This window comes from Emys orbicularis, chromosome 9, assembly GCF_028017835.1.
Source record: "Emys orbicularis isolate rEmyOrb1 chromosome 9, rEmyOrb1.hap1, whole genome shotgun sequence".
Lineage (NCBI taxonomy): Eukaryota > Metazoa > Chordata > Testudines > Emydidae > Emys > Emys orbicularis.
This window is the reverse complement of record NC_088691.1, coordinates 19,960,796-20,249,153: the sequence shown is the minus strand read 5'-3', so window position 1 is coordinate 20,249,153 and position 288,358 is coordinate 19,960,796. Positions and strand designations below refer to the sequence as shown.

Genomic DNA, 288,358 nt, shown 5'->3' with positions numbered 1-288,358 from the left:
TAGCCCTCAGTCCTGATAAGGGCTGAGCACACTGAAGTGAAGACATTGAGAGTTAAGGAGGCATATCACCTGTCACAATACATCCCTCCAAAATAACAAAGCCCAGCAAAAAGAAGCCATGAATAAGCTCTCTAGCATTGCACCTGACACCTTTGCAATTCCAGAACAGGGCCTGCCTAAAGAGGGTTACTGAATGATTTAGTGTGGATATGATGCATGGGCAGCGCATTGCATAGACTGGGGAAGGCTCTGCCTTCCCAAATAGCCCAGCGTGACCCCACCCACGCTCCTCCCCAAAGCCCTGCTTGCCCTTCCCCCTTGGTCCCAGCCCAGGTAGGCTGCTCCTATTCAGGGAAGCAGCATGCTGGGGCTAGGACGGCTGGGGTCCATGTGTATATGAGTTCCAAAGGTGCCCAGAGAGCAGGATCTGGGAGTCAGTGGGAATGGAAAGCACTTTGCAGAGCTAGGCCCATATTCAGGAGAACCTCTAAGACAGTGGTCCTCAACCAGGGGTATATGTACTCCTGGGGGTACGCAGTGGTCTTCCATGGGATACATCAACTCATCTAGATATTTGCTTAGTTTTACAACAGGCTACAGAAAAAGCACTAACGAAGTCAGTACAAACTAAAATATCATATGACTTGTTTATACTGCGCTATATACTACTATATACTGAAAAGTAAGTACAATATTTATATTCCTAGTGATGTATTTTTATGTCTGATTTTGTAAGCAAGTAGTTTTTAAGGGGGGATGAAACTTGGGGTATGCAAGACAAATCAGACTCCTGAAAGGGGTACATTAGCCTGGAAAACTTGAGAGCCACTGCTCTAAGAAAATTGTTATGGCCATATTCAATATGGCCTACATTTTCAAAAGGTGCATCAATTTTTGGGTTTCCAACTTGACACACTTTATGTTTGTGTTTTATAAAATTAATAATAATAAATCATTTCATTCTTAAAGGTGCTGAGTACCCATCATTCCAACTAACTTCAATGGGAGTCACAAGTACTCAGCACCTCTGAAAAATGAGACATGTTGGGCTTAAATTGGTTTATTCCTGAAGGCCACCCGTCTGGGCCCAACCAGGCTCTGTTTTGCTCAGTCTATAACATCTTTAAGAAGTGACCTACAAAATGGAAAACTAGGTGGGTCTTTGCCTTTTTGCTACTTTCTAATGTATAAATATGACCCAAAAGGAATTTAAGTTTTCTTTGCTTGTTTTTCTACATTAGATGTTCAGGTATTGTTTACCCAAGAAGACCCTGTGATGACTAGAGAATTAGTGAAATGACGACAACACCAGCATCAAAAGAGTGAAGACTGAGCAATTGGGAGTGAGAGGAATTTGTAATCAGTCTATTTTTAATTTTTTATTTGTTAACAAAAAATAAACACTTATTGAGCTTCAACGACTAATGCACAACTTGGAGGAAACATATCTTTGTTAAAAATCCAGCTCCAAACACACACACTACTCCTTTAATTAAGGTGTAAGGAGCATACAAATACACATGCTTTAAGACCACCAAAAGTTCTTCCAGGAAAACCAGGAAAGACCAGCTTTGCATTCCTGATATTTCACCGGGAAAATAAACAAACAGGAAAACAATTATAATTATTATTATTTTAGAAAAAATATTTCTGGCCTTCTTCATATACAAGATGAAGATCAAAAATGAGCTTAAGCTCTACAAGACCAATTTAAAAAAAAATCATTTGGAGGTCACCTTTAAAAATCAGAGTAGAGCAAAAAAGCCAAGCCACAAGAACATGAGGTCATCAGTGAGATTTCTGCAGCACCAGCAAAAACAGAAAACATTTGATATGATGGCAACAGAAAAGCCTCATAAAGGGAAGTCTGGAAAGGAATTAGCTGACACAAATGAAGGCATTTGAGAAATGAAAAATGAAAGTTATAAAAATTGCTAATGAAGGTAAATTAGCCAAGAATTTAAAAATAAATAGAGATATAGAGCAAATACATTTAAATTAAAACCCCAGATAACTGACTGATGCAAAAGCATCAGGAAAGAACAGCTTCATTTGAACGGATGATGCTTTATTTATGCTGATATCATTTCTCTCTAATCTTGATCCTGAATCTTCGCATCAGTTTGACAATCCATGTTGATCTGTGATGGGTGTAAGGCTTGGCGTGACAGTCTGGAGCCTTAGCTAAACTTTCAAGATATACAGTAGACATTTTTTGAACTCATATTTTGATCTATATTTTTTGTGACATTATTAACATTCCAAGGGTTATGCAAATTCATGAGCTCTGTGCCCCAATTAATATTTTTATTGCTAAATTCTAGTTAAAGGCAGTATTGGAAACCAATGTCTTCCAGGGCTAAGCTTACAGTTAAAGAAAGACACTGCAATACCTCCCAATATGAGAAGTCATATTTAGAATATATTAAAGGGCTGTCCTCTCTCAAAGATTTCTGAGATGAATATTAGTGATAGTTAAAGATGAAGCGCGACAGCTTCTGAGAATCATTTCTGAAAACTACTGAAGATAATAAATCCATGATATACAAAATTATTTTCAGACAAAAAATTTTAAAAATCATTTTCCTTTTTATCTGCCTAGCAATTCTTGGTTTCTATGTTTCCCCCTGCAATGGTTAATGACACCAAAAAGCTCAGTAAATGTTGAGAAAAATGCAGGCCTGAACTCAGGTCTTTGCAGTTAAGTAAAGGGGGAATCTATTTCAAGTGCACTATTTTAAATGACTGTAAGAATACTTGGCACTTAAATCATATCTTTCATCAAAGGCTCTCAAAGTACTTTACAAAAGATGGGTAAGTATTATCATTACCATTTTACAGATGGCGAAACAGAGGGACACAATGTTGCAATGACTTGCCCAAAGTCACACTATGATTCAAACACAGAGTCAGCAACAGCACCTCTGAGTTCAGTGCTCAAACCCAGCGTTTTTCAAAGTTCGGGTCGCGACCCAGTACCGGGTTTCGGCATGTAAGGCACTGGGTCGCTCTGGTCAGCACTGCCGACCAGGACGTTAAAAGTCCCATCGGCGGTGCTGCCCAGCTAAGGCAGGCTAGTGCCTACCTGTTCCGACACCACGCTGCGTCCCGGAAGCAGCCAGCAGCAGGACCGGCTTCTAAGCCATGGGGCTCCGTGCACTGTCCCTGCCCCAAGCACTGGCTCCGCACTCCCATTGGCCGATTCCCGGCCAATGGGAGCTGGGGGGGGAGGGTGCCCACAGGCAAGAACCACGCAGAGCCACTTGTACGCCTCCACCTAGGAGCCGGACCAGCTGCTGGCTGTTTCAGGTGCACCGCGGTCCGCGGTGCCAGGACAGGCGGAAAGCCTGCCTCTGCACCCTGACTGTGCTGCTGACCGGGAGCCGCCAGAGATAAGTCAGCACCCCAATCTCACGCCCCAATCCCCTGCCCCATCCCTGAGCCCCCCCAACCAGAACCCCTTCCTGCACCCCAAACCCCTCATCCCTGGCCCCACTCCAGAGCCTGCACCCCCAGCCCAGAGCCCTGACCCCCTCCTGCACCCCAACCCTCTGCCCCAACCCTGAGCCTCTCCCACATCCAACTCCTCATCCCCAGCTCTGCTGGGTCGCAGGCATCAACAATTTTCTTCAACTGGGTCCCCAGAAAAAAAAGTTTGAAAACCACTGCTCTAACCCACCAGCCCATACTGGCTTCCACTAGACATATCACAAATTTTGCTGATTTGGGATCTTAGGTCTGGTCTGCACTACCAAGTTAGATCACATAAGTTGCCTTGTGTTGATCTATTTGTGCATGTGTCTGCACTGGAATTTGTCTCCAGCTGATGTTAGTGCCCCATGACACCGATACACCTTCCTGAATGGCCCAGAGACATGGTCGATCTACTGAGGTCAACACAGTGCAAGCATAGACACTGTGTGGCATGGTGCAACCCTATCAGTCCTATAGCAGCTGTCCCACAATGCCCCATTCCCTGCAAAGTGACTGTTCTGATCACAATTGTAAACTCCACTGTCCAGTGTTCACAGAGACCAGAAGCCACCCTTTAAAGCCCTGTGCATGTTTTGAAATGCCTTTTCCTAATTGCCCATCTAGGCAACCATACCTAGTAGCTCACCTTTGTTGCATGCAACTGCCCAATCAACCACACCAACTCAACACACTAAACATGCTCCTGCTTGGTGTAGACAGGAGGTATTGGATCTCCTGGGTCTGTCGGGAGAAAAGGCTGCGAAAGCATAGCCACAGACTAGCTGTAGAAATATCGGGATTTATTAACAGATTACATATAGAATGCAAGCAAAGAGTATGATAGGGATCAGCAGCAGTGCAACGTGAAAGTGAAGAACTGCAACAGGTGTACCACAAGGCCAAGGAGGCCAACAATGGATCTGGTGGTGCCCCACAGATCTGCCACTTTTACAATGCCATACTTGGCAGAGTCCCCACCAGCACCCCACAGAGCACTGTGGATACCTCAGAGGAGCCCAAGACAGGGTCCCCTGCCATGAAAAGCAAGGAGGAGGATGGGGGAAACACAGCAAGGAGCTCCAGTCTTGCTGAGAGCCAGGACCTGTTCACGACTCCACCACAATCTAGCCAGCCCCACCAGGCAAGTACAGATTAGCCTGATGAAGGGGAAGGAAACTCAGGTAAGCCTGTGCATCTATTTTCCCCTTATGTTTAAATTTAAAGATGGTGTTTGGCCTATCCCTAGGTTAACAAGACAAAGGTATTGATTTTTCATTGTTTACTCATATAAGACTAGGTAGAGATACAACAAACAGAGGTAGAGTTGGCATCTGCTTTTCATTCCCCTGTTGGGTTAGGCATGGGGAGGGGAGGTCATGTGGAGCACTTTGTTTACGTACATAGCAATGTCCCTTTCATACTTCTGAGAGATCTCAATGACACTACAGAAATATACTTTGCAGTCCTCTCCTGAAGATTTCCAGGGATGGCTGCCTTATTTCTTCCTCTAGGGTAGGACACTTTCCTACGCCTCTCTGTGATGAGTTTGGGTGGCACAATTGCAGTTAACAGGTTAGCAGCATGTGGGCCTGGGTGGCTTTGGGATGCCAGAAACAGTTTTGTTCTCTGTGCCTTTGTTACCCTCAGGATTGTGATATCAGCTAAAACCACCACCACCCATGGAAAGTAGTGTCAATATTAAGTGCCATTGCCTTGTACTTGTACCCATGCAACAGAAAATTATCTCCTCCACTTCTCCTCCTCCTCCTCCCACCCCCACCCCCACCCCCAGCAGGCCATACTCACCATGGCTGGGTCTGGAGAGTAGTGCTGTGCTGACATGCTCCAAAGCTGAAGTGTCAGTAAGCATTTCTGATTAAAAGTGTTTATGGGAATAAGGGAAGAGAATTTTGAAGCTTATCTTTCTTTGCAGTCCTTCAAGAATGAGAACTCCATGGTCACGGTGTCCTACATCCCCCAACTTACCAGATGGCATCATGGACCTTACCCCCTATTGCTCCACGTCAGGTGACAGCAAGGAAAACTACAGTTTCACATATACTGACCTAGGAGAACCATGGTTGATGTATATGTAGTCACAATGAACTACATTTATGCACTCAAATGGACAGAAATGTTTACTCTTTCTAATTCTCAAGTTCCACTCTGTTCATTTATGTAAAAAATTGTGTTACATTACCTGGCTTTTTTTTTTTTTTTTTTTTTGCATATTATTGAGTGGGAGAAACAGTGGAGAAGAACAAAGTTCTATTTCTGGAGAATGAAATTATCTTGATTAATTCACAACACATATTGCAGAATGCATAGAGATACTCAAAGCAAACACTTAAGTGTACAGCAAGCACCATCTAATTCATAGCTTCAGGAAAACATCTGGTTATATTTATAAATGCACAGCAAACACTACGCAATTCTTAGCCACACCCAAATCTCCAGGCCCAAAGAACACACCAGCACACAACGCTGTAGTGGCAGACTGTTGAAATGCTCTTTCAAAGCCTTCCTCAACCTCATAGCTCCACGTTGGGCTCTTGTAATGGCTCTTGTTTCTGGCTGTTCAAACTCCACAGACAGCTGCTCCACCTCTGCCCACCTTGGCAGTAGCTTTTCCCCCCTTTACCTCACAGATATTATGCAGGATACAACAGGCAGCTATAACCATTGGGACATTTTTCCTCACTGAGAGCCAATCTAGTGAGTGAACAGAGCCAGTGTCCCTTCAATTTACCAAAAGCACATTTAACAGTCATTTTGCACCTGCTGAGCCAGTACCTGAATCTTTCCTTGGTGCTGTACAAGTGACCAGCGTACAGCTTCATGAGCCAAGGGAGTAAGCATTTAAATATCCTCAGTGGTAATCCCGCAGTCAGGAAAGAATGTCCCTGCTTGCAGCTTTCTGAACAGTTCTGTGTTCTTAAATACGTGAGTGTCATACACGTTCCCTGAGCAGTCCACACTGATATTGGTGAAGCATCCCTGGTGATCCACCAAACACTTACACAACTACAGAGAAGTAGCCTCTCTGTTGATGTACTCTGCGGCAAGGTGGGCTGGTGCCAAAATAGGCATGAATGTGCCATCTATCACCCCACCTCAGTTTGGGAACCCCACTACTGAAAATCCATCCACATTGCTGAGTCACATACAGGAGATGATTAATAGCTCTAAACACTTGCATGACTACAGCCCCCACTGTGGATTTCCAACTCCAATAATTTCCCATTGGCGGGAGGCAATCTGGTGTTGCAGGCTTCCAGCTCGCAATCACCACTCACTTCTCCATGGTCAGCGTAGCTCTCATTGCTGTGTCTCTTCACTGGAGGGCTAGGGTCAGCCTGGCACACAGATCCAGGAATGTGGCCTTTCAGATACCAAAATTCTGCACCACTGTACATTGTCCCAAGCCTGCATTATGATGCAATCCCACAGGGCTAGTTTCTCAGGCCTAGAAGCAGCACTCCACCACCTGCAGCTGCTCTGTGAACGCCACCAACAACCCTGAATTGTTTTTTGCTATGTTCCTTAGCAAACTGTCCTCAAATAAATTGTCATGTTCAGGGCTGGTGCAAGGATATTTTGCACCCTAGGCGAAACTTCCACCTTGCACCCTTCCCCCCCTTGCACATCAGTTCATTGAGGGGCAAATCCCAACGAGCCTTTATAGACCCCAGGGGCCAGCCTGCCCAGGGGCCAGCCATGCCCAGAGGCTGCTCCCCAGACCAGGTTTCCCCCTCCCCACCCACTGAACTCCCCTGGAGGGTGCACAGCCCCCCCGCGAGCCCTCCTGACCCCGGCGGCCCCCGCCCCAAGTCCACTCACTGGCTTTGCCGGGCTTGGGCCGCTGCAGCAGCTCGGCAGGGAGAAGCCGCCTTCTGGAGGCACTGGAGCCAGAGTGTCCCACTTGCAGCGGCGGCGAGCCCCAGCCATGGAGGAGCCAGCGCGGCGCTGGGGGGCAGCAGCCCTGCAAAGCAGGCTTAGGGCCCTGCGTCCCAGCGGCGGCGGCTCACATGCCCAGGAGCCGCAGAGCCCGAGCGCAGCGAGGGGGGGGTCAGGGGGTGCACGGGGGCCGCCGCCTGCATGCATCTGCTGCAGCCTGCAGGAGTCCCGGGGGGGGGGGGGGCGCGCTGGGCCGCAGCCTGGGCAGGAGGGGCGGGTGGCGCGGCTGCTCCCAGCTAGCGGCAGCGCCGCCTTTTCAGGGCTGCTGCCCCCCCGCGCTGTGCCGGATCCTCCATGGCTGGGGCTCGCCGCCCCCACAAGCCAAAGCTCTGGCTCTCCGGTGCCTCCAGAAGGCGGCTCCTCCCTGCCGAGCCAGGGCACCGCTTTTTGGCACCCCCAACCACTTGGCGCCCTAGGCGACCGCCTAGTTCGTCTAGTGGTTGCACCGGCCCTGGTCATGTTCCCTGTTGTTGGGGTGCTTCCTGCAGGTCTGCAAATACAGGAATCACAATTCTCCTGTTACTTGCAACATTCATGAGAATAGTGCAGAGCTCTATGGGCTCCATGCTTCTGTCACTGATTGCAGACACCGAGAAGTGCCACCCGGGGTTGTGGGATTTTTTTTTTTTTTTTAAAGGCATGAAAATTATGGAACATTATGGGATGGAGAAAACTGCATGCTGGGAACTCTGACCCATAGCTCCCAGAGATCCCTGGGTGAGCCATTTCTATCTAATAATACATTGAGAAAATTTCTCAAAAGTTATTGCGATGAACAGCGACATGAGGCACATTGGGATACCTACCCATGGTGCACCACTCTTTTCATTGACACAAGCATACCTGGTTTGTATGTGCAAGCACCCAAGCATTCATGTGCCCAAGTGATATACCAACTTTGGCATATGTATAACATGCATCCAAAGTTTGTACTATAGTGTAAACATGGCCTCATAGCTTTTAAAAATAAACTGCACTGGAAAGAATGATTAATATGAATAATCACCCTGACTTCAGTAGGACATAAGCAAGTGTTTAAGTGCTCTTCTGAATAAGCGTATTTTCCTGAACTGGGGCCTTAATGTTTAGCTATTGTAATAAGAGTTATGGAACAAGAAATGGAGAATGGATTTGTGCAGAGTAAGCTCTGCTGGAATGATAAAGATAGTCATGTGGGGTAAGTGAAAGAAACCTGCAGTTTAGCTATTAGGGAGCTAGAGTAGTTAAGGTTATATAAGCAAAGTCACTTGTGGTATGTGAGGAATGTACACAGAGGGTGTGTCCTGAGCAAGACAAGCACCTGTAGTTACCAGGAGCTCAGGGGAGAATTTCTAGTCTAGACACATGTTTAACAAGTTGTTTGATATTTAAAAAAAAAAAAAAAAAAAGAGACACCTTTTAGAAATGCAACTAATATGCTATGTCCTTACAGAGACAAGGTGGATGAGGATTTATTGGACCAACTTCTGTTGGAGAGAGGGAGCGAGAGAGAGAAGCTTTAAAGCTACACAGAGCTCTAGTAATCAAAACCAACTGCAACACAGCTCAAATGTTACATATCTAGGATCGAACCATTAGAGGAAAAAATGTGAAAAGATATTTGTAGAATAAATCTGAACAAATACGTTCAAGGAAATTTGCATTTGCTCATCTGCAAGTAAAGAAAGAGGCCAAATTTCATTAAACAAAATTAATTTGTTTCAAATTATTCTCTCAGCTCTAATTAAGGAAGAATATTGCACCTCATGCACACATCAGAACAAAACCTTCTTCAGAAATAAATAAAAAGACAGACAGACAGTACTTGAGATTTACTGATAACAGTCCACCATGATTTGTAGTCTCCAAATACAGGCACTCCCAACTTCGTGACAAGGATTTTGGATAGTGTCAATGTGTCATCCATAAGAACGGCCATACTGGGTCAGACCAAGGTCCATCTAGCCCAATATCCTGTCTTCTAACAGTGGCCAATGCCAGGTGCCCCAGAGGGAATGAACAGAACAGGTAATCATCAAGTGATCCATCCCCTGTTGCCCATTCCCAGCTTCTGGCAAACAGAGGCTAGGGACACCATCTCTGCCCATCCTGGCTAATAGCTATTGATGGACCTATCCTCCGCGAATTTATCTATTTTTTTTATTGAACTGTGTTATAGTCTTGGCCTTCACAACATCCTCTGGCAAGGAGTTCCACAGGTTGACTGTGCGTTGTGTGAAGAAATACTTCCTTTTGTTTGTTTTAAACCTGCTGCCTATTAATTTCATTTGGTGCCTCCGAGTTCTTGTGTTATGAGGCGTAAATAACACTTCCTTATTTACTTTCTCCACACAGTCATGATTTTATAAACCTCTATCATATCCCCCCCTTTTTCAGCTTGGAAAAGAGATAACAAGTCCCAGTCTTATTAATCTCTCCTCATACGGAAGCCATTCCATACCCCTAATCATTTTTGTTGCCCTTTTCTGAACCTTTTCCAATTCCAATATATCTTTTTTGAGATGGGGTGACCGCATCTGCATGCAGTAGTCAGGATGTAGGTGTACCATTGATTTACACAGAGGCAATATGATATTTTCTGTCTTATTATTTATCCCTTTCTTAATGATTCCCAACATTCTGTTCGCTTTTTTGACTGCCGCTGCACACTGAGTGGATGTTTTCAGAGAACTAACCACAATGACTCCAAGATCTCTTTCTTGAGTGATAACAGCTAATTTAGAACCCATCATTTTATATGTATAGTTGGGATTATGTTTTCCAACGTACATTACTTTGCATTTATCAACACTGAATTTCATCTGTGTAGCGGGGTGGTCATCCTGCTCCTGCCCGGAGGGGTTAAGAACAGCCCTGGAGAGGGCTGTGGCTGGGGAAAGGCTGATTGGGGAAGCTGGGGCCACGCCCCAATCAGGCCACAGCTGGCCCTATAAAGGGGCTGCTAGGTTGGTGCTCAGACAGTCTCTCTCTCTGGCTGTTGAGAGAGATAGGCCTCGCTGCTGGGGAGCTGAGCAAAGTACCTGGAGTGTAGCAGGGCTGGGGGAAGGCGAGAGGAGCTGGGGAGCTCCAGCCTGGAAAACCCCCAGGCTGCAGGCTTTGCTAAAGGCCGGGAAGGGTACTGGGCTTGCAGAGGGCAGACCAAGGGTAGGCAGAGGCAGCAGGTCCAAACCCTCCTTGCCAGTGATGAGTGGCAATTATACTGCAATCTGCCCCAGTGAGGGGGGCTAGATGGTGACTGGCAGTAGCCCAAGACTGAGGCGAGGTGGGGATAGAGGGTTGGAGGTTCCCCAGGGAGGGGAGACCCAGCTAGACTGTGGGGTACTGCAGGGGCAGAACCCCGAGAGAAGGGGCACCAGGGTCCAGGAGGGACATGAGGGCCAGCGGCAATCAGGGCACCGGGCCACAGAGGGTGCTCCTGAGCAGAATAGCTAATTCCCAGGATGACCAGCAGGAGGCACCGCACTAGTGAGTCATCATGGCCCGCTACAATCTGCCATTTTGGTGCCCAGACACCCAGTTTTGAGAGATCCCTTTGTAGCTCTTTGCAGTCTGCCTGGGTCTTAACTATCTTGAGTAGATTTGTATCATCTGCAAATTTTGCCACCTCACTGTTTACCCCTTTTTCGAGATCATTTATGAATATGTTGAATAGGACTGGTCCCAGTACAGACCCCTCGGGGTCACCACTATTTACCTCTCTCCATCCTGAAAACTGACCATTTATTCCTACCCTTTGTTTCCTATCTTTTAACCAGTTACCAATTCATGGGAGGACCTTCCCTCTTATCCCATGACAGCTTACTTTGCTCAAGAGCCTTTGGTGAGGGACCTTGTCAAAGGCTTTCTGAAAATCTAGATACACTATGTACACTGGACCCCCCCTTGTCCACATGCTTGTTGACCCCCTTCAAGAATTCTAGTAGATTGGTGAGGCATGATTTCCCTTTACAAAAACCATGTTGACTCTTCCTCAACAAGTTATGTTCGTTTATGGGTCTGACAATTTTGTTCTTTACTATAGTTTCAACCAGTTTGCCCGGTACTGAAGTCAGGCTTACTGGCCTGTACATGCCGGGATCACCTCTGGAGCCCTTTTTTAAAAATTGGTGTCATATTAGCTATCCTCCAGTCATTTGGTACAGAAGCTGATTTAAATGATAGGTTACAGACTCAGTTAGTAGTTCTGCAATTTCACATTTGAGTTCCTTCAGAACTCTTGGGTGAACACCATATGGTCCAGGTGACTTATTACTGTTTAGTTTATCAATTTGTTCCAAAACCTGTTCTAATGACACCTCAATCTGGGACAGTTCCTCAGATTTGTCACCTAAAAAGAATGGCTCAGGTTTGGGAATCTCCCTCATATCCTCAACCGTTAAGACCGATGCAAAGAATTCATTTAGTTTCTCCACAATGGCCTTATCGTCTTTGAGTGCTCCTTTAGCTCTCGATCGTTCATTGGTCCCACTGGTTGCTTAGCAGGCTTCCTGCTTCTGATGTACTTAAAACATTTTTGCTATTACTTTTTGAGTCTTTGGCTATCTGTTCTTCAAATTCTTTTTTGGCCTTCCTAATTGTATTTTTACACTTCGTTTGCCAGAGTTTATGCTCCTATTTTCCTCAACTAGGGTGACTAGATGTCCCGATTTTATAGGGACTGTCCCAATATTTGGGGCTGTGTCTTATATAGGTGCCAATTATCCCCCACCCCCTGTCCTGATTTTTCACCATTGCTATCTGGTCACCCTATCCTCAACAGACATTTCTTTACTAATTATAAATAGGACCACCACTAGGAAGCACTGAAAGCAATATGCACATACTTCTACATTACACACATAGACCCTAATTTGCAATCATATCTGCATGGGTGGACCCATGTGCCCATGCAAAGCGCTATTAACTTGCCTCTGTGCAGACCATGAGAAATATTCAGCATATTTTTTACACAATTTTTATTTTATTTTAATTTACAGCCCCAAAGTTTCACTTCATACCTAATTTTTGGAGATAAAACCACTTCAGCATCATAAACACGTAAAAATGTGACTATTCACAATGCCATCACCTTCACTTAGAAAATTAGCCCATTTCTTTTTGAAACTTCATATACCCAAGTGACGCAAATGGTTTCATTTTTGTGTTCATATAAAACTGAAAAAGTATTAAAAGCCCTGGATTGTCATTTTTCATCTTGTTACAAATACTTTAGCACACCTCTAATTCGGTGCCATTCCTGGGAAGTCATTCTATAATATACCGAAAGCCAGTTTGGATTGCGGCCCATCAAAGAATTTAAGCAAGCTTTTAACTTTAAACACGTGAGTTGTAACATTAATTTCAATGGGATGACTTACGTGCTTAAAGTGCGTGCTTAAGCAGTTTACTATTCGGGGCCCTGATTTGAGAGTCTTTACATACAATAGTAACACTGTCTTTTGGGTTTACTGAGCCCTAGTGCGTTAGCTGATCTTGATAAGGAGTCATGCGTGACCTCTAGATGCAATCTGAAGGGAATTTTCAGTATTTGCAAATGGACTCTTCAGCACAAAGTTTTGTCATCAGCACAGGTAAGAGTGTATATTATCACATAAGATAAATAATTTTGTCAGGAATCTCTAAGATAAAGGCTACAGGCAGGAAATCTATTGAATGTAAATCCTGTAGGAATCCTAATCAAGTTTTGGAATGCTGAAAGAATAAATCCCCCTACCTCAGACTATGCAATCATACACAAGATATCAGTTCTCATCTACAACTCAGTGTTAGGGCAATTGTTCATACAGACACGTCTGCCTCTTATTATTTTTTTTAATTCCATTGCTGAAATTGTTTTCACAACAACATCAGAGGAAGTTACAAGTATGTGTCAGCAGGAGGGTAAAATGTGGCCCTAAATGTATTTGTACATGACTTTGGCCCCAGTCTTTGGCCATATATTTGCCTTTGCACACTTTCCATTTTCCTTCTTCATCCTTTCCCTCCAGAGCTCAATTTTATTTACCTTCACCTGTTACTTCTCAGATCTTTTGCCAAATTTGCTCTTTTGAAATTCTACTTGTTGGGCCAAATACATCCTTGTCATCCAAATTAATCCCTGAACACAATAGAAAAACACCATAAATAAATTTGAGTCCTTTAGAGTTATTTAAAACTCCAGTGAGACTAATCAGTATACAGTATAATGTACTTTGGTACTCTGCCATTTCTACTCAGGGCCAGTGCTGGGGGCATGATGTCATAATAGACAGACAGATTTGGTCCCTCCAGATCAGAGGTGGGAAAACTACAGCCCGGGGGCCACATCTGGCTCTTCAGACATTTTAATCTGGCCCTTGAGTTCCAGCCGGGGAGCGGGATCCGGGGCTTGCCCCGCTCCAGCCAGGGAGCGGGGTTGGGGGCTTGCCCCGTTCCATGCATGCCGGGGCTCCACGCAACTCCCGGAAGCAGCGGCACGTCCCCCTTCCGCCTCCTACATGTAGGGGCAGCCAGGGGACTCTGCACATTGCCCCAGCAGCTCCCATTGGCCGGCAACCATGGCCAATGGGAGCTATGGGGGCAGCGCCTGCGGACGGGGCATTGTGCAGAGCCACCTGGCCGCACCTCTGCATAGGAGCTGGAGGGAGGACATGCCGCTGCTTCTGGGAGCTGCTTGAGGTAAGCACCACCCAGAGCCTGCACCCGAACCCCCTCCTGTACCTCAACCCCCTGCTCCAACCCTGATCCCCCTCCCACCCTCCGAACCCCTCAGTCCCAGCCCAGAACACCCTCCTGCACCTTCAACCCCTCATCCCCAGCCCCACCCCAGAACCCGCACCCCCAGCCGAAGCCTTCGCCCCCCTCCCACACCCCAACCCCCAATTTTGGAAAATGGAAGCAAGCACCTTTTTGAAGCATATCCATTTGGAACAGAGGGAGCCTATGATCAGAAACCCCTATGCTATGCCAGCACTGACTTGCCATATGACCAAGGTCAAATATTTCACATCATGTCCCCTGTGTTACTCTCTGCAAAACAAAAAACCCTCAACCAACCAAGCAAACAAACAAACGAAAACTTAGGGCAAATTCTTCTCTCCAAACTACGGAGACCATCTTCTGTACTTCTCTCAGATCCAATGGGAAATTCACAGAGCAGGGATGAGCTTGGCATTGGGGATAGGAGTATTTTACATTGTATCAAGAATCAATCCCTTACATATTCATTTGGGGATCAAAGTAGTTCAAAAAAATGGAAAAGACTGACTAGATTATCAAATCTAAACCGCTATACTGCAAGACACGGAGTCCAAAGAAAGGAAATAGACATCAAACCACTTCTCAGCCAGTTTCAGGAAGGAATATTGTAATGCTTTACAGGAGAATTGTAAGGGTGTAATAGTCCTTCTTTGAAGAGCTAGAGTCATTTCCATTATAAATCTCTGAGTATCAACTGTGAATTCAGGTGTTCTGCTTGATGAAGAATATAGACAGGCAAATGCAAAGATACCAAGTGGAAACATTACTCATGTACCACAAGAATGTCAATGTGATCCAGAGGATGCTGCAGTAGGCCTGTCAGAGGAGCTGTGAATTTGACAAGAAAGCCAAGCAGCTAGAGACCAGCTGCCCCCTACTCCCTTGGAGAGTTAGGAGGCTGGACCCTGCTCCTGGTGGGGAATGGGGAGGCGAGAAGTCCCGGGTGGCTGGACCCCGCTCCTGGCGGAGAGATGAGAAGACCCGGGCAACTTTCTCTCCCTCCCAACCTTCCCAGCAAGCTGTCTTATTAATGTCACAGCTTCAGCAGGCTGCTCACTCCTGGTGGGAAGCGGGAGGGGGCCGAGAAGTCAGGGCAGCTGGGCTCCACTCCCTAGGGGGGAGAAGCCCCAGGTGGCTTTCCTCCTCCTAGTGGCAAACAGGGAGGCAAGAAGCCCTTGGTGACTTTCTCTGCTCCCAACAGGGAACAAAGGGGGGGGGCAGCTTGCCAGGAGCCGAGGAGGCAGCCGGGCTCCCAACAGGGACTTGCCAGCAGAGCTGAGAGACCGGGATCTCAGCTCCCCACACTGCCCCTCTTATGTCAGTGGAAGCGCTCCTGGTGAGGATGCATGCCACCAACCCAAGAAGGGTAGTGTGAACATGTGCTGCCTCACTGTGATGGCTATAAGTTGACCTAATACAGGTCGACTTAAGTTTTTAGTGCAGACATACCCTTACACCTATCCACTAGGAACTGGACTAAGTCACTGTCACAATAAAAGAGACAAGGTGGATGAAATAATATATTATATTGGACCAACTTCTGTTGGTAAGACAGACAAGCTTACACAGAGCTCTTCTTTGGATCTGGGAAATGTACTCAGAGTATGTCTACACTGCAATACAAGCCCGAGCTAAGACTCAGGTTCAAGCCTATAACCCTCCTTCCATCCACACATAAATCATGCTAACCCAAGGTCCCAGGACCTGCGGGGCTGCATGGTCTGAGTCCAGTCAAGCCTCGACCCAGGATTCAAGCCCTAGTGGTTTGCAATGTAGACACAGCCCCACTGGACTCAGGTCCTGGGAGTCCTCCAAGAAGTATCCCACAATCTCATGGGCCAACTTCCTTTGTCCTCTCTATTCCAAGAATCTTGAATCTACTCTATTGAAAATGGAAGCAAGCACCCTTGGTGCAGAGTCAGCATTAACCCTTCCATTGTCTTCTGACCTTTGAGCTATAAACACACCATCAGATATTCTTTGAATGGAGACTGAACAGAACAAGCCTTTTTGCAAAGCACTCTGCTTCAAGGTCACAGGAGCACAGCTTGATTTTGGAAAGGCCAGCAAAACTGTGGACTTTAGTAAGTGTACTAGGAATGATCACGCAGACTAGCAAATAGCAAAGAACCTGGCAGCTTTGCAAATTTACTGGACCAGTAACCAGTGCAGGGCGTGAATTAAGCAGCTCAAAAGTGAAAACTGGAAATCCAAGAACCTGAACCACACCTTGGGCAACTTGCCAAATTCATGCCCAATTTATTAGGAGTTTGACTGGCTGCTTGGCACTGCTCCCAGCATGGGACCTGGTCAATTGGCCCCAGAATCCAGCATGGGGACTGATGGGGACCCACCTACAGGCGCTGGCTTCCAATTGTCCTGGGGGGTGCTCAACTCCCACTCAGCCCCAGGCCCTGCCCCCACTCCACCCCTTCTCCCCAAGCTCCCACTTCACCCCTTCCCGCAATGCCCCACCCCATCTCTTCCCACCTCCGCTCCACCTCTTCCTGAGCATACCCATCCCTGCTCCTCCCCCTCCCTCCCAGCGCCTCCTGCACGCTGCAGAACAGCTGATCACGGCGGGTGGGAGACGCTGGGAAGGAGGGGGAGCTTGGCTGCCAATGGGTGCTAAGCACCCGCTAATTTTTTTCTGTGGGTGCTCCAGCCCTGGAGACCCAGCAGCAAGAACTGAATGGGGACAATGAAGTCGCTCTGTCGCTGAAACCGGTTCCAGAGCAGGCTTTGGAGCAGCAGCAGCAGCACATTCTGGGTCCATACTTAGAGAAGCTGTTGCCCCCCTGAGGAACAGCCTTCTGTGGAGCCTGCAGCAGACACAGATGGGACAGAAACCGCCCCTAAGCCCAGTAAGTTTCTGGTTCCATTTTAATGATTATTAATACAGTAATGAAAGGATTTCCATTCTATGAACCAATGAAAAAGTTCGGAGAAACCCCAGCTAGCAGCGTGTATTACTAATGGCAGATTGTATGTCAGTGGCATGGCTCCCCAACACCACCACCACATGGAGTTCAAAATGGTGACTGGGACATACAAACAGTAAAGAACACTGTTAACGTATATTTTTATTGGAGTGGCATAAATTTTTGCTAGAGCCATTCCTGTTTTTAAAATAATATTACATTGCTATACCTGTAAGTATGCTGCTCTGTAATCGTTCTATGGCCTATTGAGGTTCCCGGAAACAGCAAACTGTGTCTCTGCTTGGGGAAATGCGTTCCATTCACAAATCTACTTCATTCAAGTTAGAGGTAGTCCATAGGTGATAAAATGATTTGTCCCAGCTGTAAGTGCAGGTTGAAATTTTGTCTAGAAATGTGCCAGAGGTGGGCAGGAGGAAGATTGTGGTTATCTGCCTGTTTGCATGCAGTCATACACAGGCTAAGCCATGTGGAAGCTAACACGGCATCTTGTGAATTCTGACCCAATCCTGGCTGCTGATAGCTACAAAAACTTTTCCTGAAGCAGGAACTCCAAATAGGTAGTCACATTTTAGGGAAGGGCATATTTTCCAGGGCCACCTCGGTAGCTGACCAGCCCACACCACTCACTGACGTTCTGTTCAGTCATTATATGGTTGAATATTTTTGTTGCATAAACTGCAAGTTTCTCACCAGCAGCTTGGAATAATGTCTCCCTTTTCCAGTTGAGCACTTCAAGAACTGTTATGTCCTCTAAAATATGGAAGGCCTAAAATAATAGAAAAAGCATTTGTAGCATAGCCACTGATGGCAGCCTGCCCACCCACCCACCTCTCCAAACCCAAGTAGTTTTGCAATTTTTCTAAAACCAAAAAAGCAGATTTGCATTTTTAACTTACCATTGTGCCTGCAACTTTTTTACAGGCACAGAGCTTCTCCGGTATGAACCGTCCTTCTCACAATATATTGAAGTTCAGTTTGTAAAAGTATCATTTTATGTCCTTGAAATTCCATGAAGATTTTTTCTGAGTTCCTGCAGTGAGCTATTTGAGACAATAACCCTCTATGTCATGTCCTGTTCCAGACCCCTCAACCTCTACTGGGGCCACAGTACCTCCACAGCTTGCCCATATTGCAGCAAAAGTCTGGGCCAACGTACCTGAAAGGACTGTTCCGAGAGGAAGCGTTTCTGTGATGAAACTTATGGTTGAAGTTGTGGATAAGGTCAACAAGCCGATCCAGTACCAAAGACACAGGGACTTGCAGCTAGAGGAAAGGCAGGCCGTAAGGCAAGAGAGAGGCTCAGGATGCCTGCCCAGCTTGAGAACAGGATTTCAGCACATAGGCACCAACTTTCCCCGGTGCCGGTGGGTGCTCGCACCTGGCCCCGCCTCCACCCTTTCCCCGCCCTCCCCCCCATTCCAACACCTTTCCCAAAGTCCCCACCCAACTCCGCCCCCTCCCTGCCCCATTGGACCCCTTCCCCAAATCCTCACCCCACCCCTGCCTCTTCCCTGAGCGCGCCGCGTTCCCTCTCCTCCCCCCACCCTCCCTCCCAGCTGTTTCGCGGCGCAAGCGCTGGGAGCTAGGGGGAAAAAGCAGGCACGCGGTGTGCTCAGGGGAGGAGGCAGAGGCGAGCTGGGCGGGGAGCTGCCAGTGGGTGCAGAGCACCCAATTTTTCTCCATGGGTGCTCCAGCCCCGAAGCACCCACGGAATCGGCACCTATGTTTCAGCGCAGAAGCAGGCACTTGCTTTGCAGTTCCTGGGAACAGGAACGATGGCTAAGGGAGGAGGACAGAGCTGAACAGAAAGAACTGTTTGAGTGGCTCATATCACTAATGACCACAAGAGGAACAGCTCCTGCGTCACCACCTACAGCTTGAATCCCCTACATGCTACCCTATGCTGCAGTCCAGAAGCAGCTTGGAAGACTCCGTGGCTGGATGGCACATGCAATCGGGCCCCATGACTGGCTTGCCAGGGCAACCTCACCCTATGCAACCCTCCATATTGACCCCCTACCCTGTGGATGCCTCCACTTCCCTTCCCCAGCACCACGTGCACAGCCAATGGGGAAAGAAGAACAGGTGGCTAGGAGACATGCCAGCGTAGGGGGTTTCTGTCTTGTACATGGTTTCACTGTTTTCACTTGTTCATGCACTTTGATGGTTCCCCCCTCCCCCAATTTTTTTTCTGTAAGGCTCTGCTACTGCTGTTTGGTGTAGCAATGTCAGCTGGCCTGCCTGGGAATGGGTGAATGTTCTACTGTGTTAATACATGTTTTATAAATAAAGTTTATTACATCAAGAACGTTTATTTCTATCATTGCTTTACATCATACAATGCTTATTCAAAATAATAAAGGTAAACACATGATCAGGGACAATTAGGAATTAGTATGCAAAGACTTTCCCCATTAGTTATGCATGTGGCGCTGCAGGAGGGGGTCATTATCGAGGGTCAATATAGGATCACATAAACCTGCTCTGTATAGTGAGGTGTTGAAAAAAGTCCACTGTTCTGTCTCTTTAAATATTTTATCAAATCCTGAAATAGCATCTTTCACTGTGAGGTCAGAGACAAAAGCAAACACTCTCTCCGTCAACGCTTCCACACTCAGCAGGAAAGTTTTCCATGTCAAGCCATTTGAGGAAGGTGCTTCTCACCTTGTAGTTGTGCCCTGCCATACTGTTATTACTGTGCCCTCAGTACTGCTTAGGACCTGTTCTTTTCCTTTCCTTCACTGATATGCTGTCCACAGAAGGAGGAGGAGTAAAACCAGTGAACAAAGGAAAAGAGAAAATTCTCACTTCTGCAACTCTGTACAGCTTTGCAATCCTTCTGGAGTGGAAGGTCTTTCAGTGAAATCCAGCAAGACACATATTGCATTTATACTTAAGCTGACATCCCTGAACCATAACATTTACCTGTTCTAGTTAAACACCTCCATGTGATTTTTAAAAATAAAAGACATACTACAGCAAGACACTAGAACTGTTTAACACATTTGCACACACAATGAATAAAGCTGTCCATGAGTGATCCACCTCTATTACTTTTCAAAGATAGAAGGACAAATGCAGAACTTTGAGGTTAACAATGGACTTTTGAGTGCCCACGCTTTACAGAATTAGAGAGCGGTTAGAAATGAGACAATACCGATTAGGTCAACTAGTGTATCTCACCCACCCATCGCAGTGCAAGATCACCGCACAGCACCTCTCTAAACTGGCAAAAGCCCCCCAGAATAGTTTCCCTTGCTAAGGTTATGTAACAAAGGATTCTGAGGGCTCCCTCTATATAGCCTACTAATTCACAAAACTAAAATTGGCTATTCTCATAGAGGATCCACATTTCACATGCTCCCTTGATTTATCTGATTTTCATGTACTTTTGGCTTTAAGTTCAGTATTTTCTAGAAGGTTATCTGGTGCTGTGGTACTCAAAAATAATTTTAGGATTTTGCATCTTTCTTAACTCATCTTTACTATTTGTTCAGGAAAGGATCATTACCATTCCAATGTCTCTTTTTTTTTTTTAAAGATTCCTTACAGTAACTAACCCCATTGAGTGCTGAAACAATGCAGTTTCCATAGAGCTTTTCACCCCAAAATGTTCCCCACAGACAAGATGAATTACAGTTGAAAAATGTAGCAGAGCACTGTGCAAAAGGAACCTCCAGTGAACCTGCAACTAACATGGGATAGGCATCGTCTACCTCAGTCTTGGCTCCCAGACACCCAGAAAGGTGCACCTGAGACATGCACCCCCACCCCGACAGATTCCTCATGCTAGGAGCACAAATAATCTGAGGATATGGATGGTCTGTGCACTAACTGGCTACTGGCCAAAATTTGGGCACATATTTATATTGCTTTTGAAACACTTTTGTCCACCCATTTAGGAGACATCTACATGTTGGGACACAATTCATATGTAAGCTTGTATTTATTGGGCCATATACTGCATTATACATGGTAATCACCTTATCCAACGCTGAAATGCAGCCACCTCTGAAGCAGGATACAGTGACTGTTTTAAAGCACATACCAACACTACAGTTTATAACAGGAAGTGAAGAATACTGTATCCAGCTGAAACTGTATACACAAAGGCCAGGTTATTCTGAGTTATGACAATGTCAGTCCTTGTTTTCATCCTAAACCCCACATTTTACAGGTTTATAAAAGACAGCAGTTCTAATATGCCTCTGATAATTTTGCCATGCCAGCTGCCAGAATGCAGACATATCTTTTATATATATTTTTTTAACTAGCTTAATCAGGTATGGACTGAAGACCAATATTCTGAATCGGGATCTGTGCTAGGAAGGCCACTGAGGAAGCCTGTGCTCTGGTGGAATGAGCGGTTACTATGGCAGGTGGGAGAAACAACTCAGAGTTCAAGAAGCACTAAGGGCACTTGCAAGAGCAAGCAGTGTTCCAGCCACCGTCACTGGCGATAAGGAGGAACTGAGAGGGCGGCAGGGCACATAAGCGCAGGGCTCAAGGGGCACCAGAGCCGGTCCTATGGATACTGCTAAGGGAAAAATCGCTGGCTACCATGCACATGGGCGTGCACACACCTACTTGGAATGGACATGAGCAAGCACTTGAAGAAGATACAAAACTACTCAAGATAGTTAAGTCCAAAGCAGACTGTGAAGAGTTACAAAGGGAGCTCATGAAACTGGGTGACGGGGCATCAAAATGGCAGATGAAATTCAATGTTGATAAATGCAAAGCAATGCACATTGGAAAACATAAGCCCAACTATACATATAAAATGATGGGGTCTAAGTTACCTATTACCACTCAAGAAAGATCTTGGAGTCACTGTGGATAGTTCTTTGAAAATATCCACTCAATGTGCAGCGGCAGTCAAAAAAAGCTAACAATGTTTGGAATCATTAAGAGAGGGATAGATAATAAGACAGAAAATATCATATTGCCTCAATGTAAATCCATGGTACACCCATATCTTGTGTACTGTGTGCAGATCTGGTCGCCCCATCTCAAAAAAATATATATTGGAAAAGGTACAGAAAGGGGCAACAAATAAGATTAGGGATATGGAACAGCTTCCTTATGAGGTGAGGTTAATAAACTGGGACTTTTCAGCTTGGAAAAGAGATGACTAAGGGGGATATGATGGAGGTCTATAAAATCATGACTGGTGTGCAGAAAGTAAATAAGGAAGTGTTATTTACTCCTTCTCATAACACAAGAACTATGGGTCACCGAATGAAATTAATAGGCAACAAGTTTAAAAACAAACAAAAGGAAGTATTTCTTCACACAATGCAGTGTCAACCTGTGGAACTCTTTGCCAAGGGATGTTGTGAAGACCAAGACTATGACAGTGTTAAAAAAATAATAGCTAGATAATTTCATGGAGGATAGGTTCATCAATGGCTATTAGCCAGGATGGGTAAGGATACAAAATCATGTCCTGAAGTGTCCCTAGCCTTTGTTTGCCAGAAGCTGAGAATGGGCAACAGAGGATGGATAACTTGATTTGTTCATTCCCTCTGAAGCATCTGACATTGGCAACTGTTGAAAAACGGGATACTAGGCTAGGTGGACCATTGGTCTGACCTAGAATGGCCATTCTTATGTTTACTCACCCTTTGAGTCCCTCCTCAAGACCATTTCTTCCAAGGCCTCTTGCCCATAAGCAGTACAAGCTTGCTTTGAACAATGGGGTGGGGGCCCTGAGGTCAATACTGAAACATAAATATACTACATAGTGTACTAAGATATCAAACCTGTATGTCTCTTGACACACAGTTTTCTGGACACAATGTACCCCACACTGAACTGTGCATTCCTCAAACTGCGCCCACCAAACCACTCCTCAAACTCATATGCTTAGTGTATTTTACGATGTTTTTACCAAAACAATGATAAATTTGGTGACATAAACAATGGAGAAACCAGACACACAAGAAAAAGGCACCTTGTCTTAAAGTGTTCCAAAAAAGTGGATGCACCTGTCATTAGTTGACATGAACTCCTTTGCAATTTCAGACATCTTCAGTTCATCTGCAGTTGGTTTATGCAAAAAAGCATTGTATTGTTCAAATGTTCTTGGGTCATCATTGTTCTGAGAACAGTTTTCAGTCTTTGCAGTGCCAAGAAACTTTGCTCAGCTGTAGCAGTGTATACTGGTAAAGTGAGGAACACATCACAAAAGTGAATGAACTTCAGAGAACAAAATTTAAGCGGATTGGACAGCACCGAACATATCAAAGTGCCTACCTTCATGATATTAATGATGTTCTGTGTCGGAACATTCTTACTGGCTGCAAGAATCAAATCTGGTAGAGCCCGCAGTTGATTTTGTAAATGAGTGAGATCCAAGTCTTTTGCATACATGAGCTGAATAATTTGAGGAATAAAGTTTTCACTATCTTGTTGCTGATTTCTTTCCCCATTAGCACAAGAAATTTGTAAGTTTTTTATGGCTCTTCGTGATCCCAGAATGGTTTCATCAAACTGCCATCTCAGTTCACCCAAAAACATATTGCCTAAAAAGATTTCTGGTGTTTCAAATTGATGAGGATCTGATCCATCATCTTAGCTCTGGGTAGTGAAGGCTCATCTGTTAAGTTTGTCCCTTCTGCAACTACGGTCTGATAAAATAGCTCAAATGCTTCATCAGTTCTCTGATGTGTTAGAAATGCTACAGTGCACTCAGATTGTAAGCCTTCTTGCAAAGATGACTTTTCTTTGCAGAACTTGGGAAGTCTGTTCAGCTGAACTGAATATTAGATGGGCTAATTGAAGGCCAAAATATACCTTGAACTGTTCAATGAGAACAACTCAAGTAACTGATTTCATGGCAATAATTCCAAAAGAGCATGGTAGTTTACAAAAACAGTGTTGATGGCACCTGTTTGAAATGTCAATCTGGTGGGGACAGAGAGGCTTGATGGAAGCGTCTTCTAATGAAAACTCTTTTTGGAATTGCTCAAAAAAACAACCCCAACCCACCACCCATTTAGCTAAAGATTGCTCAAGTTTTGCAATGTTCATGCAAAATATCTAAAGCATTCCTTATTGTGACACTGGTGCCTGGAATCCTGAAGGCACAAGTTTAAACAGTGTACTAAACAGGGTACATATAATGCTGATGGTTCTATTTCCCATATCTGTGCAGCAAGTCTGTGAAATTTCCCAGCTATGTTACCCACTCCATCATAAGCTTGACCCTGTGAGGCAGAAATGGGTAAAATGCAACTAACCAGTGTACCTTTCACAACTGTGCACAGATTTGCGCATCAGTTTTGTCTGGCTGTACAAGGACTATGCCTTCTTTGTGAATATCAAATAATTTGTCAACTCATCTAACACAAATAGCCATTTGTTCCTTTTAAGATAGGTCAGGGCTTCAACAGCAATACCACCATACCAACAGTATTGTTGGATTTCTCTTAATTTGCTTTGTAGAAGCACATTTCCCGTAAGAAAGATAATTTGATTCACAATCTTATGCAACCCATGCATTGACATTTGGATTGTCTTCAGCTCTTAGAGGTTTTCCAGAATGTCATCATGTCCACATATTGCCATGCCTTACCCTAATAAGAAATGCAGGCTGGATAGCAGAATCATCAACATCCTTCACTGTACAATTTGGTCAGACTGTAGCTGGTCATTCAGTTGCACTATGACAGTGAGACTTGTGTCAGATACTTCATCTTGAGTTTGTGATGAAGATCACTTTTGTCATGTTCTTCAAACCTTACTGTCACCTTCTTCCAATAACCCTTCTCAGTGAAAGCATCTTCAGCTTTATTTTAATTCAGAGTTAACAGATTGAGCTTTTCCCCAGCAATAACAGAAGAAAAATGCTGCGTTCTATCCAAAGACACAAGCTTAGCCATGGGTAATGACTGGATCAGCTTGCTTGAAATGTTCTGCACTCATTCTTGTTTCCTGTTTGCCTTCTTGTTTCTTCAAGTTTGTTAGTTGGTTGGTGAGGAGCAGCTGCTTCAGAGTGACAGCACATCTCAAAACATTCTTTTTCCTTATCACATGACAAGGAAGGCATGTCATCAATAACACTGTTAGCAGAAATTGCATCTTCCCAAAATTCAGTAACTCGCACTTCATAGTTGATGGGTCCAGTGGTTCTGGTGAGGATGCCTCTTTCAGGAATTTTCTTGTATCCATCAGCACTGCACAAGTCACAACAGTGATCTACATACATTTCTCTTCTTGCACAGACATATTAACAGAACTACAAAGTACAAATGCTCACATACATTTGTTGTTGTGCATCCAACTGTTGTAGGAGGAGAGAAATGGGACAGAAAAACAATGGGCATATACCCATGCATACTATATACAGTGACAAAGACAGAGAGAGAGAAACAAATCAACATCACTTGCCTTGTCAGAGTGTAGATGTAGCAAAATGAAACCATTTTGAGACTATGGGTTGAAACAAAGCCATTCCCTGCAACATTCCCTCTAAATTTTCTTTGTACAGGCTACAGACTCCACTGAGTGCTACATTTTTGTCCTTGAGCAAACTATTTTTTTTAACCTCGGCATCTGATCTTTTCTGTGCCTGTCAAGGCTAATTCCCCACTCTGGCACTTCGAGTGCAGAAGGTGGGGGCCCACAAGGATTTTAAAAATTAATACTGGCCACTCCAGGCTTGTATTAAACTCCTAAAGTTACAGCTTTTCTCTGACCTTGGATTGGTAGATGCTGCCACCACCCAAGTGCAGAACCCCTTTGACAGACCAGGAAGGCTCACTTGGGAATTCCTTCCTGTGGGGTACTCTCAAGCCCTTTCACACACACACACACACACACACACACACACCAGGGAAAAGCTGAGAAAGGGGTGGGGAGGGGGGGATATTAGCTGTTGCCACCACCAGAGAATTTAAAAAAAAAAAACATGCACAAACCTCTTAAGACACAAAAATCCAATTCTGTTCTTAAAAAAGGTAATTTTTTTTAAGAAAGAAAGAAAAAACATCTGGGAACTCAGGCTATTGCTAGATTTGAAAAAAGAGTAAATACAAGGATTAAGCACCAAGAATAACTTTCTTGAGGTCCAGCAAAACAAAAGCACCTGGGGTTAGCACAGAGGAATCCACGAGCCATAAAGAAATAAAAGGGATAAATCTAATCACATCTTCCTAGACATTTCCTGATTTACTTACATATCTGGGGTTTTAAATGAGTAGTTTCTAGGTATGATACTGATTATTTTTTCCATACCTGGCCCAAGCTTCTTACAGCATAGCTCTGCCCTGTCCACCTCTCCCCGGGAGAACAGACAGACAGACAGACAAAAGGGGAGTTTTTTTTTTTTTTAAGTTCTAGCCTTCCCATTGGCTCTTTAGGCCAGGTGCCCACTCACTTTCTTTTACCTATGTATAGCAATGAGACATTTTAACCCTTTACAAGTAGAGCAATTAGAGAACAGCTACTAAGAGGGATTTTATAGCTACTGGCTGGCTGGCTGGGTGTCCATAAAAGGGAGCTACCTCCCGCCCCCCCTTCATTTATCACATGCCTAAGTGCCTCATTTCAGGAAATGGTTTTATTTATTCTCTTGTATAGTGCTGAGATCACAGTGATGCTTAAATAAAAAATACAATTATCACCTGAACAGTGTTTTCAGCAATTTGAAGGACTGAGTTTTTTTTTTTTTTTTTTACTATGAAAGGCACATTCAAACCAAGGCACCAGATTGATTGTGGTTCACCTCAAGGAAAATTATTTGGCAATGTGTAAAGGGATGGACTTAATGATCAGAGCTAAGAGGGACTTGGGACAGATCCTGAAACTTTTTCCAGGAGTAAAAGTTATTTGGTCAGGCATGTTGCAACGTAGGGTGTGGCAGGGAGCTGTGAAGATACCTCGGGTCGACAACCTTAGGAGGGTTGTGAATACAGAGGTGGCTGAATTCATAGATGGCGGGGGGGGAGGGGTGGTCAGTAATTTCTCATCCAGACATAGCATATGGGGCATCAGAATTATTCAGGGAGGATGGGATCCACCTGTCAGACTTAGGAGTCAACATATTTTGGCTAATATTAAAGAAGGCATTAGTAGATGTCTGGGAACCTGGCTAGTTATGGGGGGGAAGGCACCTAAGCTAATTGCTGGCACCTCCTTGTAGTGGAGGTCCAATGCAGGTACTGCGTAGGGAAGGGATAGGGTAATCAGATAAAATGGATTGGCAAAGGATTTAAAGGCAGTATTCTTTAAAGGAATGGAAACAAGGGAGGTTCAGGGCTCCTATGACGGGTACAGCAGGGAACAACTACCCTCTCCTTTATAGCCCCCCCCCACCCTCATTCTAGGGGGAAGTGGCAGGGTCCCAGCAGCAGGTTGGCAGAAAACCAGTATGGGTAAACGGGGAGGGCTGACATACATGGGGAAGGGGGCTGCTATGTAAATGATTATGGAATTACCTCTGTTGCACAATTCTATCTGCTGCGTACTTTCAGACATTTAGAGGGGAAAAGTTGTGGTCTAATTAAACCATATCCAGTGTCTCCTGTCCTTCCAGCATAGCTGGGCAATAGTAGTTTTTGCTTCCTGTTTTGAATACACAACAATCTTTATCATGATATAAGTATTCCTTCCTTGGAGTGACAAAATAAGGGGGAAAAGATTAAGGATGAGATAATTTAACTGGTGATTAGGGTGAGTAAATTAATGGTCCTGAAAACGCAGTGTACAACATTTCTTGACTAGTGCCAGCTCTTGTTTTTTTCTTATGCTGAAGAAGGTTATAGCTCATAAATAAATATAACTTACAACAAATATTCATGCAAAAGTCATCGCCATCGCACTACGAATGACTGAATGTGCTGATGGGGTAACGTTAATGCAACTTTATGAATTTGTGAACTGCAATGTTTTGGTGGGACTGAAAGAACTATGATTTGTGGCTTTCAGTTTATTTAAAAATATGCAAGACAGCTAAGAAGCAGTTCTTTCCTCTTCTCTGCATGAGGAGCAGGGTAAGCCAGGGCAGAGGAGGGAGGTTGGAGCATCAGGATTAGGAAGGGTGAGTCAGGGTGTCAGGGATTGGAAGGGAAGCGGGGGTGGCTACTCTGCATGGAGAGTCAGGGGGCAGAGGAGAAAAGTTAGGATGTTGGGGAAAGGCAGGGAGTGCTCTGAATGGGGGAACAAGGGACGCTATGGAGACTTGGTGGAGTGCGCATTTAAATGCTTTCAGCCAGAAAAACTAGCAATCAAGAACCTTTTGGCAGGTTTGAATTTAACTTAAAGCTGCAAAATACATCATTTGACACAGCTTCAAATCTTGACCAAACCTTTACTGGAAATTACAGTAGCAAAGCATAGCAGATTCTCTCGGGGCGCCCTCAGTTGTCTACATCGCAGCAAACACTGTTAATCATCTGGCAGTTTACAAGCATTCATTTCACTTAAAAAGGGAACATTCCAAATGATTGTAGAATTTGATGGAAACGTTTGCTAAACACAACAGCATTTAAGGTTCTGGCAGTAATAATCATGGTCAAACCTGTTGGGCCCAAAATGTGATTTTCCTTAAAATATTGTTTTCTCCTTGTAAGGGTTTAAGTCCCTTAGGGTTCCAAACTATATTTATTCTTTGTAAAAAACAGTCCTTCAACTGGCCAGAAATTTCACAGATAAAACCCAAACAATTCATTGTAGGGGCCGATGACAAACAAAGTTGTGTATGAATGCTATTGTTATTGCAAAAGCTGTAAAGGTTTCCTGAAAACTCAGCTCTGGAGTTGCCGGATAGCACACACCTAACTAGACATTTTAACTAATATGCAGGCACCTAGAAACTTTGTGGTTTCCACTGTACTACCCCCAGGGCTTCACATATGTTTCAAGACAAGATTGAAATGCTGATCCTCCTGCTCCAAAAGCACAAACCTCTACTGCTTAAGTTAAAGAAAAATCTTCATTAGCCACACAAGGCTATGACACTGGGGAATAGTTCAGTTTTTGTTCAGCACAGGGCAGCAGTGTACATGCACACAAGCCAGTTTTATTACATTTCTAATCTCTCCAGACTCTCAAATTAGAAACTCAGATGTAAGAACAGAGCTCTGCACATTATACATGGTAGAAGTGCCACAGAGAAAAGCTTTAAATTATGCCATATGTCCGTCCACTCACTCAATCTCCTCCCCTTTCTTTCATGCTCAATACTTGGATTTCTCACCATTTCAGTTAGAGCTTGCCTTCCATCTACAACCACTAGCAGTCAGAGTTATCTCTGCTATTAATAAACTGCCAATACCATCCAGTTTAAGATAACTAGTTTAGGGACATGCTAACTTCTCTCTTACATTTTGACAGCTTTTCAGGTAAATCAATTTTGGGGCCTAATCCATCTTGATAATATCCTATTAAATAAAGTTAATTGAGATTCTAAACATCCCAAAGGTTAAAAAGGCTAAACTTTGATGGTTCTATTACCCCCAAAATCCTGTGAGGCAGCTAAAATGCATAGTTAAACATAGAAAAAAATACGGTCCTGTAAACTCCTGAAGCTTTCAGTTGTAGACAATACAGTTCACACTGCAGCGTACACAGTTGTAGGCTCCAGTTTTTATCAGAGTGTAGACATCTTAGGGAGATGTTCTTGTGTCCACCTCGCCTCCTTTTTTGCTGTTTTGTGGACCATATGACATTACTACTGTTACCTTCATTGTCTTTTCCCCTTCCCTCCTATTGTTTGCTACATTCACTTCTTGCATCTTGTCTTTAGTTAGATTGAAATCTTTTCAGAGAAGATGTATCCTGTGTTTGCTCAGTGCCTAATGCAGTCGAGTCCCAATCCTGGCTGGGATCTTTGGCTGCTATTGTAATATAAATAACAAATACTTATTTTAAGAACAAAAAATAAAGTTTCTGATTTATGCTCCCAGATTATTTTGTTGACAAAACCATTTGGAGAGTACCAGAAATACCCTGTGATATCTCACTATCAGCAGGGGATCCATACGAGGCTTTGCTCACCTAACAGAGATGGGAGAGAGGGGTAGCCAGTCAAACAAGAAGCACTATCATGATTTCAACAGGAAAGACAAGGAGAAAAGGGAGGGAAGGAAAACAAATTTCTTCCAAAAATAAATAAATAAATAAAGTCTGACCCTTTCTCAGTGTCTTTTCTTTTCCTCCATCCAGCAGGTTTCCCTGCTGGGTAGTCTTAATAGAAAAATAAGGCAAGATAAAAAGGGAGCTTTAATTTGTCTTTTTAAAAAAAAAAACTTTATACATTAGCCAGTTGCGCTGCTGTGCTTAACATCCGGTGTGTGGCTCTCCAAGAGGCATGCCCCTACTACTTCTGACCTGAAACTGTGTTTATAACATGGGAAGAACTGTCAACACATTTTCAACTTCTGTGAAACAAACAGCACTCACTATTATTACTCAGTGTCAGTGCAGGAACTGTTGCCAGACTGTCAAGTCCTAACTGTATTTCTAACCAGAGATCTCTCTGTTGCCTAAAATATTTTTTGAGCCAACGTATATGAATATATTAATTTTCTTACCTCACTGATGAAGTATAACTAGTGCCTCTCAAGTTCAGATAGATTTCACAGAGCTCAGTTTACAGGATTTTGACAGTTTACCATTCCCATTAAGTTTGTCTTACAAAACAAAATCTTGTCTGCAATAGGCCAAAGTTACAGAGTTTGATCAAGGGACTGTCTAGTAGTTCTCTCAAACAATAGCTTCCTAACTGTCCTAATCTGTAATTAGATCAGGCCAAAAGAAAGATTGGGTGAAGAAGGGGAAAAAAATCAATAAATGAGAGATCAATCAGCTGTCAGTTTCCAAACCATTTGAAGAGTGCTGCACCTGCCAGAGACAGCTAGACATACTAGAGAAGCTTAACCATCCAACAATGTCTCCCTTCCAGTCAGCATATCTCTGTGTCCAGGACCTGAATTGAAACCCATGTAGTCAGTAAGCAGCATTTCTACTAGATAACCCAAAAGGATTTGCCTTAGAGAAAAAGCTAAGTCAGTAAGATCCTCCATTAGTTTATCTCAGCTAGAATACACTTAGGAATAATTTAATATCTGGACTTTGCGGAAGATACCATTTTAATCCCATGAGTTGAAATGTTTATAAATACAATGTGATACAAGTCATATTTTGCAAACACAAACAGAAACATGCATATATGCACATACATACACACATGCACGCACAGAGATATATTCAAAATATGATGATATTTCTAATGGTATTCTTACCATCTATTTATTAAGATTCCAGGATTGTCATTCTGAAGCCTAGAAAAGTGATGGAAACAGCGACAAGCATGGTTGAGAGCTCTTTCTGTTCAGATTATCACCAAGTTCAGTCATTACTGGATACATGGTCTGTTGCCATGCAGCTTTTAAGTTCTCAGCCATTTTGACTGTATGAATTACACCCATGTGGAGTACAGCTAGTGAGGTATGTATCTATGCCGTGCCAAGAGTCCTAACGCACTGTGATATCACAGATAACTCAACCAGTCACCACTTTTACTCTACAGCTATTTTGCATAAGAGAGACTGCACAGATGATGGATCACTTGCCCCAACTACCACAGTTCTTAAAGACAAAATAAACAACAACACAACCAGTACACACACTAACCCCAAACACACACCGCCTCTCATAGCTGCACACATTTACCCCTCATTTACTGCCCACACAAATCTCCCAGAACACACACATTCATCCCACACTCAGTCATACTCTCTGAGAGAACCAGATGGAATGTTGGAGTCCCAAAGTTCTGTGGCAGTTGAAATGTGACAGTTGATCAGAGAAGGTGGGAGTAACAGCAAGGTGGGATACCAAAGAGCTGGTTGTACCTCCAGCTAGGGAGCAGCTCTGTGCACAAACTTTGGGGAACATGTACTTTTAAGTTCTCAGCAATTTTGGCTTTATGAATGACATCTGTGTGGTGTACAGCTACAGTAAGGCACATATTTATGCCATGCCAAGAGTCCTAGACCATTGTGATATCATAGCAATGTAGAGCTGGAAGCAGGGCCGTCCCTAGCCATTTAGGTGCCCTATGCAGCCCCCCCTGCAGGGCGGCTGTGTGGGGCCCCAGGCCTCCCCCCCCCCAGGGGTCTGGGAGGCAGGAGCTGTAGGGGCCACTTTTGGGGGCCCCACAGGCCCAGAGTGGCCCAGGGGATTAGCGGGGGACCAGGTGCAGCCCGCTCCTCTTCCCTCGCCCCGGCCCCAGCCATGTTGCTCGGTGGAGGGGGCTTGGGGGAAGGGGTCCCCCCACACACACACTCACCAGCAGCGGCAGGAAGCGGAGCAGCCCGGCCCCAGCCTGCTCTACTCCGCCAGCTCCCAGCCACGGCGCTCCGCTTCCCGCCGCCAGTGAGAGCCGGGAGTGGTCCCTCCCCAACCTGAGCGATATGGCTGGGGCTGGGGCAAGGGAAGCAGAGCGGGCTGGGGCCGCGTCTCTCCGCTTCCTGCCACCAGTGAGTGCGGGGGGCGATCCTTTCCCCGCACTCACCGGCAGCGGGAAGCAGAGCGCCATGTGTTGGAGCTGGCAGAGTAGAGTGGGCTGGGGCCAGGTTGCTCTGCTTCCCGCCGCTGCCGGTGAGTGTGGGGTTGCTGGGGGAAAGAGGTGGAATGGGGCCAGGGAGGAGCAGGGGGAAAGGGAAAGAGGCAGGGCGGAGGGAATTGTCCGGGGCCCCACAGCCCCTTAGGGACGGCCCTGCCGAGGGATAGGGCTTGTTGCCAGGGCTGGTGCTGCCGCGTATGCAGCACGCAGCTGCCTAGGGCACCATGAAATTTGGGGCAATTTGGTGCCTCAAATTTCATGGTGCCATACGCAGCTGCATATGCTGCATATGCCTAAGGACGGCCCTGGCTGGAAGGGACCTCGAGAAGTCATCTAGTCCAGCCTCCTGCACTGAGGCAGGACCAAGTAAACCTAGACCATCCCACACAGGTGTTTCTCCGACATGTTCTTAAAAACCTCCAATGAAGGGGATTTCACAACCTCCCTTCCAGTGCTTAACTATCCTTATAGTTAGAAAGTTTTTCCTAATATCTAATTTAAATCTGCCTTGCTGCAAATTAAGCCCATTACTTCTTACCCTACCATCAGTGGATATGCAGAATAATTGATCACAGTCCTCTTTATAATTGCCCTTAACATATTTGAAGACTTATCAGCCCCCCCCCCCCCCCCCCCCGCAGTCTTCTTATCTCAAGACTAAATATGCCCCGTTTTTTTTCAGTTTTCCCTCACAGGTCAGGTTTAATACACCTCAGAATGATATCAGCCTTTTTCACAACTGCATCACATTGTTGATTCTCATTCAATTTGTTATCCACTATAACCCCCAATCCTTTTCAGCAGTACTATCTAGCCAGTTATTCCCCATTTTGATTTTTTCCTTACTGAATTTCATCTTGTTGATTTCAGACCAATTCTCAAATTTGTCAAGCTTGTTTTGAGTTCTAAGCTGTTTTGAGTATTGTCTTTCAACCAGTTGTAAACCCACATGTAGTAATTTCCTCTATACCACATTGCCCTAGTTTGCTTATGAGAATGTCATGTGGTTGTGTCAAAAGCCTTACTAAAAATCAAAATGTATCAGGTCTACTGGTTTCACCCCATCCACTAGTATCTTTCCAGGTATCGAAGTTAGGCTGGCTGTTCTGTAATTCCCTGGGTCCTCTTTGTGACCTTTTAAAAAGATAGGTGCTATGTTTGCCCTTCTCCAGTACTCTGGGTCCTCACCTATCTTCCATGAGTTCTCAAAGAGAATTGCTAATGGTTCCAAGATTGTTTCAGCTAGTTCCTTGGGTACCCTAGGATAAGTTTGATCAGGCCCGAATACATCTAACTTATCTAAATATTCTTTAACCTGTTCTTTCCCTATTTTGGATTGGGTTTCTTTCCCATCATTGTCAATATTAACCATGCTGAATGATGGTCACCATTAATCTTTTTATGGAAGACAAACAAAATAGGCATTAAACACCTCAACTTTCTTAATGTCATCAGTTACTAGTTCTCTTTTCGCACTAAGTAAAGGACCTATACTTTCCTTCATCTTTCTCCTAATGTATTTAAAGAACCTGTTCTTATTACCTTTTATGTCCCTTGATAGGCATAGCTCACTTTGTGCCTTAGGCATTTTGATTTTGTCCCTACATACTTGTGCTATTCTTTTTTACTCTTCCTTAGCAATTTGTCCATATTTACACTTTTTGAGGGATTCTTTTTTGATTTTCAGATAATTAAAGAGCTCCTGATGGAGGCATGATGGCCCCTTACTATTCTTATCATCTTTCCTTCACTTCGGGATAGTTTGCAGTTGTGCCTTTAATATTGTCTCCTTAAACTGCCAACTCTTCTGAACATCTTTTCCCCTTTGTTTTTCTTCCCATGGAACCTTGCCTACTAGTTATCTGAACCTGTTAAAGTCTTCTTTTTTGAAGTATATTGTCCTTATTCTGCTGCTCTCACTCCTTCCTTTCCTTTGAATAATTAAATGTATCATTTCATGATCACTTTCACCCATGATCACTCCCTGTTGGTCAGAACCAAGTCTAAAATGGCTGTCCCCTTGGTTACTTCCACTTTCTAAAACAAAAAATTGTCCCCAATACATTCCAAGAACTTATTGGAAATTTTGTGTTTTGCCATATTACTTTTCCAACAGATGTCTAGGTAGTTAAAATCCCCCATTATCACCAGGACTTGTGTTTTGGATATTTCTGTTATTTGTTTTAGAAATGGATCATGCACCTCCTCTTCCTGATTTGGTGGTCTATAGGAGACCCCTTACCATGATATCATCTTTATTTTTTACCCCTTTTATCTTTACCCAGAGACTGACAACTGATCTGCCTCTCACCTCCTTCTGGACCTCAGAACAAGTGTATATATTCTTGATGTATAATGCAAAACATCCTTTTTGTCCTTCCTGAATGAGCTAATACCCCTCTATACTAATGATTAGCATCATAGAGACTAGATGGAATGTAAGTCACAATATCAGAGGTAACTCAGCCAACTACCACACTTACTCTACAGCTAGTTTACATGCAACAATTTCACTGGTTCTATGAGAGAGACTGCCACTCCTGCGTGGCAGCATGGGTTTTCAGCTACTAGTACAATTATAAGCTACTACTTCAGATTCATATTTTTATACTCTATGACTCATGTAAAGCTGATGAAAACATTTCTGATGTCTATCAAACCAGTAAATAAAGTTTTTAACATTAACATAACTTACAAAGTTTGAATTTCCAGTTTTACAATGATTCCAAAAGGCAGTCTCTGACATGCAAAAATACTATATGTCACCCACTCACCAGCCTGTTGTAAGAAAGATAGGGTATAAAATAAATCTTAGATAAGCAACTGCTTAACTAATTACCTGTACCACTTTAAGTTTCTTTTCATTTGTATTGCTTAACTAAAGAAAAGACTCAACAGTTGAACTGTCCATGTTGGGGCAGAGGTGAGGAATGCCTTTGCACCAGTGATCATTCCCAGATGCATTGTGCCTCAGGCAGGCACAAGGCTGTCAGGTATACTGGCCTGAGAAGGCTTTGGAACACCCTTTTTCCAGAATACAAGATGCACTCTCCTTGGCCCTGTATTGAGCCAGCTCTGCTGGATGGTTCAGCATAAGGCCATAGTCCACCTTTGGCAAACCCTTCCTTCCTCTTTGGGAAGTCGACTGCCACTGTCAATGCTAGGCTCTCCTGGGCTTTGTATACCGAGAGCACAAGGGGGGGGGGAGGGAGAATACATATGTGTAGGTTCCCTGTGCCCTCATCCTCCCTCTGTTGTGTCCCTGATAAAGACTAGGCACAGTCTAGCTAATGATCTATATCAGAGATGTACTCACACACACACACACACACACACAAAAGCAAATAGATCTGCCTGATGACTCTTCATACATTTACATTTTTCATGAAATCACATACTATGCATGTAATAGATGTCAGTGGGGGGAGGGGTGGTAATAGGAGGGAGACATGGAGTTAAATGCTGTATTTATGATGATGCAGCTCTTCCCCCACCCAAAGTTTTTTCCCAAATATTTGCATTTTCCCAAAGTGTTCTTCCCATCAGATGTTTTCCCCTTGCTTTTTCTTCCTTATGGACTAACTACCTACCCTTGGCTTTGAAAATGAATCAAAGTTCCAATGGAATATAACAGAGATCAATTCTCTGTGCTTCTTTCATGTCATGTTTGCAAAATACTCAGGTTAAAACACATTCCTGACACACAGACTCTAGGGTCCAGCTCGCAGCTACCAGTAAATATCATTTTGAAAATTACCCCCTGCCTAGGAGCCGGACCTGCTGCTCCTGTGGCATTTAAGTCAGTGTCTCCCTCCTATCACCACTCCCCCCCCCCCGACATCTATTACATACACAGTATGCTTCAAATATAATCAACATTATGATGGCAAAGATACACTTAACAGTAAGAATACAAACAGATGTGAGTAGAGGCAGCCAAATAGTGATAAATTTAATAGATCAACCAAATGTGTTCTGATTGTGGAATTTCGGTAATGGTGTCTCACTAACAAATCTAAAAGTACCATCTGCATGATAAACTATGCCCCCTTACCTTTAAAAATAAAAGTCACTAATGAAAGCTTTATATGAAAGCTTTATATAAAAGCCACAGGTGAATCCAGGCATATGTCATTACTTACAGGATTCTAAATTTCAGGGCAAAATCGCTCTTAAGACTGACCAAAAAGTATTTGGTTCTTCATAGACTCATAGACTCATAGACTTTAAGGTCAGAAGGGACCATTATGGTCATCTAGTCTGACCTCCCGCATGATGCAGGCCACAAAAGCTGACCCACCCACTTTCCCTTAACTCAGCTGTTGAAGTCTCCAGATCGTGATTTAAAGACTTCAAGTCGCAGAGAATCCTCCAGCTTGCGACCCCTGCCCCTCTTCATCAGATGTATTGTTAGATCTACCAAACTGCACCTGCTGGGTTAGTGATTGGGTAGCAGCATGTCAGTTCTGATGTTTTATGACTACGCTGCAAGAGAAGAACAGAGTGGCCACCACATATACATATTTCAAATTGCTAGCCACACATTGCTATGGGTGAACGGTTATTCTGTAGTTTCATGTATGGATTGGGTATGAAGGTGAGTCATAGACTTTAAGGTCAGAAGGGACCTTTATGATCGTCTAGTCTGACCTCCTGCACAACGCAGTGACCTCCTGCACAATGCCTGCCACGCCTCCGCCTCAGAGCCAGACCTGCTGGCCACTTCCGGGGCGCAGCGCGGAGTCAGGACAGGCCTTAGCCCCACCACTGCACTGCTGACTGGGAGCTGCCAGAAATAAGCCCGTGCCCCAGCCCTGAGCCCCCCCCAAACCCAGAGCCCCCTCCTACACTCCAAACCCCTCATCCCCAACCCCACCCCGGAGCCCTCACCTGCACCCCAACCCCCTGCTCCAGCCCAGTGAAAGTGAGTGAGGGTGGGGGCAAGCGAGCCACCAAAGGAAGGGGAATGTAGTGAGTGGGGGGCAGGCCCTCATGGAAGGGGCGGGACTAGGGTGTTCAGTTTTGTGCAATTAGAAAGTTGGCAACCCTAGCTGGAACAGAATAAGCAAGAAGTGGAGCAAGGGCTCAACCAGAAACAGGTCTGGCACAGCTGCTGGCATGGAACACACTGAGCAGGCATTGTGGTGCTGTTGCTACCATGCTTAGGGGTCTGTTGGCCCTCCTGTCCTATCAGGGGGGACAGTCACTTAGTGAGGGTTTACTGGGCCCAGCCGAGCTTATTGGGTTGCTAGGCGACCATGCCCAGAACCAGCTGAGTTCCTGACACAATATGATTTTATTGATGTTTCTCATTTAAATAAATACTGTGTTGTACAGTGCCTAGTGCAATGAGGTCTTGGTCCCTGACTGGGGTTCCTAGGCACTACTACTATAGTAAATAATAATAGTGATGCAAGTGCCTAGAGTTTAAAATAGGTACTTTTATTGAAGTGCCTGGGCAAAGGTAGGAAAATACTGCAAGAAATGTTCTAGGAATATCTGCTAGAATTTGGTTAATAATTCATCAAGTTCATATGTGCTTTCTTTCCCTGACCATTCATGAGAAGTTCAGCTGCTTGCCAAAACAAAATTCAGTGTCAGGTGTGCATAAATGAGAATTCATGTCAAAAGAGCTTGCATGCTCATCCATTCATGGAACAGAAACCATACCACATGACTTGCTTGACCAATCACAACTAAGCAAAAGCTTGAATTACAAGTATTGAATATTTGCAGAGAACAGATCATAAGCATTTAGTGCTACAATAGGCACTTTATAAAGCTAGAGGGTTGCATGCTGCATACCTTCCATAGGCTGAGCTCATTGCACACACCAGGGACTTATTGCATTCCTCCATTCTCCCGCGCCACAGTCTCACAAGCAGGGCCGGCTACAGGCACCAGCTAAGGAAGCAGGTGCTTGGGGCGGCCAATACAAAGGGGCAGCAGTCCGTCCGGTATTGCAGCGGCACGTCCTGGTCTTCGGCGGGAATTCAGCGGCAGGTCCCTCAGTCCCTCTCTTCCTCTTTGAGCTGCCGCCGAAGAGGAAGAGAGGGAGTGAAGGACTCGCCGCCAAACTGCCGCCGAAGAATGGAACGGCGCGCTTGAGCTGCCGCCGATCGGCTTTTTTTTCTTTTTTTTCACTGCTTGGGGCGGCAGAAAACCTGGAGCCAGCCCTGCTCACAAGCTCCCTGTATGCCAGCCTCCCAACCCCCTCTACCCTCTCCCTCATGCCTCGGACTCCCTGCAACTCTCTCTACCCACTCCCTCATGCTTGGGGCTATGAGTTCCCCATTCCCCTCTTCCCCCAGGGCAAGGTTTCGGTGTATTGCCCATGTCCTCCTCCCCACACACCACTGTCCCCATTCTCTCCCTCCATACTAAGGTCTCTGGCTACCCCTCCCCCCATTCCACCCCTTTCCTCATGCCAAGGTCTCTGTGGGGCCCCCTATTCTCCTTATATCAGGGTCCTGTATTCTCTCATGTCAGAGATTTTGCATGTGCCCCTCTTCTTCCTTTCCCCCATAAAAAATGGTCCCCCAATCTGCCTCCCCAAGCCAGCAGTTCTGTGTACTCCCCCATTCTCCTCTTCCTCCATGGCAGGGGCTATGTGTGCCATGGATCCCCCAACTGGGGCTCTGCGTGCTCCCCCATCCCCCCACTCCAGGTTCTCTATTCTCCCCTCCCCCCTTGTCAGAGGCTCTGTGCAAAATCCCCCTTTCTTCCCCCCATTATTATTTCTTTTTTCTCTGGGAGATAAATCATTGGCGAGTCAATATGTTAAACTCTGCTGGGAGGCTAGGCAAAGATGAGATAGAGGTATTAGTTGCAAGGTGTTAATTGGTCCCAGCACCTAGTTGTTTGATCTTCAGACAACTGCAGAGGTGCCTGAATCTGTGGCTGTGTTAAACACAGGCTAAAGACTCCATGTGACCCCCCATTTCCCCCTTTCCGTTTTTTTTTTTTTTAATTTATTTTACCCCAAAATCAGTAGTGTTATGCCCACTGATGCCTAGAATATTCCCTAAAATTTTGGAATTGATCAGATGCAGCATTCAAAAGTTATCACATTACAGACCGACAAAGAAAGGCCATCAAGATGAGTGTATGGCCTCATAAGCTTAGCCAAAAAAATCCTAATATAGATGGATGATCGAGTCAAAAAAGATAAAACAAGTTCAAGAAATTCACAGTCTGCTTATAGGCATTACACAAACACACACAAAAAGTAACAAGCTCGATTCATGTGATAAATTATACATTCGGCTCTATAATCACCTCAAGAGGCAACATCTTAATGTTGAGACTTTTTCTTGCTTTGTGCATCCAGCACTGAGATAGGAAACCAAACAAAAATTCTCCCCTGTATCTGAACAACCTTTCCCGCCCCTGGCAATTTGTGATGAGCAAAACAGAATGATTTTCTCAACAAAAATGTAACAGACAATGGAAGTGCTACAAACAGAAATCAGAAGACTAGGAAGTGATAGTGATCCTTTAAAACAAAAGCACTGGGGATAATAATTCTTCTCCCCACCCCCACCCCCTCCAATCTCACTCATGGTTAGAATTTACATAGGCCCATTAGTTATGGTTGGTGTTGTTCACCGGCAGTTTTGTGAGTCCTTGTGTCATAAGGCTAACCAGGAGGTTTATTGTATTACTCCACAGGAACCTGAAACTAACATTTCATGGTGTAGTTGGGACCATGGCAAAGGTTTATGAGCAATAAAGAGGAACAAATAAGAGACAAGTCTTCAACTGCAGTTGCAATGTCATTGCAGGGTCTCGTCAAAAATAAATAGGACTTTTGTTTCTAGAGATGAACTTGGAAAGAAAAACTCTCCACATGAAAACAGATACATATTGCATAGATGGGTAAATACTGACTCATTTTTCAAAAAGTGCACTTTTTATGGCATTTTTGGTTATTGGTGAGCACCATTAAAAATGGATGTACAATATTTACTTCTGCCAATGTCTTTGCAGTCTTCCCCATATTTAAGATATAAAATACCATAAGTACTCCCAAAGAGTTTACATATTTTGCTCTCTTCTCTACATTTGTTCTTTGCATTCTTCCTATTCAACAAAGTTGGTACGTTAATCTAGACCAGGGGTCGGCAACCTTTCAGAAGTGGTGTGCCGAGTCTTCATTTATTCACTCTAATTTAAGGTTTTGCATGCCAGTAATACATTTTAACGTTTTTAGAAGGTCTTTTTCTAGAAGTCTATAATATATAACTAAACTACTGTTGTATGTAAAGTAAATAAGGTTTTTAAAATGTTTAAGAAGATTCATTTAAAATTAAATTAAAATGCAGAGCCCCCCCGGACCGGTGGCCAGGACCCGGGCAGTGTGAGTGCCACTGAAAATCAGCTTGCATGCCGCCTTCGGCATGCATGTCATAGGTTGCCTACCCCTGATCTAGACAACTAAATTCCTGCCTAACTTTAGATACCCAATGCCAGCCCATTCTAATATTTTAGGGCATTTGGGTTTTGATCCAAAGGCCACTGAAATGAATAGAAAGTTTCCCATTGACTACAGTGGATTTTGGATTTGGCCCTTGGTGTCAAAACAGATTTAATAATAATAATAATAATAATAATAATAAATGGAGATATACCTATCTCATAGAGCTGGAAGGTCATCGAGTCCAGCCCCCTGCCTTCACTAGCAGGACCAAGTACTGATTTTGCCCCAGATCCGTAAGTGGCCCCCTCAAGGACTGAGCTCACAACCCTCGGTTTAGCAGGCCAATGCGCAAGCCACTAAGCTATCCCTCCCCCACCCCCCAAGGCTGGAAGGGACCATTATGATCATCCAAGTCTGATCTCCAGCATTACACAGGACATATAATTTCACCAAGGAATTTCTGCATCGAGCACCTAACTTCTGGTTGACCTACAGCATGAAGGTTAAATTTTTCAAACTTGAGTGCCTGAAGTTAAGCACCTAGAACAATATTAGGCAAATAAGCAAAAGAGGCCTTATTTCCAGAGGTGATGAGTACCTGAAACTTTATTAAAGTTAATGGATTAAAAGTAATAGAAATAAACAAACTACTCTTTGATATTGTTTTATTATATTTTGGACCAGACATTAAGTACATTGTATTACAAATTCAGAGATAGTAAACAAGAGATGATATTGTTTAAGCCTAAGGAATGTTTGATAATAATTAGTATCTGTGTCAGGGTAAAGAATCAAATATTGTAGACATGTGTCTACTATGCAAAGTTTGAGATTGTGTTCTGGCAGATATTTTACTTTGTAATTTGTTTACCTACAATTTACATGGACCTTGCATGTTCTTGTCCCTTTTGCAAACACACACACTACTGCTAAAAGAATCTTCTACCCAGAGAATTTTTTTCAAAACCTATCTAATCATGATAAATACTGGGTGACTGTTGAGCCCTTATTACTGATGAAGGAGACCTCATGTGGAAAGACAGGTTTTGTGCTGTGTTCGGAACAGCCAGTCTTTGTACATATTGGGTAAAATTTTCAAAAGCATTTACATGACTAAGGAGCCCAAGTCCCATTGAATGCCTGGTCCAAAATATAGTAACAGATAGAAAAATAATTTATGTTACAAAGATTAAGACCATTTCCATCCCATGTACTACCAGACTGAAGCTTGACTGTTACTGGTGAAGAATGTTGGCAAGGTCAGGCAGAGACAACCTGTGCCTGCTGACAGAGGAGACAGAGAGAGGGCAGCCAGCTTCAGCAGTGTTACTGAACATGCTCAGTACAAGTGGGGGAGGAGGGTGTCCCCACATGCCCCCCTCACACGTTGCCTCTGAAGTCTTATTGAATCTTGGTCATCATGTTTTTGGGTGATTTTACCCTAAAAAATGAGGTTGGCAAGGCAACTGACATCAAGGGTTGGTTTTAACTGAAACCTTTTCATAAAGCCCATGAGATAGTTCATAAGAATAGTACATGACCTTTAGTCCCTATCAAACTGTCATATTCAGATTAATGGAGGTTAATGGCTATGGAGTTTTTATATTTTCCTAATCAATCCAGTGTCTATATTTTTATTTTCAGTTTCTGATCACTTATTTGCATTATGGTAGTACCTACAGTCCTCAACTGGGATCAGAATCCCACTATGCTAGGCACTTTACAAACACCTAATAATGAACAGTCCACATCAATAGTCATTTTAAACCTAAGATTTTAGGTGAGAGTCAGGAAAGTGCTGGTTCCGTGCTTTCATTTTTGAAGGGAAAAATATTCTTTAAAGGGGAATAAAACTCAACTTTTTCCCCCATAGACTGAAATATATCTCCCAGGCAGCACCAAAAAGGGGGAGGGGGGAATTGGTATTCTGTACCACCCAGTGCCTGCCCACTTCTATGCTTGATTACCACAATAAATCAGAAAACCTGTGTGTTACAGGCTTTCCTTCCATTACAGCTGTTGCTCTGGTTAACATCTTCTGAATCATCCAATTCATCAGGATCACATGCATAGGGTTTTAATCCTTTGATTTTTTTAAGTTACTTTGTTCTGAATTTTTCGCTTCATCCCCTCACTGACAGAGGAACTGGATAAAGATAAATAATTCAGAGAATCATTGTTTTTCTTCTCTGCTTTTTATTTTGGAGGGGGAATAGGGTAGTTCTCCATTTCACAGGTCTTTAATAGCATCACTCAACGCTGACGTTGCAGCATGAAATTCAAAGAGAGTGTAAACCAGTGCTGAACTTCTGAAATACAGTTAGCCCTATTGTGTTCTCAAAGTCATTAAAATGGTATCTTTGACAAATGTTTATTAAATAGATCAACCGCCTGGTTGTTATTGCAGGGTCCTCCATCACTGCTATGCCTTTCAGTGCTAATTTCTGTACAAAGAGCAAAACTGGGAATTGAGTTACAACTGAAGTGTAATTACTACATAAATTATACTGAGTGTCAAGGGTGGGAAAGGGAACTGGGGGCCTGAATAGGTTCAGGGGATTGCTAATGGACTATACAGTCATTCACCTGTTCAAATCCAACCCAGGCTTAGGTACAAGCACTGAGAGGATATGAGGGGGATATGTTGCCCCACAATTCTGCGCTCTCCCAATGTGGCTGTAGGATAAATGCACTCCCAAGGCCTGGTCCCTTTATTTTTCGTTGCTACTTCACTGAGCCCAGGTCAGTAGCAACTGAAAGGGGTTAGTATTTGATGACTGTGCAGTGGCATGTGTGCAGTGAATTTGCCAGTCTCGGTCAAGTTCCCAAAGTCCAAATTACTTAGGGGGAAAAAAATTACAACACAAATCAACAACCTAGTTAGCTATCTCAGAAGCAAGGCCAAGAACTGAGTGGACCATGAAAACCTAGCTCCTAAGTCAGGGTTGAAGCAACATGGAGGAGAACATACATTGCACTGTCTGCGCATTGTGAACTGAGATTTAAATTTAATATTTTAAAATGTATGTTGTAAGCCCTTCTGGGCAGGGAATTTCATAGTATATTTGTACAATATCTAGCACATTGGAATCCTAGTCCTGGTTGGGGCCTCTAAACACCACTATAATACAATTAAAAAAATAATTAACAAGACAATTTCAGTCTCCAATGGTTTCAGTCCAACCCCTTTTCATGAGCACTAAATTCACAGAAAAATAAAAATTATAAAAAAATACCTAGGAATGATAACCAAACCCCAAAAGTCTCCAATGTTCTGATGTTTATCTGAAATTCTGTTCTGAAAGTCATGCCGGACATATAAGGCTCTAAGGAGATTTCAGGATTTTTTTTTTTTTTTAAATCAGAATAGTCTTTAGAACAGAAGGTTTTTGAATAAATCTAGATTACTTATAAAACCATTAAAGAGCTTTGTCACAGAAGGGACACCCTTCAATATTTTAAATATCTAAAATTGTGTAAGTTTTGCTATCCATCATTGTAACACCCTGTAAGTGTGAAAATACCACCCTGCTTTGGTCCTTCTCCCCCCCCCCCCCCAATAATGGCAAGACTTTATGGATTTCCAAGGAAGTAGTTTATTGACCAGTATAATAGATTCAAAAATTGAATCTGAGGTTACCAAATGAAAAAGTCTGTCTAGCCATATTATTTCAGAGGGATTAACAGAAACACTTGAATTTTGTTCCTAAAAATATGATTTAGCATTTTGTTTCAAATCAATTTCCCAATGACTATAAGGAATATTTGGATCCGAAAAGAAGAAACTATGGTAACAAAAAAAGTACAACTTCTGGCCTTCTTCTCAAAAAAAAAAAAAAAAAAAAAATTAAGAAAAGAGAAACCACACACAAAGCTTCCTTGAAAAATCTGTTTGGTATTTGCTACAGAAAGATTTAAAGAGCTGTTTTCAATTGGATTTATCTGACGTACTGTGAAGGCATATAAAATACTTGGTATTAAAGGCTTTGAGCTCTTGCCCTGCATTGGCATACTTGCCTAGCATAAATCTCACTATTAATGGAAAACTCTAAAATAATAAGCTTGAACAGAAAGAATTTCATGAAGATCCAAGATTCATCGAGAATCAAACAATGCAGTTTTAGATTATTCCCTATGTATTAGGGCCCTACAAGCAAAGATATCTGAAGCATCAAGAATAAGTATAGGACCCAATCCGGCAAGATGTTGAAGTCAACGAGGCGCAGCTCATAAGAGAAATTCAGCACTTTGCAGGATTAGGCCTGCATTCAGAGTAAATGCTGAGTGAACAATTTCCTTGAACAGATAAAGCCTGTCAGATTTGTATAGAGATCATTTTCATTAGTAAGATAAGTGAAATAGTGAATAAAAACATGAACAGAATCACTTATCCCCACAGTATTTGGCATTTATAGATAACCTTTCAATGAGGATTGACAGGTATTTTACAAACATTGGTTTCTTAAGCCTCATGATGTGCCTATGAGTTGGGTATCATTATGCCCATTTGTAAGATGAGTAAGCAGAGGCATTGAAAAATTAATACACCTCTACCCCGATATAACGCGACCCGATATAACACAAATTCGGATATAACGAGGTAAAGCAGTGCTCCGGGGGGGGGGCGGGACTGCGCACTCTGGTGGATCAAAGCAAGTTCGATATAACACGGTTTCACCCATAACGCGGTAAGATTTTTTTGCCTCCCAAGGACAGCGTTATATCGAGGTAGAGGTGTATCAACATTTTCAAAACAGGTGCCTTCAAAAAGTTAGACATCTAAATAAATGGTGTGAATGCCAAAGGTTCTAAGCATCCACATCTCCCAGAGACTCTAAGTACTAATTACAAGAGTAGTCCCATTAAAACAACTGAAACTACATGTGTTATTAAGCACTACAGCCAATAGTGTTTGTAGTATCAGACTGTAAGGTGTCTAACTTTGAAAGTGAGTCAGTGGCAAACTGAAGAACAGAACCCAAAAGTCCCTTGCTCTGACTACTAGAAAATGTTAGAACAAAATTAACCCAAAGTCAGAACAAATGAAAATCTTAAATGAAAGACTTTAAAAAAAATTATTATTATTTCATGCAGGGCCGGGAAAACTTCCACCACTTTGGTCTTCATTAGTGAGAAGGGACAGATCCTCAGCTGGTGGAGTCAGAGCTAGGCCATTTTACATCCGCTAGAATCTGGCCCAAAATGTACACATTACAGGTGGGTGGATGGATGGATAGATAGAGACTCAAAGGTAACAAATGTCCTTCTGAAGCAGCATTTATCAGATGCTGATCAAGTAGGTTAACATTTCACATAAGAAAGACTGCAAAGAAATTAAGAGTTGGGCAACTGAAGTGGCATTGCTCAGAAAACAGGACACTGTCCATTAGAATTGCTAATTGAAAAAATACCCAAACAGCAAGACATCCCTGAATACTGGGTTTTAAAAATAGGATTTGGACAAGGTAAAGGTCACTATTATTCTCCACTAAACAGGAAAGACTTTTTACTTTTAAGTCTATATTTAGACTTCAAGGGAAAGTTATGTTGTAACTTGAAGAAAATTGCCAAACTTTCAATATAATTTGGAGAATAGCACAATCTTTATCCAGGTCTGGTCTGAACACATGTTATGATTTTAACAAGTGCTTAGCATTGGAAAAGTTATCCGTCACAGCAAACTTTTAGTACCATTGGAACAGATGTTTCAAAATATGTAAGGAAACAGATCATTGTAAAAGAGACATCAAAAGTTTTACCTTGAAGCTCTCAATGGTGTCCAAGTATAACAGGGATAAGTATATTGAGGCTCTGCTGCCTATCTCCATACCACCAACTCTGTGGGACCGTTTATTTTGCAGTCTTCCATTAAAGTCATAGGGTCCTTAAATCCTCAGTGGACAATGGTCCTCATCACATAATCATCATAACTTTGTACACTTGGCAATGTTTGTTCCAAGGAAATAAAGGGCTGAGTTAGCTCAGAGATTGAATTTCCTTTTACTTCTCCAGAATAAAGTCTTTCCAGCTCAGGGTTAAGCTTGTTGGCAATGCATGGGGAAAACGGATTGCTGTCATCTGCACTGTACATGGCTTGTGAACAAAAGACTTCAGTTTCTAGGGCTCCTGCGGCTATTTAAACAGTCACTCCCTAAATGAAAATTGCCTAAAATCAGACCTTCAGATAAGAACCTCTTCAACACTGGGGCTGAGAAGTTTGGATTTAAATCCCCATATCGAAAGACGCTGCCTTTGTTTTTCTGGTTTCTTATCAGAGCCAAATCCAGAAAGAACCCAATTCTAGAACCAGATATGATGTGCCCAAACCTCATGACAAGTTCTCAGCACCATTCAAGATGAAGGAAATATCACAAAAGTGATTTTGTCCTTGTCCTACCATCTTGGGCCAAAATTTTGTGAGAACTAAAGGTAAGTTTTCACCAACAAATAATTCCAATCCTAGCCCAGATTCGGCCTGAACACCCAAATCTTAACTCAATATAGATCTGAACACCACCTCCTTCTCCTATTTCTGCACACTTGAGGACCCTTTGCAGGGGATGTCAGTAGGATTTGAACCTGGGCCTTTCAGCACTCCAACACAGAACGCCCACCCTTTAGGCTATAGGAGTATCTTAATTACTTGGTAGCAGTAGTAGGAAGTTATCCTCTAGCTTAACATTCTTTTTTATTATTATTATTATTATTATTATTATTATTATATACTCTTCATAAACAACTGATTCTCCCCAAAACACTTTAACAGAGGGTACCAATAGTTATAAATATTACCATCCAAAAGTCCCCAGCTCCATTTCCAAAGACAGTTTCAATTTTCCAGACAGACAATCAGACAAGTATCACCTGTGGGGTCTTGCAGTCACCTCTCCAGCCAACATAAGAATAGCTCTGATGGTATCTAAGGGAAGCTGCATGCATCTGATCTTGATCTGCCCAAAGACAGTCACTGTGTTTGAGGTTTCAGAAGCAGCATGCAAAAAACATAGTGCGTATTGCAGTGTGGTGGGATTAAATAGAAAATATCCTTCATAAGCAGCCCTGTCTCCCTCATCAAAGAAAAAAATTAACTCACGTTTCATCTGACATACACGTTTTCCCCATTTCCAGAGGGTAAATTGAGTCACAAAGAGGTATAGCAATTTCCCCAAGGTCATGCAGTGAGAACCAGCATCTCTAGACTGTCAGAACTCTAATCACTAGATCATGCTGCATTTCTTCTCTTAATATGTCTTTTTAAATTAAATGCAAAATAAAAATCCTCCTCATCTGATTATGCTGTGGAAACAAGCAAATGTTACTCTGTGTAGGTTTGTTGGATCATGACTTGAAAACTGCAGCACTTAGAAATACTTGTCTTTTCTGTTTCCAGTTGTGTTTGGTTCCAGCTAGCTGTTAAACTCCATAGTTTAAGTACATTATTTGTTGGTGTGGGAGATACTGTTCTTACACAGCAATAGCCTGTGTAAGACTCCTGGCTGCCATCCCAATGACGAGGTGGACCCTCCTCTACTGGCTACGCCTAACACCTGTTAAGGGACACTGACCTCATAACTAGGGGTACATTGAGTCCTGGCTCCAACACTCTTTAAGCAAGGCAGTTCTCATTGTAGTGTGGGGAGTGCTATTAAATCCAACACATCACAATTTATCTGAAGAATACTCAAAATAAAGAGTCAAGAGTCATTGCGTAACTAAATTAATTGCGAGTTTGTCCAAGGACAAACCCTGGTTACATTTTATTAATAATTGTTGATTTTTTTTTTGTACCATTGTAGTACTTTTGTCTGTTAAAAATACTCTCTTTTGTGTGCAAAATGAAATTACTAGACATCAATGAAAAGGAAAACTCATCAGGCACTGGACTGCTGAAATGTCAGCTGTTTCGGCTCTTATTCAAAACCATTTAGCAAAAATGAAGGGGATGCACATACATTTGCTGCCATAGAACCCATTTAATAGTCTCTCTTGATCACAGTCACGTCTAATTAGCTGGGATGACTGCCAGTGAAGAGATTCAGTGCAATGCCTCTCAGTGGAGAAAGGTGATGGTTTGACAGAACTGCATGATCAGTGGCACTGTAAACTTCCCCCTCCCATCTTCCTGACATGCCTGAGTTCTATTTTGGAGGGACTACCTCTAGTGATAAGAGTAGTTCAGCCTCCATGGCCCATTGGCCTCTTTGAGTCTCCTTAGCCTCTCAGATGCGTCTGCCAACAGGAGGGCAGATTGTGGTAGTATCTTCCCTGCCGCCCTCCAAATGATCCCCATTTGTCCCCGGTAAAAGAATGTGGCGACCAACTCATTTCACATAATGCACAGAAAAGCCATTACATACTAATGATTTGTCATCAACAGCTTTGGACCTGGGGTCAAACCAGTGACTTTGGGGTGACATATGAGCTAGAACTAGACCATGGGGGAAAAGTGACTCTAAAAAGCTTAAAAAGAGTTCTATTTTGAAGTAAGTTCTTATGTATCAGACACTGTATTCTGCTGTTGAAAGGCATGCTGGCCTTGAGGCTCGCAATTATGTCCAAAATTAGCAAGTCAGCAGCACAGAGATCCAATCTCAGTTTTCATCGCACCATTCCCAAGCCAGGTATATAGTGCCAAAGCTTCAAAGTAACTATGTCTCAAGTTTATCAAACAAGCAGAAAGAAGTGACACACCAAAGGGCCTATTCACTAAACAGTGGCTTATATGGATCAGCCAACCATGTGAGGGTCTATTTTTCTTCTTTCTTAGGTGGCAGAAATGTTGCACTACAAAGTCTCTGAATACTAGTCATGTGCCATTTAGGTGGGGTTCAGAATAGGATGGTATTTGAACTAGGAGAAACAGATACATAAACTCAGAACCGAAAAACTAAGACCTTCAGGGCAGGGACTATACCTCTCATTTGTGCTTATACCCATCATATCTTTTTTCAGTTTTCAAAGGATACTACCTGCATCTTTACTCACAACATACATTAACTGCTGCTGTTTTGTTTCACAAGAGACCACATACAAGACCCGGCTGTTGCTGACCTTTTAGTAAAAGGCTGCAGTTATGCACATACATCCCTAAAACGGTCATACCTGGTTCCCAACCCTCTCTACTTTTGCTTTGCTGCTTTTGTTGCCTACGGAATTCTTTTGATAATGCAATTGCAGCTTATTGTAGGTTTGATACACAATGGGATTAAGTTAGGCACAGTTTTCAGAGGACCTCAATGCAGCTTCTAAAATCTGCAAGACTAACATTGCACCTCCAAGTTTGCATGTGATTTTGGTCATCCACAAACTCAGTTTGTGAATAAAAAAGGCATTTGTCATTCCAGATCAGGGACAAAGACATCTTCCTACCTAATTCACATACATAAATGCCATTTGCACACATGAATATAAAATGTGGGGCATTCCAAACTGCTCATCCATAAATATTTGGTACGCTGTTTTGAGGCTGCTTTTGAAAATATGGGCCTGTAAATCTATGCTGTGGTTTGGAAATGTATTTAAAACACAGCATATAGATAGCATATAGCATGGTTTCACTTACCACATTAAAATTTAAATCAAACCTTAATCCTCCCCAGAGCCCCAAGCTAGGCTAGCTACCATAGCATCATGTTCAGAAAGAGTTAAAAACAGATATGGTAGAAGCCTACTTGGCAACCTGTTTGAGCATAGTTTGTGCTCCAGGACAGACAGGTTTTTAACAGAATTAAACATAGATCATGTCTCAAATAAGACAGAATGAGGGGCCAGGGGCCCAAGGAGGGGAACAGGCTAGCGAAACAGTATAGGGCAGAAGGGGGTCAAGAGGAGCCCCTCCCACCCCACTCCTACCCCCCCTTGAACTCCTGTTTCCACACCCCATTCTGGCCCTCACCTCCCTGCCAGTAAGTCCTCCAGCCAGGACCTCTTCCTGTCTCCCCCACTGTAGCACCACATAGGCAGGGGGCCCGCTCAGGGGAGCATGAAGAGAAGTTAGTCTCCTTGTCCTCAGTGTTGGCACCGCAGCAGCCGCTGCCCCTGCTGGCCAGGAGGCCTCACTGCATGGGAGTCGCTGCAGCCCTGCACAGGCTCACAGGGCAATCTCACAGAATATCCCAGGCAGCCAGTTGCATTTTCTTATTTTCCAAGGCCGTAACTATATTTCCAGCTCTCGTGATTTTAATCGCAGCTCTAGCGATTTGGGGGTGTTTTACACCTGTCTTGTAATGACACGATGAGTAGGGTTGCCAATTTTCTGATCACACAAAACTGAACACCCTTGCCCCACCCTCTGCCCCCCCTTCCCCGAGGCCCTGCCACTGCCCCGCCCCTTCTCTGAGGCCCCACCCTCACTCACTCTCCCCCACCCTCACTCACTTTCACTGGGCTGGGGCGCGGTCTCCGGGGTGGGGCCAGAAATGAGGGGGGTGGGGAGGGCTCCGGCTGGCGGTGCAGACTCTGGGATAGGGCCAGGGATAATGGGTTTGGGGTGCAGGAGGGAGCTCCAGGCTGGGGCCAAGTGGTTTGGAATGCGAGAGTGGGTTCAGGACTGGGGCAGGGGCTTGGGTGCGGGTGGGGGTTTGGGCTCCAGCTGGGCGACCCTTACCTCAGGGGGTAATGAGAGAGAGAGAGAGAGAGAGGAAAGCATTTAGAGTCTTTGATCTCCAATCATCATAGGTGCTCGAACTAGGCATGCTGCCGCATCCCCTAGCTTGAAGTGGTTTCGATTATATACGGGCTTTACAGTTTGATTCAATGGCTCTCAGAAGCCTCACTATAAAAATTGTTCCAGCACCTCTGCCAATCACAGAAAATGACCACTTACTTTTAAATGCACAAGAATTAGCACTTTCCTGTTAAAAAGTTTTCTTCATTTGCATTACACAAGGCTTTTCTCTCATTTGATGAGTATATAAAATGGAAATGTTTGCTATTACATTATAACAGGATACACATGAGTGAAAAAGCATGCCACCCATCCCGTTCGTTTTCACCAAATACATTCAACAATCACTTTGAACTATACTAATACACAAGCAAATTGGCCTGGCTTCAATCTGCGAGTTTGTCAGTTCTCAGCCAATGCCTAGGCTTTGGCCAGAGTTGGCACTTGGCTTACCAGTATCACACAGTTATATTTCCAGAACTTGGCAAAACTTTTCTTTTTCAGTTTACATTGTAAGAGTGATTAAAAAAAAAAAAAAGTTATGATCAGACCCTGCTCTTAACTACCCAGCTGTAAATCTGGAACAGATTGATCAATTTCAAGAGATCAGGTGATCGATCAAGAGACTTCTGCCATTTGATGGCCAAAAAAAATCTTGTTTGAGTGTATAATTCTGGCAAATCCAAACCCTACCTTTGATTCAATCTTGAACCCTAAATTCTAGTCTAAATCTAATCCAGATCCAGCCTCCCTCAAGCTATCTTGCTTTCTAAATGCCAGTACGATTATGTGTGTAAAGAGCATTCAGATACTCAGGTATAGGGTGCTACATAAGTGCAAATCATCATCACTGGCTACATGCCCTCTGACTGTGGTACAATGCACAGAATGAAGACAGTGCTTGCCCTGAGGTGTTAAAAGAGAAGAAGAGATATGACATACATGGGGCCAGAGGAATAATCTAGAGTTACAGAAATATGTTTTTGATTGGTTGGTTCACTTCTTATTGACCCTGCTGAATAAGTGATCCTTAAGGAAGGCTTTGAATGAGGGAAGGGAGTGGCTTGGAAAACTGGAATAAGAAGAGCTTTCCATGCCTGCAGAAAAGAACAGAGATGGGAGCGGAAGGAGGAGAGCAATGGAGCATTGAAGCTGGAGGAGTGGAGAAGGCAGATGATGTGTGGGATAGTGATGTAAGAAGAATCAAGAATTCAATGCATGCTAATGATGCATTAAGAGTTATATAGGTTGGTCAGGAGGCCCTAAAGGATTAGGGCTTTAGAAATAAAAGTTAAAGAAGTGGAAAGTATAAAACAATTAACATGTAAATTTCCATCAAAACCACATTTTTGAAAGAGCACAAAGATTAAAACCTTAGAACAGAGTTACATATACATTAATGACTACACATCTAAGGAATGTCTAACCTGTGGGCATTGTGTTCTAAGTACTAATTTTCTGGCTACTGCAGTTACATTAGTATTATGTTATAGAAGGACTTTCCTTCATAATTCAAGAATTTTAAAAACTGGTTGGTTTATGGAGCTGGGACCTGTTCTTTCCGGTTGTTTCTATTTGAAGTAATTATTAACATAACCATTGTGAGGAAGAGAGAAACATAAGAATACTATGCACTGTAGTTAATATCAGTGCAGAAAAGCAGAGAAACAGATCGGGTCAGCACTGTAGTCTGAATTGGTTTGTTTTTATCCATAATAATGATTAATATTATGGCCCCACCCTACATTGAGGGTAAAAAACACAATCCTCTCCCAAGAAGTGACTCAGCGTCTTCACTCCCAGCTATCTGTGAGATTCCTTGGAAAGAATCTGAGGTCCTTAATACTCAGATGTTTCATCCCAAAAAACTGTCAGACCTTTCAGAGCTGCAGAAGAGTAAGTGCTTTATCACTATTCAACACCTGTCTTTGTGCCTCATAATTACCACTGCAATTCTGCAGTGGAGAAAACATGTCTTAGTTTCTGATTGTCCTTCTAATATTCTTAAACATCTTTACCAAGAACCAGATAGACAGAAAGTTCAGAACATTAAGAGACAAATAAGTGAACCATGGGTTTGAGCCAAAAAGTGCATTAAAGTCAGAGGGAAGACTCCCATTGACTTAAGCAGGCTTTGGATTGGGCCTCTCTCTTTCCTGGTGGTTGATTTTCCACTAATCATATAGCTTTTAATCACTTGCATGGGACAATTCTGGAATGCGTGGAATTAAGCCCCATATTGTATCATCACATTTTCTCTCCCTCACAGAAATGACTTTAATATATAAATTGGAACTTCCGCAGTATGTATGTATGAAGGGGTTGACTCACCGCTGCCACCTCCTTGTAGCTAGGTGTGGTGTAGCAGCTTTCTCCCTGCTGGGTGTCTCCTGCTGACATATGAGCTAGAACTCCACCTCTGCAGTGACCTGCCTCTTCCTCCGACTCAGCTTCCAGCCAGGTCATTTGAAAGTCTCTCCCCTTCCAGGGCTGTCTGCGAACAAAAGACAAAGGGAATTAATTCAAATAAACTGAGTCAATAAGAAATAGAGGGAAATGATTCCCTCTCAAGGTGCATCAGCATGAGGTCCTTTCTTCCCTCAAGGCAGTGGTCATCTGGGAAGCTCCTGCCTTCAGTCAGCCCTTTCCTCAGGAGCGGAGGACTGAAGGTCTGTTTTCTTCCCTGGTCTGCCAACAAGTGAGCTGCTCTGCTACCCTTTTAAGCTCCCCCTACAGCTTCTGCATTCCATGAAGGTGTGGCAGGGTAGAGCTGCCTGCACCCAGAACAGATTCTTAACTGTTGTCCAATGTGGAGTTTGTATATCCCCATAACTGTACCTTACACAACAAGAAAGGGATACACGGTGTTCTTTTCCTCTATCTTTTAAAGGTTCTGCATCTATAGCCACCTATTAAATACAATGTTCATATCCACAACTGGTTCCTCATTAACGGAAGTTCTGTACTTTAAAATGAAGAAAGGCTGTTGTCCTCTCTGTTCAAACTTAAGTGGCTTCATAAAGCAATTCTAATTTTCTGCTGAGCTCTCTAGTAGGGCAGTGAAGAGTCAGAGAGTTATATACATTGTAGTCACAGTTTCTCTTGATCCACTCAGCTACAAAGCTCTGTAAAGCAAAGATCACCTAAAATGACCCACAGATGAATGTGGGTTTTGTTTGTTTGTTTGCTGAAAGAGAAAAATAGAAAGACTATGAGACCAATTCTACTCTCACTTACACCAGTGTAGATCAGGAGTAACTCCACTGAAGTAAATGATGTTATACATGTGTAAAGCTGGTGTTCTGGAGAGGAGAGGACAGTCAGCCCCCATATCTTGGTTATTTGGGGCTAACTGAGGTGCACATTAACGCCTGATTGCACATGAAATTGCCATCTGCCACATGTTGTATACCAATATTAAGCCATATTGTTTCTGAAAAGCAAAAGCACTTGCTAGCATAGGTTTTAGCCAAAGGATTTCAGATAAAGGACTGACTCTTCAACAATAATCAGCAAATCCACATTTGTAGAATTGTTAGCCCTTTCATATAAGATTTGGCTGCATAGGTAACTCTATTCATTAAGTTGGGCTAGCCGTGGCTAGCCCAAACCTAAAGCAACTTCTATCCAAATTAACATAAGTGGAGTCCTCAGACTGGATAGAATATTTACTTATGTTTTGGATAGGATTCTACAGATGGTAGGAGGACGGTACAAGCACTATGGCATTGATCAGCAGTGGTTAGCACTGTTTGAAGTGTTGTCAGGTTAGTAGTAGTTGGCAATGCTAAAGAAATGTACAGAACTAAAAATTCTCTTTTAGGGGGGTCTCCTACCTTCCAGGAATTACATGCACTGTTTGGAACTCTGCCTGTGTAGTTATGAGTCATAATAAACCATGCAAGTACAAGCAGTCGTTATGGGTGTCTTCAAGTTACTGGCAGCCAGTCTGCTTGAATTTCTCCACTTTGCATGTACATTTCACAGACATCTCCTCCAGTTCTTTGAATTTCTAAGAGTTCTTAGAGTTAAGACACTTGCCAGTGGAATACTTATTCTATTCTTCCTTATTTTACATTTTGAAGGAAAATAAGCTAATTAACAGCCCTCTTTCTGAGGTTGTTCAAGAAAGAAATGCCAGATTAGTCAGATGTCATGACATCTGCTTTTAAGGTAGATAGCATGAGTCAGGCAGCATGCAGTGTTGTTGTAGCCAGCAGGCAGATCATTCCCACATCCAAAGAAGCTATTCCAGTCTCATGTGTAAATAATGGGCTAAATTAATCCCTTCTTTAACTCCAGTGAAGTGATCAGAGGTGGCTCTTTTCTTCCTTCCACGCTACACTTTTTAAATGTAGAAATGTCTTTAGAGGGGGACACACTCCAAACAATCAAACTATCCAGAAATATTTAAAAATAAGGACAACTAAGATACATTTGATCAAGAGATGGCATGGCATGGCACCAGAATGAACATACAACTTGAGTCATTAGCACAGCAGCTTATTCAACTTGAAAGATAAAATTCATAAATAAACTAAAAATCCGCTTAAAAAATACCTCCTCTTGAACACCAGTGTTTTAAAGTGACTGTTACAGGTTGCTCTACTCACTACTGGGTGGCACCCCCTTTTAGTGATTAACTCCATCCAATTCAGTTCCCCCTTTCTTCTCTTCTACTGTTGCAACTCTCCTCCTGCTCACAGAGTCACAGAATTGCGTCTTCAGTCCTCCGGTCAGGTCACACTGTGATTCCCCTTCTAGGGAAGTCTTTCAACATCTCTCTGCACCAGCAGTCCTCACGCCTGCTTCCCTGACTACATGACTCCCACAGTAACTCAGGCAGTCTTCCCATTCACTGTCCCAAGCAATGCCACTCCGCAGTGGATGGTAGGGAAACCCAGGCCCACCCTTTACTCTGGGTTCCAGTCCAGGACCCTACAGTGAGCATTTAAGATCTGGTCTTTCACCAGTCTAACTGTTCTCTTCCCTAGACTACTTCCTACTATGCTTCCTTAAGCTTCTCCTTTATCAGCCTTCCTAGTCAGACCCCTCTCTCTTAGGCCTACTAAGTAAAACCTTCCTGATGGGTGGGTTCTTTCTCCCTTAGCCTGCAGCCTCTTTCCCTGAAGTTTCTCCCTGCCCACCCGGCTATTGTTGCCAGCCTCCTGGCTTTATAGAAACAAACTAGTTCCCTCACAGGTAAGCTTCCTTCTAATTAGTGCCCTCCACATAAGCTGCAAACAGTGGAGATTTAGGCTAATTGGCTGATTGGGCCCATCTAGCCTAATTCAACTCTTTCAAGGCCAGAATGGGGAGCACACCCCATCACAGTGACCACACAAAGCAATGTGATATTAACATTTCCAAATCTGGAAAAAGGAAGACTGGTTAACATTGCTAACCTAGAATACCTCAACTCTCCTATTATATATGCAGTCACGATGTTAAGAGCACTCATTCCTATTACAACACCCACCACATCCATCATCCCATGCTGAATGAGCAAATATCAGTCCTATTGCCATGTCATCTTGTACCTAAGAAATAATTCACATTATATGCTTCATTGACATAAATGGGTTTTGAACAGAGAAGTATGTGCACTGCAAAGTTTGGATATGGATTTCAAAAACTTCAAAGCTCAGAAGTGTTCAGATTAGTGGCAGGGTACGGGCTGGTTAATTTCACTTGCTTTTGAAATCCTCAAATACATTATTTATTTTTACTTTAGAAAGAGAAAATATCAGCTCTAGTCATGCCCTTTATCCATCTGTGCTTTTGTCTTCTTGCAGTCAGACGTTGGCCACATTTTTGCAAACATCTTTATGACCATCTCTTCAAATTACAGAATACCATGTAGGCTGCAAGATTTCAAAACATAGTTGAGAATGAAGTTGTTTTAAGGCCAGCCAAGTTGTGATACTTTATTTAATCTTTCACAGTGGTGAGCTCATCTTCCATTACCAAACTAATACTATAATCAAGAAAAGTCCTTGTTCTAGGGAGGCTATGGCTATGCATTCCTTCCTGCTGCCTTAAGGCCCTGATCCTGTTGTCATTAAGATTTTCTCATTGAATTCAATGTGGCAGCATCCTGCCCTAAATTATAATCTCTGCAATATTTAGAAAAAAAAATAGCAAAAAGAAACAGCCACTTTCTACTCTATCTGAAAATTAGCTCCAGAACTAATGGAATGAGGAAGGAAATCAGGCTGGTTTGGTTGATAAAGGATCCCCAATAGCTCCAATTCAAATTTTAGCTCCAGTGCAAACTTCTAATGAGTTCATTCCTCTGATTTCCACTAAGGCCCACTTTGCACTAAACTCAGCAAATAATTCAGCAGAGCTGCCCCAAAATGCAGAAGAGGATAATGAAGTTCAGGATTATTACACTATCTTCCAGATTAAGGCTTTAATCTGTTAATCTATGAGGAATTTGCACTGCAGATCTTTCCACCTGATTTGTGGATGTAGTTTCTAGGTTTTCCCAAACAAACACCAATCAGCACAGAGAGAAATATGGTTGTAATTAACATAACAAGCTCATTTTACTGTATATAAATCAGGAAAAGGGAGAAATTTTGTTAAATGAAGACAGCATGGCTAATGTGATTAGGTCCTACGATGGTGTCATTTGAATAAATATGTGGACAGAGTTGGCATCGGGCTTTGTTGCAAGGATAGGTTCCTGGGTTAATGTTTTTGTTGTGTGGTATGTGGTTGCTGGTGAGTATTTGCTTCAGGTTGGGGGGCTGTCTGTAAGCGAGGACTGGTCTGTCTCCCAAGATCTGTGAGAGTGAGGGATCATCTTTCAGGATAGTTGTAGATCTTGGATGATGTGCTGGAGAGGTTTTAGTTGGGGGCTGAAGGTGACGGCTAGTGGTGTTCTGTTATTTTCTTTGTTGGGCCTGTCCTGTAGTAGGTGACTTCTGGGTACTCTTCTGGCTCTGTCAATCTGTTTTTTCACTTCAGCAGGTGGGTATTGTAGTTTTAAGAATGCTTGATAGAGATCTTGTAGGTGTTTCTCTGTCTGAGGGATTGGAGCAAATGAGGTTGTATCTTAGAGCTTGGCTGTAGACAATGGATCATGTGGTGTATCCTGGATGGAAGCTGAAGGCATGTAGGTAAGTATAGCGGTCAGTAGGTTTCCAGTATAGGGTGGTGTTTATGTGACCATCGCTTATTAGCACAGTAGTGTCCAGGAAATGGACCGCTTGTTTGGATTGTTCTAGGCTAAGGTTGATGGACTCATTCACCTGCACATCTACCAATGTGATATATGCCATCGTGTGCCAGCAGTGCCCCTCTGCCATGTACATTGGCCAAACTGGACAGTCTCTACGCAAAAGAATAAATGGACACAAATCTGACATCAGGAATCATAATATTCAAAAACAAGGAGAACACTTCAACCTCTCTGGTCACTCAGTAACAGACTTAAAGGTGGCAATTTTGCAACAGAAAAGCTTCAAAAACAGACTCCAACGAGAAACTGCTGAGCTTGAATTAATATGCAAACTAGATACCATTAACTTGGGCTTGAATAGAGACTGGAAGTGGATGGGTCATTACACATATTGAATCTATTTCCCCATGTTAAGTATCCTCATACCTTCTTGTCAACTGTCTAAAATGGGCCATCTTGATTATCACTACAAAAGTTTTTTTTCTCCTGCTGATAATAGCTCATCTTAATTAATTAGCCTCTTACAGTTGGTACGGCTACTTATACTTTTTCATATATATATATATATATATATATATATATATATATATATATATATATATATATATATATATATATATTCTTACTATATGTCCATTCTATGCATCTGATGAAGTGGGCTGTAGCCCATGAAAGCTTATGCTCAAATACATTTGTTAGTCTCTAAGGTGCCACAAATACTCCTGTTCTTTTTGCCAATACAGACTAACATGGCTGCTACTCTGAAACAACTACCAAAGGAATTATTTTGTTTCCAATTAGGTATATAAGGAGTAAACCTTTTCAATGACTAGCTTCCATTAGTTTTAACTAGATGCTCTAGTTTGTTCTGTGGAAGCCTACAGATGGTCCTTTGTTAGTGCTGAGCTTAGTGCAATAGCCAATTTAAAACTCACTTCCATACTCCATAGATTTTTGTCTTCCTTTTAACTAAAATGATTTGCTAGTACATCTTGGTCTTCTCTGACAGCTGTTGCTGTTTAACTTCTGATCATTTTGCTGAGCACATGCACGCTGCAAAGATACAAGATTGCGAGCAAGGTTTATGACCTGGAAATAAGAAAAAACTACTGGTAGTTTGAAAACAGTTGATTTTTCTAAAAAATAATTAACTGGACATATCCTACTTTCCTGTGTTAGTCTTTAGTAGTTACTTAGCTTACAGTTACATTTGATATCTGTTTTCCCCCATTTCACCTTTTTAGTCTTATCTATCAAGTCTAACCATTATGGTTAAGTGATATGACAGGTCTCACAAGCTAAGGAGAGAGTCATGTCTAGCCAGTATTTGAAGAAGAGCAGACCTCCAAGAAGCACTGGAGGATGCTGTAGAAAATGTTACAAGTGATCAGTGTGTGGCACTCTGCCCTCTGATTCAGTACTGAACAAAAAAGTGCTGCTACAGGTGTCATCTTTAAGAGCAGATGTACAATAATGGCCCTGAACACTTATGATCATTAATACAATATAAAGTTATTTTGTAAACCATCTTTCATACAACCTGCATCTCAAAATGCTTTACAGAACTAAAACAAAAAAGACGAAATCAATGATCCCAGATCACTTTTTGAAAACGGGAGACAATTCCAAAGTCTTAATTAAATTGCATTTGGAATAATTACATCTTCTTAAACTTGCCCCCTGTAGTTTTATTTTAATAAAGTATTCTAAATCACTACATAGTCATTACATATGAGCAAGACTAGTAAGGCAAGGTTGCGGGGGTGGGAGATAGCGGAACAAACAACAAACAAACAAAAAAACTGCTAAAAAGAGTTTTGAGCCAGTCAATGGCCTTTGAGTCAGCAATGTTCAGTTTGCAAAGACCTCCAGAGAGCCCAACACAAAACAAACAGCCATCCACCTTGCATGCAGCATTCACCACAGACACACAATGGGTTGTCTTGGATGCCCCAGGCATGGATGGTCTTGGCACAGCAAAACATGCCACATTTGAACCTGTTAAGCTGGCTCCAGAGGTGGCATGGGAGCCCAAAGCCAGGTAGTCATGCATCTGGTCTGGTGATGATTTGGAAGTTCCTGGTAGTGGCAGAGGCTTGCTCCCATTCTGCCCACCATAGTAAGCTGATGACATTATTAGCTAGATAGAAAGTATGCAACACTATCCAGACAGAATTTCTGCTATGCAGTCGGTGGAAAGGTGCATCCCATATATCCCTGAAGTGTGTCATTTTCTGTACCTTAGTGATCAGTTTGTTGGCTGCATTCAGACACTGGATATTAAGTGGATTATTGGCTAGGACTGGTAACCATAAAGTTTGTTGGCTTTGGTGTACCTGTGATAATTCTTATGGTATGAGTAAGACATGGTGCGTCTACTAATCTAGCATGGGCAGAAATTAACCAAACGGCGGCATATTATTCACCAACTGAATAGCAGAAAGCAAGCCCCAAACGATACAGTGTTGGCACATTTGCTCCCCAGATAGACCCCACTCATTTGTTCAGGAGAGTTTCGCTCCTGATCTTTTGAATGACTTTAGTAAGATAGTATTTGTATGGGAGTGCGCAATTTAGGGTGACCCCTAAATACAGAGTCTTTGTATCCTGTGCCAAAAAGATAAGTTCAAGTTGGCTCTGAGCATGGTGTCAGTGGACGCATGTTGGCACAGTTTTGGATGTACCTGGTTTCAATCACCATTCCTTGCAATAGTCACCTATGGCAACCATATCACAGTTCAGGCTCTCTTCAATCTTTTAGAAATCATGGTCTCTTAAGGCCAAGCAGATATCATTGTGTATGTGAGCCACCCGGAGATGGTGTTTGGTAGGTTATAGGTGAATACATTAAACAAATAAAGCTGGTGCCAGCACAGAGCCTTGCAGGAGTCTGTTTTTCTGGAATCTCCAGGTGTTGGTTTTGTGGCCCAGAGCCACCTGAAAATCTCCACCTTGGCACATCAGCTCAGTTGCCATGACAACCCATTACGAAGAACTGCTGACATCTTGTACAGCAGACCAGTGTGCCAGATGGTGTCATAGGCTGCTGTAAGGTCAAAAGAGACCGCTCTAGTTTTCTGCATCTGTTGAAATGTACACTCAAGGTACATAGTAAGTGCTATCACTGGGTCACCGGTGCCGCAGTTTGTTCAGAAACCTGCCTGATCATCACTCAAAAGTTGTTCTATCGTGGGCATAATTCTCTGTAGGATCATCTGCCTGTAGGAGTTTGTAGCTATAATTCAGAAGAGATATTTGGGTAATAGTTGGCTACTTAAAAGAGTGGGCTTTACCAAGTTTTAGTAAAGCTATAACCTCAGATTTCCACCATATCTTGGGTATCATGTTCTTCTGGATGATGCGAGTCAGGAAGTTCGCCACCACCAAGTCCATCCCATGTGGCTGCCAAAAAGAAACTATGTACGATATCTGGATGAAAAAATGTGCAGGCCTCCTTAAACAGTAAGAAAAAATCCAGTGATCCAGAAATAGACAACGACTTCCTAGAGAGCCGGAATGTAGCCCAAAGAGCACACTGGAGAAAAGCAATCTCAGAAGTGGATATGTCAAGATCTATCATGAAAGCCTGGACACTCATCAGGAAGTTTAGTGCAGCGAAAATCCAGAAGATATGTGGCAACAAAGGTCTTCTTACCTCCCATCCTGAACTGCTACGAACTGAGTGCTGTTAAACAACTCCTGAATTACCACACAAAGGTGATGGTATTTTAGAGGTGACTGATGCGATACGTCTTTGTAGGTGTAAATTGCTTATGAATTGATCTAGATCAGGGGTGGGCAAACTATGGCCCACAGGCCGGATCCGGCCCCCGGCCATTGTAAGCCAGCCCTTGAGCTCCTGCTGGGGAGCGGGTTCTGGGGCTTGCCCTGCTTCAGTGCTCTAGCAAGGTCAGGGGCCGCTCCATGCAGCTCCCAGAAGCAGCGTCATGGCCCCCCTCCAGCGCTCCAGCTGGGCAGCAGGTTCGGGGGGTGCTCCATGCCGCTCCGAGAAGCAGCGTCATGGCCCCGCTCTGGCTCTTATGTGTAGGAGCAGCCAGGGGGCTCTGCTCTGCACACTGCCCCCGCCCCAAGTGCCACCCCTGCAGCTCCCATTGGACAGGGCAGCGCGCAGAACCACCTGGCCATGCCGCCGCGTAGGAGCCAGAGTGGGGACATGGCTGCTGCTGCTGCCGGGAGCCGCTTGAGGCAAGCGCCGCCCAGAGCCTGCACCTCTGAGCCTCTCCCCGTGCCCGAACCCCTGCCCAAGCCCTGATCCCCCTCCTGCCCTCCAAACCCCTCAGTCCCAACCCAGAGCACCCTCCTGCACCCCAAACTCCTCATCCCCAGCCCCACCACAGAGCCCGCACCCCCAGCTGGCACCCTTACTCCCCCCCCGCACCCTACTCCCCCATCCCAGCCTGGAGCCCCCTCCCATACCCCGAACTCCTCATTTCTGGCCCCACCCTGGAACCTGCACCCCCAACCAGAGCCCTCACCCCCTCCCACACCCCAACTCCAATTTTCTGAGCATTACCATTTCTATTCCCAAATGTGGCCCACGGGCCAAAAAGTTTGCCCACCCCTGATCTAGATGAAGCTATTATTGTGTTAATTAACACAGCCAAGGTGGTCACACTTAATGAAATGATTCCACTTCATTACTTATTGTGTGCTGTAACTCCACAGTGTGGACCCAAACATCCTATGATTAAACATTAGTTCTCGTCTCCAGCTTACATTACATGGGATGAAGTAAGAGGGATTGTTTTACCAAAGGAGAGCATAGTAAGAATTTTTGGATGTTATTCTGCAGCTACATTCTATTTGGATAAATCCCCATTTATTTAGTTAGATTACTACCAATTTTTCAAGGCTCTATCACACAGCTGTTTAGCACTGGGTTTGGAAATCTGTGTTGAGCCTCAAGAACCTAGTGCCCTGACAATTTCTGCCTTACAGAGGCAAGCGGAGACATGCCCTTCGTGCGGCACCTGCTGAGGGCATGGCACCTTTTATTGCTTTCATAACATGGAACAGGAGTTTGGCCCCAAGGGGATACTGCAGCTATAGTTATTTGCTTACCAATTAACTTGTTTCCTGTGGGAGTTATGAGCAGGCCAACTGAGAAAAATTTGGGGCCTTGGTACATCATGTTGGCTGGGGCCTCCCCTCCCATTTCCCCCCCATTTCATCCCAGTTGCAACTTTTTGCAGGGCAGGGCCCTGGTACAGTTGTCTTCCCTTTCCCCCAGTCTCATCAGCCCTGGCTATGAGGAGGACATCTTGTGACCAGAAAGATTCATGCTTTAAGATGCACAAAACTTTATGACATTACTTAAATACTATGTAAGTACAATATTTTATACTCTCACAATGCTTTTCATCATACACCCCAAAACTCTTTACAAAGGTCAGATAAAAGTATCATTATCCCCCATTTTTACAGATGGGCCAACAGAGGCATGGACTAGCTTGACCATGATCACACAACAAGTCAGTTGCAGAGTCCATAAGAAAACCCAGGTCTCCTGACTCATCACACTATGCTCAGTCAGCTTGACCACAGTTGCCTCTGTTTGTCCAGGTATAAAAATTCAACAACTTAACATATTCTACAAAGGGGTATTGGAAATATTAATTCTTGGAAATGTTCTGAGTTTTAGAACGTATATCCCTCCTTTGTGAATTAACCATAGCTCATTTGAAAACTATATATGATGCATCATCCAACATCATCCATTGGCAGCACCTGCAGCAACAATAAGATATTCCTTTTATAATTAACTCTAAGGGGGGGAAATCATTAGTAATATAAAAATGTCTGAAATAAAAATGATCCACTAAATACATTATGTTTTGCTCAAAGAATATTTCATACAGGCAGCATACATGATGTAGCACATACCTACGAAGTGTTAACCTCTGCTACTGTAATAAAACTGTCAGCCCTGATTATTTAAAAGGTGACTACCTGCAGGCTTTGCTTTCATTCTTTCTTGTAATTAGTACATCCCACATGCCTGAGCTGACTGGCTAGTGCTCCACTGTGCTCTGTGCATATTGCACTTGGCTCCTGCTCATGATTCATCAGCCATGCAGAGACAAAAGTTTGGCTTCCCTTTTCCAAACAGTGATTTATTCCCAAGGGCATCCCTCTGCAGTCAAATAAAATTAATGTAGGCATTCTTCATCAGAGCAGAGATAATGCCCTAAACATCAATCAGTGCTCCAGCTAATACAAAGGATCATTGTCATGATAAAAGACGCACATCATACAACTCTGTTGAGTTTGCCACATCCTATGGATATTATATTGCATGGTCTTTTGTTTCAAATCCTGTCTGTCCTTTTCCATCCCATTCCCCTTGTTGAAATAAAGATTTTCTGTATTCTGCTTTTGGGCCTGATCTTGTGAGGCCCCTAGCAACTTCAACTTCCACTTGACTTTATGTCTAGCCAGTGTTTATTTTCTTCATCATTGAGAAAAGAAATACCATATAGTCAATCCCTAAATTAGAATGAAACAATTAATATTGTTTTCACCTCATGGCAAGAAGTGGGAGTAAAGAAGCTGTATGCTTCCATTAAAGAATAAACATAAAATAAAGTGGGCTAGGTTCTGAGCTCAGTTTATATGGTTTGAATCTGGAGTAATCCCATTCATTTCAATGGAGTTACTCAGCCTTGTCTACACTACAGGGAAAAGTCGATCTAAGCTATGCAATTTGAGTTACGTGAATAGCGTAACTCAAGTCGACATAGCTTAGATCTACTTACCGCGGGGTCCACACTATGCAATGTCGACGGGAGACGCTCTCCCGTCAACTCCCCTTACTCTTCTCGATCTGGTGGAGTACAGGAGTCGACGGGAGAGCGATCTGCTGTCAATTTAGCAGGTCTTCACTAGACCCGCTAAATCAACCGCCGATGCATCGATCGCCACACGTGGATCCCTCAGTAAGTGTAGACAGTCTCTGAGTTCAGAGTCTGGCCTGTCGTACACACTCTAAGGGTTTTAAAGTTTAAAGGGACTGTTTCCGATTTAACTGTTAGAAGAGCTCCTTTAGACTCGAAATATATTCTAAAATAAGCATCATATTATCTTTGATTTTAAAACTTTTATCTTTTGTCATTTTGATTCTTTAATGGTCTGTAGATTAATTAGTCTAGACAATTTGCTTTAAAAAACCCACCATTTTTGCATTTTTACATACAGAGGGATGCCAGGATTTAATGCTGTACATATGAGCCATTACCCACAATGATGTTCTCCACTCTGATCTACACTGAAACTTGCTGTTGCATATTCCATATTGGTTTTGCATTAGGAGCAGAATCACAATAGTTTACACTTATATGGGGCCTTTTACCTAAGGATCTCGGAGAACTTTACAAAGGTGGGTGAATATTATTACTTTATCTCCATTTTAAATATGTGATTAATAGAAGTACAGAGAGGTTAAATGACTTGCACAAGGTAAAACAGCAATACAGTGACAGAATCAGGAATAAAACCTAGACCTTCTAACTCCCAAGTCCCTGTTCTAACCACTAAGTTGCATTATCCCTTGTATGCACATGCAGTTGAGCTCTGTTGTAATGAGATAATTTTTCTCTGAACTAAAGCCACATTAGGATTTTATTCTTCCTTTATTATTGTGTATATATATTGTATGTGTGTGTGCGCACGTACACACACACACACACACACACACACACACACACTTCCCTCCCAACCCCATCCACCCCAAACCTTTAGGGAGTTTTTACATGTCACAAGAGAATAAATGCCTGAGACATTATCTCCCCATTCTGAGAGTTCAGAGAATTTGCATGACATCATGGGCATGACCCCCTCACTAATCACATTATATGCTGTTTAACTTAACACTGCTAAGCTTTGTCTGATAACATTGTAAATACCATTTTATTGTAAATTAGATTATTCAAACCTCCTTGGCGTTTAGGTCAGTTCTTGTGTGAGGTCCTTGCTCTCCCTCCCCGCCAAATTAAATCTTTTTGCTCTGTGAGCCAGGGCATTTCTTCAGCAGGAAGCACAATAAGAAAAGAAGTCTAGGCTATTATCTGCTTCTAACTCAGCACTGCTGATTGCAGTTTGTGCATGGACAGAAGAACTCATGCATCTGTTCTTTTTCTCTTTCTTCCCCGGGACTAAAATCAGTAGATTTTGTTTTCTTTCTTATAGGTGGCTGGGTCTCATTACAATCTTCCTGTGAGGTAGCATATACCTGAGACCCTATCATTTCCTTCTACCAAACCTAGACCTAGCTATTCCAGTTGGGCATCATTGTGCCCTTATCCAGCCTGTCCTTCAGGTTTCTCACTTGTTTGCAAAGAAATGTGTCAACATGCTATTTGTTTTGTTTTGCGTTTGCTTTTGTTTTCCATAAAGAAAGGAAATGGTGCAGACTAAGATAAATCATCATGCCAACATCAGTCATGAGTCACAGCTGTCACTACATCACGTATAAAGCATGGCAATGTTTCCAAGGATATGTCTACACAGCATTTTGGACCAAGCGTCTCTGCCTGTGTCGACACCCTTCAGCTAGCAGGACTAGCTTTCTAGAAATAGCTGTAACTTCAAAGCACTATCTTTACAGCTATTTTTAGAACACTAGCATCACTCTAGGAGCACAAGTCTGTTGGCCTGAGCTGGGAGACTCACTCCTGCTGGGTCCAAAATGCCGTGTAGATAAGCCAAGTGTCTGGAAAGGGGCAAGGGTTACTTTCACTTTCAATTTTTGGTACAATTATTGTGAGGTTGGGGGAGACGCAATGGGAGGTTTCTAATCTAGAGGAGACCCCAGCAACAGGATTTTTCCATCATGTTCTGATATGACTATCTGAGCAGATCCTCCTCTTCTCCTTCCCTTATTGAAGTCTGTTGTAAGTGAATTTTGCGGTTTGAGGATCGGACTAGGAGTTAAGTTTCCTGGGTTCTAGTTCAGCTGTGCCACTGACTCTGTGTCTAAGTTAACAAGAGCTCTGACTTGGGTCTAAGCCTCCTCCCATCCACATACAAAACTCTCCCAACTTTGGTCTTGCCCTAGCATACAACAAGGCCTGGGGTAAAACTTGAGGTCAGGGCCAACTCTGAGCAGAGTCTACATTTGTAAATAATGCAGTGTCATTGATTGATACTTGGTTATGCTTACCATTCAGTACGACATAAAAGGAAAATAGTTTTGAATAAGTGCAATTTTAATTGTTCCATTATTATTCCCAGTTAGGAGCAGTCCTGGCCATTTTGCAGGCCAGGGTGGAAAATGTTTTCAGACTTCCTCACCCCAAAATGGCATAGGGGGGAAAAAAGGCAGTACAGAGCCCCTTGGAAAGAGGCACCCATGGCAACTGCCCTGCTTGTTCACCCCTAGAACTGGTCCTGAATAAAAATTTCTCCCCCAAACCATAGTGGGAGATAGCAACCCTCCTGGAGGTATAAATTGACTTAGCTCACTTATATTGTCAGATGAGATATAGGGAAATATGTGCATTACTATTTCTTCTTAGCTTCTCTTTACCATTTTTAACCAGCTCTACTAAGATGAGGCTCATGTTATAACTGAGTTCAGCTTACACTAATTTCTCACTGTTCTGAAAAGGAACCATTCACATCTTGCAAGGGGCTCGATCCAGACTTTATTGGGAGTAAAAACAACTTGCAAGATCAAGCCCTCAGTGCAGGACCTCCATGGAATATCTCCCTCCCTATCCATTGGCTGTTTTCAGGACTCTGCACAGGTATGCCTGTTTGGGACGGCTTTTCATATCTATTTAACTCCCCTCTGCACAGATACGGTGTTAGGGCAGAGTGGGAGCTGGGAATTTGATTGCTTGCCATTAGTGGTTTAACACAGATTTATTTTAGTTTCAAAAGTTCCCAGGTGCCTTTTTGGCAATGGGAATGCAATACATTATTTAAGGAAATGTATTAAAGAAAAGAACTCACACATTACAAGTTATAGAATTCTATATAGAAAGGAATGTGCTTAATAATTAGCAAAAACCAAGAATGCTATTTACAGAGTTTTTAAAAACATCTCCCTTACTATAAATGTGTCACCTTGTAATTATACGGGCCAATCCTCCATGAAAGCATGTGAGCAACTTTACTCATGTGGAGTGTTTGCAAGGTTTGGCCCCAAAACTGCAGTGTCAGAAGTATAAGATAAAATTAACCTGCAGAACTGAAAAGCTCAGAGAAGCCTATAGATGCCCACACATGCTTGTACATACACATGCTCTCAACTGTAAAAGCATACAAACTCAAACATGTATGTTCACATCCCAGCACGCATTCTCACTCTCCCCTCTCCTCCCCCGCTCATTAATAAGTGAAAAAGGAAAGCTTGGAAAGATTTAAAAAAAACCCAAACATGCTCTTTGGTTCCTTTCCTCCTTGAGCTGTGAGGATCACTTAACAGAGACATCATCATCTGCATAATGTACAGTTCAAGACAGAATAAATGGCTTACTACCCTGCCTAAAAAAAAAAAAAAAAAAAATCACACAAACCAAAGCAATAGGTGAGCAAGGACAAAATATGCTTGTATTTTTGTGTCATTGCACAATGAATATAAGCCTAACAGTACAACCACAATGGCAGCGAACCATGAAAATAGAAACTGCAGTTTCTCTGTTAATTCCTTCCTAGCAGGACGTTTCCTATTGCCCAAGATCTCTGAGCAGCAAGTTGCCAATTTGGCCATAGAGCAGTGCAATGTTAGCCATCCAGATTTTTAGCTATGTTCAGTCTTTGCCATTTCCGGGTCCCACAAAGAACACCATCATGAGTATCTCAAACGGCACTCTATTACTAGGACCCACATTCATGGCATTTAAGAATACTCAGGCATTCACTTTTCACTTTCTTGTCCCCTTTTCAACTACCCTTTATTTCAAAATTTCATATGATAATATTAGTACTACCCATTTCTGTAGGGCCTTCCATAGAAGGCTTTCAAAGCACATTACAAAACATTGAGGAGTTCAGCTTTACAACCGTCTGATGAGAGAGACACAAGTATCATCTCCATTTTACAGATGAGGAAACAGAAGCACAGAGAGGGTCAAAGCAAGCCTGGGCACAGGCAGATATAGAACTCAGTTCTGACTCCCAATCCTTTGCCTTAATGGCAAGATCATCTATCAACTAATATATTTACCATACAGACATGCTCCCAACAGGCATTTCTATGCATATCTGAAATAGGAAAGGATAGCAACTGAAGCAGAAAAGAAAAGTAACAATCATACCGGGCAACAGTCATCTTATTTGCATTGGAATAGAACTTTCTTTTATGTTCCTCTGGGATTTCCTTATGTAGTTTCTCACCTGCAGAGAAAATAGGATATTAAATTCTGTTTTATTATATGTCATGCAGATTAGCAATAAGGTCAGGTGAACCCACTCAGAAAGAACTAGATCCAACCTTGCCCCAGATTCCATCTTTAAACCTTGCCCCAGATTCCATCTTTAAACCAAAACACCTGGGTGAGTGAGAGCTTCTTAACTTGATGCACTAAGATTGGGTATTAAAGTAACCATCAGCTTTGCTGAATGTGGCAATACTCACAAGCCAAAACTCCTCAAGTCTTACCCTAGCATACAACAAGGCCTGGGGTAAAACTTGAGGTCAGGGCCAACCTTAAGCACAAATCAACCAAGCAACCTCTTGAGGCCCTGTTCCGTTAAGACTCTTACAACCTATGCTGCATGCTTTGCAATTCCCAGGCCATCTTTCTCCCTCTTCAGCAGTGAAATCAGAGAGGGAAGTGACTCACTATTAATTCAGCACTCTAGGTCCTCATGTTTCATGAGACACCCTACTAGAATGGATTATTTGAGGCTCTCCTTTCTGAGTTGTTACTAGGCTTGGTCAAGAAACTGGAGGGGATTTTACCAGGACACTACACTCCTGCCATCCACCAACACTACCCCAGGTTGAGCAAGTTAACAAAGAACCACAGCTACATTGGCCTAGTATTATGCCATAAGCTCATAGTAGGTAGATATGTGAGGTAAGTACAGAGGGAAAGCAAAGAAAAGAAATTTTCTCCTTTGTCAGAGCATAAAAGCCAGTGCACATATTCTACTAGGAAATAGTTACAAGATTGGATGCAGGCTGCTACAAGGAGGAAAGAAGATACAGTTTTTTCTTAATAATAGCACCAGGCCACTGGCAGGTAGAAAGATCCTACACAAGTCTCCAAAGTCAGGACATATCAAAGTGCTAAATCACATTTTTAAAAGCCTTTAACCAACAGAGCTCTGCAAGTTTATTCAACTCCTGCTCACTGCCATAATTCAGATACTAGAACTGAGGGGCCACACTTTTACTGTGGGCTTATCTACATGGGGAAATTTTCCAGCATAACTATAGTGGTATAATTATACCAGTAAATTTCCCAGTGTAGACAAGCCTGGCCTATTAACACAAAAGGCATTGGGTCTGTTACTTGAATTATCAAGGCTCATGTTATTCTAACACAGATACCACTAAAACACTTAGAAATGGAGCCTGCTGTAACATGCAGTACTCTCCCTGAGTAAAGCACTTTTCCTGATTGAGGTTCTCATACCACACTGATTCTCAAGTGGTTGGAGCAGGGGAGTTTGGATATACGGATCAAAGTGCTTTAGGCTCCTGAAGTGTATTTGCTTGAGTGCCTCAAGCCAGATTCTTAAATCCACATTTACCCACCTAAATAAGAAGCCTGATTTTCAGAGGTGCTGAGCACTTGCAACTCCCAGCTAGGGTGGAACTAAGGAGGAGCTGTCATTCATAGAATGCCTCCTTCAGGAGGATGTAGATTTCCTAGTCACCAGGTAGCAATAATGCCTCATCATAAGGGAGATAGTAACAACATGGCTTCTGAATGAGCTGTGCTACCTGGTGAGTTGAGTTTCTTACATGTTAATGCCACTATTTTAAAATGTCTCCATGTTTGGGTGCCTAAATAAATGAGAGTGTGGGTGCTCATCACCTGTGAAAATCAGGCCACTTAATTAGGTGCCTAGTTACAGATTTGTCTCCTAAGCTTAGGCATCCAAATGTGACAGGTTTAGCGTTGGATTTTAATCCTGGCTCAGCCACATACTCTAACCATAATTAAATAAAATATGAGGTGCTCACCTTGTTCATGTCATGTACATCAATAGGATTCCTTCCCTGAGTAAAGTCACCAGAATCCCTTGGGGTAGGGGCTGTATTTTTGTTTTGTGTTTGTACAGGACCTAGCACAATAGAGTCCTCATTTAAGATTGGAGCCTTTAAATGCTACCACAATAATTACAATAATAAATTAAACAACAAATTGAATCAAAGTCAAAGGATTTAATAAAATCTCCCCTTTAAGAAAATCTGTTTATTCACTACCTTACAGAATGGGGTTGTGAGTCTTAATTCAGAAAAATGTGTACAGTGCACTAAGACCCTTGGATGGTGGAGGTGCTAGAGTAGCGAAGGTATTATTATAATACAGTGAAAAGGGTCTCCATCATGCTTCTTTATTCTCTAAATTGTCTTGTTCCTCATATATCTGATTTCTTGTATGTGGCCATAGCTATCAATGCTATTAACAAATTTTTATCTAGGCCTGGCTAGGGTTGCCAACCCTCTAGGATTGGCCTGGAGTCTCCAGGAATTAAAGATTAATTTTTAATTAAAGATTATGTCATGTGATGAAATCTCTAGGAACACATCTAAACAAAATTGGCAACCCTACCTGAATCCTTTATCAATGGCATTGTCTTGGGCAGAGGATCTACAGTATCAGGGTTTGATTATTTTATTTATTTTACACTTTTCTAACTAATTTATAACTCTGACCCCTGTCCTGCAATTTGTTGCAGATGGGTGGAGTCCCGTGTCTGTGAAGAGTCAATTGCAGGATCAAAGCCTTTGATTTTACAATTAGTAGGTGAGCTATCAAATGTGGCTGTTGCCTATGAACAGTAATTATTTAACAAATAAATGTAATTAAGAGTTTTACTACCTGGCTAAATGTGCATTCCCACAATAGATGGTAATGGCTCTGAAAGGGCCATTATGCTCAAATTAATATAAATATTGCTGCAACTTGTTTAAATAGAAAGGGAGAGTAGTTTGGCTATAATCATTCCAATTCCCCCGGTAGACAATATACACTTTAATCAACGCTTAAACCTAGAGGAAACTACATGGATTATAACATACATACATTGTATTATAGAATTATAGTTTTCCCCTGTATTGTGGCACATGTTGTATATAATTTTCTCCCGCATTTTAAGAAATAAATTAGTACAAAATTATATTCTATATAATACATGGGAAAATAGCTAACTAAGTATTCCTCCTTTAAAGGAGTCAGTCCAGACCCTTGAATTTAAATTATATATATTTTGTAACACTGCAGGAAACAAATTTCTCTACTCTTTTTTTTTCATCCTCTTAGCAAAAAAACAGGAAATTAAAGACAAAAAAGGAAGTGAAAGCTACCTTCCCCTTGCCCTATTGTGCCTAAACATCCTGCATTGTTGTAGTGGGCTATATAATTTCCTACAGACTGTATTGCAGACGCTGCAAAAGCTAACCATAATCACCAGAGTTAAGAGAGGAATGTCAGCCTGGGCTGGGGATTTCCCTGCTTTTGTTTTACATTAAGCATGTAGGTTTGTGTTTTTTATTAAATCCTGGATTTTACTGTAATGTAATTGAACCTTAGTACCAGTCAGTTTCCTGAATGCTCCTCTAGTCCTTCTTTGGATTTGGGTTAAGGATATTGGACCTGATCCAAAGCCCCTTGAAGTCCGTGGAAAGAGCCGCCTATACCTTCAGTGGGATATGGATCAAGCCCATTATGAAAGAGTGTTTCTGTCTCTCACTCCTTTTTCTAATACATCTAGGCCCTGACCCTTTAAACACTTACTTCCAGACATAAGAGGAAATCCTGGCCCCAGTTAAATCAATGACAAAACTCCTATTAACTTCAGTGGGGCCAAGATTTCACCCACAGTGTACTCCATTGTGAGTATCCTGTTGACTGTTAGCATTACACCTGGAGTTTGCACTATTAGACCTTAATGATTATTTAACTTGATAGGGTCTGTTTTATCTTGGACTTTTGCCATTTTCACCCTGTACAGCCTATTCTTCAGTCATCCACCAACAGATTTTTTTGCCCACCAAGAGATAATTTCTCCAATGTAAGAACAGACAGTGAAAGGCAATTGTTAAATTTCTGTAGATTTTATTCCAGGAAGAAATTTAAAAAAAACCCAACCTTTTATGCTTCAAATATCACTATTAACATCAGCCCGAATTCCAGTCATCCACTCATAGCCATCTCTTGGACACATTAGCCCTCATTTAAAACCTGTTTCTACCTCCGCTCTAGACACAAACTTGGGATATTATTTCACTTTTTATTGTTAGTGATTTATTATATTTCACATAAGAAAAGATGGGTCTAGGGAGGCGTAGAGCAGCAGAGTGCCAATCAGGACTTCTGGCTTCAGTTCCTTTTGCTTTTTGTCCTTCTGCAAGTCGCTGCACCACTTTGTGCCTTGGTTTACCCCTCCATACAATGGAGATAATACCCCCCTCCCCTCACAGCGAGGTTCTAGTCATATCTGTTAAGGGGTGTGATGGGCTTGGATGGACAGTGGGAGGAGAAGGACAAAGTGTTATTGGAAGGAATTATTTTCCTCGAAAAAGCTGACATTGAATAGTGGGGGTGGGTTGGTTGGTGGGGGTGGGGGGTTGGCTGTTTTAGGAACATTAATCTCCCAGTATTTTCAGCTCCCTGTAGCTATTATTGTTTTTAATCCCCTTTGCTGTGTCTTCATTGCAGGCTGGCTGCCTCCCCTGGCTCTAAGCGCTGCCCTGCTGGTCTCCAGTGGGCGGCGGTAGAGAGCACATCGCCTTTTCCCTCCCCAGACTGCCCCCTCCCCACTCCAAGCTGGCTGGGGGAGGGGGAGGGCCGGGTCACCCCCCCATACACACACACACACACACAGGCCAAGTGGAAGGACAGGAGCGCAGCTACCAGGCAATACAGCGAGCAACAGCGCCTTCTAGCGGTCAAGAGCACAGACACTCCTTTCCTTTGGGAGTCCTCTTCTGTCTGCCCGTGCAGCCCAGAAAGTGAGGGTGGGAGAGCTAAAGCGGGGGGACGGAGAAGGAAAAGGAGCTCTGAAAAAATGTTCATTTTATTGCATCAAGGCAGGGTTCAAGCTCCCCTCCTGTTTAGTTTTCCCCCCCACGCATTTTCTGGTCCCATGTCTCCCTGTGCCTGACTCTGTCTGTCTGCAGCTCACCCAGCAGCTGCTGTTACAGATACAGTGTCACAGGGCAAGAGAGAGCTAGGAAACACCTGTTTCCAACATGAAAAAGGTGGGGAGAAAGCCCACAACAGGCTTGGAAACTCCTTCCATATATTCTTCTCTCAAGTGGCTTGTAAAATCAAGTAATAAAATCTGCAGTATCATTTTTCAAAAAGATCTCTTTCAGTTTTTACATATTTAGCTGAAAAACGCTTCTAAAGTCTTCTCCTTACATGTTATCCCCCTCCCCCACTACCACTATGTCTATTGTGCAGGACAAAAAATTACAGATGGGTCTAATGTTGCAAAAAACCGTGTCTGAAATGCATTCCCCTTCCAAACCCCAACCTCAGCCCCACAAAATAAAACCTTCGCCTGCAATACAGATTTCTGAATAGGGAAGGGGTTTTAATGTGATTCATTTAGGGTTGGTGTGAAAAATAGGAGATGGGGGATGGGAACGTTGGTTTTGCTTCTTTGCGAAAGTAGTGTGCTTGGTATAACTAAACAGACGCACTGAACTGAAGGAAGGGGACAGACAAACTGCTACACCCGCACAAAGTATTTTGGATAGCCAGCAGCACTATGCAGTCTGTGTATCAGTAGGGTTGCATACACAGGGCTCCATGATTTCATCAGCAGTTTTACAAGAACCTGCCAAAAGCTGTTATGCCTCACTGCAATGTGTAGCCTTTTCCTGCCATTTTTTCATAATAAAAGAGGGAGTGAAGCTTTTTTTCCCTCTTCTCTCTCTTTAAAAAAAAAAAAAAAAAAAGCCAAATGGATCAGAGAAGAAGAAAAAGAAAAAAAAAAAGCAATAGCCAAAGGGGATGCCAGTGAGGTGTGGCTTGCATTTAAATATCCAATATGTCAATGTAAGGGGAGTGTGTATGTATATAAAGTGCAGTTTGCATCTGATAGCTGGACATATCCAGCTATGAAAGGCAAGAGGAGATCAATGCAAAGGAAAAACAATACTTTTATTCAAAGCAAGGTCAGGCGTTCAAATCAGACACTGTGAGTGGGTAGAGAAGTTACTTGAAGGCAGCCAAGCTCACAGCTGATCAGTTATATCTAATATATACACACACACCTTTTAAAAAACAGACCAGCAATTTTTTTTATTGTTTGTACAGACATTCACTATTCTCACTCTCACACACACATACACACACACACATTCTGCTATTGCGATGGCTGAGGTAGGGGGCTTTCTTGGATCTCTGGATTTGGATTTGCATGGATTTTCCTCCTCTCTTGGGAATGTTGCTTTAGCTGATTCTCCTGGTTTTTTGAATGAGAGATTGGGACAGATTGAAGGAAGGCTCCAGAGGGGATCTCCCACTGACTTTGCCCACCTTAAAGGTATCCTCAGGCGGAGGCAGCTCTACTGCAGGACGGGCTTCCATCTGGAAATCTTCCCTAATGGCACGGTGCATGGCACCAGGCAGGATCACAGCAGATTCGGTAAGAAAGGGGCTTATATTCGTTATCACTGATTTTTCCTTATACGTGTGGGAGCTGGGGGAGGGGGGGAATGCAAGGGCGGGGTGTTCCAGTCTCGCTTTTCCACTGATTGCTTAGGGTCTGGGTTGAGTTTCCTGCAGTCCCAGACAATGCAGGTTGAGGATCCTGAGTTCACCTCCATTTGCCTCCACATTCTTTTTGCATGTGCCAAGTATGCTTTTTACACTTCTTCCCCCTGCGTTTGAGCAGAAGACAAGCGCCACATTCTTTGCATTACTATAGGCGGATCAGGGAATCTTCTCTGCTTGCCTGGTCCGACGGGGGTTCACGGATTCAAACGCCAAATCAAGACTCCCACACGGGGAAGCGGAGGGAAGCAGGGGGAGAGATGCAGTGAGGATTCTGGGGAGAGGTCTGTCCCGCCTGAACACAGCCAGGGCAACTGGGGAGGGTGCAAAAGCCTTTGTGGGGTCAGGTTAATCCCTAGGGGTTTCAGTGCCTGGCTCCGAGTCCTCTCCTGGCGGTGAGACAGGGGCAGAGTCACTGAGGGCACCTTATCTTGCGGAAAAGTTCGCTGGAATCGTGCAAAAGGATAGAAAAGTACCCACGAGTCACCTTGTTAACACTGTTTACAGCCTTAAAACCCCAAACTTGGTTAGCTTCCAAACCACGTGTTTGCCTCTGCTTATTCCTGTTTCTTTTCGATCTTTTTTAAATTCCTCATTGAATTCGATGCAATGCATCCTTGTGATCTCTTCCCCCCCGAAAGTGAGGGGTTAGCCCTATTTTCTCCTCCCCTCCAAGTGGGAGAGTGGTCTCCACATCTTCCCCCATCCAAGAAACAGGTGTCTTTTCTCTGCTGAATACACGCGATGGCTCTGAGGCTGCCTGTTTTCTTTATGAACTTGTTCAAAGAGCCCAGCCGCCTGTCTCACATAAAAAACTAATTACACTATTAATATAAATCATCCCTGGAATGGATAGAATTAGAATTCTAAACAAATGCGCTCACTCCCCAGAAATTTGGGCATTTTTATTTTCAATTTCCTATTCTACTAGTGCTAAGTTATTCTGCAGGTGCACAAAAACATGATTTTTTAAAAAAGCAACTTGCTGGTTACTTCAGCTCTTTTCGAACCTCTGAAGCTCAGGGTAGCTAGAAAGGCAAAAGAAAGAAGAGACAGCACGTTGGGGAAACAAACAAAAACAAATCTCCCCCCCCCCCCTTGCCTTTGCAGATTTTGTGGACTAAAGTCCTTTCTTTTGCCTTACTTGCGTAGCCATTAAGAATGTCCCCAAAGCAGAATCAGATCAACAGGTCCAGAAAGAATTTTTTTTTTTTGAGAAAATATTTGGTGACCTTAACCTTCAGAAGAAGGAAAAGAGAAATGAGGATAGGCAGAACATTGCTGATTTACCTAGCATCCAGGACAAAGCTTGAAAAGACTTCAGAGTTTGTGTTAGTGTCACAGAAACTCACAGATCTCTAATGAGACTGTATGTAATCTTTGAAAAATGCATCTCAAGCCACAGGCACAGAAGTACAGTAAGTCTGAACAGAGTTAAGAAAAACTCCTGCTACTTTGGCAAATAGTGCAGGTGTCTGTGTAAACTATCAACAAGTCCCAAGTTGGTGATCTCAATTGTACAGTCAACAGGTTGTAAGAAACATTCTTGTGACTTTTCGTGGCTTGCAATAATTTAACTCCTCACTGAAAGGATTTCTATTCTGTCTTCTAAGGTTTGTTACTCATTCATTTTATCTGAGAAATAATAGTTTATGAATATTTGTGTTGTTATTGTCTGAAGGCAAGGATTTTGAATTGATTGGAATCAAACAAAAAAACCCAACCCCCTGACTGTGTACTGTACCTTGCATAAACACCAGGTGCCGGTAGCATGTCCTTGCCTAAATCAACAAAAAAGTCATAACCCACAGGTCAGAGTAAGGCAGTAATAGACTCATGGGGTAAGTGCTCTTTAATTACCTCCCGAAAGACACATATCTTTTCCCTTTCATCTCACAGCATGTGATGGGTTCCCATATTAAGGGGAACTGAAAGAAAGTCCTTTGTATCTATTGTATATTTTTTATCTACTTCTGCCACTTTATTACTACTTTTCTGCTCACTTTTTACGCATCTTTAGAAAAATAAACTATCAGCATCTAATGACAGAACCTCACCCAGTTCCACTTTTTGAAGCTTAAGATAAAATTAATTTGTCTCTAAACAAAGTTTGGAAACTGCACATATTAAAACAAGCAAATACGTTTCATTAGTTTTGCAAGGTTAAGATTAAGAGTTAATCATAGTGTGTGTTCAATAAATTGAAACGTTCGCATTCCATAAGTGTTTTAGCAGTCGGCATCCAGCTACATAAACTAGACCAGACGTCAGATATAAAATATTACAGATTTCTCCTTCGGGGTTTTCCCAAAGGCAGTGTAAAATAAATAGTTATTTGTTGTAATTGCAGGGCAAGACCCCAGAGGATTACACTGGAATCCTCATGTTCAGATAAAGTTGGACTGAGCTTAGCTGCAACAGAGACGCAAAGTAATAATGTATTGGCACACTGTATTCACCATCTGCATTCAGTAGCCATGAATATTTAAATTCCAGTGTAACTAGTCTGGTTTGCATTAGAATTTCATGTACCAATGCATTCCTGAATTTTGCATGCAGCAGTCAGAAGACAATGAATTATTACAGAAATAGGCAAACTACACAATTCTGGGGAAGTGAAAAAGCATGGTGAAGGACCTAGACTACAGCCAAAGATGGGGTTTCTTTAGGGTACTAAGTTTAATGTGGCCAGATTTAGAAACTCCTGAGATTTGGGTGCTAGCTTGACAGGACCCATAGACTGGGAAGGTGCACCCTGACCTCCTAAGCAGATAATTAGATCCACTCCAAGGATAACACGCTGGGCCACCACAGTGATGGCATCTATCCAACTGCAGCTGGGATAAGGGGTGGAACTGGACTTGTTATCTATCTCGTAATGTTGGATGGGGTTCAGGAAAAAGTGTACCGTGTCTGCACCATCCTCTGCTGATCCATCCCCAAAGTACAGAGTCTAAATCTGTACAAGACTTAAAAGTTTTCTTTAAAGTAAGACAACGAAGCAAAATGCTGTCAGAGTAATATGATGGGGAGCTCCTAGCCTCTGGAGGCAAAGGGAGGGAGTCCCAGTATGGGTTTCAAGAGATATGTCCATAGGAAATAAAGAAGGTAACAGGGTCATATTTATGGAGAATACTGTAGCCTAAAGGTTGAAGCACATTCCTCTTTGAATAGGATTAGCTCAGAATCCTGGAGAAACACTCTCCAGGATTTGTAGAGAAAAGCTAGGTCTCATGTTTGAGAAGTTCCCAGATGTCAGCACAAAACTAGTAGTCCTGCCTAAAGAATCATAGATGAAACTGGAAGAATTTGAAACCATATCTCAGTTATTACTGGTCTGCCAGGACCTTTTCCTATACCAAAGAAATGGATGATTAGCAGAAATCTGGAAGGGATTTTGAATTAACATCAACTCCTCCGGGAGAAACACTCCATATGTGAATGCTAGACTCACTGGGGAACTCCTTGCAACCAGGGACCAATTCTCTTCTGGCTTATGCCAGTTTTACACCAGTGTTACTCCACTGACTTCAACAAAGTTACGGGTAATCTAATCTATAGGTGTAGCTTTAGCGTGGCTTGTGTGGTCACGGCGCGCTGACAGCGCTCTAAAAAAACCATCTCCACGAGGGGCGCGGCTCCCAGCGCTGGTGCACTGTCTACACTGGCGCTTTACAGCACTGAAACTTCCTGCGCTCGGGGGTGTTTTTTCACATCCCTGAGAGAGAAAGTTGCAGCGCTGTAAATTGCCAGTGTAGACAAGCCCTGAGAAGAGAATCAGGCTGTCGCAGTTTAGACTGGAGAGTAATAAGGACCGCAAACAGAACTCCCCCAAACACAGATCTAAAAAGTCTGTATTGAAGTTTGTTTTTTGGGGGGGAAGCTAGTGAAATCCGGAGAGGAAGCTCCTCTGAAGACTTTGACATTCATACTTTAGTGCACCTGTTACCAAACAGTTGTTGAGGTTTTTAGCTGAAGCTTTAGGTTTGTAGAGATCATTACAACATCTGATATTTCTACACCCAGGCACATGGATATAGTTGTGCAAAAAGGGACAGGTGCAGCCAGCGGAACAGTTCCTTAAACATTCATTTAGTAATGTAACAGTGAGTGGGATCTGGCCATTACAAAGGAGGGGAGAAGATTATTCATCCTTTCAGTGTTTACTTCATCCAGCAATAATTCTAGTCAAATCTCTCTGAATATTATGTAGAGGGACTCAAAGAGCAAGCCGAATGAATAATCAAGCCACAAAAGAAGAGACAAGTGTTGGAAAAGAAAATCACGTACTTCCATAAACACACCCCACTACAGTTAGAAAGTAAATTCTTGATCTAACCCCAGTGGCCACTCCCTGTGCTGGTGGAGATCAGAGGCATAAAGCTGCAATTTTGTCTAGCAATTGGAGTGAGTTAAGGACAAGATGGATGTCCGCCCACATTTTTTTCAGCTTTCACTCTCTCTCCTGACTTTTGTGGGTTTAAGTTACACTCTTAATGTTATTTCAACATAGTTGTCCTTGGTTCGCTTCTCTAAGTGCCACTCAGATGATCAGAAAAGAAGAATATTACAAGTGACATTGTCAGAAGAGATTGTCATGGGTATACCGGAAGAGAGTTAAGTGCCTGCAAAAATAGAGGTAGACATCTACCCCAGAGTAGGATAAGTTTTGTTTACCCATCCATTTGGAAAGGAAAAGGAGAATTTAGTGCTTAAGATGCTAGTCCAGGACTTGGGAAACTATGGTTCAACTCCCAGCTGTGTCATAGTCTTCCTGTTGTACCTTGGACAAGTCACTTAGGCTTTCTGTGCTCACTTCCCCATCTGTAAAGTGGGGGTGTTATGAGGCACTTAGATGCTGTGGAAATAGGAGGTGGTATAAGTACTTTAGATAGATTCACTGTTCTCAAACATTTTCAGGCATTTCTCACTCAAATAAAAATTAATTAATCTTACTGGGTGAGAAAGAGGCTCCTAGTTTCTAAGATAGTGCTATATTCCTGTTCCCTTATGTGAGACTCTCATTCAGACTTTGCCCAGTCAATTTACAACTCCCCCCTCCCCCTTTTATTTATTAATCCCCTTGGCACATTGCCTCATGTCCCATCCCAAATGTTGCTGATTGTGAAACTGCAAGGGGATAAATGTACTCAACATAAATGCAATAAACCCCCAAAGTATTGTAAATTGGTGAACTGAATTTGTTGCTTCAGCAACAAAAAAATAGAATAAATAAAAATAGACTCATTCAGCACGGACTCTGCCTCTAGGAAAGGGATTCTTATGGATTAAAGGTCAGTATGTACAATAAGAAAACAAAATGGTGTAGCATAATAGTTAAGAGCTACATAGCCCTTTACATCTGGACATCTCAAAGCACTTTGCAAAGGAACAGACGTTAAGTAACTTGCCCCACGTTACAGAATTAGCAAGTTGCAGAAGAAGAAATAGAAACTAGGCCTCTTGACTCCCAGTTCACTGGACCGTGCCACCTCCCAGAAAACATATCAGTAGTGAGCAGAAAACCTCCGCAGTCTAAAGCACAAGCCAGTCTGTGTCCACTGGGCCTTCTAAAAAGCCCCCTTTCTCTCCTTGCTGAGTACCAAAGGCCTGTTCTTAGAGAGTCCCCTGTATTGCCCCAGACTGTCTGACTGGGACTTTTGTCTAAGGTAGGAGTTAACTCCCTGCTTGCTAGAAAACAAGTAATTTCTGGATCCTGCCATATATCCCTTTGTAGAAAGCACAGAACGTAAGGAAATAATTTGTATTCTTCCATTTTTTTGTAGTAGAGTCACAACAGGGTGACTCACTTCACTGGCAGAAGCGAGTCTGGGGTCATAGGAAGGATAGGTTTTCCCAAACTGAATATAGCTTCAGATTTAACCCTCTAGAAAACATGTGTGCCAATCCATTAAGAACATTTAGGTCAAGATTTTAAAAAACAGAAGTCTACATTTTGGCTCTGAAGTCGATATTTCAGCTCTTAAATAAGTGACCTTTTTCCAAAAGTGCTCAATACCCAGCAGCTCTCACTGACTTTAGTGGAAGTTTGATCTGGTCCACAGTATGTTAGTCAGGAGGGTGGAGAGATTAAATTGGGACTACATTCACAGTTGGCAGACGTAAAAGAAGGGCTACCAGTCTTATAGCTGTTGGTGGAATAATTCTAACACCACACAAGTGTCAAGGCACAAGCTGGGAAGAAAAACAAAAACCAGCTTATCTGTGGGAGCAAAATTTAAGTTGAACTAGGAAGTCTACCTCATTGCCATTTGTTTAGCCGCCAGCACGAAACAGATGTACTGCACAGCTGAGTGAGAAGGCGACGTACCCTATGACTGAGGAAGTGGAGGGAAAGTGGGACATCTGTCCTATATTTAGCCATACCGTCCTTGTTGTATGAGCGATACACCTGACATACTGGGAGGTACATTTCCAAAGCGTCAAAAGCGGGTGTGGGTGAAAGGGAGGGTTTCAAGCCATGTGACTCCCAGTAAAGTCAGCCGGTGGCAGATGGTGAACTCACCCCAGGAGGTGCATTGAGAATTCCGGGGCACACGCACAAGAGGAGCCGTGTGAGGTAACATGAGCGGGGTGGGGGAGGTGTGCTCACCCCAGGCTGGACGTTCTAGGAGCTGTGGCAATAGATTCAGAGCTGTATCAAAGGTTAGAAGGAGGGAGATGTTCTGTCAGTGGAAATCTCTCTCCCATCAGTTTAAACAGAAGTTTGGACTGGGGGAGTGAACACACTCTTCTCTTCCATGCCATGGCTCCCTGTGAATTAGTTGAGATGCCTGGGTGCACACACGCAGGCAGAGACAAGTACATAACCAACCTCTGAACTGAGAGAGGGAAATCGTCCATAGCCTTGCCGTGCCGTCACTGCAAACCTCCGAAGGGTTTTCCGATGAGCCAGTCCCCCCACAAACAGAAAGCATGGTGGGGACCATCACCACCTCACTTTCAGTGGATAATAAACATTGTTACTATAGAGCCTTCCAGAATGTTAAGGACATTTACCAGACCAGGCACAAAATACTCACCTGTCTCTTCCTGCAGTGACTGGTAAGGAAACTAATGATACTTTACTCATAAAGGATTACTCTTCCTGAAGGCTATAGCAATGCTTTACAGGTGAGGATTTCAGAGTGCAATGGGTTACATTTGTGTGAGCAAGAGGAGAGTCAGGGCCCATGGAACGCCCTGTAAACAAAGAGGTCTTCCAACAGGCTGGGGAAGGCTGATTTATTTTTGTCACTTGTACCTGGTGTCAGTTCTGTTCTCTGAATGATCTGTATTCCTCTTCTTTAGGGATTTTGGAGTTCATTAGCCTGGCGGTGGGGCTGGTTAGTATCCGTGGGGTGGATTCAGGACTCTACCTCGGAATGAATGAGAGAGGCGAGCTGTATGGGTCGGTAAGTGTGAGGTTTTATAATCATTGTAATACTATAAAACTTACACAGTGCCTTCTGAGAGCTGGGCTAGCCTGGGTACTGCCCATATAACGTGTGAGAGTCCGACAGGGTCACCACATAAGCTGCCAGCCTTCCCTAAGCACATGGTCATCTGCAAGCCTGTTACAACCAATCCAATGACTCTGCACTGAACCTGTGGATGTCATGTAGCTCCACCCATATCAATTATTCCATTGTTGTCATAGTTGCAACTGAAGTTGAAGTAGAAAAAAGCAGAGAGAGAGACCGACCAAAGCTCTAAAAAAACCTGACAAATATTTGGGATAAAGAAAACACACAAGAACATGATGAGTATAAAGCTTTTATTATTAGCCTTTGTTTGGGAGCTTTGTGTAGCTCACTTGTGGTTCTGCCATTCAGAGATATTGTGGTGATCATAAACTAAAGGCAAGGAAATAAATTATAGCGCACCATCAGGGTGTGTGTTTGTGTTCTGTCATCTGAACAGCGTGTCACTTTTCTTCTCTGAATGATCTGGGTTCACACAGGAATATAAATATATACACACGTCTGCAGATGCATACATTTATATTATAGCTTTTCAATAATGAAAGCTGTACTTAAAGCTATGGTGGGACTTTCATTATAACTCCTGTGTTCTCATAACCTTCTAAAAAATGTCCCTTTGGCACTGAAATTTTCCATTCTTGGTCTCATCCCATTGGAAAGTCACTTCAGCCTGTTTAAAATTGATGAAGAAGAGAGACTTGTTTTGCTTACCAATAACTCCAAAATAGCTGGAAAATCCCTCCAAACGATGCCTGTAAATGGTTCTTATGGAGGAATCAGGCCTTGGTAGCACTGATTTGGGACAAGGAAGGATAGAAAGTTCTGTGATTGAAAAATCCTTTGGCACAGACATCCGCTAAGACTTTTAGTGGAAGTTAATGAAGCTCCACCCCCTTTGTGGCATCCCCATAGTATAGTGTCTCTGCCTGATGAAATAGGCCTCTGGGCTGCTGCAGAATGGAAACTGTAAATGTCTTACTAAAATACATCCAGCACAATCCATCAAAATTAGACTGAGTCTACATGAGAAAACTGCACCCATTTTAATTTAAATCGGGTTTTAAACTGATTAGTTAAACTAGTGCAACCCTCTTTGTGGATGCTCCAGATGATAACCTGACCCCGATTGAAGTCAATGGCAAAATTGCTATTGACTTCAACGTGGCCAGGGTTTCAGCCTTTAATTTCAGTTGAGGAGTGTGTTCTTTCAGTTCAGGAATTGGTTTGAGCTAATCGACTTAAACTAAAGCAAAATAAATCCCCTTCAGGCCTTTCCTACACACACAAATTTGAACTGGTTTAGTTAAACCAATGCAAACCCATGTGTGGACACACTTATTTTTGTTTAAAAGGAGCTTATTTCAGTGTAGTTTAAATCCATTCCTAATCAATTTAACCCAAATTGAAGTAAAGCTGGTTCAAACTGAAACAGGACAACCCAGCTTTTTACACTGATTGAACCAAATCACTTTAAAATCACACCGTACATTAAACTGGTGTATTCTGGGTGTACAAACCTTCATAGAAAACCAGCCAAATAAACAATAGCAGCAAAATTCTGAACTCACCCTCTTCCTCCTGCTGCCCCCACACACTACCACTTGCACAAAGCCCATTTCTCTTCATGAGGTGTGAACTTCAAAGCCTAAGAGGGATAATTTAAATGCTTCTCTGCATAGGCAATTTCCTCTTTTCCCCCTCAGGTCCTTTAAAATACCCCTCCAAATAAAAAAACCCAAAATTTAAATGCAGAGCCCTACGTGTATGCAATGTTAAGGTTACACATTTAAACAGAAAAAAGGCAGTTAAGGGTTTGTAGTAAAATTAATTCACCTATATTGCATATATTTAACTGACTGATAAGCTATGCACTGCATGTCTAAATATATATGGCATGTGCAATGTAGCTGATACAGGGTTTATGACATGGTGATGCTCAAACCTTAGCCTTGTTTCTCAAAATCAAAACCTGCCACATCATCATTATTATGAAATATTTAAATCATCCTAGTGAGCAAAAGCCTCCATTAGGATTGGGGCCCCATTGTGCTCGTCAGCATACCTGCACACACTCTCCGCCCTGAAGACTTATCTACTTTGAAATAAAATGCACCAAATGAGTATAACAAATAAAAGGAGGAAAGATGAGAGCAACAATGATCAGATCACACATTTATGTAGGTTAGTGATGAGCATGACTCAATGGTTCCAAATTACTGGAAGTTTGGGTTGTTGGTGTTTTTCTTTGATAACCTATAAATTAATAATTATCCGCTGCCTCCAAGCGTCCTACAACCTACCCAACATTAGATGGCTAATTTTTGGTAAGCATCTCGGTGGAAGTGAGGATAGTATACCAATGTACTTCATGGCATTACACATGCATAGAGTAGGGCAAAAGGGAGAAAGTTTCTTCTCTCGATTGATGTGCCGCATGTTCACAGATTAGGAAGACAGCCCAGAAGGATGGAATGTGCAGTTACACTTGTTGTAAAAGGCATACGCAGAGCCCTTAGGGGGTAATGTCTAGGGAAACATTATGAGATCCTGTTGTGTGTCTATTGGCATATAAATACTGAGAAAAATGTTGGTTGGAAAATTTAAACCACACAACAGCAGGGACCCTAAATCTGCATTCTTGTCACTCTTGTTTTCCATTTGGTTTCATTTAATTTTAATTTAATTTAAACAACAATTATACCAGATAACAAAAAATGAGATTGTACTTCAGGAAGTAGGGCTTGCTTCTGAAAAGAGTCCAGCTACTACAACTCCTACTGAAGTCAAGAGAAGTTGGGTGCTCACCATCTCTTGGGGTCAGAACGGGGGTGGGCAAACTTTTTGGCCTGAGGGCCACATCGGGGTTCCAAAACTGTATGGCGGGCCGGGTAGGGAAGGCTGTGCCTCCCCAAACAGCCTGGCACCTGCCCCCTATCTGCCCCCTCCCACTTCCCGCCCCCTGACTGCCCCCCTCAGAACCCCAGACCCATCCTGACTGCCCCCCCACCCCTAACCGCCCTCCTGGGACCTCACCCCCTATCTAACCCCCCCTGCTTCCTGTCCCCTGACTGCCCCGATCCCTATCCACACCCCCGCCCCCTGACAGGCCCCCCAGGACACCCATGCCTATCCAACCCTCCCTGCTCCCTGTCCCCTGACCGCCCCCTCCCCCAGAACCTCTGCCCCATCCAATCATCCCCTACTCCCTGTCCCCTGACTTCCTCCCGGGATCCCCTGCCCCTTATCCAACCCCCGCCCTCCCCGCTACCCACCCCCTTACCATGCCGCTCAGAGCACCAGGACTGGCAGCCGTGCCGCCCGGCCGCAGCCAGCCACGCCACTGTGCAGTCTAAAGCACTGGGGCAGGCCGGCAGCTCTCGCAGCCACGCTGCCCGGCAGGAGCTCGCAGCCCCACCACCCAGAGCGCTGGTGGCACGGCAAGCTGAGGCTGCGGGGGAGGGAGGACAGTAGGCGAGGGGCTGGGGGCTAGCCTCCCTGGCCGGGAGCTTAGGGGCCGGGCAGGACAGTCCCACCAGCGGATGTGGCCCGCGGGCCGTAGTTTGCCCACCTCTGGGTCAGAACCTTAAGTTCTACTATTGAAACGTAAGAAACTAACTTGCATTCTGCGTGTTTTGCTTTGAAGCACTGTAGTTGCAATTTTAAAGCAACAGACAGTCCCACAATCAGGCCAGTCAAACTACAGAATCCATTAATGTCATGCCACAGAAATGTCAATATAATAGCATATAATCTTAGTTGGTAACAGAATTAATTTCAGTACAATATCATTGGACTTTTCCTTTCTGCCACCACAGACCTGTGCATTAGAAAATGTTCTTCATACTGGCCAGGTGGCTTTAACAGCAGTATCATTAAGTCCAAATGTTAAAAAACATGAGAATTAAAAACAAATAATAAATAAAATAATTTTTGTATTCATTTTATTTGCCTTCAGGGTACAACTCAGGTCACATTTGCAAGCTTTTCTCTGCAATCATGAAGGACTAGAAATTTTCTTTAAAAAAAAGGTGAAAACAGAGATTCTCTTGTAATCATAGGATTCCAAGAGTTAGGGCTTTAAGAAAAACACCAACTATTGGAAGAGGTGTCAACACTTTGACCAGGATTCCCTTATTAAAAGGTATAACAGTATTCTACAGTAAAGGCCCATTAAATGGCATCTGGTACTGGTGTTAGGGCCATATTTTGGGAGACTGCTGTAGAATAGTCTAGTGTTTTTGTAAAGGTTCAGTAAGGAAGTCATTTTTCTCTGTGCCAATCTTGCATAAATTTGTGTGTGTGAATTTAACAGCCCCAAAGATAAAAGCCATCTACTCCCTCAGTGCTTTCATTTTTTCTCCATTTAATACATCTGTATGTTGCTAAATGTAGAGGGTTGACTGCAAATCTTTTCTGTGACAGATCTAACTTGTCCTTTTGCAGTTAGAAACATACTACTCTCCATGCCACGCTGTCAGCTTGGTGCATATCTCTTGCACGTTGTTTAACGTCAACGCCAGCAGCCAAAAGCCAAGATGCAGTTATGGCATACAGGGCTCAATGGGAGAGAGGGAGGCCCCAGACGTCCCTTATGTCCTAGTGACTCTGTATCACCTGAGAATTCCCCTATGCTGAGATGATCCTCTGATGGCTGATTACACTGGCTCCATGCCCAGACTAGACCAGCCTCCCAGTAGGAGTTGTGGGGGCAAACAACTTAAATAGTTTTGAGAGAGAGCTGGACAAATTTATGAGTGCAATTGTATGATGGGGTTGCTTGTGATGGTGGGAACAGAGGCTCAGCAGTCCTATGGCTCACTTCCGGTTTGCCTCTTATGTTCCTAAAGCTCATGCTTCAGGGTTTTAGTGGACCACCAGCAGGGGTCAGGAAGGGATTCCCCCAATGTATTCTGGGGAGGTTTTTTTTTTTTTTTTTAATCTCCTTCCTCTGAAGCATCAGGATAGCCACAGCTGGAGATGGGACACTGGAAGGGAGGACCAGGGCTCTGAGGTGACACCGAGTATTCGTGCTCTCAGGTGCTTAGCTGGCTATTTCTTGCTCACATGCTCAGTGTCTAACGCGGGGTAGTCAAATAGGCAGCCTACAGGCCAAATCTGGACTGCTACATGCTTTTGAATGGACCCCAAAATCTTTTTATTTACTTATTTTTTCTATTATTATTTTCTCTGGGGTCTGGATCTTGACTATACCTTGAGCAAGAAATTTGGACCTTGACCAGAAATAATTGACTACCCCACGTCTAACTGATCAGCATATGTGAGGTTGGGAGGAATTTCCCCCCAGGTCAGATTGGCAGTGACCTTTGGGGGGGAAGGGGGAGGTTGCTTTCTGCACCCAGTGGCTACAAGTCACTTACCAGGATTATCTGGGTATATCTCACTTAATCATTTCCCTGGCACCTCGGTCCCTGTTATTCTCTGCCTGGGGCACAGAACAGTCTAGTCTCCTGCGGGCTGTAATACTTTGGTCACATTTCGGTTGTTGGGTTTAGTGTGCAGGGGCTGGTAGTGGACTGTGATATACAGGAGGTTCAGACTAAAGGACCCAGTGGTGCCTGTGACTAAGATTGGCTGGCAGTGTTGGCACACAGCAGCCACACTAGGCTTCAGGATCTGGCACCAACCATTATTGGTTGGTGCCCTGCCTGTAGGACAATACTATGCCACTGAGCACAAAGACCTTTTTCCATTATGTTTATGGCCTCAGACCACAGTTCTCTGGCTTTTCCAGATATTATAGCCTGACTAGACCTTTCATTATTCTATTTTATATGGTTGGGTGCTCTGAGAGTTCGAAGTGCATGTCAGGGTTATTTAACCCATTGAAATTAACTGCACCCTTTTCCACTTTTAATCGCTGGTCAGCTAAAAGTATTTGTACGTTATATAAATGACAAGTCTTGTGCTTAAGGTGATAGGCAAACTCGGATCTCCTTGTAGCAGCCCTTAATGCTGTGCATCATGCAGCATACAAAGCACAGCGATGCCCTCTTAGGACAGAGCCTTTCCCTGCATGAATTAAAGATGTAGCCAAGCTGCAACATTCAGATACAGATCTCAAACACTCCTTATTCCAGGGGGGTTCAGGTTCTGAGTTTTGGTTCAGTCTATTTTTAAAACAGCAAAATTCAGCTCCAGATCTCAGTTTGGATTTTGCTGCCTTCCCTCTCAAAGTTCAAGGGTATTTGAATTTGGGCTTTTATCATTTTGGGCTCATCTCTAGAATTAATGAATGGGGAAATGAAGCATTTTGCAAAGGTGCACGTTACAGTCAGCAGAGGCTAGCCTCAGGGGAGCGTTGAATTAGGAAGCCAAGAAAGTTCAGGAAATTGAGGTGCAAGACGAGGAAGAAATGGAATCTATAACAAATTACAAGTATAAAGTTCACGCGTGTCTTTTCTCTCCTTCTCATCACCCCCCAACACAGAAGAAACTTACGAGGGAGTGCGTTTTCCGAGAGCAGTTTGAAGAAAACTGGTACAACACCTATGCCTCGACCCTCTACAAACATTCCGACTCTGAGAGACAGTATTATGTGGCTTTGAACAAGGATGGCTCACCTCGTGAAGGATACAGGACTAAGAGACACCAGAAGTTCACTCATTTTTTACCCAGACCTGTGGACCCTGCTAAAATACCTGCAATGTACAGAGATCTTTTCCACTATAGGTGATATTTCCTGCAGCTGTCCAATCAATGTACATACTTGGGTTCCCAAGCTTTTTCCTGGAGCACTATATTAATAGTCATTCCATCATTCCTATAAACTTAGATAACATAGAAAAGCACTTACCTTGAATTCAACACTGCCGTTCCTCATTGTTTAAAGTGTATATCAAAGCTGGGTTATTTGTGGGGGTGGGGGATAGGGGATGGGAAGGGAGCCCTCCATATAATCTTTCATTTTCATTCACTGTCTTTACCTGGTGGTTATGAAAGAGGTGGAAGATTCACATGCAATGATGATTCAAAACAAAAAACAAACAAACCACAACAACTTGATTACAGGAAAGAAAACGACCACAGAACTGATACAGATGCTGCTGGTAAGCTTGGAATGGTTATGTTTTAAGAAGATGCCCTTCAAATGGTACCCTGCTGAGGTGGCCCTGGAATTTGCGACATGGATTATTATGGACTGGTCCTGATGTGTGTGTTTTTTTCCTGCTGTTGAGGGTGGGAGTGAGGGTGGGAAACATTATTAAGATGTAAGCATGGATACTGTGCATAAGGACAAAACTATTTATAAAATGTATATGATATTTATTTTATATATTTATTTATTTCAAAATAATTTTATTTTTAATGAGAGATGTTATGACCGGATTTTCATCAGGAAGAATAAGGTCCTACTGAAACAGGAAAAAAAGAGTTTTAAGAGCTTATTGGCAATAAAATTGTCTTTATATTGTGGATTTCTCACTAACTTTGTTTTGTTCGCTTACCATGAGCATGAACAGCACAGTGTTTTGGGTTGAGGTGGAGGCAAACAAACCAACAATGAGAACCTTGGGACGGGCAGCACAAATCTGTAAAACCTAGCGCTAATGAAAGGTAGCACCTCAAAGGCAGCACCTGATCATAGATCCATAGATTCTAGGACTGGAAGGGACCTCGAGAGGTCATCGAGTCCAGTCCCCTGCCCTCATGGCAGGACCAAATACTGTCTAGACCATCCCTGATAGACATTTATCTAACCTACTCTTAAATATCTCCAGAGATGGAGATTCCACAACCTCCCTAGGCAATTTATTCCAGTGTTTAATCACCCTGACAGTTAGGAACTTTTTCCTAATGTCCAACCTAAACCTCCCTTGCTACAGTTTAAGCCCATTGCTTCTTGTTCTATCCTTAGAGGCTAAGATGAACAAGTTTTCTCCCTCCTCCTTATGACACCCTTTTAGATACCTGAAAACTGCTATCATGTCCCCTCTTAGTCTTCTCTTTTCCAAACTAAACAAACCCAATTCTTTCAGCCTTCCTTCATAGGTCATGTTCTCAAGACCTTTAATCATTCTTGTTGCTCTTCTCTGGACCCTCTCCAATTTCTCCACATCTTTCTTGAAATGCGGTGCCCAGAACTGGACACAATACTCCAGTTGAGGCCTAACCAGTGTCAAGGTTATCAGGTCAAGATAAAGTTTTGTTGGGGCAAAACTCCCAATGAATTCAGTGGAGCCAGGATTTCACTCAGACATTTCTCAGTTGCAGTAATATAGGCAAAATAAAACAATACACTGGGCAAGATTTAGCTCCCAAAAGACATCTTGCAATGGCACAAGGATGAGGATCTCTCGTGCATAACTGATGAGAAGGCAATACAATGTTCAACACATCTTTACCACTTTTAGTATATTACCACTCAGTGCTTGCATCTTCAAAGTACTTTACAAATGTTAACTAACCAATGCTGCAGGATAGCAAAGAGCTTGAAGGAATTCAAAGTAGCCTGAACAAATATGCAATATTTACCCATGTAGTTTTAATGAGACTCTGGTACACACGACAGAATTAAGGACTGATTAAAGGTCCATTCTAAAAACTAAATAGAACATTGAGCAACCTTCCGACTAACCAACCAGCCCAGCATTCATGCTGCAAAAAATAGTCAAAATGAGCATAGGCAGAGGCATTGCAGAGAGAAAACACATAGCAAAAACTAAAACATGAATTCTTGAGTATTTAGAAACATTTACCTTATCACAGTAATGACAATTTCAGCAACAGGCATTGCTGGAAGAATAACCAGTGTCTGGCATTAACTTCTCAAGAAATGGGCAGCTCCTTCCCAGTCAACCTTCATTGCTACTGCTAAAAGGCCCTAATTCTGGGAAGCCCTGGGGCACATGCTATTCTGACATGCTTTCCTGAATCAGAGCCAACTCTGAAGGGTGCCCTCTGTGAAAACCGCCTTATGGGATGCTTTGTTAATTTTGTCCCACTGATTCCATGTCAGATGTGCTCAGTCTTCAAGTTAAGACTGATTTAGCACAGCACTTAACTGTGATTAAATGCTGCACTGAAGAGAGATGAACTTATTGACTCATGGGCTAAAAGGTGGTTTTTCTACCGGCTAGACCTGCAAATTCAGCATGAGCTCTGGAAAATTAAGTTGGTCTCTCTCTAGCTCTTGTCCCCCACCCCCACTATCACTGATAAACGTTTTACAGTACAACTTGCCCAGTGTCTTCTAAGCCCTTGATAACACCTGTGCAGCACTGTACCCTCAATTGATAGAGTGTAACTTAACAAACAATTCTGCTGATAAAGCTCAAGATTCCAGCTCCCTTTCTCTTCAGTTCTATGGCCTCTACAGGGCCAACAGTCCAATTGATATGCTGACATTGACATCAGCAAATTTGACTCTGAATACACGTAGGGAGCAGGTCTGTTGAATAAGAATGTGCCATTTTCACACGGTCACTTTGTAGAGTACACCTGCACTTTAAATACAAAGAGCTAATAATGGCTGAGATACCGAGCCACTTAAGTCTCCATATGTAAAAGAAAATCAAGACCTGTAGTTTTAAAAATGTTTGGCTTGCAACCTCATCTTTTAGCGTTGTTTTTCAGTTTTGCATTTAAGGAGCTGAATGAATAGCTATGGGAATCGCAAACTCCTGTAGGTCTTAGCCCGCCATCCTTACTTGATTCCCATGGTAGTTTTACCAAAATAAGGCTGGTCAGATCAGCCACTTCATGTGTATTATATAGTTAACACAGCTCCATCTGATGCACACAGGTTTTTTACCCGGTATCATTTCCCCTTCTTGACAATCTTGCCAGTTCCTTGCAACAGTATTCTGCTCTCCCAAACATTTCTGTCCTTGCAGCTGAGTGTACGCAATGCAACCACCACCGCAGACAGCAGACTACACGTGGCAAGGTAAAGATTAAAAGAGCTCTACCTGAATGAGCTAGACATGAAGGAATTTAATCCAGTGTTTGAAATAAAATGTTTATTTACCTTTATTCTCTGAGTCATCACTGAAATATCTAAGTCTCAGTACCTATATCAGAAGTCAGAGTCAGGCTCATTTGTGAAAAGTGTAATAAAATGTACCTTTTACGCTTGTAAATGTGGTGGAAATGCTAGTATTTTACATTGTGTCAGTGGTTCCCATAGCTTGTCATCTTTTTGACAGGAACTGCAGATGGATTCTGAAATCAGTACAGTAGAGCAGCATGAAAGGCGTTGGGTGAAATGTTTTTCCTACAATCATATAATTTCCATAATGAAAATTCCACACACTAATTGCACTGACAGACAAGTTCCAAGGGTGCTGTGTAACTCCTGTTCCATAGGAAATAATGTTTGCAATGCTTAAACTTGAAACTTGTTTTGAATTAGTGAAAGAAAAACTGAACGTATATTTTGGTTATTTATATTGTTTCCTTATGTTGAAAGTTTAAAGTTCTCATCTTAAAATCTCTCTAAAGTAAGGCAGCTGGGTGCATGTCATCAGATGGGGGCCCCTTTCTCACTGCTCCATTTGAGCAAAGTCCTGAGGAAACCCACCTGGACAGTTACAGGTGCTACGGATAAACCTTAAAGATTTTATTCCTGCCGAAGAGAGCTTTAGTATCAAGTGCCTCCCCCAACTAATGCTATTTTGCATGTAGCGCACAGCAGGTTAGGAAAATATTATAGTACCATGTAAGGAAAATGTGATTAGGATTTTACATTTACAGGAGCAAGTGAAGGCACAGAGAGGTTAAAGTACTTGTTCAGTCACCCAGGAAGTAACAATTCCAGTTCAGTTCCCTAATCACAAGACCACCCGCTCTTCTGCACCAATTTTAGCTTGACTTGGTTCAAAGGGAGCTGCATTTCAAAGGGAAGTGCTCTTCCCTGTAGGCTAGGGCACAATGGAAGAACCAACCTTGCAGTCACAGTAGCCCGTTGCTGTTTTCCTTCAACTTCATAGGGGATGTCAGCCAGTGGATTCATATACTAGGCTCCGTAGCACCCAGAGAATACAGACCCGCTTCCTGGACTCCAGAAAAATCTGCCTTCTAACCCTAACCTGTGCAGTAGAAAGGCCCCAGTTCCTTTCAGTAGGGGGCTGCACATTGCCCTAATACTATTGCTAATTTCTCTAGAATTCTTAATTCTAGAGTCGCATTTTAGCCCCACTCTGAAAAACAGTTGACTTCCCCCTTCTCTGCTATTCACTGAAGGGCTGGACTTTTCACTGTATAGCTGTCTGGAGGTTTTAAACTCATCACATTAGGTGATTTGGTCTAACCGTACTGACTGCAGGCACAAGTAGTAATGGCGGAGGTGGTCTTGGGTGGGGAAAAAAGAATATAGGACTGAAAGAGGAAAAATCTATGCATGGTATTGCAATTATTTCAACTCCAAGTCTGATCTGCTTCAGTACAGTTTAGGAATAAATTAATCTTGATGTCAAGCGAAGTCAACTCCAAGGAGAGTGGAACTATTGAGGTCACAGGATGTATCATGAGCAGAAGAATGGGAATGAGGTGGACCATATAAATACTTGTATGCATGTAGCTGTGTCGGTTCCAGGATATTAGAGACAAGGTGGGTGAGGTAATGTCTTTTATTGGGCCAACTAACTACTGTGCTAACTACTTAAGCTAAACAATCTGTTCCACCTTGCATTTTGCTGTAGGCTGGGAGTTGCTTTCCCAGACCTGAAGAGGAGCTGTGTGTGGCTTGAAAGCTCATCTCTCTCACCAACAGAAGTCGGTTCAATAAAAGATATTACCTCACCCACCTTCTCTCTCATATAAATACTTATTATCATAGCACCTAAGAGTCCCAGTTATGGACCAGGACACCATTGTGCTAGGCACTGAACACACACAGAACAAAAGGATTTACAATCTAAATAGACCCCAAGAGACAGCCATGGATACATACAGATGATGGAGTACAAGGAAACGATGAGACAATATTGATTTGCATGATAGGCCTGTAGTCTCAGCACACCGACAGCTTTATTTTTGTTTTGTAGTGATGATGGCAAAGGAGTTTTAAGGAGTAATTCTTACAGTATGTATAGCAGCCTTCCAAAGTTTTACTCACCTACAGCAAGTAACTGATTTTGAAAGGTTACACGTTTTTTCCCCATCATGGAGGGAAGAGGGTGAGGGAAGTAGATTTTGTGCCAGTGTTGGTAAGTTTGCATATAAAATTTGCAAGGCCGGCTTAATGTAAGATTTAAGAGTCTCATATTTCTTCTTAACTACGCCCCCCAAAAATTACCAAAATGCAACAAGCATCAGCAGCAGATCAATATGCTAGGTACAGCAGACACAGGCTTCTACCTGCTGTGCTGTTAACACATATAGAGAAGAGTCAGAAGAAAATTAAGATATACATTGTGTGATTCTTTGCTGTAATAAGTGGTAATTGTGATTGGATTGGGCTTTGATTAAAGTCACATGGATCACTTAGTATTTAATAGTTGGTATTAATAAAACATGACTGTATTTGCAGTCATTAAAGCAAATATTAAAAAAATACAACTTCGAATACCAAACTTAGAGGCCTAATACTAAGGGGGGCTTGGGAACCTGCAGCTCCCATGAAGTCAGTGAGTTTCAGGTGCTCAGCACCTCTTAGCATCTGCTACCCTTTCCCCAAACTCAGTTTGAACAATGTCTTTTTATAGTACAATTTAGTTTATCTGATTGTTGGGCAAAAGAGATAGCTCTTGCACTTAAGATCAAAATCCCAGGAAGCTTGCAGAGATTTTTCTAGTTGATGCATCACGAAAAGAGGTTGCAGTATTTTTCTCTTCCAACGTCTGTGGAACTGACCAGGGTGGTGGTCATCTGGCACTCCACAGATCCTGAGTGCGCATGAATCTCTGGGGAATCTCCAAAGGCAGGGGCTATTTATGTTGAAGCTAATACCTCTGGAACTCTCTCTTGGGTCCCCTATAAGTATTTTTCCTGAATCCTGAACTAAAAATGCGAAGAGAGAGTTTATACCAGAGAGATGTCAGTTAATGCTCCACTCACATCCATTAGTTTATTTCTCAAATGACAAATTCCTCATGCATTGTAAACAATGTGGATCTAACAGCATGTTAAAAATGCAGCACCACACATGTTTATGTATTTTGGTCACTTTATTAAATGAGATATTAAATAGTTTAAGTTTCAACTACTAAACAGCACTTTGAATGGTGAAAACACAGATAGTATATTGTCATACTTGAATGCTTCTTCTCTTTAAAAACACATTTCCAGTCCTTATATATATATTACAAAACAGCCTTATAGGAAGAGGTGACATCTTTTCTACAGTACTTAAGATATTTAATACAGAACTGAAAAGCCGTCTAACAGAAACAAAGGCAAGTCTTCACAGCTGTATGATTTCAGCAGCCAAAGCTGGTTGATGGACTGAAACATTACTATACAACTGGGACAAAACATATACAATATCACAATACTAAGCAAAAACGCTTTACATCCAAAGGAATAAACAGGTTACAAAATGTGGAGAATTTAGCAGGCAAAACTGTATTACAAGCAACATTTTTATTTGTCATCTTAAGCCATTTCAACTAGTTAAAACATCTAAAACAAATATAAAAACGAGCCTTTTATTACCTTATTGATGTAATGTTCTGTCTTTAAATATTTGTTAAAGCTTCATGTTATACACACATTATGCAGCTAAAATGTCAAGTGAGGAACATGTATACAAAGTGGTCCAAGTTTTATTTCAATGCTTCTTTTCTTTGATTAATCTTCTTATGCATTAGTCTTCTGTTATCCATAGTATTGTCCACGGTGGAAAAATGTGCCTTTAAATGTTGCCTAAAACTTCCACATTTAAGTCTTTGAGCGAGTTATCGTAGAACTCCATTGAAAATTCCCAGGTCTGGTAGAACATATTTGTCTTATTCACGACATGCAGGAATATCAGTGACAATTGTCCAGAGTACATTTGCATTCAAATGCTTGTCTCACAAAGTCTAATTTTTTTAACTTCTTCTAAAGTGAATGCACCTTTTTTGGCTCCACTCTCCCGCAAATTAAATAAATCTGATTACGGAGCTGGCAAAGGCTTAGAACATAAAGGGTTTTCTTGCAATGTCTTGTAGCAGAAAAAATCCAAACCAACAATTTTGTTAGCTGGTTTTGCAGCAGATCTAACAAATTCTAGTCATATCACAAACCAAAATTCAATCCCCAAATGAAATATCTCACAAGATTTGTATGCGGAAACACTTCTCTTTTGAGAACATTAAAACTCAAAAAAGTCCTTCAAGAGTGATTCAAGAAACCAAAACACTTCTAGCTGATGTCAGCAAGTCATGCGAGTACAGTGATATCTACAGCAAATCCCTCCATCCAGCTTTCGTTTATCAACAATTCTCTAGCTGTTTTCAATACCTGATTCAGTATCACCTCAAATATTTCTGTTATTTGTCTCCCACATTCTAAAAACGTTTTCCTTTAAAAATAGTATCAGCCAAACTATATGTAAAGAAAAGCCGTGTGTGTGTGTGTGTGTGTGAGTGGATCATCATAAGCACAGAAAATGTGCTACTATCCCATTAAAATGTTGGAAACGTAGGTGTTAATGACATGTGATCAATCAGAAATGTACCTTGGTCTAGATTTAAAAAAATAATAATAATAAAATAAAATAAAAAAAATCAAAGAATCAAGGTCTTTTTGTTCTAACTTATATTCTTACCAAAATGAAAGAAGGGGTAGGGAGAAGAGCATGGTAGGCAGAGATCCTTATCTATACAAGGAGATTTATTTCACAATTCTGGCAGCACTGGAAATTGTTAAAGCACATTCATTGTATGAATTTAAAGTTGGCAATGGTTCTGCCACTGTGATGTTGTTTATAAAACAGGGAGTGACCCTAAGAACCACCACTATCAACCTCCAAAATACCAGTAATTTGATTTTTTTGGTCCCTATCCCATTGCCAGCAATGGGAAGAGACACTAGCACCAGCATCAAGGAGCTAACAGAAATGTGCTTTGTATTAGAGTCAGCAAAAAGTGAAATAATGTGTGAAGGATACAAAGCTGTAAATTTAAATTTACCAGTTATTCCATCACATAAAACTGAAAATAAAAAGTGGCAGAAGACTGGAGAAGAAAAAATTCTCTTCTCAAGTCATGATTTAAGGCTGTATACACAGTTTCTATATAACTGCATGACAAAGTTTCAGAGCCGTAGTATTTAAGAATATTGCACTCAATTTTGTCTCAAGAGAATTTTCAGTTCCTGTTTTATTCCTCACAGATGATACAGAATGAGTCCAAACTTCAGTCAAAAGGAAACTAGATCATTTCTCTCTGTCTTATCACACTCACTAATTTCAAGAAATGGGTAAGTAGAAAAGTATTCCATAATTTGAGGAATCAACTCTAATCAAGAACTCAGCTGTGAACATTTTATCTATGGCATACTGAAACATACAGATCTGTTGTCTTTCCTAAGCTTCTCATGTTTGATGATGGTTTTATGGCTACTAAAAACAAGCATAGGACGTTAGCCAGTAAACCTGTGGAGCTGCTACTATTATGGAAGGGCTTGTTTTCACTGAAAACAATTTGATATCTCCTGTATTCAACACATGTAAGAAGATTCTAGGCAACATCACGGACATGAGAGGGAAAAATGTTACATCCTATTTAAAAACACAGTTGAAACACTAATATGGAACATGGCATTTAAGGGATCCAAACTATTTATGCAGTTGAGTTCTGTTAAGCCATTGATTCCTAAAAAAATAAAAAAGTTCTCTCTCTGATTTTAACAATCCGTTTAGTGCAAAATCACATTTATTTCCCTTGGGAAGGTCCTGGATTTTTGCCTCTCATTGGGGGTGGTGCACGCTGCAATGGCGGTGGCTGCATACCACCAGAAACTGCCTGATACATTCCTCTCATATCTATCTGCTGGTAGGTGGAAGGATTCATGATTAAATTTGGAGGCTTTGGCATCATGAGATGACTCATTGCTGCTTGTTGATAAGACATTTGCTGCTGCTGCTGCTGATTGTACTGCTGCTGTAGTCTTCTGTTCATAAGTATCCGCTGAACACAACTGATTAACTGTGTGGAGGGAAAGTGGAGTTGTTACAAGTGCATGACCTGTCTTAATGCAGCAAGTATCAAGTTTAGAGTTAAAAATCAATTGGTTAGGGGTACCATGGCTGAAGAAAAAAGCATTATTGTTATCACCATCACTAACGTGATGGCATTCACAAGCTGATTACTGTAGAAACCAGTTAGTAACACCATTTAGGACTAAGTTCTCCTAATGACTTGCCTATTGTATTGCAGGCAGCATTTATGTTAGTTGCCATGGTGATATGCACTATACTGTGAAATTACTCCCATGTATTAGTTACAGCATTTGTTGTCAGGTACCATTTATCATCCCTTTGAAAATCCTACAAGTTGATGGGCAAATAAACATTTAGTGACAAACACCAAAGGAGAAAACACTTCCAGTTGGAGTAGCACCTACTGGGAAAGTTTCAGATTTCTCAAGATTACTTAGAAAGTACTAATGAGTTATGTGGTTTTAAGTTATGTGCATTCTGCATAAAATAATTCCTTAGTGCCAGGAGTTAGAACTTTCCAGTACAAAGCCTGTCAATGGTAAAGGAACACACCAGGAAAGGGTGATGAGAAAGGTTTCAGAAAGATAGCACTGGCATGGATTATTTTGGTTTCTGACTTGTTTTAAGGAAGATTTAATGAATGGAGGAGTGCTTTTGATTTGTTTTCCCATAGAACTAAAATGCTGTAAACTGAACCATACTGAAGAGTTGCAAGTTCCTATACACAATTAGAAAGGAAACATCTTTAAGGAGACCGGGTCTTGTGTAAAGGTCACTGTATGCTACATGTCTATTACCAGTTAGGTATTTGGTTTTCTTTAAGCCACTTAGTCTTCAAGCACTTCAAATACATGAATTCATAGTAGAATTCGGAAGACTGTATTTTGCAATCTACTTTACACGACAGCTCCCTAAATGAGCAATGCTAGTCCAAAACATTGTGTGACTCAGCACTTTCTGGTGTGGAGGAGCAAAGCACACTGCTGGTAATTACTGGGCCCAAGGGATTGATAAGAAGCTGGCATTCTACAAAAACATCTTTAATATCATGTGCTAGTCCAGGTTGGTGTCACTCACACACCCCAATCCAAATAAATATAACTATCTAAAAGGCATTCAGAATTCTTACCATCTGTTGTTTTGTCAAGACATCATTATAGATGGCTTCTCGGCGCTTAATATCAAGCTCCTGGCTTGCCTGTCTGCTTAGGGCCAAGGCCTGTACTTGGGTCTCTGTCAGGGTCAGATTTTCCTTCCACTGAAAAGGAAAAAAAAGACATTTTATTAGTCACTGATAGAAAAGTAAGGGCAATCACGTTCTCGCAATTTTTTCAGAGCTGGATTAATATAGTTGGCATTGAATGACAGCCCAGTTTCCAGGAAATATTCTGGGGAAGTACAGTTTTATAACTATAACCAGAAGTTATTAGATCTTTATATTGCCAGTAAAAAACATGCTTTCCTAGATTTTATTTTAAAAGGGGAAAATGTATGGAGAAGAAAACAGGGGGGGGAAAAACCACTCAGCTGAGCCTATCAGTCTCATTTGCAGGGAGCCAGCATTTTCACTGTATGGTAAATACTGACATGGAGCTATGGACCAAATCGTTGGCACTACAAGATTCTGCTATGCCCACAGGTGCTATTACCCCACCTCATCATTAATTAGCTGTTATTACAAGTTGCGGTAACAGAAATCAGCACTAATTAAAAATACTGCTTTATTAATAAAGAAGAAATAATATGACAATTAACTGGATGACTATTTACAATCAGTAGTCACTTCTTTGCTTGACACTGCTTCTTAACATTTTTCCAGCTCTTGACCAAATTTGGATTAATATCTATTTTACTTACTATAGTTGAAATTATATCTTCAAGGGGCTGAATTCTCACTGCAGTTACACTGTTGGTTGCTTCCACAACTTTTTCTCTTCCTTGATTAATGAGGTCCTGAGAGAACAGCAGACAATGAATTATAAAGGATAGGTGCAATGCAAGAGCTTAAGTTAACACATTTAGAAATGCTTTTCTCCATCACCAATTTATGTAACTACATTTAAAACTTTTTTACACAAGTGAACATACAGAGTTGGGTAATAGGATGGAAATAAATTCACACACGATTAGACTTTGGAGGTAAGTAAATGAACAGAAAATACAAACAAGTCAACTGAAAACAATCTGCTCACTCAGTGCTTTTTAGACGATCAAAATAGTGTTAAACCCAAGTGACAAAATTTTACACCTAACAAACTTTTTGTAGTTGGCATTGTAAAATTATTATAATTGTCACATTCACACTCACTATGACTGTGATCAACATTACTTCTTGTTTTAAATTATACTAGTACATGCCTAATAATATACATATGCTTCCTATAAGTGATCAGCTTCCTATAATCAGAATACACTGTTGGTATAAGCATTTCAATATGCACACACAAATTAGTAGATTTCAACTAACAGACATATCAGAGACCTACTTTAAAAAAATGTGACATTCAGTTAGAAGGCATTAACTATCAGGATGTTAAAAAATTTCAGTAATTACTGATTTGTAACTTAATTTGAATATCTGAGACATGCTCAAAGCAATGTCGATACACTGTGCCATTTGGATTTCACTACCTACCTCTAGCTGTTGGTTACTCATTGCCGACAATGCTCCCAAATTGAACGGAATATATGGAGTTTGAGAGTTGAAATTGATAGGAGGCATATTAGTCCCAGCTGGCATGTTGAAGCGCATGGTCAGACCCTTAAAAACAAAATTGTACTTAGGAATATTCACAGTAGCTAAAACCAAGTTCTATAGCATGCCACTGCTGTCAGTTCTAGGAAAGAATTGAACACACACGAACAAAAGACACCCTACAAGAGAAACCAAAGATCTTATAGATAAAGTTTTAACCCTTAGAACTGTAACCATCTGAGTGTTTTGAAAATTCTTTCCAAAGCGTGGAATCAAAATGATTAAGTTTCCAACCACTCAGAGAAGCCTCAGTACTTGTCTTGAGATTTGAGTCTAGTTCATCTATAATTAACTGGTATAAACACAGTAAGAGAAGAAAATCCTAACAATGTCCTCAATTTGTCTAGTGATACATACTACACTAATGTAAAAGTGTGTATGTGATACGTATATTGTCTGACAAAATACATTGTTTAAGGTTTATATAACTGATTTTTAAGGACATGCTGAAGTACTGTGATCTGGATACAGTAGGATACGTTTGTCTAGCCAGACACCATTACAGATACATCAGCACAAGGACTTCAAAAATGGATTAATCAAATACAGAAAAACCAGCTGAACAGGGTTAGTCTGACTTGACAGAAATGCAGTATGCAGAGTTTTATTCATTGGAAGAAAGAAATACAAGACCCCTTGCAAGGAATAATTCTCAAATACACAAGTCCATTGTTGAAATAAAAGTCAAAAACATCAATTAGATCACAAAAGTTATTGAAGCAGAAAAATATTTCACAAAAATATTCAAACAAATTATACCACAAAGCAACTGAGAGGCATGCATGCCTGGTTGCACAAAGCCATTAGGCTATTCTGGCAAACCTGTATTTCCAAAATGGAGGGACACCAATGCCTAAATAGGCGTAGTGTAACCACCATTGTTCTTTAAAAGAACAAATAATCCCACCTTCTGCAAAAAGCAAAGACAAATACTTTTGTTTTAAATAAAACTGAATTACAGATGCCAATATAGTAAATTCTTTCCTTTGGGATTGTTAAAAAAGCAACTATGCCAGGCAGGTATAAAGCTATGCCTTTGCAAACAACTAGGTCTCCATAAATCAACCCTATATAATTTTATCTTGGATATCACAGAATCTATCCTGAATAGGTATTATTCTTTTTCTCTTAATCACAGTCTGATCTGAAGTGGTTAACTTTCTCTCAGAGTTCATAATCTGGTAGTTATATAATGAAGTTTGACAACTCTGAGGAGGCTTCTTTCAGAATCTATATGTATATAAACTGTTACTCTGTTTTATGAAGGGTATGATTTAAGTATTAAGAATAGTAGCAATGTGAATTAATTAGTAACATTAGGAGTTGGTAACTAGCCAGGTGTATTAATAGCACTTTCAGCTTTGCCATAAACCATCCTGTGTTTGTTAAGGATTCTCATATACTGTAATTCACATATAGCCTAATTTTTTAAATTGAAAAAAGGTCTTTTTACTATAGAATTCCTATTAAATACAAATGAACATAGAATTCTCAAAATACTGGTAGGAATTACTCAACAATCTTCCAAAAATCTAAATTTTGCAGGGCTTCACATTTGAAAAGAAATAGAGAAAATAGATTTTCAATTGCTTGATCATTCCAGTCCTTAGATTCTAAGCCCCATGCATAGAGCCCTGCACGGATACAAAATTTATATCCGCAGCTATAAATCGGTATCTGCAGAGCTGAAGGGTTCTACCGGGAACCATAGTGGCAAAAGTAGCAACATGTTGGGCCGCCGCTCCCAGGAGCCAGCGCCCCACGCTGGCAGCTCCTCCGGCATGGCAGTACCACCCCAGCCCCACCCACTGGGGTGGGCACTAGGGTCACTGGCAGCTGTCCCTGGTCACGCTAGTGTATACAAGCGGCTTGCAAGCTCCCAGACAGGAGCTGCACACTGCGCAGGGTTGTACTCATGCATGATGCTCTTGTATCCTTCAAGCAGGTTGTTTTGTCTAATGGAAATGGTACTACTTTACATGTTTTTTAAAATAAATGTCATGAGGTCTTATGCACTATATAAGATGATAAAACTGGAAAAAGGCACTTCTAACAGTAAAAATTATTCAGAAGCCTTTCCCCCTCTCCCCCAGGTGTGAATGAAAGGGTTTCTTGGGTATTTTTGTTCTAGGTCCTGTTCAAAATTAAGTTTGGAAGACACATGAAATATAGTAAATTAAGGGTTTTTAATCCCTTTTGGGGGGGGGACTCATAGGACATTTTCCTCTGACCATAGTCCCCTACCCAGACTGGGTATGGTGTTCTTTCGTGAGAACTTTTGTCCTCAGGACAAGACATTTAAAAAAAAATAGATTGAAAACAGATGACAGAAACGATAAACAGTTCAAGACATGAGTTCATGGTCCTTTCTGGCCCTACACAACTGCATATCGATGATTGTTAAACTTGTATCTCCACTTAGAGCCATCCAGATGTTTTAGTGTCATATCTCACACAGTACTTCAGTTCCCTCAGATAAATTACATTGCTACCAAAAATCTCCAACTACTCTACCCATCTGTGAACTCCTGAAATTCTCTCTAAACTGAGTCAGATGCCCACTTAAAATCTTCAGCAATTTTCCATACTTCCCATTTTGTGAATTCAAAAGAGAAAGTAGATTAGTTATCAGATCTGATCACCCAGGTACAACATCTTTCAGACTTTCAAGCATTTTTCACTTCTGCTGCCTTTACATCCTTTAGAGGAATACTCTAGCAACAATACACCTCTACCCCGATATAACGCGACACGATATAACACAAATTCGGATATAACGCAGTAAAGCAGCTCTACCGGGGGGGGGGGGGGGGGGGCTGTGCGCTCCGGTGGATCAAAGCAAATTCGACATAACGCAGTCTCACCTATAACACGGTAAGATTTTTTGGCTCCCGAGGACAGCGTTATATCAGGGTAGAGGTGTACTCCTATTTACACCAAACAAACCAATACTTAAGTTCTTATTCTCCTTGTGCAGTATGATAATGGAGACTAGTTTCAGTTTTCTCTGTTCTCCCAGTGGGTTCAGTGAACTGTAATTATTTTCAAGACTTTTGAACTAAGTCACAAATTTATAAGCATATTTTAAGAACAGATATTTTTATTCTCTTAACACTAGAAAGTTCATTCTACTTACTGCAATGACCATTCCCACTAAAACTTTCTGTCTTTCTGTCCATAATTCAAACCAAAGTAATTACCTGACCATCATTGGGTCTCTCCCTTTTTGACAGTTTTATAAAATCCTTGTTATGCACCCTACTTCCTTCTCCCACTTTTTTTATAACTACCCAGGAATTACTAGATCAAAAAGAACTGTCTCTAGTTTAAGAATCTAGGACTTTGGGAATGAATAAACTGCAAACTCTCCGGCCAATTCCAATATTTACTTATGCCTCAACTGGATTATATTTTCTGGGGTTAGGGAAAGGTGGAGGGCTTGTTTTGAAACCAGATGCCCATTTTTCCATTAAAAAAATCTCAAAAGGTAGAGATTTTCCATAAATTTTCCAAATGAAATATAGTAAAGAATGTCAGCTGGATGTATAATATAAAATGTGAAAACTACAAAGCTAATTATTAATAAAAAAAGTAACAAACACTAAGTAAAAATATCTTGAAGCAAATACATACAAAAGTCCCCCACCAAAACAGCATCTATTTTTTCATTTTTCATGGTCTGTTTAGCTTTTATAGAGGTGATATTTAAAATTACCATTTTAGATAATATTCAGAAGCCCATTTTCAAGCCTATAATAGAGCTATTTCTACGAAGATTCATTGTGCTCACAGAACAATCAATTTCTTTTTTTAAACTGAAGGTTATTTTCACACACACGACACCCACTTTAAGTTAGTGCAGACATCTTTACCTTTTTTTCAGCTTCATATTCTGCCCAAGCTGCCTTCCTTTCCTCTTCAGTCAATTCTTCTTCCTCTTTATGGTCTAGGAGGGAATCATGTTCATGATAGCCCACTATATGTTCTTTGTGGATTTGAAGCAATTCTGCCAGAATTGTATCCTGATTAAATGAAAAAGTACCATGAAATGAAGGTCACTTGTTAAATATTTTTATCTGTAATAGTGCTACAGAATATTTTTGTTGAGCATGTGCAAGTCATATTTCTTTGACCTGACTTTCACAATAGAGCTCAAAGCACTTCATATATAAACAAAACTAAAAGAAATTAAAAAACAAAACAAAAAACAAATGCAGTTTTCCTGATAAGAAAGGTAATGGAGAAACAACCTCATGCAACAGATAGTCAAATCACTTAATGCACCCCTACAGTATGCCCAGATTCCACAATGACTGATGCAGTATAGAACCTAAATAGAATGAAATGTGCCAAATAATTGCTTTTTTAAGAGATGCTTGTACGCTGCCCCTGACGGGAGGCTATGATAATCTCCTTCAGTGATGAGGTAGAGCCTCCCTGTTGGATTTTATGAGTTGGAAAGTATTTGAGTCCAAATTGCATATTTCAACCTAAAACTCCTGAAGCAGTTTCACTACTACACCACCAATAGCGCCTGGAGGAGGCCACCTTTTTCAAAATGGCGAGATGCATGTGTTGGGATATGTAGTCTCCACACCTCTATATTAAAATGTCACATTTCTGGGTTCCATGCGCTGGATTTGGCCAACAGGCCATGCTTTGGACACTCACATTCTATACTATCCTAATACTTTTACACTTTTATAATAACTAAAATATTTAAATGACCTCAACAGTTGCAAATTGTTTTATTCAAAGTCCTGAATATTAAAGGTCCTATGGAGCGGTGTTAAAAATTATTACTATTTTTCAAAAGTCACAGTCACTAACCTAAAAAACCCTAATTTATTAATTAAGCAAATAAAAGAGATAACGTGGCAGGTAACTAACATACAGTATTTAGGTGCTATTGTCCTTGCTAGGAATACAGATGCCAGGTAAGGAGATAATGTTATCTCAATTAAAAAGTGAAATAAAAACAAATGGAGGGGAAAAGAATGGATGGAACAAAGCTGCTTGTATCTTAAATTAAAGTTAAAGATTTAGCAGTCTTCATTTTTACTGAGTCAACATTTCCTTCTCCATGGGCACCCACATGACAATGCTTGGTGTTGAAATGAAAGCAATGCCTCTGAGGATCAACAGAAACAAGGCCCATAAGATTACTAGATCCCGCTCCTGTTGGGAGCGCAAAGTGCAGACTGTGTTCCTAATCTGAAGAGCTCACAGTCCATATAGACCTAAGATGGGAGAAAGGGAAACAAATACAAGTAGAAGGTATGGAACTGATCCACGGAGAAAAAGTGACTTGTAGCCAAGATCACACAGGGAGCCTGTGGCAGAGCCAAGAAGCGAACCCAGATATCCTGAATCCCAGTCCAATTCCTTAATCACAAGTGACTACTATCTGTTTCTACACTTTATACTGCTACACAGGCAAAAAACAAACCATAATTTTGAGTATTAAAGCAGTTAACATCTTTTTTTAAAAAGTCAACCTCTTTGTTTCATCCTTGTCCTATCAACTGGCCTTTTCATGTGGGAGCCACCACATTCTCCTCCAGCCCCTCAGGAGCAAACTCTGTGATATATCCGTGTGACTAAAGGGCACATGAATTAAATAATGGGATTTAGGGGAAGAGAAAGGATGTGGTAATAGGATACACAGAAAACATTTAAGGGAGGTGGGTGAAAGTCCAGAAGAGATTACAAAATTAAGTTAACACAATAAAAGCTTTCTCAACATACTGTAGCTGTACATAAGTGTGTGGAGGGTTCTTATACATGCATATGCATTAGTTTCCATGGTAACACTATTACTGAAAACAATACTGGAATATAATCCACACTCACTTGGCCAACACAGTCATCAAAATGTGGTTTAAATTACATCCAACTGTGTATGTTTGCTTTTCTTTGTCTAAACTTTATTTTGTATTAAATAAAGCGATGACGATTGAAAGCTAAGTACGATACCGCCATTACATTTTCTTAAATGTTTTTACACTGAAAAACTAATTAATTCAATTTTATGTGAAATTCAGCAAAAAAGTTTATTGATTTGCATTAGTATACTCTGAAATTAAAAAAAACATTTAGCAATATGGTTTATAGGTTTTTAAAACGATACTGAAATGCAATTTTGGTGCTGAACTGAAAATTGCTGAAAAATGTTTCCAAACTTCAAAAATGTTTCTCCCAGCTGTCATTTTCAATTTTTCATGGAAATAAATGCAACAGAAGAATTGCATCTAAAAGAACACTAACCCAGGAGGGCACACAACCTATATACTGAGTCATAAAATAAATACCTTTTCTCAACCAATTCAGTGACTTATAGAAAAGAAGCAGAGAAATTTACTATACTGGAGTTAGCAGCTTTTTAAGAAGTCACAAATTTTCTCTTCTTAGACTACAATGAAAAAGCAAACACTTGCTAAATCCCGGACGACTAACGCTCACATATTGCAAACTACTGCTAAAGAGATACAATGCCCAACTCAGCCAATCCTACATTTAACAACATAAATACTATGGCATTAAGGCAGGAGTAGTCAATGAGGTGGAAATCCAGGGGCCAAATCCAGACTGCCAGATTCTTTTGAACAGACCCCAAAATCTTTTCATGTACTTACTCTAATCATTTTTTATTATTTTCTTTGGAGTCTGGACCTTGACTATATCTTGACAAAAAATAATGGACTACATCTGCATTAATGCATTGCTTGCTTTTGCTGATTGGGGGGTGCTGCTGGTGGCACTGGGGACTTGAGACAACAACAGGAATAAATGACAGAGTACACACTACTGGATGCTCCTGGGGCCCTGTATCTGAGGCAGACACGCTGCCTCTAGAGTACCTCTCCCCACCTGGCCTTTGGTCTGCTCCAGCATCACCTCTTTGGGGAGTCTAGTGCTAGTGGCCATAAGCGGTGAAGTGACAACTACTTGAACTTGTCACTTTGAACATATCTGTTACAAAATGAAAAAGCCAAAACAACCACTGGGGAAAAATCTTTTTACAGTTACTTTAATATGCGCTAAATCAGGGGTTCTCAACCTTTTTCTTTCCGATTCCCCCCACCCCCGACCCAACATGCTATGACATAGTTTGACTTCTATTTGGGGAGGGGGGCAGAGCCTGGCGGGGCTTGGGGCAGCTCCGCACAGCAGGGTCCGGGGAGGGAGCACCACCTCCATCCCCCGACTCATCTCAGAAGGCCACCCGGCCTGTCTCGGTTGGGAGGGGCACACAACCAAAAATTATAACTCAAAGGGGGGAGGAGCTCAGCTCAAAAAGTTTGCAAACTGCTCAGGGTGCAGGCAGGGGGCAATTAGGGGCTGAGTACGGGCAAGAGGGTAGCTCAGGGTGGAGGTAGCTGGGGCTTCAGCCCCAGGGCCCCTGTAAAAGGGCTTGTGGCCCAAAAGGGGGCGTGGACCCCCAGTTGAGAATTGCTGCGCTAAATCTTTCCCCCAGCACATAATCCTGTGGGAGTTCAGTGTAAAAATTTGAGAGAATCTATTTAAAAATACTATAATAGTACTCATAAGTCAATTTATTTAAAGCACCCACCTCCATTGCTAAAAAGCCCAACGCAAAGCAAAAAACGTTACTATATTTTTTATTATATTTCTAATGTTAACTGAGAAAGTTCTGTTTAAACTCTCTCTTTCAAGGAAAGGTAATAGCTCCAGTGTGCCTTCTACCCTTTTAATCTGCTGTTCTACAAAACTAAAAACGCTTTGAGGTGCCCAAAACTTCAATCTGGATTAGATAACTAGTCACCAGCCTAACAGAAATCTACACAAAGCCCACTGCACATACAGTAATTATTTCTATACTTACATCATCTAAATTTGAGCCACTGATTAATCAGCCATAGTGCACCTGGTATGCTTTTCTTGGACTGACAGAGATAATTTTTAATACAGTATTTTTGCAAAGATGCAGAGATAGTGGATTAATAAAAATTTGCTTTTAATCAGTGAAAGTTAAGGCTAATTTAATAATTTTTGTGTACTTTTATACAGAACTTTTTAATATAAAAATAGCCTTTTAAACACAAAAAATCAAGAACTGAATCTGCCTTCCTCATGGTTCCTTTTCTTGTATTTTGCCGACAGCGTAAAGCTGAAATTGCGCATGTTAAATGCGCGTAAGATGCGACAGACCTGAAATAGCACTGTTAAAAAATAAACTAGTATCTATATAACAAGATTCCAACAACGTTATTTTCTGTGTCACTCTGAAGCCACAAATGTCAACTGAGTCAGTGTAAAGCAAAGGTCCCCAAACTGTGGGATGTGCCCCCGCTCCCGCAGGAAGGCACAGCTAGGGCCCAAGCCAGTCCACACGAGGGGAGTGGGGGATGGGGGGCTCCACCCTGCTCTGCTCCTGTCCCCGGCCACACGTGCCGGCTCCACTCCTGGCCCCGTCCCCAGCTGTGGCACCAGCCTTGGCCCCTTTACCGCTGTCCGCATCCCGCCCTCCTGGAGCCGTGGCCCCACTCCCTGGGGGGGGAGCATGGGAGGGATTGACGGGACGCGGACAGGGGTAAGAGGTGGGGCGTAAGGTAAAAAGTTTGGGGCCACTGGTGTAAAGTGATGGACACAGCTACAAGCATGGTTGAGAGCTCTTTTTGTTTAGAGTATCACCAGGTTCAATCATCAATGCATGCTGTGAGAATGAGACGGAATGTGAGAGTTTTGTGGAGGTTGGAATATGACAGTTGATCAGGAAAGATGGGAGTACCAGCTATGTGAGGCAAGAGGTGGCTGTGCCTCCATCCAAGAGGCAGCTCTGTGTACACACAGCAACACTGCTCACTACAAACACAGCGCACAGAAATAAAAGCTCCATTTTTAGCTTTTTTTACACATGAATTTATGAATTATACCTCTATGACAGCCGGGGCTTTCAGCAACTAGTGTTAAATTAAAATCCTAGCAATAGTGCTCTGCCTTACAGAGAACCAGACTCTCAATACTCAAGCTGACTAGGAGTACTGAAGAGTCAATGTACGCATTCCTTGGAAAAATAACAGGAGTACTTGTGGCACCTTAGAGACTAACAAATTTATTAGAGCATAAGCTTTCGTGGGCTACAACCCACTTCTTCGGATGCATCCGAAGAAGTGGGTTGTAGCCCACGAAAGCTTATGCTCTAATAAATTTGTTAGTCTCTAAGGTGCCACAAGTACTCCTGTTATTTTTGCGGATACAGACTAACACGGCTGCTACTCTGATTCCTTGGAAAACATATTATACCACAACAGCAGCATATCTGTGTGATAAAAAGGTAGTACTGATGGGGACTGAAGAAGAATATAGTCCACCAAAAAACTGCATAGTAGCTACTTGTTAACTCTTTTGAAGGTGACAAGAGTCACACAATCACTAGCGTACATACTACATCATAAACAAAATACAATGAAAGATCTAGCAGTCATGCCATCTTTATTCCAAAACAAACACAAATTGTTATGCAACAGTTAGGCCAGTACTGTTAAGTGCTAATCAAAAAGATGTAGCAGTATAATCATATTTTTAAAAAGCAAAGTTAATGGGCATTAACAGCCTAAATACCTTTAAAAATCCAGCCTTACGTAAATAAGGAGTTCTAATACCATGCTCACCACACTATTTATTTGCACACACCAGTGAACTGAAAATTTATGTTCTGGGCAATTATCTTAACATTCTCCCTGTAGTGACATCTGCCTCCAATCTTTCTTTATTATATTTCATACCAAGGATCTGAGCCTTCAAACCCTTACGTGATTAAGGGTGGTAAAATGAGACTCTGAGTGAATGTCCTTTTTCTAGTAGCACTTTGCAACCATAACTATAGCTCAACTAAGTTTTTGTCCTGAGTTTCTATGACTTTTGTAGGAGCAATACGTTTTTGGATTACACATGTAGATCTCATGAAATTGAAACCAGCTGAATTTTTAAAAAATTCAAATTACACAATCACTTGGATGATTTCTTAAAAAAAATCCCAAAGACTAAAATTTTAGAGACAAATTTCCACCTCCTTCCAGTTATCCTTTGTATCATATAAATGTTGCTAGCTATGTTAAGGAAACATACATGTTATATATGCAAATTTTGCATAAATATTTCCAATGCCAAGTATATGCCTATAAGCAGTGGTTATACTTCAACTTGTAAGCGTCATTGCTTTTGTTTAGTGAGAAGGCTAAAAACGTGCACAAGTTATGACATATGCCTTGATATCCATCAATACAGAAATCTGTAAGGTGGCTTTTCCCCTGTTCAATATTTGATTAAAAGTATTACTGTCTTGCCTTTGTGAAAGTTTTGTGATTTTTCTTCGTTTTTACGTAATCTAAATAATGATAAAATTTTTCACAATAGAGGATGTGTACACTGAAAAAAAGACCCACAGCGAGTCTTATAGTCAGGGTCAACTGACTCAGGCTCGAGCTACGGGGCTAAAAATATCAATGTAGATGGTCAGGCTCGCGCCGGAGCCTGGGCTCTGACGACCATCCCCCTCAGCGGGTTTCAGAGTCCAGGCTCCAGCCCGAGCCCGAATGTCTACACTGCTAATTTTAGCTCTGTAGTGTGAGCCCCAGTCACTTGACGCAGGTTCTGAGACTTGCTGGCAAGGGTCCCCCCCCCCCCCCTTTTTTTTTTTTTTTAAAGCAGCGTAAAAATCCCCATTGTTGATAGATGTTTGGCTGCGTGTGTTCTTTTAACATGGTGTCCCAGCTCTGCGCAGACAGCAGATTTTGACTGACCTGCCCAATAAATTCACAGACTCAGTTTTCAGCGAAGGAACTTGGTCAGGTTTATTGCCAATGAAGCATGGTGCTCAATGGTTACAGGTACACTAACACATGTATGCTCGAGATAATGGACCAGCTCAGTGAATGGCAGGACTTTCCATTTTCCCCTCGGCCAGACAAAGACACTTCCTCTGAGATACATTTTTATACACACATACAAACAAGTTATGTGTTGCCCCCTTGACGTGGCTAGTTACTGCCCTCTGATGTACCTAGAGACCACTCTCTGACGTAGCTAACCACCACCCATTACCTTGTGCCTGTTGGTTAGATTAAAACATTTCTATCCATCATGTTGTTATCCGGACCTTGTTTTTAAAATGGGTCAGTGTGTTTTTGTTACCTTTGGGGAATGTATTGGTATCGAGGTGCTCTGGTACCACCCTTCTGGAACATGTTTGTGTGCATGCTTTGTGCCTAGCACCTCTTAGGAATGTGTTTTTGCAATATCAGCCCTGTTTTTGCCAGATTCTATGTGCAGGCCCTGCCTAGCTCACAGCAGGACTTTGTTTTATATCAGCAAATCTTTGACCACTACTTTAGCCCAGGCCTCTGATACAAGGTCTTATGTCTCAGGCCCTCTTACTACTACACCCATAATGTCCCCAAATATTGCTCTTTATTTGGAAGCAATATTGTTATATTAGAAAATCTGACATTAAAACATTCCTTGCAACTCTGATGTTTTGTGTTTTTATTATTGACGATCTCTTAAAATTCAACACCCGAGTAATGAGATATTGTAAAAGCCCATTATGGTGAAAACAGTAAACACAGATGTATTTAACTACCAGTAAAATTTTACATGGCATGATGTTTAAAAATGTAACTGTTAGCTATATACAGATTAATTTTGCTAACTGCCAGGCAAATTTATATACTCCTGCTTTTTTGTCATGTGGATCTGGCACATAATTATAGTATTTTTTCCTCCACAAATTACTCTTTATAAGGAAACTGTGTATGTGTGTGAAGATATACATCTCAAATTTAGAGCACTAAGAACACAAGCCAAAAATTTACAGACACTGAGAATATTAGAAAACAGGCAATTTTTGTTTATCTAACCTATACAAAGTCTTTAATTATAAAATTTCCAAAAGCACCTGAAGAATCCTAACATATTTAAAGCAAAAGAATTTACAAACAAATCAGCTGCTCAAATCATAAATTATAGGTGATAAAGATAAGTCTAGGAAGTCTAGACTCAATTTAACTATGGAGTCTTCAACAATTCCTTCTTAATGTATGCAACTCCTCCTAGCAGAGCTGGAAAAGCCCTGCTATTGGGCTTTAATGAAGTCAACAAGTGTGCTGGGTCTGCACTCAACTATCCTTTTCATGAGGAGACCTTAGAGAAAGATGGCTAATCTACATTTTGATGGCTGTAGAGAAAGATGGAAGAGAAAATACACCACCCAATTCACAATCTACTCCCTTTAAAGAACTAGCCTTAAGGGTTTGACTATATATTCACTTAAATTTCAAAATCCATGTTTTCAACATTTGTTCATGTATTGGGGTTTGGAGGGGTGTTGTTTTTCTGGATTCTAGCTGTAGTTCCACATATTGCTTCTAGTACATTTGCATGATTACTATGGTGCATTTCTTGCCAATGCCAAGAATTACAGAGGCAAAAGTTCCTTATCTTACCATCTGCATGGTAATAAAATTGCACAATGACATCATTGTGCAGCAAACTATGCTTTGAAGAAATAAAAGCTGAAGGGGCCTGAACACAAGGGAGAAAATTATACCCCAAACCTGTAAAAAACAAAACTAAAGCCTCACGTTAGCTTAAATGCCTATCTTGCTTTTCTGATAATTACAAAGGAACAGTTCTGTCTTTGTAAGAAAAGTATAGGCAGTTCAGTGTCAAAAAGAAGAAATGCAGGTAAATGTCTGTAATAGGTTTTACTAGCCTTTGTTCCCTACTAAAGGCTGTAGAGATCAGATCGTGTATGCTAAATTTATCAGGAACAAACTATCTAATTATGCAACACGACTTTGACCAAGATTTTCCTCTCTGATTACTGTGCAATTCATGAATATTATAATAAAATGTTTTCCTAAATATAATTAATGTTAGATGCCTCTTATTTCTGTTTTGATTTTTGCAAAAGAACCAAGCATGAACCAGATATTGAATTTGTCTCATTGTTAATATTGCAGGTATTACAATTATAAAGCCAGAAATAGGCATTGCTATTAAAATTACACTGAAATAAGGAAAACACCAATATAGCAGGAAGGTAACAGAGAAACTCTAATGCTAGTAAACTACCTGAATTCAAACTATTAAAGAAAGAATCACAGAATCACAAAAATGTAGGTTTGGGAAGGGCAACCTGCAGCCCGCCTGCGGCCTGTCAGATTACCCTGATGGGCCGCGAGACAGTTTGTTTATATGGACTGTCCACAGCCACGGTCGCCCTTAGCTCCCAGTGGCTGCGCCTGCGGACAGTCAATGTAAACAAACTGTCTCGTGGCCCCACCAGTGGATTACACTGACGGGCTGCGGGTTGCCCACTATTGGTCTAACCTGTTCTTAAAAACCTCCAATGACAAAGATTCCACAACCTCCTTAGGTAATTTGTTCCAGTGCTTAACTACCCTTACTGTTAAGACATTTTTCCTAATGTGTAACCTAAATCTCCCTTGCTGCCATTAAGCCCATTACTTCCTCTCCTGTCCTCAGCGGATAAGGAGAACAATTTATCACGCTCCTCTCTATAACAATCTTTTATGTGTCCCGCCCCTCCACCCCCTTCTCTTCTCCAGACTAAACAAACAATTTTTTCAATCTTCCCCCGTGGGTTGTGCTTTCTAGACTTATCATTTTTGTTGCTCTCTTCTGGACTTTTCTCAATTTGTCCACATCTTTCCCAAATGTGCTGCCCAGAACTGGACACAATACTCCAGTTGAGGTCTGCTGAGTAGAGGGGAATAATTACTTCTCGTGTCTTGCTTACAACACTCCTGGTGATACATCCCAGATTAATGTTCATTTTTTTGCAACAGTATTGCACTGTTGACTCATAGTTAGTTTGTGATCCATTATAGCCCCCAGATCCTTTTCTGCAGTACTCCTTCCTAGGCAGTCATATCCCATTTTGTCTTTGTGAAATTACTATTCCTTCCTAAATGTAGTACTTTGCATTTGACCTTATGGAATTTCATCCTATTTATTTCAGACAATTTCTTCTGTTTGTCAAAATCATTTCAAATTCTTATCCTGTCCTCCAAAGCACTTGCAACTCCTCCAGCTTGGTATCATCCGCAAATTTTATAAGTGTACACTCTCTGCCATTATCAAAATCACTTATGAAGATACTGAATAGAACCAAACCCAGGACAGATCCTTGTAGGACCTCACTCAATGTGCCCTCCTGATTAACTGTGAACCACTGATATTTACTCTGATTATGGTTTTCCAATCAGTTGTGCACCCATCTTATATTTGGTTCGTTTAGGCTGTATTTTCCTAGTTTGCTTATGAGAAGGTTGTGTGAGATTGTATCAAAAGTCTTACTAAATAAAGTTGATAAATATCACATCTACTCCTTCCCCCCATCCACAAGACTTGTTGCCCTGTCAAAGGAGGATATTAGGTTGGTTTGACATGATTTGTTCTTGACAAATCCATGTTGACTGTTACTTAACTTATTATCTTCTAGGTGCTTTCAAATTGATTGTTTATTTGCTCCATTATCTTTCTGGGTACCAAAGTTAGCTGACTGGCCTATAATTCCCTGGGTTGTCTTTATTTCCCTTTTTATAGACAGGCTCTATATTTGTCCTTTTCAGCTGATGGGACCTCTCCTCTCCTCCATGCATTCTCAAAGATCTAATGCCTCAGAGATTTCTTCAGCCAGTTCCTTAAGCATTCTAGGATGTATTTCATCAGGCCCTGGTCGACTTGAAGACATCTAGCTTGTCAAAGTAATTCTTAACTTGTTCTTTCCCTATTTTAGCCTCCGATCCTACCCCATTTTCATGGACGTTTGTTAGTCATTTGATAACTGCTAAACTTTTAGGTGAAAACTGAAACAAAAATGGCATTTAAGACTCCGGCCATTGCTGAATTTTCTGTTACTGCCTTTCCCTCCTCAGTGAGTAATGGGCCAACCCTTTCCTTAGACTTCCTCTTGTTTCTCATGAATAATCATAAATTCACAGAACACCAAAAATCACAGATATTAGAAGGAAAACTGGTGAAATTACAGTAAGTAGGAACCATAGTTATTAGGACTGAAACCAGTAGTGTGGAAGAAGGCTGGTGCCCTATGCTACTTTTGTATAGATTTATGTTGATGTTTGTCTTTATGTTAAAGATGCCTAGAGCCTGAGATAGACACTTTTTAAAATAAGGTACAATTCAAAAGAAATAAAATAAGTAACAGCCATAAGTAAGACACAATCAACAATGACATTTATATGTAAAATGTATGGATCAAGAAGCAGTCAAAATGGTTATTGGACTACTCAAGGATTTGTAGGTAAAATAACTCAGTGCTGGAAAGGATGGAACCAAAAAAGAATTAATCAATTTACAGTGAAGAAATAAATACAGCTAAAAAAAGCAAGGTGAATGGAAGCCAAAGGAATTAAAGTAAAACTCCAGGGATTCATCTTCAATTTTTTCCATAGTAAATGGGGAGGGGGGGGGAGAATGAAAAATATTTCACATATACAATCCCCTAATATAAAACTGTACCTGAGAAATACCTGATGAAGCTGGAATATTCTGATTGCTGTTAGAACCAGTCACAAATATCAAAAGAGGTTGCCAACTTGTGATGGCAAAGTAGGACAGGAACGAAATCACTCTCCATTAGTTTTAATGAGAGAAAACAATATTTTTTAGGTCAGTTGGAATCTTAAGTGATTTTTTTTCTCCTATGTGTAGTTTTGTTTTCTTTAACTATATATTTTTTGTAGGCAGATAGTATCCAGGACTTTCAAGAGATGACAAGTAATTTGCATGCCCATATCTGATGGTCCTGCAAAAACAGCCTTCTTTCATTGCACACCTCAGCCCAATCCTCCTCGCCCTCTCCAGAGCTAGGCTGCTTGACTAAGTCCCAAAATTCTACCCATCATAAATTTATAGCTACTTCCAGTTACTCACTGACCCTACAGCAATGGTTTTGGGGGGTGTGGCTGCTGATTTTGGAAGAGCCAAGTATAGACTGTTCGTGGGTGGGAAGAGGAGGAGTGGTTGAGGAAAGCTATGAGAATAATGCAACATTCAGGCAAGGAACCTGGCACTTGTGAGAAAGATTAAGCAGAGGAGTGTAAGGAAATAGCTGGTTTTGGAGGAGCATCCAGTTTGGAGAAAAGAGATCATCTGATTATGGAAAAAAACAAAAACAAAGTTAAGACATAAAACAAAGCTATAGAAAAAATTACTGCAGAATCCAAAGTAACTAAAAGTAGCGAACTGCCCAATTTCTCCCACTGAATCTAATGGAGATGGAATTTGATTCTGCCCTAATTTATGGACAGAAAAATGCCTGGCTCCATGTTCAGAGTAATTTTTCTTTTTTATGTTTAATTTTGAAATAAGTGTCAAATTAATTGTACTTGAAAAAATATACAATTGGGAAATCATGGAAATATACACAAGTTGCTCTTTAAGAAGGACTTTCACAAAAACTGATTTTTAAAAAAAATGACAGGTTTCAGAGTAGCAGCCGTGTTAGTCTGTATCCGCAAAAATAACAGGAGTACTTGTGGCACCTTAGAGACTAAAATTTGTTAGTCTCTAAGGTGCCACAAGTACTCCTGTTATTTTTAAAAAAAATGGTTTATATTTCTCAAAACTTCACATTTTAAAACAGGTTTGTAAGGTTTCAGCATAAACTGACCCATGATGCAAAGAGACACTGGGTGTCATCTATGCCAGAGGATCTCAACCTTTTTCTTTCTGAGCCCGCCAACATGCTATAAAAACTCCATGCCCCACCTGTGCCTCAACAACTGTTTTTCTGCCTATAAAAGCCAAGGCCGAGGTTAGGGGGTAGCAAGCAGGGCAATTGCTTGGGGCCCCACGTCACAGGAAGTTCCACAAAGCTAAGTTGCTCAGGCTTCGGCTTCAGCCCTGGTTGACAAGGCTCAAGGCCTGGGGCTTTAGCTTTCTGCCCTGGGCCCCAGTGAATCTAACACCGGCCTTGCTTGGCAGATCCCCTGAAACCTGCTTGCAGCACCCCAGGGGACCCCGGACCCCTGGTTGAGAACTGCTGATCTATGCCACACTGTGCTGTTTGAAAACATACATTAAAAATTATATACCTCCTTTGACAGATTCATGATTTATGCAAGTTTGTGCCCACTGTGCAAGGCAATGAGTATCCTCAGGGAGGCTCTGAGCACCCTTAATTCTCAACTTCAGTAGGAGCTGAGAGCGCTCAGCACCTCACATGACTGGATATTAAACGATCATACCCAAAAATCTAGTTGGGGAGGAGGGAGAAAAGGAAAGAGAAAGGAAAGACACCTTACGAGTTAACAGATAACCAGTATTCTCAGTTAGTGTTGTGAGGGTACAGGAAACAGCACACAAGAAATTATTCTGTGCAAGCCAAATGTAGAAGCTGCTAAAACGAGGAGATAACTGATAATTTATAGCCTTTCAAGTGAAAAGTTACAAAATACTTAGAAGTTTGTACATAGCATATAATGAAGTGCACATCCTTAAAAGAACACCAGACTGGCAACTGGACTGGAAAGAGAACCAAGGAACAGCCAAGCAGAATTACAATATACAGAGATTTTCTTTTTTCTAGCAAGGTGACTTGTGTATGAGCATGAATTCACTCCCTGGACCATCTGTCTCTATCTGGATGATAGGAAGATAACTAATGTGTGAAGTTTAGTATTTAAAATTAAACGTTGACACAAATTGTTCTGAATATTAAAACCAGCCCTGAAGACTGTTTGCTCTCAAGAAAGACTGCCCCAGCCAGCAATCTACTCACATATAAAATAAATTATAAAACCTAAACCAATATTTGAAATTAAGTGTTTTTCAACAAATGAATGTTTAAATTCTTGTGCTGAGTTAAATCAGTACAACTTTCTTTTTAAATAGATTTACAAGATGTCTCTAGTTCCCCATCCCATATGCTGAATGGGTAATTTTTACCTTTTGTGTCAAGGTGGATAACTTAACCTCATGTTCAGTCTGTCTCTTCACAACTTGCCTATCACTTCAATGGGATGAGGAATTTAGTTGATGTTTGCAAATTTGTTCTGAAGATGAAGTATTATAATATCAGTTTGTCAACTCGTATATCTGTCTTTTTTCTACACTCATGTCTCTATGTCAAGATATTCGTTCTAATGATACGGACTTTTTATTTAAACAAATCAATTTATTTCCAACATTTAACTCCTTAGTGGTATTTTAATATTCACAACTAGATAGAATGTTGTGAGCATTACTAAAATTGTACATTAGAAAATACATAACTTTCAGAGTACAATTACTACAGAAGATGGTTTGCTCAACATTCCAAAATCACTAAGCATAATCAGATCATTTCATGATGACCAAAAACACTCCAAATTTTACTTAAGAGGCATTTTGATATATTATGAAGACCTATTGTTAAGAATATACAAATATCCTGAGATGCATCAATTATTCTTTGGGGAGCTATCAACATACAGTAAATAAAATAATAAAAATAGCATAATATATTAACTTTAAAAATAATTTCTTTTAAAGCAGATGTTAATTCTAAACTGATGAAAAATAAATAAATAGAGAATTTAATTCACTGACAAAGTTACAATAAAACCACTATTAAGAAAATGATCTATGACTTACTGCTTGAATTGAAAAACTTCATAATAAGAAGGGTTTAGATAGAGTCGATAAAGTTTGTTTTCAAGTGTTTTAAAATGACCACGCTATAGGGGCTCTGAACTAGGCTAACATCTCCTAAATCCCTCTGACAGCTGCATGGCACTCTAGGTGGTCTAGTAAAAATCCATCTAAAAAAATATAGTGTCTGGCCTAACAATTCAAGGAAAACCAGTCTGGTGTTTACTAGAATATGATTCATTATTGTTAATTTAAAAATAGATCATCTTTAAAATGGAGAACATGCCATCTTTCATTGAAAAAGAAACATGGTCACGATAAAACAGGAGAAAAGCATTCTCCCCCCTCCACCCGGACAGTTTACAATCAATTAAATACAGTAGCAACCAAGTCATTTAGAAATATCTATATTTTCCTCACATGTATACTCGGAGTTTCTGGGTTTGACTGGAGCCAGACGGAAAAGTGTGATGAGGACTACAGCATCTTTGCTGACAAGCTGAGACATTGAATAAAAGCAGCTGAAATTGAAAAGCTGAAGAAGGCGAAGGGAAGAATCTCAAATGAAACGAAAAGCTTGTTGGAGAAGCAGAGAAATATGAAAAGGAGCTCGGATAACAACCTCGAGTACCTGTATTCTGTGCAAGCTTATATGGCGAAAACTGAAGGATGACTTTGAGAACTTCCAGAAAGAAAAGCTCCTCAAAACAGCTGAATTATGCAAGAGCCTCAAGACATGCAAGCAGGAATTGACGCAGTACAGATTGAGCATAACAGCACTGAAGAACAAGGACGGAGAGACAGTAATGGATAGAGCAGGGATGGAGGATGTCTGCAAGGACTTCTATACAGAACTGTTCAAATTAAGAATCAACATCCCGCTCCCAACACTCCAAGAGTCAGAAGAACGCGTCTCCCCAATAATTGTCAGTGAAGTCCAAAGCGCACTATACCAGATGAAGAAGGGAAAAGCTCCAGGCAAAGATGGAATAACGTCAGAAATGATTTCTGCAGGAGGCGAAAAACTTTGGAAGACCCTCGCTTTAAGGTTCAGTCGGTATCTTGAAGAAGGAAAAATACCATCAAGCTGGAAGGAGGCGATCGAGAAAATCTTAAGAACTACTGCCCTATATGCCTGCTCTCTCACATCTACAAGCTCTTTACAAAGGTGATAATGAACCGACTCTCGCAGAGTCTGGATGAACAACAGCCGAGAGAGCAGGCAGGGTTTCGAAGAAATTTTAGCACGATCGACCATATATTTACCCTTAGCCCTAGAAAGAGCGAGGGAATACAAACTCCCACTGTGCATTGCTTTCGTCGACTATGAAAAGGCCTTCGATAGCATCGAGTTTAACGCAATTTTAAAGGCGCTCATAGAGCAGGGTATTAACATGCAGTACATCAGTTTGTTGAAGGAAGAGAATACTGGATGTACAACAGACATTACTCTCCTCAAAACTCCCCCCCCCCCCCCGGCATCCGAATCGAGAAAGGCAAAACTATTCACCGCCTGCCTCGAAATGGTTATGAACAAGATCAATTGGAGGAGTGGTGTCAACATAAATGGAGAACGATCATCTCTGATTCGTGGATGACATTGTACTAATTGACGAAAGCACCACCCAACTGCAGAGCATACTACGAAGACTCTACAAGAAAAGCAGTCAGGTCGGCCTGAAGATGAACCGCTGCAAAACAAAATACATGCAATCAGACGTTTTACGAAAAGCCCGAATAACAGTAACAGGAGAAGAGATTGAAGAAGTGGAACAGTACATATATTTGGGCCAAGAAGTTAATATGCACCAAGATCTAAACGGAGAACTCTCGCGAAGGATTCAGGCAGGATGGTGTGCATTTAATTCCATCAAGGACATCCTCAAAGGAAAAAATCGACAAGATGCTGTATGGCAGTGAAACGTGGGCACTGACGAAGAGAGAAGAGCAGTGGCTGTTGGTAGCTGAAAGGGCAATGAAACGAGCTATGTTGGGAATTTCCCTTCTGGATCGCATCCCAAATGAAATTATCAGAGAACGCAGCGGTGTGAAAGACATTGTCGTGGAAAGCAGATATAACAAGATGCGATGGGCGGGCCACACAGCACGGCTCACAGACAATAGGTGGACCGCAATCATTGCTGAGTGGTACCCGCGAGAACAGAAAAGACCACCCGGTCGGCCTCCAAGAAGATGGGAAGATGACATTGTTAAACGTTTTGGACGAACGTGGAGAAGAAAGGCAGGAGTGCAAAAAGAATGGCGGACGTGTTGTGACCGGTGCAGTCTTAACGACAGTTGAAGACCAATCGATCCAGGTATGCTCGGAACATTTGCTCTTTAATTGCTTACAACAAATTTAAATTAATTCTGCATTGCATGGTTTTGACATCATTTCTATTCTATTGTATTCTTTTCAGGTTCTTATAGCGCCTTCATTACTGTAGTACCTCAGTGCCTAACAGAAATATATTAAGTTAAATGAGTAGCTTCTACCATGCCTGGTTTCTTTCTTTCTCCCTTCCTTTCCTCAGGAATTGCATGGGAATAAAAAAAAATTAAATAGTATTTTTTTTTATATGTTAATATTAGCAAATGCAATGTCAAAAGAATATGTCTTGCACTTGGTGGTGGGGTTTGTGGTCGTTCTTAGGTCCTGCTGAAATTTGGTCCACTTTGTTTCAATATTATGAAACCATTCAATACTAATTCAGCTGAAACTGGAAGAAAAAAAAAAAAAAAACTACCTAAAAAAGCCCTAAATATTTTCTCCAAGAGCCAACTACATAAAACTTACAAATAATACTGAAAGAAATATGATCACTTTACTAAGTAAAGGACCCACTTAAGTTATTTTATACATGGAAAATGTAAAGTTGTATGAAATGACTGTTATACTAAGTGAAAGACTTAATTTCACAATAGGTTGGTTACTCAGGAATTAACCTTTATCAGACTATATTTAATGTTACATTTAAGATCACAGTTAATAAAAATACATTTACTATAAACAATAGCTATCTTACACTTACCTTATTTTCAAATCTGTTTTGAAAACAATGAACAAAACAAGTGCTCTGTGCATTTATGGCTATAATACATTTTCTTTACTTGAAGTTACTGTACGACTGACAGATTGACTTAAACCCTGAAGAACAAGGTTTAATAGCCACTAAAAATTTATCATTCAGTGTGATAACTCTGAATATTCCTGACATCCATGTAAATATCCAATCCCTTTTTGAATCTTGGCCTCAAGGACTTCCTGTGCCACAGTTTAATCACATGTTGCGGGAAAAAGTATTCCCTTTTTGGGTAGTGAATTTCCCACCTTTTAAAGGAATTGAAGGTCCCCTTGTTCTTGTGTTGAGGGTCAGGAAGAAAAGAAGATCAATTTACCTTCTCTATATCATTCATTATTTTATATACTTTTATCATGTCCCCTCTTATTTGTTTCCTTTTAAAAGTAAACAATCCCAAACTTTTCATAACACTCTTTCCCTCCTAAGAAAGAGAGCATTGTCTACTTGAACAGGCTTAAAGATTTATGAAAGATTTGTGAATTATGTTACCTTTGGCAGCATGGGTGTATCCCTCTTCTTTTTCTTTTCTGAATTAGGGTCATCCAGCAAGTCTGGCTCAAAGGTATAAAGCTCTGTAAGCTCATTCATGGTAAAGTGACGTTCAACCTGCTGCTGGTCAACTACTCGGAAAGACAGTGACTGCTTCGTTACTTGACGATCATATATCTTGTCCTCCATTGTTCCCTAAAAAACCCCAAATATATTTGTTTTTATAAATCTAAACACACAAATGGGATCAAGTTATTCTGTCACTGAGAAAAACAGGAATGGTAAGAACACTACTCTATCATTAATGTTTGTTAAAACAGCTAAAGAACTTTAGCCCAATACATCTCCTGTAGTTTGCTAAATTGTTTAAAAATGAATGTAGTCCCTGAATGAAACACCACAAAGGAACATGAACTGCTGATGCAACTAATGGTGCATGTCTATTTATTAGAGTAATCAATATATTTTAACTTCTTTAGCTCCCTGAAGAAATCAGCTTTTGCACAACCTCCCTAAATTGTAGTTTTAAAAATATTAATATGAAAAAAAATGATAATTCTATTGCATTGTTCACCTTATTTTAAGTTAAACAAAAATAAAAATCACACTAACTAAGAAATATAGATGAGTTACATTCAACGACAGCTTTTTTTAAAAAAAAAAAACTTAGGGGACACGGGTCAGGGCTTAACTGAACATGAGTTCTGGTGCGATATGGTGGGTAAGAAAATGTGACCCTTGAATGTATAAGCAGGAGAATAGAGAGCAGATGTAGGGAGGGGTCTTATATAGTATTGGCATTCTATATAAATTAAATGAGAATTGCATGTGTAGTTCTGGTGTTCACAATTTTAAAAAGGATGTTGACAAATTGAAAATGATTCAGATAAAAGCTACAAGAATGATTTAAGGTCTGGAAAAACTATCTTATAGTAAGAGACTAAAAAAGTTCAAGCTATTAAGATAAATAATTAGAAGATTAAGATATGAATTGAAGACGACCTATAACTACCTAAATGGGAAAAAATTCTTGTAGTAGACGGCTCTTGAATCTACCAGAAAAAGGAACAAGATCCAATGGCTTGAAGCTGGAGCTAGACAAATTCAGACTAAAAATAAGGCACAGATTTTTAAACAGTGAGGTTAAACAAAAATAGGAACAAATTACCTATGGATATGGTGGATTCTCCATCACTTGGGAGTCTTTAAATCAGGACTGGACGTCTAAAAGATATGCTCTGGCTCAACCAGAAGCTGTGAACTTGATGCAGGAATCATGGGTGAAAATCTACGGTATGTATTATGGAGTAGGTCAGATTAACTGATCTTAATGGACCCTTCTGGACATAATATACACAATTTTTTTCTTTTCTAATGGTTTGACAATCTTAAGCCCCAATTCAACTATCTGATCTACACTAATGGACCCCTTTTCCTGTGTCGCCCCACACTGACTTCAACAAGAGTCCACGAGGATGTAAGGGTCCATCTTTACAGATAAGATATCAGGATCTGAGCCTTAAAGGATGAATGAGAAACATCCAAATCGTACATACCTGAGCCAAGAACCTGTACACAAACACAGGTTTGTTCTGCCCAAAGCGGTAAACCCTGAAGATACTCTGAATATCATAGGATGGATTCCAAGAGGCATCAAAGATAATCACTCTATTAGCAGCCACCAGATTAATTCCAAGGGATCCTGCTTTAGTGGAAATAATAAACAAACGGCCTCTGGAACAACAAAAAATTATGAAATTTAATATTTTACAAACTGACTTCTCTTACCTTGGATTCCTTAACTATTATAAACATGAAGTTTTTGAAATGCTGTAACCTAAATCCTCTGGGGTCCTATTATGAATTATTCATAAATTATAATGATTCAAAATCTTCTAAAACCATGAAGTTGTGAAATTTGCATCTGTTATGTTCTAAATAAAAGGGCAAAGTTGCTAGCCAGCTGTCAGAACTACAGCTCAGGGACTTTAAGAAGTCATTTGTTACCAAGCATTGTTCCGAGAGAAAAAAAAATTTTTTCTTCAGACATTTGAATTCAGGATCAAATGTAAGAAAATTAGTTATGCCAAGTTAAACCATCATTAAAAAATGAATACATGCTGGTTGGGGTTATTGGAACTATTATCTGGAAAGCAGACTTTAAAAATTCCTTGGCATGAAACCGTTTTTAGGACATCTTTTATAAAACGATGCACTTTTGTTTCTTTACATGTCACTATCACCCAAGATTAACTTAAAATTAAGAACGCAAAAAAACTCATGTAACGTTAAGATTGATATTTTAAAAAACACAAAATGCTGGGATCTTTAAGTTCTAACAACAGTAATTGTACCTCTTTGCAAGTATGTAATATTTTTATTACTGCATAAGTTTTAACTTGTGACTTAGCATGTAAGTAATGGCAGAGTTTTGGGAATGTAACTTAAAAGTCACTGATTACTGCAGTTTAAAGTCCAAGTTTTAACACTGCATGAATTAAGTTTATTCCATTTATTGCTTTTTAAATATACAACTGGCTGCATTACAGCTATTAATCTGAATGTTGACATGTGTATTTGGGAAAATTCATGAAACAAAAGAGCTTAAATTAATATGTACAATATGTATGATATATCAGAGCAGAGGTAGTTCATGAGGCACCAGGGCGTGGCGATGCCCCTTCTGCCTTTACTCCAGATATGAACTTCCAATGCTTTATGGAAACTCTGAATCCTTATTAAATTAAACATAAACAACCATAATGCCGAATTCAACTGTGTTAACTAAACAGATGGACCCTGCAGAGACCATCATCAACATACCTGAAAAACTCATCTTGAGTGAAGTGGACATTGGGAGAGGTCAGACCCAGAAAAGCAGTAATTTGGTAAATTTTCCATTCTCAATCCTGAAAGTTCCCCAAGTCCAAGACATTTGGGATGTAGTGAGCAGGAAGAAAATATTAGAGAGAGGAAGACATAAGTAGGACAGAAGCAAACGGTTTCCCCTTGCCTAAAATGGTATTAATCTATTTTGAGACAACATTGTTTAGAGACACTTTTCTGTCTGTACTGATAAAGAAAGTATCCATGGATGACAAGGTTGTAGCTTCACAGATTTCCTCTATGGTAGCTGATGTTCTACTCTGACCAGGATGTTATTGTGGAACAAGTTGAATAGTCTTATTTTCCTCTCTCTCTTCTGGAATCAATCTATCTGTGGCTTAATATGCTTCAGCGATACATTATTTGATCCACCTAGCCACAGAGTATTTGGATGCATTCAAGGCTGGACATTTAGGGTAAATGGAAATGAACAAAGATGATGTTTTTCTATACTGATCAGTTCTACTCAGGAATATTTTAATTGCTGTTCTGACATATGCTGTATTTATTCTTTCAGGTGTCAAAGATTCAAAGTAAATGAAGACAAAATGATTTCCTATGAGATAGGAAAAAGTTAACCTTGATTACCAATAACTACTTTGTCATCATGGAAGATACAGTAAGAAGCTGCGTATTCCTAAAAGAAGAGATTTCCAAGACTGTTCTTGCCAACCTGGTTACAACCAAGAATAAAGTTTTCATGGAAAAGAAATAAAGGGCATTTCAGGCCACCGGATGGTTCATAAGACCTTGTACCACTCTAGGCCAATTCTAGATAAGAAAGATACACCTAATGGTTGGTTTGGACAGTTATACTACTATAAGCTACTTTGATGACATCAGGTATTTAGATGAGCATGAGTTTATGGCATAGTTTAAAACTGAGACATGAGATACTATGGAAGGAAGTCTAAGATTCAAGTCTAGGCCACCGTGCAAGAAATCCAAAGAGAGTTGGAATGCCTGATTTCCTGGTGCTGCTTTTTGTATGTTAACACACTTACAGGCATTCTGATCAAAAGCTTGCATACGCAGAGAATATGACAGCCTGAATGAGGTTAGAAGAATATTACTTTGGAGAAGTATCCCATTTTGTTCAGTTCTTGCTACTCAAAGCCAAAGTTTTAGGCTCAGTCAGTCTGGAGCAGAATGCAGGAGCAGACATTGGAACAGGAGATCCTGCCTAATGGAAAGATGGAGCAGGGACTTTTGCAATGTTTCCACTAGGTCTAAATACCTTCTTGGCCAATTTGCAGTGAGAAGAATGATAGATGTTTCCTCTTTTATCTACTAAATCACTTTCTTTCTAGTGGCAAAAGAGGGGGAAGAAGGAAAGAAGCCAGTCTAGCTATCTGTGAGTCAGTGTGGCCTCAGTAATCTGTGGTCTGCTTCCCTGGTGAAGAAAAGCCACACCTCTGAGTTTCACCTGGATGCATATACGTGCACCTGGCTCTATGGATATCAGAAAGAATACTTCCTGATTCAGGGACCATATAGAATATTGAGTGTTTGCAGATAGTTTAACCAGTCTGGTTATGTGTTCAGTGACTTCTTTATGTGGATCATTTTAATGGAGGCCAGCTGAGCTTTTGTCCAGGAAAAAAATCTGTATTGTTTCAGCATTTAGACTTGAACCTTTTGTACTCCACGACTGATTTATATATGCCACAGTTGTGGGGTTTCTTTTTTTGTCTGAACTAGGACATACTCTTTCCCTTAGCACTCATAGAAATGCTGAAGAGCCAGCCTAACTCTATTTAGATCTCTTTCAAGATGTTGTTCAGGAACCTTTCTGCCTCTGACCTTTTTATCCCTCTTTGTATTTTGATGCTCCATGTGTGCTCTGCAATCTGAAATACTGGTATCAGTAGATAAGATTTCAGAGACTGGGTAGTGGAAGGAAGATCCTGCCATCATATGGGTTTTTCTATCACCATGGAACCATAGAGTTTAAGGTCAGAAGTGACCACTAGATCATCTAGTCTGACCTGATGTATATCACAGGCTGCCAACCCCACCCAGCACCCCCATACTAACCTCAACAACCAAAATTAGACCAAAGTATTACAGCCAACAGGAGACTAGACTACTATGTGCTACAGGCAGAGAATAGGAGGGACTGAGGTACACCATGCCCAAGGCCCCTGCAATGGCAGGGAAATGATTAACTGAGGGATTGTCATTCTTTTCTTTCTTTTACATCATCTCTTCTTGGGAATGTTTCCAGGCCTCTAGAGGAATCCCTGAAGCTCTGTCATGTACTGTCATGTCTCTTGAACTCTGATGACTCCTCAGATAGAAGATAAATGCAGGTAAAGATAAATGGATGACCTTCGGTTCTGTGACACCTTCCAGAATAGTGCCTGGAACTTTTCAATCTCTACTGTTTCAGAAAGACTCTAGTTCTCCTTGGGTCTCCCTAGGTGGATGATTCTCTTGAAAAACAGATAAGTTTACTAGGAACCCTTATGCTTGAAGTACAGAGAGGATCCTAACGTAATTTCCTCTGTGGTCCCTGAAAAAGATGCTATGATGAATCTGTCTTTAATGAATGGTCATAGATAAATCCCTAGACTCCTTCAGTAAGTTAGTGTAACCAAATGGCTTTGTGAATACCAAAGGAGCAGAGGACAGATTGAAAGGTAAATGTTATTTATTAAAACTGGTGATTTTTGTAGGCAAAATGAAGAAATTGGTGAAAATAGGGACTGATTAGAAAATGCACATAAGGTTCTGTTGAGCCCACGAAGTCTTCTGAAGAGATTCCAATGGTAGCAAAAGCTAGAGTCTCCATTCTGAATTGTTTTCTTCTTCATCAACCTTTTTACTCTCTTGATCTGGATTTCCTCTAGTTCTTTTCATACTAAGAAAAATCTGGAATAACACTTTGAAAGTGCTTGCTATTGCTTGAGGATGGAGAGGGGATGATGAAGGTGTTTAAAGGTCCAGAGTAACTAAGTATTCATGTTGCACGATCGCCTGTCTGATGCTGATTAAAACTAGATGTCTGAGAAGTGGAATAGCCTGTCTCTAAACCAATTTGTGGATGGAAGTAATCCTAGTTGCATTAATACGTAATGTTTGGATTGGAAAGAGGGATTGGACCCATTCTCTGATCTGGACTTCCACTTGGCATCTCTTTTCTGGTATTTGGGGGGGGGGGGGGAGGCGAATGAAAGGAGCTTATGCCCTTATATAAGGCTGTAGCCCTTCTTGAACTTCATTGGATTTCTCACCAACCAGAATTCTATCTGAGAATTTTGAGGCACAGAGGATTTCCTTTGAATAGTTATCTGCTACTCAGGAACTAAGCTAGAGTCAATGCCAGGTCACTGCATTAGCTTCAGTGGCTCTTGTTGCCAGCCTCCTAATGTCCCATGGATCTATTCACTATGAACACTCTACTTAGCATATCACTTGAATCAACCATGGTTCTGGGAGTTAAGGATTTTTAGGTCATCTGCAGCATGTGGTTGCCCTGTAAGCCCCGTTGGGCTGCTGAAATAGCTTCAAGGTTCCCTCTGTGGATGGCTTCTATTTTTCCATCTAGGGAAGAAAACCCCCTCACAACAGGTATTGACATATACTTTAACTTTGATGCCACTGGTGCATGTATCTTAGAGAGGATAAAAAGAGAATATTTGTGTTCTAGATCCTGTAGATTTTCAAAACTGAGGCAGAGACTTTGGCATGAAAGCAGAAGGAGAGTGGTCACGCTCAATGGCCTCACTGACAAATCTGAACAGCCTCCCATATTTGCAGGAAGCATGTCATGGCTCAAATGTCTCAGACGGGGGCAGTGTCAGGATCCAGAAATGTTAGCTTTCTGTATATCTGATATGCAATTTTGAAACATTTAATAAAAAAATTCAGACAGAAGTTCCATAATTGCTATTGTTACAAATAAAACTTAAGATGACTCTAAATTAGACTAGAGGGGAAAAAAAATCTGTTTTTCAGTTTGCTTTATTCATCTGATAAAAACTTAGTGTATAGCTGGTTTCACTGTACAGGCAGTCTTCTTCCCCCTGTTTGTATAAGCCTTTCCAATTGCAACAGAAGAAGAAAAATTTTAAGAAAGAGGGAAATATAATTATAAAACCAAAACCAAATTGACAGAGAAATTGAGGGACAGGTTTAATCAGTATGGTTTAAAGTTTATATTTCAAACTTCTCTACACACAACAAGGGGCCTGAAAAAACAAAACAAAACTAGCTAGAATTTTTCCACAAAAACCAATGTCAACAATCATGAAAAATATCAGCCAACAGTTAATATATTCAAACTGTTATATGCATCTGAAAATAGTCTTTTCCAACCATAACTAAATTATCCATGAAACAGTGCTACAGAAAGAGAACATTTATATTTATGAAAATTCAAAATTGTACACAAATAGCTATGAAAATGCAATACAAAGCATACCTGTTACACTGAGAACTGTTTATTGGAGAAAACCTAACCTTGTTGAGGAGATATAAGTGATAACCTTTTCATTCATTTTAGAGCTAATTTAGTAAATATTAGTGAGATGCACTTATTGTCAGGTTAATGGGCCAATGCTGCAACAGAATGATTCCTATTTGTTCCATTCAGAAGTTGGCTGAATATATTCAACATGTGCAAGGGATAGTAAGCATGCCACATCAAAGGACAAGGCATGTGGCATAGAGTAAACCCTATAATCAACCAACTTAATAGGAAACCTTTAACAAAATGACAGAAGTCCTTTCTTCTCAAATAAAATCCCAACATCAAATGCATTTCTCCTCATTAAGGGCGGAACCACACATTGTCAAACTCACAAGTCAAAACTAAAAGTTGTTTTTAATTATTTCACTGACTTAACTCAAAGTTAAGAAAAATCAATATGAAAGCTTATTGTGCTACCCCTTATTTAATTCATTAATTTTTGCAGTCTTGTCATCTCCATGTTTAGTGTAAATAGTTGTCTTTAAAATTCATTCACATGGGCCAGTATTGAGAGAAAGTGTCCAGAGACAAACTACATTACTAATTTAAATGTTAACAGGTTGGTGCAGTGGCCTTGCACATGCATAGTTTACATTACACACACAAAATTCTCTCCTGGGTAAGACTAAAATTCCCAGACAAAAATTACATTAAGATAGAGTTAATGTTAAGAGTACATATTAGTAATGTAGGGTAATGTACATTATATGGATTTTGCAATTATCCCAAAGCCAGGTGTATATACCCAGGAAATTCAGAGTTAATGTTAAACATAAAAGAAAACAAAAATTAAAAGTACAAAAATACATAGTTAGGGTACTGAAATACCTTAACTCTGCCATATAGTGGTACCATGTAATCTCATGACTGAAGTTTAACACCCCCATGAGGTGCGGTAGTATCAATATTTTTTACACAGGGGGAGCTGAGGCACAGAGACTAAAGGCAAAATTGTCAACTAATTCTGGGTGCTCACTTTGAGATACCTAGAGCCTACTATTTCAGCATAATTAGTATTTAATAGCATTTTGTATGTCCAGAACAGAATTCCCATTCACCTCTGATGCAATTCTGCAAATCAAACCCCAGGTGTCTCAAGTTGGATACTAAGAAAATGAAGGGACACACTGTGAAAGTTTTAGTTTACATGACTTGCCTATAACACTGCTCTACAGCCAAAATGCTTCTGAAATAAATGTAGTCAAACTTTACTAATTCTGGGTCACTGAGAACGAAAATGATGCTTAAAATTGTTGATTGGCTCAGTATATACGACCCTTGACTTGGGAATGGTGGAGGATAAGTGAGTTATAAAGGGAAGGGATCTCAATTTAAACCAGAAATGACTAAAATACATCTTTGACTGGATCTATGAATAAATCTATGACTGGGTTTGGACAGTACTTGCTTTTTAGGCAAAACAATGAATGATGCAATCTGAAGCTGGTATTGCATCATACATGATATGAATTGCATCATGTTATTCCTAGAAGTCATGGATGATGCAATCATAACGAAGCTTACATCACTCTGCTGAACAAATTGCCCTATATCAGCTCTAGAAATCATACAGTGTCGTGCTCTCTTATTTGTCAGTGTTTGATTTTGCAAAGGGACACATTTCTGTTTAGCCAAAGTGAGCAGAGATGCCTCGTACTTGTGCAAACAGTGCAGATAACTTCTGCTATGTTTGTGGTGAAGTGACTTTTGCATCACAAAAGCGCAGTATAACCACTATGGTTAAGAAAGCCTATCACCTTTATTTTGGCTGCAAAATTGGAGATCAGGACAAGAAAGAACTGAATGACCTTGTCAGGGATTTGGAACTACCCAAGAGTAAGGCAGAGCTGTTGGGCTCCAGACTACAGCAGTGGAATCTCCTGGCAGGTGATGTTAGGGTTTCCATGTTCCGTGACCGTCAAAAGGATCTTGTCCCATACTTCTTCATGGAAGGTGATCTTGTAGCCTGCAACAACATCGATGGTGTGATGGCAGCCCTCAACATCGTTCACGATCCAGATGAGTGGAGACTGTTCATTGATTCATCGAAGACGAGTCTTAAAGCTGTTTTACTGCATAATGGCAATGTTTTGCCGTCAATTCCAGTTGGTCTTGCAGTCCATATGAAGGAAACCTATGACAACATGAAACAACTTTTGAGGTGCATAAACTATGACCAACATCAGTGGCAGCTTTGTGGCGATTTGAAGGTTGTTGCTCTCTTGCTTGGTCTGCAGACTGGATACACAAAGTACTGCTGTTTTCTCTGCGAATGGGATAGTCGTGCAAGAGATTCCCACTACATCAAGAAAGATTGGCCACTCCGACAGTCATTGGAGCCTGGGAGGAAAAGTGTTCAGCATCCACCACTTGTTGAATCAAGGAAGATTTTGTTACCACCCTTACACATCAAGCTGGGTCTGATGAAGAACTTTGTCAAGGCCATTGACAAAACACAAGCAGCTTTCAAGTACCTCCGTGGAAAATTTCCAAGGTTAAGTGAAGCTAAGATAAAGGAAGGTGTCTTTGTTGGTCCTCAGATTTGTGAACTTCTTCGAGATGATGCATTTGACCATGCACTGCGTGGCAAGGAAAAGACGCCATGGAAAGCCTTCCAGTTAGTGGCAATAAATTTTCTCGGAAACAACAAGGCAGACAACTACAGGTTGTTGGTGGAAAACCTCCTCAAGGCATACAAAAGCCTTGGTTGCAACAGGTCACTAAAGATACCTTTTTTGCACTCTCATCTAGATTTTTTTCCACCGAACTGCGGAGCAGTGAGCGACGAGCACGGCGAGCGATTTCACCAGAACATTGCAACAATGGAGAAACGCTATCAGGGCAAATGGAGCCCATCAATGCTTGCAGACTATTGCTGGACAGTGACAAGAGATGCTCCATTTAATGAATACAAGAGACAAGCCAAGAAGCGCCGAGTAGACACTGACTAGGACTAAACTATGTACATAATAGTTTTTTGCCTTTTGTTTCATAATAAATTTTATTTATATAACCCTTTTGCTGATTTTTAAAGTGTTACATAAACAGGACAGGTGAAATATTATCATGTAAAGCAACCATAAACACATGAAAAGACCTAGGTTTACAATTTATGATTAAAACTCTACTATCTACACAATATACATAGACATAAAATGTAAAAACTTAAATATCTTAGAAACAGTAGCCAATCAGTTATTTTAATTATCATATTTGAATTCAGCACATCAAAATACATAATAAATAGCACATTTTATCTCTGAAGCAGACGACTTCTCAAAAATTGTAGACCAGTGTAATCAGAAGCAGACACGCGACAGAGAAAATTTCAATTTAAACTACATAGGTCAGCAAAGTTATAAGCAACTGAAAACAGGATCTTGTAACAAAGTGCTGGGCAACTTACCTATAAAATATCTCTCTCACACACACACACACGAAGAAGGGGCAACAGTACAGGTACAAAACATATGTAAAATATCTTTAAAAATAATTAAAGTTCTATCACTGGTAGGATATTTTGGTAACTGCACTATCTTAAAAAGAGTTCATAAGTTAGTATAAGTACAAAACAGATATAGGAAGAAAAGAGGTAGGAAATAAAAAGCTACATAGAATGATCTTACCTCACATTAGTTTCATCATTAAATTCTTCAGCCCATTTCTTTCTTGACTGAGCCGTGGTTGAACCATCTAAACGATAGTAGTCAATATTTCTGAACCATTTTCCTTCACCTAGAAATTTGAAGGTAAGGTGATTAAATGACACCAGCACAATATGAAAATATTAGTAGCACAATGATTTAAATACTGATCTTTCAGGGCCAGATTGAGACTAAAAGTTAAGGGAGCAATCATGCAACCTCACATGAACCAGCTATTCTATAACAATCAAAATCTTTTACTCCCAAGGAACTTGCTTCTATGATGTCCATGCCCCAAAGTACATGTGCACAAATAAATGAAGAACCCATAAGGGGATACCTGCCATTGCTGCTTGTCTCAGTTGAGCTGTGAAAATGATTCATTGTAACCTGAATTATGAAATATAATCCACAGCAGGATTACAGAAAATAGTGGTAATCATAATTTGGGACAGTAAGTATTCAAAACCTTTACTCTAATAGTTCATATCTCTTGTGATACTCCCCAATATGCAGGTAGCCTTGCCCAAAATAAGAAGTGCAGAATTAGAGTTAGCTAAGAATGAAATGAAATTTATTTTCTGAATAGGATTCTACCCCCTATGTAGGGTCCAGCAGTATTGTCTTCTTCAAGGAAAAGTTCTCAATTTAAAAAACTTGAGCTAAGTGATACTGCCACAAGCAGCTTTACACAGCTTGCAATTTAGAGAGACAAGGACACAATTAAGATTTATACACCGAGGGCAAACTTTAATTGCAATATTTTCAGTAACCTTTAGTTAGCTCTTCTAAGATTTGCGTGTTTCCCAGCCCCCTTTGTCATATCAAATTTCTAGAGGTCTGGACACGTTTGCAACAAAATCAGGCGAGTTTCTTGTTTAACCTCAGTGCGAAAGTTAATTGTAAAAAGTAACTACATTTAACCTTTAGGCATTATGCCAGTAACCCTAATTTTCTAATTGATCTTTGTAGTTTGTATGTTTCCAATTACTCTAGGCTGCAGTCTTTCTCATACAAATTGTACCCCTTAGGTAAATGCTTGAAAGGGGATTTCAAAAAGTCAAGGTATAATCATTTTGGAACTGAAATTTAGAACAGCTGCTTGAGTTTAATTAGCCTGTGAGTTATGGCTACTTCTTGCCAAATGTAAAAAAAATTACAGCTGATAGAAGCAGATTTTTTTCTTCCCTTTTAGAACTAACCTTTCATTTTCTCTGGAGGTCAAGGTTTATTTACACAAAATGAACCCCACTGGGCCATCGATTAAAATCAGAGCAGCTCTTGTAGGAAGTAGCAATGCTGAGTGACAATGAATTATGAGAAAATGCATGCTAAGTCATGCCAGAGATGTCTATATAGAATTGATGACCTAGTTGTACATCAACAGAACCACCACAAACAGGAAAAAACAAAGACCATGTAAAATTAGCTCAGGTTATATGGACAGGCTATAAAGACATATACAGCTCAGAGGTCACAAATGACCGATGTTCTGAAGCAAAATACTGGAAATATTCTTTAGAAGCTTGCTATATGGACAACAGAGCTCCAGGTAATAAAGCAGCAGTGAGCAATAAATACACATATAAATAGACAGCAGCTGGAGATCTATCTATTTCTAGCTAACTAACTATGATACTGATATTTCTAAGCCCCTGTATCACTTGGTATTTAATTGCCCAACACCATGCTGCCAACATTTAAGGAATGTTATATGAATTCATATAAAAATAGTGTGAAGGTCTTTTACTGCAAGATTACAGAGATGATGTAAAGCAAAATGCTACAGTACACATGTACATCTCTGGTTAGAGGAAAAAAGTCCACACTACCGACACATTACTAAGAAAATATGATTAATACAATATACCTTGTCCCATGTGTGAGAACATGAAAAAGCCTATTTCAATGCAACACAAGGGAGCAGGTTTAGAAATGTGTGTGTGATTAAAATCTCAAAATGTTAAATTTTTCAGCACAGCCACTGTCATTTCCTTTAATAACCCTCTCTTAAAAATGAGGATCAGACTCAGTGTTTTTCCATTTGTAAAATTGTTTTCATTTTGTATGGCCCCTGACTAAACCTTCTGCTCACTATTTCTAGAAGAAAAACATCCTATCTGCTTAGAATATAACAAATACATGAAATATAGCACACGCCTGAAATCAGTAGCAACAGCCTAAGATCCACAGCAGGTGAGGTATACAGCATGCAATCGGACCAATAGCCCTCCCATATTTGGTGATGTTGGGAAAGAGTAGCAACTCTTCTGGTCTGAGAATGAATTAGCTATTTCATCTCCCTTCCATCTAGAACGAACAAAAAAGCTAAAAAAGAATAATTAGCTTCACGATTTTAAAGTCTGTTGTGCAGGTGACAAGTTGAAATGTGAAGGAAATGTGAGCATTACTGTCACAGGAAAAGGGTGATAAGCAGCGTTCAACCTGAGTAACAGATCCATACTCTTTAGAGGGTTAATAAACTAGCTGTATAATGGACTCCTTCATCTGGACAACCCTAAATGATTAAGAGGAAAGATTCAGAGTATCACATACTGGTTTCTATTTGCGAAGTTTAAGAAACTAATCTATTGTTTCCATTCAGAATGCTCTCTTCAAATATCCAGAACGTTTATTTCAAAAACAATTTTTTTCAAACAAGACACAGCACACAGCCCTTATTCAAGAGTATAAATGTGCCAAATTGAAAGATTTAAAAAGGAGCCATTTTTGAGATAATCAAATGCAAAATAATTAAACACCTGAAAAAAATCTTAGATAAAATATAGCTTCCTCAACATGTTAAATAAATTTAAAAACGAGGCACACATTTGAAACCAAGCCTGAGAAATGTTACCAGCAAATGTACTTTTTTGGTGTTATGCATAGCTGACCACAAGGTTTAGAATGGAACTAACATCTGAAACGAACAATATTTACCTATTATATTTTACATGTCTGATTAATGTCTGTGCTTCAGTTTGATTCTCATAATACTCATGTGAGGTAGGTATTATCATCCCCTTCTTTTAGATGAGGTACAGATAGACAGGTTAAGTGACTTGCTGAAGGCCACCCAGTGAGATTGTGCCAGATGTGGGATTAGTATGCAAGACTTCCTGGCCCTCGGGCCCATATTCAGTCCACAAAACCATATACCTTTCCAACTACAGAATTAGCATACATATATTCAAGAACAAATACATGAAGGAGTTTAATAACTAATTTTCTTAATGACTTTCATAGGCAAAAAATAATTCTTCCTTCTGCAGATGCCTCCATCACCAAATTAATTTTACAGAACAATTTTGAGGTGGAAAGATGAAAATATTACAGATGCTACACCAAATTATACAATGTGTTGTCCCAAAAATACAAAAACTAGCTAAAGATCAACTTATTTATATTGGTTTTGGCAAGTCATCTGGAGAATTAAATCAATTTTACACAAATTTATCCTTCTAGAGAATGTTACAATAATCAAATAACATCTTGAGATAGACCCAATGTTTCACTTTTTCTTTAAAAAGGAGTTTGGACCACAATATGTCAGATATTGGGTTTTCTACAGAGATATCCCCAGTGACGAGCAGGGAAACCAGAGGAATTGGCAATAGGTCAGTTAAGTGAAAAAAAATCAGTGTACCCTGGATTGGATTAAAATTCACACCTATACTATCTGTAGCAGGAAATGATATTAAAGAAATTCGCTTTACTGTCACTGTTTTGGAAGATATAGAAATGCTATACTAACCTTTATAAATAACAGGCTTATCTTTGTCAGTTTTGTCCCTGCTTGCCAGTTCCAGAAAATCTTCTATCAAATCCAGTGATATTAGAGACTGGCTAAAAACTAGACTGAAAAGAGAAATACGGAAATATACAACATTTTCCACTAAAATTCATTCAATACATGTAATTATTGTATTGTTTTGCTTTACTTCTCTTCCTTCACCCTGATCATGATCTTTAAAACAGAGTGAATGTCTTTGGTGGAGTATAGGACAAGCATGGAACGCTCTTCTGATAAAAATAAGTTAAACACACACATCGCTAACGCAAATTGAGCTACAACTCTGAGCTCAAAATAAGCGTTAACAAAGGGTGGACAATAAAGAATGCTAAGGCAGAATAGTATATTTAAACAATTTAAAAAATTTCCACAAATCTATATTATTTAACATGACTTACACTTTATCTCCAAGCTCCTCCGCCATGCGAAGAATTTCAAAGAGAAGCACCATTTTCCCAGAATGTTCCAATACTTCAGCATCTGCATCGGTGACAAAATCTTTGTACCAGTCTGGAGCTGGGCTGCCTGGGTTGGAAGAGGATGTGGCTTTACCTGTAGAACAAAAATACTATTAAGCTAAAAAGAATCTCCTTAAATTGAAGGCATGAGACTTTTCCTAAAATGCAAATGTTTAAAAACTCTTAAGATTTTAAAGATTTTAAGACTTTAAAAACTCTTAAGATGCCAATTTCTAAAAGTGACGCCAGTTTTTAAAAAGGGCTCTAGAGGTGATCTCAGCAGTAACAGGCCAGTAAGTCTGACTTCAGTACTGGGCAAACTGATTGAAAATATAGTAAAGAACAAAACTGTCAGACACATAGATGAACATAATTTGTTGGGGGAAGAGTCAACATGGTTTTTGTAAAGGGAAATCATGCCTCACCAATCTACTAGAATTCTCTGAGGGGGTCAACAAGCATCTGGACAAAGGGGATCCAGTGGATATAGTGTACTTAGATTTTCAGAAAGCCTTCGACAAGGTCCCTCACCAAAGGCTCTTGAGCAAAGTAAGCTGTCATGGGATAAGAGGGAAGGTCCTCCCATGAATTGGTAACTGGTTAAAAGATAGGAAACAAAGGGTAGGAATAAATGGTCAGTTTTCAGAATGGAGAGAGGTAAATAGTGGTATCCCCCAGTCCTATTCAATATATTCATAAATGATCTGGAAAAAGGGGTAAACAGTGAGGGGGCAAAATTTGCAGATGATACAAAATTGCTCAAGATAGTTAAGTTCCAGGCAGACTGTGAAGAGCTATAAAAGGATCTCTAAAAACTGGGTGACTGGGCAACAAAATGGCAGATGAAATTCAGTGCTGATAAATGCAAAGTAATGCACATTGGAAAACATAATCCCAACTATATGTATAAAATGATGGGGTCTAAACTGGCTGTTACCACTCCAGAAAGATCTTGGAGTCATTGTGGCTAGTGCTCTGAAAACATCTACTCAATGTGCAGCGGCAGTCAAAAAGCAAACAGAATGTTGGGAATCATTAAGAAAAGGATAAGAAAGACAGAAAATATCATATTTCCTCTATATAAATCCCTGGTACACCCACATCTTGAATACTGCATGCAAATGTGGTTGCCCCATCTCAAAAAAAAAATATGCTGGAATTGGAAAAAGTTCAGAAAAGGGCAACAAAAATTATTAGGGGTATGGAACGGCTGCCTTATGAGAAGAGATTAATAAGACTGACTTTTCAGTTTGGAAAAGAGACAACTGGGGTGGGGGTGGGGGATATGATAGAGGTCTATAAAATCATGACTGGTGTGGAGAAAGTAAATAAGAAAGTGTTCTTTACTCCTTCTCATATCACAAGAACTAGGGGTCACCAAATGAAATTAATAGGCAGCAGGTTTAAAACAAACAAAAGGAAGTATTTTTTCACACAACCCAGAGTCAACCTGTGGAACTCCTTGCCAGAGGATGTTGTGAAGGCCAAGACTATAATAGGTCCATCAATGGCAATTAGCCAGGATGGACAGGGATGGTGTCCCTAGCCTCTGTTTGCCAGAGGCTGGGAATGGGCGATGGGATGGATCACTTGGTGATTGCCTGTTCTGTTCATTCCCTCTGGGGCACCTGGCATTGGCCACTGTCGGAAGACAGGATACTGGGCTAGATGGACATTTGGTATGACCCAGTATGGCCATTCTTATGTTCTAAGATATAGAAGGCTTCTCCCTTCAACCAAAGGTTCTGCTAGTTAGTGGTATGGAATTAAAGAAAAAATTTAAAGAGACTAGTCTGTTATCCTCAGAGGGTCATTAGCTGCCACACTTTTTCTGTGTTATGTACTGTTTTAACACATAGTCCTGTCACCTGCCATTTTCCTAAAGTAGCATTCATCTTCTTCACCCACAACTAATATTTGCTTCCTAAAACTCAATCACAGATTTTACAAGAATAATATAACTGCTTTTAAAATACTGATCTTAAATCCCAAGCAAATATCTACAACCCTCAGAAAGAACACTGTACTTGGGCCTGGGGGTTATCTAGTTCATCCAACCAGAGCTATGCAGGATTGTTCCCAACAATACATTTTCTTGCATTTAGGGGGTAGGAGGTGGGGAAAATAGTTTTAAATTATCTCAATGATGAGACTTAAAAAAAAAAAAAAAAAAAAAAAAAACTTGTTGCAAAAGGCACAATATACAGGAAGTACCATCAAAACTAGAGTTTGGAATTTATTTCTTTTGCAACAGTTAACATCAAGTACAAAACACAATTTTTTTTTAAACACATTCCTGTTAATGGTGTCATCCATATTTGCCTAGAAAAGGGATTCTAATATTTAGTTGTTTAACAAAAAAAGCAAAGGAGGAGACAATTTTTATATGATTATTAAGAATCCATACTGAGGTAATACTCAGAGGCCTTCATCAGGAAAGATCCTTTGTACTAGGCACTGTACAAGTACACTCAGAGTCTCTCCCCAAAGAGTTTACATTTTGTTTTGGAACATAAATGTCTTCCTAATTCAAGTCTATATAATGTTATTGACTTGAGATCATAAATAGTTGTCTAATCTGCTATTTACATAAAACTTTTAGTTAACTTGCCACTTCTATACCCTAATAAGCTGACTTCACTCAAACTTCAAGCAAGTGATGATACTTTACATCTGAGTCACTCTTCCTAAAAATGTAAAAGATTAAAAGGGGGTAAATCTGACAAGCTAGAGAGAATTAGGAAAGTCTGTATCTCACTGTATTTCTGTGCCAAAATAACTGCATACCCAACAAAACAAGCAACATTTGTTTAGTTCTAGATTTGCCATTCAACAACACCTGGTTGTGAACTATTTGAAATACAGCATGCTCTCCTTCCAGGGTATCAGAATTCTCTTTATCTATTGTGAAACACCGCTGAATTCAAATATACATGAAGACTTATTTGCAACCTCATCATTTGATCCTGAAATGTAGACAGGAATCAGGAGCTGACTTTATTTATGTTACCTAAATTCTTTTTATGGTGTTGTATGTTTCTGCCTTTAATCTCCTTTGCATTAGTGTGATAAATATTGATTTATTAGAATTACAATACAAACCTTCTTTCACTTAAAAACTTTGATCTTACTCAAGTATTTACTTATACAGAATATTTTTCTCCTATTATCTTGCTACTAATTCAAAACATTCAACTTTTAAGACCACATATAGCAAACTAGCTGAAAGACAACTTCATCATGACAGAACAGTCATCCTCAACATTTCTGCAAATACCTGCAAAAGAACTCTCATTTGAAAATTTCTTTGCACCGATTTTTTTAAGCATACTTTTACATAAATGCTGAATTCTGTCCCTAATGTAGGTTGGTGTGACTGTGTTTAAGTCATGTTAGTGTCATTGTTTGGTGTTAATACCTGACACAATGCAGCATGTAAAGGATGCAGGCTGTGCATGTCTCACCTACAAATTTCCTTTTTTGAAAGTATATATGTATCACACAACATTTAGTTGTACTGCTGCTATATGAATTTTCTTTAAAAAGTTAAATAGACTGTGAAATCAGCATAAGTGTATGAAAGAACCACTGTATACATCAGGGGTGGGCAAGCTTTTTGGCCCGAGGGCCACATCAGGGAGTAGAAATTGTATGGCGGGCCATCAATGCTCACAAAATTGGGGTGGGGGTGCGGGCTAGGGCTGAGGAGTTTGGGATGTAGGAGGGTGCTTTGGGCTGGGAACGAGGGATTTGGAGAGCGGGAGGGAGATCAGGGCTGGGGCAGGGGCATGGGGAGAGGCTCAGGGGTGCAGGCTTCGAGCAGCGTTTACCTCAAGCGTGGTGTGGCCCCCGACCCTGCACCCAACAGAGGGACAGACAGAAAGGGGAGTACAAAAACTATGAGACAATATTGGTCAGCATGCTAGACAGTGGTTTCAACACAGCAGCAGCCTAACATCTTTAAGCATTTTGTACCCACAACAAAGGAGCGTTTAAGGAGGGTTTTGAAGAAGTACTATGAAGTAGGTGTTGAGGAAATTTACAGGGAGGTCCCCCCAAGCATAGGAGGATGTGCAAAAGGTCCTTGTTTGAAAATTTAACAAGTGTGTGATGGAGGCTGGCAGCATGGGCTGACTGAAAGCAGGAGTTGACATCTCAATAGTGAATGAGTAAGGATAGGTAGGGTGAGGAGGGGTTCTGAAGAGCCTTTAAAGAGAGGACAAGTATCTTATGTTTGATGCAAAAGCATAAGGAGAGCTAGTGGAGGAATGCAAAGAGGGGGGACATGGTCAAAGTGATGGGCAAGGAAAAGTATCTTTACAATAGCATTTTGAATGGATATGAGAAGGGCAAGATTACATTTATCACTGCCACAGAAAAGGATGTTGCAGAAATCAAGATGCGAGACATCCATATCCGAGAGAGGCTGAGATTTTAGTTTGGACAGAAGGAGGCAGATCTGGAGTAGAGGTAGATCTAGGAGAAATAAGATGTAGAGGGAGAAGCGAAGGCAAACAAGGAACACCACAAAAAATTGGGAGGGGGTTGGGGGGTGAGGAGAATTCTCCAAAGGACATGCTGAAGGAGCAATCAGAGAAGGAGGAGAACTATGAAAGGACAGAGTCATGGAAGCCAAGGGAAGATAAGATTTCAAGAAGAAAATGGTCAATAGTGTCAAAATCAGCTCACAGTTCAAGGAGGACAAGGATGGAGTATTAGTTCAGCACTTTGGCTAGAAAGAGGTCATTAGAGAGACTTTGGTAAGAGTGGTTTCAGTGGAGTGCAAGGGTCAGAAGATAGACTGGAGAAGAACCCCAGAGACTGACTGTAGACAGCACATGCAATAACTCAGAGATGAAAGGAAGAAGGGAGAGGGGGCAATAGTTGGAGAGGCAAATGGATCAAAGGTGTGTTTTTTTTTAAGATGAGAGAAACTGAAGTATGCTTGAATTGTGAGGGGGAAAAAAACAGAGGAGAGTCAGAGTATTGGAGAAGAGTAAGGAAATGGATGAGAACGTGGGTAGGTGAGCAGGAGATGGAGGGCATGGGGTCACTGGGGAAATTAGAGGAGGACAGTAGATGAGAAACTTCTGTGTCTTTGAGAGAGGAGGAGGGGAGAACTATAGGAAGAGAAGGGAAGGCAAGCCTAGCAGAGGGGGAAGGTCACATTGTATTTTATCAACTTTTTCTTGGAAGAAATCAGCAAGATCCTGTGTGGGAAGAGAAGTGGAGACGGGAAAGGAAAGCAGTCTTCATCCCTTATGTTACTGAACCCCATCCTTTCGGACAAGACCCGGGACACGATCCAAGATCCACCAATAAATCCAGATGAGTCAAATGCCAGTGAACGAGCCACTTAGTTCAAAATGATACCTGCATATGCGAGGGGACAAGCCTATACTTATATGTGAGATGGGATCACATCTATTCCCATCTTAATCTCATTCCAGAACTTGCACACAGGAGACATACTCGCAGCAGTCTACAGTGCAGGTGGACCTTTTATATCTGAAGCAAGATGGAAACAGGGCAAAGCCTCCTCAAACTCACACTGTACCAAGCATCCATTTTAAAACTACGTATATGAAGTTAGATGAGGTCATGGATAGTAGAACCTTTAGCATTACCCACTAACATTGGAGTGATTTGTGATTAGTAAGAAATGGTATGACAGATTATCTCCTTTTTATTATTATAAATTAATGCTGGTAATATATTCCTATATATATTATCTATATATAAAAGGACCACCACCCTTTTACAACTGTATTTTAATCATAACTGTTTATAAAAACAAGGGAGAACATAAATTTACAAATGTATTTAAATTATGAATTCAACTTCATTGTCATAAAAGTAATTTATCTAGGAAAGGTTATTAAGCCCATAAAATGACACACTGCCAAAACATTCACTTACAAATGATTCCCATCACTCAGCAGAAACAGAAAACAAGATTATTTAAAAACAACTGTTTGAAAGTGAAGTTTACAGATGTATGCAGGCTGAACAATAATCTCAAAACAGCCACCTTATTCTAGCTCTATTACAGCCATCTGCTAGCTCAACATCTAAATAAAATTCCAAATCCATCAATGTAGAATATTGTTGTTACTAATCTTTCTGTTCAGATTTCCTCATAGATCCCATTTAGAAGAAGGTGAAAAGTAACATTTCTCTATCATCCAGCTGCACTGTTCACCTCTGAATTCTACTCTGACTCGACCTTAAGTTTTACAAGAATGGAACAGTTGGTTTGTGTCACCTGAAGCAGGATTGCAGGGCATTTTGCTCAAAAATAAAAGAAAAAACAATTATTTGTTAGTTGCTCTGTCACAACACAAACTCACCCTTAGGCTGATTTTCCCTTTGTTTTCTAAAAGATATATCATTACAAGTGTATCTATATTGGGGTTTGTTTTGGGGAGGGGAATTGGTGGGGAGAATGGCTTTATTGAACTGAGGACTCATCAGTTGTAACCAGGCATAGTATAAGCATGGACTGTACTAATTCCCAGCCTTGTCAAGATCACCTTTTTCAAAATGATGCAGCATCATATCCTGGTTTACTTGTGCATTACACTCACCTTCATCTGACTTTACAGCCAATGGAGGGTTGTTTGCAAGTTCCTCTGTGTTTCCTTCTCCACCCCCACGAGATCTTGAATTCCAGACTTTAATCACTTCAACATCATTATCACTTCCACTTCCACTTGAGCTACTCTCTTTCTTTGCTTTTTTCCCCTTGGATTTTTTTTTCCTAGAAACATAACATTGTATGTTCACTATTTAAAAATCTGCAGGTGAGAGATCCAACAGCTGTAACAGTAAAAAAAAACCAAAAAAACAAAAAAAACCCCAACAACCCACAAATATTGCTTAAATTTTCGTAACTTTAAAAGAAAAGAAATAAATCTAACAGAATTTAAGTTAAGCATGTATGTTTCACACAGAAAAGCTCAATTTACTTAGCATAATCATCAGAGCTTAAACTCATTGAAGTTTCATCTGAATCTGAAGCTATGAACTCATCCAAACTGTCTTCATCAAAGTAGCCCTGAAAAACAAAATTAATATTCTTAGAACACAGATTTTATTAAGTACCATCATCTAGACTGAAGCCTCAAACACTTAAACATCTGTTTATTCTTCATTTAAACAAATGAAGAGTTCAGTGAAAGATCAACATTTCAAAATGTTTTAATAATGACAAAATTTCCAGGAAAAAAGAAATACTTGTCATAATTGAAATAGTCGGCAAAATCACTGTGCCCCACAGCAACAGAAATTTCCATTAATTTGCCAAAAATCTACCTAGCATTTTTCATGTCTTATTTGGAAAGTTTTCAATAGAGGCAGAAGTATGTATTTTGATGTATCTAAATTTACCTTATTTTCTTTACTAATATAGTCCAGCTGCAAACACCAAGGGTGAGTCCAGATTCTGCTTAACATCTGGAAGTCCTGGAAGAGCTTAGCTCCAGCTTTACCTCTTCCACCTTCACTGCTACTACCTACACCTGACAATAAAGTTCAGATTATAGAATGAAAGCTTGAAGTAAGTTTGCCATATACTGTTCCCCCTTTGAACAACACATTTGTTTAGTATAGAGTGTTCTCTCTCCAGGTGCACATCTCACATTGTAATTTCTCTTTTAAAGAGGTCAAATTACCTAGTTACAGGATTTTTTCCTAGTTAAAATGGTCAAAATTAGATTTCCATCTTTTTCTTGATAATGAGTTACATGGTAACATTTTTACAAAGGAGTGCATTCTCTCCTCAGTGGGAATTCATATAAATCCCAGTGAAGGGGCACTCATGTTTATTCAAGTTTGTAAAAGCAATTATTTATAAAACCTAAGATTAACATAAATGTTATGATTTTTTAAAGTTTCAATTAATTCAAATCATTTTCCTTGCATATTTTGTAACTTTAAAACTGTCCTAATGTAAAACAGCCAGAAGGTGTAAATACCTTGTCTATTTTAATTGACCAAGCTGAATTTGCTGCAAAAAGTGAACCGCATTTGTGGTGAACGACTGGATTAATTTTTTTTTTTTTTTTTTTTTAATAGCGTAAAGCAGAGGTGTCCAACCTACGGCCCACCAGAGCATTTCATAAGGCCTGCAGCCTGCTTCAACACAATATAGTAACAGACGATTCATTAGTATTTTGTCGTCAGGTTTACATCATTTTGTGTGTTCTATGCTGTTTTTTTCCTGTTTTCTATAATGCTGATACACGTTTTATGCACTGGATTTCTTTATTTGTTTTTAAATAGACAATACTGTACATAGAAACAACCTATCTAAATACATACAAAACAGAATCTGTTGGCTCACACAAGTTTGTGCTTAGGTTTATGTGGCCCTCCTGTGTAATAAGGTTGGGCACCACTGGCCTAAAGGGTTGACAAAGAAACACTATCAACTTGAAGTTTTTGAAACTGACTTATCTGTACAGTGAAGCCTGTTGAAACAAAATAACTGGAAAAATCTTACATTTTCTGAATCACAAAAATAAATGCCTGTGGGTGAACCAGACTCAAAACCTTATTCAAGAATTTCAGTCAACAGGCTATAGAATAAGACTGTAGTAAAATAAAGGCATAAGGGAAAGTATGATAGCAAGCTGCTTTTTGCCACATTAAAAAGAGTTACTCTATAGTTAGCTCCACGTAATAATTATTCCTTTATGTTCCTAATAAAAGGTAAAAATAACACTGTGGTAGCTGGGATGGCTCTCATGGATTTGGAAGGGTCCCTACAGAAGTGCTAAGTTCAGATGCCCTAACTCCATGTTACAGAAACAGAGAAGAGACCATCTCCCCTAAAATCTGTCATGCAATTAACAAAATTATTACAGATGATATATAATATTTTCTACATTAATGAAAAGTAGAAAAACTATTTTCAGATTTGGAGTAAAAACTAACTTTCTAAGATTATGTATTCTAGTGGCAACTTGTACCACATCTGAAAGTACTTCAACAAAACATTGAACTTTTTACTTTTATTTGTATTTGCAGGTAAAAAGAAATTTCTTCTACTGGAACTTCACTCTCAGTAGAAGGATTAAGTTTTCAGGTATTTAACTAATACAAATCAAAAGGTACTTTGCTTAGTTGAAACTGCTGGAATACCAAATGCAGAGAGTGGCACTTAACTTAGGGACCAGTCAAATGGCTTAGAAGATAGCAATATGGATGGATATTAACAAATTTCAGCAGACAAACATGTATAAGAAGCCAGCAAGAGTTTTGAAGAATTCGCAAAACTACTTCTATTGCTTTGATAGAAAATAGTTGTTATGAGGAAGCAGGGTGTTTTCACCTACTGAGCTATTTCGATGAAACTTACAGCTGACTTATTTTTAAGCACATGGATAACTTTAGGAGGATATACATTTGGAATGTTGTAGTAACAGACAGAATACAAATATATTTTCCTTCAGTGCATTTATGTAGGTGAGAGCCAATACAGAATAGAGGTTTCAGAGTGGTAGCCGTGTTAGTCTGTATCGGCAAAAACAACAAGGAGTCCTTGTGGCAGCTTAGAGTCTAACTAATTTATTTGGGCATAAGCTTTCATGGGCTAAAACCCACTTCATCAGATGCATGGAGTGAAAAATACAGTAGGTTGTATATATATTACAGCATATGAAAAGATGGGAGTTGCCTTACCAAGTGGGGGGTCAGTGCTAACGAGGTCAATTCAATTAAGGTGGAAGTGGCATATTCTCAACAGTTGACAAGAAGGGGTGAATATCAGAGGGAAAATTACTTTTGTAGTGCTAACGAGGCCAATGCAATCAAGGTGAACGTTGCCCATTCCCAACAGTTGACAAGGTGCGAGTATCAGCAGAGGGAAAATTCCTTTTTGTAGTGACCCATCCACTCCTAGTCTTTATTCGGGCCTAATTTGATGGTGTCCAGTTTGCAAATTCATTCCAGTTTTGCAGTTTCTCGTTGAAGTCTGTTTTTGAAGTTTTTTTGTTGAAGAATTGTCACTTTTAAGTCTGTTATTGAGTGTCCAGGGAGATTGAAGTGTTCTCCTACTGGTTTTTGAATGTTACAATTCTTGATATCTGATTCGTGTCCATTTATTCTTTTGCGTAGAGACTGTCCGGTTTGGCCAATGTACATGGCAGAGGGGCATTGCTGGCATATGATGGCATATATCGCATTGGTAGATGTGCAGGTGAACGAGCCCCTGATGTTGTGGCTGATGTAGTTAGGTCCTATGATGGTATCCCTTGAATAGATATGCGACAGAGTTAGCAACGGGGTTTGTTGCAGGGATTGGTTCCTGGGTTAGTGTTTTTGTTGTGTGGTGTGTAGTTGCTGGTGAGTATTTGCTTCAGGTTGGGGGGCTATCTGTAAGTGAGGACTGGCCTGTCTCTCAAGATCTGTGAGAGTGAGGGATCTCCTTCAGGATAGGTTGTAGATCCTTGATGATGCTGACCCCCCCACTTGGTAAGGCAACTCCCATCTTTTCATGTGCTGTAAATACATATATTGCTTACTGTATTTTTCACTCCATGCATCTGATGAAGTGGGTTTTAGCCCACAAAAGCTTATGCCCAAATAAATTTGTTAATACAGAATAGACTAAGTTATAGGGTTGATTAGTGATGAGCTCTACAAGACTATTAAAACACTGTGTGTGTTCTGCTTTGAAACATACTCATGTAGGTATGTTTTTTAAATAAAGGTTTTACTCCTTATTTAAAAAAAACAAACTGAAAAATAGCTTTTGGTTTTTAGACCTGCAATTTTAATAAATGAAATTACCAACACTGGCCCTTGATGACTATTTAGATTAACATCTTAACTGAAATAAAGGAAACAGCCCACACAAAGTTTGAAGAAGAGAACCTAGCCGGCAATTTAGCTAAGACACCACAAACTACACCCAACTATAATCCAAGCAAGTAAGAGAACACTGTGAATATCATATCCAAGTTGAACATCTGCGGTAAATCACAGTTTGATACAAAATGCAATTAATCTTTTATCATCCTTTTCTTGAATTAAACTTGGGAGGGTAACTGCAACAGCAAAAAAAATCATGAACAGTCACTGCAGCAGGTATATACAATCAATTTAAACTGTGCCACATACTTCAGCCTGTCCAATGCTAAAAAGATTGAGTTAGTACATTTGCATGATGGACTAATTTAGTAGCAGTTCTAAAAAGCAAATGTATGCTAGGTTATTCATTAGATAAAAATATGAGTATCATCATCATGACCCCATGTATTCTGCAACTACAGAATTTAACATGAAGGATATTTCATCATCATAAAATAAATTAGTGTTGCTACACAGTTAGGGATTGTTGCTATAGAACTTTAGAGCTGCTGCTGTGGAATTTGGTCCAATTGTGCCACTGAGTACATAAGGCCTTTGCTAGCTTCTTGAGTTACCATTATTGATGGTAAATACGACACTATCACTTTAAAAGTGCTGCTGACACTTGCAGGTCTTGCAAGATGCTGAACTGCAAGCCCCAAGAAAACCACCAACATTTTAGAGTCAAGAGCACAGCAGTTCACAGCATTTGAACATGCCTTTGCTCAAGCTGTAAGATTTTTTAAATTCAACAAGTTCGTGTATGTCCTTGCTGCTTCTAAAATACTAAAGGAGTAAAATATTAGAAAGGCAGACTGATCCTGAGACATCACGGAAATCTGATGACAAACTTAAGTCTTTTCACTACCAGACCAGTGGGATGTGGAATGAGATGGGGGAGGGGGGGACCTCCATCTCATGTTTGCAAATGAATAACTTGAAAGATTAACAAGTACTGCCCTCGGAACAAAGGCACGCTGAAAGATTCTGAAATACACTTGTGTCACTGCACTTCAATTCTGAGTTGCCCTCGTGCCAATCTTTGTGGTAGCTGGCACAATGTAAGGGACAAACCAGGTCTAGGATGCGATCAAATCAACTAATTTCCTCTGGAAACAAATGTGGGGCTCCAGATGTAAAAGACTTGTGTAATAATCCAAAGTCCATTTGAAATAACGTGTTTGCTTAAAAAGTACCAGCAATTAGTCCACAATGTATGAATTACTTAAATTATATTTTTGGGGAGGAAGAGAAAGGAAAGGAGTAATGAACCACAAACAAGAAATGTAAGTATTCATATTCTTCAGTAAATATTTAGTTATATGTAACCATTAGTGCCAAAGTGGACTTCTGCAGCAAACCAAAAGGGATCATTTGTAGCGTGTTATGAAAACATGGAAAAAAATGATTAAATGATGATTAATCACATTACCTAAGTGTACTTTAGTTACCTACCTGTCAAGTGATCCAAGTAGTACTGATACAGCTTACACTGAATAGATGTCATTCTAACTGCTAGAACATATTCATATTTTGGTGGCAGGAACTTTGTTAATGCTGTGTAATCTTTCCTCTGTAATTTTACAAAAGGATGTTAGTCAAACAGGTAAGTGCGTATAAAGCAAATGGATTCTTATTCAGAGTTTAAAAACCTTTGGCACCTTAAAAGACAAAATGTACCACACAAGCCATCTCTAGGATGTTTTCTAACCACAGAGAAAAAAGTATAATACACAATGAAAGCTAATTATACCAGCCCATCTGCACAGGACCATTTAATCTGGTGCAGCTAGCTGCACACTACACATATCTCCTCTATGCACACATTTTAAGTCTCTGCTATGTCAAATGCAGTTTCAATAGTTGTTTCCAGTGACTGCTTCTCTTCAGCATAGTTACCCTTCTTCAGGTCTGGGTGAACGAGACCCAAATGACAATGTTTGTATATGGACACTGATTGTGACTCCACAGGAAAGTCACGCATGATTTTGGAGGGTGGGTGTGATTCATGATTTTTGAATGCTTGTTTGGCAATGCTATTTCTAATCCCTTTCCTCATTCACTTGCCTACAGTCTCTGCTTCTCTTCATCTGCCTCCTCACCCTCAAAATGGTAGGTGTTGACAGTTTGGGGGCTGACAAACTCCCCACGGTTTGTCACAGGGCTACTTCCTTTGTGGCAAACCAAGAGAAGTTTGTTGGACCCAGGGACTAGTTTAGGACATCTAATAATGCTTAAATATTACATTATTTATGTATTAAGATTTTCATAGTTGCTGCCTTCCTTCTTTCTGATATGAGCAGGACAGCTCAGTGGGAATGGCTGGTTTTCCAGTACTGTACTACTGTATATTTCGCTTCAGCTGGGTCAGGCCCCTCTTGCTACTGTGTACATTCCAGTGGCTTTCCATTTTCAGATGTACTGGTGCAGGAGATACCAAAAAAATTTCCAGTGTGGACCATTTTTTTTTTTTTTAAAATAAATAGACACTGCCTGATGTACCAGCCCCCTTCCCTATTTATGACCACGTGGCTCACCATCACACCCCTTCACAATCATTTATAACATCTCTGTGGCAATGCTAGCAACTGCCTCAACACGAAAAAGTAATACACCTCTACCCCGATATAACACTGTCCTCGGGAGCCAAAAAATCATACCGCGTTATAGATGAAACCGTGTTACATCGAACTTGCTTTGATCCGCCAGAGTGCGCAGCCCCGCCCTCCCAGAGCACTGCTTTACCACGTTATATCCGAATTCGTGTTATATCGGGTCGCGTTATATCGGGGTAGAGGTGTATTGGGAAAGGATTTATGTATTTTTAGTTGTCTTTCGGGCAACAGGTGTTTTGTCCTTTTAAAAAAAGTTAATCAGTCTTCATCTCCCCCGCCCCACACTTCCATCTGTTTTGATTCTCTCAAATGGAAACTGGGGAGCCAGCTTCAACAGTTAGACAGTTCTCCATGGACCACCATCTTACCATACATTTTAGGAAACAGTAAAAGGCAAGCTGGTTTTTTAAGTTTAAATTCAGAATATTTCAGAACTGAAGTACTGATATCCTACTCTATAATATAAATTACTTATCCAGTAAGTCAGGAAAACAATTCTCCAAGTTGTATGTGTCCTGCCTAAGATACACTGACAGGGTTTGTAAAGACTGTAAGGCTTTTACAAGATTTTCTGTTTATATGGGATTTCTGAATTATTTACAATTCAAACTAGTTATGAAAACTACACATTGAGTCAAAATGATAATGAGATTACTGGACTATGTATGTAGCAATTGTAGATGCAAATTTAGAGGACCCAGACCATAATATTTTTTAATTCAAAGGAAAGTAGATTACTATAATATTAAGTTACTTGAGTTAACGTGGTGGTAAAGTATTTCCATACCTGAACACATCCAGCTAGCATCTCATACAGTATGTGGGCACGCTTCTTCATTACCCTAACATCTACCATGGTGGAGTCTGCACACTGACCATTCTGGATTGGATTTATAAACCGATTTCTGAATTCCTTAATTGATCCAAGCAAATTTTCCTTGATAAAATTAACCATGCAGTGATCTGGAAGAGAAAGATCAACTCCAGTTCTTTAAAATTAAGTAGTTCCTATGGAAAGGTTTGTTTTAAGAAAAGAAGAAAATGGGTGTGTGTACACCTTTCATAAACACTTTTTTGTTAAGCAAGGTAATTTAAGGCCAAATTTTTCCCAAATGAGTCCTTAATGTTAAACACCTACCATCCATATTTAGGCACCTAAGTACTTAGATTTTCAGAAGTATTAATCATTTTTGAAAATTTGGCATAAATGTCGATCTGATGTAAGACTTATCTGGAATGTCGTACTGCCTGTGGGCTTAAATATGCAGGGAAGCAATGATATAGCAAAATTATATTTATAGTAGGTTTTGTAATAGTTGAAAACAAAATTATGGCAGTCAGCAGAGGCACGCATTACCGGGAGATTTCATTCTAAATTAACTAGACTTCCAAGAGTGATTTAGCATGTAAAGCAGTTTACATCTCTAATACATTTACATCTCTCACACATTTATCCAGAAGGTAAACTAAAAAGTAATGAAAATTATTCTATTAGCTGTAAAGTGTGGTCTGGTACCACCAGGAACACATTATTTTCTCCTACTTCAAAACTAAATATATTTATAATAATATATTACTATACTGGCAGAAATGTATTGAAGGAAATGTTTTCTGCACTGACTATAGAAGCATTTACTTACATTCTATAAGATTATTCTGCAGTGGTGTTCCTGTAAGAATTATCCTCCTCCTGGATCGTATAGAATTCATAGCCTTAGAAACAGCAGAAGCTTCATTTTTTAATATGTGCCCTTCATCACATATAACAAAGTCAGGGCCTAGAAGAAAATCAAGATGTCTAATGCAATTAACTTTATTTTCTGTAATCACTTGGACACTGGCTGTACAAGAGTCTGAATTTGCTCTATTAACAGGCAACCATATGCTCTTTTTAAATAAAGCTCTCTAGATTTAAGGGCATTAAAGCCCATACTCTTGGCTTGCAAATGCATTCACAGTAGTTGATTTTTCCAAGATACATAGCATAGTGCACAATGTATTAGTGGGTAGGATTAAGGAAAAAGTTTTACAGTACATTCCTATTAAAAATGTCTAAACATACAGTATAGACAAGATGAGTGAGGGAATACGTTTTATTGAACCTGAGGAAGAGCTCTGGGTAGCTCAAAAGCTTGTCTCTTTCACCAACAGAAGTTGGTCCAATAAAAGGTATTATCTCACCCACCTTGTTTCTCAAATATCCTGGAATCGACACGGCAACAACACCACTGTAAAATGTATCTTAGTAATGCACGTTTTCTCTGTCAAATTTCATAAGCACACATTTTTAAAAGTCACGTTACACTGCCATCTATTGGTGACTGATAAGAAGTTATGAAGAGAACCAAAGTCCAACAGTAACATTCTGTATGAAGACAACAGAGCAGTATGCAATATCCTACTTGACAACAGATAGAGCTGAAAGCCTGATGAAAGTTACCCAAGTGGTAAGCTTGATCTGCCCACTGGTAAAAGGCAAATTTTATTTGATGTCAAATAATATCAAAGGCCCAGCTCAAAGTTCCCCCCAAACATTTTTTTACACTAATTTCATAATTTCAAGCAAAGCAACAACTTCATTTTTATTGGGTTTAATGCCAAGACATCTCAATCACTTCTTGATATTTAACTTACACAAAAATTCTTAAGATTTAAATTTACAACTACCACTACAAATTCGGATGCCAAGATAGCAAGAGAAAAAAATATGAAAACTTCTTTTAGGAAGCCAGCCGCCTGATCAATCCCTCATAAAGAGAGTGTGTTTCCAGTACAGCTTTGCAAAATTCTACCTGCCCATTAATCCACGATAAGTAGTCTTTTCTAACAAGTAACATACAATTTGTTTCTTTCATTATCACAGTCAAAGCCAAATAACTAGGTTTTGTGCTTAGATTAGTACTTTTTCATGACAAATATGCATGTCTAATCTAGGCCATTGTAGAATAGCTCCTCATTCTCCTAGAAGCTAATGCTGGGATCAGAGACCCATAACTCAAGGTGTACCTATTAAATAACACAATGCATTTATATTGTATTTTCCATTAAAGAATCTCAAAGTGCTTTACAAATGGAGAAAACTGAGGCACAAAGAAGCCCAAAATCAAATAGAGACAGATCTCAGGGCTACTAATCATGTGTTTTAGTCACAAGACCACGCTTTCCTCATCAGTAAGAATAAGCTGGCAACTCCTTTGTGACTAAATGCATTTTGCCCAATGCACCTTCATGAAGCCAAAGACGTAGAATTTAAAATTCATTTTTCTTACTTTGTGGTCATTGTCATTTGCTCATCCATTAATTTTTCCCATGCTGCTGTGAAGGACCAACCCAGAACAAGGACATGAGTTTGGACATGATGGAGATGGAGACAAGGCAGAACACAATGAGCCATCAGAAAGCCAAGAACTATTTAGGGTCTATTCATCAGAAGAGTGGTGCAGGTAAGCTACACTCAAAGACAATGTCACTATTCTTAATAAGGATAAAACATGACATCCACAGACCATCTTTTATTAACTAGCCCATAACTCAAGGTAAGATCGATATCTTTGCCTTAGCTTCAGCTAAAGAGAGTTCACAGCTTTTCTTCACTCTTGTTATACTTCAGTGGCCACCCTACTGCATGAAACAGGGAAGCCAAGGCAATCCTGTCTGTAGCAGGGAGATTACCTATTAGGTAAACAGTTTTGCCATGGCTCTCCACTTCAGGCAGCTGCAGCTTTCCAGACTCCCAACCCGCTCAAAATATCTAGTTCATTGTTGACTTCTTCCCTCCCACAGATACTGATTTTTCCTTAATTTTTAATTTCCCTACTCAGAAAAAAAGCATCCAGGGATCTGAGCTTCCCAATTAGTAGAGTTGCACATTAATCAAACCACTGGAGATGCATATAAGTTTCGTCAGTATGTCTTTAAATATCTTTTCACCCTGTTTTAGGTTTTTGAACTAGATCCTCCTTGCCCTTTTTTTAAAATCTCTTGTGTTACCCATTCAATTAAAATTGTTGGAGGAGTTGTCTCTGCATGGCGACCATGGAGGAGTGGTTCCCACTGGTGCCGGTGACCAGTGCCGGGGTGGGGAAGACGAGGACTGAGCCAACATGGCCAGTTTCCCTTTAGATGGCACTGAAGGCCCCAGTACCAAATGGTAACCAGTGGCCACATGCTCCCTTCCACCCGCCAGCACCAACGCCACCGACTCTTGTACTGTCTGTGACTCTGGTACCAACAGCGAGAGCAAGTTTCTGGCCAAAGCTAAAGCCTCAAGTGTGGACGGCATCGCAATAGTCCCGGCACCATGCTGACCTGCCAGTGCTGACAGTTCGGCCGGTACCAGACTCAACAGAGCTCACATAGGGGCCGGAATCAAAGCATTGACCGAGCTGCCAGAGCCAAGAAGTGACCTGATACAGGTCACATTCCGCTCTGGTCTCCATGTCTGGCCATCCTTGGGGTCGGAGAACGTCCTCTCTCGGTCAGCAGCTTCTTCTGATTCTTCCTTGGCACTGGGGATGACAAATGGTGCTGTGACTCCTGGATAGTGGGAGGAGCACTCCTCACTGACGCTCAGATACTCGGTGCCAAATCCAAATGGCACGGTTCCAAGGAGGGTCTCAGCTCTGCTTCCATTAGCAGGGACTTCAGTCTAGCCTCCCCGTCCTTTTTGGTATGGGGCTTAAAGTCTCTGCAAATTTTGCAGAAGTCCCCAATATGAGCTTCACTCAAGCACTTAAGACAACTGGAGTGCAGGTCACTCAGGGGCATAGCCTAGTTTCAAGAAGCACAAGGCTTGAAGCATGGTGACCGAGGCATGCCTCGGTACTGAGAGCAGATGCTAAACAGAGAGAACTAACTGAACTAACTACCAAGAAGTAACTAACTATCAACACTGGCAACCAACTAGCAAATACTGAGAACTATGTACAAAACACAGAGAAGACAAAGTCCTCTGAGAACTTGCAAGATCGAGGGGAACAGTTCCAGCAATTGTCATGCGTGGTAAGAAGGAACTGAGGAGGTGTGGGGTTGGCAGGGCCCTTTATAGCAGCGCAATGGACGCGTAGCACCAGAGGTCACCACAGCCGACCTGATGGATACTACTGAAGAAAAAAATTCTGGCGACTGTGCTCAGGGCGTACACACACCTGCACTGGAACGGACATGTGCAATCACTTGAAGAAAAAACAAGGTTGACCAAAAGGGATATTTAACAGCTGAGGAAAGGTCATCAACATATTTCTTGCACCTGGTATCTTTTTTCATATGGGTACATCTCATTCATATCCGCAAGAGAGTCCTAACTTAAAATACTCTAATCATAACTGCAAATTTATGTAAGATAGCTATGTTCTAGAAATCACCCACGCAGAAACTAAGTTAACTGTAAATAAAATAGCTTAGTGGGTTCATTTATACATCATTAAATGATTTTCCTAAAAGTATATTTAAAAAGAAAAATACAAAAACATTTTCAACTTGCTAGAGTTCTAAATTCAGCCCATCCCCTTAAATGGACAGCTTAATTGCTACATTGAGTCCTTACATTAACAACATTCACTTACCTGGATCAACCAGAGCCTTGTTAAATATTTCCTTAAGTTTTCTACTTTTGACATTCCTGCCTTGTGCAAGATTACGGTACATCTCATAGCCTATGATCATAACGCCTCCATCTTCCTGCCATCGCTGCAGCATATAGGATCTTTCTTGAGGGCGTTTTACAGTTGCTAGTTCAGAGACCTTTTGAAAGAGAATACTGGATGTTGTACTCTGCTTTTAACAAAGACAAAACAGGAGCCTTGCAGAGTGCTACACAACTTTTACATACCTAGATCACACTTACTACATCAGTACAAGTAAATTTTCTGTATACATAAAACACAATCTCTAGTGTGTATTTCGAATGGTGTAAGTTTATCATAATTACTCAAACTGTACAGCTATATAAGGGACTTAAAAAAAAAGAGAATTCTTAAAAATGAAATACCTCTAGTTTCTCATCATCTTCTAAACCTTCTTGCCATTTTTCAAACTCATTCAGCCAGTTCAAGGCAGTGTTCAGTGGACACACCACGAGAGCTGTGCTGAAATCCAGTTTATCACACAATAGAACTGTATGGAGAAAACTCACTACCTGTAAAGGGAACCAAGCAAACTATTACTTAGTATGAGAATACTTAAGGGGAAAAAAAAGTTGCACACAGAACCACCATCATTACACACACATCCATGTCCAGTCTTCATTTTCTCCAAATAACATCTAAAGTTTACAAACAACCATCTTCCTACCCAAACAGCCTCACCCTTTTTTGGGGAGTAGTAGTTAAACAACTCACTTTTCTGCTTTAAACGATCTCCTTCAATCCTCTCATTTTCAAGATCAAGTCTAACTGTCTCTGGAACTTTGTGTGTCTCAAATTTCCTTCCCTGGTTAACTTATGCCATACATTTATTACTCTGTGTGTGAAACAGGTCTGCCAAAGTTCTTAATTTATGCACAGCTTCCTAATTTTGGATGATGTCTCCAAGTAGTTGATCCATTTCACAGGCATAAAAATCCTCTCACAATTTCATTAATCATTTTTGTAATTTTTCAAGTTTCTATTAGGTCATGTTTGAGCAGAGCCATCCCTAGGGTATGGCAAATCGGGGCAGCCACCCTGGGCCCCACGCTTTGGGGGGCTCCGCAGTGGCTGCCCCAAATCGCCATACCCTAGGGATGGCTCTGTGTGCATGTTGTGCAGGGGGTGCTAGGCCGGCCCAGGACGAGGTAGGGTTATGGTGCGGGGGGCCAGGCTGGCCCAGGGGGTTAGCGAGGGGCCTGGCGCCGACAGTGGGGGTCAGGCTCGCACTCCCTGGCGGGAAGCCGCAGCAGCGGCCCCAGCCCGCCCGGCTCTGCTAGCTCCTGGCGTCGCGGGGGTGGGGTGGGTCTGGAAGCTGGAAAGAGGCGGGAAGAGGCAGGGTGGGATGGAGGATTGGGGGAAAGGATGGAGTGGGGGCGGGGCCTGGAGCGGAGTGGGGGGGGGGGGGTTGTCCCAGGCTCCGCACCTCCCTAGGGACAGCCCTGTGTTTGAGCCTCCTTTCTTTACCAGTGAGAATAAGCCCACTCCTTAAATTACTTATACGGAAAGATTGGAGTTTCTTGAAACTTGCCACCAATCTTGCATTACGTGCTTTCCAAGTTAACAATTCCTTCAATATGGTGACCAGTTCTGTAAACCATGTAACAGTTCATTCCAAACTTCAGGACTGTGCTGCAAATATGCAACGTTCAACGGACACTAAACTGCTTTTAGCCCTTGGAACTATGCTGCATGCCATCACCAGGGGGAGAACTAGTAGACCTGCTCTTATTAAGATGAGAGTTGCTGTTAACATCTTATGCTAAAAATATTCAAATGTGAAAGGAAAGAGTTCCCATAGAAATTGGTAATTTAAGCCATCCTGGAGACTTTGGCCACTCATTTTACTTGACTTTCATCTTATTGTTATTTCAAGGTATTATAGAAAATCTCTTAAAACCTGTCTTAAATCTACTTCTTACAATGGAAATAAGTGGAGGACAAAAGAACACAGAAGCAGCTAACGGTTAGAGATGAAGTACTGAAAAATAATTGTAAAAGGGGGGGGGGGGCGGAGGGATCAATTGTGATTAGATTGCAAAGAACGCCCATGAAGACACAATGTATGTTTGTTATTGGCCTTCTGTCCAATTATAGGAAAGTTACACCCATTAATTCCTTAATCATGTGAGCAGTTATAGGTGACAGAGAAAAACAAACATTCTGCTGTGAAAATATTTCCTAATAATAGATAATTATCAACTGAAAGAAAAGAGTTATCAGATGATCCAACTAGCACATTTGTCACTAATAGACTCCAATATTTTGCAATGTCCAGTATAAGGTACTAAAGGTTTGTCTAAACGTTATATTATGCCTAATTCAGAATTCGGAATTGTTTTAGGAAATACTTAAAGGTCAATTTCAAGGTTTATGTGAAACCATAACACTTCCTATGACTTAAGACTGACAAAATAATCATGTGTGACATCCATAAATGTTGATACTCTTAGAAGCATCATATCTTCCAAAAGGATGCTACTTCTAAAGACAGCAGTCTCTTCACACTGGAGATGAGACTATTTTTTTTAATATATTAAAATCTATACTGCATCTGAGAGTTGCCTGACTTTAATACAACTTCATAGCCCTTGAGAAAATAAGGACTAAATCTCTACAGAACTCTGCTATAGTAGTATCGCAAATGAAATCATTGACAGTGAACAGACAAGTATCTCAGACATGACCAGGGGATAATCCAGGAGCCACTGAGGAAAGGGATCAATTTAAATAGCACACACACTGAAGAAGGAATGTTTTAGAGAACATACCCTACTTGAAAAATAAGAGTAATGTTAAACAAATTCAGAAATATGGGTTTCAAACGAACATAACAGATGTGTGTTCATCCCCCTCTAGCTACATATTATTTTGGAATGCAAAGAAGCTGTATGTATTAACTTTATACAAATCATACGCTTTTAATCTAATTTAGTTATTTTTAGGCAAGTACAATATGCACATTGATAGAGCTCAGGGTGCATGAACATATTTTATGAACGGCAAATACATATTAACTCCAACTCTTTGAGGAAAGAGGACCAATCTCTACCAACACGCACTTCCTCTTTTTAAGCAACCTCATCAGGCCATTGCCCAGGAGAAGGGGTGGGTCTTACACTGTGTCCTGAAAGCTATTAAACTTGGCCTCTGGTTAGACCAGCTGAGGGAGTGGGTTCCAGAGTACAGGACATGCCTCATCAAAAGTCCTTTGCCACTTACCTGCAATGTTTTTCCTAGACCCATGCAATGGGCAAGAATGCATCCGGAACCTGCAGATTTCTTTGTTTTTTTCACAGATTCACAACAGCAATCCCACATGAACTGAACACCTGGAGAGAATTTTTTTTAAGAGCTCCTTTAAAAAGTATTAAACATTTTAAATTTACTAAAGAACTTATCTGAAAATATATTTTTATATAAATCAGCAATCAGATTAAGATATTTCCAACACAATAAAATAAAAACCCAAAGTTAGCAGCATTTCCCAAGTAATTGTATATAAGACACCAGTTCAACATGTAGGCCCTGCCAGCACAAGAAAAAGAAAAAAAAAAGTTTGATTAACAGAATTCTCTTTATATTTTCTTACCATCTACTTGATGTGGTTTCAGTTTGGTAACTATGTTTCTGTGAACCTGTACTATAGGTTCTTTGGTTTCTTCATCTTCATCTAAAACCAGTTTAGTTGTGATCGGACACTTTAGAGGTGAAGCATCTTCTATTTCTATCACCTGGAAGCAAACAATATAATGTATTATAGGAATGCTTTGCACATGAATAATTCAGGCCCTTTTAAACACACAAGTTCAATGAAATAGCAAGGCCCTATTTGCTAAATCCAAAAAGAAAGATTTTAAGCAATATACCCCTTTTATCTCCTAACATCTCTGTTCAAGATTTGTCTCCACAAAAAATAATTTAAACAATTGAGACACGAAACAATAATTCCTTGTTTATTGATCATTAACCTTAAATAGAAGAGCCTTATTCTGCAACAAATTACAAGTATGAATGTGTGATTCATGGTGTGACTGTCCCTTTTAGGATGATCAGTCAACACCTGTTCTGTGGTGTGTCCCTTTAAGACAGTGGTTCTCAACCCGTGGCCCACTTGCGGCCCAATCAGCACAGAGCTGTGGCCCATGCGACATCCTCAGGGCCATACAGGTAGTACATATATTGTGTGGATGTGGCCCACATAACACAGAGAGCTGCATATGCGGCCCCACAATGGAAAACAGGTTGAGAACCAGCGCTTTCAGATGCCTGACCACTAATCCTTACTATCCTTAAGGGGCTTGTCATCCTATTACAAATGGTTACACAAATCTATACCTTTTAAACACTTCAAATTCCTTATCCTCAGCTAAATTTATGTCTTTAAACACCATCAGCAATTAAACTTTCAAACAATATCTCATGCAAAAGTAAAAATAAATAAATGAGATATACCTCTCTTAATTTCTCTCTCTCTCTTTCTCTTTCTGCAATACGTTTTCTTCTCTCTTCCTCCTCCTTCAGTGCATTTTGTGTTTCTGTTCTAAGCTTATCATCTTTAAGAATCTTTCGTATTTTCTTCCGGCCTTTTCCAGGAGATTTTGAATCATTGTCATCTTCATCCTCAGAATTACTCTATTGCAATTCCAAACAATTAATCATTAGTATAAAATCTGAGACACAAGGACTATTATAATCCTGACTTTTGAACAAATGATCAAACTTTGTGACACAGTTCTTACCTAAACAGAAAAAGGAGTTTTCAAATTGAGTTATCCAGCATAATTTGAAAGATCCTTTAGCACCTTGTTTTGACAGATTAAGGCATTTCAAAAACACAGCTTACATTATTTTAAATTATGCCTACACAAAGATGGTAAGTGGTGTTTTCAAATGACGTTGCTAACAATGAAAAAAGCACTCTTTTCCTTTTCAACTAGACATACCCATACCTGGACCTAAACCCACTTCTACCACCAGCAATTTCAGTTGTGATAACACAAAGGGAAGCGTATATTTTCCTCCCCATTACTGCTAATTCAATGTGGTATAACCAGAAAAATCCTGCAAAACCTGGTTGACTCCTTGCTCCAGCTATTGCCACTGGTTAGGTGGATAATGACACTTTTAAGTAAAGGGGAATTTCTTAACCAAACTTGAAAGTAATAGCTGTGTGTCTTCACCTAACTCCAAAACGTAGCTGGTTTTAGTTTCTATGAACGGAATTTTATCTAGTCTACTCAACAGTTTTCTTATTTAAGAAAAAATAGTTATGTAACAAACAGTTCTGTTTTGGCTTGTTTTACTTAAAGTATTTGTTTTTACTGTTCATATGGTCTGTTTTATGGCTTGAAAGAATATAAATCAAAATCTAAAGAGAAATTAAGTATGTCCTAAATCAAATAGTTTATCATCAGGAACACCTGATTTTAAAATAAAGTCTGATATCTGAAATGTCCTTCATTCACAGGGTTAACTAGCTACTTCTAAAACAGAAAAATCAACCATTAGAAAGTCTAAGGACAATGAAAGAAAAAAAAATTCTTCGACTGGTACAATCTATAGGTTTAAAATGTGAGTACTCTGTTAAGCAGTTAGAGAAAAAAGGGATTATTCTGATTGAAAAGTGATCTCTATAGATCAGCAGGTTGGAGATCTGCAGGCAAAATCAAAAATTGGAAAGAACTCTCTCACTCCTTCACTGTAATGGCTGAAAACTGGACTGTTCACTGTAAAAAAAAAAAAAAAAAAAAAAAAAAAAAAAAAGATGTTTCTTTGAGCTCTAAATGTGACTCCTTGGGAAATATTCTGAAAAATAGAAATGTAACAAAAACGTTGGATTTTCCCCCTCACAAACAATATATTGAGACAAGTTTTAACTGAGACCTGAAATAATAATCCAGTTGAAAGAGCCTTTCAAAGCTCCATTATGGATATCAACTAAAAATATCTGGATCCTGAAGTAGAAAATATGCCAGCTGAAACTATTCTCTTCAGACACTAATTCACACAAGTTTCATTATTTCTAAAGTGAAAGAAAGTCGTAAGGGGTTTATTTAAAGTTTTGAAATAGCTACTAACTAGTCTAACCAACACTACATAAGGGCATTACTGTAAATTCCCACAAAAATGTATACAGAGTTAGTGTGTGTTATACCCTGTTAAATTAAGGGACAAACTTCAAATAATACATGTATTTTTTAAGTTTGTGACCCAACAAAATATTTGCTTGATACAACAATTATGGAGAACAACTTTACTAAAAACAGCCAGGATTCTCTCTCAACGGATTTTGATGGTTTAACAGCTTGTATCTATCCCTTAGATCAGTGGTTCCCAAACTTGTTCCGCCGCTTGTGCAGGGAAAGCCCCTGGCGGGCTGGGCCAGTTTGTTTACCTGCCGCGTCTGCAGGTTTGGCCGATCGCGGCTCCCACTGGCCACGGTTTGCTGCTCCAGGCCAATGGGAGCTGCTGGAAGCGGCGCGGGCTGAGGGATGTACTGGCTGCCGCTTCCAGCATCTCCCATTGGCCTGGAGCAATGAACCGCGGCCACTGGGGGCCGCGATCGCCGAACCTGTGGACGCGGCAGGTAAACAAACCGGCCCGGCCTGCCAGGGTCTTCCCCTGCACAAACGGCGGAACAAGTTTGGGAACCACTGCCTTAGATAGCTAAACAAAGTATTCATCAGAATAATTCCTTTTCCCTTCCTTTACCTAAGATTATGATGACCTCTAAAATAGCTAGCAATTATAACTTGTGTGCTAATGAATTCTCTGTTTCTGTGAATTAAATAAAGATACAAAACTCAACAATCTGCTTAGTACATATTTTATCTTACACTATTGCACCTGGAAGAAATTAATATATATTTTTTTATTTTCTATTTCTTTCCACTTGAATAAACTGAGGATCTTTCTGCATACACAAGACAAACATACTTGGTGGTTTCCCTTTTTAATCTCGAATATTTATTATTACTGCATGCCTGTATCTTTCTGAAAACGTCCATTGATTAAACAAAATGTACATATTATTCTATAGGTTGTCATATACAGAAATATATTATCTGTGCGTTCATAAATAAAGAGGACATTCCAAAAAAAGTAAGATTTTAGATCACCTGCTTTACATTTTTTCCCCACACTGTTCAGAGTCAGACACTATAATTGCACTATATTGTGAGATATAATGAAAGGTGTTCAACTGTTACTTAATGTGTGTTTTCAAATTTTGTCTAAATGCAAAATATATGTCTTGTTCAACATTTAAAAGATCAAAACCACTGGCTAGAATCAGGCATACTGTAGACAGCTGTTCCCCACAGAAGTCTGCCACTGCTCCTCAAACTGATCTCTTAATAATCCATATCCCTACCATTCCAGCACAGGGTCTCTGACTAAAGGGTATAAATAAAACAAAAAAATCAAGTGTGTAGAGATTTATATTATGTATTGTTAGTATTAGAATAACATCCTATTTGAGGGTGGCTGGAGATGTGGTAAGACTGGAAATGGGAAAAGAATGACCAGCAAAGAAAGCGTGGGAGGAAGAAGACAGCACAGATGAACATAGTAGACCAAGGATTCAACGTCAAGAGAAGTTTGAAGAGAAAGGGACTGGAAGTCAAAGACCTACAAACAATTGCCACGGACCAGAAGGCGTGGCGAAGAATGGTGGGCACCTCCGACCCCATGTAAACAGGAAAAAGAGTCAAGAAGTGAAGTTTACAATAGAATAGCATCCAGAAGGTCGCCCAAATCAGGAATGGTGTCCCAATGCACTGGGGCTGTACAAACACCTAAGAGACCACCTCTAACCCCAACAGATTACACTTTAGTTTAAAACAAGATGCAACCGTGGAAATATTAGAGGGATGGGGGAAAGAAGATGTGAGTGACACTGACAGGAAAATAAGATTACAAAAACAAGCTGCATGTAAAATTAACAGGTTTTAAATATTTTTTAATAAAGAATGAATTAATAAAGGAATGAATATTAATAATATCAGTAATTCTATTTGGTACCTATTATCAACTAGCAATATATTGGAAGTGTCACAGAAGAAGAGAATCTCAAGTATGAGTTTGAAGGCTGCCAGAGTACTGGGCTTTATGGATTAGTTTGTAGTGTATAAAGAATGCCATCAGCGAATAGGATCGTTTAGACCAAACTTTTTTGTGATATACTGTAATTTAGGTTTGGATTGAAGTCTCATAAGGCAGAACAAGTGCCAAAAATAAAGACTCTTGAAAGACCTCAGAAGCTTAGGTATACAGTCATCTGCGATTGAAGTTTAATCTTCTTTGGCAGACTCAATCACCTACTAATAGTTCAATGTAAAACTTGTAATTGTAATAAAGAGAATATTTGAGTTAAAAATTTTAAATGTTACAAGACACACAGAAAATGAAGACTCCCTAATTGCACTTTGTGAAAGCAAAATCTAGTTATCATTAAGATTATGATTTTTTCCACGGAGGTTGCCGAAGTCACGGAATCCATGACTTCCAGCGACACCCATGACTTCAGCTCATGGCGGCTGGGAGCTGTGGGATAACCCGGCGCTTGGAGCTCCCGGCCACCGTGGGTGGTGGGGGGCCCCCGGAGCTCCGAGCGGTACCCCACAGCTGCCTAGCCACTGCGGGTGGTGTAGGGACCCCCTCGCACCCCCCAAGTTAAGCTCCCCATTTTGTCATGGATATTTTTAGGAAAAGTCACAGACAGGTCACAGGCTTCTGTGAATTTTTCTTTACTGCCCATGACCTGTCCGTGACTTTCCCTAAAAATATCTGTGACAAAATCTTAGTCATCATCATGTTTCAACAATTTGGTCAGAATATAAGGCATTGCTATATAGTACCTTATTATTGTTTTCGCTAGAAGAATCCTCCTGAACCTTTATGCGTCGTCTTTTCTTTTTCTGCTTGTAACTGCGCTGATTTTCTTCTGCCTCAGCTTTCTTAGCAGATCTGAGAAATTGAAAAAAAATCTCACTGATAAACAGAAAAACAGTGATGGATCAAATGTTTAGTTTTCCTCTTATAAAATACTCTACTACTCAATACAATGGTGAATTTCTCTCTTTTCACCCTATAGACTAACATTATTTACAAGAAGAGCATCACTATTATATCAATTTTCTAGATTAACTGTTTATTCCTTAACAGAAATGCAAAACAATATGTTCTTCTGTAATGTGGACCCCTTTACTATTTTCAGATATGCAATAATGATGAGTTATTGACCTTATCAGGCAATAATGTAGTAGACTGCACAGTTTACCAACTGGGTCCTATAATTTCTAAAGGGGTAAAGGAAAATGCCACATCATAGTTTTGTATTGAGTATTGTGACACCTATATTGTAACTGGTTTGTACACACATCACTTCCATAGCAAAATAGTATCAATGTTAGTGGTTTATTTTCCAACTGTCTCTTTCACACTACACAAACAATAAGATTACATCCTAGTCAACCTCCAATAACCTCACTAAAACTCAAACCTTAATTAGAACCCATTGTTCCTTGACTGCACAAACTTGTTAGAAAAATACCAAGTGTTTTTAATCGTCTTATCGTCTCACCTCCCAACTCTCCTAATTATACTGAGACATAAAAGAGGAAGTTTCAACTTTGACACTAAACTCAACTTCCAGGCTTTTGAGATAAACTAAATTGTAGATACCGAAATTCTGTAAGATGAATAACTAAAATTTAGTGTCTGATCCAAAACCCATTGAAGTCAATGGCAGTCTTTGGATCAGGTTCTTAGAACTCACATAAATGTTTCAGACATGGCATGTGACAGGATTGTACCTTCCAAATAATCAGTTTAAAAAAAAAAAAAAAAAAAAAAAAAGCGCTCAACTGAGATGACTAGAACTAAAGTTTATTTATACCTTGTTCTAGGACGTTGCTCATCTTCAGATTCACTGACTTCTTCACTAACTCCAGATTCATGAAATTCTGAGTCATCTGAATCATCACTGCTCACTTTAAGAATAAAAAAACAACAACATAGCAACGTCTGTTGTAACCTGAAGTAATATCAATATAGCTTTGTACTTGTAATTTGTTTGAAATTAATTTCTGCTGCTCGTAGCACTTGTACATTCTTGGTCAATAAATGCCCTCGTGTGCAGCTAATAAAATATCTCAGTAAGGTAGTGCAGCAATAGTTGTTTCAATAGAAAGAGCAGAGAAGATAGCATGAAACGCCTGAAATGCAACTGAAATGTCACACATATGGCTTTGAACTGCTACATATTAAAAATCCAATGCAAATTTTAAAAAAATAACTCAAAAGGTAATAAAGAGGTCTTTTAAAGGTATATTGTAAGTAATATGTTTTGTTAGAAACCCTAATATTAAGAGTAATATTTTATTATTCTTTTTAATTCACTGAACAGTTTTGCTTGGATTTGATTTTCCTTTATTGGTCTAGTACAGTGGTCACCAATCAGTCGATCGCAATTGACTGGTCGATCCTGGAAACTCTCCCAGTCGATCGCGATCTCCGGATAGTTTTTCCCATTAAAACAGGAGAGGGGGTAGTTGAAGATGAGGTGTACATAAATAGATACTTATTCAAAACAAGTAAATACTCCCAGGGCTGTTAAAGCCAATCAAGGTCCCCCAACCCTGATAATGACAATGCAGATTCAGGGTGCATTCAGAGGTTACAGCTGTTACTCAAGAGCTGCAAGAGCAGGAACAGAGGATCTACAGAGCCATCCCGCACTGCTTCCAAGGGTTGATCGTAGTGTTTCCTTCAAGCCCTGCGCAGTTCCTTATTTATAGCCATTGTAATCATGCTTTGTGCATAGGAAGTGGAATGTAGTATTTATCAATTCATATTAAAATAAGTACTACAAAAATCAAGTCAGTGACGTAGAAAATAATCCCAGATTAGGACCTTTCTAGCTGAAAGGAGTTGTAAATGGAATCAATCATACCACCAGTAAAAGTTGATATACATAACCAAGTTTTAAAACATGCACAAATCTGAATATTTTATATGAAAACAAGAGCTCAACCCAGATTGAGATACTGTGATTGTTGGTGAAGTGTGTGGATTTAATATGCTGATGCAAAAACAGAGTTCGAATACATGTTGCTTTACTCAGTCACACTAAACGTTCACTGCAAGGGCTAGTTTGTTATCTCCTTTTTATGGATTTTTTGGATAACAGCACTGCCAATGCCAACAAGCAGTGTCAGGATCAACAATTTCTAAGAAATAAAAAAAGGCAAATGTAAATCCTTTGTGCTTAGAGTTCAGTTCATTTCTCCCATCTCATGCAAAGTGTACCACCTCTTTATACCAGATTGCCATCTTTAATGATTTTATCATGAGCTCATTACGTTTAAGTCATGAAGACTCAAAAAGAAGCCAGTATCTATAGTTCATAATTCTGGGGGGCCTGACTCATGATTTTTTAATGTTTGACATTTATAAGCAGCTAAAAATATAGTATGCTATTCAGTCCTATTTTATCATTTAAGATTAATTTTGAACACACTGGAAAGCTATACGAGTTCCTTCCTAAATGGTATATGTTGCAATAAATAAATAAAATGCTACTCAGTAAATAACAGAATATGAGTAACTGGGAGTTAGGTTTTTGTTTGTTTTATGTACTTATTCATAGATTCAAGGACTGGAAGGGACCTCGAGAGGTCATCGAGTCCAGTCCCCTGCCCTCATGGCAGGACCAAATACTGTCTAGACCATCCCTGATAGACATTTATCTAACCTACTCTTAAATATCTCCAGAGATGGAGATTCCACAACCTCCCTAGGCAATTTATTGGAGAGGTATAATAATGGAGAACCAAGTCATTGAGCTATTTGAAGTGAAAGAAATTTTATTGCTCCAGGTCAGGGTTGAGGTAATTGAAGAGACTTATGACCAAAGGGTTCTAGAGATTGGTCCGGCCATGCCTTGGTCTGGCATTTTATTTGCTAAAATACTGTAAAAGTTACAATAATATCACAGAAGACACAAAAATGAGAAGTTTTATGGGGGAACACTATAAGCATAATACAATACAGGATAATACAGCCTCCCATTCCACCCCAAAAATATTTTCAGTTCAAATACAATAATTTAGACTATGAAATTCCATAATTCATCTTTAAGTACATGGAAGACTACTCATGTATGGTATACTACCATTACTGCAACACTAAAAATATAACTATACTTTCAAATTGTGCAATAGGGATAATTTGCTTCCAATGTAAACAAACCATTTACACTCTGAAATGCCATGGTTATTGGAGTTTGCAGTTGCAATAGCGGTGCTGGTCCCCATTGGTCCCATGGTTATTAGATGTAAGAGATCTGCACTAACAGTCATTCCCTTGCTGCTCAACCCAGAAAAAGCTAGAAGAGCTACATTCTTAGCTTTTTTTAAGACAAGAAAAATGAGAAATAAACCCAAGTTTTCATTTAAGAGTTCCACCTGCCGTCCCATTGTGAACCACCTAAAAAGACTTGGAGGGATGTAGAGTTTAACTCTCTAGGATGACGGAAATTTCTGGTGACACAAGGGCCTATGTATAGTGTGAGGAAGAGATAGCAGTTGCAGGAGGAAGAGGAGGAAAAATTGGGTTTTCCTGAATTATACCTATTTGATTTGGTATTAAAATTTCAGGACTCAACCAGATTAACCTAATTTTTTAGGGGGTGGGGGGAAGAGAGGGAGGGAGATTAAATAGGGAGGAGGGGATTAAATAAGAGTAAACTATCCTGGAATAGTCACTGTGTTATAATAAACCTAGTAAATGAACAAAAACAGACAACAGTAGTCTGGGACGACAACACAGGAGGAGGTGTGTAAAAAATATATTTTAAAATTCCTAGTTCAAAATTTGAGTTCTGTCCAAATTGTTCTAGTTTTAGATATATTGATTTAGTTTAAATGGACTTTAAGAAAACGTGTTTGAGTTAACATCATTATTTTTGAATTTGCTAGCTTTTGCTCTTCTAAATAAATCTTTCAAATAGTTTCAATGATAGTTAGTTTTTTTAATTATTATTTAATGAATCAAGAACTTACCAAATAATTTCATGGGGCGTTCATTGTCCCATGATTAGAGATTATAATTAGAGTATTTTGAAAAAAAAAACACCACCACCACCACCTTAATGACAAAAGTTCAATGACAACAACACTGTTTTCCCTTATCTGCCTGTAGAGTTGATGGCACTGACTTCCTCAATCTCAACTGCAAAACAAGAAACAACTAATGGTGTGAAGGTGTAAGACGAGGTGTGAGGAAGACAACTTGGAATTCCAGGAAATCTTTTCTTCACTGGAAAGCTCCATTGTGCCACATAACTGAACGTATTTCATCGAATCACAAATACATCCTGACACACAAACATTTAAATTTTGTACCTTTCCTTCTATTTCTGCGTTTGCCTTCTTTTGTGTCTTTAGATTTTCCCTTTTTTTCTTCCTCAGATTCTCCATCACTCATACTTAGCTTGTGTCTCAGCAGTCTGTGTCTATATCTAGGCTTCTTAGACTCTTCATCATCTGAATCGGATTCAGAATTATCTTCCTTTTCATTCTCCTCTGTCAGAGAGAAAAGTCAGCACAGAACTCATACGGGTAGCTATTTGCTCATTTAAGTTGCATTTCATCTATTAAGTATTTCCAGGAAGATGTGATTGAACGAACGCACATATGCACTTCCCCTTCCCACCCCACTTTATCTTTGCAATGGAAACTGTTTGATTTTACAGTTATCACATGGATTATTAACAGAAGCAATTTTATTTTCTAGTCATACATATCTCACATACTTTACTCCTGAGGAAATTCTGCATCACTGCGCGTGCGCAGAATTCATGTCCCCCACAGATTTCTGTGTTTCCCTGAAGAAAAATGAACTCTGATGGGAAAGCAAAGGGAAGCTACAAGAGTGGTCACACACCCCTCCCCGGCAACGCAGGCAGGTCAATTTGGGTTCCTGGAGCAGCCAGTAGAGACGTAAAGCACAGTTGGGGGGGGGGAGGGGAAGGGAGGGAGGGCTTGGCAATCATGCCTGAGAGAGAGAGAGAGAGAGAGACACACACACACACTGTCCCTCTCGCTTGCTCTTGCGGCATGCTCGGCATGGAGGGGCAGGGCGTCGGGGTGTTTCTGAGGAGGTAGGCATGTCCGCTAAGGGAGAGCAGAATGTAGCAGCCGGCCTGCTTAGTGAATTGTTCCCATTGTCTTTGTGAATTCCCCCAGGAGTATAAAACAGGTGTAAAAGTTTTAAGGCTCCTTTACACATTGCCAGACTGGTGTAAAGGACAGTATGGCCTTATAAATGCGTACTGATTTAATGATTAGAACTGAACTAAATTTTTGGACTGAAAAAATTTCCTAACAAAATGTGCTCCATGAACTGTTTGCTACTGACCTATCTGGACATGGTCAGTAGTCAATATAAATTGTGAGTTTGATTCCACAGCCCTCAGTTGCTCTTCAGTTGCCTATGATGTAACACTGAGCATATGGCTGCATATATTTGATGTCTAATAACTAGAAATAAAAGGTCAAACCTAGTTACATTACTATTAGACAAGGGGGGTTTAGGGATTTTCTCCAGTGCTCCCCACTCCCATTCTCCATCCATTGTATTGTAGTTTAAATAAATTACCAAAATAATTGAAACCAGCATGATTATATTGCATTATTTTGACAAATAAAATATGCAGAATTTTAAAATGTTGTACGCATAATTTTTAATTTTTTGGTGCAGAATTCCCCCAGGAATAATACCTGTATGTCTTCTTGTCTTTTATTAATCAAATATTGCTTAGCACATACTCGGTTCTAAATTGGTTATAAAGATATGATCACAAAGTAAAAGTACACTTTTACAGAAGTCAAACAGAGAAACCCACAGAACCAGTTTAGCAGTTGGCATCAAAAAATGTATGTTCTTTGGGGATTGTTTACTGATTTTGCTGTTATCTTTCCCTGAAAGACTTCTGAAATTATGACAGATTCTAAAGCACCACTTTTTTCTGCCACATTTTGGTGCTCACCGTCATCTTCTGCGTTTTCATTTTTCTTTCCAGTTTTCTTTTTTCCTTCATCTGATTCTTCATCTGAAGATGCATCCTCATCAGAGGAAAGATTGGCTTTGATTTCTTCTAAAAGCATTTTCTTGGCAATTCTTTGAAGTAAAACAAAAAATACTATGTATTCCATCGCTTACACAATAAATCAATGAATGACAAATGTAATCTTATATAATTCAGAACTTCAGTAACAGGGTTGTGAGCTCAGAAAGAATTATGAATGGAGAGCAATCATGGTGGTAACGAGAGGATATTCTAACTGACATTTCATATGTTAAACATGGTAATCTGCTTTGAAAAAAGTTCTTTACAGTGCTCTCAAATAAGCACTTTCCAATTTTAAACCATGTTTATTGCAGATTTGCTCAAATGTGTTTTTTTAAAGCAACATTTAATAACGTGGGCCCATTTTATTCCTCCCCACCTGTCCCATCTTCCATGTCAGTCATCTTTTCTAATCAACAGTGATGCAATATTAAGTTGAACAATTTATTTATAGCTCTAATGGCCTCAAGAACACGTAAGTGTTTTGGACCAAGTCTCTAAATGATTAGAGACAAAAACAGTGTTAAAGCAACAGTCAATCTCTGCACACTTTCCTCTATGTATTTAATTAGCGGTAAAGGCAGTATGCACTGAACACCTTAAATTCTGAAGGTAAAGGATATGCACTAAAACAATTTTTTATACTATAACTCCACATTTTGCTCCTGACAGATGTTCCTGAGGTATGTGTTACAATCCTTTATGTCTGTGCCCTTGTACTTCAAAGGAGATGCAGCAGGAATAAGTGCAGTGTTTTATAGGGCACACACGGTTTCTCAAGAAGATGTGGTTGCAAACGGCTGGGAAATCTACATCAGTGGAAGACCAGAGAAAAGGGAGGAGAGCAGTCTCACATCCCCTCAAACATCTGCCAGCAACCCTCTTAGGCATAGTGACCCACAGATGAAGAAAACAGTGATTTGTCAAAAGTTACGGGTCTATATAAACTTGCAGAGTCAGACTATTATCCCACTTCCTGTAGAACAAAAAAAAGGTTGATCAACTTCTCATAGCCTCCCATTCCACCCCAAAAATATTTTCAGTTAAAATACAATAATTTAGACTATGAAAAATGTATTATTTACAGGATCTTTCAACAAATTCAACAACAGGAAAATCCAGTATGAAAATACATACAGGAAAAGTGATGTACAAATAGACAAGAAAACTGTGGACTTAATCTGATACTTTACTTCGGGGGGGGGGGGGGGGGGGGGAAGAATTGTCCCTCATAGGGGATCAGGTCCTATGGAACTGCGGAATAAAAATAGTAATATTTTTTAATATATTTCTACTGTCTGCAATGTTAACTGCAAGACTTCATGTATTTTCTCAATCAGACCCGATCATTTTAGCAGTAATGATGAAAAGCATTTTATATTTTCTATATATATTATTCAAAAAGGGGAAATATCTATACCTAATCAGAAACCAAGTTCAAAAGCCAGGAAATTGAACAGTTCTATGCTTCATTTGGAACTGGCACAGAAACAACTGACCCTACTGTGTTGCTTTTTATGTCACATAATTCAAGTAATTAGTAGTCACACTGAACTATAAAATATACATTTTATTTTATTTAATTTTCCAGGAAGTAATTTGTGCCCCAAAAACAATGCCAAATTTTCCAAGACCATTCTATTTTATTTTCCCACGGTTTTTGCAATTACACTTCAACCATACAATATTTTCCATCTTTTAATACATGTTAATATGTTTTCAAATAAGAGTTCAAGACTAGCATGTTCAATTGTTATTAATTTAAAAGAAAGGGGGGAATTAAAAAATTATCCAAGAGCATGAAGATGTTTATGGTTGGTGCACTAAGTCACACTGATCTGCAGCATCCAGAGTGGAAATATTAAGACATTAAAGAATTATTTGACCCATATATAACTATATGAGTCATGGTGTAAAGCTATTTTTAAAAAACAAGTTTACCTAAAGAGTTGCTTTTAATTACTTATATGAACAGACTTAAATTTTGTGGACCTGACCCAACATTTATTGAAGTTCATATGGACAAAGTCCCATTAATTTCAATTAGCTTTGTATCAGTCCGTGTAGGAGAAATAAGACAAGAGAGTAAATTTTAAATATTAATGAATGTGTGTAAAATCTGACAGGAGGAATAAATGGTTACCTGTATTTGAAAATTAAATCTTCCACATTTTGTAGTTTTTATTTCAATACTGTACTTATTTGCCCAGATCAGTTGTAATTTTCCTTCAGAATACAATGGCTTGGATTCTCAAAAAAGGGGAACTATTTCCTTATTTTTAATTATTTTGTAACTTTCATATATAAATTATTTTAATCTTAAAGTATAATCTAGGTAATGCGGACATCACCAGTAGGTTTGCTAGCTTTTACATAAGAAACCCACTCAACACTGGGACAGGATTAAGGTTCTGAAATGAAAACAAATTTGCAAAACTTAAAATTAAGTTCAGAAGTCTCAACATACTGTCCTGTACCAGTACACCTAAATGATTTCACATTATCCTCAATAGTGCTAAAAGAGTTAGTAAAATTGAAATTGGATAATAAATTCTTACCTGCATTGCAAGCCATCTTTTAAATTATATTATATATATATATATTTTTTAAATAAAGTGGATTTTGACTCTTAAAAGGAAGGGTTTTTTCACATTTACAGAATAATGTTTGCTGAGAGAAATCTAAAGAATACATTCATCAGAATTTCTTCACAAGTACAAACTCGAGTATGCACACATAGAATACTATTTCTTCTCTATTCCAGACTGCTCCTAAGGATCCCAAGGTCACTGTCCACAGTACGATCATCATCTGAACTTCCTCAAGCTGAATAATTTTAATGATTACTAATTAATAAGCATTTCTGAAGTTGGCAGATTAATAACTAAATACTTTTATGTTCCACAAGATATTAAAAACACTCATTTTTCAGCTAGTGAATGAAAGTTCAAACACTTCACATCAACAGGGGATGCAACTATTTATTTAGTAGAAAAGATTCAAATTATGGGCCTCAAAAACTAGATTCTCTCTAGTATGTTCCACTGAAGTGGTGCTCTAGTCTGAAAATGTAAAGCATGTTTAGAAATTCGGACAATTTTTCCACTTTTGGTGTAATCAAAGGATTATATATAATGAAATGGGTAAACAATACCGAAAAGACAGTGCTGAACAGATCAAACCCTATAAATGCTTCTGGTAAATGTTTGGCATAACAGTATTCACATCATCATGTGAAACTGGATGTTTAGTTCTTGAAATCAGTTTTATTAAGTTAAATTATATCTTCCCTCAAAGTAATAAAATCTATTCCAACTTCAAATTCAACTTCCAAATCTTTAGAAAGTAATTAAGACTGAAGATGAACAGTTACCTACACTGACAAACTTTTATTCTTTTCAGCACTTGTTTAACCATCAAACTGTAGAAGTGCCAAGACAATACAGGTTATGATAGTGTGAAAATCTGTTTCCCCCAACAAACCTGTGGGGGATTATTTATTTATTTTCCTCGGAGCAGAGAACTGAGGTGGATTCTTAGCCAACATCAATTACAATTAAATGCTATAAAACTTTTAAATGAAAATAAAAACAAAAACTGGGGCCATGCGATCCACTCAATAGCACATTGGGCTGCAAGTGAGGAGACTTGGATGCTATTCCCAGCTCTGCCACTGACTGTGTGATCTTTAGCAAGTTATTTCACATCTTTGTGACTCTGTTCCCCATGCCCTGTAATGTCTAAATAGGCAGTAATCTTTGGGCAAGGACTGACTCATTTATAGCTTGTCAAAAATCTTGAGGATAAAATGTTGCCACTGTAAAACAAATTTAGCTAAGAATTTAACTAAAAATAATTATTAACACTATGTGTTAACATTCTTAATTAAATTAAATCAACTCACAGGTGGGGTCCATAAACACACATTAGTTATATGTATAATCGAATTGTCCAAAGTAAACTGCTAAAGAGACAAAACCATAAGGCTGTGCTAATAGAAAGCACCATCCTTTAAGACTGAGTATTAGAAATGTAATTAAATGTAACCTTTAGCATACTTTTAATATTTAGTTGTATTTTTATTTATAGTTTTATATACATATGTTTGACTGACATTTAGTACACACACAAAAATGCTTTCCTTCAGATTAATAATCTACCAAATACTTTGTTCTATAGACTGTACTATGCCTTTGTTTCAATGATCTGATTTTCAAACTCTCATAGAAGTATTACAATTAAATTAAATGCTTGGACAAGAAAAATGTTTTACAAAAATTTATTGCATCCATCAAATACTTAAAGGCATTCTTCATTAATACACTATTTACCTCTTAATAAACAAAACTACTGCAAACATATTAACAGTACCATTTAAAAGATCAAAAGGACCAACAATAAACAAATACACAACATAAAATGACAGCATACAGCACTGCCTGTCATATTATGACCCACTCAGATATTGCACTTTGGCAAAGATGATTTCAAGACTTTAAAAAAAAAAAAAAATTATTCATGTCATTCACATTCAAATGTATTCAAACAACAGAACTTCTAAACTAGAGACTTGCAACCATGAGTGCCCACACTATAAATATCTCATTGGGTACTAGGTACCCTCTTTGGTCTGGTAGAAAAGAGGCAGCTTGTCTGAGTAAGAGAGAAAATATTTTTTTTAAGTTGGGTTAAGAAAAAAAAAATTTTTTTTTAATCTTCTCAAAATGTTTTCCATCTTTTTACAATTTTGTACCAGTGATTATGGTACCAAGTACAATGAGTATTGAATGAAATATTAGTGAATTCAGTTATTAATTACTTCCTGAAGGTTGGAAAGAGTATTTGGTAACAGTTATCTCCCCCTACACTCAGAAATGTATATTCAGAATATTTCCTAGATAAAAATTTAAACAATTATTCAGTTTGAAAAGTTACATAAACTGATTTTAACACCTAAAAGAAAATGTAATGATATTTAGTGATCCAATCTATTTTGTTCAAGACCTGTTGGGGTTGTATTGAGAAAGAGGATAATCCCCCCAAGCTAGTAGGTAAAATCTACCAGTTAACATTTGTACTGTAAAATGCTGCGCTTTCTATGATAAATATTTGCTTTAAATCAGCTGAATTATCAACCACAAATTCTTAAAAATGTAACAAAGGTAGAGTGAAATTAAAGTATATTTAAATAAAAATAAGGTTAACAATGTTTAAATGTTGTGCTTATGAACCTGTGCTGTCAGTCCCTAAAAAGTTATTTTTTTAAAAGTGAATTAAAATGCTTAAATTTTAAAACTGAACATACAGAAGAGCTAGATTAGCAGCAATATTTCTGTACCCAACTGAAGTCCATATAACAAAATTATGTTTTTAAATTCACTTCAGCTATGTAACAAAAGGCAGTTACTTTGTGGAACAGACACCATGTTCTATGCTAATAAGGCTCAAAAGCAGAAAAGCAGACTCCATCAACAGTTGTGTTGCAAAGTTACAAAGTCGGTCCCACATTTACTACAGGACAAAAAAAATTCAGTTTCAGAAATACTATATAAAAAGTTTTCTTGGAAAAACTTAATCTAACTACAATAGCTTCCAAAAAGAAACTCCTGCTCATAATTGAGTGTTTCGCATTGAGTCCCTTTAATTTAATACTTTGTTTATACTGTTACTAATTAGAAAGCCAAACTTTTACATTTTATTTTATTCGCTATCCAAGCTACTTTTTGACGACTACATTCTAATAGTAAAATATTACATACGTTTAAAAAAACAACAACCTAAAACTAAAGTTATATCTATTAGTTTTTATAAATTTAAATTTTAAAACTAAATAATATATAGGCCCAGATCCTGAAATCACTCATGCACATGCTTCACTACGCATGTGAGTAGTTCCCTTGATGGAAAGTAAGCCTATGTATGAGTGCTTGTAGCATCAAGACCTTAACCATCACGTAGGTGATTTCAGGTACTCATCAATGAATTAAACCTCATTGGTTTATCTTTCTAATGAGAACAGGTGGTTTTAATAAAAAACAAATTATGTAGCACTAATAATCAAGATCCACTATAAAGATTTTATCACTGTATATTGCACAGATGCCAATTTTTATCATCTATTCATATAAGTAGCTGAAATTCACATTTATCAAAGCAGGCTTTTACTTGTCTCAATAAAGAGCTTATCACAAAACCCACATTTTACATAGGAATATAAAACAGACAGTGCTGCAATGCATTTATAACACACCCTATGCAAGGTGTGTTAGTTAACACTTCTAAATATTTTCTTTGCATTTCTGGATTTTGGCCTCTGTTTTCTGGCCTCTCGTTCAAACTTGCGGGAAGCCTGTGAGCGAGTCTTTACAAGGCAGGCAGTCCTGGTTTTTACAACCTGCTTGCTGTTCCGCTGCGCCGGTTTGCGCCCACGCCTAGGGTGTGTTATAATCTTTTTAAAGTCCTTATGGATGGAATCATACCTATTCTCAGGATCGTCATCATCCTCCTCCTCCTCCATTGGAACAGCCCCCGATTTAGTCTCTCCTTCATCCCCTGGGAAAAAAGTCAGAGAAATTTGACATAAGGATAAAACCAGCAATGCACATATAAATTTTCTATTATATGTGACCTATTGTGTCAATCACACAATTTAAAGATAACATGGTACTAAATATCACAACCCTACCTTAAAAAAAAAAAAAAAAAAAAAGCTATCTTAAGTATTCCCCCATACAATATCTAACAGTAGAAAGCTCTTTGAAGCAAGAGCCTTGTTAACATCTACTATTGTAAGTGGCAAGCAAATCTTTAATACCATATAAAATGAAGCCATAATCTGTATAGATTTTACTTTAAAATGCACAATAATTGAATGATCCATTCTTCAGGTATTTTAAAAATAAAAATTTAAGATTTTATTGTTCACGACTGGACCAAATTCACATAGACTGAAAAGATAATGGCAAATAAGCAACAGTACTATCAACTTCCAAGTATACAAGAGCTTGCTTACTCAGAACTGATCTGCCTAGTCTTCACAAGAACTATTTCAGCAGGAAAAGTTTCTCCTGCTGATCTACTTCCCTCTCTGTACTACCAAGGAAAACCACATGACACCCATCCGTCTTAAAGCAAGCACATTTATATATGAAGACTTATATTTTGAGAACTATGTTCATTAGCCTTAGAGCAACAATATCAAAATTCAGCTTATTATACAACATACCTCACAAATGCAGGAAGTTAATGTACCTATCTTATCTATTAAAACCAGAAGTCAACTTAAGCAGGAGGAAATTTTTTCCTTCCTTAAAATTACATATGAGAGAGGGGAGCGTCTTGACCCTGCCACCTACCTTTTTAGTTCACACTGTATTTTTTCCTTAAAATGTTATTAAGTCTTTTAAAAGTTGGCTTGCAAATGGAATTATAAAATGACACAAGAGTATCTGGCAATGTGTGCTAAACTACTTCCAGTATAGTCTATGGACATTCAGTCTACCCACTGAAAATTCATTTTTTAAAAACAAATTTCTGATGGTCCAGTGATGTCTAGCACTGTTACTAACAGACTGTTTTTAGTTAGACACGTTGATGCAGCTACAGAACACCAATGAAAAGAGGAATTGGTCCATAAGTGGTAAAGTAGATACTTCATATGGCTTTCAAGGTTCTCTAGTTGATGTAACATTGCCATAGAGTGGGAGCCAGCCAGCAATCAGCAGTAGGACTGAATATCAGGGGACCTACTAAAGAGCGGTGAAGTGTCAGTAGTTCTTGCATTCAATACTTCCCTCTGCTCGGTTAGTAGGAACATTCAACAGATATTGCTAGTGTGTTGGTGGATTACTTTTAAATTCCACTTGTAGGTCACTTTTAATATGTTAACACTTGAAGCTTCTCTTCCTTTAGAAGTCCACTCCACACACAAATTATTTTCTCCTCTGCTTAAAGTCTCTTAAGGCTCAATTCAATTCCAATGGGAATCAAAGGTGTAAAGAAATCCAAGGGAGCTGGACAAGTTCCTTAGTACCCAACTCTTAACTTCATGCCATCATGTGCTTGAGCCTCATCCACCATTTCCATATGCTTCAATTCCCCCACACACACACATACACACCCCTCCAATAACCTTTTTTAATCCACAGGTATAAGCTTCAGACGCTCTCTCATTCTTATTGTTGCCTGACCTTTTTTAAGGTTGATAATGTTTAGATTAATGACCAATTGATCTGACTGCAATAAGGTTCTTCCCCCAGAATCAGGCTACACAGAATTCACACTAAGGAGTTCGATATTTTGTGGGGAGTTTCAGGGTGAGTAACAAGCATACTCACACTGAGGGCAAAATAAAACCTTAGATACCTTTATTAAAATAATGGAGAAAGCTAGAAATGATCCAAGCCACATAAGATAAAGATAATACAGGATCAGGTAATCTGTGGTATCATTCTATGTATAAGCTTTAGAATTGCATGCTCACACCCTTAAGCTGGGGACAAATGGACCAACTCTGTCTCTGGCATGCAGTGTCCAATGGTACAAGTCCCGCAATGAGTTGAAGGGTCAAGTAGAAAAGAAGCAGACAGCAATGGAAGAGGCCCAGTGGGAAAGGGAAAGACCAGCCCCGGACCACATGGTGACTGCCCTGTTACAGGGCCTAAGCATCATCTGCTCATATGCTTACATGTAGCCTTTTTACCAGTATAATACTGAGGTGTACTTATTTTATATGTTAACATATTGATATGTGGGACTACCATTTCAGCGCATGATCATACCGTCATCCCTTGCTTAAGTGGATTTGCAGTTATTACTTCCATGTTCCTTGTAGTAGCACTTACTGGAACATTCTAGCTCCTACTGTTGAGCAAACGTCTTAGTTCCCCAAATCTAAAGGTAACCATTGATCTGTGCTAAGGGAGACGACCTACTTAACCACAGTTATGCTAACTTATGCTCCAGCTAATATCTTACAGGATATAGGCCTGTAGTCTTCTTGCATTACAGCAGAATAGAACAGAAGGCAAGCCAGTGCATATAATGGGGTGAATATCATGGGCAAACTTGCCCTATGGGCTACACTGCTACTTACTTCTTTACAATTTTTTGATATCATTCGTGTAATATGAGTCACAAAATGATGAACCGTTTTCCTTATAGGGTATCACTATTAGATTATTTGATGTAATTTTATGTAAGGACTTGGGGAAGAGGAGTCTCTCTTTAAACTGTATAAAATTCTTCACCTTGCACTTTCATGAAGCTGCAGAAATAATGTTATCTTGTACATTACCATTATGGTTTGTGGTATACTCCTCTACCATATACGTATGCTTGAATTCCTAAATGCTGCCAGACATTGAGATAATGGTTTAAGTTTCCATTTGTCACCCTTAGATCCTTGTCTGAGTAGTATCTTGAAGTTTATGGCCCGCCCATTTAAGGAAGAAAAACATTCTATATCTTTAATGCTATTCTCTTTACATTTTTATATTAAATGGCATGAACCTGTGTAAATTTAATAGCCCACTGAAAAATGGACTAATAGTACTGGCAAAAAAGTCAGGTATAGTGAAATCTTTTATTAATGCTCCACAATATTGACCTATATATCAAGCAGCTTCACTTTTGAAGCTCTGCTTAACAACTACTGTATATGTCATGTCAAATTGTGTAGTGGTCTTTTGGAGACTAAGATTTCCTACTAGCTAGGTAGATGATTGGAAAGATAAGAACTGTTGGGTAGAATAATCAGCAAATGAAAATTAGTAGCGACTCAGGCACCACTGTTCACTCTCACTGCCATAGGTGGTAAGAGAAATTGAGGGAAGGGCTACAGTTGCTTCACCCTTTCTCCCCGGCACTGTAGCATGAGTAGACACACAGCACATACATGGCTCCAAAAGACATTTCTAGTCCAAAGACTCCAATCTCACATGCATGCGGTGCATGCACAACTGCACTGGAATCCATACTGACACATACTCGAAGTATTGGTTACCCTAAAATGACCTGTTGAATTTGAATAATGGCTCAGTGTTAAGTAGCTCTTATAACACACCAAATCTCCTCTAAGGTATTCTTTAGGTGGAACACAAGAGAGAGGTACAGAAAACTTTATGTTAAAATTTGTGCTTACTGCATATTCAGAGCTGAATTAATCGCACTGATTCCAAATCAAAATAACTTAAAACAGGAAACATAGAATAGAACTGGAACTATCCGCAGTTGCCAGACTTTCTGAACAGTCTAAATTCTTTAAATAAGAGACCAGCGAAGAGCCTTAAATTTTTAATTTAAGAATGGTTAAATCAATCCATTGATACTAGGTATATTAGAAGCTCCTACATTAACAATGAGCATAAGATCATCTCTCCCTAAAGCAGAAGATTTAAAAAACAAAAACAACCCCTAAAAGACTGAATCTTCAGAATTTAACAACACCCATTATACCACTGCTTGTTAGGTAAATTAGCTTGTTCCAGCTCCACTCTAATTGTACATGAAAATCAACTTTTTTACAAGATTTCTGCCTAACTCTTTTAGATTTTGACCCTATTATAATCAGAATAGTAATATATGAACAAAATGTATCAGTAAATACTACTCTAAAAGCATTAGCTCAATATATTAACAAAACTGTGCTCTTTTATAGTGCCTTCTATCCAAAGATCTCAAAGTAATTTACAAACATTACTGAATAAAGTACCATAACACCCTTATGAAATTGGCAAGTATTCTCTCCATTTTACATATAGGGATAATAAAACACAAAGGTTCAATAATTCCCCTGAAGTCAAACTGTCTGTGGCAGAACTTGAAACAGAACTTGGGAGTTCCTGAGGTCTGTGCTTTACAGGAACATTGTCAACTTGAATTTTCTGAATTTTTTTAAAAAAAATTAATTTTCTGATACAGTCTCCTTTGAAATAGATTTTCGATTTTTTTGGTTTTGTTACTTTTTTGAGAAGGAAGACCAAAAAGCAACAATGCCCTCTCGTCCCCATCCTTCCCTCTCTGTGCATACTCCTGCCTACTGAATCTTCTGTTTCAGCTACAGTCTCACAAGTCATGGGGAAGGGTGTGAAATGCAGTGAAATCAACTACAGAAAGAAGTACTATAGAATGTCAATGGAAACTGTCTGGAAAAAGTTTCTCTCTCAGAGTAATCTTAGTAACAATAGTAGATATAAATTGTTCAGCTGGAAATGAAATTTGATAGTGTCCTTTTAGCCTCAAGATCACCCTTCCTCTTTATTTTTAGGTTCTCCAAGCCTAAAAGTTCCAGCTGTGCTGCTTTGAATTTTTTTTTTTTTTTTTTAAAGAATAAAGGACTAATCAGATGCTGATCAAAGGGTGTCCTCCCCTCAAGTCTGGGCAAGAAAAAGAATTAGCCCCCATGCTCTCAGAAGCACTTTTAAAATGCATAAAAATCTGCTCAAGTAATAAATAGCAGCCTGATAGACTTTAGCAACAGGTGTCACTTTAGTTAAATAAAATTACTAGAATCTATTTCATGGGAAACAAAGATAATCAGGCCCAATTTAAAAAGTGCACATGCATAACTATAGTTAAACCTCCAAAGGCCACATTATACCACAAGGCTTGATACTCTTCTCCCTTACATGACACAAAGCTAGAAGATCTGATGTGAGCTCTCCTGTTCTCTACTACCTAAACCCAATTCATGTTCTGTATTCATTAGGCAGACAAAAGCAACTAAGAATAGGCATAAGAAAGCCAACCTACAATGCAACCCACTTGGTATTACAGACTCTGGCTCCAGTTTTTCAAATCTCTTCCTAGAAAAGGTATTAAAATTAAATAAAAAGCCAAGGTGATTTGTAAATTAAGTTAAATGGCTGTTTGCCAAGTTTAGTACAAGTCAAATAACTGGTTGCAAGTGGCATCACAAAACATATGATCACATTAGAAAACAGGTTTTAGAAATATGGCTTAAGTTTTGGAATGCATAGTCACATTTATAGATATTTTCACTTAAGCATTTGCACTACTAGATTATTAAATCAATATGACTACCCAACTCATACTATCTACCTCCCCATATTAATATACTAATCAAATTGTAGACCTTTGCACACCTGAAGACTGACAAAATCCTGTGTTGGAGGACAGTATTAAGCTTTCAGTCACTGGCTTAATCTTCTGCTCATCACTGCTTCCATCGATTGCTGAATTCTGGTCATCATTTTCTTCCTCATCTGATGAGGAGGAACAGGTGATGTCATCCTTCTGTTTTTTAGAAATTCTTTTTTCCACTTTTAAGTTACCCTTTTTATTCTCCTTAGCGGAACTCTTTTTACTCTTTTTTTTATTGTCTTCATAAGGCTCCTCATCAGAAGAGGACAATGAGTCATTCTGTTCTTTTTTGGAAGTTTTCTTTTTGTGGCTTACTTTTTTCTTTTCTTTAGCTTCTATTCGTTTTTTATTCTGTTGAACATCTTCAGAAGAACTCTCCTCTTTCTTTGGGGACTTCTCAGCATCTGAAGATGAATCATTCTGCAACTTTTTCAATGTTCTCTCTCTCAAATTTCTCTCTCTCTTTTCCTCAACTGCCATTTCATTTTTACTCTTATTTTCAGAGGAAATGCAACTCTTTTTCTCTGGGGATGATTTATCTCCATCAGAAGAAGAACCATCTTGTTCTTTCTTATTTTTCTTTTTCGAGTTTTCTTTTTTGTTTTCTTTACCTTCTGTTCCTTTTTTATTCTTGGTTTTGTCTTCTGAAGAATCACAACTCTGCTCCTTCGCTGCAGACTTCTCAGTTCCATCCAAAGAAGAATCATTCTGTACCTTTCTCTTTTTCAAATTTCTGTTTTTCTTTTCTTTTGTTTCTGCTCTCTTTTTACCATCAGAAGAATGGCAACTCTCCTCTTTCTCCAGGGATGATTTCTCAGTATCAGATGATCCGTCATGCTTCCCCTTCGGAGTTCTTTCTTTTAAATCTCTGTTTTTCTTTTCATTGACTGCTGTCCCCTTCCTAATTTTTTTATCTTCAGAAGAATGATTAGTCTCCTCTTTCTCTGGGGATGACTTCTCAGCATCATCAGATGATTCAACCTGCTGTTTCTTCAAATTTATTTTTTTCTTACTAGTAGATCCTTTTTTATTCTGTTCTTCAGAAGAAGAATCATAATTCTCTTCTTTTCTGGGGTATTTCTTTTTGGCTTTTTTTGCAGACTCTATTTTACTCAAACTCTTTATCTCTCTTTCTAACTCAGAGTCATAATTTGAAGAATCTGAAGGGTTCTGTCGTTTCTTTTTTGCAGAAGTGGAGCCTTTAGTTGATTTGCCTTTTTTGGCAACTAAATCTGAACCAGAAGTGGAGCTTTTTCTTTTGCGCTTTCCATTCTCATACTTCACTGGTTGTTTCGTTAGATCATTTAAAGCATTCTTCTGAATATTATTGGATGTCTCACTATTGCTATCAATATCTGAGGAACTATGACTCATCATGGCTACTTCTTTAAGGACTGCTGGCATCTCATCTGAATCCGAACTTTGGTCCAATATGTCTGATTTTTTTGATTTAGAAAGCTTATTAGGTTTAGGATGATCAGTAGTATTGTCAGAAGAATTTCTTTTATCTTTTTTTCTCATTGACTGGGTTGATGATTTTTGCTTGCGCTTCTCACAGTATGCGTCATTGCTGTCCTCTTCTGAATTAGATGTTAAAGGATTCATGTCTGTTTGACGCCTCAGAGGTGTAGTCTTCACACGTGGAGACCTCCTGAGATCAGATTCCTCTACCAAGGGGACAGTTTCATTTTCAGGTGAGCGTTCATTACCAATGTAATGATTTTCTTTTCCAGAATCACAGTTTTCTGCCTTGGGTATTACATCAGCATTCTGATCTCCCTTTACTGGATTACTGTCTTGATCTTCAGCTTTAACTGGAGAATCAGAAAGGGAAACAGGAGTCAGTTTTACAAACAATTCTTTTCTTACTTTAGCTGATGCTTTTAACTTGGTACCTCCTTTAATGTCTTTTGAAGCTGTAGCACATTTTATATTAACATTTACTGTCTCCAGCTCTGTTGATGTACTTCCATTGCCCTGTTCATCTGCTGCACTCTGAGTTTCCATAGCCGATTCTAGAGTCTCAAAAATATCTTCAGGGACTGATGAAGGAACAGACACAATATCCATGTCTAAAGCCTCAGTACTATTAGGTTCATATTGAGGCTCTTCATTTGTCTCAGACTTTTTATCTTCACTGCTAGTATTCTTGTTTTCTGTTTGTTGTGTTGCTGGAACATTTTGGTCCATGGGCTCATTGTCAGGCTGTTCTGACACAGCTTTTTTCACTGACTTTACAGTGTCCTCTTTCAACTCTGCATGTTCCTTTCCTTCATCTCTTTTCACTTCATTTTTTTCTAGTTTAATATCAGTTTTTTTCTCTTTGGTATTCTTCTCTTTGATTTTAACATCCAAAGCTTGAATCTCTTGATTCAGACCTTCTTCTAATGCTAAATGAACTTTTTTTATGTCACTCAAAACAGATTTAAAAGCTTTCAGCTGACGTAGCTGTATGGTAGAGTTTATTTCTGAATTTTCTGCTGCCGTTTTCAAAAAACTTACAAAACTAGCGTTCATATTAGTTGTGGTCTCAACCAGTTTTTTTGTCTTTTTAAGCATGTCTTTTGGCACCATTAGTGCTTTATAGGAATAGGTTAAAGAACCAGAATATGAGTCATCTAATTTCTTTTCTTCTCCATTACAATTTGAAATATTTCTCTTTGGAGAAAATTTGAGTGTGTGATCATATATTTTACTTTTTTCACTCTCAACTCTGATCTTCTTCTTGTTTTGTTGCAATAACTGTTCTAAATTTTCAAAAACACTGTCACATGCAGTGACCAAGTCCAACAAAGGTTCTGGGTGGCAAATGTAGCAATGCCATTGGTTATTTTCATCCATTATGGCTGACAGCTCCTTTCGGCCCAGATTGCGCAAAATGCACTTTTTGCAGAAGGCATTATGGCAAAAGTCGCAGCAAATTAAATTTCCACCTTCAGCACACCATCTGAAATGATGATTGGGAAATGTTAAAATGCTACCCAAAAACAAATTACATTAATTATTTAGACAAATAAAGTTTAATTAAATCAAACTTTAAAAATTATCAAACAGTTATAATATTTTAAAGTTACTAATCAAAGGCAAAAGTTTCATTTCAAAAGATAGCAAGCAGATATCTACTAATTTAGAACATTATTGAAGCACAATAATTAACAAGAGACATCAAAAGGCAGTACATTAAAATGTTGAACTAACAGTTCAAAAAACCAGAAATATTCAAGTACAGCTCCAAAAACCCTTGCCTAGCCTCCATATGTTAGCAGGAGAACCTAAAAAATTGCCACATGAAAGAAACTTAAGTCTTCCCTGTTCAGTACGAGAATTAAAGAGTACAGTCTTTTGTAGTACAAAGATACAAACTGCACCTCCCTTTCTGACCTATATCACAGGTACAGGGCTACTGAGGCCCATTTTGCAGGGGTTCATGAGGTACTGGATGGGGTGGGGGGGAAAGGTTCCTGAACCGTGTATACTCAGTGTACGTAGGAGAAAATTTTTCTTTTTGGAACATGTCTGGAGCACATAGTCTGACCAAGACCAGAAAGTGAATGGGATAGAATAAACCTATTCTTGGTTTACTGGACAGTTACTGGACAGATGCAAAAGTTCTGAGTGGACCATATCTGGATAGCAATATGAGACAACATGGCCTCTGGTTGATGACATAATAGCAAGTGAGGGTTTTAGCTTCTACCTCATATATATGTTAGTGGGTTTGCAGTTTACAGACCAATACATCAAGATTTCTCTGGGAAAGTGAGCTTCAGTGGCCCATTGATAAATGCTATTTATGGGATAATGATCAGAAGACAAATATAAAGCTGGTGTTGGAAACTTAACTAAGTATACATAAGCTGATGTTTAGGTTTTAGTCATGTGATATTCAACTTTTAACCAACAGGGCTAAGTACTTGATTTCCTTATATTTATGTTTTCCTAGTTTGTACTAAAATTTAAAATTGAAATATCAACATAATATTATGGGTCTGTTGGCTGGACAGTGGGCATTTCATTATTGCTTTAATTGATGTGGGTAATATTATAGTGGTGTTTACATACTTACCTACACTGTTCATCCATTCCATCTGAATCACGGCTAATGTCATCGCTCATATAATATTTGTAGCAAGTCTGCAAGGGAAATAGGTGGACAAGGAATTTTTTTCAATTAAAGTGAGATGGAATTTCATAAATCTTTATGACTTAATCTAATGAATGCATTAAAGTCAGACTCTTAAAATGTTCTTAGAACTTCAGATCACTGTCTATAAATGAAAACTAGAAACCCCTTTAAAATTTTCTCTCTCATTTTCACCTGCTGTTTACAAAATTGTAACTAATTTAACAGTCTCCAAAGACACAGCAGCTCCCAAACAATGACTTTTCTGAATTGAATGGTACAAGCCTTATTTGAAAATTAAATGTGTTTGCCTTCTTTTGAAGGCCACAGTTTTTTTGTATTCTAAAACTTCCAAGTTGACTATTATTTTTTATATTCAGTTTTGGTCTACACTTATGTCTGCATAGCTACATTGGTCAGGGGCGTGGAAAGAAAAAAAGAACAAAACAAAACAAAATCCCTGACCAACATAGCTAAACCAACAAAACCCCCTGTGTAGCTGCAACTATGTCAATGGAAGAGGGCTTCCACTGATGTAGCTAATGTCAAACTGAAAGAAAAATTTCTGTTGGTGTAAGCTGCGTCTACACTAGCAGGCTACACTGGCACCACAGTAAGAACCAAAATTACATACCTTCATTGGAATGTAGAATTTTATTCAATCTATCATTTCAACCTCATGTTGTTGTTGATGTTAGCAATGCAACAATTAGTACAGGAACAGAGCTTATGAAATTACGCTTAAAACTTCTTAAATAAGATTTGTGTGCCACCAAAGGCTGCTAAACATTAAGCCCACTTGATTAATAGTAATGACTGCAGTTCCTGAATTTGTTAGGTCAAATTCTGAAGTCCTTATTCAGTCTTTATTTAAGTAGAGCTCCAGTGACTTATCAGTTTTCCTTGAATAAGGGCTGCCTAAAGACTGTAGACCAAATTCTGCCCTCACTTGCACCCACTGTCTTCGCAATCCTGAAAAACAGCTTCGGAATCTGCCTATATGTGGTGTGTGTGAAGTAATGATGCACCCTCACCTGGAATACAGAGTTCAATACCTGGTCATCCTATGTCAAAAAAAGTTATAGCAAAAACATGATTCAGAGACACACAACAAGAATTGTTAAGAGGCGCAGGAAAATTCCCGCATTATGAGATATTGAGAAGTCTGGCACTGTTTACCTTAGTTAGGAGACAAATAGAAAGGAAATGACACAGAGATAGAAAATAATGAAAGATATAGAGAATTCCTGATCTGTTCTCCCTTCTTATGATATTAAAAAACAAGGTGGCATCCAATGAATTTAAAAGAAAGGAAATGCAAAACTGATAAAAGTAAATATCACCTCACAATTAACCAGTAGAACTCACTGACACAAGGCATAATTGAGGTTAAGAGTTTAGCGAGATTAAAAAAATAGATTGGACACTTATACATGTAACAAGACTATTCAGAGTTACAATGGTAAGGATTAAAAAAAATCAAGAGTTTTGGAAAGGATTCAGAGCTTTACTGGGGACTGGAAGCAAGGTTCCTTGTGGACTGGTTATTCTGTAGCTACTTTCTTCAGAGTTTTTGTAATTTCCTCAGAAGCAGCTGGTATTGGCCCCATTGTCTGAGTCAGGATACTGGACAAGATGGACCTCAGTTCAGATCCAGTGTGTCAATTCTTAAGGATACAGTACTGGACTAACTAAAATACCTGAAGGCCAAATACAGGCCACATCACAGACCCTATATGCCACTCCATCAGCTTAAAAGCATTGACACAACAGGGCATGGGTGAATTCCCCCATTGCAGGCACAGCATTGGGCCAATGTAAGCCACCCTATACTGCTTCCTTAAAAGGCTTTAATGTAGGGGCATGATGGAATGGACATGGGCTGGAGGTGATCTACCCATAGTGATCAGTGCTACAGAATTCTGGACTGTGGTGCTGACCATTCACAGCCAGTGGGAAAGCTGCCATAAATTAGCATATAAAACCATAAACACCAAAATTAGAGTAGTTTCATGATATATTCCAAACTTATTAACACTTTAAAAATAAATTCCAAAGAAACCACAATAAATTAAACATTTGTGGTGTATAAGCTTTATCCGTGTAACTTCACATGTTAATACTTGCTTTTCCCTTTTCTGCTACCAGTTTCCTTGTTTATGTACATTGCAAAGTTTAAAAGGCTAACAAGAGAAAACAATACGCACAGAAAACAAGTAGTGATAGATCACTTTTTTTTTTTTTTTTTTTTTTTTTTTAAATAAGAAGGCTCATTGAGTACAATTCACTCATTACATACCTTACAGATAAGGACTTTCAGTGTAGGATGTCTATAGATTGAATCCTTTTGAAAATGGTTCACCTGTTGCCCACAGGCTGTACAGCTTACAATTCCATGCAGTCCTTCCTCTATAGAGGATTATAAACCACATATTAGTTTTTAAAAGCAATCTATGAACAATTATTGTGTTTCCTTGTTACAACATTTTGGTTTGTCAAATTATTTGTTTACTTCAAAACCCACTCTAATGCTTTACCACCCAGCTTTCGAGGAAACTTTCTATAACCACTCACCTTTTTCTAAAAGGCTAATGAAGAGTTTTTGGGCCATTATCTCCTTTCCGGATAAAATTTATCCAGGAGAAATGTCTTCCTTTGTGAGGTTATACATTTGGATTAAATTGTTATTTTATGAGGACATACCTGAATTGTCAGTAAAAATACATTTAATCATGGTCCTGCATTGTACAGTAAAATCGCTCAACTTTCAGTTATTCTTCTTCATAAAATACCATGGCAGTTTATAAATAAATATTTTAATTATATTTCCTTCAGATTTTTAAATTTATTTCTGAATGAGAAATAAGGAAAACAAGTCTATGAAACAAGTTAAAAATATAAATAAAATCCTCTCTGGTTTCGTGTGAAACATTATATAAGATCAAAATAGATTAAGACAATATTTTGTAGCAATTGTACAGGACACCTCCAGACCATTCTGCTCAACACACTGTCCTGGAAGTTCACATTTATCTTGTCATCTATAAATGTTTTCTGTATTTGAAATGACAGTTTGACAAAAATACACTTTGACCATCCTATTGGTAGCTACCACTCCAGTTTAGTCCTGTTTGCTGTGGTAGGGCTTCCACCTGTAGTGTGGTCTTTTAGTACAAACTGTTCAATTTAACAACTTTTATTCTTACTTATAAGCAGTGACGCTGCCAAGAAAAAGGGGAAGCCACCTGAGAAAACCCACAGCCACTGTTTTAAGTTGGTATCAAGCAGTAAAGCAAGAGAAGGCTGCTGGATGACTTATGTCAAATGCAACCTGCCCGCCTGTATCAATTCAGGAGGTTGTGAATCCAAGAAATGAGACTTCGTTTAAGGCTTTAAAACACATACACAGAATCAGGCACAAATACCAAAAAGAGTTCAGGAACCTACTGAACTTTTCCATAACAAAATACAGACTACTGGCAAAGATTCAGAGATTTTGAAATTGGAGACAGAGCCTTAAATGGACTCAGAGCCTGTTAGGCTTAAGTAAAGAAGAAGAAAGCTTTACAAAGAAAGGTGAAAACAATAAATCTCATTCAGAGTCAGAAAGTTTCAGCTGTTGGGTACATCAGAGTGGGTTAACAGACTTGAGAATATTTTGGGATTCTTAGAACAAAGTACTTGATATGAAATGGAAAGGGCATTTCAAATCCTTAAACCAACTTCAGGCTTAAGATGGGTTTTGTAAAATAGGTACAGCAAGACAGCTTTCCAGCCCCTGTTGTATACTCTTGGCTTTTCCTTCCTTTGGCTAACAAGAAACACATTTTTGTGACTGAAGGAAAATAAGTTATCTTATTTATGGAATTCTCTATGCTAGCACTTGAGTCCCGAACACCTCACAACAGGATATACAAGTTTGACTTGCTCAACCCCATTTTTTCCAAGAACTAGTCTAGAGGCAAAGATTTATGGTGTTTTATCCTGCAGAACTGCAGGTTATAGCTGGATCAGAATCAGTATATTATCCTTAATTTTGACAAGATGGTAAGATCTCTTAACTGACAATTCAGCTTACCAGGAAGAGGACAAGAAACATTTGGCTAGTATTTTCACTTTACAATCCTGTTCAGCACCACATCTATAAAAAGAATACATGAAGACCTGACTAATCCCAGGCCAGTTGCACCATTTCTGTAACTCCTCAAACATTTTGAAGATTTTATCCCTCCCATAGTGTCTAAACTGGTTCTTATAAAGGTCAGAACCAAAGAATAGGAAAAAGCTGTAGTTTTATAATATTATGGTATTGGCAGTAAAATTCCATAGTTGACATCCTGTTACCAAGGAACTCCATGGCCACTCAAGCCTCATCCTTTAGGACCTTAAGCTTGGTTCACTAGATTGATATGAATACAAACTGTGTGGCACGTTAGAGTGTGGAAAGCAGCTCTTGACAGAGGTGTGCCACTTTGAAAATAGTAATTAAAATCCTGAATTTCACCTAGAAGTTTCCTGGCTGCCAAAGCCGAGTATGAAATATATGTTTAATATTCTCTTGCTCACAAGGTAAATGCCACATCCTGTAGTAAGGGGTGTGCCAGATACAGCCTATTTCAATACTGTAGACTACTAGTATGGATGACCATGACAAGATCTGAATCAAAGAATATTGCCATTAGTATATCTGGTCAGTGATTTTATACTACATATGCTATTATCAGTGTTCTATTTTCATGAATATCAGAATATTCAAAACTCTGTCTTCTCCTCACAGAAATTTCACCAGATTTGCATGGTAAATAAATACCTGGCTATATCAATATTCTGACTGTTATGCTTGTTTTTATTCAAGCTATACTGCAAGGTTACAGTATTTTTTTAAAATAAAGTTACAAGGTCTGTGTTCTTGCTAAAATGGTTTACATTACCATCATTAAAAATATTTCAAGATAAAAAATGAGGCCATGTTTATCAGTACATCTGCAGGCAGCAAGAGTCTCAGAAACATTCAATTTAACCAAAACTTTTATGTGGGTGGAAAAGGAGGAATAGTTAAGGAAGACAGGAGCTAGATGGTTATGAGGCAATCACTAATTAAATACAGAGCCTTTCACAACTAGGTCACAAGACCAAATGTGGCCCAAGATGATAGTTGTCAAAAGTCATTATCAGCCAATGAGTGCTTGATGTCTAATGTAAGAGGAGTTGCTAGTCTCTGTCCATTACACAGTGGACAGGAAACAACACACAACACATTACCAAAACTGTCACATTTAGAAGACAGCCAAAGATACAATGGACACTATTCTAGAGCAGTGGTCTCCAAACTTTTTTGATCACACACCCCTATCAGTAAAAATTTTTGAGTACGCACCCCCCGCCGCGCCTGCTCTACCATTTTTGCTGAAGCAAAAAATAAAAATAAAAAAAAAAAGCCGCTCGGACTCCCGCCCGAACTGATGAAGCAAAAACAAAAAAAAGCGCTCCTCCTGCTGCGCACCTCCACTTTGGAGACCACTGATCTAGAGGTTAAGAGACGTAGTCCCTCCAAAATATGGTGGAAGCATACTACCATGTCAGCATGGGGAAAATCTGCACTGCCACAGCCTGTGCTATGCTTGTTTCATGGTTAGAACGAGGGTTTTCATTTCCAGGGGTACCAACTTGGCAGTTTTCACAAGTACTATATTCACATAAATATGTTAGAAAAAAATACAATTAAGTTTCCACAAAGTAATGAATGCTATTCACTATGTAAAATTTTACATAACACTGCACTGTTGTTTTTATAGTGTTTTGCAATCTGCACAGAGCAATCACTCACCCCTCAGCTGGACATGAAAAAGTAGAAAGCACCAGCAAAGACAACACAAAGGCCTTCTCTATACACAAAGTTGCACCATTTTAATTAAAGGTGTGACACTGCACCAATTTATCATCATCCCCTTTACACACATTAATATTATCACACCTTTAGTTAAACCCATGCATCTTCTTAGTTCATACAAGCTTAATGATTCTGAGAGAAAATTAATATCTTTTGGAATCAAAACCATGAAGGGGTTCCAATGTGAAACAATATAGAATTTCCAGGAAGAGACATGAAAAACTGTAGAGTTTCTGCAAAACTATCCTCTCCACATCCCACTCATCCCTTGCATGCATTGGGACCTATAGATATTTCTGCAGGAAATATATCATGTAAAGATGACATGAAACATTGCAAAACAGAAGGTTACTACCGCAAAAACTGAGTTGTCCAAATGCATTACCGCTGCAGAACCACAATGTAGGAATCACATACCACGCTCAGGAGCCAAGAAACCTTTAACAGTATAACCATTATAGGGCCCTTGGATCTGAGCATTCTAGAAAATACTACTATAAAAGGTCACATAACCCTTCTACCCATTCTCTGACCCTCACTCTTCATGAGTATTTATAGACTCTGAAGAAGGAAGGGCTGATATATGACTCTTCAGAAGCAATATATTAGGAAAACTCCATTTAACAGAAGGTAACCTTCTGTAGGGAGTACTTATTTTACTCCTGAGGGAATTCTGCACCACTGTGCACACGCAGAATTCATGTCCTGCACAGAATATTTTATTCGCCACAGAAAATACATTCTGCCGAAGAAGTCCTGCAATTACGTCTTTCACCCACCTGGAGCTGCTGTGGCGCCGGGACAGCAGCTGCTTCCAAGAGGGCGCAGCCTCAGCTGCACATAGGGAAAAGAAGAGGCTGTGTTCCTCGTAGACCCTGCCTGTGGGCCCAGGTCAGGAGGCATGGGATATGGGTGGACGGACAGCATGGGGCACATGGGGCTGCTGGGGCCGGGGGGGTGTCACAGACTGGGATTCAGAAGGGCTGATGGAGAGAAGACTGGGGGGACACTGAATGGGAGGAGGGTGCAGGATAACATGGAAGGGGAGTGGCTGAGTGGGGATGCAGGATAATTTTCAAACACTCTCTGTAATTCGGTTTTCTTTCAGGCCACTGATAACGTTAAATAGCATAGGGCCAAGAACCAGTCCCTATGGGACCCTACATAGAAAAAACACCTGCCTGATGATGGATTCCCCATTTACAATTACATTTTGAGACCTATCCGACAGTTTTAATCCATTTAACATGTGCCACATTAAAAAACCCCTAAAATGATATAAAATCAATCAAAATGTTGTATGGTACCAAGTCAAATGCGTTTCACAGAAGTCTAGTACATCAAAAGTATTACCTTTATGAACCAAACTTCTAGTCTCACCAAAAAAAAAAAAAAGAGGAGGTTACATAAATGTAACTGGAGGTTCTTTGAGATGTGCGGTCCCTATCTGTATGGCACTGAAGGGTTATATAAATGCACCATGCATCCAGAGCCAGAGATTTTGAAAGTTGTAGTGTCCATTGGTCCATGCATGTGCCCTTGCTACACCTCATGGTTTCATCTGAAGTGATAAAGGGCGGGGCGGGGCGGACCGACCACGCCCTCAGTTCCTTCTCCATCGCAAACCAAGAAATCTACAGCAGAGGAGGAGGAGGGTGGGACTGGAATACAGATAGAGACCACACATCTCAAAGAACTCCAGTTACATGTAAGTAACCTCCTCCTCCTCTTCTTCAAGCGATGGTCCCTAGTGTATTCCACTGAGGGTACCTAGCTAAGAGGAGGGTGTGAAGATGATGATGGAACCGTGGAACGGAGAACAGCTGCACCGAATGAGGCATCCGTCGCAGAGTCTCGCATCAAAGCGTAATGGGAAGAGAATGTATGTACTGAACTCCATGTGGCCTCCCTACATATGTCCGTAAACAATATGTCATGAAGCGCAGCTGTGGGCAATGCTTGCGCTCTCATGGAGTGGGCTTGTACCCCAAGGAGTGGAGACAGTTCCGATAACTGATAATAGGGTGTAATGCACCCTGAAACCCACTTAGAAGCCTTCTGAGTGGAGATTGCTTGCCTTTAAGTCTTCCCACTCTAACGATAAAAAGTCTAGGACACTTTCTGAACGATTTCATCCTCTGCAGATAGAAAGTCAGGGCCCAGCAGATGCCGAGGGAGTGAAGGTGGTATTCCGTTGCTGAGGCGTGAGGTTTTGGAAAGAAAGAGGTTAAGCGTACGAACTGGTTAAGATGAAAGCAGGATACCATCTTTGGCAGAAACTTGGGGTGCAAGCTCAGGGAAATTTTGTACTTATGAATATGGTAGAGGGGGAAGGTCTGCCATCATGTCCCTCAGTTCGCCAATCCTTCTCGCGGCAGTAATAGGTACCAGGAAGGCACTCTTCATGAAAAGGTGAGACAGGGAGCAGAAGGCCAGAGGTTCAAAGGGCTTTTTCATCAATGCCAGGAGGACAAGATTGAGGTGCGATGGGTTCAACAGGAGGATAAGTCCATAGGAGGCTCTTCCAAAACCTGGTAGTCAGGGGGGTGAGTAAAGGGAGTGCCCTACCACAGAGGGGTGGAAGGCACTGATAGCGGCTATGTGTACCTTGATGGAGTTGAGAGTGAGGCCTGACATCTTCAGGAAGAGGAGGCAATCCAAAAGAAGAAGGATGTCCACATATTCAGGAGCAAGACCCCTCTGTCAGGCCCATGATGTGAAATGCTTCCATATGGCCCTATAGGACCACCTTCTAGGCTTCTCTCTGCTACTTGAGAGGATTTCTTGTACTGCTGATGAACATTCCCGCACTACTAAAGATGTCCATCCAAAAACCAAGCTCTGAGGTGAAGTCTGTAGATCGGGATGCCGGATCCTCGTGCCATGTTGAATGAGGAGTTCCAGGAAAGTTGGCAGCAGAAGCTGGGAACACGCTATTGTGGAGAAGAAGGGGAAATCAGAACTGGCAAGACCAGAACAGGCTGATCAGAATGACAGTCACTCTCTCCCGTCTGATCTTGTGTAGGACACGCCTCAGGAGCAGTAGGGGAGGAAAGGTGTAATAGATCTGGTCCAACCAGTGGAGGGCAAGGGCATCGCATTGGGAAAGGGCACCAAGTCCCCCCGCCAGAGCAGTACTGGGTGCATTTGCTGTTGGCATGGGAGGCGAAGAGGTCCAGGTAGGAGTCCTCCAGTAGTCGAAAATGTTGGTGATCACGGAGTCGTGGAGCTCCCATTCATGGTCAGTCATGAATTTCCGGTGAGAGAGTCTGCAATTACATTCTGCATCCTGGAAAGATATGCTTCTAACTAGGAATGTAAATAGGGTTTAAAAATAGTAACCGTTAAAACTATTAAAATTCTATCGGTTAAATGGTTAGCCGTTAAGGATCCACATAGTCGGGGAACTAGGGGTGCGGTGGGTGCTGCAGCGCCCCCAAGTCTTATGCTGGGCCCAGCTGCTGGCCCGCGCTGGCAACGGAGCCTGGGATGCGGGGCGGCAGCAGAGCCCCTGGACGCTGGGCTGGAAGCTGGGATGCTGGGCAGCAGCCGGGATGCCAGGCGGCAGCGGAGTTTAATCATAGAATATCAAGGTTGGAAGGGACCTCAGGAGGTCATCTAGTCCAACCCCCTGCTCAAAGCAGGACCAATCCCCAACTAAATCATCCCAGCCAAGGCTTTGTCAAGCCTGACCTTAAAAACCTCTAAGGAAGGAGATTTCACCACCTCCCTAGGTAACCCACTCCAGTGCTTCACCACCCTCCTAATGAAAAAGTTTTTCGTAATATCCAACCTCAACCTCCCCCACTGCAACTTGAGACCATTACTCCTTGCTCTGTCATCTGCTACCACTGAGAACAGTCTAGATCCATCCTCTTTGAGTCGGCAATGTGACGTGGCCGTGAAAAAAGCTAATGCGGTCTTGGGATGCATTAGGCGAGGTATTTTTAGTAGGGATAAGGATGTGCTGGTTCTGTTATACAAGGCACGGGTGAGACCTCATTTGGAGTAGTGTGTGCAGTTCTGGTCTCCCATGTTTAAAAAGGATGAACTCAAACTGGAACGGGTACAGAGAAGGGCCACTAGGATGATCCGAGGAATGGAAAACCTGTCGTATGAAAGGAGACTCGAGGAGCTCGGTTTGTTTACCCTAACCAAAAGGAGGCTGAGGGGGGATATGATTGCTCTCTTTAAATATATCAGAGGGATAAATACCAGGGAGGGAGAGGAATTATTTCAGCTCAGTACTAATGTGGACACGAGAACAAATGGATATAAACTGGCCGTCGGGAAGTTTAGGCTTGAAATTAGACGAAGGTTTCTAACCATCAGAGGGGTGAAGTTCTGGAACAGCCTTCAGAGGGAAACAGTGGGGGCGAAAGACCTCTCTGGCTTTAAGATTAAGCTTGATAAGTTTATGGAGGGGATGGTTTGATGGGATAACGTGATTTTAGTCAATAGGTCAATAACGTGCCATCGCTGGTAATTAGTAACAATGGTCAATGATGGGATATTAAAAGTTACTACAGAGAACATTTTCCGGAGGGTCTGGCTGGAGAATCTTGCCCGCATGCTCGGGGTTCAGCTGATCGCCATATTTGGGGTCGGGAAGGAATTTTCCTCCAGGGTAGATTGGCAGAGGCCCTGGAGGTTTTTCGCCTTCCTCCGCAGCATGGGGCAGGAGTCGCTTGCTGGAGGATTCTCTGCGACTTGAAGTCTTTAAATCATGATTTGGGGACTTCAACAGCTGAGTCAAGGGAGAGAATTATTCCAGGAGTGGGTGGGTCAGCTTTTGTGGCCTGCATCATGCGGGAGGTCAGACTAGATGATCATAATGGTCCCTTCTGACCTTAAAGTCTATGAGTCTTTGGAACCCCCTTTCAGGTAGTTGAAAGCAGCTATCAAATCACCCCATTCTTCTCTTCTGCAGCCTAAATAATCCCAGTTCCCTCAGTCTCTCCTCATAAGTCATGTGCTGCAGCTCCCTAATCATTTTTGTTGCCCTCCGCTAGACTCTTTCCAATTTTTTCACATCCTTCTTGTAGTGTGGGGCCCAAAACTGGACACAGTACTCCACTGGACACAGTTGAGGCCTCGCCAATGCCGAATAGAGGGGAATGATCACATCCCTAGATCTGCTGGCAATGCTCCTACTTTTACAGCCCAAAATGTCGTCAGCCTTCTTGGCAACAAGGGCACACTGTTGACTCATATCCAGCTTCTCGTCCACTGTAACCACTAGGTCCTTTTCTGCAGAACTGCTGCCTCAGCACTTGGTCCCTAGTCTGTAGCTGTGCATGGGATTCTTCCGTCCTAAGTGCAGGACTCTGCACTTGTCCTTGTTGAACCTCATCAGATTTCTTTTGGCCCAATCCTCTAAATTGTCTAGGTCCCTCTGTATTCTATCCCTACCCTCCAGCGTATCTACCACTCCTCCCAGTTTAGTGTCATCTGCAAACTTGCTGAGGGTGCAATCCACGCCATCCTCCAAAACCGGCCCCAGGACCAGCCCTTGGGGCACTCCGCTTGATACCGGCTGCCAACTAGACATGGAGCCATTGGGATCAACATGTAGTGATCAATGATCTAGTCAGCTTTCTATCCACCTTATAGTCCATTCATCCAGCCCATACTTCTTTAACTTGCTGGCAAGAATACTGTGGGAGACAGTATCAAAAGCTTTGCTAAAGTTAAGGAATAACACGTCCACTGCTTTCCCCTCATCCACAGAGCCAGTTATCTCGTCATAGAAGGCAATTAGGTTAGTCAGGCATGACTTGTCCTTGGTGAATCCATGCTGACTGTTCCTGATCACTTTCTTCTCCTCTAAGTGCTTCAAAATTGATTCCTTGAGGACCTGCTCCATGATTTTTCCAGGGACTGAGGTGAAGCTGACTGGCCTGTGGTTCCCCAGATCCTCCTCCTCCCTTTTTTTTTAAAAAAAAGATGGGCACTACATTAGGCTTTTTCCAGTCATCCGGGACCTCCCCAACCGCCGTGAGTTTTCAAAGATAATGGCCAATGGCTCTGCAATCACATCCGCCAACTCCTTTAGCACCCTCCGATGCAGCACATCCGGCCCCATGGACTTGTGCTCGTCCAGCTTTTCTAAATAGTCCTTAACCACTTCTTTCTCCACAGAGGGCTGGTCTCCTCCTCCCCATACTGTGCTGCCCAGTGCAGTAGTCTGGGAGCTGACCTTGTTCGTGAAGACAGAGGCAAAAAAAGCATTGAGTACATTAGCTTTTTCCACATCCTCTGTCACTAGGTTGCCTCCCCCATTCAGTAAGGGGCCCACACTTTCCTTGACCACCTTCTTATTGCTAACATACCTCAAGAAACCCTTCTTGTTACTCTTAGCATCCCTTGCTAGCTGCAACTCCAAGTGTGATTGTGTCTTCCTGATTTCACTCCTGCATGCCTGAGCAATATTTTTATACTCCTCCCCGGTCATTTGTCCAACCTTCCACTTCTTGTAAGCTTCTTTTTTGTGTTTAAGATCAGCAAGGATTTCACTGTTCGGCCACGCTGGTCGCCTGCCATATTTACTATTCTTTCTACACATCGGGATGGTTTGTTCCTGCAACCGCAATAAGGATTCTTTAAAATACAGCCGCTCTCCTGGACGCCTTTCCCCCTCATGTTATTCTCCCAAGGGATCCTGCCCATCAGTTCCCTGAGGGAGTCCAGGGTCCATATTCTGCTGCTCTCCTTTCTTCCTTGTGTCAGGATCCTGAACTCGACCATCTCATGGTCATTGCCTCCCAGGTTCCCATCCACTTTTGCTTCCCCTAGTAATTCTTCCCTGTTTGTGAGCAGCAGGTCGAGAAGAGCTCTGCCCCTAGTTGGTTCCTCCAGCACCTGCACCAGGAAATTGTCCCCTACACTTTCCAAAAAACTTCCTGGATTGTCTATGCACTGCTGTATTGCTCTCCCAGCAGATATCGGGGTGACTGAAGTCCTCCATGAGAACCAGGGCCTGTGATCTAGTAACTTGTGTTAGTTGCCTGAAGAAAGACTCGTCCACCTCATCCCCCTGGTCTGGTGGTCTATAGCAGACTCCCACCATGACATCACCCTTGTGGCTCACACTTCTAAACTTAATCCAGAGACTCTCAGGTTTCATCTCATCGTTAACCCAAACCAATAAGACTGATGCTTATTGGTTAACTGGTTAAACTTTTACATCCCTACTGCCGACAACAGGATCTTGTGGGCAATGCACCAATCCTAAAGACGAACTGCCTCCACACAAAGCGCAGGCCCCTTGTTGGTTGATGTAGCAAACGGCGGTGGTGTTGTCTAACATGATGAGAACATAACAGGAGTGGATAGATGGGAGAAATGTAGGACACGCTCTCCACACTGACCGAAGTTCCAGAATGTTGATGTGCATCCGGGATTCCAGAGCAGTCCAACTCCCTTGAGTCATGTGCTTACTCGTGTGGGCGCCCTATCCAACGAGGACACCTCTGTGATGATTGTCGTGCTTGGTGAGGATAGAAGGAATGGTATCCTGGTGTAGACCTGGCCTGGGTCTGTCCACCACTTGAGGGAGGAGAGAACCTTGTGGGAAACAGTCAGTAGGAAGTCCATGGTGTGACGTGTGGGAGAATAGGTCCTCTGGAGCCACAACTGTAGGCAGCAAAAGTGGAGACGAGTGAAGGCAGTAACATATGTGCCAGCTGCCATGTGGCCAAGAAGAGAAAGAGAAGTCTTAGGCTGAACAGAAGGACTCGAAATCACCTTGGAAACTCAGCTCTTGTAGGCTCTGGAACCTGTCCTCAAGTAGGTAGGTGCATGCCAAGATTGCATGGATGTGGGACCCAATGAATTTCAGGGACTGTATAGGATCCAAAGGCAATTTTTCAATGTTTACACTCACCCCCAAAGAGGAGTGGAGTGTGAGCAGCATGGAGGTCAAGGCGCAACCCTCCCCTTTTTATTATGCTGCTAGCAGCCAATCATCGAGAGATGGGAATATAAGGATCCCTTGGCGCCAGAGGTAGGCTGCCAGTACCAAGAAAACTTTGGTGAAGACCCATGGAGCAGTGGTGATTTGGAACGGTAAAATCCTGTATTGGAAGTGACAAAGGCCTGCCGTGAATCTCAGGAAACGTCTGTGGGTAGAATGGATATCACGTAGAAGTAAGCGTCCTACAGATAAAGGGCCATAAACAACATGCCTCTTTCTAACAAAATAATGGTGGCTGCTATGGTGACCATATGAAACTTTGGCTTGCATATGAAGCGGTTGAGACGACAGAGATTTAAGATCAGTCTTCTTCTTCAGCATGGGCAGCAGGTGGAAGCCCCAATTCTGCCACTTCCAGCTGCGGCCCCCGGGCCGTGGCCCGAGACACAAGTGCCCCCTCCCCGAGAAACCCTGAACATGTGTGTCCTGTCCCCCCACACCAGAGGAGCCCTGGGCTGGCTGAAACCCCAAGCATGCCCCTTCCTCTCCCGGCTGGGAGGAGCCCCGGGCTGGCTGAAGCCCCGAGCCCCCCTCCCACTTGTCCGGAGCGCCCTGCCCATGCCCAAAGGAGCCCTAGGGCAGCTGTAGCTACACCTCCCCTCCCCAGACCACAAGCCGCCCCAGGGAAAAGTGTCTCTCCCAACGCTTTTGATATGCCCCATGCAGGTTCCGTGGCGGCTGAGATGATATTTCAAATTCAGCTTCCTGGGTTCCTCAGTAATCTCTCTGGAGTCCGGGGAGATTACTGATGAACCCGGAAAGCTGAATAGCACATACTGCCTCCTCAGCCGCCCCGGAACCTGCATGGGGCATAATAAAGCAAAAACGTCATCACCAAACAGTGCAACCAGGGGTCTGGTGGCTGGGACAAGGGAGGCAGAGCCTCTCCTGGCCTATTATATCCACTGCCTATGTTCTTGGGGACTAGGAAATAAGTGAAATAGAACCCTGTGGCCAGACTGGTCACAGGAACACGTTCTATCATTCCCCTTTGCGGTAGGGAGACCACTTCTAGAGCAAGGATACTGTCGTGAGTGTGGTCCCTGAGGCGAGGCCAGAGGACATGGATGAGGTAACGTCGTGAACTCGATCATATAGCCATGTCAAATGACATCCAGGACCCATTTGTCCATTATTATTGCACTCCAAACTGGAAACAAGTGTGCTAAATGCTCCCTGAAGGGGGTGGGTCAGAAGTATGGCATGAGGTAGGGTGGTTGCCGGCTCTCTAGGTGCCCTCTGCAAAGACCGAGTATGAGATACTATAGGTTGTGAAGAAGAACCCGGAGGGCGGGGCCATTGGGTCTTGCCATTTGCGAGGCAGCTCACAGGACTCCTGGTGGAAGAAATGGGGAGCTCTAGAATGTTGCACCAGTTGCGGGTGGTAAAACATGCACTTGGGTGCAGATATGTAGATACCCAGAGATCGCAGAGTAGCTCTGGAGTCTTCAAGGGAGTGAAGGGAATCAGTCTTCTGACTGAAGAGATAAGATTCATCCCCTCTCCCCCTTACCAGTAATGGAATGCGTCTATGCCCCACCACCACCACCCTTACTGCATAGTTGGCTCAGCAGATGAGATTGGGCTGAAGGCAGAGCTGGAGGCAGAACTGGGGATGGGGGAGGAGCTGAGGTTATAGGCGGAGCTGGCCTGGGGCCGGACCTGCGACTGGGTGGTGCTCCCTCCCCGCATGGGGGCTGATACAGGCCCCACCATACACCCCCTCAAACATTGCTCCATGCCCCCCGGGGGGGGGGGCATGCCCCACAGTTTAGGGACACTACTCTATGCTATTCTGGACTTCCCCTGGGAAACCTGACAAAGGCAGCCATGACTCCCTCCGCATAGCGATCCCCATAGCCATCATCTGCAAAGAAATGTCTGCTACGTCCAGGAATCTTGTTCTCACAACTAGTTTCCCCTCCTGTAGGATAGCCTGGAAGCGAGCTCAATCCTGCCAGGGAAGTTTGTCTGCAAAGTCTGGCAACTTCCTGTAGGTAAGGAAATTGTATTTAGCTAATAGAGCCAAGTAACTGGAGATACGAAATTGGAGGCTGGCAGAGGAGAATACCTTGCGACCCAGGTAGGACCAACCAGGCAGATCCGGAAGTTGCTATGGAGAGCCCCAAGGAGCAGAGTATCAATGGCTCTGTTGCTGGGGAAAGGGAGGGTACTGCCATTGAGTCAGCAGAACCTTGGGGTACTTTTATTGGCAGTATGGGAGGGGCAGACTCTGTCCAAGTCCTCCAATGCTGAAAAGTCAGTCTGGTACGAATGGTGGTGCCATTGGAATCAGCAGAACCATGGAAGCCATAGAGTAACAGGTAAGTCTAATGTAAGAGAGCGTACTCCCCTAGAAGGTGATGGCACTTGAAAACACGGAGACCTCACCTCCTCCATGACAAAGAGCTCATGAGGCTCAGAGGCCAACTCAAGTCTCCCTGGTGTCAGTGGTATGCACTGTAGTCAGAACCAGAGCCAGAACGGGAGCCGAACAGAGGACTGCCTCAGAACCAAAGGTTCCATTAACTTCAGCAGTGCCAACCTGGAAGGCGTACATGGCTCAGTGGATGGAACCGGCAGATGCAATGGTCTCTGCAACTTTTTATCATGCTTGGAAGCTTTGGAACGTGCCACTTCCCTGTGGACAGAACTCGTGGACGGAGCAGTATCCTTCTTGGGCCTGGAGGAAAACTTACTGCCATTATATTCACTCACGACTAGGCCCCGGCCCGGGGTCCACAGCACTGGTACCAGCAGAACCGGACTGGAGCTCCGTGGTAGGAGGCACTCTCCTCGATTGCTCAGACCAATCTACGAGGGGGTCCCCTGATCTGGATCCAACTGCAGCTTCATGGCAACCTCCATGAGGTGCTTCTTGAGGTTGAGAACCCAGCCTTCTTGGGTATGGCTTGGGAAGGAGAGGCAGACACTGCACTTGGATGCAATGTGTAAAGGCAGCGTTGGTGCTTGTCACAGACTGAGCACGAGCGAGGGCAGAAAGCGCAGCTCTTGAACCCCAGTGTCTTCAGCATAATCCAGTACCCAGGCATGGGTGCTGGAGGAGTGGAGGGAGACCGGCAAAATGGCATCCCAACATCCTTAAAATACTAAAAACTACTACTAATACTAAAACTACTACAAAAATAACAAAAATACCATTTACAAGAATAAAAGAGTCTTTTTTTCCCTGTGTTTTAAAAGGTACATCACAAGAGACAAGAGAACAGTAGAGGCTCCAATTCAGACCATGTGGCGGTAAGCAGGAACGACCTCAGCGATCGCCCTTTATCACTTCAGACAAAACCATGAGATTCTGTCCTGAATGTAACATCTAATAATATAATTAAAAATAAACCATCTAGTTAGAGGAAAGATCAATGTTCAAAAAACCCCTAAAAAAACCTACACATGCACACACAAAAGAGCAAGTAAACTTTTTCACAGTCATTTTTTTTGGTTCCCATTAATTACCCAAACTACACATGAGGAAGAAAAAAATTATTTATATAAACTAATATACTAAAAAAGGAGTAACTAGGCTGGAGTAAGTTACTGATTACTATTTTTCCTATGTGAATTACAAAACTGCCTGTACTATAAAGAGGGAAAAGGAATGTAAAATCACTTATTTTTATTTTTTTCAGAGTAGTTTATGCATGGCCTCTTGCTTGTTCTTTTCTATTTGCCAAGTCCATAAAAGATGAACTTATATTATCCATTAGCATCTATGTACTTGCATATCAATTCTAGTAGAGGTCAAGGAAAATTGGCAACTTTCCACATATGACCTAAGGTATATAACTAATAGCCAGAGAAGTGCCAAGAAATTAATCTGGGATTTCAAAACAAAAACATCTTCCTCACCAACTAACCTTCTGTCTCTGCTTACATGTGTATGGATTTCTTGGAGCCTCAGAAAATACATTCAGTGGAATTCCAACATCTTTCCCTAGCAGTGGCATGCATGACATTTTTAATAAGGCATGCAGTTATACTTGCATGCCTTAAGAAGTCCAAAATTGCACCCTCCACACACTGTCTTCAGATGTACCGTATGTACAAGGTCTCACTATGCGGAGGATGCCATTTTGTTCTACAATATGTGTTCAGGGGCCAGATGGAACTATCCTGCAGGTGAGATTCAGCCCACAGGCTACCAGATCGACCATGTTTTTTTAAATTCTGGGGTATGCAATGGTATGCCACTGTTCCCTAAAAAAGGATATGGCAAAATAGCAGAGTGGAATCAAACTCTTGGGAATAGAGTGAAGAAGATTTACACAGAATACCTAATGAAGCATGCTATGGCTACCCAAGGCAGGAGATTTTACAAAAACTAATCTTAGCTTTCACTGCTGCACTGCAGGAACAGCAATGGAGGCTAATTTCAGCAGGACAGAACCCTTAGTGAACTAAAAGCCAGAAGAGTGGAGGTATTTTTAGGAAATGTGTACAATTTTTGGATGTACCAAATGTGGCTATAAACAGCAGTTTAAACCCATTTTAAACATGTTATAAAATGTATTTACCTCCACGCTTTTTGGGAGCTTCAGGTTTCATTTTAACGATATTTCTGCTTCTAAATTCAGGCCCTTTAAAATCATCTTTGTCTTCATTCAGCACTGGCTCTGGTTGTACAACCACTGTACCTAGAATGATTTCATTTAAAAGTTGGAAACCATTACATATCCAAGTGACATTCCAGTGAAGTGCAAGACTCCTGTTTAAATAAAAGCCAACATTGCATATATTTTTCCCCAACAAGCTATATGATGACTGACTGATAAACAACACATATCCTACTGCACGTGTCCATATTACAAATATCAATACCACACACCTCGAACTGGCACTGATATTGCAATTTTAGGACAGAGATCAAAAACTGAATGGACCCTGGAGAGCGAACTATCCTCTCTACCCCCAGACGCAGTCCATGAAGAACAGAATAAAGCATAACAGTGAGACAATGTGGGTGAGCTTGCAATGCAACTGTTCTGTGGCTCCAGGAGTTTTAGGACAGCTAACTGAGCATCTCTCAAAAGCCATAGAAATTTCTTCCCTCCCCCACCAACAGGACAAAAATCTCATTTTCTTTTTTACAAAATTCTTAAATTTACTAATGTTTAAACAAAACCGAACAGTGCTAACCAAAGTTACAGGAAGAAAAAAGTGTAATCTCATATTTAGAGCTGGGTTTCAATCCTGTGTCTCCTGGGAACTTGCAGTAATACAACATTCTGTAAAAATAACCCTACAATGACTGCTTCTGGCACAAGGGGCAGTAGTGGTCTCTCTGGGATACTCTGGCTTTTATAGAGCTAAGAAAAGCAAGCTCTTTTGTTGTGGTTTTTAAACCATGCTAAAACTAAAAATATGGTGTAGAGGGTGTTTTAAAAGTATTGTACCTAAAAATAACCCAAAATTACAAGTTTTTTTTAGTTTTGTTTTTAAATATATTTCAAGATCTGGCCTAACCTCTGATACTTTTAAGCAAAGGATAAATTTTTCAAAGTCAGTCACTTACGAGAACTAAATCCCATTCTCAAATGGGACTTAGATACTTATGAAAATTTTACCCAGAATGTTTACAAAAAAACAAAACCAAAATACCATTTCCTGTTTCATGTCTTTATTTCCACAAAAATATGGATTTCAATGCATATTTTGAATTAAGTAATCAGTGCATCCTGGTAGATCCAGTGATTTATGTATGTGGGGTTCAAAGCAGACATTTAAAAACAAAATATTTTAACCTTTTGAATGCTATAATCATAGTAGGTCCTCAGTATCCTGCTTGCTAAGGTTGGCACATTCCAAAAAAAATAAAATAAATAAAACCAGACAAAGTATGCAACATTTCCCTTTGTGGCTATTATGCATATTCCATCATAGTCTTGACACTAATTCACAGAATTCAGACACACAGAAAACGCATGATCTACCTTTAGGTAAGCTTTTCATATCAACATCATTTTCTGAGTTTTCATTTGAAACATCTTCATTTACAGTTTCGGGTAAGGTTTGTTCATCATCTGATCCAACATACTTTGTTACAACTGTAGGTTTCCTGTATGAACAGAAAAAAATCCACATTTGTGATAAATATTTTATAGCAATTTAGGTGTACATGGTGCTTTGCAATCAAACACAATCTCCTTGGATCAGGAACCTTGTAATTTTAAATTCTATTTTTTAATCTAATTTAAACTGCATGAGATGACGAAGCAGAGAGAAATAGACTGGGCAAGAGTGACAACAGAAGAGGAATTTTGTTCTTAGAGATACATAGGTTTTTTTTTAATCCACCCAGAGAAAAGATATGTTGTTTTGTTTTACATATTTTAAAAGGCTCTGAAGGACAGAAACCTAAGGTTTACCATAAGACAGCAAAAGACAAGAAGGAATGTGATCAGTGTAAGGTTGCTAAAATGCAGTTATTTTTGGCCACACTGAGAATTTGTTTTCTTTAGGCACAAACTGATAAGCAATTACCTTAGTGCATTACTTCTTGAAAGAGAGCAAAAAAAAAATTAATAAACTGAAGTGCATCAGACTGGCAGTGTATGCCTGAAACACCCCATACTGTTACCAGGTACTGATTTTATTGGTAAAGAGTAAACTGGGTATTACTGACTCACTGAGGCAGGGTAAACTCATTACCCCACTTGGATACAAAGAAATGACTTTTTCAAGGGAAAAAAATCCTGGGTGTGGGGTGAGTAGTCCTGAAGGAGGAACTCAATGAGCATTTATGCCTGATGAGCCTTGAGATAGAAAGCAAGATACCATAAAGACTTTGTTAATCAAGCCATACTCCAGGAAGGGGGTAAATTTGGACTTGACACAGGGAGCCTCCTCAGCTGGTGTAAATCAGCCTGAGGTTAATGGCTCCATGCCAATCTACACTTTATGGTAATCTGGCCCTGCGTGGATTGTTTCTGTAGACCAAGTTAGGGAAGGCACCTAGTTACAAATAGTATTATTCACATTTTCCTTTTCAAACTAACCTTTTTGAACGTGATGATCCTAAAGATTTGGATCTTTCTGAAGAGCTATTGCCCTAAAAACAAGAAAAAATTTGAAGTCACAAACATCTGTTAGTGTGTGACCAGAACATACATCAACAAAAATTTAATTTCTTGGATTCTTAGGTATACAGCAGCAACTCAGAAGTCAATTTCTACCTGGGTTTAAACAAATCATATCCCATTTCTTGTTAATACTACATTTCATATCAAGGGCAGCAGAACAAAAATTAAAGTTTTGCTTGTAAATGTAGTGTTGTAATTAGCTGGGTTCAATGATGAGACTTTTTAGTTTATAAATTACTACCTGGATTAAGATCTCTTAAAATTTATGTATACTTTGAACCCCACCAAGCATACACTGCATCAGAAATTATAAAGGAATATTATTGTGATTTGAGAAATTCACAGAATCATACACCATATTTCTTATGCACCAAATTTGCAGGAAATTGAGGAAGTATTAAAAATAGTAGAGGAGCCTTGCATAAGATTTTATTTCCCTGCAATCCCCCATCCCAAAGGGTCCATTTAACAGTTAAGGCTCGCACTTCACAACTTTCTGGGCTAAAGACTGGGTGTGGCTCACTCAAGAGCATATCATCAATATTCGCGAGTCACTTGAGGGTGTGATTAATTGCACTGTTAATAACAGAATACCAATTGAAATGATAAATATTTTTGGATTTTTTTTTTTTTTTTTTTTTTACATTTTCAAATATATTGATTTCAATTATAACAGAATACGAAGTGTAGAGTGCTCACTTTATATTATTTTTGATTACAGATATTTGCACTGTAAAAAAGGTAAACAAAAGATACTGTTTTTCAGTTCACCTCATAGAAGTACTGTATTGCGATCTCTTTATCATGAAAATGTAACTTACAAATGTAGATTTTGTTTTGTTATATAACTGCACTCAAAAACAAAACAAGGTAACTTTTAGAGCCTACAAGTCCACTCAGTCCTACTTCTTGTTCAGCCAATCGCTAAGACAAACAAGTTTGTTTACATTTACGGGAGATAATGCTGCTCGCTTTACGTGCGAGATATGCTAAACCTTCGTATGTCCCTTCATGCTTCGGCCACAATTCCAGAGGACATGCTTCCATGCTGATGATGCTCATTAAAAAAATAAAGTATTAATTAAATATGTGACTGAACTCCTTGGGGAGAATTCTATATCTCTTGCTTTGTGTTTTACCTGCATTCTGCCATATATTTCATGTTATAGCAGTCTCGGATGATGACCCAGCACACTGTTCGATTTAAGAACACTTTCACTGCAGATTTGACAAAACACAAACAAAGAACCAATGTGAGATTTCTAAAGATAGCTACAGCACTCGACCCAAGGTTTAAGAATCTGAAGTGCTGTCCAAAATCTGAGAGGGACAAGATGTGGAACATGCTGTCAGAAGTCTTAAAAGAGCAACACTATGATGCAGAAACTACAGAACCCGAACCACCAAAAAAGAAAATCAACCTTCTGTTGGTGGCATCTGACTCAGATGATGAAAATGAACGTGCATCATTCTGAATTGCTTTGGATCATTATGGAGTAGAACCCGTCATCAGCATGGAAGCATGTCCTCTGGAATGGTGGCCGAAGCATGAAGGGGCATACGAAAGTTTAGCATATCTAACACATAAATACCTTGCAATGCCGGCTACAAAAGTGCCACGCAAACCCGTTTTCACTTTCAGGTGACATTATAAATAAGAAGTGGGTAGCATTATCTCCCATAAATGTAAACAAACTTGTTTCTCTTAGCGACTGGCTGAACAAGAAGTAGAACTAAATGGACTATGTAGGCTCTAAAGGTTTACATTCTTTTGTTTTTGAGTGCAGTTATGTATCAAAACAAAATCTACATTTGTGAGTTACACTTTCACGATAAAAAAATCACACTACAGTACTTGTATGTGGTGAACTGAAAAACAGTATCTTTTGTTTACCTTTTACACAGTGCAAATATCTGTAATCAAAAATACACCTCTACCCCGATATAACGCAACCCGATATAACAAATTCGGATATAACGCGGTAAAGCAGTGCTCGGGGGGGGGGGGGGCTGCGCACTCCGGCAGATCAAAGCAAGTTCGATATAACGTGGTTTCACCTATAACGCGGTCAGTTTTTTTGGCTCCCGAGGACAGCGTTATATCGAGGTAGAGGTGTAATAATATAAAGTGAATACTGATCACTTCGTATTCTGTGTTGTAATTGAAATCAATATATTTGAAAATGTAGAAAAACATCGAAAAGTATTTATAATAAATTTCAATTGATATTCTATTATTGTTTAACAGTGCAATTAAAACTGAAATTAATCGCAATTGTTTTTTTAATCGTGATTAGGGGTTTTTTTTTAGTTAATTGCGTGAATTAACTGCGATTAATTGACAGAATACTTCCATGAATAGGGGTATAACTTACTGTTATGCAATTTGCCAATCCTCAACCATGATAATTCACAAAATTGCAGCAGCTCCCCACTTCTCAGCAAAGATTTAATAGTGATTAGAAGCCTCATGATAGTACAATGTGATACCTTCCACAAAGTATACATTTATTCATGCATTATGAAGGATCATAGGAAAAATACGGAAATAGTCAAAACTATGAAAGCACATTGAATTTATTATTTTACTTTTTATTTTTAAATTGTGAATGCTTAATTGCTGCTAAGTCATAATGGAGGTCATTCATATACATTTAAAAGGTTATATTGTGGTTTTTTAATTCAACTTTTAGAAAAAAAGTTCCCTAATCAACTTTCACATTCAGCAGATATGGTAGTGTAATCCAATACAGATTTTAATTCAAATTTAATCAATATATTTTATACCAGCCATTTTTGTATTACAAGCATTACTATAAATCAAATGCACCATATACTTTATTCCTACCTCTTCCCTGTTGTTTTCCATTGGAGTTGGACTATTTTCAGGCCCACTACTTTTACCTGGGCAGGGGGGGAAAAAGTATAATTCACTGAATGGTAGAAACCACTAACAATTCTTTAAATTATAAATGATGGTTTGGTATAAACATTTTATCAGCATTATTAAAAAACATTACTAATTGGACAATTAGTCAGTGGGGATGAGTGAGATTTATATCATCACAATAAAACCTTTGCATAACACCACAGCATCATTTATTGCGCATATGCCAAATAATTTACAAAAAAAATTTAGAATTTTTTTTTTTTTAAATGTCATTGCTACTATTTTTCAACCTTTTCCCACCAATAAAGAACTCATACTACAGGAGCCAGAGGGCAACTATATATGCTTTACACGAAAAGCAGTAACAACCAATAAATTCCTGAAACCTCTGTACATAACATTGTGACTTTAAGGACTGATATATCAAGGACCTAGCTAGCACAGCTAAAAATAAGTGATGTATCCCATTTGATATTGTGGATTCTCCTTTTTCCAGATATACCAACCTATTTCTAGCCCTAATGGGTTGTGGGATATTAAACCTTAAACATGTCATTGGTCCAGGACTGATTATTACCTGTTCTGCACCCCCACTTAGTGTAATTCTGAGAGAAATGTTACAGGTTTTTTGAGGGGGAGAAGGGAATATTTCTATTTCAGCATTCTTTATAATGCAGCTATATGAAATTGCTCAAAGGTTTAGAATGTTAGAAGTAGTCTCATAGGAAATGGATTAATGGGAAGTACAAAAATGTTATTTTTCATAAGGATATCACGTGATTATGATAGATTAGGCTCATAGCACTCTTTACATTATAAGACCTATTTTCAGTTGCTTATAACTATGCAAACTGTTTGGGTTGAATTTTTCCACACTGGCTGTGTCTGCCTCAGGCTTAATGTTTTTTTGGAAAATTTCAACCAATACAATGCAGGTGTTTATGAAAATGAAAGTAAGGAAAAGTATGTTTTCCATGTATTAAATTCTTCAGACCATTTCTCTTAAGTGCTCTCATGTCCCTCTGTTTTGCAGCAAGATGTTTAGCTGGATTTTTCTTGCTAACATCCTCAGGCTCTGATCACCATGTGGTGTCAGGAAGGAATTTCCTCCCCAAGTCAGATTGGCAGTGACTTTGGGGAGGGGTTCACCTTCCTTTGCAGCATGAGGTGCATGTCACTTGCTGGGGTCATCTGGGTATCTCTCACTTAATCAATTCCCTGCCATTGCAGGGGTTTGAGGCATTGGTGCAGCTCAGTCCCTCCTATTCTCTGCCTCTGGCACATAACAGTTTAGTGTCCTGTGGGCTTTAACATTTTGGTCACGTTTCAATTGTTGGGTTTAGCATGTGGGCGCTGGGTGGTGGCACGTGACATACAGGAGGTCAGGCTAGCTGATCTGGTGGTCCCTTCTGGCCTTAAACCCTGTGACTATTGTGACAGATATTGCAACCATATGCAGTGTCTTTGGGAAAACATTATATTATGCTTATGTATCACTGTGGGCCAGGAATTATATGTATGACTGTGTTCTACTCCATGGGGATGAATTACTACAGCTCCTTCAGGAACTAAAACACTGTAGGGTGATTAAGGAGAATCACTCATTGTACCAGACAGGTACCACCTGCTGGGGTATTTGTATACAGGGACTCAAACTGGGTTACAAGAGACTAGGAAAACCAAGAAAGGGCTTTTGGCTTAAAAGGGCTGCATTTAAACTGACTTCTTTCTGATCTAGCAAACAGACAGGACCTTCTGTCCAAGCGGGCCCGAACCCTTGTAGAAGGGTTGGAAAGACTCTGGCCTACTAAGGCCCTATAAGAATAATGGGTAACCTATGATAAGCTTTTAGCATGCCTGAAGGAACTTTTCTCCCCCTCCCCCGCTTATAATGCTTTTACCTTAAGAATAAACATGGTTGCTTAGAAAGAGCAGTATGGTAACTTCTAACTGATGGTTATATGCTGTTCATAGCCTTTGGACAGAAAGCAAAGCACAGGTAGACTGGCCTTTAAGTAGACTGGCTTGCTAGAGATATCAAAGTGCAGGGAGTTGGGAAGGGAAGCCTTAAAATCCCCATCAAGAGGAAGAGAGATGCATGTCTCCACTTGAGAGGCGACGGCTGAGTACCTAAAACCCTAAGCGGGTGCCCTTAAGAGACCAAGAGAGGGGTATAAGGTACACTCATGCCAAAATTGTGACAACTAATGACTTGAAATTTGGCTGAGGGGTGACGTGCTAAGGATGTCCCTCTTGGCAACCCCATTAAAATACTATTTAACCAAAGTTAGGTGAAACAATTTCAGTTTGCACATGCTCAGCAGAGAATACTTTGATTTTAGCAGTTACATTTCTGAAGAATCCATCTTCACTGAGCATGCTCAAATCTCACTGCACCTACGTGTAACCGGACTCTCACCATGCCCACAGAGTGACTGAGCATGTTGCACCCCCTCGCATCACAGTGCTGACCAGACTGAACATGTCATCACCACACAGCAATTGAGCATGTTCTCTCCAGTCTAGGGGTACAGAGCTGAGAGAGCATCAGGGTGGGGAATTGAGAGCAGGGAGCCTGTCTTTCCTATGTTCTCAATGACACCTCTACTCTCTTGTAACACATCCAGGCAGTGCAGTATGAAGGAGGAAGCTGCCCAATTCAAATACACAGGAGACAGAAGCCAGACTGGGCAGGAAGGACGTATACTGGCACACAAAGTCTGGTGAGACTGAGACAACAGTTATGCAGTTGGACGTGAAGCGGCTGGAGCAGGAAGCTGAGGGGAGACTGACTTGCTGGGCAAGAAGACTAGGAGTCAGAGTGGGGAAGGGGTAGACAGACTGGACAAGGAGAATGCAATGAGGAGCAGGAGGACAGAGAGTGGGCAAGGAGCTCAAAAGGGAGTGAAATCAGAACTGGCTGGGCAGAGACCATGACTAGGTGTGGGGAGGGGATGAGAGAATGATGAAGTCAGAGATCTGGACAGCAAGCCTGGAGGGGGAATTAAGAACTTGCTGGGCAAGAAGACTGGAACGAGAAGCTTGAGTAGAGCCTGGGAAGATAAGGATACTAGGACTGGTGCAAGGAGCCGGGGAGGGGGAGAGGAAGGACTGGAACACCTTGGAAGGGATGAGGCAGAAGGGGGTCAAGTTTGGAGGAAATGGGCAGAAGTGGCTGTGACCACTAGAGAACACTCCCCTCCAGAGCCTGGAATGGCAGATTCCTGAGTCTCACTATTCCTCCTCTGTCAGCAAATATCTGTGAAAACCACTGGTTAAATGTGTGTTTGATGTCCCTCTAGTACTGATCCACATAGAGGATAACAACTTACTATTGCTATCAGTTACTCCACTAGTTCAAGTGGCAGAAGTCTGTGTAGTGTATCTAAAGGTTCCACCCATGTGGTGTTGTGATGCCACATGACAGCAAACTGAAAAAACAGAAGTTATTCTTAAAAAAAAAAAAAAAAAAAAAGAGAAAAAGTTACACACACAAAAACTAAGTTAAAAGACCACTAAGGTTGCATAATCAGGCACACAAAATTTAGGAACTTCCAAGATTAAGGTTGCCCAAACAAGCTTCATTCAGTCCCCTTGTGTGCATGCTTTACGATATAGTGTTAAACTATATGATCACATAGTATTTTTCTACAGGACTGCAGCCTCATTCAGTGCACTGGATAAACAGTGATTAATGAGCAGCTATTCAATATTCTGTTTTCTCCTCATTGTTCAATTTATTGTAGACTGTTCAAATCCTGTTATGAAGAAAAAATTATTTCCACATGGGCTTTTCTATGGTGCTCATCACTATAGTAAGCTGAGTGCTTCAAAGAAAAATTAACTGGTCTTCTCAAAACTTCTGAGATGAGGGGGTGATATTATCCCGCTTTTACAGATGGGGAACTGAGGCACAGAGATTATGGTCAAAAGCATCCACTAATTTTGGGGACCCAATTTGAAAATCCTAGGATCTGATTTTTCAGAATACTTTCAGAATATGTTCAAAGGACAACTCCCATTGATTTCAATTAGGAGTGTTCAGCACTTCTGCCAATCAGACTTCAAGATATCAAGCTAGGCACTCAGAAAATGAGACACACACAATTAGCAAGCACCTCAAAGGTTTGGTTTAAGTGACTTGTTTAGCATCACACAGGAACTCTGTGGCAGAGGCAGGGCCAAAATCCAGCTCTCCAGGACAACAATGAAGACCATAAGACCCTCCTTTCTCTTTCTGAAATCCTCTGCCTCATTCACTAGACACCTTCCAACAAATGCGGACGGTGCCTTTAAACACAATCTTTTTTTATTATACAATTCATCCCCAGAGCAGGGCACTGAATGAGGCAGAGGTCCTATGGAAAAATAGCATGCAACCAAAGGAGTAAAGACTATCATTATTCGTACGCACAAGGGAACAGTAGTGTTTTGTAATAATATATATGTGTGTGATATCACCCACACACACCCTTGAAATTTGTCAAAAGGACTAAGCAATCGGTGTATCTCTGCTCCACGGTAATTCTCTATTTCACGGACAAGAGCTAGATTCACATTTGTAACTACACAGGACCGGGAAAGAGGTGCTGCAAACAGTATCCTCCTCAGAACAACGTCACAATGACAGATATTATCTGTTTATCCATGTCACAGTTTGGTTTTGGCAAAGGTGCCCTGAAATAAAGTATTGAAGCACCAAACAGAAACTGAATTGTACAGTCAGTGTTGACACTACAATGCAGTAATAAGGGGACAATATTGTCAGAGATGCTATACTTAAGATGAAATTTTAAGCAGAACTCCCTTTGATTTAATGGATATTATCAAGTATAGCAGAAGTTTGTGACTTTAACAGAAGTTTTACATAACCCAATATGAATATAAAGATCTTCAGTTGATGTAAATTCTCTTAGCTCCATTGAAATCAATGCTGAGTATCTGACAGAGCACTTATTTTTTTCGTATAAAAATAATTTTTATTTCAAATATTCCTAAACAACATTAGAAATGCAAAACAGTTGCATCCTGTTATATCAGGAGAACAAGAAAGCTGAAGTAACTACAAAGTGAAAATGACCACTCTTATTTCACTATATGATCTGAGAAGTACAAGAGAAAAATCACAGGTGGTAATCAAGTAAAATTAGATTTAAAATTTCTGTCAATTTTAATAAGGTAAATGAGTTGTTAGTGAAAAGTTAACTATTTCTCTTGAAAGCGTCCCTTTAGAGATCCCATGGGTCTGTCTGAAAATAGAAGAAACTATATTCCTCAGCTAATACAATCCCAACTTTCCTCACACAGTCACTTCATAACAGTTTTTAAGTTCATTGCTATGGAAAGCGTTTTAAGAAAGTTGGAGTCTGAAAAGGTCTATATCTATAACAAAGCCAGATTCCTACTATACCTTAGATTATAATTTTCTCCTGTGTGTTTATTTTAAAAGCTTTCATTATTGAATGTAGTTAAAATGAAGTTTGTTTGTTTTTAAATCCAGCACTTACCTATTAGATTTTTTGGAGATACCAATAATTTTCAAGAAGAAACCTAATCATTTACTTTAGAAGAGCCCTTCTGTTTTCAATGGTTTCTGACTTAATTGTGAAAACACTTTGTGAATTAACATGAAAGCAACTCCCCCACACTCTGTTCCACAATTGTGAGGGTCAAAAGATCTTAACTTCAGCAGAAGAACAAGATATGTCTATTACACAGTGTTAATATAGGGAACCATGAGAAATCTGAACCAAAAGTATCCCAGAGGAAGATACAAACATCCCAAACCCCAAGAACACACAGTTTAACTTCCATGAAACGGAATACTGAGGAACAAATACTGGGATACTTTTTTGTTGTTTTTACAATGTTTTAACATACAGAACATTTATATTCACAAATGAAAAGCAATTTATGCCAAGAATCTACTGTATATTTAGCCAAATATCTCCACTTAAGAAGGAAACAGCAAGAACAATATTGCATATCTGTACATCAAAATGCATTTTATTGCACTACATTCCAAGATGTTGAATAAGAGTGTACATTTAAAAGAGGGAAAATATATATATTTTTACCTATACTTTTGCTCACAGATAGTCTTGGAGGCGAGTTTGCGTCCTCAGATTCTTCGGATGAGTGAGCCAAAAAGTCATGAAGCTTCTGCACCAACGTATTCAACTTGCTTTCACTGATAAAACACAGAAGTGTCACTTGAAATTAGTCTCACTATCTCATGCTACTTTATTAATTAATATATAGTTCAAGCTTGAAATGAATGCTGCTTGTTCTTAAGTACTACATATCCACAGAAGAACTGAAGACCTTCCAAAGCAAGGCTTTGTTTTTTACCAAGGCATCTATCTCAAAACGGGATACCAAAATAAGCAAAAATAACCCACTTGTAATTTTGAAAAAAAATTATAAGTGCAGATTTGGCACTGAAATATAAGCATTTAGGACTACATTAGTATAAAGTTAACAATAAAGCATGTCACATTTTTAAAAGCTGTATTTCATGTCATTAAAAAAATGATTTACAAAAGCCAAGAAAAGTGCATTGCTATTCAAAGAAATTAAAAGAAAAGAACATAGCTAAAACATTGTGCTTAACTAAGAGATTCTTTAAATAACAGCTAAAAATTTGAATCACTTATATTGGTCTGTCTGTGGATACATAACCCAAACAGCAATTGCTAGCAGTTTCTCTACACAGCCTAAAGAAAAAAAAAATTGTAAAGATGCATGGAATCAGACATTATTTTAACTAATCCATACAAAGCTTACATCAAACCAGCCATCCCAATTTATTTACTGAGTGTCTCAGAAGATAACCAGCAACATGTGTATCTTGTCAAAAGACAATTGTGTAGGATCACGATTGCCTGATATCTTTACTTGAATTAGTTTACTGATACGATTGCCAACAGAATTTTAAATTAGCCAGTTTTATAGAACAAGAACCATTGGTCATTTCTCTCCCATGTACACAAGTTTTCTTATGAACAAGACAAGGCTCTAATTCACCAGTTACCTTATTAGCACTGTCTATTTAAAAAGGTTTCTTGTCTCAGGCCCTCCACGTATTTTTCTCCCACCTCCTAAAGCAGTGGTCACCAACCAGTCAATCGCAATCGACTGGTCGATCCTGGAGCCTCTGCCAGTGAATCGCTGGCTGCTAAAAGTCTGGCGGCGCAGCAGGGCTCAGCAGGCTGCCTGCCTGCCCTGGCCCCACGCCACTCCCGGAAGCGGCCGGCACAGGTCTCCCCATGCTGCCCACGCCCGCTGCCCCCGCAGCTCCCATTGACCGCAGTTCCCAGCCAATAGAAGCTGCGGAGTTGGCACTGGAGGACGGGGGCAGCGGCAGCACGCAGAACCACCTGCGGGCCCCCAGGCCGCAGAGACATGCCAGCTGCTTCCAGGAGCGGCGTGGGGCCAGGGCAGGCAGGCAGCCTGTCTTAGCCCTGCTGCACCACCGACCAGAAGCTGCCTGTGGTAAGCGCCTCCCAGCCGCAGCCTGCACCTCGCACCCCCTCCTGCACCCCAACCCCCTGCCCCAGCCCTGAGCCCGCACCCCAACTCCCTCCCAGAGCCCACACCCCTCACCCCCTACTGCACCCCAACACTCTGCCCCCACTCAGAGCCCCCTCCTGCACCCAAACTCCCTCCCAGACCCCACACCTCTCACCCCCTCCTCCACCTCAAAACTCTGCCCCAGCCAGAGCCCCCTCCTGAACCCACTCTCTCCTAGACCCAGACCCCAACCTCCTGCCCCAGCCCTGAGCCTGCACCCCACATCCAAACTCCCTCCCAGAGCTTGCACCCCTCATCCTTTCCTGCACCCCAAGCCCCTATTTTAGCCCAGAGCCCCCTCCTGCACCCAAACTCCCTTCCAGAGCCCATACCCCTCACCTGCACCCGGCTCAGCCCCAAACCCTCTCTCACACTCCAAACCCCTCAGCTCCAGCCCAGAGCCTGCACCCCCTCCCACACCCAAACCTCCTGCCCCAGCCCGGTGAAGGTGAGTGAGGGTGGGGGGAGAGCGAGCGACGGAGAGTGAGGATGGGGCCGGGTAGATCCTGGGTTGATCTTAAATTCAAAAAGTGATCTTGTGCGTAAAAAGGTTGGAGACCACTGTCCAAAAGCTTTCCTGTGCTCATATGCCTTTTTCCAGCTGTTTGTACAGTTACTGAAAAATCATACCTAATCAGCTAGACTAACCCCTGTGTAAGATAACCCCTTAACACTGCCATTAAAGGGACACATCCAAATTGTGCTTTTTAAAACTATTTTCAGGACATCCAATTTTCTGACTGTGTACACTTTAAATGGTAATTTTTTAAAATTTCTTAATAAAAAATCAGAAATAGAATAGAACCATTAAGTCCTACAGTCTATTCCTTTGCCATGTAGCATTGTTCCCTACAGTATATTTGCTAATGACCTGCATTCACAGTGGTGTTGTAAGTCTTAATTTTATAAGGGTAGCATAGAATAGGATAACACTTTTTTTAATGTCAATAAAAATGTTTTAAAACCTTAGCGTAGACAGAGAAAGTTAAAATACACTAGGGTTTTAAAACATGTTAGTTAAAGTGCCTTACAAACATTTAGGGTATATCTAGACTAAGATAAATTAGTAAAAAAAAATTCCTAATCTACATATACTCCAAAAATTTTGAGATCCTTAGATGGAAGTGCTTTAAAAATACAAACTATTAATTTGTGACTTTCCAAAATGTATTATTTAGAATTACTTTCCTCACGCATCTTCAAAATACAGGTATGGATGACCTCAAAATTAATTAATTACTCTAACTATAAATTTCTATATACCCTTCCTTTTTACTAAACTACTTCCACATTCCTCTTTGAAACCCCTCTCTTTTTAAGTTATCCACACATATAACATATTGAATTTTGAATGGTTCCTGACAATCAGTGGTGTAGAAACCGCTGTTAAATTAAAAATCTTTCAAGAACATCTCTGAGAGCAATTTTTGTTTTCTTCATTAGCTTACTTTATCAGAACACTAGCTCACATGTCTGCAGATTCTTTAGTCAGTTGTAGCTTTTTTAATATTTAAAGTACACAAGATTTTCACTACCTTTTTTAGGCAACTATAAAATGTTAAATCATTATCACTTTCCACTTTAAAAGGTAAAATGGCATCTTGCAGCATAATGAGTACTCAGTGGCCACAATTTAAGTAGCTTTTTACTGATTCTAAAATCTATGCAGATTTTTTTTTTTAAATTGCAGACAGAGGTTGGGTAAATTGTCATAAACAGGAGTACTAATTCACTTTACTCTCCCATCCTCTATAACTTCCATTTCACATAATAGAGAGACAAGGTGGATGAGGTAGTATCTCTGACCTGAAAAAGAGCACCGTGTAGCTCAAAATCTTGTCTCTTTCACCAACAAAAGTTGGTCTAATAAAAGATATTACCTCACCCATCTCGCCTCTTTCATATCCTGGAACCAACATGGCTACAACACTGCAATTTCACACAATTAAAATTCTGGGGAGCTGGATGGCTAAAGTGATTGGTAACAAGAGTGATTTTCTTCACCTCAAAATCACTGCTGCGTATAGCCTATGTCAATAGTGACCAATGTCTGTTCAGTATTAAGTACTTACAACATTTAAATATGTTTACTTCCAAAAATGTCAGTTAAGTGGTAAAGTCAGTTACAATGTGATGGATTTTGCATCTGTGAATTCATATTTCATCTACAGTTGGGATTCTGATAAGATGGAATGACTAAAAGAAATATAACTATTTCTTTAAGGGACTGAAAATTAACTGATTTCAAAGTTAACATCTTTCGTTAAGACAAGCACACAGGCGATAGAGGAGATGCAAACGAGGGCTGAAAAATCTATTATGGCAGGAACGCACCTTCCAATAAATATATGAAAAAGAAAGGCAAAGTAAATAAAATAAAACCCCTCAAATCAGTTTAAACAAGACCAGTGGACATTAGAATGCATGACTTTAAAATATACAATTGTTATTTCATAAAAGCAATGATGACCCCATCAGAGAGAACATTTATGTAAATAACTCTGAAGTGTGCCTGGTATGATAAGCTAGCCATAGCCAGAGTGAAAGGGGAGAGAGTGGAAGAGTGGGAGAGAGGAAAAGTGAAAGAGTCTCCAAAATGTTCCCTGATCTAATAGCAGACAAAAATTGAAAGTGTTCTTATTTCATTGTAAGTAAAACTATAGTGAGGCTACCTAGTTAAGGTTTTCAGTTTCAAACTGGACTTTATGCATACAGTTAAATGTTTTTAAAATGTTGTTTTCTCTCTAGTCTCTATGAATCTTGTTTGATGAGACCATTACTTTCAGACAGTCGTTTCATAGGGTTACCATATTTGAACATTGAAAAAGGAGGATACTCCACGGGGCCCCGGCCCCGCCCCTGCCCCTGCCCCCAGCCCCACCCCTTTCCCCGCCCCCGCCCAACTCCGCCCCTTCCCTGCCCCCATTCCAACCCCTTCCCCAAAGTCTCCGCCCCCTCCCCTGAGCGCCCCACATTCCCTCTCCTCCCTCCCAGCCACACGAAACAGCTGCACCAATTCTAGAGTCAGGCACTCCACTAGTGTAGACTCCCGGACGGGGGTTTGATTGCCGAAAAGCCGGACATGTCCGGGAAAAACCGGACGTATGGTAACCCTACCATTACACTATCTTCTGCCTGATGTTTACCTACAAGCTCATTGAACAAGCTGGTTATTTCAAACACTTCAGCTTGTTTTTATCAGATCCTTTTCTTGAGTTGTATCAATCTGATTACTGATCTCTCCCATCTGCTGAAGTTGCTCCCACAAAGGTCACCCAAGCAATAAAAGGAGACCGCCTTCTCCTCATTGTTCCACCACAACAAATATGCTTGTAGGGAACATTCCCTCTTGATACCCCTAAGGTGAACTCCAGGGAATCTGGGGCAAATCATGCTAAGCGCTGGGTCTTCACCTTTTCACCCACTAGAAAAATTTAAGTCCAAGGCAGACCACTTTCAGGGAAAAGTGTAAGACACATCTCTTTTTCTAGGTTTTCCAATAATTACATCCCGTTTGCATTGCAACCAGGACCTTCCTTTTTCTTCTGTTTAAGCAAGTTAGGAAGAAAACTTATCTCTTCTAGGTTTTTCTCTTTTAAAAAGTCCACGTGGTCTTCCAGGCACAAGCCCAAGACACTACTCGCTTTATACTATTTGAAGGCTGCCTTTTTCCCCCCAGTTTTACCTTCTCTTTCTGTTTCCATCATTCAAATCCAGATCTGATGGCTCCAGCCTTTGTGGACTGCTTTGGTAAGCCCCCCCTGCCTCCGGACCCCGAGCCGCCGGCCAGGCACTTCCCTTCCCGGGCTCCAGCTGAGCTGCTCCGCTCCTCCCCTCTCAGACTTTAAGAGCCGAGCTGCCCGAGCCAGCGCTACCGGCTTCGGGCAGCCCCCCCTGCCTCCGGACCCCGAGCCGCCGGAGCAGAGCAGCTGGAGCCGGGTAGGAGAAGTGCCTGGCCGGCGGCTCGGGGTCCGGAGGCAGGGGGGACTGCCCGAAGCCGGTAGCGCTGGCTTGGGCAGCTCGGCTCTTAAAGTCTGAGAGGGGAGGAGCGGAGCAGCTCAGCTGGAGCCTGGGAAGGGAAGTGCCTGGCCGGCAGCTCGGGGTCCGGAGGCAGGGGGGGCTGCCCGAAGCCGGTAGCGCTGGCTCGGGCAGCTCGGCTCTGAAAGTCAGAGGGGAGGAGCGGAGTAGAGCAGCCGCGGGAGAGGAAGTGCCCGGCCGGCATTTTCCCGGACATGTTTGGCTTTTCGGCAATTCCCCCCGGACGGGGGTTTGATTGCCGAAAAGCCGGACATGTCCGGGAAAAACCGGACGTATGGTAACCCTACGTTTCAGAACTGTCACACAGATAACCCTGAAGGGACACTACACCCAGAAGAAAAGATGTCTAGAGCCTTACCCCAATTCAGAGGTCTCCATCAAAAGGGCAGAGACTACAGAGTACTCTCCCATAAAATGTGTCAAGGCTGTGGTCTGACAGTTATATACATGAAAAATGACTCAAGAACATGGAACAGACAAATTGAAAAGGGCTGAAGTAGACAATGTATACAATTAAATATTTTACTCATTTACAGATAACCAGTCATAGCAGAAGTGAACAAATCTGCCTTGCACTAAGTACTTAACACATCATACAGTATACAAATACTAGTCCAAAATACATTGTAAAAAAATCAAACCGTCCTATAACATAAAAAGTATGTTTTTACTACTATATCTATATAAAACAATTTAAGTTATGTCCTTTGTGGTAGTTAATTTAAATGTTCAAAACTCATTAACAGTTTTCAACTGGGGCAGCAGTTGTGGTAGCTCAAAATATTGGGCTAAAACTGAACATTTTTGTAAATGATTTCAAATGTATATGCTAATTAAGCAATTTCAAGTCAGTCTTTGCTTACATCTGTGACTCAATTACCAGAACAATTTAAATTAAATTTAGTTTGGTAGCAACCTGAAAATTCAAACCATGAATGTCCTCAAAAAAAGCAGACTATCAAAGTACTGATTTTTTTTAAAAGACGGCGCAGGCATCATGTCCCATATTACTGTATTATATCCTGAGGTGCTATTCTTAGATTTCATTAACTTATTACTTGATTAATATCTTATTTCGGTAAGAACTGACTTTATAATCACCGGGGTCTAATCAAAGGATACCCAGCAAACTTTAGGCCATTTGGGGACATGAATGAAATGCCCTCAAAGTATAATGAGTAAGGAAAGCAAACATCACGAAAGCCTCTCTAGAGACACTAACTGTTCATAAAAGGGAAATGGAGAACAGGTGAACAAAAGTTCACTAAGAGAATCTGTACTCTATTCGAGGAAGATTAAACAATTTAGTTTTATTCAGACGGTATCCAAACTACCTGACAATAGCATGGGTTTTCCTGAAGGTTGCACTGTTGCACTAAAAGGGTAAACATTTTTCTTTTCAAATAACCAAGTTGAGAAGTTGATAACTAGGAAGACTACTTAGGACAAGCTTGAGAATAGAAAAAAATAGGTACTGGAGAACAAGTGAAGGAATGTTAAGCATACAGTTTTGATAGATAAAAATACCATATGGCAGTGTTTCTCAACCTGGGGGTTGTGATCCTCACAAGGGTTGCTGGAGAGATTTGGGGGGGGGGGGGGTCACAAGCACAGCTGGTGTTAGGGGATAGGAATCAGGGCAATTGCCTGGGGCCCTACGCCACAGGAGACCCTGCAAAGCTAGTTTACATGTTTCAGCCCCATGCTTGGCTGAAACCCTGAGTCGTGAGAAGTTGAAGCTGAAGTCCTGAGCTTAATCTGTGTGGAGGGGAGGAGGAGACAATTATTTTTTTTTTTAAATGTCCAAAGGAGGTTGCCAGCACAAAAAGGTTAAGAAACACTGCTATATGGTAATGCTAGATTCCCCCCAAAAAAGCATAATCAAAGCAAAAGTTTAGCATAAAAAACCAAACAGAAACAGACAGGCAATAGTCATTTTCATGTAAAACAGTTTTAGATATACAGAAGCAAGGATTACATCCAATGACAGATAAATACTTCACTGCTTTAATACAAAAATTGCTTTTATTATTTTCTGTTTTTTCCTCTGAACTGTTTCCAACAAACTCTCTATGATGCTGCATCATTACCTCATTTTGAATGAAGGCCTCCCTAGGACGTTGCCAAATATCTTTGTCATGGACTAGCGACAGCCAAATAGGTCCGGCAAAGGGTCCCAGGTTAGTGTTTCCTCACATTAAAGTCTAAAGGTTGGTCTGTATTTCATTTATGCCTGAAACAAGGACACACCAGTTCTTAAGATATCAGTTGTCTTGGTTTGCTCTATTTTCTCTCCAGAGTTTACTGCACAATTTTCATTCCTGCTCAGTTTTCTTGGTAACCCTATGTTTCTGTTAAATGTGCAACTGCTGATAGTAAACAAGCAATAAAAACTGTTTAGGCAGAGGCACCTTTGGTCTACATAATATTTATTTCACAGTCTTATCCAGGCTCAAGTCTCTTCACTTCACCTTGATCTTGGATAATATACACTGACCACCACAATTCCTCCCTTCCCCGCCCCCCTCCATGCCCCAATCTATTTTAGTCTTTAATACAGTACACATTTGCACAGAGCTTAATTTCATCCTAAAACCACACATACTCCTGCCTCTGAAGAGTTTCATTTTTCAATCAATGCTTCAAAAATTAGCATTTCAGCAAAAAACAAAAAAAATAATGATAACAAAGGCAACTCAGATACTATTTTGAAGACTTCTTCCTATTCAGATTTTCTGAAGATGTTCCCCAAACAAGATTAAGTTTATCCTATCACATTCTTTGTGAAGACTGTTACTGTTAAATTCATTTAGATATATGTCTGAACTGATCTTGCTCTCCTGTCCTCATCCGGTGCTCCAGCACTGCCTGTTTCCACAAAGGTGGCAACCAATTCATATATTTATTTGTGGACTATGACCCCTTTCTCTCAGGCGCATTCCTGAGTTTTAGTTATCATTTCACTAATACATATATGAATAAGGTTTGTTTTCGGAGTAAAAAAATCCACATTTGAGGACTTGTAATTCTTCTCAATATTCAGCCCGTTAAAAGGAAAGGGGGAAGCTAAATGGACATAGAAACTGAAATTCTGGATGTAGAAAGTTATGTTCTTATACTTAGTGTGCTTTTATCCATCTGAATTGCCTTGGTGATGTTGTGCAGTTCTTTCATACATACCCTCAGCTACAACCATTCTTCCTGACTTCTACTTTCTCTTCACCTCTTTCAAGTAGAGAAGCACCTCTTTCTTGTTAAATTGGGTGCAGGCTGAACTATCTATATACACTCACAATTCTATCTGATGAATGAACCTGCTTTGCGGATGAATGATATTTCAGACAAAATGGAATTGGGGCGATACAATTCTACTTCACTTTCAATAGACAGGCAGTTGTGATAAAAAAAATCGCCACTGAAAAGAAACCTGACTTACGGAAATAAGGGATGAAGGTGAGATTAAAACTTCCATGGCTTCTGCAACTAAAGATGGCTGGCGATTCCTTCAGAAGACAGACAATTCTCTAGCAGAAACTCCATAGACAAGTTAGTTGTGGGTTTTGGCCCAAGAGTGGTCCGTCAGTTTTTTTGCAATGACCCAGTCAGCATCAACACCACCAAAGGTAAAGACAATAGCGGTAAACTTCTTTCCACAACTATGAGACAGTAGAAAAACAGTCTAATAATTAAGTCATAAGTTCCCTTCAAAGGTGATTTATGAGTACTTGATAGTCTGATAGCCTCCTAAATTCCCTCAAAGAAGATAAAAATGACTGTGATGGGATCCCCGGGGTGCAGCCTGGGACTGAGAGACTGCTGTGCCCCCTGAACTCTCTTCAACCTGGGCGGTCTCTCATAATGCCTTGCTAGTGACCAACAGCAAACCCCTCCAGGTGCTGTGATCACTCAGCACAACCACATGTGGAGCCCCACAGCCAGCTAGATTGCATGAATGATCCCAGAGCCTCTTATGAATCATACAGAGAAAAGCACCAGAGCCAAATCCCCCCAGCTCCCAGCACTGTACCTCAGGAATATACCATCTTGCACTGCTCAAAATGAGCAGTGCAAATTTATTAATTGGTTCACCACTTCATCAATGGAAAGTGGATCTACACCAGCCTTTGCAAAACCTGAGCAGATTTGCCACACACTTCATACAAACTCACTGGTAAAGATAAACGGTAAAACAAATGTATTGACTACAAGTGACAGATTTTAAGTGATATTAAGTGATAGGCAAAAAGTCAGAGTTAATTACCAAAAGAAAAGAAAATGTAAGCATGCAGTTTAAACTCTCAACCCTATTAGGCTGGGCAACATCTAGATTAAGCAGTTTTTCTCACCCCACAGTTCATAGTACACATTTCACCCTTGAAATCTGTGCCAGTCCCCTCAGTTGGAGTCTTCAGTCTTGTGAGTGTCCTTGTTGCTTACAGTGTAGGTGGGTGAAGGAGAAAGGCCAAGCATGAGCCCCCTGTGTTTGGTTTTATACTCTCAGTCCACGTGCTTGGAAAACACAAGTCCAGGCATGTCTGGGTGGGCACTGCTGAGTCTCCAGGCAAGGTTGAGCAATTCCCCCGGTGTAGCCTCATGCAGGTGAGTCATTGCATTGTAGCTCCCTTGCTGGACAATGGCTGGTGATGGGTTGTTTGACACCCCACCCGGGTGTTGGCTACTTTCCTTTCTGTTGCCTCTGGGGAGATTCCCCAACTTATAGCATGTTTTAGTGACAACCATACAACACAATTCTCATAACTTCATATGCATTAATGATATACATATACAGATAGAGAAATGACTTTCAGCAGATCATAACCTTTCCCCCTATACTCACAGGGCCTGCTTTATATGCAAGATCACAATCATATATAAATGAGGAATACGGGAGTTACAGAGCGCTCCCCCAAGGTACAGAATGTCACGACTCCAGGTTTTCTTTGCACTTCAGAAGAACAAATTTTCTAAAGAATGTTTCTACCCTGTTTGTGCAGGCAGAATCATTCATATTCTGCCCTGAAATAAGTGTTCAGTGGGTTCAGGTGATCAAAGATGTCAATGAGGTAGGCTAAATATGCCACCCATATGAATTATTTAGAGTGTCAGCAAGGGGAGTGTAGGAGGTCAGGTTCGTCCCTCCCTGTCCATCTGGGAGGGAGGCCACGTCCCCTTGCTGTAGGCGTCAAGTTCAGGGGGAATTAGCACTGGCAGCTTGAGCTTCTGGCAGGACAGAACACCAAACAGTTAAGTAGCCGTGCCTTGCAGTCAGGGCAAAGCAGCAAAGGAGTCTAGGGACCCTGCCCCTAGGCACGGAGGAGCACCAAACAGTTAGGTGTTCAGCTCTCTGTCTGGACAGACAGCAAACAGTCTGATGTCCTAGCTCTGGCAGACAGCAGACCAATGTGGGCATCTTGGCCTGAGATGGGGAGGCTGCACCCCAGGGGTGGAGTGGTAGGGGGACCTGAGCCCACCCAACTCGATCGGATCCCAGCCCAGGGCTGGGCAGAGTGTTCTGTCACTGGTCAGCGGGGATCTGCCCAAAACATGCTGACCTAGTTTCAGGTCACAATACAACCGGATTATCATCTGGTTCCCCTGGGCTACTTCCTACACTCCCATTGTGCGGTACTTGGGTCTCAGGGTCATCATCGGTCTTCCCGGGGTAGACAGCTAATAGCAGCCCCAACAGCTCCTCGGCATCCCCGGCACCTGGGGCTTTGGTGCTGTAGTGGTGTCCATCAGGCTCAAGCTCTAGCAGCAGGTGGAAGATGTCCTTCTCCTCTGGCAGCTCTGGCCCAACTGAGCTTGAGGGCCCACCCATTATACTTCTGGTTCCTGTCTCGCCCTTTTATTTCCAGCGGGGTGGGTGTGGATGCCCTGGCTCCACCCACCAGGGGCTAAGTGAGGGAGTTTCCCTGTCCATCTGGGAGGGAGGCCATGCTCCCTCACTACAGGGAGATCCAGGGAGATCGTTGATTATTATGGGAAATCTCCACTTTTGCTTGTAATTAAAAGAATCAAGTTAACACTTCACTTGTCACTACATCTCTTTCCCATCTGTGAGACAGAAGGAAAATCGTCTCACAACTCTTCAGTCGGAAAGGATTGTTGGTAGTTACAGAGCAATGCAAAAGTTCTGAATTCATCTATGACCTGACACAGACATTCAGGCATTTTCTTATCAACAGTTTAGCAGTTTATGAAACAGTGAGGCAGGGATGTATTTGGTGTGATGTTCTTCATCAGTGGACTAGTACACTACCCTTATCTGTCACCACTTTGGCACTATGCATCCAGATAATCATACACAGCTCTTACGAAATGTGGAAGTCTAAACACATTTTGAAATGTCTTGAATGGCATTCTACTGTTGTGCTTTACAGAAAATCAAGTCTCCAACAGAACCATCAGAAACCTACCTTACAAAAATTAGCTGTGTAGCACCAGAGATAGCAAACCACCCCTCAGATCAGGCAGTATCTTAGGGCTTGTCTACACCACGCAGCTTTTAGCGCCAGGCTGTGTCGACACAGCCTTGTCACTAAAAGGCAGCGTGTGTAAACGCTCTTTGTCAGTACTTTGTCAGCACTTTTGCCCACAAAATACTTCCAGCCCAGGAGTGGCGTTAGCTTTGTCAGCAGGAGACAAAGCCGCGTTCACACTGCCACTTGCGTTAGCAAAACTTTTGTCTTTCATGGGGGGTGGGGTGGGCTTTAAGTACCCGTGAAAGACAGAAGTTTTGTCGACAACTTCGCAGTGTAGACATACCCTCAGAGAGACATCTTCAGACTTCTTTTGACTCATCAAGCTGAATTGCCAGCTAGAGACTTTTCCAAAGTTATGAAAGCAGTTTCTCTCATATATCTTCACTCCTGTCACAAACATGAGAAACCATGTTATCTGGTAGGTGTTTCTAACCCTAACAAAATTCTGAAACAATCATATACACCATACACAACTGTGTGATTTGCAGACACACCAAATAAGTCGCCTGAAGGGCACTGGTGTTGACACTGCTAGTCTGAGTAATCAAGCCTTGTTGATTTTTCAAGGCTTCAAGCTTTCTCTGAAAAAAAGCCTTAGTTTTATCTTTCAGTGACAGCTGTCTTGTCTCTAAATGTTAGAAGAACTTTCAAGGCACCATATACTCTGCAGCTAGAACTTCAGAGCACACTACATACCATGGTTTCAAATCAGTGTAAAACAATACATCATGTTTGCCATTATATTTTTGTATTTTTTTTCTTTCTTTCTGAGCCATCATTGGAACAACTTGCCACTGCCCTATTCACAAACCAGTTCATCTTTCTGTATCACCCGTCAGCCAGAACGGAGGTCCAATGACATGAAATATGGTCATGTGAGGCTCAGCAGTACACTAAGGCCTTCATGATTACCGCAGATATATCCAATATTCCAACTCAGTGACATGTTTTGTCATGGACTATGTGCATTTGCACCTGCACTTTGCCTCACACAAAATACACTTTTAATAAAGAATGTTTTTCCTAAGATAAATCCAGGCACAGATAGATACAGGTTTCATGCTGTTTTTTCAGCAGAGTAACACACGCTTATTCTGCAATAGTCTACAGTGAAAATATGCTCCTCTCCTTGTTTGGGCTGCTACTGTTTCTATCCTTTGTTGTTCTTCCTTTTTTACCCTTCTTTCTCTGTTTCTCTCCCGCTTCCTTGTCTTTTTGTATCTCCTCTACTTTTTCCTCTGTCTTTCCTTTCCTGCAGCAACTTCTATTCCCTGTACCCCTCCTGTGAGCTTCACTCCCATCTGTTAAAATGATCAGCAGTGCAATAGCTAGTGTTCACATTAAATGTTTTTGTTGCCATTCCATTGAGATTAATAGGGGATAGGGGAGTTCACTGTTCTAAGCCATTGTTTTAGGTTGTTTGCAGATTTGGGAAGGCATTACTACATCTCTTTACTGTTTTTCACATTTGGAAGGTTTTCTTCAAAACTGGGAGGGCCATAAATGTTGTTGTTTTTTTTAAATGAAAGCTGGTATTTTGCACAATCTGAATGTCACATAGGCTACATAAATACATCAGTTGGGCTGGATCTGGCCCATATGTTTGATGCCTGTTCTAAACTCTAAACAGCAAGAAAATAAGCAGTTAAGTCATTCGATGCCCAGCTCTGATCCACTTCTTAACTCCCCTTCTCAGCTTGAACTACCTGCTTTTCATAATCCATAGCCCAAATATATTTCATCTTGAACAACTTGCAGCCTTTGTTCTACGGGTGAGTACGGTTGTGTATGAGGCATGAAGTTGTAGGGCACCATGGGAAGTAAGCAGGGAATATGATTAAAACGTTGGGCTTAAGCTGAGTTGAACCAGGGGAAGAGGTGGAGAGGAGAGCAGCAGTATGAGGGTAGCCCTTGATGTACTGTCTTGGCACAGAAACTGTGCCACTGTACTAATGCCTTGGCACAGAAACTGTGCCACGGGTGACTCTCCCTTTAATCATCCCTGCTTAACCCCATTCTCTCCCACAAGCCCCGTTCTCTCTCCCTGACTCCTGCATCTCTGTTCACCGCCTGATATCACCCCACAGTCCACCCCAGCGCCTACTGCTGTCCAGCAAGCTTTTCTGGTTCATCTTTTCTGGTACAGAGCACAGCTGGCAAGTCAGGGATAGAACTGATTGGAAACCCAGACAAAAATGAAATTTTATTGAAAATAGACTTTTTTGGGGTCATGCTTTTGGAACCCAGGTTGCCAGCGTTTAAAATGAAAGTAACTGAGCAGTTCTGCTGCTAATCTTGGGGAGGTACTAAGGTTATGACAAATAAGGAGAATAACTAACTAGATGTTTAATGTTAAACATTCAGAAATGGCCTACGTCCAAGATATTACCAGAATAGATGTGAAGTTTGAGTGGACTATGCAGAACTCAAAGAAATATGAAGACAGAGAAAACTCTGAAAGGGAGTTATTTTAAAATGTTTCTTCTGCAGTTAGAAAAGACTTCATACAACACCTTTGTAGAAAATTCACCTGTCTTCTGCTGAGTAAAGGGGCCTTTTTCAATGCAGCCTTAATGATGCTACAGATGAATAATGCATAGTTCAATAGAACTAACAACTATGCTTTAGCTTTTAAGTTAATACATTCAATATTTGTCTTGTACAGAGCATATGTTGAGAGATTTGCCCTAAAATCTTGGTGGGAAACCTGATCTCATTTTTCTTTCTTAAGGTAACCTGCATCCATTTACTCTGAATGAGTGATGTTGCAGCATGACATGATGCATGTTGTGTAATGCAGCAATAATTTAATTTGAAAGAAGCCAGCAGTAGATATTTTGTACTCAAACTATCTTTAGTATTGTTTGACTTTTTGAAAATATTTCTAAGTACATTCCAAAGTTATCAATTTTTCACCCCATACTACCAGCACAGAATAATTCCGTGACTAATTTCTTCCTCTAAGAAAATAACCAAGTTTGTTACCCCCTCCTATACCAAATCACACACACCCCAAAACAGTGTGTTACCATTACTCATGAAGGATCCTTTAAGACAGTGATTCTCAACCAGTCATCCAGGGCCCCCTGGGAGGCCACAAGCAAGCTTCAGGGGGTCCGCCAAGCAGGGCCAGCATTAGACTCACTGGGGCCCAGGGCGCAAAGCTGAAGCCCCATCGCATGGGTCTGAAGCCCAGTGCCCTGAACCCTGAGCAATGTAGCTGCGTGGGGGCCCCCAGGCAACTGCCCTGTTTGCTACCCCCTAATGCTGGCCCTGGCTTTTATATGCAGAAAAACAGTTGTTGTGGCACAGGTGGGCCATGGAGTTTTTATAGCATGTTGAGGGGGCCTCAGAAAAAGGTTTAGAACCCCTGCTTTAAGGGTTAATTTGTTCCAGTGACTACACTGCTTCTGTTTTATATTCTCATACTGAACATTTCAAACCAATGTTTCCCAAACTTTGGAGATCATGACCCAAAGGCTCATGGAGGGTGTCTGAGGGGAGTAGTGTGTGTGTGGGGGGGGGTGTCTGAGGAGATTGCTCCTTCTGTAAAATAATAAATCAATTAATTGATTTAACTGCTAGAGGCCTTCAGGCACAGCTAACTAAGAAATTAAAAGGCTTTCAGGGCAGGGAACATATAAGGGGAGAAAATTACCATTTCTATCAGTACTGGCAGAAACCCTACTGGGAGTTTATGGTAAATTACAAACAACTACACAAACAAGGGAAATAAAAGGAAAAAATCAGCCCCCCCCTTTTGTTTTGACTGAAAAATAATACAAACAAATAGAAATGTAATCAAACCCAAACTTCACTAAGAGGATGCTGTACTGTTAATGTGCTACCAACTGCAAAGATGTCAAAATGAGTTTAGAGCTACAGAGCAAAAAAATCCATGTAAACAATTATGATTACTTAAGAATCTTTACTGAGGATCATAATACAAGTTCATGTGATGCTACTTTCCCTTCAATTTTTGTTTTGATTTTGTGGACAAGGCTAGTCAACAATCATGAAGGTTAACTGACAATCATTTGTTTATTACTCATATCACATCTTAAGCATTCAGAGTGCTGTGCAGTTGATGGACCATGCTCCTTAGTCGCCTTCCCCTGAAATGTCTGTATGTTGGAAAGCATACAAAACTAATTATGTATTAATGGTAAAACATAGCACCTGTTTGTCGGCACTGAAGCTGATTTGTGGTCTTGCATAGCATAATTTACTGTATGCAGCAAAGAAAGGAATTTAACACAGCAGACAAGAGTAGGTCCTAGAAAGCAAAGAACTGCAAGAAGCCTCCCCTGCTGGGAGAGAGGAGAGAACGTTTCCAGTCTGCAAGCTAGAGAAAAGTCTGCCTAGATGCTTAGGGTGAACACCTTGTGTGAAGATCAGCTTTCCTGCGGTGGCAGACACTGATCGTGATGCAAAAATAGATCCTTTACTGTGGAGGGGCCGTAAAGGAAAAGGGACTTTCACTGTGGGAGAAACACGTTGGGGAAGGAGGAGAGAGGAGACAGGACCACTGTGGTACCAAGACATTCGCTGACGCAAAAATCTCTACCCAGGGCTGGGGGTCAGGAGACGGCACCGCCCCTCAACCTGCTCTGCCAAGCCAGGTCCCGCTCCGGCTCTCTCCGGGCAAGACAGAGAATGGAAACGAAGCATCAACGCCCCCAACCTTCAGAACGCAGGCTTCGGAGCTGGGCCCCCTCCGCCCCGCGGTGGGACTGGCAGAGGGACCAGGCCGTGCGCCTACCCCGGCCGAGCCGGGGGCGCAGCACTGCCCCCAAGCCCACCGGCGAGAGGAATAAAAGCGCCCACGGGCCCCTCTCCCCCTCAGCCCGGCCGGGTTAAGTCCCGCGCACGCAGGCAGCAGCCAGACCGCACTTAACCTCCGTCCCGCCGGTCCCCTCCCCCTGCCCGGCCTCTCGCCCGCGATCCCTTACTCAGCCCCGCGGCCTTCTCTGGCGATACCTTCCCCAGCATCCCCCTCCACCCTCCTGCGGTACCGGCCCGCAGCGGGGAGCGGCGCTGCCGCCTCTACTCCAAGGGTGGGAGGAAAGTGATTACAGTATCCCCAGCCGCCTCTCCTCAGCGGGGGGCAGTCAGACCCTGGCGGGAGGGTGTTTCGGTCCGTACCTCATGGGCTCCGCGGTCATGTCGCCGCTGCTCGGTACCCCCGGCCAGGCCGGAACCGAGCTCAGGCGCTGAAGGGACACAAAGCCGTTAGTGCCGCCATCGCCAGCGCCGCCGCCATCTTGTCAGAGGGAAGATGAGGGAGACGACCGGCCTCCTGCCGCCTTCCTCCCTCGCCGTATCCCATTGGCTACCTGCCACCCCCATCGATTTTCTAATTGGCCCGCTCGGACTGGGCCTGTTGCTAAGGTCGTTTACGTCATCTTTCGAGCTGTGATTGGCTGTATGAATGGTTACGTCATCCTTGAGGGCTTGACGTCAGGCATGCAATGGTATGACGTTACCCATGAAAAGAAGAAGAAAGCTTGTTCACTTTGTCCTCTCAGCGGCTACATTGGTAACCTATCTCATTCGCCCGGGCAACTGCAGCCACAGGCACTTCGCAAGGCAACATTGTGTCTGTTTCTAGCTATTTTTTGTACACTATCATCACCCTGATACTTAAACATAGTGTCACTCATGACCGAAGTAGAAAATGTCCTCTCAAAAAGCACATCAGTGTAGTAATGTGTCAAACATCAATATAGAAAACGTCTGTGCACTGCAGCATTTACAGATTTAAAAATTAAAACTCAAAATAAAAAAATGGATTAACACTTCAAGTCATTACATCACTCTGCTTGTATGTTATGTCCCTTTCCTCGCACGTTTTGCATAAATTAGGCCCTGATATGACCACTTACGTACATGATTAACTTTATTATTGTACAATCAATGCAACTACTCACTGTTGTAAATTTAAATGAGTAGACACATGGAGAATCAGGACCTTAGACTGTAATCTATTCAGGTCAGTGACTATCTCTTACTCTTTGTATAGTACCCAGCCCAATGGATCTTCAGCTCAGTTTAAGTCTCTAGGCCTAATTGTAATAATAATTTCTTGGGAACACAAAATATTTTTGGGACTCATTAACATGCCACAAGTTAGGTTCACAAGAATTCCTGAATTAAATCAATTTGAATTAATGGACTATAGAAATATGGCATCTGCAAGGGAAATCCAAATGCCACTTTATTCACCAACACTGGAGATGGTAATTATCTGTCCTCAGTGTTAACTGTGGGCATCTTTCCTGTCAACTGAGAAATCAGTGACAAAGAGCAAAATCATGGAAATAACATGAGTCAATAATATATTTACTTGGATTTCTTTGATGGCCTATCCCAATAGTTATAAGTATGTTTAACATTTTAAATATTCAAAGATCATAAATAGAATCCAGCAAATACCCAATAAGCTGTATACAAAAGCACCCTTCCTAAAATACTTGCCCAGCATCACTAAGTAACTTCAGCTAAAGATAGTACTTAAAATAGACAGTCAGCTACAGATTTGTAACTTTTGATTTGCTGCCAGTCTCTCACCTTTTGATTAGAGCAACAGACTTGTAGCCCTGAATTGGTATCCAGGACTGAGCTCAGTGAAGGGCTCAATCCTGCACCTATTGAAGTCAATGGTGCAGGATCAGGCCTTAAAAGAACAGATGATTTTTCAAAAGTTGAGAAACAAGGGGCATAAACCTGTGAAAAACAAGTAATAGCCAGGTGTGACAGGCTCCCCAGCGTGCAGCCTGGGACTGTGGGACTGCTATGCCCCCTGAACTTTCTCCAGCCTGGGCTGTCTCTCACAATGCCTTGCTAGTGATCAGCAGCAAACCCCTCCAGGTGCGGTGATCACTCAGCACAACCATATGTGGAGCCCCACAGCCAGCTAGATTGCATGAATGATCCCAGAGCCACGCATGAATCACACAGAAAGGTACCAACCAGATCCCCCCCAGCTCCTAGCACTATACCTCAGGAATATACCATCTTGCACTGCTCATCTTGAGCAGTGCAAATTTATTAATTGGTTCACCACTTCATCAATGGAAAGTGGACATACACCAGCCTTTGCAAAACCTGAGCAGATTTGCCACACACTTCATACAAACTCACTGGTAAAGATAGACAGTAAACAAAATGTATTGACTACAAGAGATAGATTTTAAGTGATAGGCAAAAAGTCAGCGTGAGTTACCAAAATAAAATAAAATAAATATAAGCATGCAGTCTAAACTCTCAACCTTATTAGACTGGGCAACATCTAGATTAAGCAGTTTTTCTCACCCCACTGGATATTGCAGTCCTTAATATACAGATTTGTCCCTTAAATCTGGTCCAGTCCCCTCAGTTGGAGTCTTCAGAGTGTCCTCGTTGCTTGCAGCATAGGTGGGTGAAGGAGAAAGGCCAAGCACGGGCCCCCTGTGTTTGGTTTTATACCCTCAGTCCATGTGCTTGGAAAACACAAGTCTAGGCATGTCTGGGTGGGCATTGCTGTCTCCAGGCAAGGTTGAGCAATTCCCCTGGTGTGGCCTCATGCAGCTAGGGGCATGTCTTCACTAGCCATGTGAAAGCGCTGCCGCAGCAGCGTTTTAACATGGCTGTGTAGTCATGGCACCAGCACTGGGAGAGAGCTCTCCCAGTGCTATAAAAAACCCACCTCCCTGAGGGGAATAGCTACCAGCACTGGGAGCGCAGCTGGTGCTGGTGCACTGTCTACACTGGCAATTTACAGCACTGAAACTTGCAGCGCTCGGGGGGGGTTCCAGTTGCAGCACTGTAAAGTGTCAGTGTAGACAAGCCCTAAGTCATTGCATTGTAGTCCTAAATCATTGCTGGACAATGGTTGATTGACACCCCGCCCGGGTGTTAGTTACTTTCCTTGCTGTTGCCTCTGGGGAGCTAATATCTGGCTGATCCCCAAACTGTGAGAACCATACAACACAATTCTCATAACTTCATATGGATTAATGATATACTTATATGGATAGAGAAATGACTTTCAACAGATCATAACCTTTCCCCTGATACCTTTACAAGGCATGCTTTATATGTAAGATCACGATTATATAAAAATGAGGAACATGGGGGTTGCAAGATGCTCCGCCAAGGTATAGAATGTCACACCAGGGATGAAACTGTAGGGAGGAAAACAAAAACCACATGACATGCTCCACCTTGTTACACTACTGTAGTGTTTTAATATATACTGAAAGTACTGTATGTTCCATGGCAAACTAGATCTATTTTTTCCCCTTTCTTGCTCTAACAGTCTCTCATAAGAGGAGTCCCTGAATAGACACACGGAAGCAGGGAGGGGTAGAAAGGGACTCAGATTGAATGGAATACTCCAAGTTTATTCATTTCTAAGATCCAGTGGTCTAAAATAATGAGGTTCCAGGCATTTTTAAAATAAAAAATGTTGTTGCCAAAAAGAGGTGGGGGGAGAAGGGCATAGATCTTTCAGACTTTCTGTGCAGCTCTTGATGATGGTATCAAACTTGCTGTCATGAGGTGGACGCGGGGTGTGCAGTAGAAGAAGAGATCTGTATTGGAACATCTGCTCCTTCCTTAGTGGCTCTAATGATCTTTAGGGGTTATAATAATATGTTGTAATAATTTAATAATAATATGTAATAATAAAATAGCATTGTGACCTGAACTGCTTTCTCCTAGGGGCTGGCATGTAAACTCCCAAGGAACAGAGACTGGCTCTCACATCTTTCAGAGAATTCAGGACCTCATCAGTTTTGCATTAAGCAGATCACACCCGTTGAATGGGAGGTCCTCAACTGTTGTTTGGACCTCCTTTGTTATTTCTGAAGATTAAAGCCAGGAAGTCCTGTGCATGGCGATGGAGGTGGCCATTAAGTATGCTGTGGTATCCAAAACATCAAATGCAGCCTGTAGCAGTGTGTGAACTACCAATTGTCCCTCAGATACAATAGATTTCCATTCCTCCCAATGTTCTTGAGGGAGTTTCTCTATACACTTGTGTCATAACTATAAAGGGAAGGGTAACAGCTCTCCTGTGTACAGTACTATAAAATCCCTCCTGGCCAGAGACTCCAAAATCCTTTTACCTGTAAAGGGTTAAGAAGCTCGGGTAACCTGGCTGACACCTGACCCAAAGGACCAATAAGGGGACAAGATACTTTCAAATCTTGGGGGGGGGGGAAGGCTTTTGTTTGTGCTCTTTGTTTGGGTTGTTGTTCGCTCTTGGGACTGAGAGGGACCAGACATCAATCCAGGTTCTCCACATCTTTCTAAACAAGTCTCTCATATTTCAAAACTTGTAAGTAAACAGCCAGGCAAGGCATGTTAGTTTTCCTTTGTTTTCTCAACTTGTAAATGTACCTTTTACTAGAGTGTTTATCTTTGTTTGCTATACTTTGAACCTGAGGCTAGAGGAAGGTCCTCTGAGCTCTTTAAGTTTGATTACCATTTAAAGTTATTTTCCATACTGATTTTACAGAGATGATTTTTACCTTTTTCTTTAATTAAAAGCCTTCTTTTTAAGAACCTGATTGATTTTTCCTTGTTTTTAGATCCAAGGGGGTTGGATCTGTATTCACCAGGAGTTGGTGGGGGAAAGGAGGGGAATGGTTAATTTCTCCTTGTTTTAAGATCCAAGGGGTTTGGATCTGTATTCACCAGGAGTTGGTGGGGGAAAGGAGGGGGATGGTTAATTTCTCCTTGTTTTAAGATCCAAGGGGGTTGGATCTGTATTCACCAGGGAATTGGTGAAAGGTTTCTCAAGGCTTCCCAGGGAAGGGAATTAGCTTTGGGAATGGTGGCAGCGGACCAGATCTAAGCTGGTAGTTAAGCTTAGAAGTCTTCATGCAGGCCCCCACATTTGTACCCTAAAGTTCAAAGTGGGGAAGCAGCCTTGACAACTTGTCACAATTAAGGTAATCATACTTTAACAGAAGTGCCTGGCAATTTGAGATGCATATCTGCAGACTTCATTATGAGTAAATTTTCCTGACAAATAAACCTATTTCTGGGGAGGAATCCAGGTCTCTTGAAGTAATTTTTTGAATCCTTGCTATCTGGACCTTTCATGCACTGCCAGCATTACCAGAGATCCAGGAACAAGATATGTCTTTAAAATATTCAAACCCCTTTCAAGGGAGTTCATAATATCTATCTACTGTTTAGAGGTAGGTGCCAAAGATGCTGGAGTCTGCCACAAATGTTTTTCTTGTTCTAGTAGCCCCTCATTAATGATCATGGTAATCTGACCAGGCATAAGAGGAGTGCAGATTATCTAGTGGCATATGCAGTTTTTCTTGCACAACCTCCACAGGGATGTCTAAAGTCTCTTCTATGTGACACAAAAAATCCTGAAATATTTTAAAATTATCTGGCTGAGTAGGAGTGGAAGGTGTCAAGCTGTCCAGCAGTGGCTCTAATCAAGTGTGAGTACCAACCTCAGGACAGACTGTTAAGAAGCTGGGCACAAACCCCAAATTAGTTGAGAGTTCTATACTTAGGTTTCACCAACAAATTAGCAAGTGTAAACCCCACAGACACTATAATTGCCCTTATATGGAGTCACAGACTTGGGTACTCTGATCTGTTTGCCACCCAGGTAAGCCTACCTTTGTGACAGATGGTCCTTTACACCCAGAATCACAGCAACATTCTGGTTACTCCAAGTTCCCAAGGACCAGTCATTGCTTGCTCTCAACCATGTGGAGGCCTAAGCAGCCACAAGGGACCTTCTAAGCTTCTCAGTACCGATATCCTCAACAGCACAAGAAGGTTTACACTCAGTACCGATGCTTGCAGTGCCTCCCTCATAGTACCCTTACCTCCCAAGCTTCCACAAAGGCCAGTGTAGTTCAAGGGCAAGCCTAGGATGATATCCCTGGTACCAGACTACCCACCCTCAGTTCCAACTGGTTCTGGCCCCCTGTGCCCCATTGTCAGACGTTTCAGATTCTTCCTCGTCGGACTCAGAGGTGCATTCATCTTTATGACATCCAAGACAGAGGACATACTGTCCATCAGAGACGGGAACTATAGGTCATGCCACACTCACAGCACTGGCCTCCTTCTAAGGAGCAATTGCCCAGTCAAGGATGGGTCTCAGGTCCATATGAGTGGCCATTCTGGGCATGTGGGGCACCCCTCTTCCCACTAGGACCCCCCTCTCAACTACCTAGTTCTTTGTCATTGAGATTGCTCTCGGGTTATCGGCACCAAGAGCATCATTCTCCGGTACCCACTACTGAGCAGCCAGAAGTCACTCAGGCAGCTTCCCCCAGCACATGGAGCAGCCACCACCTCAGAATCTTGTCGCATCTTCTTCATCGCCAGATGAGGCTATTGAGGCAGCAAGGAATCAACTACCACCAGAAGACCACAGAGCTCATCAAAATCTATTGAGAAGGGTGTCCTCTATTCTTGACATTCAGGCAGAGGAGATGCGTGAAAGCTGTCACAAGTTAGTGGACATTCTTCCAGAGTGGCTCTCCCAATTAATGAAGCCATTATGGAGTCAGTCAAGGCACTGTGGCAGACACCATCCTCCTTACCCCAACAGCAAAACAAGCTGAACAGAGATACTATATCCCCTCTAAGGGGTATGACCATTTATACTTTCACCTTTCTGCAAGTTCCTTGGTGGTGGCAGTTGCTAATGAACAGGAGAGCATGCTAATGAACAAGGACACCAACCATCGACAGCCAAAGGCAAAGTTTTGAAGAGGCTGGACTTGTTGGATGCAACCTTTCTTCTACAGTGAATCTGCAACTCAGGATTGCAAACCAACAGGCACTGCCGAGCTACTATGACTTCACCCTTTGGGATAGCATTATAAAATTTAAAGACAAGTTACCAGAGGACCGTAGAAGAATTTTGAAGTAATAGTGGGTGAGGGCAAGCTAATTGGCAGAACTGCTATTCAGGACAGTTTAGATGGCACAAACATGGCAGCTCAAACCCTGGCATCACCCATTTCTATGAGATGTTCATGGTTACAGTCGTCTGGGATCTCCTCAGAAGTCCAGTAGACCATCGAGGACCTAGAAGCCTAAAAGATTCCAGGGTGACATTAAAATCTATAGGGTACTATACTCAGGCAACAAAGAAACAACAGTTTAATCCTCAACTGCCATGCAGATACCCGGATTTTGCTTCCAAGTCTCAAGATCCGCTGAGGAGAAAGTACAGGGATTATAGAAGACAACATCCACCACCACTCTCTTCAGCATCAGTGGGCTCATCCTGTCCAGCCCCCTCATCCAAACAGACATTTGATGCATTGGTCGAAGGTGGTGTACCTGTTCTATTTGTTTCCCACCTTTTGTTTACAAATTGTTTATCCCACTTCCTAAGTGCTTGGGCCCAGGTAACATCAGATTAATGGGTCTTAAGCAGTGTTTCCTCTAATTTTTTACATCCATATGCAGAATGAATTTTGTTATATGCACCACTATGGCAGTGATGTGTTGTGGGGGTGGGGCCAAGGGGTTTGGAGTGTGGGAGGGAGCTCAGGGCTGGAGCAAAGGGTTAGGGTGCGGGGGGGTTGGGGGCTCTGGCTGGGGGTGTGGGCTCAGAGTGGGGCTGGGGAGGAGGGGTTTGGGGTGTGGGAAGGGGCTCAGGGCTGGGGTAGAGGGTTGGGTGCAGGGGGTGAGGACTCCGAATAGGGGTGAAGGCTCTGGGGTGGGGCCAGGGATGAGGGGTTCGGGGTGTGGGAAGGGGCTCAGGGCTGGGGCAGAGGGTTGGGTGCAGGGGGTGAGGACTCCGAATAGGGGTGAAGGCTCTGGGGTGGGGCCAGGGATGAGGGGTTCGGGGTATGGGAAGGGGCTCAGGGCTGGGGCAGAGGGTTGGGTGCAGGGGGTGCAGGCTCTGGGGATGAGGTGTTTGGGGTACAGGCTGCCCCAGGGCTGCAGCGGGAAGAGAGGACTCCCGCCAGCCCTCTCTCACCGCAGCAGCTCAGGGCTGGGTGAGAGGCGCCTCTCCCTGGCCGCGGCAGCTCTGGTGGGGCTGGGCCAGGCCAGGCCGAGCTGGGAGTGAGGTGCCTCTCCTGGGCAGTTCCGGCAGGGCTGGGCTGGGCCGGGCCAGGGGAGGGGCTCCTCTCCCTGGTAGCTCTGGCAGGGCTGGGCCAGGCTGGCGGAGGGGCTCCTCTCCCCGGCAACTCTGGCGGGCCTGGGTAGGGGCATCTCTCCCTGCCTGTGCAGCCCTTGATAGCCTCCTGCGCGGCTGCACAGCTTACAGGGAACTTAGGTCTTAAGCATGGTGTTGTTCTTTGAGATACATTGCAACTGTCCATTCCACAACCCACACTCCCTCCCCTCTCTCTATCAGTGTCTATCCCGTATGAAGGAACTGAGGGGGACTGGGGATGATTCCATCTCTTATACTAGCACACGTGATGAGAGAAGGTGCTCAAGCCACCCCGAGAGGTACCACTGAGGAAAAAAGTTCTCCGACAACTGTGCACAAAGTATGCACACACCTACAGTAGAACAGATATGTGCAATATCTTGAAGAACAAGAGTTATAGAAAGGTAGGTAACCATTTTATCATAATTTTTGCTATTATGTTTTGAATAAGTTTAGAATGAGCCTTGCTATGCAATTGGATATATGTCTTCTATTCCTTGGCTGGGAGCTTCTATTCTTATATCATAAAACCCTTGGGACAGAGACTGTATCTTCTACAAGCACAATACTATTCAGCAAGCAAATCTCATCTATGCATTAATCTTCACATCTTACTGATGTGAATTAGAGAGGTTTGTTTGGATAGTGCCAATTTCCTGCATAACTGGGAGGAGGAGGAAATGTTATAATATTTTAGCCCCACACAAAATTTCACAGTAGGTAAGTGTTTTTACTGAAACAGTGACATTAATGTTAGGTTTCAGACTAAACATTCCAGCAAGAGGATTGGGGAAGACAGGGGAAGAGAGCATTTAACTGAGTAATGTTCAGATTATCATCTTCAAAAGCATCCAGCCTAAAACATTAATGCTTAAATTCTGCAGAAACTGATAGGGCCAGCAGAGGTACTTGTTTGTGACCCCCATGTCCTGGTTCATGCTAGCCCCTGTCCATAGTTGGTGAAATCCTGGTCCCATTGACTACAATAGGGGTAGGAATTCACTTTTTTCAAAAAATGAAAGTTTAGGTTCTATGTATTTGGTGACTTTTGCTATACAAGCAATAAAAATAATGGCATTCCAAAGTTTGTGCTGATTTTTTTAACCTTTTACTATTTTTAATCATAAGCATATTATAGTCACTAGTTAAACTTCACAACACCTCTGTAAGTGAGCTTCTAATTGTCTCCATTTTACAGAAAAGGAAATGTAAGCAGTACTCTTTGATGGCCATTGAGAGAGATGATCGAAATGTAGTGTTAAAGCATAGTTGCACAATATGGTTTTGTCCTGCTTGGACAAATTTACCAGTTGGAACCAGATTTAAAATAATCCAGATGACTCCCTTTTTGTAGAACAATCACCTACCTTAGCACCCAAAGGGCTCCCAAAAATTGCATTCAATTACTATTATTCTAAAAGCAGTGTCTAGCATACACAAAGAATTCACTCTCAGTCATTTTTTCAAAGGAGGAAACCGGCAAGTTCTCTTCTCTGCCATACTGAGGAATTAGAGGTTTCAGAGTAGCAGCCGTGTTAGTCTGTATCCGCAAAAAGAACACTTTCATTGTCAGGTCTTGTCTACATAAACAAAAATCACTCCAGTTGTTCATTTTCCACTCAATTTCCTATTTCATTAGAGAACAAATTGCCCTCCCTCCCCTATTCTACTTCTACAATTTTTTTAACATAGTGAATTGTTCTCTTAACTGCAGCACTCCTGCTACATAAAATGCTCTCACTTTGGTTTGTGGGCACAAACTTGCTCTGTTGGCAGGAAATTTAATTTATAAGAACTCTTCCTTCAAAGCATGACTGTCTTGATCTCCTGCGGAGAGGAAAAGGTAATATGAAATGTGGCCACCGCTGTATTACACATGAGCCCCTACGTTCACTGCTGCTGCATTACCCAGAAAAAGCTATTTGATTTCTCTCCACCTCCAGAAGAGAAGTGTAGTTTTATTTTTGTTTTTTTAAAGAAGCAGAATTAAATCTTAAGACTAGAAATGCTTAGTCTGACAGTCTGGTTACATGATTTGGTAAACCCAATTTGCATAGCAGTTTACAGCCAAGCCTAATGTATTTGCCTTATGCTGTCTGCATAGTTTTACATTTACACATAGTCTGTAATTCCAAAATATTTAAAGGTATAGCTACCACAATAGCACAACTGAGGGCAACAGTCAACTCAGATCACACCACAACAGTGCTGGAATGGGAAATTTTTGCTGAGAAGACCAGCTCAGAACCCCTCATTCTTCTGAGCAGCATAATGGGATCTTTAATGTCTGCACAGAACAGACACAACCCTTTGGTCTAAAGGCACACACAGAGGAAACTGATGGGATTCAGTTGATCTAGATGAATTGAAGGGCCAAGTGGAATCTGCTAAAATTCAAACTAATGGTGCTACAGAGTGTAGGTATTTCAACCCTAACTGTTAGATCCCTAAGCAGATCTCCTTGGCACAAGACAGGGACCTTACAGGTCTTTATTAGAACACAATCTTTTTTTGCTCTATTTTAATTCACCTTGCCTTCAAGTCTATGCATTGTATTTACAGTCTTGGTAGAGAAGACAGAGAAATGTTTTACTTCTCACACCATTATCCCCATTTTATAAGTGAGGCACTCAGCCACAGAGATTAAGTGGCTTGCTAAAAGTCACAGAGCAGGAGAATCTAGATCTCTTGACTGTAAGTCCACTGCCTTAACCATAAATGCCAACCTTCCTCTCTACCCACTAAAATGGTCTGGTCCACAGGTTTCCTGCAACTGCCTGAAAGCTAGTCAGTCATATAACTATGTTCTCCTCTGAAGAGCCGATAAAATGTACCTCATGTATTTAAAACTATTACTAGAAACAAGCCTAATAACAGTTAAAGCAACAAAGATTTTACCTTCTCAGAAACAGAGTCCTACGTGGCTATGGTTTGGATAGTTTAGATATCATGACTCTAGGTTCCCAACAGTTGAAGTTCAGCAAGCTTGAAAATATCTAATGGCAGCATTCTTGGAGTATTGATGAAAAAGCAACAGCTGAAACCATTCATAATTGCATTGCAAACATCTTCAAAGTTCCAGCACTCAGTGCTAGCTTGCTTCTTCCTATACAAAATGCCATACTAGATAAGCCCAGTAGTCCATCTAGCCCAATATCCTCTCTCAGGACAGTGGCCAAATGCATCAGAGGGAATGTACAAGAAAATCCGTAAGATCAAAATAGGAGAAAACTACTCTTCTGGCTAGGAAATTCTAACACTGTCATATTTTCTGTCCTAGTCCAGTAGACCCCAGACAGTTTATCTAGTCATACAGACCTAATAGACTTTTTGTCAGCAATGTACCAGAGTGAGAAAAATTAACTTCATTTTCAAAAGGAATTGCAATTTTCTATTTTATTAATAGAATATTTTATAATGCATGTTTAAATTTCAGACACAAGAACAAGGATTAGACTGTAAAACATTTTATTGAAAGTTGTCCAAAATCCAGTCAATCATGTGATTATCTGTGCCACTAACGCTCATCATTCTGAGCTGTACAAAAACATATCTCAATATTTAAATTGAACTATTACCAAAAGACTAGATTAGTGTAGTTAAGGCACTTGAGATGTAAGTTAACGTAGCAAACTTGCATAACAGTAACATTCTAGTTTGAATGAAGTAGTTATTTCTCATGTACTCTTCAGTCTAAAGAAAACTTCCATATCCCTTGCCCCTTTGAGACAGGAAAGAGGACAGGAGGTGAGAAATTACCTATTTATAACATCCTCCATGATAAACTACCTCCAAGCATTTGTCCTGCCCTGCAGCAGGTAGCACTATCTAGTCAAGCTGCAAGAGTTCCCATTAGTACAGGTGCTGGAATTCCTAGTCATGGCCCATTCTTAAGACTATTTGGGCTGAGGCACAAGAAGTCAAGTCTCCTCCTTCTTAGGGATGGGATGGAGAAGGAAGTGTCTCAGGGGCACACTATGCTTGTGAGAAGAAATAAGAGCAGAAAATAAAGCAGAAAGGGCTACTATAAGACTAAGAGAACCTCCACTGGGATAGTAATGTTTATCCTAGGATCATACCTGTATCCCCCTGCACCCAATCTCCATAGTAAGTAAGGCTGAAGGAAACTAGAACAAGTTAAAGGAGGTGGCAAGTCACAGATCCAAGTGATAATGACTGAAAGTGCTCGCATGTCTGCTGGTTTGGCAGGATTCTGAGAATATTTTTAAACCACATTTAGGATCCCTCTGCTTTATCAGCTGAAACTGGCTATCTTTTGGGCTATTTTTCAGATTAGTTTTTCACAATCAACTATTTAGAAGGAAGAAAAGGCTAAGAACATTCCTGACTTTGGGCTATGTAGACTGGACTCACGGTGCCAGCATTTATTGCTTACAGGGGAGTTTCGGTGTTAGGCAGTCAAAGAGAGTCCTCACTGGCCAATTAGTAACAGGACAATGTGTTCAGAGGGGAAGGGCGGATTTCCTAGACCTATTAGACAGCTCAGGATAGCAGAGACTGCAACAAACTGTGGTCATTTTATTAAAAAAATATATCAGTGTCTTTTTGATGATGGGGAGTGTTGAGCATTGAGGGGAATATTAAACCACTCTAGATAACTTAATTCAAGATTCCACATGCATTCACCAGTGCTATATGTTGATAACTTCCCCTTACTCTGTGTGGGTAATCTGTTGCACTGCATTGCAGTTAAATACAAGAGATTCAAGTTGAGGAACTGTAAGATTTGCACATTTGCCACTAGAAGCTGGAGAGTATTCCAGAAAAAAGGAAGAGGTTTCCAGGTACATGCTGAATTTGGCCCCCTCATTCATGAAAGGGTATGACTCAGGCATCAAAGTTATGAAAAAAGGTAAAGGAAAAATGCCAGCGAGAGCAGCAACGGGTAGACAGGAAAGAGAACGTAATTAAAAAAAAAAAAAGGACATACACCCCCCACACCTTTGAGGGAGCAGGAAAAATGAGGCAAACAAATTATCAAACTGAATGTAAGTACTGTTTCTAGTTATTTCAAAGAAACACTAGTAGTCCATATTCTAAGCTTTGAACTCCACTAGGTTTAAAGTAAAATGGTTTAACATGATGTAAAGCTTATGAAAAAAAGACAATCTTAATATTCCATGTGACTTTCAGAGTATACTGCTTGTCATATTAAGGCACTACTCATTTTCTTTGGTTCAGTGTTTAACTATCTCATTCGCTTTAAAGAGAGGTAGCATGAACCATGCGCATTTAGCTCTTCAGTTCCATTACACGCAATTTCAGAGTTGACACCTTTCAAATGCTCCCAGCCTGTGGAATCCTTTAACTCATCAGGAAACTGCAACAAAACACAGGATATTAAAAAAAAAAAAAAAAAAAAAAAAAAAGCACTGAATCAAAGAAAGAAATATTCCATTTAGTTCTCTAGACATGTTCATTCAGAATGATTAGGGGCATATGGGAGAATGTAACATGACATGAACTGGGTATGGTACAGCTGAGGTGGAAGTAGTTGGGGAGAAGACCCTTTACAGCAAGTCCTGTAGTAACTCATATGTTACGTTGATTGGCTCTGGAGGGAACCACATCCATCCCTCCTGGGCTACAAAGTTGATTAACATACAAAGCTCATTGATGCTAGGAGAGTTAAGCTGAAAACGTGGAGGTTCTGACAGTCTCCTTCCATATCAGTCACTAGAAAGAGCAGTGATCCAACTCTGTCCATTGCTCTGGAAGCACGCCCTCATTAGTTCCAAAACACACTATGGATTTTAATAGAATTTTTTTTGAAAGAACAATTGCCCTGGCAGAGAGATGAAAATATCAGCCTATGGAAGCAAGGGCAAATCATAAACTAGCAACAGAAGAGGAGGTCAATGGGAGCTGGCTTCCTAATTCCCATTTGTACCTTTAAAATTTCCCCCCCAAAAGGATAAAATAGTTACAAATCAAAACCTGGTGTTATATAGAGTCCTATTGATTAGGACTTCAGCCAGAGGTGAAAGTAACCCGGTACGGCATACCGGCAAGAGCCAGTACGCCGTGCCGGATCACATCGGCTTCCGCGGCAGGGATTTAAAGGGCTCTGGGCTCCCCGGCGCCCGGGCTCGGACTGGGATTTAAAGGGCACGGAGCTCCGCGGCAGCCGGAGCTCCGGGCCCTTTAATTTGCCCCTGAGCCCCGAGGGCTCCCAGTCACCTCTGCAGCTGGGAGCCCTGGGTTGATTTAAAGGCCCGGGGGCTCCCAGCCACAGCCAGTGCCCCAGGACCTTTAAATCTTGAGAGGCCCTGCCTCTTCCGGATGAGGCCACGCCCCCCTCAGGACTCTGGCAGTACCGGTAAATCCTGTAAGTTACTTTCACCCCTGACTTCAGCCCCTCAAAAAGTGTACTAGATGCTCCATATAACAAATGCAGAGACACAGGCAGCTTTGAAGATCTCAACCCAAGAAATTTAGAACTCCAGGTAGAATTTGGGGTCCAAATCCCTTAAGCAGCTTTGGAAAAAAAAAACAACAACCCTCATCTCTAATGAGGTAACGATTAAGAAAGAGGTGATTTGGAAAAAAAACTAGGAAAAAAGCTTTAAGGTCATCAAATGCTTCACTCCTATTACCGAATTTATGGCGAGTAATGACAGTGTGGCATGAAAAATGTTTAATACTAAGTAATCTTTGGGTTCTTACTTACTCTATACCTGTCAGATTATAAAAAGTACCATAGCACTTTTTCTTTTGTTTTGAATAGGATAGAGGAAATAGTGACTAACTGTTGACCACAAAAGTTTCATTACTGCAATCAACTAACTTTTATGCCGCTAGTTTCACCAAAAAATGAAAAGTGTTTTCAGGACAGCATGTTTTCAGTTTTTCTTCTGAAGTGGATTTCAGGCAAAGTAGTGTTTTTTATAGTCACCCACTTTTGTCAAAAAACTATTGTGAAGGGAAACCCCAATCAGAATGAATGTAAGGTAACAGTTTATTCATTTTTAGTTACATTGTAAACCGTGCAAGTAGCACCCCTATATGGTTATAAAATCTCAATGCTTTAAATCACTGTACCTTTATTTACTATAATACTCTGTTCTAATCAATATAATATAGCCACATCAACACCTATGTATTAAAGCACAACAATTTAAGCAGCAAAAAAGCCATACCTGTATGGGTAGCCATGGTATTTAGATCTGAAGACAGAGAGCAGCCAGCTGAAGAATAATACCACCAGGCCAACACCAGCTACACACATTACTGTAGATAAGCAACAGAATGCAGAATAAAATGATCAGACAGATAAATCCACCCTGAAAACACCACTATGGATAGGGTTTTAAAAATGCTAAACAACAGCTAAATCTCCACCTGCTGCACTCAATGGGAATTTAACTATGGATGTCAACAGGAGCAGGAGCGATTGCTGAGTCCTTTTGAAAAATCCCACCCTGCGATGCTGGCAGACCAGGTGCTAGCTCTTGTCAAAGCTTTAGGCCTCAGCCGAGCACTGACAAATTCACTGCTGGAAACCAGTCTGTTTTTTCCTGTATGTTAGTATGGTTAAAATGGGTACTGAACTTACAACCAGGTGTTTAGACTTTATGAAATGCTTGCTCTGAAACTCTGAGCCTAGTCAGGAGGGATCGTCTCCTGTCCTTTAAGAAGGCCTATCTAAACTAAATGGGCCATTTTGGGACATCACAATACAAAGACTTTGGCTATGTCTATACAGCACACCGTACAACAGAGTGGCTGTGCCGCTGCAGCCGTGCTGTTGTAAGGTGCACTGTGGCCGCTCTTTATCTCCCAGCGACAAAATAAAACCACCCCCAATGAGGGGCGGTAGCTCTGTCGACAGGAGTGCGGCTCCCGACGATGAAACTCTGTCCACAGCAGCACTTTTTGTCGCTAAAATTTGTCGTTCGGGGGGTGGGGAGGGTGTTTTTTCCACACCTGAGTGACAAAAATTTTAGCGACAAAAGTGCAATGTAGACATAGCCTTTATTAATTGCTCCTTCCATCCTTGAAGAAGCTATATGCAAAAGGGCTCGTCCCATCAGCTTGAATTTGGGAAGGAAATACAAATAGCTGACAAGAAAATTTTTCATCTCTTTTGCTGTTTGGACTCTCACAGGGCCAGAGCTATGAAATAGAAGCAGAGATCTGCAGGGTCAACCTGGGTTAGTCCTAAAAAGACATTCAGAGCTGACAGATTACAACAACTCTGTCACCTTTTGAAACCATACACTGCAACTCATTTGTTTATATGTGTTTGCCTGCTTTAACCTTGTAATAACGCTCTCATTTCTCTGCTTAGTTAATAAATCCTTAGATCGTTTACTATAGGATTGGCTACAAGCACGGTCTTTGGTGTGAGATATAAAGGTACAAATTGACTTGGGTAGGTGAAAGGTCCTTTGGCTCTAGCAGTAACCTGAATATTTTTTGATCTTTGGTGTATAGCAACCACCTATCACTAAGTCCAGCTCGCCTGGTGGCAAGATAGACTGGAATGCCCAATGTGACTGTGACTCCCTGGTAAGACTTATAGTGCTTGAGGAGTTCACACTTGTTACTGGGTTTGTGAAATCTAATTATAGAACATACAACCAGTTTGGGGTCTTTGCCCTGCTTCTTGACAATCTGCCCTGAGGTTGGCACTCATGGTAGCGAGCCACTCCAGACAGTGTGACGCACCCTATATTGATAATACAGATCCAGTATAGAAAAGCAAGCCCCTCCATCTCTTTTAATTAGCAAATACTACATAGCACTTATAAAAGTCCATATAACCCAGAGTGCCTTTTTTTCCCTTTCTTGCACCTCACTAAGCTCCTCCAAATGCTTCTGTAGAAACATAAAGTTCACCTCTTTCAGGATATACTATGCACAGTAGTACAACTGCGTAGAGGAAAGCATCTCTCTCTCTCTCTCACACACGTTGTGGAAGAGCAGAATAGGGGAAGGTAATTCCATCCCTAGGTTGGGAAGTAGCAGGGCAAAGGAGACAAAGGCTGGTGTCAATAACTCCCTGCTCCCATCCACAGGGACAAGTGTGCAGGGGGAGTTTGAGCAGAATTAACTGTTGCAGATAAATGAGAGGAGCTAGTGCACGGCCAAATAAGAGTTCTTGCACATTATAATATAGAAGGTTGTGGTTGGGTCAACGTATACTTTTCTGCTGAACCAACCGTCATGAACCGTAGAGAAGGAAATGTGCAAAACATTTCTATAAAACAGACAACACAGACCATATACAAGCATTTTAAAAAAACTAAAGTTGACAGTGTCCCTTTAAGAAGCAGCCCACAAATGAGTGTTTGAGAACCTCTGTGATAAACCATAACTGCCACAATCTATTGGGTCAATAATCTGTGAACTGACAATAGACTGAAAGAACATTAGTCGGCTGAGTTACACAAACCAAATGTATATAATGTTACTTGAGGTGTACATGCATTATCAGGTACTAAAATAGATCTGTGGAATGTGACAAGGTAAAGGCACCGCAGTGTGTAAAGGATTAGCAGGTCGCTGCCTGTTACATTGCTATTCAGGATGAAGTATAAACGGAAGGGGAAGGTGAGTCAAAGAAGAAAGCTGTATCTTCTCCCTTCCTGGTTGGTTAAAGCAAGGAAAGCCTCTGAGGAAATATTGCCCAGAGTTTTCCAGCTGATTTGCTCTGTGTTTCATGATAATTTTGTGCATAACAAACAAACAAATAAACCCTGAGGAAAGGGCTTTAAAAGGACTAAGGTCTGGAGCTTTATGTCCATTTCTTGGATGATGACTTATCTGGATTTTTAGTTAAAGGCCATCTTATAAGATCAAATATATATTTGATAACCTGGAGCGACCCTAGTGCTCATCCCTCCGTTATGAGTTTAGTAGTTGAGCTTTTATTTTTTAGTAGTCTCTCACAGAGAAACGAGACAATAGTTCAACACTATCTTGCTTCTCTCCTCTGTGCTCCAAGTCCACTCCAACAATTGTATGAATAAAAGATGGAATGTGAAATAACTTTGAATTTTATTGTTTTGCTAGATTTCAACACTGAAGGAAGAATTAAATGCAGAGAACCTAAACACCTTGGGGAAAAACAACAACAACAAAAAACGAGCTAATAAGAGTGCCAGCACTGCAGTAAACCATCACACTGGAAACGTTTCCTGAATGCATCTTCCCTTGATGGAGATTCAATTAAGCAACAAAACGCACTGCTTGGATTAAAAGTAGTACTTACTTTTTCTTTTCCCCACATCCATATCAGAAGTAGCAGCTTCATGCAGGAGTACCATTCCTAAAGTAACACCACCATCTGCAAAAGCTGTTTAAGGCTAAACTGACAGACACCATGTATTTATTTTTAAATTTAATAAATCCATTCAATCATAATCACATACATGGCACATACAAAACTTATTCGAAAGATTAAAGACTCCCCAGCCAAGATAGACACTGTAGAAAAATTACAACTAACATGCAGTAATGGTAATATTATTCCAGGAAACACAGAAGAGCAAAAACCAGGAACATGTCAGGGATCTGTTTAAATGCACTAGCTACAAATCATAATTAGACTAAGCGAGCTTGCAAAAAATAGCACTTTTCCTCAAAAAGAGGGAGGTATGAATTAAGACCTTGCCTCTAATTCATATTGCTCTACCTTGTTCACCTTCCCATTCCTGATGAGAAGTGATTCTCAAAAGCTTGTCCATGTTATTTTAACTTCTGTTGGTCTAACAAGATGATAGTTAATATATTTCTCAGTTGTTGTTTAATTTGACAGATACCAGGCACAAACAGCAAAGTCTGGACTTTTCTGTTTTCAGTTTGAACTATTATTCACCAGTAAAGATATTGCTAAAATTAAGTCAGAATTTATAAGCTGGTTATGCTGTATTTGACCATAAGGAGATCTGACATAGTGAAACTCTATACACAACAAAACAGAATGCAAGCCCTACATAGTTTAATTGCATTGTAATATGTACATTTCAGGCCTAATCCTGCTCCCACTGAAAAAGAAAGGGTTTTTATCATTGACTTCAATGGGAGCAATATAGACCCTTCAATTCCAGTTGAAATGACTCTTCAGTTAGTGAAGCTACATGAAAAAAATGACTTAATTATTAAACGATTCTACCAAATTGTGCCTTTTTTGAAGAGCTGTAATTATTGGAAAATTTGGTAGGTACATGGGGGGAGTGGAGACACACAGACACACAAAATGAGAGCACTTTAAAGCCCCCAATTTGTTTTAACATCTTGTCATTGCAATCTGCCCGACACCTCTTGATAGGTGGAATTTGACTAGATTCAGAACCAACAGAAGAGAGTAATAATAGCTAAAAAAAGGAAAGAAATTCCCTCTGCCCCAAAACTGGTCTTTATGGCAACACTTTTGCCTAAGAAAGCATCTCCCACGCTGTTCAATAAATGCACTGAAATTTGGAAACCCTTTCAAAACACAGAGTCACAAAACTCTATCACCAGCTTAAAACAATCAGAATAAATCAAAAGTGCAGTGAAAGAAAACAAAGCTTCCTGGTGCTTTCTATGAAACTTAACATTAATTTCTTCATTCACCTGAATTGACAAGTTATATTGTGGCTACACTGTAATATTGTAAAGAGACAAAAGACTAAGCCTGTCATTTACTGAAATAAAGAGAGACTCGGGGCTGGGGGTGGGGGAAAAGAAAAATAATTCACACAAGACCCATTTTGGAGCCTGATGAAACCGGATACCAGCTGAGAATTACAAGGGCAACTGTAGTTTTTTGTTTTAGTTTTAAAAACTAAGAATGTGAAACAATGAGAAAGTTGATACAAAACTTAAAATCGCATTATTTATATAATGTGTACCTCCAAAATGCTTAGCAGAATTAAACAAAAAAACGGAAAGGAATTGGGGGTGGGTGGGTAGAAAAAAGGTAGACTGCATTTTCAGATGAGAAGAGAGCTTGAGGTGGAGACACCCTAGAAAGTCTGCTCCAAATGGCAACAGCTAAAATAGAGAGGCTCACGCACCAGTGACCTTACTACGGGAAAGGGAAAGGGAAGTGAATGTTGTACTAGATCTTGAAATGATCCAGTAGATGTGGAGCCGGTGCACTAGCTTGATATTATAGTACATTTTCTGCTCTTTGTACTTTGAAAATGCAGACAGGGGTATCTGAAGAGCAGGGACTTTGAGGCTGTAGAGAAGGTTGTTGCTATAGAAAAGGTGAGGAGACAAAACACCTGGACGAAGATTTCAGTAAGGAGATAAGGTAGTGGCATACAGAAGTGATGTGTAGGTAGGAATTGGTGGATTTACAGAAACACAAAAGATCCTTGTGGAGGAAAGTTCAGAAACAAGGACAACTAAGGTTACCAACAGTGGAAGGAAAAAAATTGCACATCTGAGCTGAGGAAAAATAGGAGAGAGGAGTTGAATTGGAAGATACTGAATTGGAAGAAAAACTTTAAAAACATAGGTTGAAGGCAGTGGTGACAAAGCTGTAAGTTTACTCTGTCAAGACAGAAAACAAAAGGTGTGAAACATTAGCATAATAGCTAAGGTTAAGAGAATAATAGGAGAACTTAGAAGTGTGCAGTGGCCCATGAACTAAGCATCTATGTCTTAGTACAGAGGAAAGAATCCACCACCAGAGAGAGAAAGAATGATGAGTTCTGCTTCCACCTACCTATTGCCAGACACCAACACAGGCTGTCTCAAAGAATGCAGTGGTCCACAGCTTCATTTAAGGACATACTGAGTCCCAGGAGAAAGAGAAGAGAACGATAGTAACCTAATCCCGTTGAACTGACAGATTGTGGGCATAAGGAAATGTTGGCTGTTGGCATATTATAAAAGGCACTACTCCTGTAGTGAAGGGAGAAGGTATAGGTTTGGCAGAAAATTAAATTGCCATCAGATGTGTATATTTCATTATAAAGGATACTAAACAGTAGAACAATGTGTGTTTCAGCCACAAATTGGGCTTGGCTGCTTCCATGGATATAGTTCTGTAAAAGACAAAATTCAATTAAGAAAGAAACTTCGGAGCAGAGTTTACAGTAATTAGTAATGGATATAAAACTTGGGGCTAGATTCTGTGTTCTCTCTCTCAGGAACAGAGCACAGAAAAGGTGTCCCAGGAGCAGTGGGGACAAAAGTGGTTTTATGCAACCTTTGCACCATCCAGATACACCTCTACCCCGATAGAATGCTGTCCTCGGGAGTCAAAAAAAATCGTACGTTATAGGTGAAACTGCGTTATATCGAACTTGCTTTGATCTGCCGGAGTGCGCAGCCCGGCCCCCCCACAGCACTGCTTTACCGCGTTATATCCAAATTCATGTTATGTCGGGTCACGTTATATCGGGGTAGAGGCGTATTGGGCTGCTGCAAGGCCAAAAGCATCCTTCAAGTGTATGGTAGAGCATAGCCCCAAGGCTCTTAACTTACAGAAGTGTTACCTGGCCTGCCCTGCTGCCCAGATTCCCTTTAGTGCAGTGTGGAATACTACAAGCATGCCTTCTCCTGCCCTTGCCCCCCACCACCCTCCACCCCCATGATGAGTTCTCTTCCTCTCCCTGTTTGCTGGGTACTGTGAAGAGGAGTAGCATAAACTCACATACACCACACCCCTATGTGATGAGAATTCTCCTCCAGCACCTTATGGGCCCTACATGTTGGGCCCCAGAATCAAGCACTTAAGGTCTTTCCAGGATAAAAAAGGGAAATAAAGAAACCAAAAGAAAGTTACCAATGGGAAAAGTTAAGAACAGAATGAAGAATAAAGCTAAAGTCTAAACAAAAATATTTTTTTAATTATGTTGAAAAAAATATCTGCCACATGTGCCCTTGAGAACGAGATAAACAGAAAGCAATAGCAAAACACAGGAAATGCTGATAAGAAAAATATTAAAAATGAAAAGTATTTTCACTCAATGTGGCTTAGACAATAAAATATTAAGCATGGTTTGTTTGTTTTTAAAAGGTTGCAAACTGAATAGGTTAACAAACAGTTTAGACTACATGGAGAATAAAATTTTACTGCTAGTCAGTTACATTTGGAAAGCTTTGCGTATGTGGGGTTATGTTAGATCCCAGCACAACAACATTTTTGACAGCAGCTCAGCAATACTTTATAACACTCAGAGAATTAAAAAGGAACATGGTTTGAAAGCGTATGTGTCTGTCTAGGTAAAGATCAAGATATGCTGCAGAAATATTTTCACATTTTACTCACAGGTTAGTTGAAAGATCTGTGAAGCAGCATTCATTTCAGTGTCAATATCTGGGGCACAGGCATCTCAAGAGATGTCATACGCCCAGTACAACTGAGAAGCACTTGAGGTGCATCTTGCCTATCTGATATGCAAGGCAGAACTGAAGAGGACAAGACAGGCTAATATAACTTTTTAATGAGTCATAGGATTAAATTCTTATAAAATTCAGTAAAACATCACCAAAAAGAACAAAAGCATGTCTGAATACATACAAATAGAAATAATGGTTTTACATACTAGCTACTGGGTATGTGGGGGAGGTGAGGAGAGAAGAGCAGTTGTACATGTTAAAAAAAAAAAAAAAGGAAGGCCAGGTTCTGGGAGGCAATAAAACTGTTTAACACAGAGAACCTGAAAGCAGCAGAAGAAAGCTGCTTAAAAGTCCAACTGCTGTCACTTCTCCCACTGCCCGGACATGTGTTAGTTTCATTTTTTAAGATGTGTGTATGGAAGTGACAGAGTAGAGCAGCGGAGGGCACATGAAAGATGGAATTAAAATGTATGGAGTCGAAACAAAAAAAGAAGGGATTGAGATAAAAAGTAGATTAAAAAAACCAATTTGGTTAAAATAATGTACCCCCACAGTCTAAGCAGAGTGCAACTGTTGCGCTTCCTCTAAAATAGATTAGTAACAAGAATATATTCTGGAAGAAAGCGGTTAGCACAATATCTATAAAATGTAATTTCAAGTTTGGAAGTAGAAAATAAAACAGGTATCATTTCTGACTCACCAAACATGTAACACGATAATTGGTACTTATCTACCCTAAATACGTATATACTCGATCATAAGCCGGTTCATTTATAAGCCGACCCCCCAAGATGGATAAGTAAAAATGGAAATTTTTTATGACCCGTTCATAAGCTGACCCTATAATTCAGCGGTCAGCAAACTTTGGCTCCTGGGCCATCAGGATAAGCCGCTGGCGGGCCGAGATGGTTTGTTTACCTCGAGCATCTGCAGGCACGGAGGTAAACCTAAGTAAACAAAGTGTCCTGGCGCGCCAGCTGCTTACCCTGACAGGCCGGGACAGCAACTGGTGGGGATTTTTTTTTTGGGGGGGGGGGAAAGAAGCTGGGGTCAGGGGAGTAACCCCTGTGACCACCCCCCACATGACCCCACCCCTAGCCCAGGACCCCCACACTCTCCTCATCCCATCCCGTCCCATCTTATCTGGGGAGGGCCAGGGGAGGATGTCTCTGGCCTGGCTGGAGCTGCTCCGGCAGGCTGGGCAATGCAGCTGCAGCACTGCTCCGGCGGGCCAGACCGGGTGGCGTGGCCGCAGCATGTTCCAGCAGGCTGGGCCGGGTGGCATGGCCACAGCGTGCTCCGGTAAGCCGGGCGGCGTAGCCACAGCCTGCTCTGGGGGTGGGGCCGAGCGGCACGGCTGCAGCCTGCCAGCCCCGGAGCTGCAGCTGCTTCGGAGGCTGGGGGGAGAGCAGCATGGCCAGAATCGAAGAGACTCTGGCCCCGCCACTTCCCTTCTGGCTCCGCTGGCTGTGCTGCCTCTCCTTGCTCCCTCTGTTGGGGGGAGGGGCTGTGTCCCACCTCTCCCTCTCTATACCCGTTCATAAGCCGACCCCCGTCTCTGGTGCTTCCCTTTTTTACTAAAAAAATTCAGCTTATAAACGAGTATATACGGTAATTCTTTTTTGTATCTTCACTTAGCTTTTGATATGTCTACAGCGACAAACGGAAGCCTCCTCTTAAAATGCAGCATACTTGAAACTAAGAAGTCCCTCAGCATTTAAAAAATAAAATAAAAATAGAACTATAGACAACGTAGTGCCCTCTTATGAATTGGCTTTCCCTGCTCTTAATACAGGGTTCTGTCTAGACCATTCCCTTTTTAGTATTAGCTATTACGTGCAATCTAGTCATGAATTAGAGTGAATTATCATAACGAGTTGAGCATGGCATGTGATCTGGCTGGTCAAAATGATCTTTCTTAGTCTGATTAGTGACTACATTTCTAGTTTTATTTTTATGTATTTTATTGCACACAAAAGAAACAGCTACAAAAGACAAAACACTTAAACCAGACATTAAGCAGCCTTTGTTCTTGGGTCATAGGGTTAATACCAGGTTTCAGAGTAGCAGCCGTGTTAGTCTGTATCCGCAAAAATAACAGGAGTACTTGTGGCACCTTAGAGACTAACAAATTTATTAGAGCATAAGCTTTCGTGGGCTACAACCCACTTCTTCGGTATGCATCCGAAGAAGTGGGTTGTAGCCCACGAAAGCTTATGCTCTAATAAATTTGTTAGTCTCTAAGGTGCCACAAGTACTCCTGTTATTTTTAGGGTTAATACCACCATTCTTGTGGCATTGATGCTAAATTATAAGGCACTACAGCAAATAGCAGTCTGGTTGTAATGAAATTCAAACCAATTAGTATATACTGTCACATTTACTCTATGTTCTGTAAGTACTAACAACTATGTAGTAAACTTGATTGGCAAATTCTGACTTCATTGCTTTGTGATAACATCCAAAATATTAATCACAATCCATGGATTTAGAGGACCCACATCTGGCCCTATCATTCTTTTGGCTAAGAAACGGTCATGTTTCCTCCTCCTTCTTAGCCAAAAGAGTGATAGGACCAGATGTGGGTCCCTCTAAATCCATGCTGGAGCCCTGAGGAGCTTTCTGTTCACACATCTTACTCTCAAGGCCCTTCTTTCATGATTCCTATACTTCTGGCAAAGGATAGATAGGTATTCCTTCTAAGCCAGTTAATACAACTCCTCAAATTTGCCCATTGACTGCTCTAGAGCTCCTTCTATAGTATTCCTACTCTTGCTGACTCAGGAAGCGAGAAATCAGAAACAAAACTTGCATCCTGGATTTTGTGTTTTTTAACATGGATCTTTTCACTGTAATCCTACAAAGATAAAGACTTACCACTTGTCCTGTATGGGGATTCTTATGAGCATATGGTGGCCCTCTGATATGGTTCCACATTTGGCCTGATGTCATTGCTAGCACAAAACACTAGAAAGGAAGAAAGGAACAACATAAGACAAATTAGTATGGACCTCATATGTGTCTCTATTCAGTTTTCATCTTTGCAATTCACTTCACCCCGGAATGTACAGATGTTGATGTTGCCTTGTACTATTCATAGCACAGCATCTATTATTTATTGATAATGTTTTCTCACGGTTTGAACTGAAAAGCTTGCAATCAAGTAGTACTACCAGACAACCAAGAAGGAAAGATACATGACCCTCATCTTCACTTTAACCAAAAGTATGGACTTTTCCTTCCAGAAGTCATGTCTTTCAAAAATCATCTGCACTTAAACCTGAAAGTCTGTGGCACAAATAACCCTTTATGTAAAATATTAATGCTGTAGTAATATAATCTGCATTACACTGAACTCTTGGTCCCAGTACTTCTGGATTTTGCCATTATGATCAAAAGACTCTTTACAGTGACTACGTTCTAGCCAAGATGTCCTCTCTTCTTAGAAGAACAATAAGCTCACATTTCAAGGAACATTGGATTTGCCAAACTAGATCAGACCACTGTCCCATCAAATCTGGTATCAACTAATAGCTAATAAAACCACACCAAAGCCATATAGCAGGAAAAAGTTTCTTTTCGATCTTCTGAATGCTATCAACATATGTCCTGATATATAACGTTTGACTGACTGTATCTTGAATAACTTCAAACACTGTTGGTCATAAAATTATTCAGCCCTTTTTATAAATCCAGCACCTGTACCAATACTTAGGACTTTGAGCTGCAATTCCAGAGGCCAAATAGCAAATGTTTGAGTCTAAAGCCTGTATTTTAATATCCTGAAAAATGAGTTTTACTGAAATAGACTAGGGATAATCAGATCACTATAAACTGGGTAAAAAACTCATTTTAAATAAAATTCACACTAATAATGAGTGTGGAGGGATGTGGCATGTGGTCTGGCCTCATCTGTTTGGTTACAAATGCTCTCCTAAATTGCTCATGTTCAGCTTACACTGACCTCAGTGGGAGAATCTGGTTTATAATAAGCCCAGTTGAAGGAAAAAGGTTATTTGTTTCACCACTAAATAGTTTTCCACACAGGAGAGGTAACAAAGCAAATGCAATATTTCCTTCCCTTTAAATTCAATCTGGATCAAGTTGAAACAGGGAGAGGTTAAAAAAAGTAATTTTGCTTACCAAAGCAGCAAAAGCCCAGCCAGTTTTGTTATAGAGAAAATCCAGGTTGCTTCTCCGTAAGTAGACAAGGCCACCAATGACTGCCAGCAGCAGACCCAACATCAAGGGACCAGCATAATTTGGGGGTCTTATCACTCGAATCTATGGAAGCACAAAAGGTTATGTTAAAAAAATTCTTTTTTAAAAAAAAACATGATGAATATGGAGAAATAAAACCATACCAACGTACAAAATACGCCAACTTAATATTTCTTTAATAATTTTAACTGTAGTTCAGAAATTAATACTTTTTCTCTTTTGTTTCAATAATACATACTATGGAGCAAAATCTGTTAGGCCATATTTAATATTCTGCCTGTGATAATAATAAAACAGCTTTATTTTCATAGAGGTGGATGCTTCTACTGGTGGGTGAATCCACATAAGTTTGTAAAGTGATTTGGAAATATTCTAGATGGAGAGCATTAAATTAATGTAATATATTATAATGTGGCATGTAAAAAAAGTTCCCGGTTTTTAAAATATACTTAATCTATAAAGCTCAGCTAGACACAACGGGGCTTAGGACCTGCTTTGAATAGTGTCACTGAGTAGCCAATTAGAATATTTTTCCTTAACCATATTGTATAGCTGGCAAACAGACTCTCCACAGCTAGATTTACATCACAGGAAGGAAATGAAAGTCTATCTGTACTTACATTGACATCAGTCCTATCAGCTATCCAGCGAGCAAGCTGCTCGGCCGCAAAACCTCGCACCTGCAGCTCATATGTGTCACCCCTTTTAGGTTTCCCTTTAGCTGGGAAGTTAATGAAGGTTGGAGCTGAATTCATGTTTAGCTGCATTAAAAAGATTAATAAATAAAAGTAGAAGTGAAGCATCAAGAATTAAGTAATTTAGCCATTTAAACTTTTCTTATTTTATTGCAAGATTATCATTCATATTTTGTCCTGGTGCTTATGCACATAATTAAACAAAAGGGCTATTCATAAAATAGATCTAATGGGTATTTCAACAAAAAATGGTTTAGTAGCTTGAATGCTTTTTTCTCATAAAATGGTCTAGGATATGGAAAAATCCATGACACAAAATTATGTATACAGTACATTAGTCAGGCACATTCTTCTTGGATGCTCCATACTTTCTTCTCTCTTCAGTATCCAGAATGTCCTGAGACACCCACAATTATTTGATACCCAATGCTAGCAATAATACACATCTCAGAAAGCAGTTTGAGATTGGTTATTCTCCCATTAGGTTTAACACAGCACTATTTAATTTCTACTATAATCAATATTCTCATGTCTTCAGTACTCACGTCTGTGGTTGGCAAAGAACTCAAAGAAGGCTGGACAGTTAATACATGTACCTGAAATCTGCTGATAATTGAGAAAGCTCCTGAGAGTTGTCTATATGGTCAAGTACTATTCTTGCCCTTGCTCATAAAGGAAGGTTTTTTGAGTCTTTGTATACAAGTATATCTATAAAGAAATCTATATAGTAGTATCTAGAGGAAACATGTATTGGCATCAAAAGATAATCACATACATCTTAATGAATATTGATGAGCCTTCTTTTATTGTGTTCTAGCATATTCCTATAGTGAAGCAGCTATTTCTGTCATAAAAGACCTGCATAAAGTTTCCAACAGCAAGGCTTCACCAAGATTTCATCATGAGCCCAAACCTTAGACAGGGTGTGTAAACATTTCAGTGGTTCTGGACTGAATTATGCTTTTAGACTGAAACAATCATGGCACTCAAAGCTTGGCAAATCAGCTACAAAATCTGATTTTCCTTTTGAGTTGCTTCAACGATGAAACTGAAATCACAGGTTTGTAAAGATCCAACTGTAAATCTCCAAGATCAAGATTTGATAATTCTCTGAAAACAAATTAACACAAACATAATGTACATTCTGGATCAAGTACTATCCTGAATAATAACTTGTATGATTGAGCTGCACAGGTTCCAAGTAACTTGAAAGAATGCAAGGAGGGTGGCGTTTCTAGTTTCTTCTGATGATTTTGCACTTCTTTCAAAAACAGATTGTGTGTCTTAAGAGACAGACCACAGATTGTTTGCCTATAACTAACATAGACTTTTATTTTTAGGAAAAAATGAAGTAAGTGGACATTTTAAAGAGTAATTTACTGTGCATTCCTAGTAACTTGTCACATTTCTGAAAATCAGATAGACATGAAAATATTTTCAGTTAGTTAAAAAAAAAAAAATCAGTTTTCTGACACTCCTCCTTTAAATGGGACACCGAGTTTCTTAAAAATACCTTTATAAGAAATTAAAGGTTCTTCCGTCCCCCACTGCTTTTAGCGTTAGAAGTCTTTTGCAAACTGACAAACATTTACATTAGTTCCAGTATTTTATAAGTCATTGTAATTCCATTATATTACACTGAATGGCATTACAGGAGTTAGACATAAAAGACCTAATCAGGTCATCCAGTCTATCACTCATGCCCATTCAGCACTGTTCCCTGCATATTATTAGTAGTTTGGCCTATTAGTGCTACTGTCACATTAGCAAACAAATCTTGCATATTTCTCATGGATTGGAGGACTGTTGCGGTTTAAAAAAAAAAAAAATCTCTGCAATTTTTATTTTGCAGCTGTTTCGTTACAGATTGGCCAGCATCCCTCATTATGGTAATACTGTACCATATCTTCTGAATTGTAGATTTCTTTATCACTCCCCCCCAACTAAAAATCACTTTAAAAAATGAAAAATAGATTACCATCTGAAATACATCTGAGCCTTCATCAAAATCCACCATGGCAAAAAAAACCTTATTGGTAAATGCACTGGAGTATCGCCAGGAGTTTGCCAGAATCTGGTATTCTTCATCAGCTTGCCTGAAAAAACATATAAAACCAGATGGTATATTCATGAGAGTATGTCAAAAACAGAGGGACCTATGAACATACTTCCAGCTCTAACATCTCACTGGAAGTAACACATCTCCCATCCCCACCAAAACTCTTTTTAAGTTAAGATTTTAAAACTAACAAGACATGTCATGCTTCACTGCTCATTCATACTGTTTTCAGCACTGGGCACATGGAGTTTTTTGTTTTTAAGATTGGGGGCAGATCTTCTGGACTGGTCAAGCTGCACTGGGCCCACAATTGGGAGGCAGGGTACATGCAAAGCTGATGCTCAAGGCTGTTCTTCATTGTGCACAGCTGCCTGTGCTCCAAGGTGCTGTTGTGACAGCTGAGGATCATCAGAATGCAGCAGAATTCAAGGTGTGCCCTCTTCCCCCAGCATGCTGTACATGGAGGTGACCCAGAGATTCCCCAGACTAGCCATTAAAGCCTTCTTCAGAGTCCCTTTATATCTCTGGAGCAATGCAAAGTGCCAGAAGCAGAACCCAGGATCTGATACAGTATAAATGTAAATAAATACTCTAGATATGAGCAAAATCTCAAACTACAAGGCTCAACAGCAAACGCTAAAAAAAAAGTGTTCAGCCATTCACCCAAAAAGATTAATGTTAACCCTTTCATTTGTCCAAAAGCTTCCCTTTTTCATACTGCACAGCTGCAATTATTGCAGCACAGAGATCAATACAGTTAATGTGACTTTAGATGATCTGTGGATCTGCATATATAAGAGACTGCATTAGAAAAATATTACTACAGTTTATTGTATCTTAGTCTCTCCCACTCTGAATGAAACTGCTCAAATTCAAGAAAAAAGTACGGCAAAGTAGGAGGGTAAAACTTTTACCCACTCAGAACATATGGCACTTTTTACAGTAATCATTAAATTTAAGTATCAGAGGGGTAGCCATGTTAGTCTGGATCTGTAAAAAGCGACAAAGAGTCCTGTGGCACCTTATAGATAACAGACGTAGTCTGACGAGGTGGGTATTCACCCATGAAAGCTTATGCTCCAATACGTCTGTTAGTCTATAAGATGCCACAGGACTCTTTGTCATTAAATTGAAGTTCTTTAGAATTTAATTAAGTCCATACTTGCACACGGCACATTGTCTGTGAGGCTGAAGAGCAGTGAACATCACAACCACTGAGTAATTTCTTGGTGGTGCCTTTACAAGGCGACGAAACTTGTCTCCGTTCATTCGGATAACGGCTCTTTTGCTGGCCCACTCCATCAGCTGGCTAACTTTTTCAGATAAAACCATCTAAAAAATAAAGTAAAAAATGTTTATTTTAAAAACTGGACTGAACATTAAAGAGAGTCTTGTCTTTTGATACTCTGAACCGTTAACAGTCTCATGATGACATTTCAACAAGATGACTGAAATCCAAAAGAAAGCAAGACACACATTATGTGGTCAGGTTGAGAGAGTCCGCAGTTCTTTATTACAACAATGTTCAATGGGAGTTCTGAGTGTTCAGTACTTCCAAAAAATCAAGTCAAAAGCCAATGATCAGGCATTAATGTACCAAGAAAACAGATCCTAATATTGTCCAGTAATGCTAAGCAAGCCTATTGATTTAAATTAAATTATAGATTAGTTTTGGATCACTTCTTGTAACTGAAGAACATTACCTTGTTCAAAAAATAACTGCTCAGTTGCAATGATTTCTCTATTCCAGATACTGTCAATAGGCTCCATTCTCTTTAGCTAATCCAGACAAACCCATACACAAGTAGTGCAATCGTTTTCACGTATAAAAATACTTATCTGCATGTAAGCTTGGACACATCTTAGTGACAGCAACTAAGCAAGGGCCACAATTCTTCCCTACCGATGACCACAGATGACCCCTCCTCAGGCAGGGCCCGGCTCCCCACACTACCCCCCCTCCGGGCGGAGGTCGCTCCACAGGCGGGGGCCCGGCTCCCCAAGGCTGGGCAGCCCAAGGACATGGCCGGGCGGAAGGTAGCCGGGCAGACTATGGCCCCTATAGCTCCGGGGATCCCGGGCTGGTTTCTCCCTCAGCCCAGCTGGCGGCGGAGGGCCCTCACCTCCTTCCTCTTCTGCCCTGCAGCCCAGGGTCCCTCGCAGGCCATGAGCACCACCAAGACTCCCAACATCAGCACTCGCAACGCCGCCATGTCCGCTCCTTCCACCGGCACCCGCCGCCTATTGGCCCAGCGGCTACTCAAGCACTTGCTCACGAGCAAGACTGACAGGCTACTTCCCATTCACATCCTTGGCTCAGGCTCGTTTTCTATTGGTCTAACGTCCTCATCCGTCAGCCAATCATAACGAGGCAAGCTGTTGTAGTTCCATTGGCTGTTTGATGAATTGGGAGGAGTCGGTTCGGAGGGCAAGGGAGCGGAACTAGCAGTCGGATACGGTGTAATAGGGACCGCAGGGTACAGAGGGGAGCTAGGCTGGGCCGGGTGTTGGAGTGGGATGAGTTGGGGCGGCAGCAGCACCATGGCAGTTAAATAGTTGGAGTAAGGACAGCATTACAGACAGGGCACAGGGCAGCATCAGCAGCGCAGAGGGGGTGCCTCATGGTACCGAGGTGTCCAGTCTTGCTTGCACATTATTCTAGGTGCTATCTCAGCAATTATTTCTCTGGGAGTCTCACCTGCAGCTCGCATTGCACGGATAGTCTTTTCCTGTCCTATCACATTGTAAATGTGAATCTTAATTTGCTATCCTCGTGAAGCACCCCAGGATTGCATTTTCAGCATTACTGAGGACTAACAAGGACTTCTCTTCAGCTAAAAGTCCGTTTTCCAGATTGCTTTCCTTGGCTTCCATTTTTCTGAGCACGATCCATTACGTCACTGGTTCTCCATTTCCAACTTTCAACTGTTTGCCCCTGAAATTGTTACAATATTAACTACTAACCATGTGCTTCAACGTCTATGAAAAGTCCATGAGATCGGAAGGCACCGACCCTCTGAAGGAGGATGGGTCTGTTAATACACAGAAGACACTTTATACATTTATATTCGGTTAGACACAGGATAGCGGGAGCAACCAACAGGATGGCTGGATGCCGCTGAAGAAATAGAGCATGCCGGGAATATTATAATTAGGAAAATAATCTTATTAGTAGATCCTCAAATACCCAAGCATACCCTTCTCATGCAGCTACACAATCCTATATTCCTATTCTGTGGTATTTATTTTAAAGTATCATCTTGATCCGTCAAGTTTTATTTCTTTTATGCTGTAATACTTTGTGCAGATTTGGGCCCTCGTGCTGTAACTGGGTCTTCCTAAGAAGACTCTTGCACGCAAGTGGAGCCTCGTTGACCTAAAACAAAGCAGCTTCTCGATCTGTGATCTTGATGGATCATAAAAACTGTCTGGAATATATCAGACATATATCAGTATAGCTATAATAGATCAATATCGATAACATACATAGTTATACACAAATAGAGATTTACGTTATACATACAGGAATGTATGTTCTTTCTGTAAAGACAGGCACTATCATATCTATATCTATAGCAAGCTAGCAATATCAAGAAAGATGGAATGGACTTCCACACCTATATCTTTCTATGTATGATATAGGTATGGATTTAAATTCTATCTTTCTCGAAATATTCTTACTGAGAGATTTTAAATCGGTAGCCATTACATATGCAAGAGTTTACGGTGATGTCAGTATTTAAATATGTTCTTTATACTTATTATATGCACCCGTTTGTATAGATATAAACTGTGATCTTTCAATCACATAACTACATGTTTAATTTTACTCATATGCACATATATTTGGAAAATCAGAGCCACGGGGATTTTACATTATTAAGATCGACACATCAGTGATCAAGTTAGATCATTCCCATGAATCAGTTAAGGATATCTCTGAATATATAATGTAAATCCGTGTCTTTATTTAGTAATTTTTATAATGTAAGTCCCTATTTAATAGGCGCCACAATCTATATTTATATGGTGTAAATTTCTGTGTGCGTGAGCTGAGGTGATCCCTACCCTGCCGTGTAGTAAAACGCTTCCTCCGGTGCTTATTACAGTTAAACTCGGTGTTTTACACACACAAACACGAAAAAAAAATGTGTCAGAAGTGGGATTCGAACCCACGCCTCCATACGGAGACCAGAACACCCAGCCCTCGAGAGAGGAAGGCACTTTAAGCCTTGAGTCTGGCGCCTTAGACCACTCGGCCATCCTGACACTGCTTTTGATATGAGCAGCTGGGAGATCCTTATTGTTCACTCCAGAGTCAGCGCCACTAGGACTGTTCCCCTGATTTTCTAGTTCCCGTGGCAAAAGCCATCACTAGCGTAGGACGTGTGGGGGAGCCCGTGGGAGTACCGGGCCCCCAGGTTCCCGGGTACAGGGGCTTCTTCCCGTATGCCTGTAAGAGCCCCTCCACGCAACCGCGGGAACTACATTTCCTATAATGCCGTGGGGCCGCGCTCAGGAAGAGAGTGAAATACATTTCCCACGGGGCGCATGCGCAGCGTGCGGGCTTCCTGGCTGGCCACCATTTTGTTTTTCACTGCTCGCAAGGGTATAAGGCGAAGAGGGAGAAAGGCAGAAATTATCCGTCTAAGACGCCAGCATGTTGTCTCTGGCCAAGACCGCGGTGCGCCTCAGCGGTGAGCTGTGGAGGAGTCCTCCGGGGCACAGCCGGGCGGGTACCCCCCAGAGTCCCAGTCCCCTCCGAACCGAGAGCCCATGACCCTTTTAGCGCCCCTCTCCCGGGTTCCCTGCCGCTCCGCAGCGACTGGTCCGCACTGGAACCGAGTCCCCTCTGCAGTCAGTTGCCTTCGGGAGCCCGTTCCCCGGCCGGGTAGCCTCCGCCTAGGCGTGGGGAATGGCTTGGGCCCAGGGGTCTCGTATGGATGCTGTTGTAGGAATGAGACCTTGGATTGTTACCTTCCAAAGCAGAGTGGGCGTGATATATCCTGGAAGCCTAGATGTCTTGTGTTTTAGCACATATGTAAACGTTTGGGGAAACGTTTAATTTAAGCTAAGTGGTTTTTAAAGTGGAAGAAAAAAAATTAATGTTAGGGAGACAGTCACAAACTAAAACACAATTTCAGTGTTTTGCCTACATAAAATGCTCTGGAAATAACTTCAGATACAGCCTTCTTGAAGTTGGTTGTCTTGGCCTTGATCTTACCTAATACTCTTGTGAAATTAAATGTAAGTTCATACAAAATTGTTCAGATATTGGGATTTATATTTCAATTAGCATTGTCTACACAGTGCAGGAGTCTTTTTCTTTTTTCCTGTGAGATCATCTTAAGTTTTCTGGCTTCTTTGCTCCTTCTGGAAACACTTGGATTAATTACAGACATTCTCTGTGAAAAATAACGTGTGTATTGATCAGTTCATAAACTAACCATATATTTTAGCATTTGAGGAAGTGATGGTACCTAGAGTGGCACTAGAGATTCTAAATTGAGTGAACAAAAAGTCAATTTCTGTGGGTGTATTTTATAGTTACCTGCTTAATGAAAATTTTAAAGTAGCGTGCCAACCAAATAGAATAAAATGTTAAGTCTCTTTGATGGATTTGTCTAAAATGGATAATTTTCTCTGTTCCAGCAATTGTGTGGCTTTGTAATGCTGCCAGAATGTTACGAAGTCTTGTGTCTATCTTTCTGTTGTAATGAAGAGCATCCTTATTTTTAGTGTTCTGAAGTCCATCTTTTCTAGGGGATGGATGGGAGGACTGCCAGAGACTTGAATAGATGTAAGATGTACCAATGGCCTGATACACATTTTTGACCATTTCTCTTAGCTCGGGGCACTCAGTGGATTGCAGCAAGACAGAGTCACCACAAACATGTGCCTAACTTCCATGATAAATATGGCAACATTATACTACTTGGTGGAGCCCTATTTTGCGTCTCCATTTGGGGATATGTAAGTACTGTATGATTGGTACTATCACTAGTATCTGCTATAACTATAGTCCTGAATTTGCAAGTTGTTACGCACCTTTATAAGGATTTGCCGATATGAAGCAACTTGAAGTATTAGGGCTTTGGGGTTTCCTGAAAGAGTAATTTTGTATGCATTAATACCCCAAAGGGAAGTGATTCATTAGTCCAACTTTAAACCTAGATCTTCAATAGGCACTTATTTTGAAAGTCAATTTACTGCAAGTCTTCAGAACTGTTAAACAGCTTGATTAAATATAAGCTAAGCACACTTCCTTTTGTCTAATAATTCATTTCCAAAATGGGCAGTTGGATGAGTGAGCTATTCACCTCAAGTTTTCCTTTTATGTTGGTGAAAATATTGTGTGGCTGTACTATAAGAGCTAAATATTAGACTGATGCTGTTATCCCCTGAATTTCACAGTATCAGTTTTAAATATAGCTTTCTAATACAGTATGTGACAGAAGTCTCCTTTTATGTATAGTTTATTAAAAGACAGGTGTTGAGGAGTTCTTAATATTTCTGTAATACAAATTACTATTGTAAAATAGTATAAATGTAATACCAATGGAATCAGTGTAAAGGGCTGAATAAGATGTCAAATCTGAGTCTAAAAACAATACTGATAGAGAATGATGCCCCTCAACTGTATTCTTTTTTTAATTTTTTGTTCTTGAACAGTTGCATAGGTTAAAGATACTATAAAACTGTCACTCTAAAAGGAGACTCCTAATATGCATAACTGTTACTCTGTATAGCTTTATTGGATTTGAGGGCTACTAACTATTACCGGTAATAATGGTTAGGGTCCTATCAAATTCATGGCTGTGAAAAATGCATCACGGACCATGAAATCTTTTGTGTACTTTTACCATATAATAGGGTATTTTTTATAGTAAGTACCCTATGCTACAGGGTAAAAGTATACATAAGTACACACTTTTCTCAAACTGGGGGTCCCCACCCAAATAGGGTGACCAGACAGCAAGTGTGAAAAATCGGGACAGCGGGTGCGGGGTAATAGGAGCCTATATAAGAAAAAGACCCAAAAATCAGGACTGTCCCTATAAAATTGGGACATCTGGTCACCCTTCACCCAAAAGGGGGTAGTAAGGCTATTGTAGGGGGAGGCACAGTATTGCTACCCTTCTGTGTTGCTGCTGGTGGCAGTGTTGCTTTCAGATCTGGGCACTCAGCCAGCGGACGCTGCTCTCTGGCCACTCTGCTCTGAAGGCAGTGCAGAAATAATAGTGGCAATATTGTGACCCTCCTACAATAGCCTTGTGACCCCCTTTTGGGTCAGGACCCCCAGTTTGAGAAATGCTGAGTCTTAAGGGCTTTACGTGTTTTTATATTTTACCATTTTTAAATACATACTCATGTTTATTACAACACTGAAATTTAAGATTTAAATATCTGAAACCGTGAAATTCAAGATTTTAAAAATGTGATAACTGAAATTTACAAAAATGAACCGTGAATGTGGTAGGTACCTAATAATAGTCTTTTCAGTCTAGCAGAGCAAGGTATAACATGATGCAATAGCTGAGAGTTGAAGTTAGACAAACTCAGACTGGAAATAAGGCATAATTATTTAACGGGAGAGTAATCGGCCACTGGAACAACTTACCAAGGGTCATGGTGGATTCTCCATCACTGACCACTTTTTAAATCAAGATTGGATGTTTTTCTAAAAGATATACTATCAGAATTATTTTGGGGAAGTTCTATGATGTTATACAGGAGATCAGCATAGAGATGATCACAGTGGTCTTCTGGCCATAGAATTTGACAAACTTGTTCTTATATAACTTTTTAATCTATTACAGGTGGCAACACAAACTGGAATTGAGTGGAATTTATCACCTGTTGGCAAAGTTACCCCAAAAGAATGGAGAGAGAAATAGCCTTTGTTTATTCTGAACTGAAATGTGCAGTAATCCTGAACTGGTCTGAATTTTCATTTATGCCATACATGTAATGGCATCTGTTCACTGATTATTGCCATCTGTGATGTGGCATTACTGGTGTAATAAATATATTTAAAAATTGTTTTGTTCATCTAGGTCTTATTCCTGTCCCATGTTTCATGGCTTGCTATAAAAGTATAGTGAGCAATTTTAGGAATATTGCTTGGTTATAAAATTTTGACTGTTATATATATGATATTCCTTAAGAACCACTGAGATGAGTTTAGGTTAGATGCAGATGATGAAGTAACTGAAGGTCAATGCTCTTAAATGTCTGGTTATTGCAAAAAGATCCATGTGGGCAGACATGTCTACTTGTGTAGACTTTATTCACTTCAGCTGGACTCTGCATGGAGACTTATTGCAGGGACACATCTTTCATTCTTAAATCACAGTTCTTTTAACAAAGAAGCATTGTACTCTCTTTTTTTTTTTTTTTTTTCTGCCACATAGTAATCTTCTTAAGGGCTGCAAGGGGCACTGGTTTATCAAGTCTCCCTTTCAGGAACCTAGCATCCTCTACTTCTCACTTAGAAAGTGAACTTACCTGAGTAAATTTTAAAAGTACCCATTAGCCAGAATAATCATAGTGTGGAGATAGCAGCAAGAAGTGTATGCTTACAGTTTGCAAAAGTAAGTAGCTAGTGATTAATATAGAGGGGAGGCCAAAATGTTGAAAAATAGACTGCCTGTATAAGAGGGCCAAACATGGCTTCTGCTTGACATCAGACTTCTGCTGAAATGGTTCTTGAACTCAGAAGGTCAGTGGGAAGCTGGTAGTAGCTGCCTTCTCGCCATCTGTGGTGCTTTTTGGAGTCGAGAATGCTCTTAAAGGTCTGACTGAGGCTCTGGCTATACCAGAAGCATTTTACCAACATTGGAATGCTGGATGCTATACCAGCAAAGCACTCCTAGTTTGGCTGCAGCTATGTCAGTTGTGCTTTCCACTGGTATAGTGAAACAGCCTATACTAGTAAAAGTGCTTCGGTGTCAGTGAGGATGGGATTTGATGGTATAACTGCATCTACATTAGAGGCTTCTGCCAGCATAACTGTCTGTCAGGGATCACTCTTCACACACCTGATCAACATACCTATACAAGCAGAAATCTGTAGGTTGAATCTGTTTTTAGACTGAAAGGCAGTGGGTGAAATCCTCATTCCAATTGTCTATGGAAATTTTGTCACTAATTTCAATTAGGCTGGGATTTTGCTGATTCTTTGTAAATTTGAGCAGTGCCTAACACAATGGGGTATTAGGACACTACTGTACCTTTTTGCAATGTAAACCAGTCTGAGGAACTAGTTGCAGCACTTGTGCAAGGGCTCCTGATAACTCTGGAATGTTCTGACCATCTCACTTCCTCAGTTTGTTAAAAATTAATACTTAGTCCTGTCATGAATGCAGGGGACTGGACTAGATGACCTCTTGAGGTCCCTTCCAGTTCTGTGATTTGAAACTCAAATGTATCCTGCCATATGAGGCTGAAGACTGACTTTCTAAATAAATAAATAAATAAAAATAATTTTTCTGGCCTAAGTGGAGGTGGGAATATTACTTCTGATGATTATAGGGCCCTTTTTCATTTTGCCAGTATGACAGTAGTGGTTTAAGGCTTGTTTTGATGCCTGATCCCTTCTGATTTTTAAGTTATGCCCCCAAAAGGAGTATTTTTACAAACAAATCTTAGTAACTTTTAATATTTGTTTACTGGCGCAATTCACTGTGCTAAGATCACTTCAGTTAGAAGTGTGCAGGGCAAGTGCCCACCATCTTTCTCCTGCCCTCCATTGTGGTGGTAAAATACATTAATATAGTTGCTTCTTGCTTGTTAAGGTATCTGGTAAAGGAACTACATAGGTCTGTGTATGATGGTCAAAACAAACACAGTACTTAAAAAAAAAAAGTCTGTATAAACTTCTGCAGATAGGTGCTAAAGTGAAAACAGGGAAGAACAGAAGATAACTCTCTCTAATGGAAGTACTGTATGGTACCCACCCTCATATGCTGATGTTATAGTAGGTTTCCAAACTTTAATAACTCTTCGAAAAATAAACCAGGGCCGCAATCAGCCTTGGTGGTCACCTCCTCTTCTTCCAGGGTTGGTGCTAGGTTCACCTTCCTTGTCACAAAGCTCCACTCGCTTTCTTGAAAAAAATTGAACAAAATGACCTTATCTCCCACTGCTTGTGGAAGCTTTGATGTTTGTAAATGAGAATATTAAATTAACCTGCGATGTTTCAGTCCCCTTTTCAAAACTAAAGGGCAGCCACTTGACCAGAAATGGTATTTCCCTAAGGGGAAAAAAAATCAAACTTCCTCTCGGGCCCTGTGCCTGCGACGTGCCAATGCCTTACTGCAGCAAAAACGCTTGACTGAAAACGTCCCCACCGCGTTCCTTTTCTCCATTGGTGGGACCTGAAACTCGTACGTGCCACTCTGCCTCACGAGGCCCGTTTCTCTTGAGTCTCCCCCTTGTCACATGATTGGGGGACTAGACCGAGCTCTGTCACGTGGCTTTCTGCACTGGGATGGCGCAGAGGGGCTGGCAACGGTCGTGGGCGGGGCCAACGTGGCACGGGGCCATAGGGGGCGGAGTCGCCGCTGCTGCGCTGGGGGCGGGAGTTGCTAGCGCTGCTGTTGTGAAGAAGGAGCTCAGCTGGTGGAGTGCTGCTGGGTGAGTCCGTGTGCGCGTTCCCTTGCCTGGCGCTGACGGGCCCGCGGTAGGCGTGCGGGACAGCCGGCCCCGTCCCTTGGCGCGCGCGTATCTCCTTCCCCCGTCTGCCGTGGTCACTGCTGCCCCCGCGCTGTGGTGGGCTTTAGCCCCGCTCCCCGGGCTCGGACGTGGGGTAGGGGAAGCTGTGACAGCCGGCAGCGCGCTCCTCAGGCCCAACAGCCCCGGGCTCTGGTGACATCCCCTCCCGCCGCCCCGCTCTCTGAGTCGCTGAGCCGCTGACCACGCGGACCAGAGCCTCGCACAGATCGCCGTGTTGGGCGCACCAGGAACATGGGGGAAACAGTTTTCCCATCCCGCAAAATGTTTGAGTTATTTGTGTGTTAGGGGAGGTCGGGAGGGAGAATGCATCAGACCTGCAGCTGGTATGAGGGGCTATGCCAGCAGGAGAAGCCTCCCCCATATCTCTCCCTCGCATCCCCTAAGGATTAGATATGCCCAGGATGATCCATGCAGGGTTGTTGTAGCTGTTGGTCCCAGGGTATGAGAGAGACAAGGTGGGTCAAGTAATATCTTTTACTTCCCTTGGTGAAAGAGGCAAACTTTCTAGTGCACACAAAGCTCTATTTCACTCAGAGCTGAAGAGCTCAGTATAAGCTCAAAAGCTTGTCTCTCTTAACAGAAGTTGGTCCAATAAAATATATTACCTGACCCACCTGGTCTTTCAGGATGACCCAGGTCATTTTCGGGAAACATAAGGTGGTGATTAAAAGGCTACTGCTGGCTTAATAACATGCCATAATCAAACGTGAGTCTATTGGTAACACTTTAGATGATTAAAGAGTTCATAAAATCCTTACATCTCTTTTAATACAGTTTGGGATGGTGTGTTTTGTTTTATTTTGTTTTATTTCTCCCAGCTTGTACAGTGAAAGTCAACAGATTCAGTTTCCCTCTTCAAGTCAGTTTCTTTCAACAGCTTGGCTTTTCTAGGAGGTGAGGGGAAGTCTGTTTGAATTGGAATTCCCCTTCTCCTCCCCCCCCCCAAAAATGTAGAGGCACTTAGTGCTGGTCTTAAGTTTTGTAAAGGCAATTTTTGTTTGTTATAAAGTGTAAGTTTAGAGCCAAATTTCAGTTGAATGTTCCTTTTACATTTGTATTTAGCAGCTAGCTACCAGAGTGACTGTGCACTTTATATGTAGTGTAGTTGTCACCGGACTGGTCTCAGGATATTAGAGAGATAAGGTGGGTGACCAATTTTTGGTGGTGAGTGACTCCTGCCTCACCTACTTTGTGCACTCTATAGACCGATGGGTGTATGCTGAACCCAATAGGGTGTTCCCTAGTTAATTGCTTTGCTTCTCTACCAATTTGTTTACTCTAGTGATAGTCTGTAACAGGTGCTGTTGCTTAATTGGAATAGTATCAATATAAATTCCATTATTGCAGACACGGCTGATGCCAAGGGGTTAAGTGATGTCTAACTAGGAGATGATGATAATAATAATAATTAATAACTAGCTCTTCTACATCACTTTTCTCCATCAGATCTCAATGTGTTACAAGAGAAATCAGTATCATTATCCCCATTTGGAATGTAGCTGCTGGCCTGCAGCATAACTTTTGTCTAGTCCAAGCAAAAAGCTGTTCGTTTAAATATAACTGCATATCTATATAATAAGATTCCAGGATTGTCACTCTGCCATTTTGAAGCCTAGAATGTCTGTTGAGTCAGTGTGAAGCAATGGAAACAGCTACAAGCCTGGTTGAGAGCGCTTTATGTTTAGAATATCACCAGGTTTAATTATCACTGGGAGTCAGTCTGTTACCATCCAGTTTTTAAGTTCTCAGCCATGAGTCCACCAAACTCACTTCACATTCTAATGAGAGTCCCTTATGGTAGGAAGAATAAACTAACATAATGAGTGACAGGGAAGGGGAGGCCATCAGGCTGTTGTAAAGAAATATGGAAGGACCTTTGGGAAGGCTGAGGAAAATTTCTTAGCTTCTTCCTAGTCTATTTTTTATACCGTGTTCATCACTGTAATATCACATTAAGCAAGAAGACTAACACATCTGTCGTGTACTTTTTTCTACTTTCTTCCCTCCTTCCTTTCCTCTATCTGTAAGAGGTATTCTTCTTCTCAAAGGGAAACTCCCAATGAACTAAATCCTTCACTTTCTCCATTTGGCTGAAATATTGCAGCATACCTAATGGGAACTATGTCAGTTTTTTGGATTTCTTCATTGGTAATATTGCTGGAAGAGACAGTATTTATACAAAAATAATCTTCAATTTGATGGTGTAATAATAAATTGGCCAAGAAATAATTGTTTCTACTTGATAGTGCAAAGGTATAGTCAAGTGTGTATAATACCACCTGTGAATCTATTGTCTGGACATACACACAAACTATAATTATCATTCTCTACTCAAGTTATTTTGATTAAATGCACGTAACGGAAGAATAGACCTTTTACCTCTTCTTTAGGTAGTGAACATGTCATTTACTGTTCTTACTGTTCTCATATTTTTATTTTCGCTTGGATAATTCATTATGCATTGTTCTTGTTTAGCATTTTTAGACTAATCTAAAAAATAAGTAGCCTCTGTTAGTCTTATTATGTACCCACATAATTGAGGTGTTTAAGATGCATTCTATCCCTTAATGTTTACATGGTCCTATTTGGGCTATATTCATATTCTCCAAAACCCTCCATTTGCCATTGTCTGTAGTGTTTGCTGGAAGGATAGAAGCAAGAAACAGGATTTGCTATTAATTGATCTCAAGTTTTATTAAGCTCTTGTTTGAACTGTAGTAAAAATATTTGCCATTTATACTTTCTGATGTGCATCTTATAAAGAGCTAGAAGCCCTGAAAGGATTTTTCATAATCCATATACCCCAGGCAGGACTCGTTAATATCTGGATTTTTTCAGTTTTTAATTCAAGCAGAGTGAAACATAACCAGTTGAGATTCTCACAAAGCTTAGATGTGTGTTTAGGATGTGCTGTTATCCCTGGAATATCTAGTTACATTACTGCATAGGTAAGCGCAGTGCATGTAATCTGGGGGTCGGCAACATTCGGCACGCGGCTCGCCAGGGTAAGCACCCTGGCGGGCCGGACCAGTTTTATTTACCTGCTGACGCGGCAGGTTCGGCTGATCGCGGCCCCCACTGGCCGCGGTTCGCCATCCCGGGCCAATGGGGGCGGCGAGAAGCCGCGGCCAGCACATCCCTCGCCCGCGCCGCTTCTCGCCGCCCCCATTGGCCCGGGACGGCGAACCACGGCCAGTGGGGGCCGCGATCGGCCGAACCTGCCACGTCAGCAGGTAAATAAAACTGGCCCGGCCCGCCAGGGTGCTTACCCTGGCGAGGCACGTGCCGAACGTTGCTGACCCCTGATGTAATCATTTGCCAGTAAAGACCAAAAAGTTCAATTAGGTTAGCTTCACTGGCAAGCTCTGGTGTAACTTTCCCTCCAGACCACTCAAAAAACTGCACTTCTTTAGTTTTACAAACAAATGCTTTAACAATTAGAAACAATAAATTACCACATATCTGGCAACCTGGTCCTACAAGACATGTGCCTGTTATCAGCCTGATCATATACCTTGTGTGCTATATCCCTTAACCGAACCTTTGCCTGTTTTGTATCTTTGCAGATTGTAATGTCTTTGAGGTAGGGGCCACATATTTCTTTTTCATACAATTCCTAACACATCTTTCATGCTACCATAATACAAATAATAAATATGAATACGTATAAATGAGGAATCATTGGTTTATAAACCTAAATTTGTCTCTAGCAGTTAACAGAATATTAGTATAATACCTTTGGGATTCTGTTCCAACCTGCTGTATGATTTCAGATAAGTCCACTGACCTCTCTTCTTAATTTTTGCCAGCTGTAAATTGAGGTGTTGACCCTCCCAAAGGTATTCTGAGGATGAATATTTGTACAAAACTTAGAAAAATGGTCAGTTTTGCATACGTGCTATGTATCCTTACTGGTCATAAGGATAAAACAGATAATACAAGCCTTTAGTTTATTTTAGGTGGGACACCCAGTTGAGAGTCTGGGATTTTAGCATTCTTGCAGCCTTCATTTTACATGACTGATATTCTTTTTTTTTTTTTTTTTTTTTAAATGTCCACATGGTAACATGCAGTTGTGAGTGATTATATTTTGGACCCCTCAAGCTTCAGTTGATTCCATTTGTGATTATTCTACTTTCAAAATTCACTGTTTGCACATTAGAAAGGGTGGCTTAACTGGTTGTGGTGCTGTATCTCTGTGTTAGTTTATGCCTGATTACAGCTTCTTTTCCTCTTCTACAGGGAAAATTGCCTTTGAGAAATATAGGTTCTTTCCCTTTGTGTCTTCTCAACTACTTATTGCAAACACCTTTTGGTGAGTCCCTTGGAAAAAATGTGGTACTTGGAATCAAACTTAGAGAGACAATCAGACCAAATAATGAAGCCTACAGTACCTCAGTCTAGTGGCAAAGGTCCTGTGGAGTCTAAATATTTTTTATAAACCTGCTACTCAGCTGCTGAGAGCGTCCTCACTATTTGGTATTCTGCTATTACAGAGCTAGCCTATTCCTAGTTTTGTGCTGACTTCATTGATGGTGTCGATATACAAACAAGGAAGTAATATTGTTTTGTGTTTTGTAAAACACAGGGAGAAGAATAATGGGAAAGGATAAAAACTGGCCGAGAAAGGCGTTTCTAAGGATATTACATAGTAAAGAATATAATAAAAAGTACAATAAAAAGCTATCGGGTGCCTTACAAATCCCATTTGAGCCCAAGCTTGTATATGAGATGATGATGCTTTTGACTTTCTTCCAGCAGAGCAGTGATGGATTGAGAACCTTTTGGTTTCTTGCATCCTAGTTGTGTTTCTGTTTAAATTAATGGTAGAAACTGCCTGCTTTAGACTGACATGCTACTTGTTTGTGATGGCAAATCCTAAATTTTCTTTGTAGAAGGTCTACAGTTGGAGCAATACCTTGGCTTTGAGTTCAACCATTTTTTATCTCTAAAACAAAGTGTGATTGGAACCTCTAGTTAATACAGTTTTATAAATGTGTACTTGACAATCTTGTATTACAAGTTACTCACTAGACACTGCTTGCCTGCTGGTGTAATGGTTACGATCTTAAAATTTAGTATATAATAATATATGCTACTTGACATACTTTTCAGACACTAAATAGGATTTTGATTTATAGCTGAAGCTTCAGCCAGATCTTGCCTCTACCATCATCAGACTTTAATCATTCCTTGTAGAATGAGCTGCTTCTCTGAGCTACTGCAGATAAAAAATGCCCTTGAGTTTATAGGTAGCCTGTGTCCTTCTAAATGTATTGATAAAACCATATTGTAGTTTGACCCACTGTAGTCTTGATACAGGAGATAATCCTTCAGCCTACATTCCATAAAGTGGAAGCTACTTTTCAGATTTATTCCATCTCACAAATGACCATGATTTGGAACTTAAGATGGCGACAGTCTGTTGCTCTATAAATGCTATCTATTTTCTGAGTTGCTATTCAAAAGAAGTAAAGTAATGTACAGCATTGGTCCCACAGAAGCCAAGTTCGACATTCATGGCGTACTGCAAGGCTCATCTGTTTACAAAGGCATTTACTGATGGAGTTGCTTAGGGGAACTGGTGTCTCTTTGGTCAGAGAGGTAACATATTTTAGGGCTTGTCTACACTTAAAACGATACTGCAGCACAGCTGCGCCCGCTACTGCACTTCAGTGTAGACAGTGCCTATGCTAACAGGAAGGATTCTCTCATCACCGTAGGTAATCCACCTCTCCGAGAGGTGATAGCTGGGTCGATAGAAGAATTCTTCTGTAGACCTAGCACTATCTACGTGAGGACTTAGGTTAAGCTTAACTACTCTGCTCAGGGGTGTGGATTTTTCATACCCTGATCGACATAGTAAACTGACCTAATTTTTTTGTGTAGACCGGGCCTTAGTTGTTTTAAGTAACCATGGGGTAGCAGTTGTTTGAATGCATCTAGAGATTAGCAAATCCTATTAATGCACGCAAAAAACCCCCAACCCTTAACATAAGCTAGAGAAGTTGTGAAAGTAATCTGTGTGGGCCTTCTAATTCATTAGAATGGTCCCTGCCTATGGGAGTTTTAAAATGCCCCAGGATGGTTTTTAAAAATTAATTTTCAGTAATGTTGCTTCTTATAGCTTGGTAGAATATTTCATACCATATGGATTTGAAGATGATATGGGTGGAACAGTTCAATAAACAATGGTATAGTGATTGACATGATTGGGAATCAGGAACTCAAAAGTTCAAATCCTGTCTCTATCACTCTCAACTCATTGTGTGGCTTTGGACATGTCATTTAACTTTGGTATCTGTCTCCACATGTAAAATGGGGGTAAGATGTATCTTCAACACAGGAGTATAAGGATTCATTATTAATATTTGTGCTAGCCAAATTATATAACATAATTAGCATGTCACAGGCTATTTAATGGAGAGTTTGTCATAATTTAATATTATCACTAGGAAGAAATTGTGATCACAAAGTTCCTCTTCAGCTTCAATCAGACCTTTCTGCCCTTAGAAATAGTACTGAGTGTAGAACCTTGTGACTTAAGGCCACTGGCAGCATATCTACACTGCCACTTTACAGCGCTGAAACTTGCAGCACTCGGGGGGGTGTGTTTTCACAACCCCTGAGCGAGAAAGTTGCAGCGCGGTAAAGTGCCAGTGTAGACAAGCCCTAATTCAGATGTAAATTTGTGTTTGTTTTTTGTTAATTTAAGTTCAAACTGTTGTTTTGGCCATATGTGAAGGAGAGGAAGATGGTAAAAATCCTCTCCTAGGATTTTTATGACATCCTTATTCTAATAAAAGGGTACTTACCACAAGAACAGTTTCAATTTCATGATATCGGAAGTTCCTACATAAAGGGATGGATGAGTGAGTTGTCTTCCTCTCTGGTCACTCTGCTGGAAGGAGAGAGTGAGCTGTGAGTGGAAACTGCATAGTGCCCCAAGCTCTTGCTTATCTTGCTGTCCTTAAGCATGACCCCACCCTATCAGAATACTTGCTATCTGAACTGGCAGCATCTTCTGTCTGCCTTAATTTGGATTTTATACCAAGAAACAGACTCCTTTTCCTGAAAAGCATGTTTTCTCCTGATAAAGGAATCACAGTTTAGCAAGATACAACATAACTGAAAGATATCTTCACAAGTCAGAAAGTAATTGCCTTTTCCTGGTCTTAGCTACCAGGCATAGATGAGAGGAAAAATAAAATGAACTGCTTTCAAAGATGACTCTTCTCATTTCTTTTTCTGCACATCTCTTGCAAAAAGTTTGATGTTGCAAAAAGATGCCTTCTACTTCTCTTGGATACTTACCCTAAAATAATTATTTCTTTCCATATATTGTTTTGTCAAAAATAAAGGTCAAAAGTGACCAGTTAGGTGCTGTATTTTCCAGGAACCAGCAGATCCTGGTTTGTGTGCACATCTCACTTTCAAACAATTTAATGCCCTTAATTAAAAATAATTTTATCAAGCTTCTGATAACTTTTATTTTGGTAGGTAGGTCAGTTAGTAGTTAGAATATTGTACTGAGTTAGGAGCTACCAGGTTCTGGTTACTGATATGCTATATATTGCTGCATGATATCCAGCATCTCACTTAATGTTGTGTTTCAGTTTTCCCATTTGTAAAATGGGGAAACTTCCCTACCTGACAGTGGGGTTTTGTGTCTGAGTTAATATTTTTAAAATGTAGGCCTACATTTTCAAAATGGATCAGGGACTTTTTGGGTACCTTTAATTTTTGGGTGTCTAGTTAATAACACTTTGAAGGGGCCTAATTTTAAGTATGAACACTTGTTTTCTGAAGTTCAGATTCCTTTAAAATGTCTCAACAGGGGGTATCCAAAAAAGTAGTTACCCCAAATCACCAGGCGCACTTGAAAATTTAGGCTATAAAAATTATCCAAGTGCAAAATACAGTATTTTGTCACTAGCTGTATTAGCTTTTGTCACTCTGCCTCAATAGTGGGTGTGTAAACCTAATGCCAAGAGAATGATCAGGATTTATGAAGAATGAAAATTTGAACTGTTCTAGACAAGGATGGCCATATTGTGTCATGGTACAGCATGGTCCACTAATTTCCACATGACTTGCTGCTAATCAGTAAGGAGGTGCAGACTATGCAGATTCCAGGTCTCAATGTGGAGTGTTCCATCCAGCACTGGAGTATGAGTGGTGGCACAACATGCATGAACAGCTGTAATTGGAGGTGGTGTAGTGGTTAGAGCATTTGGCTAAGAAGTCAGGGGCTGCTGGTTTGCCACCTCACCTGCCCTGCAGAGTTACAACAGCTGGGACTCCACCCCAGTGGATGTAGCATCTCTGACAAAATAACTACATGAAACTGGAGCAGAGAATATAGCTTTAAACCCTGACTCAGTAAAAACTGTGGCTCCCAGATTAGGGTAGACCCTGCCCTGCAGAGCCCTGGGAAACTCTTCTCACATAACACAAGAACCAGGGGTCAGATAATGAAACCAATTGGCAGCAGATTTCAAACAAACAAAAGGAAGTACTTCTTCACACAACACACAGTCAATCTGTGGAACTCTTTGCCAGGGGATGGTGTGAAGGCCGAAACTATAACTGAATTAAAAAAAGAATTAGATAAATTCCTGGAGGATAGGTCCATCAATGGCTATTAGCCAAGATGATCAGGGATGCAACCCCACAGTCTGAGTGTCCCGAAGCCTCTGACTGACACATGCTGGGACTATATCGGGGTCGGCAACCGTTCAGAAGTGGTGTGCCGAGTCTTCATTTATTCACTCTAATTTAAGGTTTCGCGTGCCAGTAATACATTTTAACGTTTTTAGAAGGTCTCTTTCTATAAGTCTATAATATATAACTAAACTATTGTTGTATGTAAAGTAAATAAGGTTTTCAAAATGTTTAAGAAGCTTCATTTAAAATTAAATTAAAATGCAGAGCCCCCCGGACCGGTGGCCAGGACTCGGGCAGTGTGAGTGCCACTGAAAATCAGCTCGCGTGCTGCAGGTTGCCTACCCCTGGACTAGATGATTGCCTGTTCTGTTCATTTCCTTCAAGCATCAGGCTTGGCTAGATGGACCATTGGTCTGACCCAGTATGACCATTCTTATGTTCTTCTTGCATGCCGGAAGTATGGGATGTCAGACTAGATTATCACATTCAATCAGTATTCAATGGACATAACTTTAAAAATCAGTTTTATTTGAAAATGCTTCTTTGCCTGTCACCTTTAGATTTGAGTGCAGTTATATCAAATAATAAAAATAATCAAATGAACATTTGCAACAAGTCACATTAACCCTGGTTTTGGTTGCAGGCCTCTGGTAAATACTGTTCTTATCATAAATATCTCTTAACAAGGGAATGTACAACAATAAGTAAATCCTAAAGATCTAATAACATTGTCTAATCTAAGGGTGAAATTCTGCCCTTGGGTCCATATATGAAAGAAATTGGAGAACCTAAACGAGAGGCCATGTAGTTCAACAGATAGGGCATTGGCACGAGTAAGGAGACCTGGATTCTAATTGCAATGCTGCTGCTCAGCTGATGTGTAACCTTCCGCGAGTCACTTCCCCTCTGTTTCTACTCCCACTTGTTGTCTGTTTTGGTTTGGAAGTAAGTGTCTGAAGAGTGCTTAGCACAATGGGGCCCTGATCTTGATTTGGGGCTATAGGCATTACCTTCGTACAAAAAATAGCTAATATAGCAATTTCTGACAAAACTTCAGCCAAGTTAGTGTGATGAGTTAACAGCATAAAAAGCTAAGTCAAGCAACATGCACCCAAGAAGATAAATGGATTTGGAAAAGTATCCAGCCTTTCTAGCAATATGTTGGGGAACTGGAGTACGCATTTTAGAGGAGAAGAGTTAGAAAATCTAAGTTTAAAAAATAAAAAAATTGTTTTTGTTTTTTGTTTTTTTCAAAAGAGCAGTGTGGGAATATGGATGCCTTCTAAATATATATAAAATACTGCATAGGAAACGCTGTAATTCATAGTTGATACTTATATATTAAAAAAAGACCAGTGGCTGGAGAAATTTCTAGTTCCAGAGACTATATTGAAATAGAGGTTTCTCTTGTTTTAGTGTCCTCAG

General features: G+C 40.8%; 4 protein-coding genes and 1 non-coding gene across 5 annotated transcripts; 2 read left to right on the top strand and 3 right to left on the bottom strand.

Moving 5' to 3' along the window:
- Positions 1-76,338: 76,338 nt before the first annotated feature.
- FGF16 (fibroblast growth factor 16) lies at positions 76,339-91,064 on the top strand. Its single transcript, XM_065411063.1, has 3 exons — positions 76,339-76,758; positions 84,198-84,301; positions 90,819-91,064. Exons 1-3 carry the CDS (start codon positions 76,485-76,487, stop codon positions 91,062-91,064), a joined length of 624 nt encoding a protein of 207 aa, XP_065267135.1. The 5' UTR covers positions 76,339-76,484.
- Positions 91,065-100,188: 9,124 nt separating this feature from the next.
- Positions 100,189-230,129, bottom strand: ATRX (ATRX chromatin remodeler). Its single transcript, XM_065410527.1, has 36 exons — positions 230,055-230,129; positions 228,709-228,851; positions 221,086-221,198; positions 214,967-215,022; positions 212,035-212,087; positions 210,970-211,094; positions 209,554-209,673; positions 193,456-193,565; positions 191,100-191,167; positions 187,036-189,980; positions 181,411-181,483; positions 174,851-174,981; positions 173,205-173,384; positions 169,697-169,790; positions 168,657-168,765; positions 164,251-164,430; positions 163,388-163,529; positions 163,018-163,127; positions 160,161-160,307; positions 159,736-159,913; positions 155,812-155,949; positions 154,959-155,134; positions 153,012-153,129; positions 148,092-148,222; positions 147,671-147,759; positions 147,290-147,462; positions 140,643-140,796; positions 140,206-140,309; positions 136,434-136,542; positions 127,004-127,181; positions 125,448-125,642; positions 107,103-107,252; positions 103,111-103,236; positions 102,333-102,428; positions 101,605-101,733; positions 100,189-100,461 (listed from the first exon to the last, which is right to left on the bottom strand). The coding sequence occupies exons 2-36, from the start codon at positions 228,756-228,758 to the stop codon at positions 100,189-100,191; spliced, it is 7,323 nt and encodes a 2,440-aa protein (XP_065266599.1). The 5' UTR covers positions 228,759-228,851; positions 230,055-230,129.
- Positions 230,130-251,209: 21,080 nt separating this feature from the next.
- On the bottom strand, positions 251,210-269,832 carry MAGT1 (magnesium transporter 1). The gene is made up of 10 exons (XM_065410757.1): positions 269,653-269,832; positions 268,692-268,861; positions 267,449-267,566; positions 265,396-265,536; positions 264,698-264,838; positions 263,432-263,521; positions 259,191-259,254; positions 256,485-256,559; positions 253,408-253,498; positions 251,210-251,588 (listed from the first exon to the last, which is right to left on the bottom strand). Exons 1-10 carry the CDS (start codon positions 269,830-269,832, stop codon positions 251,573-251,575), a joined length of 1,086 nt encoding a protein of 361 aa, XP_065266829.1. The 3' UTR covers positions 251,210-251,572.
- A 1,848-nt stretch (positions 269,833-271,680) lies between these two features.
- On the bottom strand, positions 271,681-271,798 carry TRNAL-CAA (transfer RNA leucine (anticodon CAA)). The gene is made up of 2 exons: positions 271,761-271,798; positions 271,681-271,726 (listed from the first exon to the last, which is right to left on the bottom strand). It is a non-coding gene; the product is annotated as a tRNA-Leu (tRNA).
- Positions 271,799-272,086: 288 nt separating this feature from the next.
- Positions 272,087-275,570, top strand: LOC135883721 (cytochrome c oxidase subunit 7B, mitochondrial). The gene is made up of 3 exons (XM_065410960.1): positions 272,087-272,226; positions 273,378-273,502; positions 275,350-275,570. Exons 1-3 carry the CDS (start codon positions 272,190-272,192, stop codon positions 275,425-275,427), a joined length of 240 nt encoding a protein of 79 aa, XP_065267032.1. The 5' UTR covers positions 272,087-272,189; the 3' UTR covers positions 275,428-275,570.
- The last annotated feature ends 12,788 nt before the right edge of the window (positions 275,571-288,358 follow it).

Coding starts and splice junctions, on each gene's coding strand:
- FGF16 (XM_065411063.1), top strand. CDS start 76,485: ATGGCTGAGGTAGGGGGCTTTCTTGGATCTCTGGATTTGGATTTGCAT. Junction 76,759..84,197: donor GCAGGATCACAGCAGATTCG/GTAAGAAAGGGG, acceptor CCTCTTCTTTAG/GGATTTTGGAGTTCATTAGC. Junction 84,302..90,818: donor GAGGCGAGCTGTATGGGTCG/GTAAGTGTGAGG, acceptor CCCCCAACACAG/AAGAAACTTACGAGGGAGTG.
- ATRX (XM_065410527.1), bottom strand. CDS start 228,758: ATGACAAAGATATTTGGCAACGTCCTAGGGAGGCCTTCATTCAAAATG. Junction 136,543..140,205: donor TAAGCCTGTTATTTATAAAG/GTTAGTATAGCA, acceptor TCAAATTTCTAG/GTGAAGGAAAATGGTTCAGA. Junction 107,253..125,447: donor ATACACCCATGCTGCCAAAG/GTAACATAATTC, acceptor TCATTTAATCAG/GATACAATTCTGGCAGAATT.
- MAGT1 (XM_065410757.1), bottom strand. CDS start 269,832: ATGGGAAGTAGCCTGTCAGTCTTGCTCGTGAGCAAGTGCTTGAGTAGC. Junction 267,567..268,691: donor AGACAATGTGCCGTGTGCAA/GTATGGACTTAA, acceptor ATGTTTTTTCAG/GCAAGCTGATGAAGAATACC. Junction 263,522..264,697: donor GCTGGGCTTTTGCTGCTTTG/GTAAGCAAAATT, acceptor CTTCCTTTCTAG/TGTTTTGTGCTAGCAATGAC.
- LOC135883721 (XM_065410960.1), top strand. CDS start 272,190: ATGTTGTCTCTGGCCAAGACCGCGGTGCGCCTCAGCG. Junction 272,227..273,377: donor GACCGCGGTGCGCCTCAGCG/GTGAGCTGTGGA, acceptor CATTTCTCTTAG/CTCGGGGCACTCAGTGGATT. Junction 273,503..275,349: donor GCGTCTCCATTTGGGGATAT/GTAAGTACTGTA, acceptor AATCTATTACAG/GTGGCAACACAAACTGGAAT.